At 35.3% G+C, this 270,616-nt stretch overlaps 1 protein-coding gene across 1 annotated transcript; it reads left to right on the top strand.

The window, feature by feature from the left end:
• The first annotated feature begins 57,841 nt into the window (after nucleotides 1-57,841).
• TBC1D32 (TBC1 domain family member 32) lies at nucleotides 57,842-259,004 on the top strand. The gene is given in 36 exon segments (XM_030316251.1): nucleotides 57,842-57,959; nucleotides 58,141-58,298; nucleotides 68,248-68,409; nucleotides 77,418-77,595; nucleotides 89,842-89,910; nucleotides 92,128-92,253; nucleotides 95,070-95,148; nucleotides 95,274-95,377; nucleotides 95,470-95,531; nucleotides 96,126-96,270; nucleotides 98,921-98,980; nucleotides 106,095-106,185; nucleotides 109,895-110,035; nucleotides 112,683-112,775; nucleotides 114,566-114,708; nucleotides 118,547-118,674; nucleotides 123,091-123,292; nucleotides 123,860-123,941; nucleotides 125,457-125,466; nucleotides 131,726-131,864; nucleotides 134,984-135,071; nucleotides 136,987-136,998; nucleotides 137,001-137,104; nucleotides 147,476-147,592; nucleotides 160,637-160,725; nucleotides 183,850-183,972; nucleotides 185,269-185,377; nucleotides 186,074-186,167; nucleotides 207,624-207,749; nucleotides 213,549-213,632; nucleotides 228,534-228,603; nucleotides 230,552-230,667; nucleotides 231,418-231,572; nucleotides 235,001-235,141; nucleotides 245,211-245,399; nucleotides 256,657-259,004. Coding segments are annotated over 35 exon segments (3,906 nt in total). The 5' UTR covers nucleotides 57,842-57,959; nucleotides 58,141-58,143; the 3' UTR covers nucleotides 256,777-259,004.
• Nucleotides 259,005-270,616: the final 11,612 nt, after the last annotated feature.

Raw genomic sequence — 270,616 nt, 5'->3', positions numbered from 1 at the left:
TTGTAGGATCTCTTTATTGTATGAGTCCTTTGTCAATGAGTGTATTGTGAAAAACTTTTCTTCCTCTGTGTTGCCTGTTTTCTCTAATTTTTTTTGATAAAGAAAAATTTCTAGATTTAATATACTCTAAACCGTCAATTTTTTTCTTTACAATTTGGACCATTTGCATTCTTTTAAAGAAATATTTGCCTACTCCAACTAAAATCAAGAAAATATTCTCCCATGTTTCCTTCTAAATTTTGTTTAACTTTTCACCTTTAGATCTACAATACCTGTAAATTGACTTTGTGTATGGTATAAGGTAGGGCATCAAATTGCATTTTTGTTGATATACATATTAATTTATGTAGCATCATTTATTAAAAAGACCATCCTTTGGGGCACCTGGGTGGCTCAGATGGTTAAGTATCTGATTCTTGATTTCGGCTCATGTCATGATCTCATGGTTCATGACTTCAAGCCACACATTGAGCTCTGTGCTGACAGCATGGAGCCTGCTTGGGTTTCTTTCTCTCTGCCCCTTCCCTGGGCATGCACTCTCTGTCCCTCTCTTAAAATAAATACATAAACATGAAAAAAAAAAAAGGCCATCTTTTTCCTATTGTAGCAGTGTTCTGTCAGTTGTAAATCAGCTGACTGTATATGTCTGGATCTATATCTGAAACTCTTCATTCTGTGCCATTGGTCAGTTTGTCTTTGTACCAATAACATGTTCTCTTAGTTACTATATTTTCATGAAAGGTCCTGATATATTGATAGAATAAGTACTGCAGCTTTGTTTTACTTTTTCAGATGGTGTTGGCTGTACTTGGCCCTGCATTTTCATGTTTTTTTTTTTTTTTTTAATTTTTTTTTTCAACGTTTATTTATTTTTGGGACAGAGAGAGACAGAGCATGAACGGGGGAGGGGCAGAGAGAGAGGGAGACACAGAATCGGAAACAGGCTCCAGGCTCCGAGCCATCAGCCCAGAGCCTGACGCGGGGCTCGAACTCACGGACCACGAGATCGTGACCTGGCTGAAGTCGGACGCTTAACCGACTGCGCCACCCAGGCGCCCTGCATTTTCATGTTTTTAAAAAATTCATCTCAGTTTTCACATACATGCAAAAATAAAAGATAAATAAGAAAAAAAACTTGGGATTTTTATTGGGTGGCATAGGGATGATTCTGTAGATTTTTATTTTTTATTTTGCCTTCATTTTCAAGGATATTTTTACTGGATAGAGAGTTTGGGGTTGACAGTTTTTTTTCTTTAAGCACTATCATGCATTATGTTCCACTCTTTTCTAGCTACCTAGTATCTGAGAAGTGAGCTGTTACCTGGATTATTATTCATGTATATGTAAAGTGTCTTTTTTTTTTTTTTTTTTGGCTGCTCACAGATTTGCTCTTTATCCTTGGTTTTCAATTGTGCAACTATTATAACTGAAAATTTCTGTCTTTCATCAAATTTGGGAGTTTGGAGCCATTACATCTTCAATTTATTTTATTATTTAAGAAAATGTTTATTTATTAGTTTTGAGAGAGAGAGAGCACAAGGAGGGGAGGGGCAGAGAGAGAGGGAGAGAGAAAATCCCAAGCAGGCTTTGTGCTGTCAGCACAGAGCCTGACGTGGAGCTGAAACTCATGAACCATGAGATCGTGACCTGAACTGAAATCAAGGATCAGATGCTTAACTGATAGAGCTACCCAGGCATACCTTCAATTTAAAAAGGTGTTTTTTCTGCTACATTCTCATTCTCATGTCTGTTTTGGACCATGATGTATATAGAACTGCATACTATCATCTAACAGGTCCTGAGGCTTTGTTCATGTTTTTTTCTTCCTATTTTCATACTGGATAATTTCTTTTGATCTATCTTCAAGTTCATTTGCTTTTTCTTTTGTCATCTCCATTCTGCTGAGTCCATCCATTGATTATATATTATATATTATATATATATATTTATATATATTTTTGGTTTTAAAATTTTCATTTGTTTTTTCTTTTATCATTTTTCTTTCTCTGCTGAGATTTTGTATCTTCTTATTCAATTGCAAATATATTTTGTTTTACTTCATTGAGGTTAGTTAAAATAGCCACTTTAAAACTTTTAATTTCTAGTACCAACACTTGGGACATCTCAGGGCTTCTCTTAGTTGATTTTTTTTCTATTGGCAGTGCATTCCATTTGTCTGGTTTTTCATGTCAGGTGATTTTAAATTATACCCTAGAAATGATAAATGTTAAGTTGTCGAGGTTCTGGATTATGTTATTTTTCCCTGATGTCTGCTATTTCTTTTGTTTTAGCCAGCAATTATATTATTGGATATTTTTATAGGATAAAATTATTTTAGAGCTGAACTAGGACAGCTTTATGTTTATCTTCAGGACATCTGGAAGTCTGTCACCTAATCTTGGCCAAGAAAAGGTCAGTCGGCTAGCTAATGATTTATAATATGCTGTTTTAAGTTCAAAACTCCCCTGGAGGCACCCAAGATTGGCTTGTTTATTGATGAATTATACCTAGCATGACCAGTTAAACTTTTGGGCTTGGCTTTTATACCTAGAAGAACATAAAAGGGCCCACTGAAAATTTTTGGGCAAGTCTCCTAAAACCAAGACTTATCAGAGAAATCTTGGCCAATTCAATCCCAAGGTGAAACACATATTCATATGACAGAGTGTAAGGTGTTGTGCTTGGAGGTTTCACACACCCTTAGTGCTTTCTTTTTTTTTTATGCTTTTTCTCCCCTCTTTTTCTTGTTGTACCATATCCTTTGCCTTCAATAACTGTTTTACATGAGTATGCTCTGTTGACTCTTGCAAATCCTTTCAATTATCTAACCTACTGTAATCCATGCAAAATTGAACTGCTAACTCTCTTTCTTGGGTGGCAGTATTTAATTACTATTGGCCAGGATGTTTCCACACAGGTGTGATTAACGTGTCAGTCAAAGATATGGGAAGGAAGAATTTGAGCAACCCCTTTCTGATTCTTTTCCTTCCAAAACTTACCTACTCTCTTCAATGGTCACAGTTTTCTGAGCTTCAGTTTTATGGTTTGCACACTATTTTCCTTCACAGCCCCAGTGCTTCCAGCACCATTTGCCCTTGGCTTCCTGCTGAAAGTCTGCAAAAAATGGAAACTCACTTCATGGGATTCCATTTTTCTTTCTTTTTTCTTTTCAATTTTTTTAATGTTTATTTATTTTTGACAGAGAGAGAGACAGAGCATGAGCGGGGGAGGAGCAGAGAGAGAGGGAGACACAGAATCTGAAGCAGGCTCCAGGCTCTGAGCTGTCAGCACAGAGCCCAACACAGGGTTCGAACTCACAGACCGTGAGATCATGACCTGAGCCGAAGTCGGACACTCAACCGACTGAGCCACCCAGGTGCCCCCATTTTTCTAAACAAGTACACAGTTGATCTTACTCTGTTTACTCTCCAGTGCTTTAAGTGGCCGCTATTTGTATTAGGTCTAGATTTTATGATTGTTTTCTATGGAGGATTCAGGCTGACTTGATCTTACTCTGTCATTGTTGGAAGCTGAACAACTCTCATGAGATTTTTTTAAACTATTGCTTTTTTTCCAAAAAATAAAAAAAGTTGTTTTAAAATGAAAAAAAAAGCACTATATTTTAGTTTGTTTGGTATACAAAATCTATTGCCAACCCTGTGAGCTAATAGAATGTTTAGAAACAGATTATTTATTCATCTTGAGAGAGAGAGAATCCCAAGCAGGATCCATGCTGGCAGTGCAGAGCCCAACACAGGGCGCAATCTCATGAGCCATGAGATCATGACCTGAGGTGAAATCAAGAGTCAGATGCCTAACCGACTGAGCCACCCAGGCACCCTAGAATCGGATGATTTAAAGGAGAGATTGTCTTATCCTGAGAATAATTATGAATCCATTTGGTCAGAAAAAATATTTTTACCAAAAAATAAAAGCTTCATCAGTTGTCTGCTAATTGTTTTATGATTCACTATAGTCCTAGCATTATTGGTTAGTGACAAATACATGTCAATGACATCTAGGAAAAAAAGGTTACTATACCTAATACATGGATATTATCCATCTTCCTTTTCACTATGTTAATATACTATCTCATTTAATCCAATGGGGTAGGTATTCCCTGTTTTTTGTTTTTTTTTTTTTAATAATTTTTTTTTCAACGTTTATTTATTTTTGGGACAGAGAGAGACAGAGCATGAATGGGGGAGGGGCAGAGAGAGAGGGAGACACAGAATCGGAAACAGCCTCCAGGCTCTGAGCCATCAGCCCAGAGCCTGATGCGGGGCTCGAACTCACGGACCGCAAGATGGTGACCTGGCTGAAGTCGGACGCTTAACCGACTGCGCCACCCAGGCGCCCCGGTATTCCCTGTTTAACAGATGATCACACAGACGTTCTGGGAAGTTAAGTAACCTGCCCAAAATCACTGTACTAAATGACAAGGCCTGGCCTATTCTAAGTCTGAGCTTTTAGTTACATATAATACATGATTAATTACTGTGAGTTAATTGGTATTTATAAGGATGTGTGTATGTATGTGTGTGTGTAAGTATGCTTTAAGTATATTTTTGGTAAGTGGTATTTCTGGCAGAGGGAAAAGAGCATTGCTGAAGGAAAGTACACTGGCAAATGCTAACTCTGTGAGTTTTTTGTGTATAATGGTATTAAGTTTATCAGGAAATTAGTAGGTATTTTATGAGAAATATAAACAAGTTTATATTAAACCATAATTATTCAATTTTCTTTTAGTATATTTAAAATAATTATGTCCTATCATTAGTACTTCTGTAAGCATAAATATATTTCATTGTATTGTAGGAAGACCTATAAAGCAGATTGGCAAACTATAAGCTACAGGCCAGATCCTGCCTACCATCTATTTTTGTAAGTAAAATTCTATCTTATGTTATTTAATTGGAATACAGCCATGATTATCTGTGTATTTATTGTCTATGGCTGCTTTTGAGCTATAACAGCAGAGGTGAGTAGTTGTAGCCAATACTGTATGACCCCAACCCTAAAATATTCATTCTCTGAGTCTAAATACAGACAATTTGCCAATCCCTACTCTTAAAGTATTCTTGAGATTTTATTTTTCTTTCTCTCCACCCTCCACCTTTCCATTTTATTAATAAGGTACTTGCAGTCCATAGAGGCCTAGTAAATAAATTAATTGCATATCTAGGACTAGAACCCAAATCTCCTATTTCTCAATTTGGCACTTTGAATTAAGCCTTTCTTTCTCTCTTCTTTCTTTTTCTTTCTTTCTTTCTTTCTTCCTTCCTTCCTTCCTTCCTTCCTTCCTTCCTTCCTTCCTTCCTTCCTTCCTTTTCATGTTTATCTTTTCATGTTCATCTTTTCTTTTTCTTCTCATGTTTATAGAAAGACATGGTTCTCTGATCTCAAGTGGATTTTATTCTGGTCTTTCTCTAAATCATTTCCTTCATGATGAATTAGGTTTATAAGCTAGGAAAGTATTTCCTTCAAGTTCACAAACACAGAATCAAATCACAGAACAACCTATTTTAAAAGGCTACATTTTTACACAAACGGTACATGATTTGGCAGGCTGATATTTAATCAATGTCAGTGGATAGAAACAGTTTGTTCACTTGCTACCTGCTTTTCTTAAGTTACCTAACCTTCATGTTTGTTGAAATTTTCAGATGTCTAATTGACCCGTCTAAAGGTGGTTGCAGCTTATCGTGCTTTCTGAAGCTCTAAGATTGATAGTAAAACATTTCATAAAGTTAACAGGCATGTACTTAAGAAGAAAGATACTGCTATAACAGGTGTCATTCTAATGTAGTATGTGCATGAATTTGTCCCTTAAATTTCTGAAGTGTGAGGTTTTATTATTATTTTTTTAAATGTTTTTATTATATTTTTTAAAATTTAAACCCAAGTTAGTTCTTTGTCCATTAGTCAGTTGATGAATATTTAGGCTCTTTCCAAGTGCTGCTATAAACATTGGGGTTCATGTGCCCTTTTAAATCAACACTCCTGTATCCTTTGGTACACACCTAGGATAAATAGTAGTGCAATTGCTGGGTCGTAAGGTGTTCTAGTTTTAATTTTTGAGGAACCTCCGTACTGTTTTCCAGAGTGGCTGCACCAGTTTGCATTCCCACCAACAGTGCAAAAGGGTTCCTCTTTCTCCACACCCTCGCCAACATGTTGCCTGAATTGTTAATTCTAGCCATTCAGACAGGTGTGAGGTACTATCTCCTTGTGGTTTTGATTTGTATTTCCTTGATGATGAGTGATGTTGAGCATCTTTTCATGTGGCTGTTGGCCGTCTTGATGTCTTCTTTGGAAAAGTGTCTATTCATGTCTTTTGCCCATTTCTTCACTGGGTTATTTGATTTTTGGGTGTTGAGTTTGATAAGTTCTATAGATTTTGGATACTAACCCTTTATCTGATATGTCATTTGCAAATATCTTTTCCCATTCTGTTTTAGTTTTGCTGATTGTTTCCTTCGCTGTGCAGAAACTTTTTATCTTAATGAGGTCCCAATGGTTCATTTTTGTTTTGTTTCTCTTGCCGCTGGAGACATGTCAAATAAGAAGTTGCTGTGGCCGAGGTTGAAGAGGTTGTTGCCTGTTTTCTCCTCTAGGATTTTGATGGCTTCCTGTCTTACAATTAGGTCTTCCATCCACTTTGAGTTTATTTTTGTGTATGATGTGAGAAAGTGGTCCAGGTTCATTCTTATGCATGTCGGCATCCAGTTTTCCCAACACCATTTGCTAAAGAGACTCTCTTTTTTCCATTGGATATTCTTTCCTGCTTTGTCAAAGATTAGTTGGCCATATATTTGTGAGTCCATTGCTATGTTCTCTATTCTGTTGTTATGCTAATACCATACTGTCTTGATGATTACAGCTTTGTAATACAGCTTGAAGTCTGGAATTGTGTTGCTTCCAGTTTTGTTCTTCTTTTTCAGCATTGCTTTGGCTATTTGGGGGTTTTTTTTGGTTCCATACAAATTTTAGGATTGTTAGTTCTTTTTTTTTTTTTTTTTTTAGTTTTTTTTTTTTTTTAACGTTTATTTATTTTTGAGACAGAGACAGACAGAGCATGAATGGGGGAAGGTCAGAGAGAGAGGGAGACACAGAATCCAAAACAGGCTCCAGGCTCTGAGCTGTCAGCACAGAGCCCGACACGGGGCTCGAACTCACGGACCGCAAGATCATGACCTGAGCCGCAGTCGGACGCTCAACCGACTGAGCCACCCAGGCACCCCTAGGATTGTTAGTTCTAACTCTGTGAATAATGCTGGTATTATTTTGATAGAGATTGCATAAGGTTTTATTCTTAACATTGATTCCTTCTGAAAACCAAGTGAAGATTTGGAGAGGAGACTTTAAGCCTACAGTTTTATTTGTGAATATATGCTACTTCCCTCTAGGCACAGATCATGATAATGGAACAGCAGATGCTGCTGCACAATGAAAAGCATTTTACCCTTAAAATCTTTTCTAAGTATTATTCACAATGGCTTTTACCTATATCATTGGGACCCCTTTAACTTTAAACTCTAGAATAGCGGTGCCACATTTGCAGAATATGGTTTTAATTGGTGAACTTATTTTAAATGCAGATGATTGGGATCCACCAGAGGTATAATGAATCTGAATCTCTGGGTGCTGGTAGTTGAACATATATATATGGTTTAAAATGTTTTTAATATATATATGTTTTTTTAACTTTTTATTTATGTATTTTGAGAGAGAGCAAGCAAGTTGGGGAGAGGTAGAGAGAGAGAGGGAGAGAGAGAGAAAGGGATGTATATTTTTAAAAAGATCTGCAAGTTACTCTGAAGCACAGCAAAGACCCTCTGGTAATGAGAAAATTGTTTTCATCTGATGGTCTGGAAAACTGGGTTGTAATCCTGGCTATCTTGTTAAACTATAATGTGGCCTTGGGCAAGTAACAAATAAACAAACAAAAAACAGGAAGGGAGGGCTCCTTTTGGAAGTTCTTGCCTTTCTCCATTGTTGTTTCTTTAGTTTTCTCATCTGTGAAATAAGGATGATTATAGTATGCACTTTGGAATTGTCATAAGAATTAAGATCATGCAGATAAAATGGTTTAAATTTTTTTTTTTAAATCTTTAGTTTTGAGAGAGAGAGAGAGAGAGACAGAGTGCAAGCAGGGGAGGAACAGAGAGAGAAAGAAACACAGAATCCAGAGCAGGCTCCAGGCTCTAGGCTCTGAGCTGTCAGCACAGAGCCCGATGTGGGGTTTGAACTCATGAGCTGTGAGATCATGAGCTGAACCAAAGTCAGATGCTTAACCAACTGAGCCACCCAGGTGCCCTGCAGATAAAATGTTTAATATAGTGTCTGGTACATAAAACTCAGTAAAAGTTAATTCATTAGACATATTATTATTATAATCATTATTACTACCGATACCAAAATGACTTAAAACTATAATTGAGTATAATAGACATACTATTTGCCCCTATGAAACCAAGAAAGAGCTGACCTTGTTCATTTACTCATTTATTCATCCATTCATTATAATAAATAATCACTGCCGCCTGCCAGGATCCAGACACTGCACTGCCTTGCCCTGATAATACAATGTTGAATACTATGGGGTCTCTGACCTCAAGAGACATATATACCAGTGGAAGGTAAAGACCAAAAAATCAACTCAATATTCCTATAGTTTTTCCTTTGAAGTACAATCACTTCAATAAGAAAACAAACTGACAATACTATGGGGTGTCTCTAGGATCCTTTTCTTCCCTAGTGAAACATACAGTATATTGCTCATGCTCAAATACTCAACAAGGGAAAGAAATAATGGCTCTTTTCAACAATTTGCAGTGTCAAAATTTATATCCACCTTGTCAAAAGACTTAGTACTCAAGCAATAAGCTGCTGCTTTTATTTAAAAAAAAAAAAAAAAAGGCCTAAGTACTTGGTAAAAAGCCATTTCATTCACTTCTACAAGGATGATAATTTCCATTAGATAGTTCTATCTCTCTTCTTGAGTAATATGGTATGTACATGTTAAACAAGTTTGCATTTTTGTAGAACTTGTTGCTCTAAGAGTAGTTTAAATAAAAATGAACTAAGAGCATTCAGTTAAGCTCCCCTCTCTGATGGACTCACTGTCTTTGACATCTAGAGGAGGTTTTATAATCCTTGTTTTAAAGACTTAATAAAATTGGTGTTAATAGTCTTTTCATCATTTAAACTGTCTTCCCTTGAGAATTCCATTATTGCTCCTGATAAATTCCTTATAAGAGTATGGGGAATTAGAAAGGAGGATAGGAAATGTTTAGATGATCATGAATATACACAATATCAAAGTTTACTTTATTAGAGATAACACTAAGAATATTAAGAAAGAGGCATCTCTTGACATGCTAATTGTTCTATAAATTAAAACTTATGTTTTCTACTAGGTAAATTGAGAATACTGAGTGAACATGCTTGCTTTTCCTATCAGATCTCTCTTCTTCAAGTTCGAATTGGAGAAATTTCCTGGAAAATACATAGATCCTACATGCCTAAAAGTGAAGCAATAGATTAAAAAATACTTGTAACATACATAGAAAATAAAAGTTAGAAAAACATAGCAAAAGACTAATTCAGATTACATAAAACAATATCAATAGCACTGATACATAAATAGGCAAAGTATATTAACAAACGAATCAAAATGGTGAATACATTAAAAAAAAAAAACTACCACCACTAGTAATAAGAAATATAGATTAAAATAAAATAGCATTTTCTCTATAAAATTGGCAGAGATTATAAAATAGCAATAGGAAACACTGATAACAGGGTGTGATGACACCACTATTCAATGCTACAATGTGTATAAATTACAATTTTTTGAAAGTAACTTAGCAATAAAGCATCAGTATTAAACATGTTATACTTTTTATTAGTCTGGTCTCTCAGGGTTGTAAGCTACCAAAACCCCCACGCTACACCTGCTTAGGTCAAAAGGGAAATTATATCCTAGTTTCAGGATGGAGTCTGCTACTGAAGTGATGTTACTAGGAATCTCTAATCTCTTAAAATGAACCTCTGGCTTCTATCTTTCTTCCTTGTTAGCTTCATACCAAGGCAAGCTCCTTCCAATGGTCACTTATATCACCCTGTTAGCAATCCCTAACTTCCACAGTAGTTCTTGGAAGAACACAAGACTGAGTCTCATCCGAGTTGGGTCTCACATTTGGTCCTGAGCCAGTGACTGCAGCCAGGAGAGTAAATGCCTTAATTCCCAGGCGTGGGTCCTGCACACACCTTACAGCTAGGGGTGGAGTTGGCTTTAACCCAAACTCCTGGGATATAGGGTGATTCTCCAAAGTAAGGTACTGTCACCAAAATGAGGGGAAATGAAGGCTGGTCAGAAAAGTAGTTATTATAGTACAGTTTCACCCTTTAATAACACTCCTGTGAATTAATGTTAAAAAATAATAGATGCAGATTTACATTTATTACAGCTTTAGTCATAAAGTTTCAACAAAAAAAACAAGACAAAAAAAAAAAAGCAATCCTATTGCCCAACAATAGGGGAATTGTAAATTAAGAAATACAAAATGTTTTAGGGAGTCATTAAAATTATATTTTCAAATGGTTTATTGTGCTTATGGGGAAAGGACATTTTATAATATAAAGCCATAAGGGCAGAATATAAGATAATGCATACAGTATGACCTCACTTTATAAAAAGCCCACAGGAAAAAAAAACTTAGGAAAATCTATTAAAATACTAATTAGCTCTAAAAACTGTTGGAATTCACATATTCATAAAACAAATATTTTTGAAATGCTTATTTTATGTCAGGAATTTTATTCTGAATATTATTGTCTCTATAATTTTCATATTTTTACATATGTTACAATAAGCAACTGAGAGGTGCACTGCATTTAAATTGAAATTCTAATGACCTTACTTAAATCCTTATGATGTTCCAAATATTGTTCTATGGTGCTTCCAGGTACCCTGTCTCATTCAGTGTGTCTCTGATGAAATTGGTTGTCAGTTTTATTTGCTCCATGTGAGTATTGTTCTTCTGCCTAAGCCATAAATAAAATTTGTTGATTGACAAGAGTGATTCATTTGTTCATTCATCCAACCACCTGTGAATTGGTGGGATTAAAAAATAACCTCTAAAGGAATTTCCTAAAATTGAGAAGGTAAGAAAGCTTTTAAATTAGCATGGGTCAGTGAACAGGTTTTTTCATTGATTAGAATATGTTAATTATACTTTGCTTTATGTAAATGAAGAGCTAAATGAATGCCAGCAATTCTGGCCAAGCCATTGTGTGTGAAGAGGTTATGCTCATACACAGCAGAGTTCAACTTCCATCACAAAAATCACTTACATAAATGGTCTTTCTGTACAATTTTGGAATTACTGAATCTTATTATTAATGTTTAAATATATTATTGGTGTTAAATACACTATAGATATGTTAACTATGTTCAGAGTTCATTTATTTTCTAGTCATTCATTTATGAATAACTTTTATTCATTCTGTTGGCTCAGGTGGGACCCTTCCGGAGAAAGGGTCTTCTGGCAAGAATTTGTGGCTGCCACCACCTGAAACTTCAGCTCACAGAAAAACATTATTGGGGGACGTAATGCCTCTAAGCCTCAGAGGAGACTGCTGTGGCCAACTTTCATGAGAAAAAAAAAATGAAAAATGTAGGCAGAGGTTTCCAGAGCAAATTCTGCTAGGAAAGAATGCACAATGGCCTTTAAGGCCAGTGGAGGCAGTAATCTTGACTATATAAGGCTGACTAGGTCAGTTGTGAGGGTGCTGGCTAATAGTAAAGAGATCCAACAGAGACACATGAGAAATTTTTCTCGTTTTTATTGTAACTCCCTCCTTTTTTATTAGTATTTACTATTTTATTTATTATTAACTTGGAATGTTTATTTTATATCTGCTGGAATACTTATTTTGGAATTAGATATATATTTTTATCATATATCACTCCTGGGCATGTACACAAAGGAAATATAAATAAAATATGATAATTAAAATATTCCTAAAACTTTTTCACATTGTGTCCAACTCTTTTGAGAGATTCAGAGTTACTGATAGAAAAGAATATTTAACATATCTGTACAGTTCAACAAATAATTAGATAATGACTCCCTATGTTAAGAGAATGTTATGAGCACCGAAGAAGCCCTGTGTACTCTCTCTTCCTTATTATAGTCACTACAGTCTGTTTTAATGATAATCATTTCCTTGCTTTTCTTTATAGTTTTACCAACTGTATTTGCATCTGCAGCCCCCACCCCACCCCCCACCCTTCTGGTATCACCAAGGTCTCTGAATTAGACCTCAAGTACCTGGGACCCCATCCCTGTGAGTGATAAAGGGAGGGGGGCAATAACTGGTAGATGGTGTTGAATTAGGTCCCAGTGAGGTCAAACCCATCCAGAGTTGCTGGGGGATTTATAGTACCTCCTAGGTCATTTGTTTATGCAATGGGCTCTTCCTAGACTTGAGATCAAGAGCTAGTCAGTCCATTCAATCTCCTGGTTAGGAGTCAGAACTGAATAGTGGAGTAGGCCACTGACCTGGCCTCTGATTGGGTTGCCATTGAAACCCCTGGAAGACTGTCTATAAAGGGTCACAAAACAAGCAGCTTTGTGCTGCAAAGGCCTGGAGTAGTGTTTGAGCAGGCTGGAGGAGAGGCACTGCACACTTCTTACTTTGGCCACCTAATGCAAAACAAGAAGGTGACAGATGGCTGCCTGTCTGTACCCAGAGCTTAGTGTGCCCAGATAACTTAATAATCATTATATGTGCCATTTATTGAATGTGAAACACCATTCTTAGTGATTTACACACAATAGTTCACTCCTCACTAAACCCTATAGGATAGGTACTATTAAACAGATGAAGGAACTTTTTTTTTAAAAACAAATGAAGGAACTAAGGCTTTGAAAATTTACTTGTGCAAGATCGCACAGCAAATGAGCTCAAATTCATTCTTAGGATCTCAAGGGTGGTTTCTAAAATGCTGAAGGAACACAGATGAATTACACTTGACAGTGGTAGGTTTTCATTTCTATCTTCATGAAAAGTGTGTAATTTTTACTCTGTATCTGAATAAATAAAATATCTTTCAAGATGACCTCATGTATTTTCTGAAAGGCCCATGATGTTTCCAAAATATGTTTGTTTTTGGAGATTGAGGGGACGGGATAGATAGTCTGTTGAATACTGTACTTGGATTTCCACTACCACCCTCCTATTGGGGAATGGAGAATTCTATCCTTGCAGCTGCAGCATTTGCAATATTTACCACTAGAGGGAGGGATCAGACCATGGAGAGCAGCCACCAGTCTGCTAAGGACCTCCTTGGCCATTTCAGGCTCTTCACTGGCAGCTGGAAGTAGAATGAGCATGAAATTGGAGAGCCATTTGTTGATAAAAACAGATATCTCCTTGTTATCTGGAAGAGATGATTTCACAAGCCCAGTAGAGAGAAGAGTCAACTTGTGGAGCCCTGAAGTGAAAAGGGCTAACATGCTTAGTATCTTAGATTTGAGGATCCCCAGTATCACTCTAGACACCAGTAGCACTCTTCCCCCAAACTGTGACAATCAAAAGTGTTTCCAGAAATTGCCAAATGCCCCCAGGGACAAAATTGCCCCTGAATGAGAGAACCACTATCTTAGAGACTCAAAATGTCCTGAAGACTTGAGTTCTCAAAGATAGTAAAAGATCTGCCCTTCCTGGTGAGTGGAGAATCTGGGGCTCTTCTTGGTCTGGGGTTTCACAATTCAAGGCTATGAACAGAAAGGATAAGGCTAGTCCCAGTTCATAAAAGAAGTATGGACAAAGGAGAACATATCACAACACTAGGCAAAGTGGCTAAGGAAGCAAGAAATAGCTTGAAACTTTACAATTATAGGGACAAAAGAGTAAGAACTGAATCTAAAGGAATGAACTAAAGGTGATGTTAGCCCAGAAGGAATTATCACACTCAAGAAACAAAGCCTTCCCAATCAAAAAGAATGAAATCTTGCCATTTGCAACTACGTGGATGGAACTGGAGGGTATTATGCTAAGTGAAATTAGTCAGAGAAAGACAAAAATCATATGACTTCACTCATATGAGGACTTTAAGAGACAAAACAGATGAACATAAGGGAAGGAAAACAAAAATAATATAAAAACAGGGAGGGGAACAAAATAGAAGAGACTCATATATATGGAGAACAAACTGAGGGTTATGGGGGGGGGTGGGGCTAAATGGGTAAGGGGCACTAAGGAATCTACTCCTGAAATCATTGTTGCACTATATACTAACTAATTTGGATATAAATTAAAAAAAAAATAAAAAATAAAACAAGTTAATAAAAAAAAAACAAAAAACGAAGCCTTCTACAAGAGGAGACCTTGCGTGAGATACCTGCCTGGGTAGGAAAGAGCTGTTAAGTTCTTGGACCCAGTTCATATGCTTGTCTCTCGAACCTCCTCTTGAAATATTTTCTGTCTCACTTGCTTGCTGGTATTCTTACCCCTTATTCAATCATGCCAGATACCTTGGAGTCATTTTTTGATTTAAATATGAATTTTCCTATCTATTAGAGACATCCGTGACCATAAGACCTAGGTCACATTGAGGGCTGTAGTAAACACTCTGCATATTCTAGCAGGCTGGCAGCAACTTCCTTACTTGCAAGAATGCTGACCACAAACAACCCCACAGAAATTGAATCAAGAGGAAAGAACCAAACTCATAATACACAACTTAGAGAGCACGTGAACTCAAGGCCCCATGTATTCTGGAACGCCAGATAGAGGCCCTGATACTGCCAAGAACTCTTTTTTGGCAAAAGTAATATCCATGGCTCCTGGGTCTTGACACCAAAAGGTCACTGGTTGGTGGTTCTGGTAGGCTCAGGTCTATACTCTGGTGCACATAGTTCACCACCTAAGCTATCCGTTCACATCTTCAGAGGTCTTTTGCAGAAAAGATGGTATATGGATCTATCCCACCAAGTAATGAACTCTTTTGTTAAAAGGTATAGTTTCTTATACTAAACCAATAAAACCATTAAGGGGTGTCTGGGTGGCTCAGTTGGTTAAGTGTCCCACTTCAGCTCTGGTCATGATCTCATTGTGAATTCCAGCCCCTGAAGCCTGCTTCAGATTCTGTATCTTCCTCTCTCTCTGCCCCTCTATTGCTTTTGTTCTCTCTCTTTCAAAAATAAATAAGCATTTAAAAATAAAAAAATAAAAACCACTAGACTGTTATATTCAAGAGCACCTGACTCAAACACAGTTGCATTGTTTGCTGGAGTGGGCCATAGTAAGCAGGACTCACTAAATGTTTAATAATTGCACATATGAAGAAGTGAATGAATAAATGCATGGCTACACTCACAACTTAGAATATTCTAGTATTTAAATATTTCCGCAACAGTGAAAATAACATTTTTAGTACTTCTGCTCTGGGAAGCAAAGGGATTTTAATCAGAAAATGCTGTTGGTACCTGCCTAGATTCCTTTTCTCAGCTGAAACACCCCTCTTACAGGCACTCTGAGTATTAACTACTAACAACTCAAAGCCTTCCCTTTCTCTTTCCAGAGAATTGCCCCTAGGTGAAGTGGTAGCCAGGAACAACAACCCTATCTTGGAGGCCAAGCCCTCCGAACCTTGGCCAATGACAAAGGAGTCCAAAGGTCAGCCCCTTTGCCTCAAGATGAGTCAAATATGTGGTGTAATTCATCTTCCAGAGCTTCTTTATGGGATCAGACTGAAACTGTTATTCCACATCCCTGCTGAGCTTCATTTTTCCCTGCCTTATTCCTCTGCCTTCACTTTACTTCTCCTGAGGACACTTCCCCAATAAGTCATATGAACAGGAATCTTCATCTCTGGCTCTTCTTCTATGGAACCTGAGCTAAGGCATTCATTGGTGGCATACCAAGACTGCATGCCAACATTGGTGCTTTCCCAAACTTTTCAGAAAAAAAAGGGATGGCACAGCATCCTAATCACATATAACTCTTCATTTGTTTCAGAGTCACTACCCTCATCTTACTTTAAACTTTCCTTTAAACTCAGTGTTATCAGTGTCAGTCCTTGGGTGGAAGTCGTATAATGGTAAGATGTCAGGATTGGTATTTGTAGAACGGTAGATTATTACAGCTGAAAATAAATTTGCTAGCTTGACTAGCTTGAGTTCTTTTACAAATGAGTTGATTGTGGCCCCAAGACATGATTTTCTTAAGGTGATACAGTTAGTGAGTAGCAAAGCGGGGACACAATCAGATTTCCAATCTCCCATTTTAGAACTTTCTCTAAACCCCTCTTTTAAATTTTTTAAAACTTGTTTTTAATGTTTGTTTATTTTTGAAAGAGAGACAGAGTGCAAGCATGGGAAGGGCAGAGAGAAAGAGGGAGACACAGAATCCAAAGTAGGTTCCAGGCTCTGAGCTGTCAGCACAGAGCCTGACATGGAGCTGGAACTCATGAACCGCGAGATCATGACCTTAGTTGAAGTCGGATACTTAACCAACTGAGCCACCTACGTGCCCCCAAACCCCTCTACTTCTTGTTAGTCACTGTGCTCGCATGAGGGAATCTTATAAATTGGGTGCTATGCAGGCAGGTTGGAAGAAATGCCTTATGCTCTCAACATCCATGAAATATTATTTTAAATGGATGTTAACAACGTGACTGTAGGGTGACTACTATATAGTTCTTTATAGTTTCAATCTTCTATAAAAAATTTACTGAGTTTTCTTGTTAGGGCTAAATAGTAAGGCAAGATTTCATCTTCAAGAAGTTTTGTGGGGGAGACTGTGGTAGTGCTACAAGCAAGCTGTGGAGCCAGAGGGAGGGACAGTGATTAATCTCATCTGGCAGAAGAAGGGAAAGTCTCCCATAGCAGATAACATCTGAGATGGCTTGTGAATTTTGATAGGTAAAGAGAAAAGGACACTACAGATAAAAACAATAGAATGTGCAGTAGCACAGGTAGGAAAGTTTGGACATGGAAAGCCTGCCGTTGTGGCTGAAGTAAGTTCTTCTTGGGAGGAGAGGCTAAGAGCTTAACCGTTTGGGATTACTGTGATGGCTCTGGGACGCCATATGTTTTCTCTCCTAATTATAATGCCTCTCCACTCCTTCCCTCAGTTTTCACCTCCATAAATTATTTTATTTGTCTTCAGTTCTCATGGGGTATGGCACCATGATGAATGCTTCGTGGAATGTGCTTACATTAAATTAGAGAAGGGAGAGAGGAGTAGAAGCCTGCAGCTTTCATCTTTACCTCATTTCTTGGGCATTAATGAAGAGAAATAAGATACAAAATTGGGAGATAAAACAGTAGCTGCAATAAAAAGATTAAACTGTCAATCCCTTAACTAATCAAGAAAAGAAACGAACATTGAGCATCTATGATGACTGCTAAATTTGTTAAGCATTTTAGAATTGCCTAATTTAATTCCGACAAATTACTGCATCAGATCTATAGCTGTAATTATGTCAAGTATAAAGATAAGAAACCTCAGGCATAGGAATTCAGTTACATGGCCAAGGTCACAAACTACCTTTACATGGAATGCTCTGTCAGGATAGTTTCATCTGTGCTACAGCCTTCCCAGGAAGCAGCCAGAAGTACAGCACCTGAGAGCCAGGCACTGAAATCCTAGGGATTCCTTTTGTAAAAGAAATAATTGAGAAAATAAAAGAGAAAGAGAGGAAGGCAAGACAGAAAGAGTAATAGAGATAGGAAAGGGAGAAACAAAAAGGGACAGTAAAGATAAATGCTTTAAAAACAGAGTTGATTATAGATTATTATTCTCTCCATCAAGATACTTAAATATACAAACATCACATCTCTTGATATATAATGGGGAAAAAAATCCCAGGAATGATCACAACATTTAGTAATAATGAAAATCTCTTTTAAGGATTCACCATCTAAAATGCTTTAAAACTATTCCCAATAAAATATCATTTACATTTCAAATCCATTAAAAAAACCTTTATTTTTCTTAAAAGAATATATTGAATTATTTTGAAATGCTCTCATCCATATGTATAATAATGATAAATAATTTATTTCTTAAAACATTAGTGTTTTCCCTGTGGATTAGCATTGCTAAATTAGACTTGGCTCTGGAATGCAATAGGAAATATTAGATTTCAGGAACTCAGAGGAAATTTTCTGCCCATGCATGGTGGATAAACACACATTATACTATTTACATATATTGTATTTCTTCTCTCTCCCACTTGAGAAAACAAAGCCTATAAATTGTATTTATACTGTTAGCAATGGAGTCTTTGTTTAGTGAACCTTATAGAGCATCAGGTGTTTTTCTCCTCGGGTCCTTAAACTGCAACTTAATTGTCCTGTGTCACATCTGTTCACATCAATCACATTACATTATTTTCTTTACAATGTGTTCTTCGAGGTGATATGATTGATGTGACTAAATGTGACGAATCAAAAAGGTCTGTTAGGCACCACAGAAAATTTCAAAATCTCAAGCCTGAAGGCCAAGGAATCTCAGTCTATGCATAGTTTGGTATAGAGTTAAATTTGGAAGGGCAATACAGTTCATCGGATTAAGAGTTTTTGACAGTGATTCTTGACAAACTACTTTTTGATGATAAGGAAAAGTATGAATAATTTGCTAGGGCAGAGTCAAGGGTAAGGAGTCATTGCCTTGTTGTAAATCACATAAATCCAGGAATGAATCCATGTGGAAAAGGATTTGAGTTCGAAGACTCTGTTTTGAATCCCAGCTCCTCACGTTCCAGTTACGTGACCTTGGAGAAATCACTTTAATTCTCTGAACCACAGTTTCTCATCTGTATCATCTATCATAGAGAGTATCATGAGAATAACAGGAAAGAATGTATCTAACAGAAGGCTATAAATTACCAAGTATTATCTCAAGACTGCACAGTTTTGTTGAAGGTCTGCACTGAGTAGGAATCAAATTACTTCAAAACACAGAAAGAGTAACAGTTAAAAGTGGTTAGGTCTTTGATGCCCAGGAGCAACTTCTCATTGTAAAATGAAGGGAAGTGGTAGAGAGGGAGGGGGATGCCTTATGTTCAGAATCCTCATATACCATAATAACTACTTTTCTGTTTTGGCCATCCATACATTGAAGCAGTTGTCAACAGTCTGAGAAATCATTCTTGTTGAAAATATTCTCTTGTCAACCGATATATTCTTCACTTATATTTTCACCAGAGTTGTATTGTCATTATTAAACTTAAGCTGGGAAGGTAGTGTCACTATTAATACAACTCTCCAAGTGGGACTGTGGTTTGGATTTTTCTCCTTCCTACATTCCATTCTTGCCAAAAAACATCTGATCAGAATCTGTCAGAGACTTTGGGGTCCTCTTTGACTTGTTTTCATAGGTGGCCTGCTATAAAAACATAAAAATTTTTAAAGTTATCTGTAACTGAAATTTTTTAAAGGAAACTGTATCTGTAATTAACATCAAACACATGGTCCTGAGCAGGACCATGAGAAGAATAAAGAGCTGCATATTAACTAGAAGTTGGGGATGGGGAATGAAAGGTAGTGACAGTCAATGTAGGAATAAGAGCCCTTGCTGAGAAATCAAGATACTTGTATTTGTCAAAGAGGGCCAGTTTGGGTTTTTTTTTGTTGTTGTTGTTGTTGTTTTTTTACTAAGGTCAAGTATAGTTAAAATTGCCCTTCTTTGGAGGCACCTAAGTGGCTCAGTTGGTTAAGCGTCTGACTTTGGCTCTGGTCATGATCTTGTGGTGAGTTCGGTTTATGAGTTCGAGCTCTGTGTTGGGCTGTGCTGACAGCTCAGAGCCTGGAGGCTGCTTTGAATTCTGTGTGTGTGTGTGTGTGTGTGTGTGTGTCTCTCTCTCTCTCTGCTCTATCCTGCTCATGCTCTGTCTCTCCTTCTCTCAAAAATAAACAAAAAAATTGTCCTTCTTTTTTTCAACTTCAGCTTTGGCAAGGACATTTAAACTGTGTGTGCTTCATTCAGTCTTCTCGTGAATGACATCTTCACGTCTACAGCTAAACTTCTGTATTGTGAGGTGGCAAATTGACTCCACTACAACTCAGATGTGCAAAGCAAAAGAGCTTTACGTCTCCTAGGTAGTGAGAAAAAAAAAAAACTATATAAACTAATTTTAACCCACATCAACTTGAAGCAGAAGGGTCCTATAATTTAATTTTCCTCTTCAAGTAATAGCCCAGTTCATCTTGCATTATTCAGGTTTTTTCAGGATTCTGCTTCTTGTTTAGGTTCCTTCCAAATAGCAGCTTTCTGGAGGGAAAAGGTGTTGTTGGACTTAGGACATTCAAAGAATTGAGGGAAACAGGCTCTCTTTGGCTTCAGCCTGGTCCTTAGGAGTGCGCTGGCTGGTGTGTTTCACTTCTGGGCTGTGCCCACTGCTTAAATCCAGTTCTGACAATTATGGCAATGAGCTCATTTTCTCTTGATCCTTAACTTAGTGAGGACCTGGTGTACTCTCCACATTGACTTTGTCCCAGCTTGGCACTCGTTAGTGCTGTCTAAACTTCTAAACTCCAGTCAGAGTGTTCTGTTCTTCAATCTCCAGCTCCTTACACAGCAGCCACTCCTGACAAGCTCCCAGCTAGAATTCAGAGTTGCGGCCAAGTTTACTTGGCATGGTCTGCTTCTGGTTCTGAGAGGTGGGTCTCCTTTCAGAGTTCCAAAGATAGAGAAGAAACAGGTCTCCTACATTTGAAATTTACCCAAGTTACTTGGCTTCTCTGGAAAAGAGATTAGAGAAGGTAGATAGATCAGGATCCACGTGTTTTGCTTCCCACATTTCCTCTCTCCCTCTTTTTTCTTTTTGACACACCCCCACCCCCATACTGAAAGGGAAGGCCTTCCCTTTTACTTCTTCCATATCATATTCTCCTTCTACAACAAGACTGCAAGACATCCTAGCCATTATAGGTAGGAGAAAAAAATTTTTCTCTATGTGGGAGAAATCCTATGATCTGATCTATCAGATTGGAGGGTTTGGGTTATTAAATGTGCACCTATATTTTTTTGATCAACATTCATTATTTGCATTATTTAGACCTTTAAATAAAGATGAGCTGAGTCATATAGTAAAATAAGAGCACCTTCCCTTTCCACAGAACTTGTTTTCTCTGCTAGCAATTATTTTGCTTTATTGTTTTTCTTAGAGTTCTAGGTACTTCTTTGTAATTCAGTCATTTATCAGTCTAAGTTTCATCAGTAAAAAAAGAAACCACATTCAGTACAATTAAGGGAGTGTAATGCGTGGGATTGGAATGCAGGCAGAAGCTGAGAAGCTAAAAGAGGGCAGTGAAGTAACTAAAAAAATTAGCAACAGCAGTAAGTTACTAGCACCTCTAGGCTAGAGAGAAAAAAAAAGGTGGTATTGCTGTACCACAGGGTCCAAAGCCATGGCTTCCATGTCCAAGGAGATCTAGAACCAAAAAGGAAACACCAATATTGCTAAAGAAGCTGCCCAAAATAGAGAAGGAAGAAAATAAGTCATCTGATTTTTCTTTCTTTCCTTTCCTTTACACTGTCACCAGTGGCTTCAGTCATAAGCTTGTTGCTATGGTCTGAATGTTCTTGTCCCTATACCATTCATATGTTAAAATCCTAGTTCTCTATGTGATGATATTAGCAGAGGGGGGTGCTTGGGAAAGTGGGTATGCCATGGGGCTGGAGACCTCATGAATGAAATTAATACCCTTATAAAAGAAGTCCAAGAGAGTTTCATTGTCTCTTCCGCCATGTGAAGATAGAGAAGTCTATGGCCCCCCCAAAGGGCCCTCATTGAACGATGCTATCACCCTGCTCTTGAAGTTCTAGCCTGCAGAACTGTGAGAAATAAATGTCTTCTGTTTATAAACCACCCAGTCTGTGTTATCTTGCTATTGCAGCCTGAATAGACTAAGACACATGGTAACATAGAGGCCTGGGAAAGGGAATCTTCAGGGGTCATCCCTCTTGAAATATGGAGTAAAGCAGGGGAATGGCAAAGAATTCCTCAGAGAGCAAGCAGGACCAGGAGGGGCACAAACCAGTTTTCTAAAATTCCTCTCAGGATTTTCCGATGCACTGGAGGCTCTAGCCCCTTTGGGAAGCAATCTGTCTTGGAGGTTTCTGAAGTCTCTGACCAGCTCTAATTGGATTGGATATTGACTAGGCTTGCATCCCAGGTGATCCTGGGATCACCCTTCACCTGAGGATTCCCTTTGTCTCTCTCCTGAGCTGGATTTTCTATTTTACATAACCTCATCTTTGTCTTTCTAGGTTCATCTGTTCAATTGTTGAAATATATTTTCTAGTAGGTTCCTGAGAAATGGTACCCAGGAAGTAAATTTTGAGATCTTTTATGCTAGAAAATACCTAAATATCTTTATTTTATTCTCATTCTTGATAGTTTGACTATGTATGGTATTCTAGGTAATAATTCCATATGTAACACAATACGTACGTTCTAAGTGAAAATTAGAATTGGAATTAGAATTTTAGAATTAGAATTTTGAAGGTATTATTCCATTGCCTTTTATCCTCCACTGGCTATTGAGAAGGCTGAAGCCATTATTTTTCTTGTGTGTGTGTGTGTGTGTGTGTGGTGTATGCTATTTTGATTCTTGAAACAGGTAATATGTGCATTCCAAAATTCAGAAGCAACAAAATGCTAACCAAGAAAATGAAAGAAGTCTTCAGCTACCCCCATGTTCACCTTAGTCTATGCTTTCTAACTGATTAAGTTCTTCTTTCCAGATTATTTCTTAACTCAGGCAGAAAACCCAGCAGACAAAGCAATCCCTAATGAAACCAAAACTACTCCCTCAAGCAATAGGGACTGCCCTGAGACAGGAAGATCCCACATGATTGACCCCAAGACAATGATGGACTTGACCTTTACTGCCCAGTTGAATAAAACAGTAGACCTTTGTCCCACATTTTCCTCACACAAGTCTAGAAGTACTTTTGGCACTTTGGAGACAGACTTTGAGATGTTAGTCCTCTATCTTCCTGGTGTTGGCCCCACTGAAATAAATTCCTCTTTTGTTTCACTACCACTCATATTCTCTGCCTTTGGATTTTTGTCAGTGTTAAGTGGCCCAACCTAGTCTGTTTGGGACCCCTGGAGCTCCTGCACTCCTGTGACCTGGTTACAAAAAGTCTTTCTCACATTCCTTTCTCCCAGTCAACTGATTTTCCACCCTCAGAGTTGCAAGCACTATTACCAGCTTCTTATGATTTCCAACTTTTGAAGATATTCTATGTACATCTATATTTGGGCATCAATTCATCAACAGTGATTCATCATCATTCATCTTCATTTGCACAGATTGTGTGTGTATGTGTTTTAGACATTGCACTCTGCAGGAATCAGACATCTTTTGCTCTAATATAATGATTCATGTTAACCTAGGTCATTTATTCACTGACATATCATTCAGTCTCTGTCATACATTATCAGCATTCTAGATCTTATCAACAAAAGCAATGGTTCCATTATTTTCAAAATGTTATCTGTTCACTGTGGAGAGAAGAGTTGATGCACAGACCTTCACATATTCTTGGTTTCATTCTTTTGAACATACCGTATGCCTTCTCTTTCTGGTACATCTTTACTCCCTTTCAGTATTACCTAGGAATTCTCTTCACTTTTCTTATTTGTTCTGTCTCATGTATTCTTATTGGTTTAATTCCTCTCATGATTTGAAATATATACAGTAAAACCTTGTTTTGCGAGCATAATTCATTCCAGAAACATGCTTGTAATCCAAAGCACTTGTCTATCAAAGAGAATTTCCTCATAAGAACTAATAGAAACTCAAGATAGTTTGTTCCACAACCCAAAAATAGTCATATAAAAATGATCACAATACTGTAATATAATACAAAATAATAAAGAAAATGCAAAATATAAAGAAAAATGAACAAATTAACTTGCACTTACCTTTGGAAACCTTCAGGGCTGGTGTGAGGGAGACAAGAGAGAGAAGGGTTATTGTGTAGGATGACTTTGACTATCATTAACGGAATCACTGCTATCTATTGGCTTAATGGAGTCTTTTTTTTTTTAATAAATATTTTTATTTATTTTTGAAGGAGAGAGAAACAGAGCATGAGTGGGGGAAGACCAGAGAGAGAGGGAGACACAGAATTCGAAGCAGGCTCTAGGCTCTGAGCTGTCAGCACAGAGCCCTATGTGGGGCTCTAACTCATGAACTGTGAGATCATGACCTAAGCCAAAGTCGGGGGTAGCTTAACTTCCTGAGCCACCCAGGTGCCCCAGGTCTTTTTCTTTTCATGCGACTTTAACAAGGTACCTATCCAATGACCTAGAATGAAGCAAAACATTCCTAAGCTTACTCTTGTATGGAAAAGCAAAGGACTGTCCATAGGTGCTTTGAAGTGACAAAAACTACACTAGTGCCAGTTGTGGGCACCTTCCGGTGTTCTGAAAAATAACTGATTTCTGCCAAATACCTTTGCCTGAGATGGAGCATCTGAACATGGGAGACAATCACCCACAATCCCACAGAGAGAGAGAGAGAGAGGAGAACCATTGGCTCAATTGTGATCATGTGATGTTCAGTGTCATGTACTACTCATATTGCAAAACACTGCATATTTATCAAGTTAAAACTTATTGGAGGGGCACCTGGGTGGCTCAGTCGGTTAACCTACCTCCGACTTCGGCTCAGGTCATGATCTCACAGTTCATGGTTCGAGCCCCGCATCGGGCTCTGTGCTGACAGCTCAGAGCCTGGAGCCTACTTCAGATTCTGTGTGTCTCTCTCTCTCTGCCCCTCACCTGCTCATGCTCTGTCTCTCTCTGTCTCAAAAATAAATAAAAACAGGGGTGCCTGGGTGGCTCAGTTGGTTGAGCGGCCGACTTCGGCTCAGGTCATGATCTCGCGGTCCATGAGTTCGAGCCCCGCGTCGGGCTCTGTGCTGACTGCTCAGAGCCTGGAGCCTGTTTCAGATTCTGTTGTCTCCCTCTCTCTCTGACCCTCCCCCGTTCATGCTCTGTCTCTCTCTATCTCAAAAATAAATAACATTAAAAAAAAAATTTAAAAAAAAAATAAAAACATTTTAAAAAAATTAAAAAAAAAACTTATTGGAAATGTTTGCTCATCTTGCAGAACACTTGCAGAGCTAGTTACTTGCAATCACAGGTTTCACTGTATTCATATTCCTGTTTCTAGTACAGAGCTTCTAAAACCCTTGGAATTTCCTGGGAAGAGAGCCATCAAGGTGTCCTTTGTTATGTTAATGAGATAATGTTTGGAAAGCTCTAAGGTGGCCCTGGTCGCCACTGGAGCCAACCATGTGATAAGAGAGCTGGAACTTTCAGCACCCCCTCCCCTGAACCTCCACCCCCACAAGGGGAGAGGATCTGAAGGTTGAATCAATCATCAATGGCCAATGATTTTATCAATCATGCCTAGATAGTGAAGCCACTTGAAACTCCAAAGGACAGGGTTCAGAGAGCTTCTGGGTTGGTGAAGACATGTCAATGCAGGGAGAGTGGCATGCCCAGGAAAGATCATGGAAGGTCCTTGCCCTTTCCCCATACCTCCTCCTATGCATCTCCACCTGGCTGTTCCAGAATTATGTCCTTTAAAAAAAAAAAAAACAAAAAACTGGTAATCTAGTAAGAAAAAATATTTCTCTGAGTTCTCTGAGCTGCTCTAGCAAATTAATCATACTCAAAGAGGGAGTCTTTGGAACCTCCATTCTATAGCCAGTTGGTCAGAAGCACAGGTGTAATTAGGACTTGTGATTGGCAATGAAGTGAGGGTGAAAGGGCCTGCAGGAGGGTGACCTCACCTGAAGTGGGGCTTGTGCTCACCCAGTGTGGAACTTGAATTCGTGAACTCACATGAACTGTGAGATCGTGACCTGAGCTGAAGTCAGATGCTTAACAGACTGAGCCACCCATGCATCCCAATCTTTATCAATTTATTCTTTGTTTTACCTTCTAAGGATGGCTTCAATATTATTTTTTCAGTTCTTCTGATGAGTTTTTTAAAATAAATTTTACTGTCATATTTCTAATTCCCTGTCTGAATAGTTGTTTATAATATAGTCCTATTCTGCGTCTGCAATATTATCTCTTTTCTCTCAAAGGAGATTTATTAAAAATTTTTTTTTTCAACGTTTATTTATTTTTGGGACAGAGAGAGACAGAGCATGAACGGGGGAGGGGCAGAGAGAGAGGGAGACACAGAATCGGAAACAGGCTCCAGGCTCTGAGCCATCAGCCCAGAGCCCGACGCGGGGCTCGAACTCCCGGACCGCGAGATCGTGACCTGGCTGAAGTCGGACGCTTAACCGACTGCGCCACCCAGGCGCCCCTCAAAGGAGATTTATAATAGTATTTTGGGAAAGAAGGGTTTTTTTTTTTTTTTTTTCCGTTTGCTATATTTTTTTTTTTCCTGTTTGTTTTAAGTCTTTCCTATTAGAAGCCTTCCTATTAGAGGTTTTTCCCAGATCCTTGGTCAGGTAAATAAGAGCAGAGGATTGCAAAGCTGACTGGAAACTGAGCACATGTCTGGGGCTTATGAACTCTTAAGTCTCTAAATGTTGAGAGATTTGTTGTAGGGACTGGACCTAAATAATTGTGGGAGGAGCTATAGTAGTGGACTATAAGGGGTCCTGGAAATGAAGGACTGGTGATCAGGGAAGTCACTAGCATGTTCTTCTTCAGGCACCGAGAAACACAGAGAAGTTGGGATTTGTAGGGGAATCGAGGAAACCACGCACATCCAGCCATCAGAGCGAGACTACGACCAGGAACTCAAAAAAAGGCCTGTGGGAAACTATTACCTCTGGACTGTTTCTGTAGGTTTGCTGCCAGGTGTCTGGTAGTAAGCCTAGGAATGCTATTTGTTACCAGGGCCGACAGTTGAGAAGTGCTAGACATGGAGTTAAGGAAAGGAGAGACAAGCTGGAATTTATAGAGGATGGTTTTAGGCAACATGCTTGAGCAATAGAAACTTGAACAAGGCAAAAGGGCCCACAGAGACCAATGAGCTGCAAACAGGCTCATCAGCAACCCACCTTAAAACAGCCTTAGGCCCTACTGGCCAATTACAACCAGGCACAGTTCCTAAGATTACCAAAAAATGGAAAATTCCATATGTCTCCATACTCCTTCATTCTGTCCTCTGTGGTCCCTCACCACTGCCTCCTCATAGACAATCTCTCCTTTGCTGTCCTGCCAGCTGTTCCCTTGTGGTATATTCAGTAAACTCTATCTCTTTTCTTCTGCCTTGGATGAATTCTTACACAGCTCATGCTGCTGGCTCCCACCAATTAGGATGCCCCACATTTGGTGGCCCCCTAGTGACCCGAGCACCTCACAGAACTGATCAGGAACTTTGTACTTTCTGGCATGATATTTAGCTGTGATTATTCAGAGAGTAATGACCACTGCTTAACTTTCATCCTCAAATTTCATCCAAGTTTTTCTCCTGGCCAGTTCTAACTCAGAACCACACAGGGAAGGGGAAATGTAGTTCCCAACTTAGCTAACCTGGCATAGAACAACATAGCATAAGGACTGTGAGTTTAATTGTAGGATTGTCTGAGAAGTTTGTTCTCTCTTTTGGGGCTGGTCCAGTTCCGAGAGAAGACTATTCATTTCTGGCAAAAAGGGTGACTTTCTAGGTGTCTGTGTCTGTTGCTAAGGGCGTAGGAAGCTAAAGGAATGGCCTTAGCCTTGAGTGTGAAAGTATTTATGTAATATCTTTGAGTATGCTTTTTCCTTCCTCAACACTGGTTTCCAAGTCTAGGGTCCTCTGTTTATTTCTTCAGAGAATATATCCCTAAGTTGTAGCTGGGATCATTTCTAGTGGTATCTGTGATTGCTGATCTGTGAGCTTTGAGGCAATTCTGTGACTTAAACCAGGTTCTTCTCTTGGCTCTTAGTTTCCCACACTGCTAGTTTAAGATTAATTTTTCTGAGGTCTGCTGAGTCATTTCCTACTTATCTATTTGCTTGCTCTAACTTATAAAGTAATATGCTATTAGCTTTGCATCTATTCTCCCTTTGTGAGTTTATGCTTTTAAAATTCTTTATTATCAGTTTAGTGTGGCTTAAAAAGGGAACAGAACTAGAATCATGTGTTCAGTGTGTCACTGACTAGGAGTTCACACATTTATTTTTTCTATTCGGAGTTAAAAGTGATTGGTTAAAAAACTCATATTGTTCGTGGGGGAGTATTCAGATGGAGAGAGAAAGTAGCTTGAGCACACTATTCTGGATTTTGTTTCTCATTACTACTCTACCTATGGAATAATAAACAATCAGATCTGTGAGTTTACCAAGTCAAGAAGATGCATTGGAGGTCACTGTGTGTGTGTGTATGTGTGTGTGTGTGTGTGTGTGTGTGGGGTGTGTGTGTTTTTAAGTTATAGCAAAGCAGATTTTATTTTATCTTTTATTTTTTTTTAATGTTATTTATTTATTTTTGAGAGAGAGAGAGAGCGAGCAGCGGGGGAGGGGCAGAGAGAGAGGGTGAGAGAAATTTCAAGCAGGACTCCACGCTTTCACCACAGAGCTTGATGTGGTGCTCAAACTCACAAACTGTGAGATCATGATCTGAACTGAAACCGAGAGTCAGACGCTTAACCAGCTGAGCCACCCCGGCACCCCTGAAGCCACTGTTTGTATGAGAATCTCATTATTTCTTTATTCAACATGTATGTTTTGAGGCAACTATACTATTTTAGGCATTGTTTTAGGTGATGAGAATACAGCAATAACTAATAGGAAAAACTTTGCTCTTACCGAGTTTATATTCTAGTAGACAGAGACAGATAATAAGAAAATAAGGTGACTGCTACAAAGAAAAATAAAATAGGTTTCAGAGGACAGAGGAATGAGTTTTTGCTATTTTACATAGAGTGAACAGGGAAGGCCCCTCTGGGAAGTCACATTTGATCAGAAGCTGAAGAAAGTAAGATAAGTGGGGGAAGAGACTTCCCAGGCAGGTAGATCAGGGCTGTAGGACACCCGGATGTCAGATATTGGTCCAGATTTTCTCAGATAAATTACATGGCAAGGTTTGTGATTGTTGGTGGGTTTTGAGGGGAGAGGTTTCTTTTTTTTTTTTTTTTAATTTTTTTTTTTCTAACGTTTATTTATTTTTGGACAGAGAGAGAGACAGAGCATGAATCGGGAGGGTCAGAGAGAGAGGGAGACACAGAATGTGAAACAGCTCCAGGCTCTGAGCTGTCAGCAACAGAGCCCGACGCGGGGCATCAAACCATGGACTGTGAGATCATGACATGAGCCAAGTCGGATGCTTAACCTACTGAGCCACCAGGCGCCCCAAGGGGAGAGGTTCTTAGTGGCATCACTTGTCAGTTCCTTCTTCAGTCACACCTATGCTTCAGAGGTGCAGGGACTGTCCAGAGAGTTTAGGTGAGGAATTCATTCTTCTTAGGTTAGGCAAGAGCTGAGGAGGCAGCTCTTCAATGGCAGAAGAGATGGCCCATATCTCTTCAAGGCTTGGTGTAAAGTCCAGTATTTCAAGCAAAGTTGTGAATTCTCTTGAGGAAGGCTATGTTCCAATGGCCTATGGGCCTGGAAGGAATAAGCTGAACCCAGTAATCTTGGAAACAACCACTGGGCTGATTTGTTCACCGTCCCTGCGTTTGAAAGAGACAAGACAGCAAAGGTGCCCTTTCTTCTGCCTCAGAAGAGAGCTAGCATTAAAACAAACAAAAAACCTGGCTTGTCAGAAAAGATGAAGAAACCAACAAACTGCTGTACCTTTTATTAATTGGTAGGTGTTTTCTGTTTGAAGGAGCCTAACAGATGGCTGAACAGCTGAGGAGGATCAAATAAAGGGGAAGCAAAGGGGAAGTGCTAATTGTTAAGTAGATTCAGTGATCACAAAGGTGAAGACCAAGATAAAACCTGATGGCTCTCATTGGACTAAAAGTAATGGAAGAGGCAGAATGACCCTTTAAAAAGAAAGCAAATAAGGACAAAATGATAGGACACACACACAAAACTTTCTAGAGTTGTGAATCATATTTAAAAAAAAGTCTCACTAGATTAACTGAAAACAAAGAATGGTTCCTGCTGATAAATAAATTAGTAGTGGGTGGGTGCCTGGGTGGGGTGGCTCAGTCAGTTAAGCGTCAGACTTCAGCTTAGGTCATGATCTCATGGCTCCCGGGTTTGAGCCCCTGAGTCGGGCTCTGTGCTGACCGCTCAGACCTGGAGGTGCTCGGGCATGCTCTCTCTCTCTCTCTCCAAATATAAATAAACATTAAAAAATTAGTAGTTTGAGAGATTAAGTAAAAAAAAAAAAAATACATAAAAAAAAACCCAAAAAACAACAACACATAGAGAGATGGAAATCATGAGGATAAGAGAAAGGCTTAGAGGACAGTTTTCAAGAGTCAGAACAAAATAAAATTGGAGTTCCAGAGAGAGAGAAAGGAATAAGTGGAGAAGTAATAAACAGAAAATTAAACAAAAATTTTGTTTTTACTGATGAAAGACTACACTAGGCTGTGTTAAAAAGAGCATGGCATGATATTCTGCATACAAGAACAAAGGAAGATCTTTCTAGAAAGAAAAAGAGATGACAACTAATATCAGGCTCTGATGTGTAATATTAGGAAACTAGACCACAGCACAGTAATGACAACAGTCTATTGAAAGGAAAAAAGTGCCCTTGAAGAAGTCATTTCCATTGGACCTGTGGCAACAAATGAATGGCATTTGAGCTGGTAAGGATTCAGAAAAGCATACAGTTATATACCCTGTCTAACAAAAATACTTTAGGAAGTATTCTAACAAATGATAAATCACAAGAGAGCTTTCCAAATAGGAAAAGACAAAGAAAAAATAAGGGGGGTTAGTGCTGAATCTTATATAGAGTATCAAATCTTAAGAAATTAGTAATATTGCTTAGGAATTTGTAATAAAATATGAAACATAAGAGACAAATGGTGAAAGAAACTCCAGTTATAGCCTGCAACCCAGGAGGCAAATTAGAGAAAAATAAAATTGTGACTGGGGTAGGCTGGGTGGAAGAGTAAGATATGCTAAAGGTTTTATTCAGGGCAATGGCTAAACTGAGTGAATATAAATTAATTTAAAAAGTTTTCATCTTGTTATGGAGGAAGTAGCCATGTAAGGTGAAAGAGGATAACTGATTATTTTATTTTAATGTAATAATAGAGAAACATAGTTTAATTATGCCTGTTAGGACTGGGAAAGGTCAAAAACAGAACTGATAAGTATAGTAGACCTTATTAGTGAAGAAAGAAGAAAAAAAGAGAATGAAAAGATAACTGCTCATGTCAGTGAAAGGAAAAGAAATTAGGGGGAAAATAAAGAGTAAACATGCCACAAAATAAGGCAAAGCAATAAAAAATGACCTGTGAAACTACCGACTTTCACGATTAAAAACCAGGGAATTGTCAGCTTGGGTGAAAAAAAAAATCTAGCAAAACTTATTTCAAACAAAGAGAAGGGAAATTGTTTAAAACAAGGCCCCAGGCAAAATTATACCAGGCAAATAAAACCAAAAGAAAGCAAATGTGGCAAAATTAAAACAAGAAAACAAGATCAAGTGAAAATTCTAGCAAATGCATTAAGCTATATAATGATAAAGCAAACAAAACATATGCACTAAATAATATTATCAATGAAATATACAAAACAGAAACTAGAAATGACAAAATATATTTTTTTGAATTGAATTATTTGACAGAACTGGGTGCATATAACTCATATAAATAAGAAGCTTTAGATTTATAGGTAGAAACTTATGCTCAACAGACTACACATTCTCATATCTACAATTGTAGATATTGATCATATACTTCATCAAAACAGAAAATGATGTATTTTTAGGGGTTGCCTGGGTGGTTTATTGGTTAGGTGTCTGACTTCAGCTCAGGGTCAACAATCTCGGGGTTCGTTAGTTTGAGCCCCGCGTCAGGCTCTGTTCTGACAGCTCAGAGCATGAAGCCTGCTTTGGATTCTGGGTCTCTTTCTCTACCCCTCTCCTGCTCACGCTCTGTCTCTCTCTCTCAAAAATAAATAAACACTAAAAAAAAAACAAACAAACCCAAAAACCCCCCAAAAACACGTTAAATCAGAGAAGGCTGCCAGTGCTTGCAAAAGGACCATAAATTAAACTAGACACACACAGTGAGATGTGTACTTTTTTTTCCTAATAAACTTCATTTTTTTAGGAGAGTTTAGATTTACAGGAAAATTGCAAAGTTTAGTACAGACAATTGCATATACTTTTCACCCAGTTTTCCCTAATATCAACATCTAAATTAGTATGGCACATTTATTATAATTATGAACCAATATTGATACATTACCATTCACCAAAGTCTATACAAATATATAAAGTCTTCATTCAGATTTTCTTAGTTTTTAACCAAATGTCCTTTAACTGTTTCAGGGTCTCATTCAGAATACCACATTGCATTAGTTGTGAAGAGTATTGGTTAGGTATTTTGTAAGATGTCTCTCATTTTTTTTTTTTTCCTGATATTTTCTTACTAGTTAGACTAGCATTATGGGCTTTGAGAGGAAGACTACAGGGGTAAAGTGCGGTTTTCATTGCCTCATATCAAGGGTATGTACTGTCAACATGACTTAAACTATTGATGTTAACATTGATTGCCTGGCTGAGGTATTGTTTTTTAGGTTTCTTCACTGCAAAGTTAGTCTTTTTCTTCTTCCTTCCCATATTGTAATTTGTGGAAAGAAGTCACTGTCTATACATAACCCACGCTTAAGGAGTAGGAGTTATGCTGTATTTCCTCAAAAGTAGAGTATCTACATAAATTATTTATAATTCTTCCGTATGAGAGGTTTGTCTCTTCTCCATTTATTTATTCAATCATTAGTTTCTATTAGTATGGTCTCATAGGCATTTATTTTATATGGACTTTTAATCCAATGCTGCTGTATATTGTTGCTTGTATTGTACCAGTTTTGTTCATTGGGAGTTCCTTCAGTTTGCTTCCATGTCTCTTTGACGTATCCCCATCATTGTGAGTTGTTGCTTTATTTTGAACACTTCCTTACTTTCTAACACTACAAGATGATCTAGTTCATGTTGTGTATTTCCTGCACCAATCCCAGGAACGCTCTTTATCCAAGGATCCCTCTTTTTTTCTTTTCTTTTTTTGACTGGAGAATGATCCCAGAAACCAGATCTACCTGCTAGATGTGCTCTCTGCTTTTGAAGCATCATTGCTTCTGGACCCCCTTAGCTGATAGAGCAAGGAAATACATATGTATATACTAACCTGTGTATATACATACATATATCTATAAATATTTCTATATGTAACCATCTGAATCCATATTTAATTAAACCTGAATTCATACTGATGTCTCCAGCTTTAATCCTTTACCACATGGATCCTTCTAATCGCCTCTACTTGTTTATCTGTAAACCTCACTCCAATGGTGAGATACCTGGCTCCCACTATCTGCCATCTTAGTTTTTCAATTCTAACACACACGGATAGCAGTATTAGAATTGCTAACCTACACTGCCGTGGAGAAAAAAAAATTATCAACTAAGTATTGTCCTTATGTACAGATTCTTTTGCCTTTAGTCTGATAGACTCCAGATAGTTCTAGAATTATTAGGTCAGCACATTTTTGCCTGATCCTCTACACTTGCTTTTCAGTTTGTTAATTTTTGTTTATTTGTTTGTTTATCATATCTCAGATCTATACTATTTTAAGTTATTTATTTATTTTGAGAGAGAGAGAGAGAGAGAGAGAGAGAGAGAGAGAGAGAATGGAAGGGGCAGAGAGAGAGGGAGAAAGAGAATCCCAAGCAGGCTCCATGCTCAGCACAGAGCCCAACAGGGCTCAAACTCATGAACCATGAGATCATGACCTGAGCTGACATCGAGTCATATGCTTAACCGACTGAGCCCCCAGGCGCCCCAGATGCTATATTTGCATGGGGTCAATGTTTGGAGAATTTTAGTCACCTGGTTTTCTGTACAGTTCTAGGGCTTGTCAAAAATAGAGACACATCCATTTGGGGTTGGTCTGCTTGTTCAAACAGTTATATCACAAAGAGAAAAATAATAATAAAGTCCTCAAAATACAGGCATCAGCCAAAAACTTTCATTGTTCCTTATTCTATCTCAAACACAGTGATAAGCATATCGAGATATTGGTTTGCACTGTTCCTGCCCTCTGCTTAAAGGTGGGATTCTTTTTTGTTGTCATTGTTTATTTATTTTGAGAGCGAACAGAGAGCATGCACATACATGGGGGAGGGGCAGAGAGAGGGAGGAGAGATGATTCCAAGCAGGCTCCCTGCTGTCAGTATAGAGCCCAACGTGGGGTCGAAATCATGAACTGTGAGGTCATGAATTGAGTCCGAAATTAAGAGTCAGACACTCAACTAACTGAGCCACCCAGGTGCCCCAGAGGTGGGATTCTTTAATTTTTCATGGTTTGGAGTTTTCAGAGATGGGAGTGAATAACAAATGGCTTGCTCAACACCTAGAGCAGAGCCTCTACCAGCAGGACTGGTTTAATGTCAGAAGGGGTAAAGGTGTTCTAATCCCTTTTATTACCTTCTCCAGGGAAGAAAACATATGCCTATGGTGAGACCTACTCATAATCCTCAGGCCTCATATGGGGCACTGAAGCCAAGCTCCTCCTTATCCTTCATAGAAACAGAAAAAAACTGGACTGATGCCTCAATAAAGGTGCTTTGAGCTTAGGATTTACACATTGCCAGAAACTCTCTTCCCCAGCAGAGTTAGTGCCTTATTTACTAGGAAGGGGCCATGAAACTTGAGAGTTCTTTGAGTAAGAACAACAGACAAAAATCATAGTCCATTAATCTCACCTACTTGTCATGTGGAAGGAAAAAAAATCATTACATGGTGGTGGCAGATATTTTGAGTTCCCCAAATGAGATTTTTTTGAAGGTGTCCCATAAGGCATTCATCTCTCCACTCTAAAAAGATCACTTACCAAAAAATCCCACAAAATATTGTCAGAATCACAAACAGTTTTGTGGATGAACTCATCCAAATGTTGAAAGTTCCTGGGTTTTAAATTCAACATTCCTCTGAAAGTGCTCAGTAGGATAGTTGGGAAATCAGCCTAGTCTATCTAGGTGATTCTGGGAAGATTCTTTTAAAATGGTTACTAATGCTCTCACTAGTCTCAAAATAGTCCTGTAAATACCATATTTTGAAGTGAGTTAGATTGTTCCATGAGAAAGTCATTTTCTAGGCAATTCCCTATAGAAGTAGTAATTTTATTTCAACACCTACAGAGATAATCCTGGTAATGCCTCTGTACAAGACATCCCCAGGAGAATTATCATTTCAGATAATGAAGGAAAGATTACTCCATGTGTGACCTGTCAGGGTTGTTACCATGGTGATCATTGGATATATTTGTCCATATACTGACCCTATTAGTGCCCTCCTGGGACCATTTCCACGTTTCCGTGACACGCATTTCTCTTTAAGATGACAGTGAATTTTAACTGATTATCTGCACCTCTAAGGTTTACGTCTATCAACCCTATTATGTCCCTAGAGCAACAATGAAGAAGTATAATATAACTTTTCTCAGGAAGCAACCCAGATTCAACAATAGGATTTGTGTTTATCAGTTTTGCCAAATATATATGGTGTGTGTTAAATAAATTACAATATATAATACATAGTTTATCTATCACCTTTCTTTGCAGACAGCTTCTATCCTTCTGTATCATACATGAGCAGACTCTAGTGTTCCTAGAAGCCCTCAGTCATATTTTCCCTTATAATATGAAACAACCTGACACACTACTTTTTCTCTCACTTAAGAAAAACATGCAAAAAAAAAGTGACTTTGCTTTTCTTTTTCTTAAGTAAGTCACACCAAGATTTATGTGTGCATTAGTCAGTAGTGGTAACAATGGCAGTTCTATCCAGAAAGCCAGGTAGATGCGTGGATTAGGGTAGAACATAAGCAAAATACAGTACAAAGCACATAATTTATATTATTGAGAATAAGATTGTTTTGAAATTCATAGTGTGAAACTTATTTCCTTATGTATCCTTTGTTATTGATTATGAAAAGCCTTTATATTCCATTTTTTCCAATCTGAGTGATTACCAGTAATATGTTTTACACTTTATAGATGAAATATAAACCTTGATTAAAGAGATAGTATAATACAGAGGTTAAAGGCAGGCTCTGGGAGTGCTTGGGTGGTTCAGTCGGTTGAGCGTCCGACTTCTGTTCAGGTCATGATCTCACAGTTCATGAGTTCAAGCCCCGCATTGGGCTCTGTGCTGACAGCTCAGGGCCTGGGGCCTGCTTCGGTTCTGTCTCTCTCTCTCTCTCTGCTCCTCCCCTGCTCACACTCTGTCTCTCTCTCAAAAATAAATAAAGATTTTTAAAAAAAAAAAAAAGAAGGCAGGCTCTGGAACTAGAATGTGTTGTTGTTGTTTTAATTTTAGAGAAAGAGAAGCACAAGCAGGGGAGAGGGGCAAAGGGGGAGAGAGAGAGAGACAGAGAGAGAGAGAGAGAGAGAGAAAGAGAAGAGAATCTTAATCAGGCTCCACGCTCAGTGCTCAGTGCAGAGCTTGATGCAGGGCTCAATCCCATGATCCAGGGATCATGACTTGAGTTGACATCAAGAGTCGGACACTCAACCAACAGACCACTCAAATACCCAAAGATTGGTTTTGAATCCAGCCTTACTAACTACCAAATGGTGTTGTGTGACTCTGAGCATGTTATTTATCTTTTCCTCTTTGGAAAAATAGGAATAGGAATAGGAATAGGAATAGAATAGGAATAGGATAGGAATAGGAATAGGAATAGGAATAGGAAAACCTACTTCTACATCATAGAGTTGTAGTGAACATTTCAAATTAATTAATGTCAGCTGCTTGGAACAAAGCCTGGAACAGAGTAATCATTTAATAAATGTCAGTAATGCATTATTACAGATATATCATGCCATAATCAGTTTTAACTTGTGTGGTTTTAAATATTACTCATGAACTATTTGGTACTTATAACTGAATAGGAGCTACAGAATATATAGGCTTCCTAATCATCTGGTTTAATATGTTACAGCTCATAGCAAAACTTGGAAGAAATTGAAAAATAAGACTAATTTTCTTTGAAATTACAGATTGAGTATCTACCACTAGTGGAGCAGTAATGCATAATCTAAATCATAATCCATGTAAAGCTGGATCTGATAGCTCTCACTCTGAAATCATCCTGAACATGGTATATATATAAAACAAACATAGAAATAAAAATCATATTACAACATCTCTAAATATTTGGAAAGCAACTTAATTTACCAATGTCTTCTCCAAAGACATAAAAAAAAACCTTTCAGTAATAATACACAACAGAATTTCTTTAAATCCTTTTTTTCCACTTATCTTTCTAGAGTCCTGCACCACATGTTAGAGCAGATTGCCCTAAATTGTAATCTTCAGAACTCCTCCAAATATCCCCTTAGAGTGATCCTTAACTTTCTTGCCCTCCTTTTCTTTATTTCTCCCTTTTCCATATTTTTCTTCTGTAATCAACTCTGTCATTTCCAACTAAAGCAATTTAACTAGCCCAAACTCCTTTCAATTCTTCCCTCACCTGGTACCCTGATCTGCACAAAAAAAACCCAAGAATTTAAGAGGCAAAAGAGAATTATTCATAGTGGGCAAGGAAAGAAAGAGGATATGAAAGTATTTTAATATTTTTTCTGCAAAAAATGGAGTTGTAAAACAGGAAAAAATTAGAAGTTATGATATTAATATGGACATATATTTATGTAAATTTTTAGAATTTATTTTCAACCATTGCTTGTGTTTACATTCACCTGGCAAGATAACCATGGAAAAGTAGCTATCAGCGCAAATCATTCTTCTTTAGACATATGGGAAGCTTTGTAAGACTGAAGTCTATTTTTAGAAAAATAAAGATCAATTAATTTTAATTAAAAAGTAGTAATTCATTACACCTTAAAGTAGTTACATATTAGTGGTGGTATAATTAAGCATGTGTTTTGGATAGTATCCTTTCTTTCCAAAAGTTAAAAATAATCATAAAATTCTGTTGCATCAGAATATTTAGCAGAGTTATCCTTTTTGAATCTTTGAATCACTTTTTGAATCTCTGGTCATTTATTTATTTTTTCATTATTTATTAAAAAAAGTTTACTTATTTTGACAGAGAGTGCACAAGCAGGGGAGAGGAGCAGAGGAGAGAGAGAGAATCTTAAGCAGGCTCCACATAGTGCAGAGCCTGAGGCTGGGCTCAATCCCATGACCCTGGGATCATGACCTGAGCCAAAATTAAGAGTCAGATGGTCAACTAGCTGAGCGACCCGGGAACCCCAACCTCTGATCATTTTATATCTTATTTTGTTGAAACAAAAATGAGAGAATGGGGAACTTAAAGCATTGTCAAATGATTCTTTAAATTCAGTAAGGAAGAATTTCTGCTAATTTGAAACATTCTATCAAACAAGAAAGAAAAAAGGACGGTCAGAACAGCAACACTGAATAGTACTCAGTTCAATAAATCTTATTTATTTTCCAGTGTCTCTGATATAGCTTACTGCTGATATGTTCTTTCATCACGAGAAAGTAGAATCAGGAGTGGATAATTCGATAGAAGATGAAGTTATTACCAAGTGATAAAATGTTTGATTGCTTTATACTACTTACTGCCTAAATACGCCCCCAAATCAGCTTTTAGGTTAGGAATAATTTTTCAAATATGTTACAGATGGTATAATAATTTGAAAAATGGTTTGAGGTTCAAATGAAGATAAACCAACAGTTGAAAATATGTTTCATGTAACAAGTCTAGGTATTTCATCCTAGGGATGAACTGATACTTAGTTTGGTTCATATTTACAAACAGCTTATTGAAGAATCAAGTACAGTCTCTCAGAGCATTGATTGGTTTGGATATTTAGAAGAAAGTTCTGATCTATGTTGTTATTCACAGGGAGGCATTTTCCTGAAATACATTGATCTTCTGAAATAAAACAGTACACAATTGCCAACAGACATATGAAAAGATGATTATCATCACTTATCAGGGAAATACAAATCAAAACTACAATGAGATATCACCTTAAACCTGTCAGAATGGCTAAAATCAACTGTACAAGAAACCATAGGTGTTGGCAAGGATGTGGAGAAAAAGTAAACCTCATGCACTGGTGGTGAGTATGCAAACTGGTACAGCCACTGTGGAAAACAGTATGGAGGCTCCTCAAAAAGTTAAAAAAAGAATTACTTTATGATCTACCAGTCATACTACTAGGTATTTAGTGAAAGAATACAAGAGCACTAATTCAGAGGGATACATGCACCTCTATGATTATAACAGCATTATTTACAATAGCCAAGATATGGAAGGAGCCAAGTGTCCATTTGACTGATGAATGGATAAAGATAGCTATATATGATGAAATATTACTCAACCATAAAAAAGAATGAAATCTTGCCATTTGCAATTATATGGATGGAGTTAGTATAATGCTAAGAGAAGTAAGTCAGAGAAACACAAATACCATATGATTTCACTCAAATGTGGGATTTGAGAAAAAGAGGCAAAGGGAAAAAAATTAGAGAGAGACAACTCAAGAAACAGACTCAATTATAGAGAACAAACTGATGGTTACCAGAGGGGCGGGGTGTGGGTTAAATAGGTAATGAAGATGAAGGAATGCACTTGTCGTGATGAGCACTGGGTTAATTATGAAATTTTTGAATCACCATCTTGTACAGCTAATACAATATTAGCTGTACCCGAAGCTAATCTAGCACTGTATGTTTAACTGGAATTAAAATAAAAACTTAAAAATAATAAATTACACAATTAATAGTGACACTCTTTTGAACATTAACCTCATATCTGACTTTTGCTGCACATTATCACACTTTATTCAAAGCCTTAACAGCTAGGTATCAAAAAATATACATTTATCTTGCCTTTTTTTTTGCTGTAGAAAATAGTTTAAAGTAGATCTAAGTGTTAGACCGTTGGGGAAAAATTAATCATTTAATTTTTCACTGCATAAACTTCTGTTTCCATCACAACTACATTTTAACAATTTTGCATAGTGAGTATAAGTAGTGCTTTAACTGTGAGAGGTTGGCCCAGAAAAAAAATAACGTTGTTGAGTGGGAAGACAAATTCTCATTTAAGCACTATTATAAAATCCAAGTGACTTAGAGAAAATTCTGATCCCCTTAGCCTGGTTTTAAGATAATGTTAAGACTCATTCTGCAGGGTTATCCTTAATTCCTGTTACTGACATTTAGCAACTTCTGAAGACATGTGCAGAATATACTTTGTGCCACATTATGGCCCTTACCATAAAAGTGTACACAGGATACAAGTAAAAATTTTCTATTGGCTTTTTTTTGTACCCATGTGAAATTATTCTTCAGTAATATTTAAAGCCAAGAGAAACAAAGAATTCAACATAAGGTAGAGAGAAGCAATTGCAAGTTCTCAATTGCCAAGATAAATTATGTGTTTTGTTTTTGCAGAAAATTAAATGGCAAGATATGGAGTAATGGGGGCAGGATGCTGGTCACCATTTACTGTTTACTCACAGGTTCTTGAGAGTGTCTGCCCTGTTTTGAACTATGCCATGAAGTAGTTGATGGCAGAGTACTTTCTTCACTGGGATTCTAATCCTCCTTTAGGTCTATCTAATGTGGTTGAAAAAGAAATAACAAATGTTAAAATTTTTACCATGAATAAGCACTACCTTGATATCAAAAAGTAGGACCAGACTTTTGGTAGACATAGGTTAACTAACAAGCAACAGAAGAACACATAAAATATGTTTTTCTTTTCCATTGGTTTACTAACTTGGAAGGTGAAATATTTCCATATGACTGGTTATTGGACAAGGTAGAGAATTTGAAAGACTCTATCAAAGATATTATGAATTATTAACATTCTTCCCCAACCTGTCTAGTTGAGAAAAACTAATGAAGTATTGGTTGAATAATTATGCAACATTAGGTAGAATCATTTGAGGGAACAAATTTTATTTCACTTTATGCTTGCTTTCTTTCTTTAAAAAAAACATTTAAAACTAGTGAGTTCAGGTATTTTTTTTTAGTATTTTTTGCGGGGGTCTTGATTTTTCCGTAAGTGAATAACATTGTATTTTGTCTCTTAAAAGCCCCCTTTTTCCATCCACATGCCATGTGTTTTAGATTTCTTGAATGCAAGAACTTATAATACCATGCAATCATTCTTTCTTTTATGTCTACTGCAGTCAATTGCAGTTATGGTGGGAATCAATGAACATCATTGTTGTGTCTATGTTTTGACATTTGAAATAAAGTGTAAACACACTTCAGAGAAAACTACACAGGAAGCCAGTATGACTTATTAAAGGTACTAAGATTTTGGATTCTATAACTATCTTTGTGGTATGTAAAATTTAAAAATGCTAGGTTTGTCACAGTTTTACTCAAACCACTTCCATGCACTTCCTACCACTTCTTCTCGGAGTTAAAAAAAAAAAAAAGTTGAGGAAAAAAGACTCAGTGACGACATTTCATATTTTACTGCTAATTAAAATCTTTAGGGTTTATATATGTTTCTTTGCACAAGTAAAATATTACTTTAGGCTTTTTATTAAATATATTTTGTTTGGATAAGCAAATCCATAAATATTATTGACTCAAGGAAGGTTAGTTAAAGTTGGCTGACTACCAAGAAACCTTGTAAGACAGCCCAGCCTTGGACAATTTACTGCAGTCTGACTTTCGGGTCTGACACAGTGTTTCAGGCTTTAAAATTTTTAATTTTTTTTTTTTGTCAATGAGCCCCAGTTGAAAAACTAGAAATTCATTCAAAGTGGATCAAGTAAAATGTCATATATCTACAGGCTACAGGAGAATCTCCTGGAAAGAAATTCATAACGAAGCACCAAACCTGAAGAATGGCAAGTCAAGTATTTTTCTTTTCTTTTTTTTTTAATGCTTTTTTTTTTTTATTTATTTTTGAGACAGAGAGAACAGAGCATGAACGGGGGAGGGTCAGAGAGAGGGAGACACAGAATCTGAAATGGGCTCCAGGCTCTGAGCTGTCAGCACAGAGCCCGACGCGGGGCTTGAACTCACAGACCGTGAGATCATGACCTGAGCCGAAGTCGGACACTCAACTGACTGAGCCACCCAGGTGCCCCAAGTCAAGTATTTTTCTGGTTCTTTTTCTTTATCCGTACTTCCAGTGTATATTTAAAATTTTTTCCTCTTTGTAGACATACCCTATCTATCTTTTCTCCTTCTCTCCTTGCTTATATTGTTGAAGTCAACTTATTAATTCTCAAAGAGAAATATAAGTCCCAAAGTCCAGTGCCTTAGTTTCTCCAGTAGGTAAACTTCAAGGTATAAAATAATTGGCAGATAGTTTGGTAAGCATGGAATCAGATTGGGTGACTAGGTATGTCTATATAACTTTCCAATAGTGGCCCCTTCTTTGAAATTGTATCCATCTCAGGGCTCTTGTTGAAGTGATGGACTTGGGTGGTCATATTTATATCATGTGATCCCATCATGGGTAGACAATCTGAATTTAGACCTAATCATTCAGTCTCAATGTTCAGAATTTGAACCAAGGGACACAGACCAAACATTGTTTTCGAAAATGTGCCTACTGGATTCTTCTTGTGAAGTCAGTGCCAGAACTGGCTCTTTGGAGAATCTGAGCAAACAGCAAGCAGAAGTCATGAGGGAAGAAGAGGAGAAATTAAGAACAATCTGCAAGGAGGAAAATGGAGCAAATACATAAATCTAAGTAGAGAGAAGGATCTTTGGGTCCTACAGAGTAAAAAACTTATGTAGTAATGACCAGACTTTGAAAGCTGGCTTTGGGTCCTAAATTTGTTTGCTTGAAATTTCCCTGTTGCCTTTGTGTGTTTTCACTTGATCTACTTTTGGTGAATTTCTGTACTTGTAGCAAATATGTCATCCACATACACAAACATATTTTTTATGTTTCAAAGTGAAACATATACATAATTTAAAAGCCCAATAAACACAGGGCTTCTAATGAAAAGTAGCAAGTAGACCACTGCTTCATTTCCTCCTCACTCCCAAACAACTTCTCTCCTGAATAAACCACTTTCAACTGTCAGCTTCTTTTAGAATTTACTTCTATATTCCTAAAACTTTTGTTCAAATTCCTATTTCATTCTATAAATTTTAGCATTATAAATTGATTTCCTACGGTGAAAGCAGGGGATTTAACTGCCTTTTACCAACTGCCATCCATTCATCTACCATATTTACATCATAATTTCTGGTGAACTCAACTTTCAGTTTTCACATTATTATGACTCTAGTTATGTATTATTACTGTGCACATATGGCTCACTTCTGAGACATTAATTGTGCAATAGTTACACTTCCTTTTGGAGTTAATAACTGCCTCGTTTTGGGGAGGTTTGGACTTTTATATAACTGTCATTAATTTTTCCCCAAACTCTACAACAAAAATCCAAAAAAAGCTAAAAGAAACTTTTGACATAGTTTAAAAAATTAGGAAATCTGTCAGTTTCCTTCAGATCTCAGAAAAATCACTCTAAGTTTTCCCAACACCATTTTTTGGAGAGACTATTTTTTTCTCCATTGAGTATTCTTGGCTCCTTTGCCAAATATTAGTTGACTGTATCGTAAGGGTTTATTTCCAGGCTCTTGATTCTGTTCCTCGGGTCTATGTTGTCTATTTTTATGCTAGTACCACGTTGTTTTGATTACTGTATGTTTGTAATATAATTTGAAATCAGGAAGTGTTATGCCTTCAGCTTTACTCATTCTTTTATGACTGCTTTGGCTATTCTTTTGATACACGAACATGGAGTATCTTTCCATTTGCTTGTGTCTTCAATTTTTTTTTCATCCAAGTCTTACAGTTTTCAGTGTACATATTTTTTACTTGTTTGCTTAAACTTATCCCTAATTAATTGTTTTTGATGGTATTGTGAATGGGATTTTTTTCTTTATTGCTTTTTCAGATGTTTTATTGTAGTGTATAAGAACACAACTAACTTCTATATATGATTTTATAGCTTGCAACTTTACCGAATTTCTTCATTAGTTCTAACAGTCTACCAAAAGTGGAATCTTTAGAATTTTCTAGATATAAAAGATCATATCATCAGCAAACAAAGACAATTTTACTGCCTTTCCAATTTGAATGCCTTCCATTTCTTTTTCTGTTTGATTGCTCCAGTTAGAACTTCCAGTAGTATGTTGAAGTAGAGTGGTGAGAGTAGGCATTGAAGTACAGTAGTGCAGGCTGGTGACAGAAGACAGGGCCTGATCTGGGCCCACAATCAGTTGTGGGGACCCTGGCTATTGGAGTGCTCTCCCATGTCCATATAGTCTCCCTTGGGCACGTGCACTGCAGTGCTGTGTGCACTGTGTGCTAATGACAGGTATCAGGTTGGCAATGAACAAGTGCACAGCTGGATGGACTAACCCCCAAAGCGCATAAGGTGGTAGAAGTCAGCTGCAGGGGTCTAGGCCATCATCTTGTGGTAGGGCAGCTACAGAGGCCTGGGTTAGATGTCAGTGTGGTTTCCAGGCTCCAGCGGGGGGCTGGCATTAGTGAGTACAAATGCCTGTGGGACAAAAGCTAATGAAAACTGCAAAGGGTCCTCCATGGCAGCAGTGCTATTAGTTTCTTCAGTAGTGAAATCTGCCGTCTTAGTCTACAGAGCAGGTCACTGTGAACCAGTGTCTTCCACTGTGTGGCTACTACTGGTAGCCCCTGCTTTTCTTTCTTGTGCCAGGCTGTGTCTATAGTTTCTATATGTCTCAGCTTTTTGTGGGCCTGGGAAAGGGGAAGCCTAAACAGGACCTTCATGTGGTGCTCCCAGAGGCTAGGGAGGCTAGATGCTCACCCTCCTTTTCCTTTCCTGGTAAGGGGAACTCCTACTAGCTGGGAAATTTCCTCTTAGCCCTAAGCAATGCTAGCTTGGAGGATGGGATGACGCTGGCAAAATGAGGCTGTCTTCTTTTTCTTCTAGAGTAGTTATTCCCAGTTTTTCTTTGTTTCACTATGTTGTTAAAGTGGACACCAGAACTTCCCCACAGCTGTTTTTGTTTATGGATATCTGTCTAATTGATCTCTTGGAAGATGGAGACTGGGGTCTCACTCCAGACTATCAATCAGTTCTGCTATTCTGATATTTCTCTTTACCATTATCCAAATTATTTCCTCACTTCTCTTCTATGTTTATCAGTTCATTCATTCATTCATTGAACAAATATTCCAGAAAGCTATGTGCCAGGCCGTATTATGGGTACTGGAGACTTACATCAAGTCTCTTCTTCTGTCGAGCTAAAGTTCTAGTGAGAGAAGCATAACATAAGAAAAATGGAGTTGGATGTTAAACCGGACGTTTCTATACAGGCACCAATGTAAAAGAGCTATGACATTCCAAGGAGGAGTACAAAAATCAATATTAAAGTTTTTAGAGGAGAGAATTGAAAAGTTTTTGCATGATCATTCACTGCTCAGGAAATAATCAGATTTTGTAAAAAGTGGAGAGAAATTTGTGAAAATGACTGTCAAAGAGTATTAAATTTATTATTTTAATATAAGGTAGCCAGTAAAAGATCTTTCTTTACTGATATCTATCTGTTTTATTGATATTTGGGCAGAGAGCTAAAAGGAAGTGAAAGAATCAGCTACATGAGTATTTGAAAGGAAGTGTATTCTAGCCAGGGGGAACCAAAACATAATGGCCTTAGATAAGAGACTGCTTAATGTATTTTAAGAATAGCACGAAAGAGGGGCGCCTGGGTGGCTCAGTCGGTTAAGCATCCGACTTCAGCTCAGGTCATGATCTCTCGGTCCGTGAGTTCGAGCCCCGTGTCGGGCTCTGTGCTGATGGCTTGGAGCCTGGAGCCTGGAGCCTGCTTCGGATTCTGTGTCTCCCTCTCTCTCTGACCCTCCCCCGTTCATTCTCTGTCTCTCTCTGTCTCAAAAATAAACGTTAAAAAAATTAAAAAAAAAAAAAAAGAATAGCACGAAAGCCTGTAGGTATCAGAGTGACTAGGGGAGGATGGAAGCGAACAAGATGGAGATGAAATCAGAGAGGGAATTGATGATGTCGTGGCTTGGGATGGTGTCACTGGGCGTGGTAAGAAGTGGACAGATTGTGGACTTGCTTGATAGTGGAGTTGGCAGCATTTCCTGATATCCTAACTATGGTACGTAACCAAATAAAGGAGTCAAGGATGATTTCAAAATTTTAGGCTGAGCAACTGAAAATGAGGGTGGGTCATTTACTCAGATGGGGGAGAGACTCAGGAAGTAAGAGAGGCAGAGCATCTTCAAATGTTGGATTTGGAAACGTTAAATTGTGAGAGTACACTTATCTACCTGAATGGAAATGTTCAATGGGAAGTTGTATATAAGAATCCATAGTTCAAGTGAAATGTCAGGGCTGGAGATAAAAGCTAGAGAGTCATCATAGTATACTTGGTATTTTAAAGTCATGGATCATTAAGTCTCTGTAGGTACAGATGCCTGAGTGTGGTGAGCTCTATCTTCTGACTCATTTCACTCTTCTTATTCTTCTTTTTTTTTTTTTATTTTGCAATTTCTTTTTTTTTTTTTTTAGAGAAAGAGAGAGAGAGAGAGAGAGAGAGAGCGAGCATGAGTGGGGAAGGTGCAGAGGGAGGGAGACAAAGAATACGAAGCAGGCTCCAGGCTCTGACTGTCAGCACACAGCCCAAAGCAGGGCTCGAACCCACAAACTGTGAGATCATGACCTGAGCCAAAGTTGGATGCTTAACCGGCTGAGCCACCCAGGTATCCCTAAAAGCTTTTATTTTTAAGTAATCTCTAGATCCAACATGGGGCTTGAACTCACAACCCCAAGATCAAGAGTCACATGCTCTACCGATTGAGCCAGGCAGGTGCCCCCTTCAATTAAACTTTTAATTAAGTTGATATTTTATCCCTAGCTATTTGACCCCTATGTGTACCTCTCAGTTCTGGTCTTGGGTGGGAAAGGGGATTGCTATATATTGGGGTCCAAGTACCACTGACTTTTAAAAGGGCATTCTGTTTATAAAATGAAAGTATAAATGTACATTAATAAAAATCAAATAGTATAGTGGGACTTATAACCAAAAGCAAGCCCTTCCGCCTCATTGCTGCACCAAGTCCATTCCAGTTTCAACTTCTCAGAGGCAACCATATTCAAATGTTTTTAATTGTCCTGATAATTTTCTCATTGATTCAGTATAACACCCATGCCATTATTTTACCAACTTATCAATGTTAGAGATAATCCATTGGCTTCTTTCTTCTATTGTGCATCAGGATTTAGTGTACTTCTACTATTCCTGTACTAAAGTTTTGTTAGGTCTAGCATTATATACACTAATATCACAATAATGGTAGAGGAAATTTTCACTCATAATTGTCAAATAGGTGTGTATGTATTGCCTAGGACATAATCATGCGTTGCACATTTTAGACAAATATTGAGTGAATATATATATTTTAGGTTCAAACTTTCCACTTAAAATGTCAGCATTTCCCCTGTTATTAAACATTCACAGGACACTTATTTTAAATTTTTTTAATGTTTTATTTATTTTGAGAGGAGAGAGACACAGTGTGAGTGGGGAAGGGGCAGAGAGAGAGGGAGACACAGATCTGAAGCAGGCTCCAGGCTCTGAGCTGTCAGCACAGAGCCCGATGCGGGGCTCGAACTCATGAACCACAAGATCATTACCTGAGCCAAAGTCCAACACTCAACTGACTGAGCCACCAAGGAGCCCCAGGACACATTTTTTTAAAATGGTTGACATTAGTAACATATGGCTGCACCATAATTTATTTAACCTTCAGCATATTATGAAATATTTAGGGGTTTTTCCAATTTCTTTTTTTTTTTTTTTTCAACGTTTATTTATTTTTGGGACAGAGAGAGACAGAGCATGAACGGGGTAGAGAGAGGGAGACACAGAATCGGAAACAGGCTCCAGGCTCTGAGCTGTCAGCACAGAGCCCGATGCGGGGCTTGAACTCATGAACCACAAGATCATTACCTGAGCCCAAAGTCCAACACTCAACTGACTGAGCCACCAAGGAGCCCCAGGACACATTTTTAAAATGGTTGACATTAGTAACATATGGCTGCACCATAATTTATTTAACCTTCAGCATATTATGAAATATTTAGGGGTTTTTCCAATTTCTTAAGAACACAAATAACTTGTCTGTAAACATCCTTATAATAAAACCATCAACTACATCTCTGATTCTTGGAGTAGATTCCTAGAAATGGAATTACTGACTCAAAAGTTCTTGCTACTGGGTGCCTGGATAGCTCAGTCAGTTAAGCATCTGACTCTTGATTTGGCTCAGGTCATTATGTTACAGTCTTGAGATTGAGCCCTGTGTCCAGCTCCACACTGAGCATGGAGCCTGCTTGGGATTCTCTCTCTCCCTCTCACTCTGCCCCTCCCCTGCACGCATGCACATGCACACACATACACTCTCGTTATCTCTCTTTCTCAAAATAAATAAGTAAACGTTTAAAAAAGGTTCTTGGTACCTATTGCCAGTTTCGTTTCCAAGAAGATTTTGCCTTTTTATACTAATAAAAGAGATTACTGTAAAAGATTACCATAAAGAGTAATCATCTCATGCATATTACTAAATGCTAAATATGTGTAAGCTCTAAAACTATAATAATTTTATAGATTTAAGATGGTTACCTTGTTTTAGCTCACAATTAAAAAAAATTTTTTTTTAGGTTTATATATTTTTGAGAGAGGGAAAGAGAGAGAGAGAGTGCTAGCAGAGGAAGGGCAGAGCGAGAGGGAGACACAGAATCTAAAGCAGTCTCCAGGCTCTGAGATGTCAGCACAGAGTCCCATGTGGGGCTCGAACTCACAAACTGTGAGATCATGACCTGAACCAAAGTCAGACACTTAGCCTACTGAGCCACCCAGCTTCCCCAAGCTCGCAATTATTTTGATTGCCAGTGTTGCTGTAGATTTTTTTCTTATGTCCTATTACTCATTCTTACATAACATTTTAATTTCTTCAGTTTAATATTTTATTATATCACTAATTTGAATTTTTTAATATTCAGAGAAGTACTTTATAATTACTTCTTGGTTGTAACATTATTGGCTATTCTTTACACTTTAAAAAATCTCAAAGGAAAAGCAATATTAAGGATTAGCATCTTATTAAAAGTTTACAGTGATGTAAAATTTAGCTGCATGGCTAGTTAATATTTATTTTGCATTTCATTATATACTGTGGGTCTTGGAATTTCAATAAAATTTTTTGTTATTAAAATTTGTGTAATAGTCATTGCATATTACTGCCATCTTGAGGTGAGATGGTTTTTATAAGTTAGAAACTGACAATGGTTATTGTACTAATGTATTTGATGCTTTATGATCAATGTTTTAGTCTTGATCTTTCTTTCCCATGGTTTCCCACTTACTTTTCGTCATTTGAAATATCATTTGTGATATGTGCATTTTGCGTAATTAAAAAAAAATCCCTGTAGCAACCTATGATTAGGAGAGGTAGGCAGAGAAGATAGCAAACTTTTCCATTGTATCTTTTCAATATTTTTTTATTTATTTCGAGAGAGACAGAGTGAGCAGGAGAGGGGCAGAGAGTGAGCAGGAAAGGTGCAGAGAGAGAGGGGGAGAGAGAATCCCATGCAAGCCCTGTGCTGACAGTGCAGAGCCTGACACAGGGCTCCCTCTGAGGAACGGTGAGATCATGACCTGAGCCCAAATCAAGAGTCAGGCGCTTAACTGCTTAACTGACTGAGCCACCCAGGTGCTCCTCCATGTATTACCAACAAAATACACATTTTAGCACTGATTGGTTCAGGCTGTGTCACCTGCCTATGTCTGTTTGGGGTTGAGAAAGGGAGCATCTTCCTCATGTGGCTTCAGTAATGAGAGACACATAAAGTGAATACAGTGTTATACGTCAATAATATATCAACTTTAAAAAAGGATTAAAAAAATTTTTTTTAATGTTTATTTATTTTTGAGAGAGAAAGCACAAGTGGGGTAGGGGCAGAGAGAGAGGGAGACACAGAATCTGAAGCAGGCTCCAGGCTCTGAGCTGCCAGCACAGAGCCTGACGCGGGGCTTGAACTCACAAACTGTGAGATCATGACCTGAGCCAAAGTCGGATGCTTAACCGACTGAGCCACCCAGGTGCCCCTGGATTTTTTTTTTTTAATGAGAGGCACAATCGGCTACTTCCTCCAAATTTGTGACAAGGTATAGGATTTTAGACAATAAAAAAACAAAATGTATCAATTATATTATCTTTGCTAAAAAAATTTCAATGGAGCCATTATCTGTAGGATAAGTTTTATTCTTGTGATATTCCATACAATCTTGGTCTCTAATAATCTAAATGACTGTATATTTTTGAGAATTAATTATACAAAGATTCCTCAAAGTTGTTTCCCAAATGAGCACTGGTATACCTAGACTAATCAGAGAATGCATGAACCTTGAAATTAATTACTAGTTCAAGTTGGGTATCAAGTAATATCATTTTATAACTATTTGGGTTTGAGCTTTCAGTTATACTATATAAACACACCAATTAAGGATTGTTTGAATTGTTTAAAATAGTGTTTGGTATAACAAAAAGAACCTTAGAAATATGTAATAGCTCTCATTCTTATATAAAACTATAATAGTACTATGTAGTAATAAGTTACATTTCATTTGGTTTTTAGTATTCTTTCTTTTAGGATTATACATTTATTTGAAAGAAATGCTTTTACTGACAGAACAGTATCAGTCAGAACTGACTGACCTTATTTTCATTATATTAGCTTAATATTTCTTGGTTTTATACATGTCTATGAACATGAAATTATATGCTGAGCTCTAAAAACCAATAAAAGCAAAGAATTATGAATACTCTATGAATGATATAATTCATTATTTGTTTAGCATACTCTAAAATAATATGTATGTATGTATGTATGTATGTATTTATTTATTTATTTATTGAGACAGAGGGAGAAAGAACATAAGCAGGGGAGGGGCAGAGAGAGGGAGACACAGAATCCGAAGCAGGCTTCAGGCTCTGAGCTGTCAGCACAGAGCCTGACGCGGACTCGAACTCACAAACCGCAAGATCATGTCCTGAGCCCAAGTCGGACACTTAACCGACTGAGCCGCCCAGGTGCCCCTAAAATAATTTTAAAAGTAGGTAGTTATAGGTATGTAAGAAGATGAGACATCAGTGTCAAAGGTGAAAGTTTATGACTTATAGGCAGAATCTGACTAGTGTGAATAAGTACAAAAAAATATTCAAGCAGTCAGTCAGTGTGGAAGTTTAAACTGGGTTCTTGACCAGCAGTGTCCATGGCTGATCAACTTCTTTTCCAGAATATATGGGGTTATTGCCACAATAGTGGGTACTGTAGATTGGCTTGATCATCTTCAAACCCACATTCCTACTGTGCCTTTCTATTCTATAAAAGCTGTTGCACTATCGATGACATTTTTAGACTCCTTTGCACCTTGTGTTCTGGATGTGCATTAGGTTCGGCAATTAAGTGCACTTGCACAAATTGTAAGGTAAATGTTTTATGTCTTGTCTCGGTTATATACGGTGGTAAACATGGTCTTAGAATGTGACATTTTCTGTAGTAGTATTTCATGATCTTATCTCCGCTTCCTATGTGTTTTGAAACAACTTCAGTGGAGATGGTGGGCATATTTCAGTGCCCAGTAAATGGCTCTGGGATTAGATGGATATTTCTGCTGATTGCAGAGGCTTCCAGACTTACATCTCCTATCCCTGAATTGGCTGTCACTTTGTGTTCACAAATTCAATAGTTCCATGGTAGCTCAGAAGTAATATTTCTATTGCAGGCTCAGTTTTGTAGTGCTCTAAGAATTTCTGGAGTCTCAGATTAAAGTCTTCTCTTGCTTTCTAGTATTTTTGTAAACTCCTAAATACCTGCGTTTCTTAAAATACCTAGAATGGTTTTCTGTTTCCTGACCTGAATCATGACTGATTTATCCCTTTACTAAAAGTGTATACAACTTGGAAAGTCAGGACAGTATTACCATAGCAATATGTGGCAGAGACTGCTAGCTATCCACCAACACCCATTCTCCTTCTTTCTTCTCTTTGTACTGAAGATCCTAGTTTTTCTTATCCAGGCCAAGACTTCATTTCTTAGCTTTGCCGCAGCTACCAGTGTTCATGTAACTGAATCTTGGCTAATGAGATGTAAATAGAAGTGATTTATGACACTTTCTGGTGATGCCCTTGCCCGTTTCTCTTCTCTACTGGCTGAGAAACAGGTGTGGTCATGAAGGTAGAGAAGCCACCTTGGGTCCAAAGATGAAAATTCTTGTTGATGATGTCAAAGCTGCTCTACTAGCCTGGGAACTACTATATTTAGATAGCAACGTAAGAGGTAAATAAGCCTTTCTTTCTTCCTGCCTTCCTTCCTCCTTCCTTCCTTCCTCCTTCCTTCCTTCCTCCCTCCCTCCCTCCCTCCCTTCTTTTCTTCCTTCTTTCTTTCTTCTTTCTTTTCTTTCTTCTTTTCTTTCTTTCTTTCTTTCTTTCTTCTTTCTTTCTTTCTTCTTCTTTCTTTCGCTACTATATTTGTGCTCCACCCCCATTTCTTTACAGTGGCTTATATTGTAACCTAAATACAAGACATACATGGACTTTGAAGTTTGAGGCCAAGTCTGAAATGACTGCATGGTTACTCTATTAACAGGTATGATTCCTATGAACATATGCCATATATTTATAGGAATGACTAGGAGTAATTCATCTACTATTTTTTTTAAATTTTTATGTTTATTTTTGAGAGAAAGGGAGAGACAGAGTGTGAGCACGGGGAGGGGAAGAGAGAGAGGGAGACACAGAATCCGAAGCAGGCTCCAGGCTCTGAGCTGTCAGCACAGAACTCGACGCAGGGCTCAAACTCACGAACCGTGAGATCATGACCTGAGCCAAAGTTGGACACTTTACCGACTGAGCCACCCAAGTGCCCCACTCATCTACCATTCTTATATAAAAAGACTGCTGGCTGTGGGCTGGTAATATGCTCTTAAAACACAGAGTTGAGTAAAGTACTTAAAAGCTGTATTAAATCAAATCTTCAAAAGCAAAATTCAGTTATACTTGAGAGTGAATGTATTGTAACCCTTGCTTTCAGAAGAGTGAGCTTATTGTCTTGCTCACATACTGGTAAAAGAAGAATTGATAGACAGGATATGGCCATAGCTCAGAAGCCAAATCAGAATATTCTTTAAGCCAAGTTATGGGTGGGATCAGTACATGAACTTTGTATAAAGGGAAAAATAGATACCTATACTAATTCAAATTCTTTATCCAGACATTCTAAAACACTTACATTTTGGGTAAATGGCCAAATGCCATGTGAGACTTTTGGAAGAATTTTTCATCAGTAAGACTTTGGTTTTCATATCAAATGACAATATCCCTCTGGGGAAAAGCAAAGTCCACTCTGAAATGGGAAATCCCAGATATAGAGAAGGCTTTAATAATGATGTTAGAAGTTTATATTCTCATTTCACTCTGATTTATTGTTCCGGAGGAAAAAAGAACCATTTCAAGACTTAGAAAATTTGAAATGCTTTACTTTCTTATTAGACTATATAAGTTGAATCTGACCAAGTTCTATGAAAATATTCAATTCAGAGCGGTGGAAATGGGCAACAATGATATTAATACTCTGTAGTTACCGAACACTGTCCTCAAATTGCAGGCCTCAGTTAGTCTTTTATCTTTTTGCAAGTCCATGAGTTCTAAGCACTTTCTATGCCCACAGTCTAGTTAAAGCACCTTCTATGCCCATAGTCTAGTTAAAGCAAACATATAAAACCGTGTTTTAGGTAATTAACATTGCTACTGTGGCCATGTATGTTTGGAACAACATCAGTGCCTTGGCAAAATTCCACAGGTACAAGGAAGACCAGCAGTTTATGCCATCATCAGAAACTCATTCTATTAGGAACAATATGTATTGGATAATGGGATAATATCTAATTGATCAAGTTAGGTTCTGTAGTAGATAGCATTCCTTTGGAAACAGACTCCAAGAATCTGAGATTTTTATGTAGTAGATTTATTAGTGTGTATTCTTGGAGACAATATCTGGTAGAAGTTTAGGAGGCAAAATTAGAAATAAGTTCAACTGTAATGCCCTCAGAACAGAGGCTTCAGAATCATCTGCGGAGTTTTGAGACTGGGATGCTTCAGAGTTGTTCCAATTGAGACAAAAAGGATGGCCCATTAGATACCACAGTGACCAGTCATACATGAGCCTTCCTCAGGTAGAGCATAACTTTGAGCATGACCACTTCTTCCAGGGCAATGCCTGAAGAGGGACTCAGATGTAAATATTAGCAGTCAATGCTCCAAGGATATGAAGGAATAAATGCTTTGTCTTAAAGGGCTGTGCATCAAGGCATCCTGTAGAGTCTTAGGGAATTTTAATGCAGGTGGCTTTAAGAAAGATGGTCAGAAGCAGTAGAAGCAGAGATGATAAAGAAAGAGACAAACTGAGTCATAAAAATGATAGGGTTATTATAGTATGGACAACAAGGTAATTAGTTCGCTACACCGTTTTTTGATATCTTGAGAGGTTTTTGCATCTTTAACAATAACAAATGATATTTCAGTTCTTCATACATGCAAACTTTGCTGAAGCAATTGTGTTTTCTTTGTTCCTTAACAATATGCAAAACCAAACCTAAAAAATACATCTTAGGTATTCAATTTCGAAGTGCTTCCTATTCAAGGATATTTTATAAGGACACGTGCAGAAACCTTCTCTGGAAAATATTAAAGACTCTTGGAGAGATTAAGAATTTTGCTTAACGTTCAAAATTTTATCTTCCATTGAACTAAATAATGTTTGTGAAGTGGCATGCTATGTCCCTAACATCTTTTCTTAAGTTGTATTTTTGCTGACACAAATATAGCTTCAACAGCTTTCTTTTAGATAATATTCATCTGGTTTATATTTCCCCACCTTTTTGGTTCTAACTTTTCTGTTTTAGGGTTTTGATAAATAGCATATAGTTGGTTATTTTAAAATCCAGTCTGACATTTCCTATAAGAGAAGGGCTAAGTTTATTTAAATGTATCAGTATTTTGGACTTTTTCTATCATTTTTCTTTGTACATTTTAATTTTTCCTATTTTTCTTATGCTTCTGTTTACTTTCTTGACTTTTTTAAGTGATTGGGCTTCTGCTTTTCTCTACTTATTTCATTTTTTCCTTCCATTTTTGAATTTAAATTCTCTATTTCTAATTTTTTAATGGTTACATTTGAAATTTTACCATGCCCAAATGACCAAGTTCAATATCTTAAACTCCATTTAGAAGAATTAAGGGCACCTGGGTGGCTCAGTTGGTTAAGTTTCCTTGGCTCAGGTCATGATCTCTTGGTTCATGAGTTTGAGCCGCACATCGGAGTCTCTGCTCTCAGCACGGAGCTGGCTTCAGATCCTCTGTCCCCTTTCTCTCTGCCCCTCCCTTGCTTCTCTCTCTCTCTCTCTCTCTCTCAAAAATAAGTAAAAGAAAAAATATAAGAATTTATTTTTTTTTTAATTTATTTTTTTTTTCAACGTTTATTTATTTTTGGGACAGTGAGAGACAGATGAACGGGGGAGGAGCAGAGAGAGAGGGAGACACAAAATCGGAAACAGGCTCCAGGCTCTGAGCCATCAGCCCAGAGCCTGACGCGGGGCTCGAACCCACAGACCGCGAGATCGTGACCTGGCTGAAGTCGGACGCTTAACCGACTGCGCCACCCAGGCGCCCCAAGAATTTATTTTTTTAAAAAAAGAAAAATATAAGAATTTCTTTTAAAAAAAAAGAAAAATATAAGAATTTCAGAATACTTCAACCTATCATTACACTTCCTACTTATACATGGTTGTTTACAGTATTTTAGGGCTATGAATTTATACATTCACAAATTAGAAATTATAGATTATTATTTTACACAGACAATATTTATTGATATTTGCTTAAATACATTACTATGCTCACTTGCTGTTGGCTATCTTCTTGCATCTCAGGTATTCTATTAAGGTTGTTTTCTTTCTCCTAAGTTATATCCTTTGGAACAGTGGTTCTCATCTGTGGTTCAAATCATCCCTGTTTCCCAAGAAGGCATTTTATAAAATGGGGGACATTTTGTTATCACATGATTAGATGGTACTTACTGGCATTTGTAGTGTGAGCCATGGATGTTGAACATCTGGAATTACACACAGGACAATCTCCCACACAAAAGAATTGTTCTGGTTCCTTATGACTTTCAATGATCCTGCTGGACATGCAAAGTAGAGAAAAAACTCTATGTATTTGAGTGTAGGAACTAATTCCATTTATATAAAAATATTTGGCACAGTTTTAACACACTGAATTTTCTAGGAATGCAACAACTAAATAAAATAAAGCTATTATTTTTTGCTCTGAATTTTAACAGTAATAGCTTACATTTCAGAAAAATCCCACCACTAATAGCTATGTTAATCTTGATGTTGAGGTGCCAGTACAACTCATCTGTGTTAATCTGAACATGGAAACTGGTTGCATTGCTGGTGATTCTACAAATGTGCACACACATACACATGCACATATAATACTAGATAGCTTCACTGACAAATACAGTTTGTTTACTCTGCTAGTATGTTTCTTTCCTAATGTAGTAGTGAGACAATCAAGATTAAGCATTCATTTTACTAAGAAACATGCTGTCAGAGTTGGCAAGGATATATCATACTTCTACTCTTGGAAGTAACAGCATAGACATCAAAGGAATCACTGATCCTGGCTAACATGTGAAGAATATTGGATGTTACCAGGAGAGTAAACTTAAGCCAGATAAGGTAGAATTTATCTACATTAAACCATCCATCAATGGCTTGGACTGACTATTCCATAGACACCAGGATCTGATTCTAAACTTTGTTGTGTTGGCTCCTTAGCTTGGACATGACCATGGTCTGAGGATTTATCTGGATTGGAAACTGGATGAAGGTCTATTATTATACACTGCATCTTCCTGCACAGTGATCCTCATATACATATCTTATGGTGTCACTATGGAATCCAACTGTGTCCTGCTACTTCCAAGATTGATCTCTCTCCTGTAAACGTGCCAAACATGACCCTTTCAATTGTGGCCGATTTGCTTCTGTAGCCTCTGCACCTCCTCTTTCCAGCCTACCAACTCGAGCACCTGAATGTTAATGCCTCTTTCTTCGCTTCTTTCCTTGCCTCTTCTATTGGGTTAAAAGGGGATTGGTTTCCACAACACCTACCTGGAGCATTTCTCTAACGTAACACTTAATCACACTTAACGGTGTAAACGTTGATTTTTTGGGGTGTGTCTGTCTGATTATGAGGGCATCTTCTCATAGTTCCTAGCAAGGTGCTTGGTTAAGGAGTAGGAGTCAACACATGTTGACTGTTAGAGAAAAACAACAGTGTAACATTTCAATACCATTCACGTAGTTAAAAACTTTTCAAGCTACTTTCAGTTTCACTTTTACTGAATTCTGACTCTTCGTTCTCCATTCCCTCCCTTCCACAAACACATGGCGAGGGACAGCGAGCACACCTGAAACTTCCCATAGGTGCCGGGCAGGTCTCCAAGGGGCACTCCCTCCCACTCAGGAAGTCACGTCAACGTGATGACGTCACACGTACCGCAGACGTCCCGCCGTCAGACCCATCAAAACCTTCCGTGCTGTCTTTTTTGCGGTTAGCGGTGACAGCTTGAACTCTGTTCGTACGGAAGGCCGGCAACGACAAGTACATAAGGCGGGTCCTTGAGGACCCGTGCTTCCCCAAAGTAAGGTGACTTGTTTCCCGGAGAGACGCGCAGGCAGCCGAGGACCCACCCCCAAGCGCTTGCCGCGGTCTCCCGGGGAACGGCGTAGCGCACTGGCCTGGGTGGGGTGGGAGCGCGCGTGCGCTGTGCGCGGCATTGGCGCCGACCTGGAGTAATGGGCGTGGGTGTTTGATTCTTGCAGAGGATGGCCTATTTCTCTGGCGAGGACGAGGTGGTGATGCAGACGATGCTGAGGCAGTTGTTCCAGAGCGTAAAAGAGAAGATCACGGGTGCCCCCTCTCTGGAGTGCGCCGAGGAAATCCTCTTACATCTGGAGGAAACTGATGAAAATTTTCACAAGTAAAATAGCTTTTGATGTCTTAAGCAAACAAACCAGCTGATCCAGAAAGGGTCAAAGTGTAGTTAAAGAATGTTCATTTGATTATTGTTGTTAACATAGCGCCCAAGTTTGAGGTTCATTTTTTTTTCGTTTATTTACAAATATCGAATTTATGTATTCTTTATTCTTTACTTACTTTCCAAAGCTTCTGTCTCCTTTGTGTTTCTGCTGCCACAACCAACATATCCTAATTCTTCGTTTTTCCTCATGGGCAACACAGTAACAATAATTGAAAATTGTTCATGTTTTTCTAAGAGGAATTCTGTTATTTCAAAGGATTCTTGTCACTGTGCCTGTCACATTGGCTTAAAGCAATGAGTTCCCAAGATCTCTGTTCCTTGGCTGATCTGGTATTTCAGTGGCTGCCCCAATTCCCCATTCTGAGCACTGTAGGGATACTGACGTTAGATTGTTAACTTCCTATCGAATAGTTTAAGTTCCTATGAAGGGATAAGGCACATACTCAAATGTCTGTGATACATGTCAAAAATATAAGTGCTGTAGAAGAGCTACAGAGTACTCTGGGTTTGCGAGCAGTAGAAATAGTTTAATGAGAGAGGTACCACTTGAGATCAATCTTGAAGGTTACGTTTCTTTAGAGACCTTTTTTTTTTTGTTTTGGTTCATTTAATTTAAATTAATCCTCTCCATTGAAACGTTTTCTTGCAGGAACCCAATTAATTATTATTGGTAGCAATATTTTAAATTCAGTGGTTGTATTTCATTTTGATCTCACAGAGATGTTTTAAAAATTTTTTTTTTATGTTACCTTTACTGACTCTGAAATTCTATTTATCTGGAACTCGTACTCATTTCCTTTATGTGCATAATTGGGTTTTTGAGCCCTTTAATGTAAAAGTTTGTTTTTTCTTGCACTTTTATAGGGGGAGTATTTATAGTTTTCACCAGATTCTCAAGGGAGTTTTCAAAAGTAAGGAATTCTTGTTAATATAGTTACTGATTTCATTGGTATTTATGGTTATTCATAAAGTTTCTTCGTATTTCCATGATTTTCCTGTTTATTTCTTAATTGAATCCACTACAAATAGCTGTTATTTGTGATCATATTATTTTGGGAGACATTACAGAACAGCTTTATTGGTTAACTATTGATTATATTACTTAAACAACAGACTATGGAATAATTGCAATTTTCTCAAATTAAGGTTTAATTAATAATGTTTTATAAACTCATGTAATACAAGTTCACCTCACACAAATCCACATGAAGCATGAAGTTTGGGGTTTCATTTCTGGTTTTTATTTCACATACAAGCAGTTGTTTAAATACTTTGTAAATTATTATGTCAATTTTTGCTAGGATCATATTCTCGGCATTTGTGCATTTTGTCTAGATTTTCAAATGTATTGGTAAAAAGTTTTTCATTAAAATCCTGTAGTTTTTAAATATTTTTAATATCTATAGCTATATATCCCCCTTTTTATTCTTCTCTTTGATTTGTGCCTTCCCTCTTCAGTTCTTCTAGGGGTTTTTTTAGTCTTTAAAAACCAGCTATTGGCTTTGTTCCTCCTTTGTATTATGTATATGTTTTATGGTTTTAAAGTTTCTGCTGTTTATTTCTTTTCTTGGAAAAATTTTTAAAACTTTTGTGATGAATGGTTAGCTCATTAATATGCAGCTTTTTTCTTTTTTTCTTTTTTCTTCAATGTAAATGTTTACCTGTATTGCTTTAGCTGCTTCAATTTTAGAATGCTTTTCAAGTTTAAGTTAGGTCATTGTTGTTCCTCTTAGTAGTTTAATGACTGTTGTAATAAAGTAATTTGCTTTTCAGCAGTGCATTAGATTAAATGCCTGCTGATTACCATTCATACTTAATGTTCACTGTTTACTAAAGAGATTTACTTTTGGCCTACCTAAAAAAATCCAGACACTCTCAAATTATAACTAGTTTGTAGTTTTAAAAGTAAGATTTATAATCCTCAAAGTATTTTTTTTTTTTTTGCATATATTTATTTATTTATTTGAAAATACATCCAAGTTAGCGTATAGTGCAACAATGATTCAGGAGTAGATTCCTTAAAGCCCCTTACCCTTTTAGCCCCTCCCCCCTCCCACACCCCCTCCAGTAACCCTCTGTTTGTTCTCCATATAATCCTAAAAGTATTTAAGTAGTTGGGGCGCCTGGGTGGCGCAGTCGGTTAAGCGTCCGACTTCAGCCAGGTCACGATCTCGCGGTCCGGGAGTTTGAGCCCCGCGTTGGGCTGTGGGCTGATGGCTCAGAGCCTGGAGCCTGTTTCGGATTCTGTGTCTCTCTCTCTGCCCCTCCCCCGTTCATGCTCTGTCTCTCTCTGTCCCAAAAATAAATAAACGTTGAAAAAAAAAAGAAGTATTTTAAGTAGCTTGTAGTCTTAAAAGCATAGATGCTAAAAGTCATGTGTTAGCTGCATTAACCTGAGATCTGTGCCTTAGGAGGAAGGAACTCTTTATGTAGGAGAGAAAAAGAGGACTTGCTTGTCTTTGGTATTTTCATAGACTCTTACAATTCAGTCGGATATTGAAGGTCAGTTAGTACAGTTATACTTGGTTTTGTTTTCACTGACCTAACTCTCCTTGACATTGTACGTTAAGTCACTTAGGTATGTATTGCTTCCAAAAGTGTTTCCTACTTCAGAATTATCTACCTTCCCTTCTCCACTATCAGAACATTGGTTTCTTAAATCCACCCAATGTTGTCCAGGTATTGACAAGGACAATTTTATTAAAGAGACTTATGGGGGAACTGGTGTCTTTAGGCTATTGTATTTTTGTATGAAGATATTTAAGACAGTTGAGTCCATACATGATGGAATTTTAGGTACTCTAAAAAATTAAAGTGGGAGAAATTGCAGTCACTTGGGGAAAACCATCATGTAGACAGTATAGCCCTATCTGGGGGTTTGCCCCAATGGGCAGCTTCCCTAAACTACTATCTCTGTTGTATAGCATCTTCTATTTTTCTACCTTAAACTGTACAAATTCTTTAAAATATCCAAACTTTCCCTCTCTGTCTTTGAAAGTGGCAGCAAGGATTTGAGGGCTGTGGGAGGGGAGGAGAGGTAGGGATGAGGATATTGCTTTCATTATGTGTGCATGTGTTGTGTAGATTCCCAGAAACCAAACTGGCCCTGGTTTTCACTCTTGGCTACACTAGAATCAGGTGGGCCCCATGTAAAAAAATACTGATGCTTGGGCCTCATCATGAATGAATCAAAATTTCCTGAGCAGCTTGGCAGAGGGGGAGTGGTAGAGTCTGGGCCGTAGTGATTTTCAAAAAGCTCTCTAGGGTTGAGAACGTGGAGAATTGTAACGTGCGGCCAGGGTTGAGAACCACAGAGTTAGAGCATATTTACTTGCATTTACACAAGAATTGTGGTGTGTGTGTGTTTGTGTATGTGTGTATGTGTATTTATTTTAGTAATTATCAACTGTGATGATTATAAGAGTCTCTAATGTAAATGCTCAGTTTTGTAACCCTCACATCCAGTATATTTTTGGTTTGATACAGAGGGAACACAGTAATAATTTGTTGATTTAGGTTTATTTTTTGTTTTATAGAAGAATGTACCACTGATTTTTTAAATCTGTGAAATCCATTTAAATGGTACCTTCAAGAAAACCTCCATTGTGTAAAGTGATATCCATGTATAGAGAAATGACTAAGAATTACATGCGTGCTTCCATAATTAATGAATGCATTTCTAGTAATTGTTTATCATGACTCAGAAGCCTATTCTTTGACTTAAAAGTTTGTACGTGATGTAAAGCTTGTTCGTTCTATTGCATAACCTTTAAAAAATTTTTTTTTAACATTTATTTATTTTTTGAGAGACAGAGCACAAGCAGGGGAGGGGGCAGAGAGAGAGGGAGACACAGAATCCGAAGCAGGCTCCAGGCTCCGAGCTGTTAGCACAGAGCCCGACATGGGGCTCGAACTCAAACTGTGAGATCATGACCTGAGCCAAAGTCAGACACTTAACCGACTGAGCCACCCAGGCGCCCCTCTATTACATAATCTTTATATACTAATATGATATATAAAGTTAGGTTGGTTATATAATAAATCTTTTGATTCTGAAATAAGAATTCCAAATATCAGCGTTATAATTCATAACTTACTCTAATAAAGTCTTTTTTTTTTTTTAATTTTTTTTCAACGTTTATTTATTTTGGGACAGAGAGAGACAGAGCATGAACGGGGGAGGGGCAGAGAGAGAGGGAGACACAGAATCGGAAACAGGCTCCAGGCTCTGAGCCATCAGCCCAGAGCCCGACGCGGGGCTCGAACTCACGGACCGCGAGATCGTGACCTGGCTGAAGTCGGACGCTTAACCGACTGCGCCACCCAGGCGCCCCATAAAGTCTCTTTTTAAAACATACCAATACTGATAATTTTTTCTATATATGGTTGAAAAATTTCTTGCTTATTAAAATAAGAGAATGATGTCTTGAAACAAACTTGTACTAGTTTTTTTATGTTCTTATGTTGTAATAGTAATCTGTGTATCAGTGCATATTTTGGTATAGACATTTTGAACATGTCAGAAATTCATCATGAAAGAAATAATTAAGTTTTCTTGGAAAAATCTAGGTAATAAAGCTGGAGAACAAAATGGAAAAAAGTGAATGTTCTTTTACTCAACTTTGTAAATTTTCTGACATAAATGTAAAAAATTTCATATTTGCCAGTAGTAAAGCAAAGTGATGAGGTTCATTGCTATTTTAATTGAGCTGCTTCTGAAATGTAGTTAGGTGAACATATTTTTCCTTAGTAGCAAATGCCTGACTCAGGTTTTTAATGTCCTTCTTTGAGGAATATTTGGAAAAAGATACTTTGCATTCACTTGGTGATAGCGTCTTTGAAACCAAATGTTTATTTTTTCTCATTAAATTACTTTTATGGCAACAAATAAGGTTAGTCAAACATGTATAGTACATTTGGTTTGAAAAGTGTCAAAGTATAGCTATGTGTAATAGACAACAGATTTTGCATTGGGATTATCATTATTGTTATGTAGTGGGAACTGACATTTAGCAAGGTCATGTGTTTTGTCTAAGGTTACAAGATTGACCAGTGTAAGATTTAGAACTTAAGCCTGAAACAAAGGGATTTGTAGAGTTCTAAAGATAAAATTATTTACTAATTGTATAGATCATGTCCTTTAAAAAAGAAGAAACTTTGTTATTAGAAAATTTAAATTATTTTTTTAACGTTTATTTATTTTTGAGAGAGAGCACACACAGGCTGGAGAGGGGGAGATAAAGGGGGACAGGGGACTTGAAGCAGGCTCTCTGCTGTCAGCACAGAGCCTGATGTGGGACTTGAACTCCTGAACTGAGATCATTACCTGAGCTAAAGTTGGACGCTTAATTGAGCCATCCAGGCACTCCCTAGAATATTTTAAAATGACCAAGAAAGAAATATTAATAGACTTCAGTTAAAATACAAATGAATGGAAGTTGTATTTATTGTAGTCCATGGCAGAGAGGTATTATTCCCATAATATTGTAGTCTTGGTCTTTCCTGTGCAATTAGAGTATATTAATCTGAAAATGTTAAAGGAGTTTGCTAAAACTAATTCTGAGAGGAAAGGACTTATATTGTAGCAGAATTGCTTTAATTAAGCCTAGTAAGGATCTTCTAACATAAGTTATTAAGTATGTACATTTTTTTTGAAGGAAGTTTTACATTTCTTAAATAGAAATTTTAAACATAGAGATGATTCACCAGTATCTTTAGTGGTAAGGATTTTATGTTGTTTATAATACTTGTATGAATGGATGGTGAAAGGTCAAACTGGCATTCTGCAGGCCATATTGGGTCTATGGATGTGTTTCTTTGGCTTGGTTTTAAAAAATAGTAACATTTAAAAATTGGGAGATAGCACATAAGGTAGTTTTCTGGCTTCTATTAAAACATTGAAAAATCCACATCAGGCTGTGATAGTCCTAAGTGGCTAAAGCCATGTGGAAGCTCTTCCTTTTAGCTGAGACACATCCTTTTATTTCACCACCACCTCTTCCTTTTCTCTCTTACATGTGGCTGGCTTTAGTTTACCTGTCTACCCCCAGTGACACTGAGTTTGTAATCCCTGTTATAAGTATGGGACCTTTCGAAAGTCTCTTGTGCATCCAGGGCTTTTGCTTTTATACAAAATATGAATATAGCTACACCAGAATAATTTATAAAAATGATGCAATGGGTTGATTTAAAAAGCTGTGGTTATCATCAATCTTTTAGATTAGATGAAGACTTCATAAGAGCAACTGGATGGCACCAATACTATGAGGATTACAGTGAAAGCAACATAGTACTTAATTTTATGTTTAAGTACATAATAATTAAATATATTAAGTGTTATAGTATCTCCCAGCCCATAGCAATAATAATTCTCTATCCTGGGCACTACTACAGAAGAATAGTATTCCTTGTAGGATTTTATGGGGTATTGCCATGAATTCAGATAGTAAAAGAACCAACAAAATGAATTGTCACGTGAGAATTTGAAGACTTGGATTTTTCTTACCCAGAGTAGAAAGGTCTACTTGCAGAAATGACTCTATTTACTAATTTAAGATTGGAAGCTTGAGAGTTTTCCAATAATCTTTGAGTTAGTAGAGCATCCAAAGGGCTATAGGCAGCCTGGTAGTGCTCCCATGATAGAAGGCCTTATCTTCCCTGGAGATTTTTTTTTTTTTTTTCTTAAAAGAGCAATAACCCATTAGGGAATATTTAATTTGGGGGTTCTTGGGTTCATTTAATTTGGAAGATGAACCAAAACCTTGAAATATTTTGAATGGAGTCTTCTGGGAGATACTACTGTGGCCACAGATAAAAGTGATGTCATTTAAAAAAAGTATGTGGTTATTCAAGTTCCCAAAGAGGAGGTTTAAACTTTTTCTCAGCATATTTGCTATATCATATAGATGGTGATAAATAGTGGGGAGGTTTTGTTTTGTTTTGTTTTTGTTTTTGTTTTTGATGTGTCTTTTTAGAGTGGTATTCTGTTAACTTTCTTGAATACATTGTATTAATGGGCTTTCCTTGTATTCCCTCACTGCCTTAGTTATAAAAATATCACAACCTACTTGCTTACAGTTTGGGCTTTAAACAAAGCAAGCACAAAATTTATATTAGTTAAATACTCATTTCTCCTAATTGCTTGATTTGTGGCAGAGAAACAGGACTGATAAAACTAAGGAATAATTCACTTTTCTGTAGTAAATGTTGATGGTGAGATGTAGAATTCATCTTCAGAGAGGCCCTTCCTTTAGTTTCAGAGAATTAACTCCAGCTTGCCCCATGTTTTGTTTCCCACTGAGTGTCTTAGAGATGTGAAGGAAAACTGGTGTGTCTGATTAGCCTAGGGCAGGATTATGAGGAGGATCAAGATTGTTTTTAGGGACTGTTTATCTTTTTGCACTTTGTTCCACATTCAATTTTCTCTGGCTGGCTGTGAGCTCAGACTGATTGGGCTCAAGAGATTATTTATTCCTGGATCCTTTTTCATTTACAAGGACATTTTATTTTTTATTTTATTTTATTTTTTTAAGATTTGATTTTTAAGTAATCTCTATACTCAATGTGGGGCTCAAACTAAAAATCAAGAGATCAAGAGATCAAGAGTTGCATGGTCCACTGACTGAGACAGCCAGGCACCCCTACAAGGACATTTTCAAGACAGCAATGATACATTTATGGTATTGGAATTTCAGATATTCTGATTTCTTTAGAGGGTTTGTGGTGGTGGAATGGTTGTGGTGGAGAACACATGTATTTTTGCTCTTCAGATCACATCATGCACATCTGTCAATTTTAGTCTCAGAGCTAGTTGTGGAGGCAGTTTAGGGACTGTCAAATGTTAAAAAAATTAAGAATATCTTTAAAAGATTCTCTTGAAACCTTAATCTTTGAACTCTTGCTTATATAAGTCTTTACCATTTTGTATAGAATATCCAAGTATTTGGCTTATAATTACAAATATACAAGCCAAAAAATAAGTTAGCATTTAAAATGGATGGGAAGTTATGCTTGTATAAGGGAAGGTCTTCAAGTGATGTAAGGCAATGATGACTCCCAGAAGAGGCAAAAACTTCAAAATTGCGTGAATAATTATTAGGGCTATTTTCTAGGACACGTGATTCAGTAAGTTTTGGGTTTTGTTTTTCTTGGAATATTTCTGAAACTTTGTGTTTGCCATTTTGGTCTAACACTGCAGGTCATTATGTTTACAAAATCACTTTATCTCTTCTGTTCTTAATAGCTATTTTCCTAAAGCTTAGAAGTTACTAGCTAAGGGCACTTGGGTGGCTCACTCGGTTAAGCATCTGATCTTGATTTTGGCTCAGGTCGAGATTTCACTGTTTGTGAGTTCAAGCCCCACATCTGGCTCTGCACTGGCAGTGCAGAGCCTGTGTGGGATTGTCTCTCTCTCTCTCTCTCTCTCTCTCTTTCTGCCCCTCCCACACTCTGCACTCTCTCTCTCTCTCTCTCTCTCCCTCCTCTCTCAAAATAAGTAAATAAACTTAAGAAAAAGAAAAGTTACTAGCTAAACGTTGAATATAAATATTAAACGTTTAAAAGTAATTTCAATGAATAACTTAAACTTTTAAGTAAATTTTATTTTTAAGTTTAATATGCCAATTATTATTTTGAGAAAATAAAATGGAGTAGATTTACCTCTCTAAAGGGAAGAAATGTAAATAATACAAAAATTAGTAAAAATATGAGTATTACATTTATTAATTTTCCTTTCCAGTTTCAGTTGAACACTATAGAACCTCTTATTTTATTTCTTAAATAGTTTTGGAATTTTTGCATCTTTGGGAGAGTGTGGGGTTGTGGGAATGATACTGGTTTTGGAGTAAGGTTGACCTGAATTACTAGTTGGTGAATTTGATAAGGCTTTTTAACTTTTCAGTCTGTGTCCTCATCTATTTACCTATCTCATGTGGTAAATAAAGCAATATTAATAAAGTGCTTAGCTCAGTGTCTAACACATGGTAGTCACTTAAAAGTCCCTCCTTGCTTATATGCAAATCAACATGTTTGATGTTTGTGGAGAAAACTGAGTGTGGCCTCATGTAAGTGGAGATGCAGTAATTAAGGGGCTTGATTAATTAGGTATTTAAATTTTTTTTTTTTTCAACATTTATTTATTTTTGGGACAGAGAGAGACAGAGCATGAACGGGGGAGGGGCAGAGAGAGGGAGACACAGAATCGGAAACAGGCTCCAGGCTCTGAGCCATCAGCCCAGGGCCCGACGCGGGGCTCGAACTCACGGACCGCGAGATCGTGACCTGGCTGAAGTCGGACGCTTAACTGACTGCGCCACCCAGGCGCCCCGATTAATTAGGTATTTAAATGCCAAGCCAAGGAAGTTGTATTTGGAAAATAGCCAATAATTAGTTTTAAATACAAGAAATATTTATTGGGTATGAGTGAAATGCTCTAACTCAGAAATAATGAAATCCATGACTTTTGAGGACCAAGATGACTACAGTGTTCAGGATAAATATGAGAGGGAGGAGGGTGAAAGAAGACAAGCAAGAAGACTGCTGTAGTAATGTCTGCATGAGGTGATGTGCTTTTGCACTGATCAATAGAAATGGAAAGAAAAAAAAAGAGGAAGTGATGAAGCCAAGGGATGTGTAGGAAATGTTAACAAGTGTCTATGAGTAGGTGGATTGATAGAGTGAGTGGGCATGGGGTGTGGTAAATGCCAATGTCCCAGAAAAAAACAACATAATTCTAGATTGGCTTGATGATTTGGGATGAAAAATTTAATCTGGTTCAAGGTAAGAAATCTGAGTATTTCATAAATCTTTCTGTGCTAACATTTTCTTCTGGATATGGTTAATAAGTGAGTTCATGATATTGAGTGCATTTGTTTTTTAATTTTTTTTTTAGCTATGAATTTGTGAAATATCTTAGACAGCATATATATAACACTTTGGGGTCCATGATTGAAGAAGAAATGGAAAAATGGATGTCTAATCAGAATCAGGATGAAGAATCTGGCTATGACACAGTTGTACAGCATGTTACTAAAAGAACCCAGGAATCTAAAGAGTGAGTATGTTCACAATAATACTTGAAAGCAATTTTCTCTCAGCAGGGCATTTTGAAAGCACCCCTAACCCATGTCCTTCATAGCAGCTAGGATGATGCTTCAAAACAATCAGTCAGATCCTGCCACTTGAGTCCACTCAGCATTCTGTGAAGGCTTCTCATCTCATTCAAAGTAAAATTCAGAGTGTAGCCCAGAAGCCCCAAACATGAGCCTTCTGTTCCCTCTCCTTCCTCATTTCTTACCATATTCCCTCTCACACTGCTCCAGCCACCCTGGTCTTGTTCTTTCTCAATAGCTGAGCAAAGCCCTCCCTTAGGGGATGGTTTACATTAGGGCTTAGTCTTAGTGTTGTACATTCTGTGGAATTGTACAAATTTATAACGACATGTATCCAATTATAGGATTATGCACAGTAATTTCACCGCCCTAAAATGCTCTATGCTCTGCCTATTCATTCTTCCCCCTCCAAATCCCTGGCAACCACTGATCCTTTTATTGTCTGCACAGTTTTGCCTTTTCCAGAATATAATATAGTTGGAAACACATGTTATTTAGCCTTTCAGATTGGCTTCTTTTGCTTAATAATATGCATTTAAGTTTCCTCCATGTCTTTTCATGGCTTGATAGCTTATTCATATCTAGCACTAAGTAATACTCCCATTGTCTGGATGTATCAGACACCTTGGTTGCTTCCAGATTTTGGCAATTATGAATACAGCTACAATAAACATTGTGTGCAGGTTTTTGTGTGGGCATATGTTTTCAACTCCTTTGGTAAATACCAAGGAACATGATTGTTGGTCATGTGGTAAGTATGTATAGTTTTGTAAGAAACTATAAAATTGTCTTCCAAAGTGGTTGTACCGTTTTGTATTCCCCCAACGTTGTATGAGGTTTCTTGTTGCTTTACTTACTCACCAGCATTTGATATCCATGTTCCAGATTTTGGGTGTTATAATAGTAGTTATCTAATAGTAGTGTAGTAATATCTCGTTGTTTTAGTTTGTGTTTCCCTGATGACATAAGATGTGGAGTATCTTTTCATATACTTATTTTGTCATCTATATATCTTCTTTGGTGAAATGTCTGTTAAGATCTTTGGCCCATTTTTTAATCAGATTGTTATCTTATTGTTGAGTTTTAAGAGGTGTGTGTGTGTGTGTGTGTGTGTGTGTGTGTGTACTTTAGATAATAGTCCTTTATCAGTAAGTTGTTTGCAAGTATTTCCTCCAAGTCTGTAGCTTGTCTTTGCATTATCTTGACAGTGTCTTTTGCAGAGCAGATATTAATTTTCATTTTAATTAAGTATAGCTTATCAGTTACCTATTTCATGGATCATGCCTTTGGTGTCATGTCTAAAATGCCATCACCAAACCTAGGGTCATTGAGACTTCCTTCTATGTTATCTTCTAAGAACTTCATAGTTTTGTGTTTTACATTTAAGTCTGTGATCCATTATGAGTTAATTTTTATGAAGGGTGTAAGGCACATGTCTGGATTGATTTTTTGGTGTGGGTGTCCAATTGTTCCAGCACCATTTGTTAAAAAGACTATTTTTGTTTTATTTTATTGCTCTTGCTCCTTTGTCAAAGATCAGTTGATTATATTAAGGGTACTTCTGGGCTCTTACTCTGTTCCACAGATTTATCTTTTCTTTTGTGAATACTGCACTGTATGATTACTTAGGTTTATAGTTTCAAAGTCAAGTCTTGAAGTTGAGTAGTGTTAGTTCTCCGTCTTCATTCTTCTCCTTCAGTATTGTGCTAGCTATTCTGTTTTTTCTTTTTTTGCCTCTTTGTATAAGCTTTAGAATCAGTTTGTTTATATTCACTAAATAAGTTCCTGGGATTTTGATTGGGATTGCATTGGATTTATAGATGAAGTTGAGAAGAATTTACATCCTGACAGTATTGTATTGTCCTAATCTATGAACATGGACTATTTCTCAGTTTATTTAGTTCTTCTTTGATTTCTTTCAATTGAAACTTATAGTTTTATTTATACTGATCTTATATATATTTTGTTGGGTTTATACTGAAGTGTTTCATTTTTGGGGTACTAATGTAAATAGTATGTTTTAAATTCCCAATTCTACTTGTTCATTGATGGTATACAGAGAAGTGATTGATTTTTGCATATTAAATTTGTATCCTGCAACTTTGCTATAATTGTTTATTGATTCTAGGAATTTTATTGTCAGTTTTTTCAGGTTTCTGCATAGATGATCATGGCATCTACAAACACTGTTTTATTTCTTCCTTTCCAATCTTGCTTCCTTTTACTTTTCTTGTCTTATTTCATTAGCTAGGACTTCCCATAGGATGTTGAAAAGCAGTGGTGGGAGGGAATATCCTTGGCTTGTTTCTAATTCTCCTTTACTTATTAAGGTCTCAGTTCCATGTCTCCTTACCAGAGAGGCCTTCCCTGATCTCTCTATATAAAACAATGGCCTTTCCCTTTTACTTTTTCTCTTTCTTACCTTGCTTTTTTTTTCTTCTTAACTTTTCGTCACTGATTAATATGGGATAATATATGTATTTGCTTATTTTATGCTCATTTTCATTGTCTCCCTACTAGAATGTAAACTCTCAAAAAGTAGATAATTTTATTTTTTCTATTTCTGTGTCCATAATGCCTTGAAAATGCCCAGCAAATGTTAGGTATATAATAGGTATTTGTTGGATGAATTAATGATATTGTTTCTTGCCATTATAATCAATTTTATGTTATTGATGTTTGACATAATTCTGACTTTAGCAGTAAATTATTTTTTCTTTTCCCTTATTATATATCACATGCATTTAATAAGTAACTACTGTATGTTAGGTTTTAAATCTTGGGGCTATACTGTTAAATAAGATGCCTCCTACCCCCAAATAATCCATAGTGTTTTTAGGAGTCTAACATTAGACTGAAAAATAAATTTGAAATAGGTAATTTCAATACAGGATGGTAAGTGCCATGATATATGCAAAAGATCACATGGAACTATGGAGGAAGAGGATGTTAGTTAGAATATACCAAACAGTTATCACAAATAGACACCAAAATGCAGTGGCTCAAAGAAAGCAATTTTTTTTTCCTCTTATATAACAGTTCAGAAGTACATGAATGCAGCAAAGGTAGGTGGTTTTTCTGAATGACTTTATCCAGCGACCCCAGGTTCTTTCTATTCTATTGTTCCATCATATCTGGGATAGGAGCTAGTCAACTTTTTCTGTAAAAGGCTGTATAATAAATATTTTAGGCTTTGCAAGCTGTTGTAGTAATAATACAACTGTAGACACTATGTAAATAAGAGTGTGTGTATGTTCTAATAAAACTTTACAAAAACAAGTGGTAGGTTAGTTTAGGTCCAGAATATGTATTTTACCAATCTCTGTTCTTGAATATTGCCTTCATCTGCATAGTTGGAGCAGCCACACTAACTCCACAACAGGATTTCAGCCTGGACAACAGGATTTCAGCCGAGAAAGGAGGGTAGAAAGCAAGATTCTTTATTTACTCACTTTCTACTGGCTAAAACATGGTCATGTGCCCAACTTACCTATAACAGAGACTGGGAAGTTTAATACCTAACTGATGACCATGTGCCCACAGTGAAAACTTTAAATACTACGTGGAAGAGGGGGAGGACGGATACTAGAGACAAACCCTTGAATAAGGGGTCATGCAGCATGGCTGGACAGTAGTCATGGAAAAACTAAAAAAAAGTACGTTAGTCACTTATGAGCTCAGTTTTTGTTAAATCAATTTTAACTCCATAAAACTTTAAGATGTCAGTGCTAGAAAATACCTTGGGAATTATTTGTTCTAAGGTCCTTAATTTACAGGCCCAGAGAGGCAAATTCAGTGATTTGCTTAGAGAGGTACAGTTGTTTGATATTGGAGGCCAGTGTAGAGCCTGTCTTTCTCTCACTTCCCTCTTAGGACCACTTTTTGGTATATGTTGCTCTGTAAGAATTCATATATATTTTTTTCTAGTTTTTTTTTTTTTCTAGTTACTTGTGTTATTGACTCCCTGCTAATCTATTATAGATTCCTTAGGGTAGGATTTGTGTGGTATATACATGTCTGACCTTCAGCCCTAATGCTCTCCATGTGTATTGTTCCTTGCTTGCCTGCCTTTCTGGTCTGACAGAGAATGAGAACCATATAGTTTCTGTTCGATTTGGTGTTTAAAAAACCATGCCTTTTCGGGTGCCTGGGTGGCTCACTTGATTAAGAGCCCAACTCTTGATTTCAGCTCAGGTCATGATCTCGTGGTTTGTGAGTTCGAGTCCTGATTCAGCCACTGAGCTGATAGTAAAGAGCCTGCTTGGGATTCTGTCTCTCTCTCACTCTGCTCCACTCCCATTCCCGAACATGCTCTCTCTCTCTCTCTCTTTCTCTTTCTCTGTTTCAAAATAAATAAACTTTAAAAAACAAAACCAAAAACAACCCCCTCCCCCCAAAGAAATGGCTTTTTGACTAAAAAGGTCGTGAGGCTCAAAGTTGGCCAGGTGAATGGAAACCTTAAATGGAAGCCAAATGGATACCAAAGACATTAAGGAAGCACTCTGGGTTCTTGAGAAGGGGGCAGCATGACAAAATGTCTAACTCTCAAAGTACAATTTAATATAGAGTAGTAACTGGGATGATATAAAGGCATTAGGGAGGCACTCTGGGTTCTTGAGTAGTGGGTAGCATGACAAAATGCCTAACTCTTACTCAAAGTGCAATTTAATACAGAGCAGTCACTGAGATGAAAGATGGTTTAGGGTTTCCTTCTCATATGTAAGCTCAGCTACTTGGATATTCCACATTTTAGTGTTTCAGTCCTTGGCATATGATTGACAATTTGAAGGTCTGTTTTTTTTCTTTACCCCTAGCATGAAATGTGACACAACAGAAGACTTTAGGGCTATGAAGGGCAGCATGGACAAAGAGTTTTCTGGTTTTCCTTTTAAAAAAATTTTTTTTAAGTTTTATTTATTTAAGTAATCTCTACACCAATGTGGGGCCCATCCCCAAGATTAAGAGTTGGATGCTCTTCTGACTGGGCCAGCCAGGTACCCCTTCTAGTTTCTCCGTAATTCATACTTGTTGTAGCTCTGTTCTTTAGCTTTTAATTCTTAGGGTAACTGTATTAGGTAATGTTAAAAATTGCCTTCTGAAGCTAGATGGCAATGATTTTTTTTTATTGTAATAAAAATTTTATGGAATTTTTATACATAGTAAAATCTTTTAAATTTGGATCCCACAAATTTATTTTTGGTAACGCTTTGGACATATCACATTTGCTTTGTTAATTCTTGTCTCTGGGCTTGGTTGTATGTGATGTGTCTAGGAGCTGTTGGCAATCTGGTTTCTCTCCATGCTGGGCCTTACTTCCTATTGCAGTTTGAAGGCAGATATGGAAGCTTAGAATGTGGCTCATCTTTCCAGTATTACAAAAACTGTATTACGTACTTGAGCTTATGTTACCTATTGTATTTTAAAGCATTAAATACGATTTATTTTTAAATAGTTAAACTCTTTATGACATTGGACAGGACCTCTTTCTCTTTGTGACAACTGATTATATTATCTAAACAAATCTGTTATTGAACAAAGCAACAGTGTATGCCTATCAATAAATTAATAAAGTTCAAAGCACTAAGATATATTAAGTAAAAGCCATTCAGATCAAGATTTCCTAATTCTTGATTTGCAGAAAAAACAAACACTAGAGTCATCTTCATTTTTGGATAATATAATTTCTAATAATCTATTTCTGTTAGTACTATAAAACTTATTCTAAAAGGAGTATTAAAATATTTTATTAGAGAATGAAAGAATTTTCATATTAAAAGCAAAGTTTTATATGGGACTATTAGGAAATTATTTTTTTATCTCTGGGTAAGTCATTTAATTTTCTTGTGTTTTAGTTCATCCATGTGTAAAAATTAAAACAATAATTATTACCTCATAAAGATGTTAAATATCTTAATGAATGTTTGTCTTCTGCTTTGTGAACCATAGATGAAAGATTTTCAGTTGTGCAGAGTATATTTTCTTCTTTCTCTTTTTCTTCTTTTCTTTCTTTCTTCTCTTCTTCTTCATTCCTTCTTCTTCTCTCCTCTCCTTCCCTTCCTTCCTTCCTTCCTTCTTTCTTTTTTTCTTTCTTGTGTATGTGTGTGTGTGAGAGATTCTTCAGAAATTACCTAGGACTAATGATAGTCAACAGTACTTTTATTAACAGCATTTTTACTGTACTAATTACAGATTATTTTCTTAAACATTTTGATATTTATTATTTTTATTGAGAGAGAGCACAAACGGGAGAGAGAGAGAGAGAGAGAGAGAGAGAGAGAGAGAATATTAAGCATGGCTCCATGCTTAGTGCAGAGCCCTACGCAGGGCTCAGTCCTACGACCCTGGGATCATGATCTGAGCTGAAAAACCAAGAGTCAGACAGTCAACCAACTGAGCCACCCAGGTGCCCCCGATATTTATTTTTTAAATAGAGTTTTACAGAATAAAGAATTCATTTGTAGGGTCTATCATCGGTTCCTCATATATGTAAGAACTACTCACCATGTAAAATTTGCAGGGTTAATTGATGTGGTTTTTATTCATTACCTCTTAGAACTTTTCCTTATTTGACTTCTTGGAGTATTGAATGAGGCTTCTTAATAGTGTTCATAGTCCCATCCTGTGTTTGTTTTTCTTTGGCTTTTTCAAAACGGCAGTGGCTACTATTTAAGTATATAGTTCATTTGATATTTAGGGTCTGGCTCTCTAGCTTTTTTGTTTGTTTTTTGATGTTTAAATTTTAAGAATTATTATTCTTGGGGATGCCTGGCTGGCTCAGTTGGTAGAGCATGTGATTCTAGTTCTTGGTTGTGAGTTTGAGCCCCATGTGGTGGAGAGATTACTTAAAATTTTAAAAAGAATAAAAAGAATTATTCTTATTTTTTTCTCTGGACAGTTTGCTGATACTTCTTGCAGAAGAATTCATGTTGGTATTTTCAAACAGGTCTGGAGGAAACATGTCTAAAATGAAACTGAAAGATTTTCTGTGGGTTTTACTTACTTACCCTTAATCTTACCTTATACATCATTGAGATTTTACTTTTATATGTCTTCATTAAATTACCATATTGTAATTTTTAAGGGGACAGGACTTCTCTTGTTTACATGGCTATACCTAACTGCAAAGGAGTCTGGAGACTGTAGTTTAGACTTGTGTCCAGCTATAATCCACTTACTGTGGAAGAAGAGAGCAGGTTTTGATGGATAGGTCTTGATTGCTCCCAGGGCATTGTTATGTTTCCCTATTTCTTGCTGCTGAGAATGTGTAGAGGAGAAAGCTGGAGCCTCTTCTCTGTTATCCTATAGCTACTTTGCCAATTAGTCTAATGAGTGTCTTAGGATTCTTTCTTGCTCTTTGTATCCTCTTACCTCAAACTTGGATCTTCTCTGGACTCTTTCTTACCTCTGTAACAGTTCTCTTCTGTACATGTTTTCTTCCTATATTGTTTCTAATTATTACCATCTAATTTAATATTTTTGTGTTTTCTCAGTTTCTGGTGCTTTGAAAATCTATACATCTATAACTATGTATTATATTAAATTTGCTTCTAGTTATATATTACATAAATTATGTTGCTAAATTAAATGTATGAGAATATATTTTATGTATAGAATTATGTATGTTTAATAATATGTAATTTGTATCATATAATTTAAATAGATCGTAAAACTCCTTTAAATTTTAAAATCTTAGTCTTCTATCCAAATCCCCCAGCATGGTTTTATCCTTTAATATGAGAATAACTCACCTATTCTTTCTTTGATTTGTGGAGTTACAATGACCCATATACCAGAAATATAAAGAAAGAGGAAGTTTCTGTGCCTATTTTCCTCAAGTATTTTCATTATTAAATGATAAATGAGAAATATATGTATCATACTTTATATTTACAAAGAACTTTCAGATACATACTCTTATGTTTTGCTACAGCTAAGTGAAATAGGTCAGCTAGATTGTATTCTTTTTGTCACATTTTATAACTGAGGAAAATGAAACTTACCTGGGATGACAAATCTGGTATGTAAAGTCATCAGGATTGTAATCCAGGTTTTCTGATTCCAAATTTAGTATTGTATTCACTATGTTTACTTAAATATTTATGGCTTTTTTGTTTTAAATGTAGAAATTTCAATGGTCCAGGTCACATATGCCTCATTTGTAAAATAAAGGGTTAGATTAGATTTTTTTTTTTTTATAGTTTCATCTAGCTCTAAAATTCTATTTCTAGGGTTTTGGGCATCTCAATCTAATATTAATGTGGATGCTTGAGAGTTTGCACTTAATAAGTAGAAAAATTTATTTATAAGTTCTTTCTGAGATTTTCAGACCCATGGAGCTAAAAGGGATTTAGAAGCCATCCATTTCAAACTCTTACCTATTTCAGGAATCCCTTTTTTAACATTACTGACAGTGGGTTTTTTAGTCTCTGTTTTGAAGGACCCACTGGTAGCTTAACTCTTATTTAGGTCTCAATGGTGGCTATAGGTGCCTATAGATATAAAGTATAGGCAGGGAAAAGGGAAGGAAAGAAAATAGAGGAAGGGAGGAAAATAGAGAAAGAGGTAGAAATAAAACAAGGAATAAAAGTGACATGTAAAATAGACTGTTTTGATAGTATGATAATAACAGTTGACTGTTGCTAATTACTGGTATCCATACCATTGGAACATCTTGCCTTAGATTCTGTTTATTTTACTACCTTGGTCCATGTAATCAGATGAAGAAACCTGGGGACTAACACATGTTTTATATTTCCTATTAATTTTTATTTCTGTTGTATGAATTGTTGTGCCATTTGTTCCTTAAGAAAAACTGACTTGCATTTTTTTCTTTAAAATTGTGCTTTTAAAGGGACTTTACAGAAAAAATAATAAGATAGTTTAATTGAGCTGAGTGTTTTATATTTGTGCTAATAGTCTTTTTCTTACCAAGACTGCTTTGAATTTAAAGATACAAAGAAATGATGCATTCCCTGAAGAACATCATGATGGTAGTGGTGGAATCTATGATTAACAAGTTTGAAGAAGATGAGGTACGGAGTCAAGAAAGTCAGAAAAAAATCCAGAAGGAGAAGAGCAACAGTTACTGCACAGACAATTGCTCTGATAGTGATTCATCTTTCAATCAGGTGTGTTGTTTTGTTTTGCATTTATGTCTTGAAATGATTATTTATTTATTTATTTATTTAATGTTTATTTTTGAGAGAGACAGAGACAGAATGCGAGTGGGTTAGGGACAGAGAGAGGGAGACACAGAATTCGAAGTGGGCTCCAGGCTCCGAGCTATCAGCACAGAGCCCGATGCGGGGCTCGAACTCATGAGCTGTGAGATCATGACCTGAGCCGAAGTCGGACGCTCAACCGACTGAGCCACCCAGGTGCCCCTTGAAATGATATTTAATAATCAGTAGCTTCAGTACATTTTTTGTTAGCTAGATTTTTTTCTGCTTTCCAGTTTTAAGATTTATCTAATCTTAAATAATTAATCTTAAAAATCTTAAAAATCTTAAAAATATATTTATCTAACCTTAAAGATTCAGTACATGAAATAACATCTTCTAGAATTATATGTTCAGTGATTGATTACATTATATCTAAGACAAATCTTAATGAGGTATGGAAATAAACTAATTGATTTTGGATTAAAAAAATAACACTTGAAAGATCTGCTTAAGATTTAAACAAAACATCTTATTCCCAATTGATTTTTATTAATCAAAGTTTAACTACATTATAGATAAGATATAGAGATAAAACATTTCCCTTATCTTCTGAGATGAAAGTTGCTCTAAATTGTTAGTTTTAAAACATGAGCTTCTTTTTGGCATCAAGAGATTTGAGGTTTTACATTTTCTCTTTCCAGGTTATTGGAATCCTTGTCACTTGGCTAGAGCAAAGCTAGCAGAAAGGCCACTGGTTAGACTAGACCTAATAGAAGACAAAGGAAACTAGTTAGAATAAAGCTTTATGCATGTACCATGAACTTCCCCACAAAAACTTTCAGGGCAGATAGAGTCGGTCTGACCTTTCTGTGAATCCTACCTGATATTTCTAATGAAACATTTTCACCTAATTAGTGCTAATGTTGGGATATAGCTATAACAGATCCTAATAACTATATGCCAAAAAGGGATTTGGGGAGTTGGGGTGAAATGTGAGAAAGTATGTATATTGGTCACAGTTGAGACTGCACTTATGAAGGAAAAATGTTTGGAAGTAGTTAAGGCAGAACTTAAAAGTTGCTCTGCTAAGGAGAGATTGTGCTAAGTTTTGAATTTTACAAGTCAAGTTTGTTTTCTTTATTTTTAAAGATTTTCAATTAATTAATTAGTTTTTTAAGTTTATTTACTTATTTTTGAGACAGAGAGAGCACAAGTTGGGGAGAGGCAGAGAGAGAGGGGGACACAGAATTCGAAGCAGGCCCCAGGCTCTGACCTATCAGCGCACCACAGCCTGATGCACAAGGCTCAAACCCATGAACTGTGAGGTCATGACCTGAGCCAATGTCGGACGTTTAATGGACTGAGCCACCCAGGTGCCCCTCAAGTTTGTTTTCTTGATATGATGGAGGAAATGGCAAAGATTATGAATTTTCTTCACATTGTAGCCCTTAATATTTCCTTGTTGACAGACTCTTTGGAAGAAACTGGGTTATAGGGATTTTAGTTTTGTTTTATTTCAGTAGGTTTATGGAACTGCTTCTTCAGATCAAGGACTTTCTGGAATTAAAAAGTATAGGAAAACCCAACTTTAGGACTCTGGGGGCTCACAGGATCATACTTTCTTACTGATTTGATGAACCGTCTGTTTACATTGGAATTGAACAATGAAAGAAAAATAAAATGGAATATCTTTAATTTGTTCTAAGAAGTCCAGGTGTTCAGACTAAATTATTTCCAGTCCTAGAATCGTAGGTTTTTGAAGAAATTCAAAGCTTTGGTAGAAATGGGGTCATACTTTCTAAAGATATTCTTGTTTTTTATTTTGTTCAGGTTTTATTCTTGGGAACAAATCAGACTTTAAGTTTATATGGCTTCTTTTGGGATGTCCACAGGGTATAACTGCATTTTCAAGTGTTTGCCCCATGAGTATGACTTTATTTCAGAAAGCTCTAATTGAGTTGAAAGTGAACTGTGTCCACCAACAAGGCATGGGATCCCTGGACTTTTGGAAAAAAGATATGAATGCCACAACTACCTGGACAGCTCTTGTAGTTTGGCAGAACTCTAGGAGATGTGTGGGTATGCTTTTGCTTAGTGAAAGGAGACTCTTACGTGTAAATTACTAAAGAGAGGCTGAATTAATATGTTCAGGGTTGAAAAGGTGTCCGAATATATATCAGTCATTCATTCCAGTAAATACTGATGTTGGTAATAATGCTTTCCAAATTGATAAATTATTTGATCTGGACTTAGAAAAATCTGAATTGTTCTGTGAATAACATTGAGTAAACAATTCTGATGCTGCTGTTGGTTTTTTGTTTTTTCATTTGATAATTTCATTTTATTTTTTTTTTTAACTTACATCCAAATTAGTTAACATATAGTGCAACAATGATTTCAGGAGTAGATTCCTTAGTGCCCCTTACCCATTTAGCCCATCCCCCCTCCCACATCCCCTCCAGTAACCCTCAGTTTGTTCTCCATATTTATAAGTCTCTTCTGTTTTGTCCCCCTCCCTGTTTTTATATTATTTTTGTTTCCCTTGCCTTATGGTCATCTGTTTTGTCTCTTAAAGTTTTCATGTGAGTGAAGTCATATGATATTTGTCTTTCTCTGACTAATTTCACTTAGCATAATACCCTCCAGTTCCATCCACGTAGTTGCAAATGTCAAGATTTCATTCTTTTTGATTGCTGAGTAATACTCCATTGTGTGTGTGTGTGTGTGTGTGTGTGTGTGTGTGTGTGTGTGTATGGTATATATATATATATATATATACCACATCTTTTTATCCATTCACCCATCGATGGACATTTGGGCTCTTTGCATACTTTGGCTATTGTTGATTTGTTGATAGTGCTGCTATAAACATGGGGGTGCATGTGTCCCTTTGAAACAGCACACCTGTATCCCTCGGATAGATGCTTAGTAGTGCAATTGCTGGGTCGTAGGGTAGTTCTATTTTTAGTTTTTTGAGGAACCTCTGTACTGTTTTCCAGAGTGGCTGCACTAGCTTGCATTCCCATGCTGTTTTGATACTAGTAGAAAATTTCTAGTTTGCGAACAGAGTAGGCTTTATTTCATTGTTATTATTTTTAAAATTGCAGCCTGGTTATATATGGATTTCTGACCTATTGAAAATCTTTGGACATGGTTGGCCTTGGACACTATTAATGTATGTTTGAGAATATTAAAAAACAGAGAGATTGGTTTTTATTATAATTTTGAACAGAGCACTGAAAAGATTTGGTATTGTGATTAAACCTTGAAAAAAGTAAGGTAATGAAAACCTTGAAAGAAGCAAGGTAATGTTGGAAAGATAGAAATAATAATACTAGCTGTCTGTTATTGAGATTTCTGCCATATATTGGTCCCTGTACTTGACTTTGTCTTTACTATAGGTGTTACTAGTCAACTTTACAGGAAAAAAAGGCAAGGTTATAGGTAAGTAATTTGCCCAAACTCATATTGCTAGTTAGGAGTGAACTGTGAATTTAAGCCTGGTTTCTCACCCTCTAAAGTCTTTGTTCCATGCTTATACTACCTAGAGACTGCTTGAGTTCAAATCTTGGTTCCACCACTTACTAGCTGTGTGACCCTGGACAAATGTCTTAACTTCCCTGTGCCATAGTGTTTCTCATTTGTAAAATGGGAACGATAATACCACTTAACCTCATATGGTTGTTGAGACTTAACAGAGTTAATGTGTATCAAGTCCTTAGAACTGTTGCTGCTGCTCTATATATGTTAGCTTTCATGTCTTAAAGGATGTGCTGAAGTGGATGCCATTCAGAGACATACTAAAATAGACAGTGTCTCAGCTGTGGTCCTATATGGTTTCTAACTGAGCTTTTCTGGGTCATTTTCTACAGCTGGGAAGGAAGAGGATTACCTCTAATATACATTAAGCTTTTAAAAGTCATGTCCTTTTCTATTGCAGTTGTTTTGTTTTCTTCTTTCTTAACCATATTCAGTGTGGTACAGCACAGGCATTTTGCTGTTTTATAGTGTGCAAACTATTTAATTATGTTCCAAAGGAACCCCAAGGTGTACACTGTGTGGAGGAGGTGAGTTTAGGATAGGATTAACCTGTTGCCCTTGCATAATGTGAACCTATTTAAGGCATTTACTGTTTATTTGCTTTCAAGACAGGCTATGTTTGAAACCCATCCTTGGTATCTATGGTAGGCATTTTAAAGGATCCCTTGAAGATATCCATGTCTGAATCCCCCAAACCTGGGAATATATTAGCTTACATGGCCCAAGGGTCTTTGTTAATGTGATTAAATTAAGGATCTTCAGCTGGGAAGACTATCCTCATCAAGGAGAGTCAAATATAATCAATCACAGCCATCTGTATAGGAGAGCCTCAGGAGGGTCAGAGTCAGGGAAGGTACTGTGTGGGTTGAAATAGATGCTGGAGTGAGGCGGTTGTTGGCTTTGAGGATAGAAGGAAGCCTATGAGCTAAGGAAAACTGCAGGCAATCTTTAGAGGCTGGAAAAGGTAAGGAAATGAATTCTGCCCCAGAGCCTCCAGAAGCAACACAACCCTGCTGATGTGTTTTAGATTTGTGACCTCCAGAACTGTAAGGTAATAAATGCATTGTTCTTTTGAGTCCCTAAGATTATGGTAATTTTTAAAGCGGCAATAGGAAACTACTGTATTAGGGCCTCTATCCCTGCTAGTTCACCTGTCTTCACCTCTCACACAAAGGCCAGGGCTGGTCTTTCCTGTTTTTTAATTCATAGAAAAGGAGATACTATTCCTTCAACTTTGTGCTTGAACCACCTCCTGGGAACAGTCTGAACTCCATCTTGTGCTAGGCTTTGAATTTTTCCAGTAAGATTTTTTGTGTAGCTTTTACCCTTTATTGGGTGGATGGTCTCTCTTCTGTCTTTGAGAGTATTTGCTTTCAAGGACCCTAATGTATGTTTTATCCGGACTTCTCAAACCTTAGAGTGTTTTGAGTTCAACCAATTTTCTGGCCTCTCCTAAAGTCTTCAAAGCTTTTACAGTGCTCTTTTTGGTGAGGAATTCTGCTTTTGAGGATTTCATGCTACGGAGTCTTGTAAGACTCCTCTTTTTCAGCAACATCAGCCAGAGAACAGGAGGAAATACACAGCCCAAACTGTACTTTACAAGTTCTTCCATCTCTAGTTACCCTCAATTCATAAGATTTTGATTATTCTTGTTTTATAAGCAGAAAAAGATAGGAGCCTAAAGTCTTAAAAGCAGAAATGAAAGGGAAAGGTAGCTGAAACTAGAGAACAGGAAGATGGTAGCATTGATAATGCAGCTGCTTCATTTTAGGCTGGAGGCAGGTGGATTGCTGGGGAGGTTTGGGTAGGTGCAGGTGTGACCTTGCTTGCTTGGCTAATAGTCATCTCTTGAGACAGTCTGACACCAGAAAAACTAATTTCTTTGATTAGCAGTGCTAAGTATCTTCTTGATGAATATCTAAAGTTTCTTTATACTTTAAAATATTAATAGATTTTTGTTATTACCTCTCAATGGCAGCACTTTTAAAGTGAAAGCTGGTTTTGTTAAACCATAAGACAGGAAATTAAGGAACATTTTTCATTTGAAAATGTTTTTAAAGCATTGCTTTTGTTTTGAATTAGTAACTTTGTTCCGTATTTAAGGCATAATGAAAGGCAGGCTCATAATTTAAAAAGTTTTAGAAGCACTAAAATTTGAAAAAGCTATTCTACAGGAAACTAAGTCATTCTGAATCTTGGAGACAAACCAGTCTGAAATAAAGTTTTGCTCTGCCATCGATGAATTGTGGACCTTGGCTTCTTCTCTTGGTGCCTCGGTTTTCTTATCTGTTACAGTGGAGATAGTAATAGAACCTACCTTATAGGTTGCTTTATGGACTTAATGTATGTAAAGCATTTTCAACACAACCTGGCATAAGAACTAAATGTTTTCTGTTGTCCTATTTATCATCATTGGGTGATTTTTAAAATTTAAAATAGAGAAATTGTGCATTTAGACATATTAAAGCCTGAAATATCATTAGGTTTGATAGTTATATATTTCTTATTTCCAATAGTTATATTGTTCAGACCACAGTAATGTTGTCTGTCTTTGCTTGTATTTTAATGGTTTATACAGTTTACAAGCCAAACATTTGGAGACTTCTAGGGTACGTTAATTTTGAGGGTAGTTTGATTTTATTTAAGTGTAGTCATTGAATAATGTGAATATTCTTTAGTATATGTTGTAATTAATTATAACTGTTACCAAAAAAATTACAGAATGATTAATTTTTGCAATCTTTAGTAAATTTCAATTGAAAGAAATCTATCCCAATCTTACCTTTAATTAGGATCTATATGATTATACAGAGGACTAAGTCTTAGATTATCAATCTTATTTCTTGCTCTTTCTCCTTAGAATGTGCTAGAAATGATTTGTGTAGCTTATGCTTTAACATATGTAAATATGTTGGGGAAGAAACTTCCTATAGGAAGTACCTATATTGATATTGCCAACAGATATGTTGCTCTACAAATCAAGTGGGCCGATACTAGTCACCCCAGGAATTTTCAATCTAAAAAATATCTAGAACAGCTGAAAAATCTTAACAAATTGGTATTAAATGGGACACACTATCTACTTTGCTCTAGTTAACAAAGTTATTAGTTGGTTGCTATCACAATTGATGTTCATTCACTGATGCACAATAACACACAGCTACCTTAAAAACACAAAAGGATAACCTTCAAGGCAAATATTAGGCTCATTCTGATGTCCGGTGTAAAAAAAGTTTTCATTGCTTAAATAACATTTTTAAAGAGTAGTATATACTATGTTTTTTTTCTTTTTTTCCAAAAATTTTTAAATGTTTATTTTTGAGAGAGACAGAGACAGAGTGCAAGCAGGGAAGGACAGAGAGAGAGAGGGAGACACAGATCTGGAGCAGGTTCCAGGCTCTGAGCTGTCAGCACAGAGCCGGACTTGGGGCTTGAACCCACAAACTGCGAGATCATGACCTGAGCTGAAGTTGGACGCTTAACTGACTGAGCCACCTAGGTGCCCCAGTATGTACTATATTTAAGATAATTAACAGAATTCATAATTAAGTGATAAAGGGGTAGTAAATAGATTGATGAGGCAGCTCCAATCAAATAACTATTAAAGGCTATGCTTTTTTTTCTTTTTTAAAAAAGATTTTGTTTGTTTTATTTCTTTTAAATTTATTTATTTTGAGAAAGAAAGGGGAGGGGGGAGAGAATGAGTGGGAGAGGGTGGGAGAGGGGAGAGAAATGATCCTAAGCAGGCTTCGAGCTGTTAGTACTGAGCCCGACTTAGGGCTCAAACTCATGAATCATGAGATCATGACCTGTGCTGAATCAAAGAGCCAGATGCTTAACCAGTTAAGCCACCCAGGTGCCCCAAGATTTTATTATTTTTAAGCAATCTCTACACTCAGTGCGGGGCTTGAACCCACAACCCCAAGATCGAGAGTTGCACACTCCACCCTTTGAGTCAGCCAGGTGCCCCAAGTCTGTGCTTTTTAAATTTGTATTATCACCTGGGAGAAAAGGCAAGTATGGTAGAATTGAGGGACTTCAGCCCAACAAATATGTATTGAGCATATACTTTGTGTAATATTTTGTAATAGGCACTGTAAAAGTGAAAAGATTAATTATACACACATTATGTCTTCAAGGAGCTTACTTGAGATGAAGAGGATATGTACACAAATAACAGAGTTGTAAGGTAGAAATAATGTGTCTTAGGAAATCTAAAGAAGAATCCTTGTAACTAAGAAAATCAGAGCAATAGAGGAAAGTATGTTAGACAAGGGAATGGACAAAAGCTCTCAATCAACAAAGAATGGCATATTGGGGAACCTGTAGTTTATGTGAAGAGTTTGAACAAAGAGTTTGTGAGGGGTAAATGGAAAGGGTAGGTTAAGGCCAAATTATGGAGCAAGGATTAGATCTTAATTATTGCTCCTAGCTATAAAATTCAAGTGCCTGGTACATAATAGGTATCTGAAACATAGTAGATGCCAAATAAATATTTAAGGAATAAATGAATGCATTCAAAGGATAAACTGGATTGTTTTGCAAGTAAAAGGAAATCATTTTAAGTTTCTGAACAGAAAAATGTGTTCGGGAGATTTACTTGAGTTATGTGCAGAAGGGCATGAGTGGGTAAGAAAGCTGAAGAAGGCCTGAACTGAGGAGGCTTTGTAGGAATAAATAGTGACTGATGTGAGAATTACAGACATAGGATCATTAAACTTGGGCAGGAGGGTAGTGCAGAGTGGGTTTTGGGCAGGAGGGTAGTGCAGAGTGGGTATAGAGTCAAAAGTCTAGCTATGATTTCAAGCCAAAGTGGCTACAAGACCATGGGGTGTCACAAACCACGCCTGGGATTAGAAAGGAGGTTGAGGTGTGGAGAAGAATATGGAAGTTCACTTTTATTTATTTTTAAAGATTTTGAATTTCAAGTACCAGTAAGGTATCTCAATGGCGTAACAAGTGTTGAAAATGCAGGATTCAAGAAAAGTTGGGGATAACACAGTATGAGTCATCTCTGTTTAATTCCTATGGAAGCCACCTAAAATAGGCGAGACCCTAAGAAACACAGTTTCAGAGGGTCAGGAGAAACCAAAAGGTGGGTCATACAAGAAGGTGCCAAACCACAATGCACTGGGTAGGAACTTGCGGGGGTGGGGGTGGGGTGAATTTCAAGGTGGAAGTGATGGTAACTAGCTATAATGGAGGCTAGAGGGAATTTAAGGAGGGGGGTGAATTTCAAGGTGGAAGTGATGGTAATTAGCTGCAATGAAGGCTAGAGGGAAGTCTGTCATGAGGGCTAAGAAAAGATCTTTTAATTTGGCTAACTCACCACAGAATAATATTGGGGGAAAGAGGAGGTAATTTGAGGGATCATCATGTTGATTAGCCTTAATCATTTTGTTAAATAAAAGGCAACACCATTTTCAGAGAGTAAGGGTTGCTTGTTTGGAGTATTGCACAGAAGATTAGAAACAAAGGCTTTGTCATGGAGAGCATTTAAGTAAATGAATTTTGTTAAGGTCTATGTAATTACCCTTTTTGACTGCTACTTTGACATAATATTGGTTGCTTCCCCAAATATGAACTCACTGTAGTTGAGAATGTTCAAAAAATGTCTGGCTCCCCATTTATCAGGGTTGTTGTAGAGCATGCCTCTATATTGAAAAAGAGACTAGATTAGAATGGGAATCTATGGAAATCAATGAAATATATCTTTAGATTTTTTGATCTTGAATAGGTAGTTGGTAGGTAGAGTCAGTTATTTTATATTTTTTCATAGAAAATTTCCTGAGAGGGGCGCCTGGGGGACTCCGTGGTTAAGCATCTGACTTCGGTCACGATCTCACAGTTCGTGTGTTCGAGCCCTGCATCAGGTTCTGTGTGGACAGCTCAGGGCCTGGGGCCTGCTTTGGATTCTGTGTCTCCCACTCTCTCTGCCCCTTCCCTGCTTGTGCTCTGTCTCTCAAAAATAAATAAACATTAAAAATTTTTCCAAAAAAATTTCTTGAGAAACAGGAAATTTACTTTGCAGTTAAAAATTTTATAACAATAAAGCAAAAGACTTTACAATTTTCCCATTTAATTCTTACAGTGATGCTGGGAGGTAGATGTGAAAAATGAGGATGGGGTTAAAGACTCCAGAGTCATATAACTAGTTTGAGCTGGGATTTGAAACTTCATCTATCCAATTAAGATTCATGTCCTTGAAACTGTAGTTCTTTTTAGTAAGCTGGACAGCATTTTAGACATAGATAATGATCTGGTAAAAGTCATGATGGAAGTAGACAGAAGAAATAAAGTTTATAAGAGAGGCAAAAGGGCTAGGTAAAGGGGGGGGGAGTTTTTCTAGCAATAGAGTAGAATGAGTATGTATGTACACATATACTTTACATTTTAGACACTTATACGCGTGTGTATATATACTGCTGAAAGTACATATATGCATTATGTATCACAAATGCATATTAGCACTTACGCTTATATATATACTATTTTAGATATTCTATGTTATCTTTTTTTCATTTCAAGACTGCTACATTCATATACTTATGTTTGTCATTGGTAATTATTCATAAATTTTAGTATTTTAATTGTAATACAAAAATTCAAAGTTAAAGATTTAATATATAGTGCTTTTAAAAAGTAGCATGTATCAGAGTTCTTCACAGTTGAACTATATACTTTTAGAAAGGAAGAAAACTCAGCAAAACCTGAGACTCTTTAAGAAATGAAGTATTGGTCTGTTATGTTTTTTTTTGTTTTTTTTTATAAAGTGGTTATGTACCCTGTATTGTTAGGGACCATGTAGCATTGTGGGAAGACTCACTTTGGAGTCATTTATGTATTAAACTAATGTATATTGAGGGCCTATGAGGCACTGATTCAGGTATTGGGGATGCTATAGTGAAAAAAGACCAAATTCTAAGCCATAATAGGGCAGACATGAAGAATTCTGGAGGAAGAGTGTTGCCCAGCAGGAGGAATGGCAATGGCAAAGGTTCTTAGGCTAAAGTGAGCATGGATGGCATCTTCCAGAAATGGAGAAAAAAGGCCAGTGAGACTGAAGCCTGACTGGCAGAGGGAAGAATTGTATGACCGTGTATTAAAGAATCAGGGGCCCAGATCATGTAAGTAAATTCCCTATATTCTGAATAATGTGAGAGGTCTTTTTGTGAGGTTGAAGTAAGGGAAATTAATGGATTTGATTTATAACTTTGAAAAGCTCCATCTGACTGTTGCTGGAGAATGGATGGTGGTGTGGCGTAGGATGGGATGAGTCAAAGCAAGGAGACTGGTTAGGATGAACTGAAGTGGTCTAGGCTAGAGTCGATGGTGCTTTGGTTTAAGGTTTTAGCAGGGAAGTGGTGTGGGGTAGTTGGAGTTAAGGTTTGTGAAACTTGGGGATTATCTTTTGGAACTTAATAATATTGGATATAGGAAGTGAGAAAGTGAAGAGCCAAGATTGATTCCTATTTTTAACATACATTTTTTTTTTAATTGCATAGAAAGAGCCTGAACATGAGTTGGGGAGAGGGGCAGAGGGAGACAGAGGGAAAGAGAGAGAATCTTCAGCAGGCTCCACACTGAGTGTAGAGCCCTATGCGGGGCATGATCCCACGGCTCTGGGATCATGACCTGAGCCGAAATCAAGAGTCGGATGCTCAACCCACTGAACCACCCAGGTGCCCCGACTCCTAGTTTTGATCTAAGTACAAAATCTGGATGGGGGATAACCTCATTTAGGAGAATGGAGAAGTTTCAGGAAGGAGCAGGTTTGGAATAAAATATTCTGTCTTGGACATGTTAAGTTTGAGATGCCTATTAGACATTCAAGTGGAAATGTTGAAAGGATAATTATATATAACTTTGGAGATGAAGTAACTGATAAAAATTTGAGTCATCATGATGTACTTAACTGGAAGAGAAAGAGTATACATAGCAAAAATGTGGATGGGAATCTGAGTTCTGATAACTTTGTGACTTGGAAAAGTTATTCAACCTTGGTTTTCATATTTCTCCTGTTTCAGTCATTGTGAATTTATATCATATAGGGCTTGTTACATAAAAGATAATAAATGACAGCTATAATTTTAATGGCAGTTTTATTTTTAGATGATTATTTTAGGTATTAGTCATATTTAAACTGCCTTCATCAAGAAAAAGACCCTTTCCTTTTCCAACATAGCTTATGGTCTATTATAAACTTTTTTCTAGATGGAGACTTTTACCTCAGGAATTTTTCACCAAAAAGGAGGCCTGGAGAAAGGCTTAAGAAAAGTACAGGAAGGCAAAGGAACCAAAATATTCAAGCAGCATTGTAGCTATGCCTAGGGTACTAGCAGTGCCTTCTTGTTTTATCTTACTGTTTCATTCATTTCACATTTCTGGGCACAAAATATCTTGGCTTTACATCTTTTGAATCTTATGTTCTACACATTGAAGTTGCTCAGCAAATAATAATTTTCAGATATGTGTAGTACACTGTTCTCCTGAGACATTCAGTTCCCATTTAAATGCCTTGGGAAACAAATTCCAAGTTTTCTGCCAAGTCAGAATAGATCACCCCCTTTCCTTGCTCAGAATGCATTTTGTGCTTGGAGTTATATTAAAAAATAATTTATAGCAGTACTTCTAAAAGTCTACTAAATGAATGTTTTGTCAATTGTGTTACAGAGTTACAAATTTTGTCAAGGAAAATTACAATTGATTTTAGACCAGTTGGAGCCTGGGCAACCTAAAGAGGTAAGTTTAAAGGGTAGCTATCAAGTTTAGTCAGATATATAATATATATAATATATTCAGTCTCAGCTAGACTGTTTCTCTTGAAGATAGGCGTTTATTATCTTGATGCTCCTAGACTGATAACCCTGCTAGACTTTCCAGTCTTGAAATAAGAGGTCACAGAGTAAGGGAGGCTCTCAGAGAATTTTCATGGTTTGTAGGGGGAAATTTTTACATCTAGTTTCAGTTTTGAAGGGATAAAGTTATAAGTGGTTGTCCCCCAAATTGTTCTTTCACTGTTGCTTTGTGTGTAATATTTTAGTGATTTCTTTGAGGAAAAACTATCTTCATTTAACGTTCCTTCTACTTCTAGAAAATGTGAGCAACTTTCACACGTGTTCATTGATTAGAAAAAGGATTTTAATGTTTAGTTTTTGAGAGAGAGAGGGAGACTGAAAGTGGGGGAGGGGCAGGGAGAGGGAGAGACAGAATTGGAAGCAAGCTCTAGGCTCTGAGCTGTCAGCACAGAGCCCTACATGGGGCTCAAACCCACAGACCGTGAGATCATGACCTGAGCCTAAGTTAGACACTCAACCAACTGAGCCACCCAGGCGCCCCAGAAAAGGGATTTTAAAGAAGCAGTTCTATTGAATTGTGCCTGTTTATATTTTAAGACTATATAAATTACTATTTATCAAGTATTATTTTGTTAAGTCAGTATGAAATAGAAAATAGTCAACTTTTCATATTAAACTAAATGAATAGTTAGGATTTACTCCCACTGATGTTTTTTTTTAATCACATAATAATTTTTAGCATTTCACCTTCTGGTTTATTTTCTAGATTCCTAGTAAATGTTTCAAAAGATATTAGAAATGAGTCTCGACTTTTCTATAACATCTTATTGTCTTCAGTTTAAGTGGATTACTTGGAAATTTATACTTGTTCAGAAACATTTATGCTTCTGCTAGTAGTAAGTTCTTTAAAAAAATTTTTTTTAAATGTTTGTGTATTTTTGACAGAGAGAGAGACAGAACATGAGCAGGGGAGGGGCAGAGTGAGAGGGAGACACAGAATCCAAAGCAGGCTCCAGGCTCCAAGCTGTCAGCACGGAGCCTGACGCAGGGCTCGAACTCAGAGACCATGAGATCATGACCTGAGCCGAAGTCGGATGCTCAACCGACTGAGTCACCCAGGTGCCCCTAGTAGTAAATTCTTAATGGGATTTTGTCCTAAAAATTAACTGAAAAGGAGAAATTAAAGTTTCTGAAATCATTCCTAAGTCCCCCAATCCCTATTACAAATACAGTTGTATTTAGGAGTTCTTTCATATGAATATATAGACACTTTTAAGTGCGTGTATATTCTGTCTTTTTCACGTAAAACCTGATACCCTGACTTAAAGGGTCTGGTTTCCTAAGCTTGGCCCCTACTGCTCCCTCCTGCCCCTCCCTCTTCCCCTTTTTTAAACCACTAGATTTCACTTATTTCAGCAGGGGAAAGAACCAGATTTTGAGGAATGGGTTGGAATCAGTGAGTTATTATTCACTAATTGGAGAGTGGTGGGGCAGAAGCCATGTTCCATTTCTGATTGGAGAAGGGCTATTTTCCACTGTTGTCCTTTGGGTCATACTGTTTTGAAGGAATTCTGATTCATTTTTGAGAAGAATGATTAAGAAGTAAGCTTTTTGTGACAATACAGAAATTCAGTTTTGCATCACATTGCTTTCTATCTCAGTGGTTTGAAGGTCGGAAAATGTGGTATAGCATCAAAAACTAGTCCAAATTGTTTTGTGAGAATTGTTCCTATATTCTGGAATGGGGATGCTTCACTAGGGGCATATTAGGCTATTTTTAAATTAAGGCCCCCAAATTATAGGACCACCTATGGGTGTCTACTTTAGTAAGGGAAGTCTGTGGAACAAGGCCATTGGAAAACCTTGCCTGATGATTCAGATTCGGCCACCATTCTTCATTCACTTAGATATATGACCTAGAATCTCACACAGTTATGTTTTAATTTTTGCTTTACGTAAAATTAACAACCTATTTTTTTTCTGTTTAACACTTAGTTTAAAAAAATCAGTTCTCAAAATTGTTTTGTAAAAGAACCTTTGATTTTCAGTAGTTGGCTCTTTAAAACAATTATCTAGATAAGACTGCTTTTCGATGTTTAATATTTGGAGTATTGGTAGTGTTCCAGTGGCTGGGTATTAATAAAAGTCTTTTAAATTATAGGTGAGATATGAAGCCTTGCAAATGTTATGTTCAGCTCCTCCATCTGATGTACTGAATTGTGAAAATTGGACCACTCTCTGTGAAAAACTGACAATGTCTCTTTCAGATCCTGATCCTGTGTTTAGTGTAAGGAAATGCTTATAGAAACATATACATTTTTAAAGTTTATTTATATTGAGAGAGAAAGAGTGTGAGTGTGTGCAAGTGGGAGAGGTGCAGCGAGAGAGAGGGAGGGAGAGAATCCCAAGCAGCCTCTGCACTGGCAGTTCCATGTGGGCCTGAACTCACAAATCACAGAGATCATGACCTGAGCCAAAGTCAGGCGCTTAACTGACTAAGCCACCTATCTGGGTGCTCCCTGTAGAAATGATCTTTTAAAAATTTGTTTTCCCACCATTCTGTAAGCAAATGGAATTATTATTTTAATAGTAGCTCTAATACTTATAGAATTTCAATTCCAGCTTTTGAGTTGTGAAGATTTTCTTTAAAGCATTGACTTAACTCTTTTATGATTAGAATGATCACTGTCACATTTCACTGCCAAATAATAATACAGGTACCTTGTGCATTTTGTTTTATCTTATAAAGGATATCCAATTTGTGTCTTGTTTTTGAGTTAAGAAAAATATTTTAAAAGATTATTTAAAGCATTTTTGAAAGAATTGATGACATATGAAAATTTGCATTTAAAATGATCAGAATTTATTCTAACTGAATCATAAGCATTTTTCTTATGGATTTAAGTGTTTATTTAGAGATTGCTTAATTGCTTAAAAAGAAAAGAAAACTAAAGCCAAGTTTAGAAGACAATTGAGATGAATCATAAAGCAAATATAGAAAATTCCAAAAATTATAAAATTATGAAGTCAGAGAAATGATTAAATGTAAAAAATGATTCTCCTATAACTTCTCAGAAATGCTATTACATGAGTAAGATCGTATTAAAAAGTATAGTTCTATTGGTAATATTGATAATGTGACTTAAAAAATTCTGCTAGGGGCACCTGGCTGGCTAAGTCAGTACAGCATGCAACTCTTGATCTTGGGGTGGTAAGTTCGAGGCCCACACTGGGTGTAGAGATTACTTAAAAAAATAATAAAATCTTAAAAAATCCGGCTATATCCCATATCACATTTAAATGCAAAGTAGGTTTAGAGGGTCTTTTTCTTAATTGATGTATCAGTGAAGAAAAATTTTGCTTTAAAATTATTATGGTGTTTTGTACAAAATTAAAGATATTAGCATGAGGGTTAAAATGTACTAGCTGTTCAACAGATACGTATTGATTACCAACAATGTGCAGCATTCTAATCTAGATGCTGGAAACACACTGACCAAGACATTAGTCTCCGCCTTCATAGAACTTACATTCTACTAGAGGAGTGGGACAGTAAGCAGTTATTAAGAAAAAAAAAAAAAAAGCTAAATACATTTATCTGTTGAAAATCATACTCTTCCATCAATGAAGATATAATTATACTGGTAAACAGGAGTGGTTTGGAAACAGAAGTGGTTTGTTGATTTTTATAAGGGGGGAAAATGTGTTCCAATTACCTAATACCCAGATGTAGTTCACCTTTACTGACACTAGATGATGCAGACTTCTGTAAAAACTCAATGATGCAAGAACTTCGGAAGGGAAAAAGACTTTTCAGGGTCACTTTTAACATTTCAAGGCTTTCTAAAAGGAAATGAAATTGTTAATTTCTGTGTATTTTTTCTTAACAAAGAATAGTGGTCAGGCAAATTTCCCTTAATTATTTAAAAAATTACATAATAATTTTTATAAACCATGAATATCCTAATGGGTCAATATAAGTGGTTTTGTTTAGCTATTACAGATTATTCACAAGAGTGTTGTTGATACTTGATATTGGAAGAAGTTGTTATAGAGGGGAGATGGTAATAGAACCAGTCATTTTGGAGTAGAAAGTAAGGCATGGCATTCTTTTCATTTTGAATTTATGCTTGATCCAAACTCTTGATTGGATTCTTTGATTCTACTTCTTCATTTCCTACTCTAAAGGACTCTTCCATGTAATTTAGTGAAGCCTATAGTGTTTTAAAAGTGTGACAGATACTTATCAGTTGCTGCAATTATAAAAATAAACTTTCCAAAGTATTTAATATCCTGTGTTCAGTAGGAATTCCTTTGGGTTATTAGAGACTTTAGTCATTTGGGTAACCTTTTTTTAAAAAAAGTAAATTATCATAACATTTGATATAGGCAAGGTCATTCCCCTCCATCCCTCCCACCCCCAGACTAGAACACTTGAGGAAATTTTATGTTTTTATATAATGGGACATTGAATTTCACTATTAGGATTAATTTCATCACAGTATTAAAGTTGGCATAATTAAAATGATAGCTATTATTTTAAAGTACCTACTAGGGCCAAGTACTTTTCTAGCTACATCTATTATCATTTAATTCATTTACCTTGTGCTCGCTTCGGCAGCACATATACTAATTCATTTACCTTGTGATAATTTCTACTTTGAGTTCTAATAATGTATATTTTGAAAATGTGTTAAATAATACTTTTCTTGGAGATAGGCAAAATATCGGAGTCCTAAATGTCTAATTACTGAAAGTACCCATGTAAGCAATTAAAAAAAACCAAACAAACCAGCAAATGTTGGATTTGGAAAGGAGAATGGTTGTTGTTGTGATTGTTGTTGTTGTTGTTTTTAACCACTTAGTACTCCTGCTGTTGTCTGAACATTGTACCTTACTCTATCAAACCTCACTCTTTCTCCATCCATGTATTTTACTTTTTACTGACCAACATAAAATTGTGCTTTTACTTAAAGGTACATTCCTACTCAGATTTCTGAAAGGTTTCTATTTATTTTCTAAGTTTTTCACTGTGTGAAAAGTGTTTTTTTCATCTCCATTTTATTATAAGAATCTCTGATACAAATCTTTTCATTTTCATAGGACCGGATTTTAAAATTCTATGCACAGACATTTACTCTTTCACCATTACATATGACCAAGGAAATTTATACAAGCTTAGGTATGTTTATTAGATTTTTTAAAAGGCATTTTCCTTTATTTGTGCTTAGTAAAGTGGATAGGAAATAACTTTTCAGAAAACACTGCAAATGAATGATGTAATATATTTTTAATTTTTCTTTTCAGCTAAATATTTGAAGTTATACTTTCTTTCTAGAGAAAATCATATTCCTACTCTGTCAACTGGTATAGATATAAGTAATCCTAATGTGATCTGCTTACTTAAAAAGGTATTCACTTGCTATATGCTTTTATTTTTGTTTAAATAGTTCTATATTTAAGAATTCTAATTTTTTGAGAATTGTTACATACTGCTTTTCAGGTTCGTCTTCTAAATGAATATCAGAAAGAGGCTCCATCTTTCTGGATTCGTCACCCAGAAAAGTAAGTCCCCTAATTTATGTCAATATGAAATATAGTAGTGTTACTGTCCCTTGTGCATTACAAGGAGAAAGTATAGAGACAGTCTTAATTGACTTATGTAATTGGGGAGGGATTAATAAAGTTTAGCTTTTCATATTTTGTGTTTAGCTATATGAATGGCTCTTTGCAAATACCATTTTACACCATTTATTTATTACAAAAAATCTGAATGAGGATGTTGTAGCCTTGTTTCCAATTCTTTTATTAGTCTTTGCTACTTTGGACAAGTTCCTTAAGTGTTCTTTAAAGTTTTTCCTTTCAGTTCTAAAAGTTTTAATAAGGTTGTAAGAGCCAACTGTTGAGTCTAAAAAGGAAAGTTAAGTTTGGAGAGCCAGTGTTGAAGTAGAAACAAAAGTTTTTTTAAAAAACAGGAAAAAAATTGGGTGTGAATCCCATTTGCTAAAACATAAAAAAAAGTTTTTTTCTAAAAATTTTCACTTTATTATTCCATAAATAGAAAATATATCACTCTGTGTGTGTGTGTGTGTGTGTGTGTGTGTGTGTAATAGCATTTGTTTTTTTTTTTCTAAAACTGTTTTATTCCCAAACTTTAAGGTATATGGAAGAGATTGTGGAGAATACTTTGTCCTTATTATCCGTTAAACATGATCAGGGCCATCTTGTCTCACAAAAGATTTTGGATCCAATCTACTTTTTTGCATTGGTTGATACCAAAGCTGTGTGGTTCAAAAAGTGGATGGTAAGGAAAAATGGAATATTTGTCTACTTTTTAGTGCATTGCTGTATTGTGTCAAAGAATAACTAACATTCCAGTTTTTACTATTTATAAGAGTTCTAATCACTTTTACATGTTAACTCACTTAACTCTTATAACAATTTGTGAGATATATGGTATTACTACCCCATTTTACAGATGTGGCAACTGAAATATGGAGAAGTAATTTAAGATTGTTTACCTAGTAAGTGACAGAGCCAAAATAGGATTTTAAATGATAATTCATTTGACTCTCTTAACCTGAATGACCTGTCTAAAATCTGTTCTTTTTTTAGTCTAAAAACTTCAGATTTTTTAAGCAGATGTGGTAGAACATGAGTTCAGTGTTCATTTTTCTCTGACTTAGGATATTTTCAGACATACCTCCTTTCATTTGCTTCCTCCTGAACCTACAATTTGGAGAATGTTTAATGCCTGAATGCTGGTGATTTCCAGTGGAGCTCAGCACTATTCTGGAACTGAAATTAATTTTAAAGATCCTTATACTGTTACCTCCCTCATCTGCTGTGGAATGAGTTGTCTGTCTGGCAGTAGCTGCAGCAGTGTTGGCTTATTATTCTCACATCTTTGTCCCTCTAAGTTTGTCTGCCAGGCATTATGTATTTGTTGCTGTGGCGAAGGGAAAGGGATGGGGCTGTGACTTGCCATGACGAGGAGCAACGTGTTTATTTACTGCTTCATACAGTTTGCACATTACTTAGTTGATGGCTTATTTTTATTTTTGTTTTGCCTTTTGTTATGTAAACTGTATAATGCAATTAACCCAAACAGTTCTGTCCAGAGCTTAGCCCTTACCTGGCTTATAAAGTATGTGTTTGATAAGTGTTTGCTCAATTTAACTAACTTGAACCCTTTATGCCTTACATCTGACACTTTATTCTTAATTTTTAGTTATCAAATTATACCTTTATTATAGAAAGTATACAAAATATGTAAAAGCACATATTGAATTTCTACAACACAGGGATAACTATTAAGATTTTGGTTTATGTAGTTACATTATATACACTTTTAAATTTATTGGTTTAGATCTTTAACAAATCTTATTCTGTTAATACATTTTTTCACTTAACATATTTTATTGTCAGTACTTGATTCTCAAGAGTATGCAGCAGATCACAGAAACACTAACCAACAGAAAATTATATATATATATATAATATATATATATATTAGCTCCTGTGTTCTAGTATTAATGAAAATTCATTACATTATCCTACACTCATCTAAGTCAGAGGTTGGCAGACTTTCTAAAGGGACAGACAATAAATTTTTGGTTTTGTGGACTGTACTGTCCCTGCACCTATTCAATTCTGTGGTAACCCCAAAGCATCCTTAGACAATATATAAATGAATGGATGTAACTATTCCAATAAAACTTTATGTACCAAATCAGGTGGCAGCTGAACTTAGCCTGGGAATGTAGTGTAGTGACTCTGGTCTAAGGGATGCACTATGAGGATTTCTTTTCAGAACATAGTCAAAAGTAGGAGTGCTGATTCATAGGGGCACATGTACCCCAATGTTTATAGCAGTGCTTTCAACAATAGCCAAATTATGGAAAGAGCCCAAATGTCCATCAACAAATGAGTGGATAGAGAAGATTTGGTTTATATATATGATGGAATACTACTTGCCAATGAGAAAAAATGAAATCCTGTCATTTGCAACAACATGGATGGAACTGGATAGTATTAAGCTAAGTGAAATAATTCAGTCAGAGAAAGATATGTTTTCACTCATATGTGGAACTTGAGAAACTTAACAGAAGACAGTGGGGGAAGGGAAGGGGAAAAAATAATTTCAAACAGAGAGGGAGGCGAATCATAAGAGACTCTTGAATGTGGAGAACAAACTGAGGGTTGATTGCGGGGGTGGGGGAGGGAGGAAATGGGTGATGGGCATTGATGAGGACACTTGTTGGGATGAGCACTGGGTGTTGTACGTAAGGGATGAATCACAGGAATCTAACCCCAAAACCGAGAGCACACTGTATACACTGTATGTTAGCTAACTTGACAATAAATTTTAAAAAATATAATTTATATTATATTTAATATAATTTAATAACATTTATATTCTCCCCTTTGTGGAAAGCATAAAAAGTATGTTTTAATCCCACTATATTTAGTTCTAAGGAGATAATTATTTTTTGGCACTTTGAATTATTTAAAATAATGATTGGCAGAAAGTGATTAAGATACTATTGCTTCAGAGCATTTCAAGCTTGGCAAATTTCTGCATATGTAGATAGTACAGTATCCTTCATTGTGACGGTTGTGATCTTCCTCACCCCGGCTTTTGTGTCTTTCCTTTCCTTCTGATATGTGTGTTGATAATGGTTTTAAAGTAACAACATGGAAACTGGTTGCAGTTGAGGGATAGAATATTTTTCTACTTGTCTGTCAATAAATGATCTACGGTTCTTTTCATACCATTTGCATTCTGGTAATTGCTATGCTCATAATCCATTGTACATAGAAAAACCTATTTTGTACTGATTACAATAATTTCAAACTGTTATTGGTAATTCATGTTATTGGAAATGATTCGGGAAAAATAGACTTTGAGTGGTATAGCTTGAATATTAAATATCATTTTCTCCTAATTTTAGCATGCATATTATAGCAGAACTGCAGTACTAAGACTTCTTGAAAAGAAATATAAATCTTTGGTAAGTCTGTTTCTGTCCTTATGTTGAGAAATAATATCACAAAAAGATACATGATGTAATAAGTTGAATGTACAAAGTTGATTGATAATTTATCTTGGATGATGAAATAATCCCCCCCCCTTTTTATAAATGTTTGTTTATTACGAGAGAGAGCATGCATGTGTGTGTGAGCTGGGGAGGGCCAGAGACAGAGGGAGAGAGAATCCCAAGCAGGCTCCATGCTGTCCGTGCATAGCGTGACACGGGGCTCGAACCCATGAACCATGAGATCATGACCTGAGCTGAAATCAAGAGTTGGGTGCTTAGCCGAATGAGCCACCTGGCACCCTGAAACAATTCCTCTTTTATGTGATTTTTTTTTAAACTACCATTTTGTGACATATAAAAGGATAAAAGTATAGAATTGAGTAATAGGATAACGTTTAGGAAATACATAATTACGTCGTAAATTGGGATGCTAACAAGCAAGTTGAAACAAGCCCTATTTTTAAGTATTGTGACTTAATTCAGGTCAGGTATTTGTAGGGGAGTTAGTTCTATAAAATATACCCATGCTCTGGACTGAAAGTTGTATTAAAAACTCAGAATGATACGTGCTTTTGCATTTACAAAAATTAATTCAAGTGACATCAAATAAAAACTAAAACTATAAAATATATTAGCAAAATGTCCCACATTTATTGCTATCAGTGGAATAATGTGTAAAGACTTTGAAAATAAATCAAGTCTAATAACAAACATGAAATGTGAAATTTATTAAAATACTTTAAAAGTTCTAATAGGACTTTGAAATGATAAATATGATTTATGTAGTTAGAATCTTGAGTTTAAAAGTCAGGAGAAGGGAAATGGTCCTAGAGTTGTGAATTTCTGGGTGAATGCAGTAGAGCATAAAATGAAAAAAGAAAACTTGTTTTGTGTTTGAGAATCAAGAGAATTGAGTTTCAGAAGGGAGAGAGAGGGATGTTGAATAGAACGAGTTTATTTGTAGAGGTGATAAGTGTTTAAAATGTTTAATGACTTGAAATAAAATCCTTCCACGTCTCCTTTCCCTCCCATTCCCATTTTAAATGAAAATTTGTTGCCATATGAACACACACTGATCTTGTTAAAATAGAGAAAGGGGGAAAACCCAATGATTCCCCTCTCCCTATAACTCATTGTTGCTGTCATAGGGGCTTGGGTGGAAATATTGCAAATGTTTCTTATAGATTAACTTTTCAAATAAGGAACAGATTTTTAAGAGTTAATTATACCATAATCAATTTTTAGTCTGAAAATAGTTACTTTATTATAAACAACTTACGTGTTTTATCAACTGAATCAAGTATTTCTTGTACATAATTGGTCAAACTTGCATGAGATTCCAACTTAAACCTCATATTCTCTTAAAAACTTTCCTGAACCTACAAAATATGTAAAGACTGTGTGTGTGTGTGTGTGTGTGTGTGTGTGTAAGTTTTCAAGCAAACATGGCCCAACTTTTGAAAGGAAACCTTGGGGAAAATGGATACAAGATCTATCTCCACTTTTCAGAATTGAGGATCAGATTTTGGACGTCTACAGTGGAAACTTTAAGACCATTCCATGCATTTTCCTTTTGCTTTGTAAGAGTTCCTTGCGTGAGGACTTGAGTCACAGCAGCCTGCTTAGCACGATGTCCTGCTAAAGCATTTCCTTGAGCTTCTCCTCTGTGCACTCTGATAACATTTTCTACAACAGTGGAATATCTGCATTGTCCAGTAGAGTGGCCACTAGATATATGTGGCTACTGAAAACTTGGAATGAATTTCAGGAACCCGAGAAGCTGGGTATTTTTAACTTTAATTGTAATTTAGAACTAATACATGGTTAGAGGCCACTTGATGTAATTCTATTCTATTCTATATTTATGACGTTTATGAAATTTTTAGTAGGTAGTGTTAGACAACACAATTTATGTATGTGCTGTTGATTTTTAAGAGCTGAGAAAATTGAGAACTTTATTTCCATAGCATTGTAAAGTCATGAACTAGTTGAAAAACATTTGGTCTATCAGCACAAATATTTAATCTTTTATTTTAAATATCTTCATTCTGTGTCCAGTCTACCCTGAAGTGCATAGCTTTTGAAATGGCTTTATGTAGTATATTTCCTTTTTTTCTTGCTCTCTCAAAGTCATTTAAAAAATATTGACAGGTTATTTAAATTCTCCCTGGGTTTTTCATGTACCCTGTTTTTTAACCTCCCTCCATCTTATGGTTTAGCAATTAAGGCTGGTATGTGTTTGATAGTACAGGAGAATAAGTATCAAATAAAATCCTGAATTTTACAGCAAATTTTTGTTTTCCTGGAGTTTAGGAAAATCATTCTTTATACCCTCAATTTGACTCTTAAACTAGACTCTTAAACAAGACTATTGTCTAAATTTTCCTACTATAAATTTGTATAAATTTTGTATAAATTTTTCCTACTATAAATTTGCTTTCTGCTTCAGTTTAAAGGGGATATTGTATAATGTGGTTGTTTTCTCTCCTGAGCATGTGCCTTTTTTTGTTTTGTTACCTTTTTCTAAATAATAAAAGGTGCAATATTTAAGAAGCAAGGGGAAAGGGGAAGGAACAGAAGTGGGTGGTGAAGATAAAGCTGGGTAGGGATGGGCGCTGGGAGGATGGATTTCTGAAGGTTTGAATGGAAGCGAACTAAATAGCCTTTTTGAAAGACCATCTTGGAGATTATATTTTGAGTTATCAACTGAGGAAACTGACTAGGTTTTGCTCTTTTGTCTCCTATTTTAGAGCTGCTCTGAAGTATTTATTTTGTCATGTCAGAAATTACTCATACTGGTATTGTAAGTCATTTTTGGTTGTTCCTGTTTACCAGGGTCTGTGTAAGAGCTAGGATTGTAAGAATAAGTTCATCCAGGAAGTAGGAGTTCTATCAGAAGGAGGTTGAAGCTTAAATTTAGACAAACATGAAACACACTTTTGCCCAAAAGTTTATGAATGATGTCTCAGGTTCTGATAAAGCAGAAGCTAGTGAGAACTATATACGACCAGTTACATGAATTGACAAGTTGGAGTATCCTTTTGAAATTTTTGTAGGATTCCCAAGGCAATTTGACTAGTTGCTTTTGCATGAATTTGTTTCTGGTAGCCAGGAATCTCAGGGCTGGCTTGGATTTGATTCACTGGATTAGAGACTTCTTAGACTATCCCTCCTTCTGTTCTCTATGGAACAGTCTTTTGTATATTCAGTAGATGCAAGATAAACCAAAATAAAACAGGAGTTAAGACTGTGTAAATAACAAAAGTAAAGCAAACACAGAAGAATAAGCTGGTTAATAGCATAAATATTTACCAAATGGTGCCCCTGCAAAACAAAAGCTACTTTCTATAAAGACTTATGTCATAAATCTTAAGATAACAAATAATTTAGCAATGAATACTCAATGAAGCAAGTCTGAGCTCAGATTGTTGAGGCCAACTCACATGGTCATAGATCTGAAGGACTATCAGAGTTTGGGACTCAGGGGGGCCCAGTGAACATTCTTTATCTGGGGATCCCGTAGAATGCCACCAAGGGTGAGCCTTCAAGGTAATCTGCATGGAAGCACTAGAATTGTCAAGGATTAAGACTGCTGTTGAATATCTGAAATAACACATAAAGGCAAATTTATTGCTTAAGTTAGGCAAAGCAGATTTTTAATCTTCCAAGGTTTTGGGGAAAGCTTAGAACTCAGAAATTGGTAGACTTTCAGAGGTGAGAGTAGTTCATACCAGCAGTGGAAGGATGGCAGCTCAGGTGAGATTGTTGCTGACTGACTGGCTTCTACAAACATATTTCCTGGAGTGTGTCTCTTGTTAGCTCATTTTGCAGCAGCAAGGGGCTAACACTGATGGGTTGGATTTCAGAAATATATTTTTCAGATGTGTTGACATGTATTGATTTACAAGGTTTTAAACTTGTTATTCCAGATACCTGTTATCATGGGTTATATAGATTTGTCATCAATTTGCTAAATAAATTTAAATTTGGTTATGATGTTTATTATTTGTGGAACAATCAGCTTTTTACTAGGATTATGTGGAAATTTTTTGTTCTTAATGAGTAGGTGTTATCCTGGAAAAGAGAAGGGGTGTGGTTAAGGTTGTGGCAGGAAAATATGTCAGGGAGGCAGAATAGCATGTTTAAAGGCTTAGGCTTAGGAAAACACAAAGCACATTTAGAAACTCTACATATTTTGTGACTGGACACAGGAAATTTCCTGAAAGTTGGTTCTCTGGATGCTAATTTAAGTAATGATGTTGTTTGAAAATCGCTTGGATATTTTAAATTGGGACTGTGACAGTTGATGTACTCATGCCTGGGGCAGTGTGTAATTCCATAAAAATAGACCTATTTAAGGGAAATCTTTAGTCGTTTTCCTTTTAGAAGTACAAGTGTTGAGTTTGTTGTAAATGTCTGTTCACAGTGTTTCAGTTTTAACTGTGTTGATTTAGTGAGGTTTTGAGTGCATTTGCTTTTGATTAATTGGTCATTGGTCATATGTTGAATTGACTTTTGGTGACTGAGTTTTACAGAGGTAGATGTATTTCTGTGTTTGTGCATGTGTGTATGGCTGGGATGGAGGTATCCAAGAAGAATGAAACTAATGTCTGATCTTAGTTTTTCTATATAATATGTCAAATTTAGGAGATTGGCTTTTATATTAGAGCCACTGATAGGTTAAGTACTCAAGTGACATTATATTAGGGCTTTGGAAAATTTTGAAAATGGGTTGAAGGTGCTAGATGAAGATAGAGAAATGTTGAAGCAAAAAGACGAAGAGGATTCATCCAAGCAAAAGATGAACGAAATATGAGTTTAGGCTGTGGCAGCATGAATTGGGTTAAATATATGGACTCGGGAGTACTATTGTTTTTATTTTTACTTTTTATTTTTTTTTTACATTTATTTTTGAGAGAGAGGGAGAAGAAGGAGGAGGAGGAGGAGGGGAGGAAGAGGAGGAGGAAGAGGGGCAGAAAGAGGAGAAAGAGGGGCAGAAAGAGGGAGACAAAAGAATCCCAAGCAAGCTACATGCTGTGAGCCCAGAGCCCGATGCAGGGCTCAAACTCAGGAACTATGAGATCGTGACCCGAGCTGAAATCAAGAGTCAGATGCTTAACTGACTGAGCCACCAGGCACCCCAAGTACTGTTATTTTTAGAATATAGGGTTTAGAGGACTTGGTTTTTAAAATAGGGGATGGGTAAGGACTTCATTGAGTGATTAATATCATTCATTGAGAGAAGTAACACAGGAGGAGGAAAATAGGAAGAATTTGGGGAAAGGTAAAACTTTAGATTTTATACAAGTTTGAGATCGAGATTTTCAAGAGGCAGTTTCATTTTGATCTGGATCTCTAAAGTTTGATTTAGATAAGACAGATAGATATCGGAGGAGGTCCGCAAGACCACCCCTCAGATTTGATGATTTGCTGGAGGACTAGTAGGACTCAACGTATTGTTGTACTCTCAACTATGATTGTAACAGAAAAAGTATGCAAAGAAATTGACATAGGGAAAAGGAGCTTTGGGTGAAGTCTGGAGGATACCAACCTTAAGCTTCCAAGAGTTCTTGCTCTGTCCCCCACAGTGGAGTCCTGATGTGACTCCACTTAATTCCTCCAGCATCATTATAATAGCTCATGTGAAATGTCCTCCAGAGACACTCATTAAAGACTCTGCCCCCAACCCCTTTTTTTTTAAATTGGGGATTGATCATGTAGGTATCTTTTGCCTAGCATATACCAGGATTTCAGACTCCCAGAAGGAAAGCAGGTGTTGAGCATAAATCTCATTGTTTGTACACACTATTTAGGTACAGAGAGCCCTTCTTATCAGTTCTTGGAATTTCCTCTTGAGATAACCTCCCAGATGGAGTCAGGGTCCAACTTTGCAAACAGGCATTTCTTACAATGGAAGTCCTGCCATATTAACTCCTTTCTGCATAAAACTGAGGCCATACAAATGAGACTGGGAAATCCATCAATTCATTGACACCGCAACTATGAACTTGCCTCTGTCCACACAATCTTCATCTTTTTTCCCATTGAAAACTTAATCCTTCCTTCCCCTTAGGTTCTGTCTGCTTGTCTCTTAGATACTTTTTTTCTATCCACTCTCCTCTGTTTCTCCTGTATAGTCAAACTCTTCTTCTCTGCTGGCTTCTTCCAATAACATCTAAGCATGATCATACCCTTCTAACTTGAAAAAGAATTCAATGTTGACTCTAATTTGTACACCAAAGGTTGCTGTATTTTTTTTATTCCTTCTTTACAGCCAGACTTCCTGAAAATGAAAGTTATACTAACTGCCTCTACTTTGTTGGTTCTTTTTTTTTTTTTTTTTCCATTATAGGTTGGCTTATTCCCCAAACTCTCATGAAACTGATCTTTTCAGGGTCATCAACAATCTCTTTATTGCCAGTGTAACGATTATTATTCCTTATCTCATGGTGGCCTCCATTTTGAGAACTAGAATGAGAGGACATGTACTGGAAGTGGGTACATCCAGGGGAAAGGGGAGGGGATTTGAAAAAGTTTATGGGGGGAGAATGGGAGAAGGAGGTAGAATGGAGACTCCTAGGAGAATGACTGGGTACAGTACAGGCTGGAAATCATTTTCTGTTGTCATTGTTCTTTGAATTATAAGATTTTTCTTTATCAGTTTTCATCAGTGCTGGTATCCGAGATGGAAGTAAAGGCTTGATCTAGTTCATATTTTGCTGGTGTGATAGGAAGACAAGTCTCGAAGGCAATACCTGTAAGGGGTATTGGCAAGAGCGTTCTTAAAGTCATGGTCACAGAACTTTTGCATCTCTCACTATGAAGTATGTATCTATCTTTGTCCATTTACACTGACATTATAGCAATATTGTTGGTCTTCAAGTATTTTTGGTGTTTTCTGGAATGATGCCATACTTAAAATGTAAGTGGGGAAGTTGAGCTTCTGTGGACTGGAAAAGTATTATTTTAAATACTTTTGTTAAATATTTTTCTCAGCATATTTTTATAACCTTGATTAACTTTTTTTTTTACTACTTGAAATTGGGGGCTACAAATTTCTAGAATTAATAAGTTATTATTTTATTAGATAACTACAGCAGTTCAGCAGTGTGTTCAGTACTTTGAGTTGTGTGAGGCCATGAAAATCGATGAGATTTTGGGTCATTCAAAGCATTGTGGTAAGTATTGTTTTTTTCTGTTACATACTTTTAAAAATGACCTCTTAGCTTAGTAGCTTAGTAACTTATTTTTAATGGTTAGTAGCATAGTAAATTAGACCACTTCTGCTAATATAAAATATTTTCACAAATTTAAAAACTACATCACAATGATAATTTTAATTTCCAATGTGGAGCTGTTATCGATGTTCTTCTTACATCTGAAGTTCTTCAACTTATACTAGAGTATATATATGTCCTAGTCTGTTACACTGCAATAATATACTGCTTATTCTTTCCTCTGGTATAGTAGTAATTTATTTGTCCTTATGCATTTTAGGAGGAGGAACATTTCTGTAAAATATTGTTTTATTATTAGATAACCCACCCTGTGATTCCTCTCTGCTTATCCTCTGTCCGAGCTATAAAATACCCTAGATGTGTATTATGCTAAGCAAAATTAGAGAAAGACCAACATTATAAGACTTCACTCATATGAGGACTTTAAGACACAGAACAGATGAACGTAAAGGAAGGGAAGCAAAAATAATAGAAAAACTGCGAAGGGGACAAAACATAAGAGACTCTTAAATATGGAGAACAGAGGGTTACTGGAGGGGTTGTGGGAGGGGGGGATGGGCTAAATGGGTAAGAGGCATTAAGGAATCTACTCCTGAAATCATTGTTGCACTAAATGCTAACTAATTTGGATGTAAATTACAAAAATAAAAATAATTTAAAAAGTTAAAATACCCTAGATGTTTCATAATCTGGCCTTAATTGCTCTATTGAATCTCATCTCAGGAATAAAGTGAATATTCTTTTATAGTCAGATTTTTCTGCATACCAATGTCTATACACTTCTGTTAATCTTTTATCATTCTCTTATGTCGCTTCTCTAAGCAGATAGTACTCTGAGAATATGAAGATCTTATTTTTTTATCTTCAGGTAAATTCTATAACTCAAGCAAGAAAAAATGGTCAAAGACCTGTAATTAGTGGGTTTCAAAAACTAGCATTTTGTACTAGAGGAGGAAGTACAGGAGCTAGAATTTATTCTTCAAGAGAAGGAAAAAGATAAGTTTCTATAAACCTCTCTCCTTTTAAATTTATGTATTTAAAAAATTTCTTGGTATTAAAATACTCTAGGGCTTTTTTTTTTTTTTTTCTCTCCCTACTATCTACCAGGACATCATGAATTTACTCTCTTCCCTATCTAGTGAAGACCTGGGATGCTTCATGTCCCGCCCGCTCCCACCATTTCTTTCAAAATCCTTGCTCTTTCTCTGAGTTTCTTGTCTGCAGTTGCTTGTCTTTAGATCAGTTCTGTCTTTCATCTTCTTTGGTCTTCAGGAAATTGAGCAGACAGCATTAGTGATATAATTAGTGCACATACATACTTTTCTAACCATAGCTACTATGTTTATTGCATCCTCTTAGATTTTCTTTCTGCAGTGTCCATAATAGTTATTGCAAGCTTTCGCCAGTTTTAGCATGGGCCCTGCTCTGCTCTGGCCTACTTTTCTCTCAAGAGGAGACCTTGCATCCCACTTCACTAAGAAAAGCAGAACTTTACAGAGATGAATTCCCCAGATGTCCTTCTTCTAAGCATACAATGCATATTTATATGTCCTTATCAATATTCCCTTTCTTTGGGCTGCACTGAAGAAGTATTCTTTTCCAGATTGATCTTTGTTCTTGATTTTATTCCTCTCTGATGTTCTTTGGGGTTTTGTTCCTGTTTTAGAAAGGGGACATTGCTTCGCTTGTTACTGTGTCTCCCTTTTTGTTGGTACCTTCCCCTGCATGCTCTGAACCTGCTTATGTATCTTTCAAATAGAAACCTGAACCAGTTCACCTGTATCTTACTTCCCTGCTTCCCTGCAGAGAAAACTCTTCTAAGTATCCTAAATGTATCCAGGCCCCATTTCTTTACCTCCTATTTACTTTTCAACCATTCTTTCTTATATTTTCTCATCGTTGTGAGGAATCATAATTTCACTGGAAAGCCTCTTTTTTTTGGTATGTTTGTACCCACAAGGGTTTTGCCCTTTGCTTTTTTTTTTTTTTTTTTTAATGTTTATTCACTTTTGAGAGAGAGCGAGGGAGGAACAGAGAGAGAGGGAGACAGAATCCAAAGCAGGCTCCAGGCTCTGAGCTGTCAGCACAGAGCCCAACATGGGGCTTGAATCCACGAACCTTGAGTTCATGACTTGAGCCATAGTCGGACGCTTAACCAACTGAGCCACCCAGGCGCTCTGAGCACTCGCCCTTTGCTCTTGTTTTCCTCCTCTTAGTCTACCTGTTCTCTCTTGGGGGATCATGGTTTCAAGTACTACATATGTATATGATGACCCTGATATTTCAGTCCACCACTTTTCTGAATTTCAAATTCATATGCTTATATCATACTTAGAATATCTCTGGGTGCTCCATGGGCACTTTAATGTTAAAATGTCAAGGACTAAAATCACTTTCTTCTGTATCTTTACTGGTTTCTCCCTCTTTTCCCCTTTAGAATTACTTAAATAGAATAAAAATTCACTGTCTACACAGATGTTGAGTTAGTAACTTGAGGATTTTGTTGTTATTTCACAGTCCACATGTAGTTCTAAGGCCTGCCTATTGATTTAATTTTCTATACATTTATCTTTCTGCTCTTCTCCATTTTTGTTGTTGATGCTTTTGCTCATGATGTTTTTAGTTTTATTTCACGCCTTTACCTTCTTCCATCTATCTTTTATGCTATCATTAGGGTTAGTTTTTCACATACATGTTTGATTACTTTCATGCTTACAACCCTTTAATATCATTTCAGGGGGCGCCTGGGTGGCGCAGTCGGTTAAGCGTCCGACTTCAGCCAGGTCACGATCTCACGGTCCGTGAGTTCGAGCCCCGCGTCAGGCTCTGGGCTGATGGCTCGGAGCCTGGAGCCTGTTTCCGATTCTGTGTCTCCCTCTCTCTCTGCCCCTCCCCCGTTCATGCTCTGTCTCTCTCTGTCCCAAAAATGAATAAACGTTGAAAAAAAAATTTAAAAAAAAATATCATTTCAGTTGCCTCTATAATAAAATGCATATTCCTTCTGCAGCTTAGTCCTCTGTGATCTGCCCCTGCTACCAGCTAGCCTCTTGTCTCTGCCACTTGTCCTTCTCAAGCTCTGGTCATACTAGACTATTTGCCGTACTCTGAATTGGAAGCCCAGTTTCATGTTTCTTACTGTTCTTTGACATCAGATAGTTCGAGGTCTTATATAAAGCAGATACTGAGGAGATCTTGAATGTGTGGATGGATGAATGAATGAATGATATATTTAGGTGTATATATTTTACAGATTCTAATTTTATTTACTAACATGGTTATAAATAGTCTTCATAGTATTAACTTTTAATTGGTAGAATTTAAACAGTGATATTTTCTAATGACTTTCTCCCTTTCTTATTTTTGAAGTTCCTCTTGATAACAGGTGATAACTCTGACAATCCTATGCTATTTTGGAATGAACACTGTATGCATGTTACACTTTCATGAGCTTAAATTTGTGATGAATGCTTTTCCCCAGAGATTTAGGTGTTATAGGATCTTAGGAAAGATAATTAACTTTTTTTTTTTTTTATACCATCAGAGTCTTCATTATAGATTGCAACCCTGTTTAATGTTCAGAAGGGAATGAAGATAGGTACTATCTAAAAAATACATTAAAATAAATGTATTTGTTTGCTTCTCTTTTAAGGGAACAAACAGAAAACCTTCTACTACTCAGGACAAGAATTACAATATATTTATTTCATTCACTCACTGTGCCTTTTAGGAAGATTATTGATCTATACACAAGGCAGACGGCTATTTCCTATAAAGCTGAAGAATAGAAAAGGTATGTACAATTAGGAGAAACAAATATGTTTAGCTGGTAAGGTGGTTGAGCTATGAATTGCTGAACTTTGGAGATTTTGCATGGTGTCTTCTAGGGTGTGTAGCAACATGGCTTTTAGTCTACTGATGGCTTGTACACCTTTAAGTGTTACAATTCCTTTTTCAGTATGTGCTTTTCCTTACATTATAGTTTTTTCTATTCAGCCTTTATTGCTTCCCTTATTTCCCCCTGTCTTTCAAAATCCTAGATGTACTGAACAATCCAGATCTGGATTCAGAACTAGAAGACCTCATTTAAATTATAGTTCTCTTATAAACTGGCTGTGACCTTTGGGGAAAATCATATAACCATTGTTTTTTTACTCTATAAAAATGGAATAATATCAGTGATGCTGAGCTCATACAATTTTTGTGATGGTCAGAGATGAGTTTTCAGAATACTGTATTTGTGTTTTTGTTTTATTTTAGAGACAGCGAGTAAGCATGAGCACAAATTGGGGAGCAGAGAGGAGCAGGGAGGGAGGGAATATCCCAAGCAGGCTCCATGCTCAGCACAGAGCCCAATGCAGGGCTCGATCCCACCACCTGGGGAATCAAGACCTGAGCTGAAACCAAGTCAGGCACTCAACTGACTGAGCCACCCAGGCACCTCCACAATACTGTTCTATAAACTGCAAAGCCCTGTACCATTTGATATATTACTATGTTACCCTAAGCCCTATTTTTAAAGCTTTCTCCATCAACTTCAGCACATGCTATTATTTTGCCTCCTTTAAAACTTTATACTAGGAATATAGTCGAGAGATTAGCAGACTTTTTCTATAATGTGCCAGATAGCAAATAGTTTTGGTTTTGTGAGCCACATACTGTCTTTGTTGAATATCCTGTATATTTGTTTATACACTTGCTCATTTGTGCAAAATAATGATCACAGCATGCCTGAGACTCTATCCTTAGGAAGGCCTTCTTGCAAGGTTTCACTCTAGCTGGCATGTGGGAACTTGGATTTCTCACTGTTCCCAGAACTGTTAAGAGTGGTCCACTGTGCCTACGTAAACACTTTGTACACGTAGTATAGTTCATGCTGAATATTTGCTGTCATTCTGGGAGTCTGGAATCCTGGTATGTGCTACACAGAAGGTGCTTACGTCATCAGCCCCCGTGGAAAGCTTGGGCACTGAGTCTCTAGGGAGCTTCTTGGTAGCCAGCATTTCACATGTGTTGTCACAGTTTGTTGTTGGAAGAATTAAGTGTATTTTGTGTGACTCCACTTGGAGAAGACCCTTGTATGTTTGCACCTGGTTTGTTTTGGACTTCACCTCATGCATTTTTTGCTTTGTATCCTTTTGTTGTGTTAAATTGTAGCTGGCAGTACAACTATATATTGAGTCCTCCTAGCAAATCACTGAATCTGGGCATGGTTTGGGGATCCTTGACACACTTTACGTACCTTGAAAAGTGTAAAACAAAACAAAACATTTTTAGCTTGCAAGCCTTATAAAATTAGGCCATAAATGCTATTGTTTGCCAATTCTGTTACGGAGTATCTTCACTTTGAACACTTCTGTACTGTTCTCTAGTTGTTTTACTTAAGTTTTTCTCCTTGGTTATGCTGGCTGTGAGCTCCTTGACAGAAACTGTTTTATGTACTTGTATATTCTGTGGACGTGTAACTCGAGGCATAAATGAGCACTTAGAGAATGGACTTTCAAGATAAGAGCTGCCATTTTTATGGGTTATTATTGAACTTTACAGAAATAGATTAATAAACAATCTGTGATGTTATTGTAGGTATTTAACTGAAGTTTATATGTCTGTCATCTATAATTTAGCACTTTATGTTGACTTTTAACATCGACTTATTGGCCTATCAAATGTCACAGGCCATCTCAAAATTCAGTTTTGAGAGCTCTATTCTATTGTATTAGTGTATGTCAGCATTTAAGTTTTACGTGTGTGTTCACTAGAATCTTTAGGTAACGATTCTGCATCAGGGCTTGGTGAATTACAGCCCATGGGCCAAGTCTGGTACTGTTTTGTATGGCTCATGAGCTAAGAATGGTTTCTATATTCTTACAAGAATATTTTGTGACCTGTGAAATAAAATTAAAATTTTGATGCAAAGTCTTATTGGAAAATTACCATAATTGTTCATTTGCAGATTATCTGTGGCTACTTTAGTGCTACAACATCAGAATTTCATAGTTGTAACAGAACCAGAAACACTTTGGCCACTAAGCCTAAAATATTTACTAGAAAAAGCTTGACACCTGTTTCACAGTTCTATATAGATAAGTTGGCTGCACTAACACATTAAGCTGAATTTTCTCATTCCTAATAAATTCATAGTCCTGATCAGATTGAAGATCTTCCTATGGTAGGTTTATATTAAGTGACTGGTCCAACATCAATGGTAAAACTTCACATAGCACCTACTGTATTATTTTCCTTGCCATCTTTTAACTTGCCATTAGACAAAACAGATTAGGCAGTTTGTTTTTCTGGAGTCTTCTGTCTTGGGTTCTAGCCCGCTTCTCACTGATTTTACCACAATCTCTGAAAATTCAGGAGGATGGGAAACTCAGTTAAATTTTTTTAAGTTGTAAATATATACTAGAAAATAATCTTTTTCTTTCTCCTTTTTGAAGATTTAGTATCCCTTACAGATCTTGTGGTTTTGTTTACCCAACTTATCTATTACTCACCAAGTTGTCCAAAGATGACATCTGCTGCACATCTAGGTAATTCTGCTTCTATTTTAAATAGAGTAATAGAAATATCTAAAAATACTTAATATTCTGTTGTCTAGATGTTTTGAGTGACTGACCTAGTTTGGTAAAGAGGTTTCCTAAGATGCAGTATTATTCATAACAAATCGCATTGATCCTGGAGTAAACCATGAAATCTAATTTTGTTTATTGATGTTTTAAGATATTCCTAATTTATTTCCTTCTTATGTAGAATCAATTTTGTTGAGAATTTTAATGTCATTCTTAAGAAATGCTATTAAAGGAAGTTTGATTGATAGGTACTAATGTGTTCTTCTTTGCTGTTTTCTGTCCTTTATACTTTTCTGATGTTTTGATCAGCCTGCTTGTTTTAGGTCACATTTAAAACTTCAGATCTTCTCTTATTAAAGAATAGAGCAAAAACAAAAACTTCATTTTTCAATAAAACGACTCTTAGTCAATGTTCTAAGCCTGGAAGTTACCATAGAAATGCTGCAAAATTCTGAGTTCAAGTTAATCAAAGGGAAAACAAATTTTGGCCATATATGTTAGTGCTAAATGCAGGTACCAATTACTTAGTATGTTTCATTTATGCAGTTATACCAGCTTATTAGTCTTAACAGTGGCTCTCAAACTTCTTTCTGCCTTTATAGCATTTCCGTGTTATAAAGATGTAGCTTAGGTCCCCCTGCTTAGTGCTCCTACAACATACTGTGTTTCTTTTATGTTAAAAATGTTCCTTCTTATAATTACTTGTCAGTGGCTTGATTTACCATCTAGTGGACTTTTTTTTTCTATTTTTTGTCTTAATTATGCATGTCTACAGTGCCTAGCACAATGTCTGACACATAGTAGGCACTGGTAAGTAGATAAAAGGATGAATGAATGAGTAAATGGCTGTATGCTCATCAATAATATCTCTCATTGCAAACAGGGTCTGGAACTGATTGAAAAAGGTCACTTTTCATTTCTTTTTGTCAAGTGTTGACTTGAAGTCTTAGTGTGTTCAGGGAGGAAAGAATATTGTAACATAAATTAAGAATTTTGGTGTTACTTTTAATAGTCTGTCTTAAAACCTTATGCCGTTAACTTTTGGTTCCTTACTTTCTTCTAAAACAGTATTTTGTGAGTATATTAGGTCAAATAACCTGAAAATATATTGATTTATGAAACCAAAAAATATCATACTCATTTTAGTGACTATTCCATTTGTTAGATTTATATATATTTGTGTTTTTTTGTACATATTTTAAAGGAGAATCTTTACAGTGCTCATTCATTTCACTGGTTTTATGGTAATATATATAAGTAGTAGTATATTAGTATTTGAGGAATTTTCTCCCCTTTTTGCATTTTTGGTGATTATGTTTTACTCTAATTTTCTACCAGGATGAACACTTGAATGCATATCTTAAGAAAAAGAAAAAGTGAATACAAGTAAATGTTTGCTGGGAGGAGAAAAGTTGTAAATTTGTTTCATACCACGTCCTTACTGTTAAGCAGTGATTTAATGTCAAATAGCAGATGATCTTCTGTTGTTTCTCAGAATTCAGATTTGTCATTCACTTTTTTAAAATTAACTTGAGGATATATTAAGCTAATTGATCTTCCCTTAGGTTTCAGGTTATGATTTGGCAATACATCATCCTTTGGGCATTGAGTTGGGTAATTGTTTGTTTGTTTTTAACTATTTAACTTTGATGTTGGTCTTTTTGGAACAGCAATGGCTAACTCATAAATAAACTATATTAAGTTCTTAATGTTTAAAGTTCTAATTTCTAAAAGAACTATTATTTTATCAGATAATTACTCTCCTGCAAGTATGGTGACTGAAGTTCTTCAGATACTCTGTGATCAGAAAGAATGTGCAATTGAATGCTTGTATAACAACACTGTGGTTGAGGCACTTCTTCAGCCTATTCATAACTTAATGAAAGGAACTAAGGTTGGTATTTACTAAAAAGGGTCTCTTAAATGGGTATTAGGGAATATTCAGTGGGACTTTATTTCTAAATTTCATGTATTTGAAATATTTATTATATCATCTTTCCCTATATGCTTTTATGCTGACATAAATTTTTATTTACTATTAAATCATAGTTTACATAGTCAGTTGATTTATTCATTATTGACAGTGTAGGGGGAAAATACATATAACATCTTAATTTTTTTTCTAGTCAGGCCTAGATCTGATTATAAGGATTGAGAGAAGTTATTAAGCTATTTGTCTTGTAAAATTAGTAAATCTTGTGAATGTTTTGTTTTGATAGTAATTTTCTAGCCTTTAGATTATTTTTCTGAAGAGTCAGCTCTGTTTTATATGAAGAAATAATATTTTAGAAAAAAAACTTCTACATGTTCAGAACTGGGATGTTCATATCTCTTTACATTTTGTATGGACTGTTTCTTTACGTTATATAATTTAATCCTTACAACTGAGGCTGAAAGAAGTAAATTACTCAAGGTCAGAGTAATTTTAAATTTACACATTTAACAGGTGGCAGAATTGGTATCACTACCAATACTGCTAAATGTCCACTTCTGTGACTTAAGTTTTGGGGAAAATGACTTAAATCTTAGTAGGCTAAAGGTTTTGCCCTTCTAGGTCTGTGTTTTGTAGTGTTTTTACTGTTTACATCTCCTTTGCCCACCCCTCAGTGGCTGGGAACTGTTTACCCATCTATGTATTCATTCTTCATTGCTCATTCAGAAAACATTAAACACTTATGTGAATGTGATACAAAGTATGGGATTCTAGGAAATTAAGGGGATAGAATTTTGATTTTTATGGTCAGCCTTAGGAAGATAGAGAACAACCAGTAGAATTCCTAATACAGTTTAATGTATATAATATAATAATATAATAAATAATAGCAATAGTAATATGAAATATAAACCATATACCAGAGCTGAGAAATGTGCTTTTGGATTTTGTGTCAGAGTTTTTGTTTGTCTTTGCTTTCATATATCTTTAACTTTTTATTTTCCTTTGGCTTCTTTCCTTTCCCTATAAATATGCCTGAATCTGTCTTATAGTTGGGATGAGAAAAGCTCTTGATCATCAGTGCACGTCTTTAGCTACCACCTAATATCTGGTCTCTTTAACGATAGCTTTTAATTATGTTGGACTGCCATTGTTGTCCTGGCTCCCTCTATTCCATCATGTTTCCAAACATCGTATTATGATCTTACCTCCACTACATCATTGATGCTACTTTGATTGCAGTTGCTCATAACTTCTTAAACCTGTAACTAATTACTGACCACTTTTCAGACTGTTATTTACCTATTACTATTAACACAGTAGACCACTTCTAGAATTGTTGACCTGGCTTTCCTAAAGTCCTATATATTACTCTTATCCCTGTCTTTCTAATGATTCCTTCTCTGTCACCTCTGAGGGCTCCCCTGCTAGGTCTCTGCTGTCTTCAGTGAGTCAGAATCTGGTTCACTTTCTTTTCTCTCAGTACACTTTTCCTAGATGATTACCTCCAATTCTGATGATTAGTTAACTTTTTTTTTCTTTTAAAAAGGTTTATTTTTGAGAAAGAGCATATGCATGTGAGCAGGGGAGTGGCAGAGAGGGAAGGAGAGAGAGAATCCCAATCAGGCTCCATGCTGACAACGTGGAGCCCAACGTGGGGCTCAATTTCACAAACCTTGAGATCATGACCTGAGCTGAAATCAGGAGTCAGAAGCTTAACTGACTGAGCCACCCTGGAGCCCCTGTTAACTTCTAAATTTAGATCTCTTCAGCTCCAGATTTGTCTTTAGATACCTGTTGAACACCTTTTTTGAATTATTCCATGTGAAAATCAAACTCGCATTTTCAAAAAATTAGTTTTTGGCCTGTCACTTCTTTTCTTTCTCTCTCTCTCTCTCTCTCTTTTTTTTTTTTTTTTTTTTTTGTTGTTGTTGTTCTTGGCCAGCTTTTTTAAGCTTCCTTGCATTTCCCTGCGTGGTAGGTAGGACTGCTATATATCTAGACTCCTTCCTCATTTTTTTCATTCCGTTGGTAATTAAGCCCTAAAGACTTGTTTTCCTACATATCTCTAAAATTCATGTATGTCTTTTAATCCCTGCTGCTACTGATTTTGTTTAAGCTCTGATAATTCCTTGCTTGGAATACTGAAATAATTTTCTAATTTTTTTTCCAGTCTTTCACCTTTCTAGCCTGTCCTCTGTATTGCCACTAAGACTGTCACGGTGTTTTCCTGCTTGTTCCTTGCTAGATACATTTCAGACTGTCTAATTAGACATTAGTCAAGTTTTCTGTTGTGTCCTACCTATTTTTTCCCATGTATTTTAGTTATAAGAGATTATTTGCATTTTTTGAACAAGGTTTCAATATTTCCCTATGTTTGTATGCTTTCCCCTTGCCCTGGAAAGTAGTGGTCTAGGTGAAAAATTCCTTTCTTCAGACCATAGTTGTTTTTTTTTTTCTCCTAAAACTTCTAGTTCTCCCTGGAAAAGCTTTCTTTCTCTTATATCCTCATGTTATGTACTTCTGTACTTACGTTGGAATTATTCTTGAGAGTAAGAAACAGCCCTCTGGCACATGGTAGACATTCTGTATTTAACATTAAAACATTCAGCATCACTCATTGAGCCACTACTGTATCACTGGCTTGTGCTAAGTGTTTGAAATATAGAAGAGATTAAGACCTATACCTTTCTTTGAAGGAGCGTACTCTAATAGGAAAGACAAACTGTGAAAATACTGAATGAGGAGCAGAAAGGTTTAAGAAGGTATATGTAAGGGGGGTGCCTGACTGATTCAGTAAGTAGAGTTCCGGGTTGTAAATTTGAGCCCCATGTTGGGTAGACAGATTACTTAAAAAAATTTTTTTTTCTTTAAAAGAAGGTGTATGTATGAGAGAAGGAAAGTATTCCAGGCAGAGAAGTTGTTTTAAGAAAGATACTTAATATGAAAGTAAGAGATAGTATAATAATGCCTAATATAATTATGAAATATTCAGGTGATTATACCTGACTCCTTAGTTAAGCTAACTCACTGAATTTATTAGGATATGTTGGTTGCAATGTTTAGATACTCAGATTTCTTATAGAGAATATGTGTATTGGCAGCTGTGCAGGTACAGACAAGTAGGTCGGCCCCAGAGAGAACAGAATTTTAGTAGACTTAGACTTCCAGATGGGCTCCAGCATTAATATGACTCTAGTATTTGCCTTGTACTAATTTGCAAAGATATTTTTAGTATTTCTATTTACAGTTAAAAGTGAAGAAATATGATTGGTTCAGGCCATGTTTTCCTCATTAGATGACATCATTCACTATTGGCCATCCCATGAATTGCTTGTCCTTACTCAGACCTATAATTTATGACCCAGCCAATTGCAGGAAGGGGTGATGTTCCTTAGAAATGATGGCAGTTTGTTAGAAACCATATATAAAAAAATTAGTTTGGATATTCAGGAATCCAGTGAGTGGGAAGTAAAGAGCAAAGTGGAAATAGAGGAGCTACTGCATCTGTCAAATAGAATTATATATAAAACTGTAATGGGAACAGCAGGTCCCTCAACTGTGTTCATAAACAATAACTGGTTCGGGTAAAAACCTGTATATATTTGTCTTATCAACTGTGCTAAGTGAATATAATCTAATGACACATTTAATTCAGACATAATTCACAACCAAACAATCATTAACTGTCTTTTTGTTGTGGTAATATAACTTTGTTAGACTACACTACCCCCCTTGAGTTTTAGTTTGTGATGTATTAACATGTCATAAAATTATGATTTATCTTTTTAATGTACAGACTGCTCCAAATTGCTCTGAAACCGCTTTAATTCACATAGCTGATATACTGGCAAGAATAGCGTCTATAGAAGAAGGACTTACCTTACTTCTTTATGGAGAAAATATGAACTCTTCTGGAGAAAAAAGGTACATGTCTATGCTTTAAATTTGTGGAATTTTTAGCATATTGTCTCAATCTAATTCAAAGTTTCCAAAAGGTTATGCAATGTGTAATAATGAAAATCAGGGTAACTATTCTAGATAGATTCTGACGAGCCACTAACAACATAGTAGATGATCTCCAGATTCTAGTAGTAACCAGGATTGTGGACTATACAGGCAGAGTAGGCCTGATGTCAATAACTTCAAAGTAAGAATAGGAGGATTCATTCCATATGGGATGTTTTTGCTCCTTGTACTCTTTCAGACTTCTAAGACCACCTATGATTGATTCCAGTCAAACCACACAAAAGTGCACAATGGAAAAAGCTACCCTCGCTCAGTTCCATCTCTAGCTTAACCAATGGTATTTTTGTTATGCTTTTAGACCTTCTCTGCACTTATAATGATGTATAAAACGTACATTCATAACTAGAATTTTTGTTTCTCTTCATAAAAATGTCATATACATTATTCAGTTTTCCTATGTGTAACCATGAGCATCTTCCTAGATGATGAATGAAACACTATTTTTGATAGCTCCATGGTACTTTTTTAAAAAGTAAGTTTATTTATTTGAGAGAGAGTGAGGGAGGGGCAGAGAGAGGAGGAGAGAGAGAATCCCATGCCAGCTCTTTATGGCCAGCACAGAGACTGACACGGGCTCAATCTCATGAACTGTGAGATCATGACCTGAGCTGAAATAAAGAGCTGGACGCCCAACTGACTGAGCCATCCAGGTGCCCCTGGGTGAACTTCTTTTTAAGTTGACTTTCAGGCATTTCTTCTGTTTTCAGTCTCACTTCTGTCTCCAACTCCAGAGATGCTTGGTTCCAACAATTTGAGTTTTTTGAGAGGTTTGATGAAATAAATTGTGTTCTGTTTTCTGTATTTTGGCTGATCATTCAGTTTTTCCAGGTCCTGAATTACTTCCTGTTTTTTTCACATTCTAGAGTATAAAAAAATGTTACTATCACATCCTTTCTTTTCTTCTTGACAGCTATGAAAGCCTTCTGAAAATTCTGTTTATTTTGCATTTTAGTATTTTAAGAGGGTGCAGATGTGAGTGTAGGTGTTCAATCTGCCATACTCAACTGGAAGTATTTTTCTATATAGATAACAATTCTTTTGTAAAATGAGAAAGACTAACCTTTTGTCACAAGTTCTAAAGTTTCTTTTTATTGTCCATCACTTCCCTGTTTCAGTTTTTTTGTTTTGATTTTTGTCTTTTTTTGCTATATAGACATTTAATTATATAATTAGTTTTTCCCAGTCATTAGGATTTCTACATTTTTTTTAAAGTTTTCCTTAATTGAAGTTAAACAGGTAAGACATAAATTGTCCATTTCTTCTGACTCCCCATTGTTCAGTGGTTGTTTCTGATATTATTATTTATATTGGCCAAAGACTGGAATCGTCTCAAATGTCCAGTAACAAGAGACTGGTTGATTAAATTATGTTTGCACAAAGGAACACTTAGCTCTGCAGTGGGAACATGGAATTTTTTATGTATTGCTGTGGAGTTGTCTTCAGAATATGTTAAGTGAACAGACAAAACAAAAGAATGTTTATAGAATGCTACCTTTTATATGAATAGAATATGAATAAACAAAAACATATTCGTTGATATTTTTCAAAAGGAGCAATGAAAGGGTAAACTGAAAAGTAATAGTTTTCGAGGAAGGGAGAAAAGCATGTGGGTGGGGAGGTAGAAAGGTAAGACATGTACCTTGATTGGACCTAGATTTGACTTTGGAATCATGTATCAGATTTATATGCTAAATGTAAAAGTTAAAAAGAAGAGTTCAAATTTTGAAGAAATTAAAACAAATGGAAATAAGTGCATTTAACTACCAACCAAGTTAGTTACCTACCCATGCAAAAAATTACTTCAAAGTGACCTGATTTGAACATTTCTAGTGGGATATATAGGGTTAAAAAAAATCACAAGAATAATCTTAATCTGCCTTTAATATATTCTGAAACTATTATGCCCATATTCTAAATAAAGCAAATAAGTAATTAGCATTATAAGAAACTAGAATTTCAACAAAAACATGAAATTAAATTTATATTTATAAAATAACATGTATTAATTTAATATATATTGAATTAAAATTAAATTTATATATAAAATTAAATTTATGTAAATATAAAATATATTAATTGAAATTTAAATTCATAATGGAAATAAATATTTCTCTTAATTATTCTTTAAAAAATTTTTCTTTGATATTTACTTATTTTTGAGAGAAAGAGGGAGACAGTGTGTGAGCAGGGGAGGGGCAGAGAGAGAGGGAGACAGAGTCAGAAGCAGGCTCTAGCCTCTGAGCTGTCAGCCCAGAGCCCAACGTGGGGCTTGAACCCATGACCTGTGAGATCATGACCTGAGCTGAAGTTGGATGCTCAACTGACTGAGCCACCCAGTCACCCCATAAATTATACTTTTCTTAGCACTGACAGGCTAGAAGTAATGATAACCCCTTAGCAGACTGTGGTCTCTAAATATCTAAGGTTCCCCCCCCCCCCCCCCCCCCCCCCCCCCCCCCGCCGACAAAAGGAGGAAGGGATCCTTGAAGGTAGTTGTTTCTGGGTTGGGTTGGGAAATGTGCAAGGTGATCCTGGGATATCTTATCATTCTAGAAAGTAAGGAAATTATCTAAGACTAAAGATGTTGTGTCAAAAGTACCCCAAGCTGCCAGAAGGGGCCTCCTACTGATTGAAGATGGATAATTTAAGAATTAAAAAAATAGTTACTTCAATGGTTAACATACATAAAGCATACAAACATAGTTTTAAAAAACATACTAAAATTAAAGAAAACCTCGTCAATTACCCATTGAAGTTGTGAGGACACCAACTCATTTTGTAAATTGATTAAAAAAATTCAAACATGTTTTTTTATTCTTTCTTGTACCAATTGTATTTTAATATAACTATTAAGTTACTGAAGATAAAATTCTTCATAAAAAGCTTTTAGTTAATAAATGCAAGATAATTAGAAATCACCATTTGGTAATTCCTAATGAAATAGTTCATTTAGGAAATTATCCTGAATTGATGCTAAAACCATTAGGTGAATGGCTTGATGAGAGGAGGACTTCCTACTGGAGAGCTCAGGCTCCTACCATCTGACCAGTTGATTTTTAGCACCACCAAAATTAGGACAACAATATGTGTCTCATGATGCAGTCGGAGGTACACAGTAGCAGCCACCTATAAGTTATTTTTTCCGAGAAAAAAAGAAATTGAACCTTAAGCCTCTAGATATAATTATCAACTTACAGAAATTATGGGGAAGTAGAGGAACACATTAAATGACACCATGATGAAGCAGTTATCCAAATAATAGTATGGATAGGAAAAAAAACTTCATTTCTCCAAATCATTGGCATAGGTAAAAAAAAAAAAAAAAGAGAGAGAAAGAGGGAGCCTAATAATACAATAACCTCATGCACTGCATGAAACTTGTTTGAATTTTGATTTATACAAATCTGTTATAAGGACAACCTTACGACAATTAGGAAAATCTTGATATGGGTGGACTATCAGATAGATTAAAGAATCATAGTTTGGTGGGGTATTGGCACATAACATAGAAACCTTTATCAGTTAAAGATGTACACTAGGTAAAATGATGTCTGGGATGTAGCATTTAATATTTCAGTAGAGGTGGGCAGAGGGGGGAGGTCAGGATATATAAACAAGACTGGCAAAATGTTGGTAACTGTTGAAGATGTATGGAGGGGTACATGGAAGGCCCTATCCTGAAGCTAGAAAGACTAAACGTGTGCCGCTGTGGAGCCAGATATCCTGGGTTTGAGGCCTGGCTCCACCTCTGACAAGCCTTGTGGTATTGTTCAAGTTATTTAATTCCTGTAAGCCTTAACTTTATTTGCTTATCTGTTTAAAAAATGAGAGTATAGTTTATAGGGTTATTGTGAGGATTAAATGGATTAATACATTTGGAATATTTAGAACAGTACTTGGCATATTAAACATTTACTATGTTTCTTTATCTGTTATTACTATTAATGTGTCCGAGATTCTGAAATACAGGAGCTACATCCTATTAATGGCAGGGGAACTCAGGATTTTGTTTTCACTATAATCAAGTGAAGTTCCATATGGCCCGGGACCCATGGTGGCTATAACCTGTTAAGTGGTATTAGTTTGCTTTTCCCTATCTATATGTTCTTTCCTTCTAGTCTCCTGAAACTGCTAATTATTAGACACCTATCTGTACATAGGTGGGAACAGGAATATTGACATGTCCAAGAAAAGCTAGAGGACTAAATGGGAAGCCAAGAAAATGCAAAGTTTATGATACAATTCGACTTTTTTGGTAGTACTTGATGAGGTGATGATTTATAACCTTGGAATAACTTTAGTATCATGTTTTAGTTCTACAGGTGCTCATATAATTGCCCAGTTTTCGAAAAAACTTCTTGATGAAGACATTTCTATTTTTTCTGGTTCGGAAATGTTGCCTGTGGTTAAAGGAGCTTTTATTTCTGTGTGTCGTCAAATATATGGTACATGTGAAGGCTTACAGGTGTTAATTCCTTATAGTTTGCATGAGTCTATAGCAAAAGCATGGAAGAAGGTAAGAATTTTTAAGCTTTTCCTCCCCCCTGAAAATCTTTACTTCAAATATAGTCACTATAGTATTATCATAATGCAGTTAAAATCTTTTACTGGCACAAATATGCCTTCTTTAGTATCACAGTACTTTAGGGAACAGAATGCTTTTTAATTTGGTACAGGATACCTGTACCTCATCTCCCACTAAGACAAAGTTCTAGGACCTAACTACATTTCAAAGTCTTTTCTTGCAGGAGAGCCTTTAGATAAACTATCTTTGCATAAACTGACATCCTTTAGAAGCTGTTTCTGAGCAACTTTTATAGACAGCTGGGGTTTTGTTATGGACACTGGAGATAATGTTGCAAGAGTCAAATGTAGTATATGTATCAGTGGACTAATAAGCCTTTTTTCCTCACATTTATATGCTTCATTTATAAAATATTTTACATAACATTTAGTTAAAAGCCAAATAGCTTAAAATTTGAAGGTGATTTAATTTTAGTTACATTAAGGATCAACTATAAAAACGTATCATGAGATCTTACGAGTAATCAATAAATATGTAAATTAATCTGTTATATTTTAGACAAGTTTGCAATCAGAAAGAACTCCTACTCCAGTAAAGTGCTTGGAATCTGTTTCTTCAGTAAGCCAGGAATCCAAAACCTGTAAGCACAATTGAAATAACTTATCTGTTTTCTACATTTGCTGAAATAATTAAAAAATGAGAATAGAATTAAACATGGTAGCAAAAAATATACCTGAAACTATATTACACTATGTGTTAATTAACTGGAAGTAAATAAAAACTAGAAAAAAAAAAAGGACTTTATAGGAAGGTGACCATATACATATAGGATTGAGGAAAATTATACCTACGGGGAACTTTTGGAGATACTTGTACCTTACTTGTACCTTACATCTAGCAATATTTATTATACTTGGGTTCATCCTGTCTTTACATTTTGGGTTAAGAAACTGGATCTGTTATAATGTTTCCAGAAAATACAGAGAATTATCAAATACTAATTTGGAAAGCTAACTAGGGAGTTCCTAGGAATAAGGTGATTTCAAATGCAGGCAAAGTCTATTTATATTTAAGTTATGATTTTTCAGAATGTGTGGGAATGCATTTTAATTACATTTTGGCATAAGGAAATTATTTAATTCAGTATTTATACTAATTTTTAATTTAGATATCTCCATGTATCTTCCAAATACCATAGGACATGGAGTCAATTAGTGATGGGAAAAAAAAAATTTTAATTAGTATCTCATGACTAATATACCTGCATTCTCTTCTTAGTTGTTGGCATGCTGTAAACAGATAATAGAACTTTAAGGGATATTCTTAAGAAAAAATTAAAATCAACATTTTTTTTTTGGATAGGCATAGTTTTAACTAAAGTCTAACAAAAAGCCTTTTAATTCCTTAACAATGTAATTCAACAAATAGCTAATTTCCTAAAAATTAGCTAGAATTTTTTTCTGATTGTTGTCATAAACTTAATTGCCATTTTTTGTGTGTGGAGAGAAAAACATTTCTGCAGTTTTTGAGGTAGTTTTTAGATGTTTTCTTTGAGGTCTCCTCTGATTTCTTATCTTCCTTTGATTCATTCAGCCATGTGCTAGACCAAGGGCTTGGACTTCTGAGGATACCTATATCTTAAGAGCTTATTGTGTAGGGTAGAATACAAATAAATACGATGTGGCAATATGGTATACTAAATTTATATGATGGGGTCATGAAGGGTTTATTGGGAGGCAACTTGTGAGGGAAATCTTTTTGGAAGAAGTTGTTAAAGTAAGTTAAAGAGAATAGATACTAACCTGACTAAAAAGGGGAAAAATGTTATTTCAGATGGAAGAAATAGTATGGTCAAATAGGCTAAGAAGAGGGAACGTAATTAATAGTCAATACATTTTACTGTCAGTAATATTTTTAGATTCTGAAGTTAGAGTGTGAAAGAGCTAATAAATTGTATGCCATGCTTCTTTCCTGAGCTGTCAACCAAGTAATAGAGATAAAGAAGTCAAACAGATCAAAACATTGAATATATACAGGCTTCCTAAGAGCTCAAGAATTTGATTTACCCTTCTGTCACAATGGTTAGTGGACAGTCATAGGCTTCCCTCTGAGGCAGAGCTTAACAAAGAACAGACTTAACTACACAGTAGAACAGAGCAGAATGTGTGCTTCCTACAGGAAGCTACCTAGCTGTATCACACAGTAGACTGGGAGAGAGGCATTACTTAGCCAGGTGTGCTTAGGACATTCTCCAGATCTCCTGAGTCCCTTCTTCCATGGAGACTAAGTGATTAGGTGGTAAGAGGCAAGCAATGTTAAAATGGGGAATGTGTGCTCAATGTAGAAACTTGATTCTGGAGGAAAAGGAGGTTCCTACAGTATATGATTCTAATGTCTTAGAAATAAGATTTAATAGACTTTTTGATAATAGAGAGTCAGAACTGTTGATTTCATTTTTGTCAGCAAAATTAAATTACCTCATAGAATTGAATGTATTTTGTTCTTTTGTGTTAATTGAAAAGTTGGAGATAGACATTATTTGTTCCTTTGTAGTTTGCTAAAATTGGAGTGTAAAACCATGTGGACCAGTTAATTAGACTGTTCTAGTGTCAGTACATAGATTCCTGATAATGTTTCTTTTATTTTTTTTAATTCCAGTATAATTAATATACAGTGAGTGTTAAGTTAGTTTCACGTGTACAATATAGTGATCCAACAATTCCATATTATTACTCAGTGCTCATCATAAGCACACTCTTAAACTCGTCACCTATTTAGCCTGTCCTCACATGTTCCTACCCTCTGGTAACCATCTGTTTGTTCTCTGTAGTTAAGAGTCTTTTTTGGTTTGTCTCTTTTTTGTCTTTGTTCATTTGTTTTGTTTCTTAAATTCCACATATGGGTGAAATTGTGTGGTATTTGTTTTTTCCAGCTGACATATTTCACTTAACATCATACTTTGTAGATCCATCCATGTGGTTTCCAGTGGCAAGATTTCGTTGTCTTTTATGGCTGAGTACTATTCCATTGTGTGTGTGTGTGTGTGTGTGTGTGTGTGTGTATCACTTTATCTGTTCATCTGTTGATGGACATTTTGCTTCCTTGTTTGGCTATTGTAAATAATGCTGCAGTTAACATAGGGGTGCATATCTTTTCATATTAGTGTTTCTGTGTTCTTTGTTAAATACCCAGTAGTGGAATCTTTCATTTTAGCCATTCTCACAGGTGTGAGGTGATATTTCATTGTGGTTTTGATTTGCATTTCCCTGATGAGTGATGTTGAATGTCTTTTCATGTGTTGGTTGGCCATCTGTATGTCTTTGATGAAATGTCTGTTCATGTTTTCTGTTCATTTTTTAACTGGAATATTTGGTTTTTTGGTGCTGAATACATTCTTTATATATTTTGGATACTAAACCTTTATCAGAAATATAATTTGCAAATATCTCCTCCCATTCTTTATACCTTTCTTGAATCAGTGAATAAATAGCACTTCTACTCTTAGACACTAGTTTCTAAATAATGACACCAACAGTAAGATTGATATGATAAAGGTAAAATTAACAGTAAGTTGGTAAAATTCTTATTTTTGAACCTCTGACAGACTAATGTTAGGTATTTTGAGCTTATACTTTCTGACAAGCATATTTTGGAGATTCCCCCTCCATTTTTCTATTTATTGATGCTTACAATACTGCAGAGAAGATTAGAAACATTTATATAGTCATCATAGGGGATTGATGTCTTTTAAATTTAGGCTTTGGATTGTAATCCCAACTGAAATTTCTACCATGCTATTTTGGTTGATAGTAGGGAGTGCAGTGATTGCAAACTATGTGGGATCATTGTTAGTGTGACCATAGAGAAGAATATAATTAGAGGGAAAACAAGGTGCCCAATCTGCCCCAACCAATCATCAAGAGTTAGAAAACTTGAGGGTGAAGTAAGGGAGGTGTCTTTGATCTGTAAAACTCTGCCCATGATCCAAAGAAATAAACACCTGAAACTCAATATCCATGAAAGTGTCTAACCCTCTATAATATCTAACCATTCAAAGAAACAAGTTCTCATAAGCTAACAAAACTGTATTTTTTGCCATCGCCCTTATCTCAATACCAACAAACACACTCAGTGGCTTGATTTTCCATTTCAAACCATATCTTCTCTATAAGTGAAAGAAAATTAAATGTTAAGATCTTGGCAGAAAAGATAAAATTATGCCAGTTTTCTGTAATTTTTCAAAATTATGGGATGCACTCTCTAAGTTTTTCTCCTCTGTTAATTTTTTTGGAGGGGTGGGAGTCAAGGTAGACTTTAAAATGCAATTTCTTTTGGGGCACCTGGGTGGCTGAGTTGGTTAGGCATCTGACTTTGGCTCGGGTCATTATCTTCCAGTTCACTAGTTCGAGCCCCATGTTGGGCTCTATGCTGACAGCTCAGAGCCTGGATCCTGCTTCAGGTTCTGTGTCTCCCTCTCTCTATGCCCCTCCCTCACATACACTCTCTTTCAAAAATAAACAAACATTAAAAAAATTTACAATTTCTTTAATGGCTAATGGTTATCCAGGTTTTTTTGTGCTTGAGAGACTTTTGATATTTTCCTAAAAAACGACTTTTTCTTATCTAAACATATACATTGTTTAACTTGTTTGAAATGTTCTTGTATGATTAAAAAATTCTTTAGCTATAATTATTTATTTTTTGAGTCTTAGTATTTTTATGGCTGTTTTCCTCCCTTGACTACTTTATTGTATTAGTTTATGCAAAGACCAGGTTTGGGTTTTACTAATGCTGTTTGCATCTTCTCTCCTTTCCTCACTTCTGTAGTACAGGAAAGTAAATGAAAAGGGGAATGAGAATGGATGTTGAAAGAAGCAATGCACCTCAGCCATGCTAATTTTAATACATTTTGATATGTAGTACTTTCATATTAAGCTCTTTTAAATATTTTAAAAACTTTCTATTTTGATTTTACTATTTAACCCATGAAATGTTTTCAATACAGTTGTTTCCAAACAGTTATTTTTACTAATATATTTTTTTAACTGTTGACTTCTAATTAATTTATATTTTCAGAGGACCTGGATTGCATGATATGTATCCTTTTATGTTGGGTGAGATTTTGTGATACAGTACAGGGTCATTTAAAACCCAAATCTTCCTTTGCTTAAAAAACCTTACTTTGTTTTCTTATTTGAAGCACCTAATTTTTCTTTTCAGTCAGTTATTAAATTTATAGACATTTACTGTTTTTTGCTGTTTGTTGAAACTTGGAGCTCATTCTTTCTCATAGGCTCACATTTTCCCCCATAGTAAGTTTCCAAATAGTTTTCCTTTAATTGTTCTTTAAGGGTTTGAAAGAAGTAAACTAGTCTTCTCTTTATGTCTGAAATTGACCATTTCCCCTCCAACCCATGCAACCCACTCCTATCTAAACTGCCCCTCTTAAAGGGTAGTTTATAATTTATCTGGGTATAAAATTTTTGATACACAATTATTTCTCATCAGTATTTGAAGCTATTACTCCATTTTCTTTTGGAATAAGTAGTAACTGAAAAAATCTGTTAGTATAATCACATTTCTCTTATAGGTTATATCCTTTCTCCTATATTTAATTTGATTGTGGTTTTTGTTTGTTTTTTGCTTTTGTGTGTGTGTGTGTATTTTGGATGTTTGTCATTTGTGTGATTTGAGTTTATCCTGCTTGGTACTTTGAATGTTCTTTCAATATGGACTGGACTGGTGTCTTTCCTCAAATCTAGAAAATTCTTAGTATCTTTTCGTATATCCCTTTGTTTCTCTTTTACCGCTTTTATTAGATGTGTTTTGAGGCCTTTCAGTCTTTATTCTGTTTGTCATCAGTTTTCTTAAACATTTCCTACCTATCTACTATCCAATTCAATAATTCTTTGACTGTGACTGATAAGTGGCTGTGCTTCTTATTTCCAAAATTTCCAATGGTTCTTTTTTAAAAAATGTACTTGTTTTTATTTCCCTTTTGCTTTTTGCTTCAGTTTTAATCGAAACATTTTAAAAACTTCCCTTGAGTATCATAAATTTATTTTAGTCATTTCTGAAAGTTATTTCAGCTGGAATGGATTCATTTGATAAGTGTCAATTCTGCTAGCTCTTAGCTTTAGATATCTTTTTTTAAATTCTCAAGTTAGTTAACATACAGTGTACTCTAGGCTTCAGGAGAGTAGAGCCCAGTTATTCATCTACAATAAACATCCCGAAAAGTGCCCTCTTTAATGTCCATCACCCATTTAACCCATCCATCCCCAAATCCCCACCCCCATCAACCCTCAGTTTTTTTCTCTGTATTTAAGAATCTCTTATGTTTTACCTCTCTCTGTTTTTATCTTATTTTTACTTCCCTTCCCCTATGTTCCTGTGTTAAGTTTCTCAACTTGCACATATGAGTGAAATCATATATCTTTCTCTGATTGACTTATTTTGCTTAGCACAATACTCTCAACTGATGAATGGTTAAAGATGTGTGTGTGTGTGTGTGTGTGTATACACACATACAGCATGTTATGTATGTATGTATACATAAATACATACATACATACATACAGTGGAATACTACTTAGCAATGAAAAATAATGATCTCTTGCCATTTGCAACAATATGGATGGAACTGGAGGGTATTGTGAGAAGCTTTAGATCTCTCTTAAAGTTTGATTGGGAGTTCATTTTTCAGTCTTTTCCTTTGTTTCCTTCCCTATTTTCTTTCTCCTCCTTCCTTATTGTTTCTTCCCACTTATATTTCTATGTTCATTTCTCCCTGCCAAGCAGTTTTATGGTTTTTCTCTTTTACTGTCATATTTAAATACATTTTGTATTGGTATTTTGAGGCTCCTGTCACTGATGATGTGGATAGTATAGCTACAACTGAAGAACTAGAATATAAATTGATCATATGCTCATTTCTAGAAATGAGGCTTTATCTGTGTCTTCCTGTTGTCCTAGGCTTCTGGGACAAAAGCTTCTGTCAAAAGCCCCACTTTTAGACCTTGTTATACATACATAAGTATTTTGGTACATATAATATTTTTAAGTATGTAAATTATACTTTACTTGAGTTAAATATATATTATTTCTATTAGTCTCACCCAGTCGTAGGTCTGTCTTAAGCAGTGAGCCTAGCACTGGTCTTGTATCTGATGTGTGACTCCTCTAGTCCTTTGTATCTTACTGGTACTAAATTTAGTTTCCATTGCCTGCATTTACCTTAAAATTAGAGCCTCACTTCTGTGTGTTTCTGTCCATGATGGAATTTGTTATTTAAACATGGCTGAATCTTTGGCCACTACTCTGTGATTGGTGCAGAGGGATGTGTGTCAAAACATGGACTTATTCTCTTTTTGATTGGAAAAGTCCTGGATTTCAAGTTATTTTACAATCATTTTCAAAACAGACTTCTGAAACTTCCTTGGTGGGTAAATGGCACACTTCTACAGATTCACTGTTTTACTATACATGTCAATAATTAATTTTTGGTCTATTTTTATATACAAAGTTTCTTTCTAGACAACTAGGAATATCCAGTAGGGAGTACATTTTCTCTTTCTGGTACTTCAAATGAAGTGCTCATTTCCCCTCCTATGTTTCCGTATTTCTAGCTCTGGCTCCCCTGTTTAACTGTGTCTTCTGAATGTTTCAAACTTTTTCTGGGGAGAATGTTACTGGCCCTCCTTTTAAAAGTGTTTTGAGAAAAAAACAATGTTATTCTCCAAAAGTAAAATGAAAAACCTATTAAAATAAAGATACTATGCCTGATATGCCTGGAAAGTTAGAGGACAGATACTCTGTAATGAAAAGAAAATATAGGGGAGGCAGGGTGACTTAGTTGGTCAAGTGTCTGACTCTTGGTTTCGGCTCAGGTCATGATCTCGTGGTTTCATGGCTTCAAGCCCCGCCTTAGGTTCTGTGATGGCAGGACAGAGCCTGCTTGGAATTCTCTCCCTTTCTCTCTGCCCTTCCCCTATTTGACACTGTCTCTAAGTAAATAAGTAAATACATACATACATAGATACATACATATGTACATACTGGAAAAAAAAATAAAAAGTATGAAAATAATGGAGAGTTGGGGCCTGGGGACTCCCAGCCCAGCAGAATTACAAGAAGAGAAGAGAAAGAATTTAAAGCACAGATGAGAGAATCTAGGTGTAAAAAAATGCTGACACATGCAGTTAATATTTAATTAAAGTGAAAGAAAATTATTGGGCAGAAAATACAATAAAAATCATTATTATCAAGGAAAGCATACTTTTTTTAATCTGTTTTTTTTAAAAATATTGAATACTTAGTCCTCAATATGTACTCTTTAAGTTTATCAACAACATTAAGCTGAAATATTTTCTTTTAGTTTTGAGTATAATAAAGAAATGCATACCTTTCTTTTGCTTGTTTCAGTATGGCTTGGGAAGAGAATTTGTTAGATGATTTACTAAATTTTGCTGCCACTCCCAAAGGACTACTATTTCTTCAAAGAACAGGTGCCATCAACGAATGTCTGACATTTATGTTCAACCGATATGCAAAAAAATTACAGGTATGAATTACCATCTGCTAGAGGCAAAAAGAATTTTTCTTGCTGTAAAAGCTATTAAGAATATCATTCTGTCTTCTCTGAGTGAAGAGGTTATTAAACCTCAATTAAAAAACCATATAGCATTGTAATATTTAACTTGATATTATTTCAGGAAAGCATTAGAATTGATGTTGGTATCTATGGATATGTTTACAGGATGGGAAACAACCAGATGGAATTGAAAAATATAGTTAACCATCCAGATGTGTTATAAATATAACAAACATCTGGTTGTACTAAAGCTGGGTGGAATTTCAGGAGGAGGAAATTCACTATTGGGTCTAAATGTACACGTTAGTAAGAATTTGGTCCTCACATTAAAAAGAAAAATATTTGTAGATTAATTTTTAGATACTGTTAAATAAAATGTACAGTATAATTTAGCCCTTTCTCTTAAGTCCATTAAGGTGTATTCAGCTTTTTGCTGTGATGGTGTAAACATTCCTGAACTTTTGGGCTTTTTAGGATTATATGTATGCTTTTAAAAGTGTCTTCTTTGTCTCTCACAGCTGTTGTATATTGATGTTACTAGGTTACCAGGTTGTAAATACGATTTTATTTGTTCTTCAGTTCTAATTCCCTGCTTTTGTTTAAGTCTATAAAAACAAAAAACTTAAGAGTTTTTGCCTGTGAAGGTAAGTAGTTTTTGAGAGACGGTCCTGACCATTCCTCACAAATAAAACCTATGAGCATTAGTTCATCAGTTTGACATAAGGTTTATATGAGCAGATGTGTTTTTAATTATTATTTAAATGGGCCTCAAGTATAGAGAACTTATTTACATGCCTCACTTTATGGCATACTGCTGTCATTTGTCCATGCAAGATGTTGTCTTAATTAATTTTATTCCCTGTCATTTCTGGTTCCCAGTTCCATTTCACCCTGTGTGTATTCTTCTACCCCAGACTTCCATGCTAATGTTTTTAATATGTGTAATATCCTGGGATATGTATATATCTTGTAGAATGTTGTCTTAGTCCATTTGGGCTGTTAAAATACCATAGACTGGGTGGTTTATAAACAGAAATTTACTGCTCAGTTCTGGAGGCTGGAAGTCCATGATCAGGATGCCAATGTGGTCAGAGAAGGGCCCTCTCTGGTCACAGATGCCTCATTGTATCCTCACATGGATACGGGCTTGGGAGCTCTCTGGGATCTTTTTTATAACAGCACTAATCCCATTCATGAGTTCTCTCCACCTTATGACCAAATCAAGGTCCCATTTACTATCTCACCTTTGGAGGTTAGGATTTTAACATACGAAATTTGGAGGTGACACAAACATTCAGACTATAGTAAATCCTGAAGTTTCTCAGGATTTTTAAGTTTACATATATGGCCATTTTAATTTGAATTTCTCTGTTGGTGAGTTTGAATCACCTTGTGTACTAGTTAGCCATTTGTTTTGTTTTGTTTTTTTACATTTTTGAAAATATTGAAGCAATTCAAAGACACTTTTCTTATCAGATGCTTGAGACTGTGCATACACAACTATTGCTATTGTGATAATACAGCTAGGAATAGATGTCTCTGTTTTAACATTTATGAATATATAAAAAAAAAAAACCCTAGTCTTTGTACCACACTGGTTGTTATAATAGAAGACACTGTTCCCTGAACCTCAGTAACTTACAACCTTGTAATATAATACAATAGTTTAATGGTGCTTTATGCTATTCAAGAAATTTTTTGAAAATTTAAATTCTCCATTATCTTGTAAGAAAGCCAGTAGGCCATTTCCTTAATTTTGCTGAAGAGAAAGTAGAGACCCAGGCTTGTTAACTGATCTGCATATGCTCTCACATCTACTTACAGCAGTAAGACTCGAACTCAAATTTGTGTTTCATGAAAGCTGAGTCTTAGTAAAGCATCTCTAACTTCTATGAAGTTTTTCTTTGCCTCTTCCTTTTCAGTACTTAGTGTGAATCTAGGAAGCCCCTGTGGCTGCTGATATCTGAGTCAGCAGGGTCAATGGGGTTGATTGATCAGTAAGGTATTTATTTAGTTATTATGGAAGGAGAGTGGGAAAAAAAATAGCCATTCATATTTTTGTACCTCTCTGTCATCTAACTACAAAACTAATGTATGGCAGGTTCAAGGAAAGTGGAAAATATGAGTAATAAAAATGGAAAAGGAAGGCAAACAAATGGAGACATGAATAGAAAATCCAATCTAATTCTTTCCCATGGGCTTTTAGTTCCCTGTCTACTTTTTTTTTTTTTTTTTTTTGCCTTCAAGACTGAATGCACAGTTTATATCTTAAAAATTTGATTAAAACAGGTCCTTTTTTAAAAAATCAATTCTTTTAATGAAATGTTGAAAAAATACAAATTGTGAATGGTTAACTTTGTTTAGGTATCAACAATTTTATTAGCCAACCTGGTCTTAGCTAAGATCTAAGGAGGAACACTGTTTATTTTCTGTTATTTCCGTATTGTTTTCTGCCAGGAGTGATCCTTGTGTACTTTACCAGGAATACATGTATAGTACTCTTTGTGACATGCAAAGTGTCCACTGTTTTCTACAACACTATTTATAAACTTGTATGTTAATGATCAGTATTCTTTGTGTGTTTAATATATATATAATTACTTTAGGGAAAAAAAATCACATTTCCTCTAAAAATGATTGCCATTGAGAAGATATTATTTTTTTAAGTTTTTTTTTTTTTAAATTAAGAGTATAGTTTGGCTGACAGTCAATACAGATTTATATGCGAGGAAATTTATTATTGAGGGACTGACCTAAGGAATAAAATAACAGCATTTAAATTTGGAAAGAATGTTAATCTTCATCATGGTCAAAGTCCTTTGTTTTAACCTAGAGAGGGAAGTGACTTGTTCAAAGCAAAACGCTACTTAATTTTACAGCTGGGACCAGAACCTCTATCTGAAATGAGAACCCCCAAAATATTAACTCATTGACAGGGTGTCTGAGTTTGTTTTGCTGCCCATTATGTTTACTTAAAAGAATGTCTAGTATTCTAACAAGAAGAATCAGTAACCTACATGTAACATATAAATAAAATATTAGCATTTTATATTTTCCTGCTTTTCATTGTTCCTTATTCATTTTGTTAGATCAGCAGGCATAAAAAGTTTGGCTACGGAGTTTTGGTTACACAAGTGTCATCAACAGCAGCTGGTGCAGTGGCACTACAAAGTTCAGGTAGGTTTTTTCTTTTAATCAGAATGTTAATAATTTTAAATAAAATGAGCAAGCCAATAGAAAATTTAACTGGCATGATCAGCTCTCAGGATATTTACTCTATAAAGTTCTTTTTCGCAGGTTTGGCCTTAGGTAAGGGAAAGTTACAGGGTTTCCTTTATCTTTTCTCTTCCATGAAATTGCAATGGGATTTTTTTTCCCTTGAAGTATATATACACAGCCTTGTTCTCTTTTCCTCAGAACAATGGAACATAATGAATTAAACTGAGAAGTACTTGATGCTTAAGCAATTGTCTTCATCTTATAAATCCTCTTTCAGTACAGTTGAATCTTACAAGATTTTTTTTTCCCTCTTAAATCTTACATGATTTCTTAATGCTCAGTTTTAGTGGCCTGTATATGCATCAAAATATACACAACCACAATAATTATCATACATACAATTTCCTTATTCTTTCTTTCTCTTTTGCCCTTGAAAGCTTAGTTTTCACCACTTTTACCACTGTATTTGCAGTCAGCATGTATTATCTACAATGGATTGAATTTTTAAGAGTTTAAACATTGGGAATTTAATATACCTTAAGGCTATCTGAACCCTAGACCAGAGAGACAAGACATAACTTCTAATAGAGATGTTATGGTTATATTTTTCAAAGTTTAGTGTTGATGAACTAGAACATCACTGACCATAATTGGTCCTTTCCTTAAGTGAAAATATTTTACTATAATATATCTTAAAAACTTTTCAGCTAAGCTAATTTGGAGTACTTGTATTATGAAACGTGCTTCTTGGAAGAAGTTGTTCTAAACTGAACGACTTATTTTTTCTTCTACTTAGTGTAAAATTTAACATATTGCTATACTCAGGGGCATATTAATGGAAGCATTTGGAGGTACAATCTCAGATTTCCCTGTTGGTGAAGTCATTAAGCTTCTGAGCCCAATACTGTCAAGCTTCCCGTGAGAGGATTAATTGCAATAATTTTACAGGACAAAGGAAGGAAGATTAACATTGCTTGAATTCCTATGATCTCTTAGGGTACTATGTTAGGAACTTCATATGTATTGTCCCATTTATACTTCATGGCAACCCTCGAATATAGCACTGTTTCAGTTTTCCAACAGGGGACCTGATGCTCTAAGAAGTTGAACAAATCTAAGGACACGACTACTAAGCCTGCATATTTGTAATTTGATCCCTGATATTCTTGATTTCAGAGCTTTTTTTTTTTTTCCTGTTATACCAGAGGAACCTTTCTGTTCTAATGTTATTATGAATTTACTGATTTTATGATTAGGTGTTCTGTTTTACACTTTTTTAAAATGTAATTTGATTCTTCATAAAATAATAATCAGCCTTAATAATCACTTTCATTTAGATATATAGTACCTGATTCAGAATTTAGACTGTATTGAGCCAAAATTGTGTGAAATGAAGAATTGTTTTAAGCATAGGAATTACAAAAACAGTTATATTAGAGTAAGGAACACACTTAAACTCTTTTAAGTGCCTACCCTGCCTCCTGATACACAACATACACATATACATACAAACACATACCACCTTTCAGCTGCCTTTCTCACTTGAAGAGTAAAGGGTAAACCTTATTTTTCAGAAAAGCATGGTGAGACGTTATTGGCCAAGTGATAAATCCAGACACTCAAAATTCACTTCTTTAGGGAAATGGTCTCTCAGAATTTAGTCATTATATAGTTTTAGGATAATGAGGTATCATATAGGTATAATTAACAACAGGAGATATAATTTCTACTAAGTTTAAAGGTTATTTCTTACAGAAGATGTAAGTATGTGTCTTTTGTCAGAGAGAACCAATCTTGTCAGAGGGATAATTATATCTTTCTTCCATAATTCCAAGAAATTGTATACTGTAAATACGTATATAATTCTTCTCAGGGTTTATTAATGCACTATAACTGAATTATGGACCAATCTGGAATGTGGAAGAGATGATGTTAGAGTAACCCATCCCAGATCTACTCCAGTGGATCCTATTGACCGGAGCTGTCAAAAGGTAAGAAATGATTTGAGTATCTCTCTCAGAAATTACTTCATCTAGACTTTATCTATATTTGGTTACAATCACCAGCTTCTCCAGTTTCTCTTCTTCTTTTTTTCACTTCTAATTTTTGTTTTCAAAATAAGTGGCTAGAACTACCAGTGTTCCATGGGAGTTACATTTTTCAAGGATGTTTTCCTTTCACAATATTTTTACTGTCATTTTTCTCTTAATAAAGAGTGATATATACCAGACATACTATGAAAAAACAAACTCTCTCAAAAAACCCTGAAACAAACCAATCAACCAAAGCAAAAAAAGATAAGTAAGCTTTTGCCCTTTGGTTTAAATCTAATAGAAAATTTTCAAGATTATTTGAAGCAGGGGTGGGTGAAGAAAAGATGCTATCCTTTAGAGAAATGTGCCAAAAAAGAAATTCTGAAGCACCTATACAATGTTCTATTATAATTCAGTGGCTTTTATATAGTTGACATGTTTGCGAATTTCACTGAAGTTATTCGATGATTCCTGTCTTTGACTTTATGGGAGCCTGGGAAAATTTCAGTGGATGTCATAAAATAATATTAAAAAATTAAGTTCTACTTTCTATAATGGTAGGCTAGTTCTTTCCGGTAGAAACATAAACTCAGGAAAAATGGCTTAAAAAATCAACTAGTTAAAAGTACTGGAATGGCTAAATAGAGGGGAAAAGATGGAGGTGAGTCACTATGTAGATGAAAAGATTGATACTGTTTGAAATTCTGGATTTAACAGACTTTTGCTTGAGGGCAGGTACCAGTTGGTGCTCCACAGATAGAAATCCATACTCTAACAAGTTTGAAAAAGCAGAAGAGAAGGTTTAGCAGAAGAGAAGCAGAAGAGAAGCTGGAAAATGGAAGGAGGTCTCTGGAAAGTAGAGAAGTACTTAGGGGGCACCTAAACTCTGTGTTCATACGGTCCAGATGTTAAGACTGTCTCCTGAACTTGGACTTCACTGATATCACATAATCTTACCACAGAGGTTAGAGTTAGAGTTGAATTTTCCATGTTAACTGCTAAATTAAAATCAGCGTTGGGGAATATACCCTTCATAGTATATTGGATATCATCCATAATTACTAGACATATGAAGAATAAAAGAATGTGATTCTTACCCAGAAAAAGGCATCTAGTAGAAGATTAGGAATGATGATTAAACTGAAATTATTTATCAACGACTTTGAAGAAGTTGTTATAAGTAGCATGTGAAGGAAAATATGCTTGTAATAAATGAACAATTGGAAATTATAATAGAGAAATAGAAGCTATATAAAAGAACCAGATAGAAATTCTAGATCTGGGGTGCCTGGGTGGCTCAGTCAGTTAAGCGTCTGATTCTTGGTTTCACCTTAGGTCATGATCTCATGGTTTTGTGAGTTCTAGCCCCGCTTTAGGCCCTGTACTGGCAGCTCAGAGCTGCTTGAGATTCTCCCTCCTTCCTCTCCCTCTCCTCTCCCTCCCTCTCCCTCTCCCTCTCCCCTTCTCCCTCTCCCCTCCCCCTCCCCTCTCCTCCCCTCCCCCCCTCCCCCTCCCCCTCCCCAACCCATGCTGTCTTTGTCTCTCTCAAAATAAATAAAACTTAAATTCTAGAAGTAAATACCTTTCATTTGAAGTAATTTTTGTGAGACCTCATCTAAAAATTTAATATGTTTGGTTGGTGTATCAAATGGAGGAGAAGGAAAGTGGGATAGAAAAATATTTGAACAAAAGCTGAATTTCTAAACATCTTAAAAAATGTAAACTTAAAGATCAAGAAACTTAGTGAATCTCAAGAAGAATATGCAAAGAATGAAAATACAATGGAAACCACAGCAAGGCCCACTTATAGACATACAAACTGCTGAAAACTAAAGAGAAAGAGAAAATCTTGAAAGAAGCCATAGAAAATCATACATACAGGGAACAACAAAAAAGTTTGCGGGTGTCTCATTGCAAACTGTGGAAGCCAGAAGATAATAGAATATCTTTGATGAAAGGGGAAAGCCCCAGTCAACTAGAATTCTATATCCAGCAAAATATTCAAGGTTAAAAGTGAAATAAACTTTTAAAGGCTAAGAAAGTATTTTACAGCAGACCTGTGTTTTATTTAACACTAAGGAATTTCTTCAGGTTGAAGGACAAGGATACCAGTTGGGTATTTGAATTTTCACATTAAAAAGAAATTGCAAGTGGGTGAGTGAGTATAAAAGCCTGTTGTTTTTTCTTTTAATTTCTTGTTAGTACATAGGACTCTTTAAAAGAAAACAATGCCATATATAGTGGGATTTATTTTATACTTAGAGGTAACATATATGACAGCTCTACCACATGGGGTAAGCAATGGTATAATGGTATGTGAATCTATGTGACTTTAAGGTTCTTAAATTTTACATGAAGTGGAACACATTAATTTTTAATACCTAGAAAATATTTATATTTCAAATTTAAGGTTGGGATTTGATTCAACTTATTGTACTTTGAAATAGAAATGTCAGTATAAACTAATGGTTAATTTCTGTGAAAAAAAATTGTATACTCTTATAAACTATGAACTGAAAGATCTAGAAATAGCTCCTAGCAAACAAACATCCTTAGTGCTTAGCTTGTAGTTACAAATATTATTCCCTAAGGATTCTGCTTTCTTTTGGGGTTTAATTTTACTGTCTTTTTAAATTATAGAAAACATTAATATGCCCTCAGTTTATAATGAGGTACACTAAACTTATTTTCAGTCGAGTCACTTCTTACCTTTCTATAGCTGTGTTTTGGAGTATGATAGACAATAACACCATGTGGCTATGTAAACCTACTTAAAACTAAAATGAAAATTCAGTCCCCTCAAATACATTAATCTAATCTTAGATGTTCAGTAGCCACATGTAGCTAGTGACTGTTGCCCATTTCAAATTATATAACATTTTCATCACCACAGAAAGAAAGATCTACTGGACAGCACTGACTAGAAAAACCATTAAATAATATGCAAAAGATATAGCCAAAATAAAATTCTAAAACAAACAGAAAACAAACCCCAAAGGGCAGAGATGGAAGAATAGGGGAACAGAAAGGGATGAGGAAAAAAGAAAACAAATAGGAAAATAGTAGCCCTAATCAATAAGTGCATTACATGTGAGTGACTAAATAATTAAAATGCAAAGATTTTCAGAATAGGTAGAGACAGCAAACATTTGGGTCTTAAGAAATTTCCTACAAAGAAAAGATACCGAAAAGTTGACAATCAATGAATAGAAAAAGAGAGGAAAAACTATACATTAGAAGACTGAAATAGCCATATTTAATGTCAGAGATAAAATGAAGTAATACCAGATTAAGAAACATTTGATTATAATGTAGATATAACATTCATAAGTTAGTTATGATCCTAAAAATAAGATACAAAACACATGAAGTATTAAAATAACTTAAGGAATGTTTGTTCTTCCTTCCATGAGCGTGGGATGTTTTTCCATTTTTTTGTGTGTGTCCTCTTCAATATCTTTCATATGTGTTCGACAGTTTTTGGAATACAGAGTTTTTACCTCTTTAGATTTATTGCTTCGTTATGGTGCACAGAAATGCAACAGATATCTGCACGTTGATTTTATATCCTGCGACTTTGCTGAATTCATGCATTAGTTCTAGCAAGGTTTTGGTGGAGTCTTTCAGGTTTTCTACATAGAGTATCATGTCATCTGCAATAGTGACAGTTTGTCTTCCTTGCTGATTTGTATACCCTTTATTTCTTTTGTTTTCTGATTACCGAGGCTAAGATTTCTAGTACTATATTAAATAGTAATGTTGAGAGTGGGTATCCTTGTCTTGTTCCTATTGTAGGGGAAAGGCTCTCAGTTTTTCCCCATTGAGGATGATATTAGCTGTGGTTCTTTTGTATATGGCCTTTATGATGTTGAGGTATGTTACATTATCCCTACTTTATTGAGGTATGTTCTATCTATCCCTACTTTGCTGAGGGTTTTTTTTTTAATCAAGAATGGATGCTGTATTTTGTCAAATATATTTATTATGTCAAAATTTTTCTGCATCTATTGAGAGGATCATATGGTTCTTTTATCCTTTTATTAATGTGGTGTATCATGTTGATTGATTTGTGACTATTGAACCAACCCTGCAGCTCAGTAATAAATCCCACTTGGTCATGGGGAATAGTTCTTTTAATGTACTGTTGAATTTGATTTGCTAGTATCTTGTTGAGAATTTTTGCATCCATGTTCATCAGGGATATAGTGGCCTGTAGTTCTTTTTTGTGGGGCCTTTGGTTTTGGAATCAAGGTAATGCCTGGAAGGAGTTTGGATGGAGCTAGAATGTATTACGCTAAGCGAAATAAGTCAGAGAAGGACAAGTATCATATGATTTCACTCATTTGTGGAATTTAAGAAACAAAATAGATGAATGTATGGGAATGGGCGGGGAAAGAGAAGAAAGGGAAACAAACCACAAGAGACTCTTAATGATAGAGAACAAACTGAAGGTTGATGGGGGGGGGGGGGGTATTAAGGAGGGCACTTGTCATGAGCACTGGGTGTTGTATGTTAAGTGATGAATCACTGAATTCTACTTCTGAAACCAAAATTGCATTGCATATTAACTAATATAAAAAATAAAATTAAAAAAATAACAAGGAAGAAATAGATCCACAGTAACAGTTGAAGATTTTTAACATTCCTCTTTTAGTGATTGATGTAACAGATCTTTCAGTTTGTTGATAGGTACATGGTATGAATATCACTAATTATCAACTGATCTAATTGTTCTTTATAGAATATTATATTCAGTGACTGCAGGGCACCTATTCTTTTCAAGGGCACTTCGCATTCTTACCAAGAGACTTGCTGGGCTACAGTGCAAGTCTACATAAGTTTAAAATGATTGGAATAATACTGAGTATGATCTGTGGCCACAGTAAACTTAAGAATCTTGAGCTAGAAGCTATAAAAACCCAAATCCAAATATTTGGAAGTGCACCTCTAAATAATACACAGCTCAAAAAAGTCAGAAGGAAAATTTGGAAATATTTTAAACTAGAAAATAATAAAATATAAAATTTGTGAATGTAGCTGAAGTGGTGCTAAGAAGGATATTGAACTGTAATAATATTTACAGTAGAAAGAAATACCTAAAATGAATAAATCAAAGTTTTACTCTAAGAAACTAGAAAAGGAGTAAAGTATACCCAAAGCGCATTGGAAAAAAGAAATAATAACATTTGAGCAGAAATCAATGAAACAGAAAAAAGACAAACAAGAAAAGTAACAAAGCCAAAAGTTGGTTCTTGGAAATGATTATTTAAAAATAAACCCCTGGCTAGACTGATCAAAAAAATGAGAGACCGAAATTGATCAAGAATGAAAGAAGAGTTTCACTAAAGACCCCACAGTTATTAAGGAATAGATAAAAGAACATTGTGATCAGCTTTATGCTATGAATTAAACAATTAAGATAAAATTGGCAAACTTCTTAAATATGCTTACCAAAAGTGACCTAGTATAAAATAAAAAAATCTGAATAGCTATGTGTCTGTTAAAGAAATTGAATTCATTATCAAAAACTTTCCATAGAGAGAACCACATGGTTTTACTGGTGAATTCTATGGAACTCTTATAGGAGAAAGAACACCAATCTTACACAAACTTTTTCAGAAAACAGAGGTGGAAGAATCAGTTTCTAACTTATGTGATGAGGCCAGCATAACATTGATATGAATGAGACAAACTGTTAATATATATGTATATGTATATATAATTTTATGTATAAATAAATATAATGTATAAAAATCACAAATATTTAATACTACTAATTAATAATTAATATATTACAGTAAATTAATAAATATTATCGAATTGTGTACTAATATATAAAAGTATCATTTTATGATCTAGTGGAGTTTATCCCAAGCAACAGAAAGGTTGGTTTCTCATTCTAAATTGGACTTTAATTCACTATATTAACAGAATAAGGAATTTTCCTACAATGATTTCACTAGACGTGGATACATCATTGACCAAATTTAATGCCCATTTATGAAAAAAACTCAGCAGATTTAATTACATCTTATAAATTCTGTCTTTCAAAAACATGAATCTTACATGTAATGGTGAAATATTGGACCTAAAATCAGTTCACTCTTATTTAACATTGTAGGTCTTAGGACATAAGGCCAGAAAAAAAAAAAAAAAAAATAGAAGGCATACAGACTAGAAGGAAAGATGTAAAACTATTTGAAAATGATTGATTCTCTCATCTCAAAAACTTGCTGTTATTGATTTCATTGTTAGACACCTAAAAAATACATTTTTGGTTTAATGAGTATAATTGATATCTGTCATTCTTAGAACCCCAAATCTTAATTGCTTTTCCTCCAGTATTGTGTCCTCAGAACATTTTCCTTCATAGCTTTCTATCTGTAAGGTAAAATGCAATTCCCATTACTTTTCTGGAAAAAACTTTGTTCTTTTTCCTAGAGGATGAAGGTAGAGCTCATGAACATAGCACATCTCCTGCCTGCCTGCCTGCTACTTTGCAGTCCTAGCTCTCATCTCCCTTCTCTGTGCTGTATAGTGTCCTCTTCCCAATGTCCTTCCATCCCTCTCAGTAGTATAGCACCATCAGATCATTTAGAGAGCCATTTTAAATGATCTAATAGTATATTTGTCCTGTATTACACTGTGAGCCCTTGAGGGCAGGGACCATTTCTTTATCATTCATATTTTTTATTGGTAGTATGTGGCATAATTGCTCATAAGCAGCTAGTGTTAAAATATTTTGAATTAATAAGTAAATAGATGATCATTATCAACCTGAAAGAGTTTTATATTCATAAAAAAAGTATTTGATCTTGGGTAATTTTTTTTTTTAGTGTATTTATTTGAGAGAGACAGAGCACAAGCAGGGGAGGGGCAGAGAGTATCCCAAGCATGTTCTGCTGTGCCAGCTGTGGAGCCTGATGTTGGGCTCGAACCTACAGACCATGAGATCATTACCTGAGCCAAACCAAGAGTCGGATGTTTAACTGACTGAGCCACCCAGGCACCCATGATCTTGGATTTTAAAATGCTTTAGTCTCAGAATGCCCTGGGTGGCTCATTTGGATGGATGTACAACTCTTTGATTTTAGCTCAGGTCAAGATCTAATGGTCTCTGTGTTGGGCTCTGTGTGGACAATACAGTCTGCTTGGGACTCTCTCTCCTCCCTGTCTCTCTTCCCCTCTGTTGCTCACTCTCTCAAAATAAACAAACATTAAAATGCTATAGTGTCAAAATATATCAAATATTTGACCTTCCAATTGTTTCCGTACTGTTTTTTACAAAAACTCATTTCCTTCAAGACTTTGAAATAAAATGTTTTGTGCTAACAAATTTAGGATAATTAATGTCTGATATTAGCAATATCTTAAGATGTTTCTGTGGGTACTCATTATGTTATAAATATTTTCTTGAGTTCTACAAGTACTTATTAAACCATCACAATTTAAAGATGCTTATGTCTTTTAAAAATGCTCATTGTATGAAAAATGCATTTTTCTCCAGAGACAAGCTGCTGAAATCTTCTCAAGTTTCTTTTAAATTGTTTAGCTTGTTTTGTTCAAATATAATTACTGAATTGTTTTTACCTGAAGTTCTATATAAAACCTTATCAGAAGTTTTCATGATTCTGTGTGGTCCACATTATTTTATTTCTTAGATGTAGGTAGGGAAGTTTCATGTTTACCCATGGAATTCTTCATGTGCAAAGAATACAAAAACTCTCAATATAGTATTGATATGTAATCTGTAAAGACCATGTGCCTTTTTGGACAATGTCAAATGTCCATAATAATGTCGAAATTGGGACTTAAGAGTTTCTTGAAAAAAAAAAAGTTTCTTATATCTGTCATTGTTATAATAGATGGGAAGGACTCATTTAGGGCACCTAGGTGGCTCAGTCAGTTAAGCGTCCAACTTGGCTCAGGTCGTGATCTCCTGATTCGTTAGTTTAAGCCCCACATTGGGCTCTTTGCTCTCAGCACAGAGCCCACTTCAGATCCTGTATCTCCCTCTCTCTCTCTCTCTCTCTCCTCTCTCTCTCTCTCTCTGCCCCTCCCTGCTCACACACACACACACACTCACTCTCTCTCTCTCTCTCTCTTTCAAGAATAAATAAACATTAAAAAAAATAATAAGACTCATTTAAAACTACATATTGGATTAATATTCAGGACACATAAATATTTACATGCTAAATTATAAGCATTTTCTGTTTATTTTTAGCTTATGTTTTTTATAAATTAAATGAATAATAAAATATATGAAGTCTGTCTATCTTAATCACCTTTGTAGTCAACACCTTGGTGATTAGTAAATTTTTCCTAGGTGGTTTCATAGGTGGCCATGAACTCTCTAGTTTTCCTGCCATTTATTTTACTTATAATTGATAGATATATTCCTTAAACATCCTTTCCTCGATGCTAGTTTTTTCCCTCTATAGTGATCACTTCTTGCGTAGTGTTCCTTAGGTAAGCATTCAGTAAATGGCAACCAGTTTATTAATTTAGTTATTCTACTTTATGATCACTTTATTGCTATCCAAATGATACCAGCTTTAAATAATGAATGTGTGGATTATGTTCTTCTTAGAAATGGTTAGAAATTCCATCTCATTTTATGGAATATTCATGGTAAAAATGGAAGCTTTTAAAGAGCTCATTTTTCATTCTACAACACTATTTGTTAAAACTCACTGTGTTAAATATAGTCACTATAACCCTGTTATTTGTAAGGAATATTGCATTTAGTATAAGGGTGGAGGAGGGATAAAGGAGACTCTACCTTCCAAGTCCTCAAACAAGAACTATGTAGCATTGGTGACATTGTTAAATAGTGTCTGAATATTATACTAGGTTTTTAATGAGTAACCTAACCATGAAAGTAAGAAAATGGTGATTAGTTCTGCTACCAACTCTATGGTTGCATGTCTTTGGCCAAGTCACTTAACTTCTCTGGTCCTTAAGTTTTTCATCTATTAAATGAGAGATTAACTGTTCTTTAAAAATTTCTCATGTTCTGATTATAGTGAAAATTCTTAATTTGATTTCTCAAATTTTCTGAATCTAGAAAAACTTTTTAAAATGACAAGGAGAAAACTTAATAGTTACAAAAAGCAAATTAATACAATACAAATGAAACAAGAATTGGCAGAATACAAGGCTTCTAGATGTGAATAGAGTTCATTAGAAAGTCTTCTAGAAAAATTGTGGCATTTTTCTAGATGTGAAGTGGGATACAGAGTAAGTGGGAGGGCAGGAGGACCATGTTGGTAGGATAAAAAGTTTCCATATGTGGCAGTCACTTGAAGGAGACCACAGGCAGTTTCAACTGACTGAAATGGTGACTTCCTGCTGAGGGATAATGGGAAAGGAGGCTTTTGACTGTGTGAAGAGAAGAAAGGTATCAATTAGTAAGGTGCCTTGAAAGTCATGCTAAGGAGCTTATTAGACTTGATGGTTAGTGATGGGAAACCACTGCATGCTTTGTGCAGGGATCCAAAATACTCAGGTTGCTTTTAGTAAGACGAAATGAGAATGAGAGGTTAAAAACTTCGTGGAGAGATTAATTATTAAGATTGCACCAGAAAATGAGCTGGTTTTGATAGGAAAGCCATGACTTTTAAAAATTAACTATAATATTTAGATTAGTTGGATTTCCAATGAATGTAAAGGGTAAAGATGGCCTTGTGATCTGAGTGCAAGTATATATAGAACTTATCATTTTGCTTCAGAGCCCCAAAGTGTTACTCTCTTGTATTTTCTTACACATTGATTATTACAATTGCAAAGAGTGAGAAAGATGGATCATTTCATTTTTTTCCTAAAAACCAAACTTATTGGGGTGCTTGGGTGGCTCAGTTGGTTGAGCGTCTGGCTTTGGCTCGGGTCATGATGTCACGGTCCTTGAGTTCGAGCCCCTCATTGGGCTCTGTGCTGACAGCTCAGAGCCTGGAGCCTGCTTCAGATTCTGTGTCTCCTTCTCTCTCTCTGCCCCTCCCCCACTCGTGCTCATTCTCTCTCTCTCTCTCTCTCTCTAAATAAACATTAAAAAAAACTTTTCAAGAGATACAAGACATTTTATAACCTTTCCAACTCTTGTATATTCTGTACTATTGCTATGTGTATCAGCACATAGATTATTGCTGATATTAACTATTTGGTACTTAACATGCATATAATTCACATTTATGTGGATTAATTAGGCTTATTAAAAAAATTAACCCTCACAGTTATAGTCCTATAAAACTATGTTTTATGACTCTTTTATGGATGTGGTTGAAAAAATGAAGCGTTTAAATGACTGTGTTTTCTCTCTTCTCTGCCTAGTGTTTTCTAGGACTGGTGAACTTGTTACCTTATCCTGCTGTTTATGAGCTGGTAGGCAATCGAGAGCTTCCTAATAAAGCAGAATATTCTCTTCGTGAAGTCCCAACATGTGTTATTGTAAGTCATTTTCTTTTAGTCTTTACCTTTTATAAATGAGATTTGTAGTACAATGCAGTTTGATAGAAAAAAAGGAATGTTACTGGGGCACCTGGGTGGCTCAGTCCGTTAAGTGTCCGACTTCAGCTCAGGTCATGATCTCACTGTTCGTGGGTTCGAGCCCTGTTGGGCTGTGTGTTGACAGCTCAGAGCCTGGAGGCTGCTTCAGATTCTGTGTCTCCCTGTCTCTCTGCCCCTCCCCTACTCATGCTCTGTCTCTCTCTCTCTCTCAAAGATAAATAAACATAAAAAAGTTAAAAAAAGAAGGAACATTATTTAATGGGATTTAAAGGCTGATTTGATTACCCATGGAATGTTAGCTCTGAATTATCTGTGCATGGAATTTTGATCCAGGTCGCCCAAAAGGTTACAGTACCTACTGGAATACAAAGTTAATGCTCCCCAACCAGGAAAGAAACTTGGCATAAATAGAAATATGTATGGTTTATATTATTAGTCACACTAGTATTGCTTCCTCATTGGTTAGGGTAATTAGGATTAAATTATATCCAAGGGGTCCAATACATTTTTGCTTATATTTTAATGAACTACATAATACTACCCCATGAGGGCAGTGTATAATATTTATTTGAGACTTTTTTCATATTCATACTCCCAAATGGGTAACTTTTCTTAATCATTTAGAGATATTTAATTCCTCATCTTGGGTAAGTTTATAAATTAAATACACAAATAATGTATATTCGTGTATTTATAAAGAATTAACACTCAAATTCTATTAATCTTATTTTGTGGACACTTGTCATGTGTGTTATTGTTTTTTTCTATAGTTTTGCCCATTTGAATACTTTTAACCCTAAACATTTTCTTTTTTCTTTAATTTTTTTAATGTTTATTTTTGAGAGAGAGAGTGAGACAGAGCATGAGTGGGGAGGAGCAGAGAGAGAGGGAGACAAAGAATCTGAAGCAGGCTCCAGGCTCTGAGCTGTCTTCACAGAGCCCAACGTGGTGCTCGAACTCATGAACCGCGAGATCATGACCTGAGCTGAAGTTGTATACTCACCTGACTGAGCTACCAGGCACCCCTAAACATTTCATTTTTTAAAACTTTTCTGTACTCTTGGAGTTTTTGATAATTTTATGAACAAAATATAAAGATAGGTACTTCTGTTGTTGAGTTTTAATTTATATTTTCCTTGAAGTGTTTCAATTTTATCTTGTGCTTACTTATATCTCAGCATTTCTTAAGTAGTTTTACAATGAGCAATATAGGTGTTTTGTCTTCCTTACTACACCGTGAGTGCCTGGGAGCAAGTAGGATATCGTAGTCCTTCTTATCATCTATCTAGCACATAGATGTCCAGTGAATAGTTTTTTTAAATATTCATAAATTATTGCCTTTGTTGAAATCAATTAGGGGAAACAAATGCATATTAGTTGCATTATTTAATCTAGAACAAATGGCTTGTATGTTTGTTCTCAAGTTTTCATTGATATCTATAGTGTGTATTCAAAGATTATCTTTACACTTAGGGAAGGTTTTGTCTTTTAGTCTTAAAACACTTAACTGCAAATAGTTTTGTTATTCTACTTCTCCAAATGGATATTACATTTTAACCATGTAGAAGAATAGCTACTTCTCATCATTTAAACGTGTTTAAACTCTCCTATTAAAAACAAAGAACATCTCCCTTGACCTGTGTCTTCTTATAGCTACTATCCTATGGTTTTCTTCTCCTTCCTTCCTTCCCCCCAACCAAAAAAAAAAAAAAAAAACGAACCTCCTAAAAAAATTACCTATACTTGTTGAAGTCTCTACTTCTTTCTCTTCTGTCAACTCTGGAAAGCACTATAATCTGGCATCTTGTCAACTATTTAACTGAATTGTTCTGCCAAAAGTCAGAATAATACAGAAGTCTTAATCCACTGAAACCTCTTCCGTCCTTTAACCTAATTTACCACCTGGCAGCTTTCAGCACAGTTGATCCACTGTTCTGTGTCGCTCTCTCCTATGACTGTGGCACTTCTTCTGTTTCTCTTCCAGCTTCTATGGTCTTATCTATAGAGTCTCCTTTGTGGAGACTTCCTTTGTATTCTCTTTCTCTGCCTTCTGTCCTCCAGATTGATCTTCTCCAATACTGTGGCTTTTAGTTGTTTACTGACAGCTCTCTGACCTATATCGCTCACCTCGCTGTCAGATCTATACTCAGATTTCTGCCAGATAATGAACATCTGAAAACTCATGGGCATCTTAGTCTTACCACTTCTATAACTGAATATAATTTTTTTTCTATCCTAAATCAATTTCATTTCCAATTTTCCTATCTCAGCATATGGCACCATCTTCACAGTGATTGAACTAGAAACTTGGAAGTCATTGTTGACTTCATTCTATATATGTAATTAATCACCATTTATAGATTGTTTCCTTCCTAATGACTAGATCTTGTTTACTTTTTTCTATTCGTGTTAAGACCATCTTAGCTCAGACCCTCATTTCCTTCTTCTTTTTTTTTTTTTTTTTAATTCTCAAGTTAGCTAACATACAGTGTAGTCTTGGCTTCAGGAGTAGATTCCTGTGATTCATCACTTACATACAATGTCCAGTGCTCATTCCAACAAGTGTCCTCCTCAATGCCTATTACCCATTTTTCCTACCCTACCCCTAGCTCTCCACCCCCATCAAACCTCAGTTTGTTCTCTGGATTTAAGAGTCTTTTAGGGTTTGCCTCCCTCTGTTATCTTATTTTTCCTTCCCTTCCCCTATGGTCATCTGTTAAGTTTCTCAAATTCCACATATGAGTGAAATCATATGATATTTGTCTATCTCTGACTGCCTTATTTCACTTAGCATAATACCCTCCAGTTCATTCACATCATTGCAAGTGGCAAGCTTTCATTCTTTTTCGTTGCCGAGCAGTTTTCCATTGTATATACAAACCACATCTTCTTTATCCATTCATCAGTTGATGGACGTTTGGGCTCTTACCATAATTTGGCTATTGTTGATAGTGTTGCTATAAACATTGGGTACATGTGCCCCTTCAAATCAGCACTCTGTATCCTTTGGATAAATTCCTACTAGTGCAATTGCTTGGTTGTAGGGTAGTTCTAGTTTAATTTTTTAAGGAACCTCCATAGTATTTTCCAGAATGCCTGTACCAGTTTGCTTTCCCACCAGCAGTGCAAAAGTTTTCCCCTTTCTTCACATCCTCACCAACATTGTTGTTTCCTGAGTTGTTAATTTTAGCCATTCTGACAGGTGTGAGGTGGTACCTGGTATCTGGCAGTGGTTTTGATTTGTATTTCCCTGATGATGAGTGATGTTGAGCATTTTTTTCATGTGTCTGTTAGCCATTTGAATGCCTTCTTTGGAGAAATGTCTGTTCATGTCTTCTGCCCATTTCTTCACTGGATTATTTGTTATTCAGCTGTAAAGTTTGGTTAAGTTCTTTATAGATTTTTGATACTAACCCTTTATCTGATATGTCATTGGCAAATATCTTTTCCCATTCCGTTGGTTGCCTTTAGTTTTGTTGATTATTTTCTTTGCAGTGCAGAAGCTTTTCATCTTGATGAGGTCTCAAGAGTTCATTTTGCTTTTATTTCCCTTGCTGCGGCCAAGGTCAAAGAGGTTGCTGCCTATTTTCTCCTGTAGGATTTTGATAGTTTTCTGTCTCACATTTAGGTTTTTCATCCATTGTGTATATATTTTTGTGTATGGTGTAAGAAAGTTCAAACCCTCATTTCTTGTCTAGATTACTTCAGTGTGATCCTGTTTTTTTTTCCCTCTTGTCTCAACCTGTAAATTATCCTCATGCTAATTTATTTTCAAAGTGATCCTTTAGAAATGAAAACTGGATGCAGTAATTCTATTTAAAATCTTTGCTGATTTCCCTTTACCTCCATGTGTAGTTATATTCCTTTGCATGACATACAGTTTCTCCTTGTTTCTCAAAGCCTTCTTTTTTCTCTTGTCACCTTCTACTCTCTGACCTCTAGGATCTTTAGACAGTTTCTTCCTTTCTCTGGAATCTGGAAGCTATATAACCTTGCCTTTTGACTAGATAGTATCTCCTCATTTTTCCTGCTTTACTCTTTCTGTGAAGTCTTCTCATATGTCACATTATTTTATAATTATTTTTGCATTTGTTTCCCCTTATAGTTCCATGAGAAGAGGAACTATATTTGTCTTTGCCCTGAAAGTCTAGCAAGTTGGTTGTTTTGTTTTTCTTTTGCTCCTGTGAGCATGGTAGGTTCTCAGTAACTTCACTGTTTAATTAATGATTTATTGACTCTTAATGAGTTTGGCTCTTCTTAGGCTTTATTAAAATAATTTAAATTCAGTATCTGTCTCATTGGGAGTTCCATGGCATGAACCTTAGGAAGTTAAACTGAGGAGGTGTGTGTGTGTGTGTGTGTGTGGTGTGTGTGTGTGTGTGTATTTGCACATGGGCTTTCTTTTGTGGACACTTTCAAAGTTAAAAAAAAGGTATAATGAACTCCCATATACTCAACACTAAACTGCGGCTTTTGTCACCGTTCTGTCAGTGTCTCTATTTGTCTCCAGTTTCCTTTACTCCTGCATTTTGCTTGTTTGTTTGGTTTTTTTTTCCTGGACAATTATAAAGCATATTTTGGGCATAATGTCATTTTATCTGTAAATAAATAAGTATGCATCTCTAATAAGGACCTCTGAGTTTTTGTTTTGTTTTTGCTTTTTTTTGAATTACTGCCTTGTAAACCCTTGTGGCTTTAGTCATATCCAAGATGTTAGCTATAATCCCTTAATATTATCTAATAAGTTTTCTATATAAGTTTCCTTTTTATCGAAGATGTCTTTTTTTTTTCTTTTTATGGTTGGCCAAGTCATGATCCAAACAAAATATATAAATTGTATTTAGTTATTATGTCTTTTAAGTCTTTATTCTAAAACTGTTCTGTGTCCATGCCCTTGATTTATTGGAAAAACTGGTTATTTGTCCTGGGTTGCATTGATTCACTATTTCACCAGGAGATATGAAATGGTGATTCTAGTTCTGCCATTCTTTGTGTATTTAACTGGAATTGTTTAATAAAGGAAAACCTAAAAAGTTTCTATAAGAATATCAGATTAAATGCTTGACTATTTAGATATTCTCAGAGTAGTGAATTGGTGCTCTAGTAATCTCCAAAAGGGATGTTTTATTATTATTTCCATATAATAATTACCATAACATATACCATATGTTATATGTATATATATATGTGTATATATATATATGTATATATATGTATATATATATATATATGTATGTTTTCAATCCAGTGAAGTCATTATTACTTTTTTTTTTTTCTGTTTATTTATTTACTTGGAGAAAGAGAGAGAGAGTGAGAGAGAAAGTAAGCAGGAGAGGGGTAGAGAGAGCAGGAGAGAGAGAATCGCAAGTAGGAGATTCCCGAAACAGGGCTGGAATCCACAAACTATGAAATCATGATCTGAGCTGAAATCAAGAGTCAGACGCTAACTGACTGAGCTACTCAGGTGCCCCAGTCATCTTGCTTTTGATACTCAAGATGTTCCTTTGACTGCTGAGGTCCTTTTGACTGGTACTTAGTCTTGTTGATACATTTCTTTCTCATATAAGAGTGCTCCAGGCTCATTGTATACATTTTCTAGCTCAGACCTGGAATCCACCATCTTCAAAGAGTTGTTGTTTTTTTTTTTATTAGGAATTGCTAGTTAGAAGCTATAACTTGGAAACTAGAAATATTCATTGTTTAGGGTTGTCATTATTTCTAGTCCTTTTGGGGGATAGCTGAGGAGAATAAGTATTTTGTTTTTTAAGTATATTTATTTTGAGAGAAAGCACACAAACAGGGGAAGGGTAGAGAGAGGAGAGAGAGAATCTCAAGCAGGCTCCATGCTGTCAGCACAGAGCCTGATACTGGGCTCGATCTCACGAACCATGATATCATGACTTGAGCTGAAATCAAGAGTTGGACGCTGAACTGACTGAGCTACCCATGTGCCCCAGTATTTATTATTTTTTTTAGAAGAGAAATTCATCATGAACCTATATTAATATTTTTTCATATATTTTTCTTTTACCAAAAAGCTTGGTTACTAATAACATGAACAAAACTACTTACTTGCTTTTATTGTACAATGTACGTATAATAGTTATAAGATTGGTGCATACATATTGACATTTCATTTCAGTTAATTTTGTCCTTAGAATATATGTCACCAAGGATTTACAATCAAAATAAATCAAAATAAATGCCTGGTTATGCCACTAACTTGATAGATTTGTTTTAGAATGTTTTAAATTGAGAGGTGGTTTTATCTTTTGCCTTAATTTTGTCTTTTCAATTATTACATGATTAATGATCTTTTAAAGTTTGTGATTCCAATATATAACAAGGTATATTTATAGAAAGTGCTTATGTATGAATCCCCTTTGTTCTTTTTCCCCATGTGTTTGATCTTCACTATATAGCCACTAGTTCTGTGTAGCTATTTAAATTTATATTAATTACAACTCAATAAAGCTAGAAACTTTTTTCCTTTCGTTTCTATCAACACTTCAGGTTTTCAAGTGCCCACTAGCCGTAGATGGCCAATGCCTACCACATTGGGTAGCACAGAGAGAGAACATTTCCATCATTGCAGAAAGTAGTATTTTATAGCACTGCCTTATAGCTAACACGTTTTGTTAGTTTTTGGTTTATCCTTCAACTGTTACATTAAAAAAGAATATATTTTATTCCCGTTCAGACTTAAGCAAAAGATAGTATGCTATAAACAATGTTTCTTTTAATTCTTTGTCTTTTAGATTACTATATAGAAGTATATAGAGCTCTTCCCTTACCCTTTTTAACAAATGCGTAGTACAGTGGTGTATGGATGTGCTGGGATTTATACATCCAGTCATCTACTGGTGGTCACTTGGGTTCTTTAAGTTTTTGTCGTTATAAGTTATGCCTCAATTAATAGCTTGGCTTATATTTATTATATTTACCAGTATGCCTATGTATATATATATTTTTTCGTTGCTGCATAACAAATCGCTACAAACTTGGCACATTAAAACTACCCATTTATGAGCTCACGGTTTTGCATGTCAGAAGTCTAGCACTGTGTGCCTGGGTTTTCTGCTGAGAGTATTATAAACCTGAAATCAAGGTGTTAGCCAGATTAAGTGCTCATCTGGAGGCCCTGGGAGAAAAATTCAATTCCAAATTAATTCTGGGGAGAGGGAAGTTTCTTAGGTTTTAGGACTGAAGTGCTTGGTTTCCTGCTGGCACTTGGAGCACCAGGTATTGTTCCTGGAGCTTTGTACTGTGGCCCCCTTCCTATTTCAACTGTGAACAACCTCCCTGGTGGGAAATTCCTCTCATGCTTTGAGTCTCTTTGACTTTGTTTTCTGTGACCAGCCTGAGAAAATTCTTTGCTTGTAAATGGCTCCTGTGATAATATCAGAACCGCTCTGTTAATCTTTTTTTTTTTTTTTTTTGAAAGAGAATGCATGAGCGGTAGAGGGAGAGAGAGAAAATCTTAAGCAGGCTTCACAGAGCCCAACTGAAGCCTTGATCTCACAACCCTGACCTGAGCTGAAATTGAGTTGGATGCTTAACTGACTGAGCCACCTAGGTGCCCTGATAATCTCCTATTTTGAAATCAATTAAGGACTTCTGCAAAAATCTCTTCACAGCAATACGTGCATTAGGTTTAAGAATCTTGGGGCCGTCTTAAATTCTGCCTATTTTAGTATCATTGGGCTAGATTTCTAGAAGTGGGATCATTGGGTTGAAAGGTAAGTTCATTTGTAATTTTGGTATGTATCACTAGATTTCCATCCATAGAGAATAATCCTCTGCTTTCCCATCAATGAGATACTGTAGTGACTGTTTTCTAGCAGCTTCATTAAGAAGTTTATATGATCAGACATTCAGATATTTGTCTGAAAAGAGAAAAGTATTAGTGTATGTTTTTCTCATGAACAGAACATTTTTTCATATGCTTAATGGCCATTGACTTCTTCTCATTGGTCTTTCAATTTGTTTTTACTATTTTTCTATTTGTGTTCTCTTTCTTAGTTTTAAGGAATTCATTATATTTTGGGGATGTTAGGCCTTAACTTCTCACGATTTCATATCAATTATCTACCAAAATTCTAGGTCCTACAAACAACTTTCAAGTTGTACTTTAGTAAATTAAAGGTCAATGACACAAAATACTCTTTCCCTCTAACACATACAATCTTTGATTGCTTTTCAGTTCCTATCACTTAATTTGCAGTTAAATAAATGATGTATTAGGTGGGACCCCTTTGGTTATTGAGAAACTCAGTTTGAATTAGTTTTAGCAGAAGAGGAAATTTATTGACTCACAATTTTCCAGATCTAAACAATATCTGCAGCTTGTGTGGTTGTAAGGTGAGAGATAGCTGGGAAACAAAGATGCCAGTACAAGTGACAAGAGTAATCCATATTAGCTAATTATAGTTCCCTTAACATAACTGAGGAGTGTAAACAATGTATTAACCGAAGGAAGAACTTGCTAATTGTCGGAGCTGACTAAAGTGGGGTGGACTGCCTTGGGATTCTGTGAGTTCCTCATCCTGAGTTGTTCTTGGTGGAAGTAATGTAAATCGGATCCAAGGACCTTTGGATGGTTGTAGTACATGATCTTTCAGTTCTTTTTTCAATGATAAGAATATGTTTGCAGTACTTGGCATAATGCTTGGCACAGAGTAGATGTGCAGTATATGCTAAATAAAATACTTGTGGACTTCATTATGCCACAGTACAAAAACCAAAACAAAAAACAGGGACAAGTAGAAATAGAACTTTGAATGTAGTCAGGTCCACCTCTGTCTGTCTCTCTATGTCCACTTGCCCTGTTACCGCCCACTATCTTGGTTTTATTGAAAGCTGTACATAGTGTAGTGGTTAAAAGATTGCATTCTGAAGCCAGACTGCCTGGATTAGATTACCAGTTCTGCCTTTTATAAGCTATGTCACTTCAGACAAGATAAATTTTAGTTTTCTGTTAAAAGAGGGCAGTAAACATTCCTATCCCAAGGTTGTTGTGAGAATTAAATGAAATATAAAAGTTTAAATCACTGCTTGGCATATAAAAAACGCTATATAATTGTCTGCTGTAATTATCATTAGTGCTTTCTTCTCCAGATGGTGTTCTCTGTTGGAGAGTACATGGGACTACCTGTCACTCTGTGCTGACATCTTCACCATCTCCCCTTGTCCTTGTTTCCTAAGGCTGCCAGAACAAATTCCACACACTGTGTAGCTGAAAACAACAGAAATTTATTCTGTTACAGTTAGAGTCCAGGTGTTATAGGGCCACATTCCCTCCAAAGACTCCAGGGGGAGAATCCTTCTCTGCCTCTTCCAGCTTCTGGTTCCAGGCATTTCATGTCTTATTACCACATAACTCCAGTTTCTGCCTCCATCTTCACAGGGCTTTCTCCTTTCTCTGCCTTAAATTTCCCTTCGTCTTTTTCTTATAGGGATGTTTTTAACAGTCTTAAGGCCTATTTGGGTTAATCTAGGATGATTTTAGAATTGTTAATTACTTGTGAAAACACTTTTTCCAAATAGGGAACAGTCATAAGTTATTCCTTGTTTTTCTACTCTTGGATTAGGATATGGATGTATCGTTTGTTGGAGTCACAGTTTAGCTCAGTATGACACCAAACAGGAGAGTGGCCTTTTCCTCTACCTCCCCGCTATAGATTGAATGTATACCCCCAAAATTCGTGTGTTGAAACTTAATCCCCAATGTGATATTTGGAAGTGGGCCTTTCGGAGGTCATTAGTGCCTTTAAAAAAAAAAAAAGACTCCAGGGAAATTGCTCATCCCTTCTGCCATGTGAGGGCAAAGTGAAAAGAGGACTGTGAACTAGAAAGTGGATCCTTGCCAGGAAAAAAAAAATCTTCTGGTGCCTTGATTTTTGGACTTCTCAGCCTCCAGAACTATAAGAAATAAAATTTCTGTTGTTTATAAACCACCCAGCCTATGGTACTCTGTTATAGTAGTCAGAATGTACTGAGACCCGTCTGAGTTGAAAAATCCCAAGGAAGAACCTTACAGGTTGAGTTTTGTTGATGGATGTGCCTGGGCTAACCAGTCACAAGCCACTTCTAATGGTGCAGGTGCAGAAATACTGACATTTTGATCGACCTACCCCACGCCTTTTTTTTTTTTTTTTAATTTATATAGAGAAAGCAGGGGAAGAGCAGAGGAGAGCAGAGAGAATCTTAAGCAGTCTCCATGCTCAGTGCAGAGCCGGATGCAGGGCTTGATCCCATAACCCTGGGATCATGACTGACTGAGCCACCCAGGTGCCCCCTCCTCCTCTTTCACTTATCTCTTTCTGAAGTAAAAAGGGTCAGATAACACAAACATGGCCATTGGGACACATGTAAACAGCGGGCAAACATGTATGTCTTTATGTGAATGGATATTCCTTTGTTTTTCTACTCTTGGTCTCAGTTTGTCCTATTGAACTTATTCTCCAGCTGGACAGTATCCTTTAAAGAGTTTTAGACTTGTTTTCCTTTTTCTTTTTTTCTTTTTCTTCTTTTTTTCTTCTTTGTGTGTGTGTGTGTGTGTGTGTGTGTGTGTGTGTGAGTGTGTGTGAGTGTGAGTATGAGAGAGAGAGAGAGTCCAAAGTGTTACTTGCATTGGCTCTTTGTTGGGAAGCTGCTTCTTGATTTAGAAAACTGATTGCCTTATTGACACACGTTGCAGAGCTTAGAAACTGAAGTTCTCCATAAGGCAGGCTTCTCAGGAGTTTAATTTTCTTCCCTAAGTGGTGATCCATCAATGTAATCCTCTTTAAAGAACAAATTATTTACCGTAACATTTGTTCTCTGAAAATGGATTATCGTTGATAGATCACTGCAATCTACTCTTCCATTAGCTTGCTGATAATACATTCTCTATCTCTTTTATTCTTAAAATATCTAGTACTTAAGATTTGAAACTACAACTTTATATAGAGTCCCGGAGTATCACTGGCTGTCAAAGTCTTAGTGAGCTTAGTGTTCAGATGATTGGACAAATTTCAGTCACCTATGCTAGTATCCTACTAATGAAGAGAAATCAATAGTAATACTTCCAGAAGCTTCTATCCATAGAACAGACTGGCAGATTCTCTTCTCTTAGGTAAGAGAAAGCCAGTGATACATAATTCTAGATTAATCTGTGAAGACTATAATAAAAACAGTGATAATCATTTCTTAAATTATTTTAAACAGTAAAAATATAGGAACACATAGCAAACAAGTTTCTCCATAGGTACACTACAGAGACTACTTAATAGTATCCAGGTGGCTGAGAAGTCAAGGAGAACTCCATGGCTCCATCACCGTAGCTAAACAAGACTGTCAGAGAAGAAATTAGGAAAAAGGAGAGAGTGGGCAAATTATTGAAAACCTGAATATGAAGCTGGGAATATGAATGAGTTACTTAGCTCATGTTCTGTCATGTTTGAAACAAGGAACGCCCAACTAAGAAGCAGACAAAATCACAGATTTTAAGATGGTAATCTTTTTATTCTTGTTAGGCAGCTGATTTAATATTTGCTGATTGTAAACTCTTGTGCTATTTACACATTTTTACTAGATATCTGTAGAATGGTAATAAATGCATTCCTGAGTGTTATGTATAAACCTTTACTGTACAAGTTGACACTAAATCCAGTTTTTACTCTGTTTCAATTAGTATTTTTCAAATGTTATTTTCAGAGATTCATTACTTCCTCATCCTTGCAAAGTCATTTCCATGCCTCTTATTTGATGTTATGACATTTGCACTGTCATCCACATAGACCTCAGTCAATATTACATCACTTTACTCCCTAGCAAAACCTTCCTTTTATCTTACTGGTCGTGGAAATGTCTTCAGTTTGAACATACTGGAGGGTGGCAAGTTTCTTGGTCAGGAAAATGAACAATGAGAGAGACAAGTACTTATTTATGAATAAATTTTTTTAATGTTTTTTTTTTTTAAATTTATTTTTGCGAGAGAGACACAAAGCATGAGCATGGGAAGGGCAGAAAGAGAAGGAGACACAGAATCCGAAGCAGGCTCCAGGCTCTGAGCTGTCAGTACAAAGCCCGACACGGGGCTGAAACCCACGAACTGGGAGATCATGACCTGAGCCAAAGTCAGACATTTAACTGACTGAATCACCCAGGTGCCCCTATGAATACATTTCTTAGGCCTAAACCCAAAGATCTACACAAAGCAGAGCATTATAAAAAGAAAGACTTTTAGGGAGTGCTCGAAACTGTGCACATTGTAGGCTTACATTGTCAGTGCTTGAGATGGTGGGTGGCACCTGGCTCATCTGATTCTCTCAGCACTTGCATCATGATTTTAAGCCTGTCTACACATTGTAACAACTTGGGAATCTTTTAAAAGGATATGAATGCCAGAATCTTAACTCCCAAGGATAGTGACTTGCTGGGGTAGAGCCTGGGCATTATTTATATATGTATATTTATATATAATTTTTTTTTTTACAGTTCTCTAAGTGCTTCCAATGTTCAACGAGGGTTGGAAACCACTGATTTACACGTGGAGAGACTATCAACAAAATCTCAGATAGCTACTAGATAAAACTAGCAGCCCACTGTTCATGCTTCACATGAAATCTTGTAGATTTCATATTTGGTTTTCAGACTAGTTTACATTTTCAGCAGTGTAATCAGTATTTAGCTGGCTGCATAAGTTGCTCACAGATTAGCAGAATGGGGTATAAACTAGTGATTCTCCGCTTTGGGTAAACATTAGATGACTCATTTCGAGAGCTTTGACAAATCTTAATGTCTAGACACACCCAGACCAATTAATTCAGAATCTCTAGAGGTGAGACTTGGGCATTTAATAACTTTTTTTTTTTCTACCTAGGTGATCAAATGTAAAGCCAAGTTTGAGAACCAAAGATCTAAATAAATATTTGTTGATTTGTTTGTTTTTTTTTAAATGACTTGTCCAGCATATTCTCACTCCAAGTCTTTCTTTTTCAGGATATTATAGATAGACTTATACTTTTGAATTCAGAAGCGAAGATTCGTTCTTTATTCAACTATGAACAGTCACATATCTTTGGTCTAAGGTAAGGTGCTAAATTTTACCTGAGATACATTTTCTTTTCTTCTTTTTTTAAATTTTTTTTTTTTTATTTGGTGAAATAGAGAGTGCAAGCATGAGAGAGGGAGGGAGGGGCAAAGAGAGAAAGAGAGAAAGAATCCCAAGCAGGCTCTACACTGTCAGCACAGAGCCTGATGCGGGGCTTGATCACAAACAGATCTGAGCCAAAACTAAGGGTGGGACACTTAACTGACTGAGCCACCCTGACGCCCCTTGAGATATATTTTCTATCTTGCAGAACAGTCAAGCATATTTCTATATACTTCCAAAAAATATTTAAAATAAGCTAATTTTAAGGATGTCTAAAAGTAATTTGTAACGTCATAGATAAAATAAATACAGCTATTAGGTTTTTATATTATGGCTTTTGGCTATGTTTAGGTTCTGTGTTATTACCATGTCTTTAGTTCAATTTACGTTACAAACACCTCTTTAAAAAGAGGCATTTTGCAGACTTTTCAGTTTACTCAGGAGTCAACTGGGGCTTCCCTGGGATTGTATTTGATGGCATTCCTTCCATAATAGAGACTTGAAAAGAAGCTTGAAAATACATGATTTATCTTGAGGCTCAAATTTTGCTCCTTGGTGTTAACCATTACTCCTTAACTTCAGTTTCCCGAGGTTTAAATCTTTCTGGTAAACGTTTTGGTCATATATAGACCTTTAATTTGTTTTCCTATCTATAAATTACCACTTTTAAAAACAGCTTTATTTAAGGCATTTTCTATTTTCAGAGGTTTGTGATTTTTTTTTTCCCCTTTCTACTAGCAAAGTCACTTTTTTAGACAACAGGGAGGGAAACAGTGAGAATGATCTACCTAAGAAATAAAGCAATTAGAATTTTCTAAAATTAGAATTTCTGATGGTAGTGTGTGTGTATATATATACATGTATATAATATAATACATACTCAAATTGGTTTTTTTTTACCATTAATAGCTGTGCTTCATTTTTGGACTTTTTGGTTTAAAGAAGGTAGAAAAAACTGTAACTATTATAGTTCTTTGAATGGTGTGTCCTTCATCTCAAGATGTATTTTCACATTAAATTTTAACTTTTCATGTATAGTATCAGATATAACATATAGCAAGCAGTGATGAAGATACTAAGAAAAATCTATTCAGTAGAACCTCCTTTTGCATTGCAGGTGTATTTCTGAGTTTTGTAATTATAGAATATAGATTCTGGCCTCTTGTTACTGATACAGTGAGTGAATGTTTTATTTTCTGTTTTTTTTGTTTTTTTGTTTTTTGTTTTTTGTTTTTTTACGTATAAAGAATAGTATTTTTCTCTAGAGTTCTTGTTTAAAAACAAAATGATTTTTAAGTCCTGTAAAAAGCAATCCAAGAAGTAACATGCTCCTGGAATAAAATGTTAATTTGCATAGTGTGTGTTTTCTTCATATGGAGTACAATAACCAAATGGAGTCATTTTGTTCTACATGAGAAACTTTGTCATCGCATTGTTGATCATGTACTAGAGTTTTGTAGCGTGGTGGTTAGTTAGCAACATGGCCTCTAGAGTCAGACTGTCTGCTTTTTGCTAGTTGTGTGAGGTGGGATCTCAGTTACCCATCAGTAAAATGAAGGAAAATTATATTCTTTTCCTCACAGAGTTATTACGATAATTACATAAGAAAAATTAAAAGGACTTACCACAGTGCTTGGCATGTAGCAAGCACTACAAAAATGTTAGTAGTGAATGTAGTAGCAGTAGTACTTCAAGTGTGTCCTTACTTGTGCTTGTTTTCTAGGAGTTTTGTGTTTTATTGGGAGGTTAATTTTGTCTTCATGTTTTCAGTAGCCCAGTAGTCTTCTACATGCTGCCAAGTAATTTGCTGTTTACAACATCAGCATTAAGACAAAGAAAATGACCAAATCACTTTTCTGAGGAAAATGTTGTATTTTATTTTTTGTGCTTGTTAACGGTTCTTCGACAATATATTTGTTTCATTGTATTTCAGAGTTCATCCTCCTTATATTTGGTTGTATTTTTTTTGACATTTTTTTAATGTTTATTCTTGAGAGAGAGAGAGAGAGAGAGAACATGAGTGGGGGAGGGACAGAGTGAGAGAGGGGCACAGAATCCGAAGCAGACTCCAGGCTCTGAGCATTCAGCACAGAGCCCTATGTAAGACTCAACTCACAAGCCATGATCATGACCTGAACCGACTGAGCTACCTAGGCGCCCCTATTTGGTTATATTTTTAAGTCCTACTTTTGAAGTTACATAATTTCTTCTACTAATTTCAGTTTAGCGTTGGTCAGTGTGGTTCAATAGTGATAATTTAGATAATAGCTTTGTACTATATAAATCTCATGTTTCTGTGTGTTTTTTGGATTCTTACCTGTATCATTTTCTTTACTTTCTACAGTGATTTTGTTTCCAGTTGTACAACTTTATTGTACTATTCCCTTTAATAGATCATCTCATTAACATATTTGCCTTCTACCTTTAGCGTTGCTTGTTCCATTCATCTTTCCCCTCTGAATAAGGGTAAGTTTCATACACTTTCTGTAGGTGTGCCACAGCACTTAGATGAGGCTAATATATGGCTTAGTGGCACATGGATTTTCACTTTTCAGTAGCATCACATTCCATGTAAATTTCTGAATTTTTATTTGCCAAGATCCTACAAATCTTATGTTTTAAATGACTAATATATGAGAAGGCTGCTCCTTTGATTAGCCCTCCTCCTCTCTTTGTTTCCACTTCTAGCCTATCCTTTTCTAATTTTGGTATCTGGGTGCAGACATGCCTTCACATGCTTCATCTTATAATGGAACACACTCAAAAAGAAATTTCCCTTGACCTCACATCTGTGAAGTCACTGTCCTGTTTCTCTCTCTCTCACCATATAGCAAGACATCTGTGTAAACTGTCCCCACTTGAGTACCTCTCTTTACTCCTCAGCCCACTTAGATTTGACATTGACTCTGTAACTCTGTCAGAATTGCACATCTTTCTCAAGTTGCTTGTAGCTTCTATGCTGATGAATGTAATGGATTTTTCTCTTTTGAATTATCTTATAACTATCAGCGTTTGATATAGTGGACCGTTTCTTTCTGTGTGTAAGTTCTCTTTGCTTCTGTGACACTCCTATGGCTGCTCTTTTTTCTCTTCTGCATTCTGTAAGCATCACTGAAATTTGCAATACTCAGGACTTTGTTGTGGGTGCACTTTCTTCTTCTTTGTTCTGCCCCGAGTTCATCTACTTATATACAGTATCCACCTACCTATGTCGGTAGGTGCCCCACAATTTGTAGGCCTAGTCTAAACCATTATTTGGAGCTATCAGACTCAAATATACAACTCTTTTAACATCTCAATTCATACATTCTCAGATGTTAGTAACTTAACATTTCTAAGACTGAACTCTTGGATCTCCTCCCACAAAAACAAAACAAAATAAATCTCCTGTTTCCATCTCATTAAGTGGCCCACTCATCTATTCAGTTACTCACTCTTGAAAGTCATCTTCACTGTTTTCCTTTGCTTTTTCAAACAATGATTTATCTTTATTATAGAGAAATTAACTGATTCAGGAGACTAAATTATAATAAAGTGAAATTCTTCCTAACTCTGAAAGCAACATTATTTTTAAAAATTTTAATTCCAGTGGAGGTAACATATAGTATTATATTAGTTTCAGGTGTACAATATAGCGATTCAGCAATTCCATACATTACTCTGTTCATTCATACATTACTTTTAATCCTACTGCAGCTATCTGAAAGTAGCATTGAGGAAAATTATTCTAGACATCTTTCTGTGCATGTACAGACAGAAGAATAGATATATGGAGATATCTTTTATAAAAATAGAATCATAATATAGTTTCCATTTTAAATTCTAACTGAATTTTATAGAAAAGAAAAACTAACGAGACAGAAGAAATTGCTGAATTTCAAATAACTGATTTTTCATTCCAGGGGTTGTTATTTCCCCAGAGATTCCTCTGAGGTTAAGGAGAAGAGATGATGTAAAACTTTTCAAGTGGTTTGAACATTATACTTCACTTTTAGACAGTATTGATTGACTCTCGCCTATGAACTAGGAGGACAGTAATGCTCTCATTGGCCTCCCACCTCCCCTGTCTCCACCTGTTAGGAGGATGTTCTTCTCCTGCCATTTTCTAACCTGCCTTTCTGAGTCAGCGACCTTATTTTCTTCTCTACCCAGTAGGGAGAGGAAACTAACCTAGGTTTCTTGGTGTAGTGACATGAGATATGCAGTACTTCTTTAATATGACTGCAGATTAATATTTATAATTAGTTAGTTTACTCTTCTCCACTTCATTTACTCAGTCAATATTTATTGAGTGCCTATTATGCTCTATGCTAGATGTAGGGGATGTAATGAGTAAATAAGATGTGGTGCTCATTCACTTTAACTTTACCACCTAATGAGGAATCAGATATTGAGATAATTAAGCAAAATGTGAGGTAATTAATGCAGAAAAGAAACACATCCTTATAAAGCTCCCCACCTTCCCATTTTAAATATCTGGCAGTTCCACACTCCTTTATGTGGCTTTCAGGGAGCTCCATAATGTATCTATACCTTTCCTATGTACATTATTTTCCAACTTTCGTCATAATGCTGAGTAGGTTAGACTTCTTGTCTCCCTCAAGCCCAGTGTATTGGCTGTATACCTATTTTTCTGCGTCTTGAATATTGCTTTCACTTTTGTTGTCTTACAAAATTTTGACTCCTCCTTCAAGGCAGAGCTTGCTTTATGAATCATTTCCTCTATGGCTTCCTATAGCACACTTTCATCTTGTCTTTTTTCTGCAAGTTATTTGCCTTTATGGTAATTCCCACAAATTTATTTCTCCCCCTGACTAAAACTTAAACTTCCTGAGGGAATATTTTCTTTGACTTTCATGTCCACCACATAGATAGGTACTTTTTGGTTATTTCATGACATTTATTTGCTAAATCTGTTGGGGGGGTTATTTAAGAAAGCTGTACATTTATTGAAAATTTGGGTGCAAATTATTTTCTTGAACATTGTTTTTTATGTACAATTAAGGCACCTTGGAGTTCTTATCGTCTATAATTTATTTTCCAGAGTTGATGCTTAGTTGAGGTTATAATTGACGTATATTAGTTTCAGGTTATAACATGCTTCATTATTTGTATGTGTTGTGAAATGGTCACCACATAAGTCTAGTTAAAACTTATCGCCATACATAGTTATGGAATTATTTTTCTTGTGATTAGAACTTTCAAGATTTACTCTTAGCAACTTTTAAGTATGCAGTTCTGTATTAACTGTAATCACCATGCTATACATTACATCTCCATGGCTTATTTTATAACTGAAAGTTTGTTTTTGACTCTCTTTATATATTTCCCCCCACTCCCCACTCCCCACCTCTGGCAATTACCAGTTGGTTCTCTGTATTTGAGTTTGGTTGTTTTGGGATTCCACATGTAAGTGAGAACATACAGTATTTCTTTTCTCTGTCTGACTTATTTCACTTAGTATAATTCCCTCAAATTTCATCCATGTTGTTGCAGATGGTAAGATTTCATTTTCTTATGACTGAGTAATATTCTATTGCGTATATACTACATTTTCTTCAGCCATTTGTCCATTGGTAGACCTTTAGGTTGTTTGCATATCTTGGCTATTGTACATAATCCTGCAGTGAATATGGGGGTGCATAAATATAAAATTAGTGTTTTTGTTTTCAGATAAATACCCAGAAATGGAATTGTTAGATTATAAGGTAGTTCTATTTTAAAATTCTCTAGGAACCTCCATACTGTTTTCCCAAGTAGCTGGACCAGTTTACATTCCCCCCAACAATTCAGCCATTCTGACAGGTGTCAGCCATTCTTAACCGTCTTGACTTAGAGGAATGTTATGCTCATGCCTAAAATATTTTTTTATTATAAAAACTGTATCTCATGGAGAAAGATTATATCATTCAGTGTCAAGTTTTCTTTATATGAAACCCCAAATTAAGTTTTAATTAGACGATAGAATTGCACATTTTTAACAACTAAATCTTATATAGTAATTCTTCATTAAGTATACACATTAAAATTTAATATGGTTAAAGAGATGTTAATATAGTTCTCCTAAAACTTATTCCTCCTTTATTTGAAACTCTAATGTGGCCTATTGTTAGTTTTCTTTAAAAAAAGCAAAAGAAAAAATAACCAAACTGAGAAATCTGTATTTATAGAACAGACTTTAAAATTTATCACTTGCTGTTTGTTATTTTACATTTACCCCGACAGTAAATTGTATACACAGTACAACAGTTTTATGCATGATCATCTTCTATGACAAAAAAATCTGACCTATAAGATGACATGAAGACAAAAAAAAATAGTTTTAAGTTTAGAACCAGTGTGGTTATTTTAACAGACATAGACAAGTGTTAATAGTCTGTCACAACAAATCACAAAATTATTTATTCCCCGTGACCCAGATGCTAACTAGCTTTAATTCTGATTGACATTACTAATAAGTAATTTTAGAATTATCTCTTGCAATCTTTACTTAATCATAAATTAGAATTTAATATGACTACAAAACGATCCACATTTTGGATTTTGTATACACATGTACTTGCACACATACAGTATTTAGTTTTAGGTTTATTTGAAGAAACTGATAATCTATTATAATTAAAGACCTCTGTAATGGATTCAAATTCTTATTTAATCAAAGAATTCCCATTTATATAGAATAACTAGAAAATAATGAAAACAAAGCATACTTGTTAGTCTTCCTCTTAGAGATAATTACCACTAAACTCTCATGCCAATATTTTCATTTTTTAGCGGGATATGTTTTTTGTAAATAGCTTTATTGTTTTAATACAATAAAGCCTTTTTTACTTAATTTTAAATTATTTCATACCTTTAAATGTTCATATATGCACAATTTTAAAAGATTGAATAATCTAATACATCAACGAGTTCCAGTTTTCTCTGTTTAGACATGTAGGTTATTAAAAAATAAATTTATTTTAAAAAATTTTAAATATTTTAAAAATATTTTAAAAAATTTTTATATTTTAAATATTTTAAATTATATTTATTATAATTTAATTTATTTTTATTAATTTTTATTAAATATTTATTAAATTTTATTAATTTATTAATAATTTAATTTATTTAATTATCTCTTTTATCTTTTCCCTTCTTTGTTCTTAAAAATATTTTAAAAAATATTATACGTTTTTATAAGTATCTCTATGCCCATAATTATCTTTACAACATCCTTAAAAACAGACTTGCTATGTTAAAGAGTAGGCACATATTCGAATCCTCTGTATTTCTATCTTCCCTCTTTTCATGACTCCTTTTACTTTATCTCTCTGTGCCATTTTATATTCCACCCACTAGCGACACTTTTTCCTATCATTTACTTGTTCATTCAGAAAATATTTATGAATTCCTACTGAGTGCTGCACTGCTATGAATGGTCTTTCTTGGGAATTCTGTAACTTTGTTCTCTTTTTATTTCTGGATTCCTTTTTGTCCTTTGTATTTGATGATTCTTTTTCCTCTTCCTCTAGTTACCTTTTCAGTTGGATTCCTTCTAGTATGTCTTCATACTTTTACCTCTTTTTCTGTTCAGTGGCTTCAACAATCCGTTCTGTACTGACTATAGCCCTTATCTATGTATCAATCTCGAAGCTTTCCCTTCATGATATATCCAATTTTATTGAACCTCTGGCTCTGCATATCTGCAAGGTCAGCAAACTCAGTAAATCCAAAAACTATATTCTGAACTTTACAGAAGTCCAAACCAACCTCTAGCTTCAGGGGATCCCAGAGCATTTTCTGAAACAGGTATGAATTTGGTACTCAGAGCGAGTGGAGTAGGATCTCTACAGCCTCAGCTTACTAGTTTTATTGGCAGACTGACTCTAACTCCCCCTTTCTCCTCTCCAGATATGGTTGTATACACATCAGAAACTTAATCTCCAGATTTGGAGTATGTTGTGTGTATAATCCATGTCCCTTTTCTTGGTTTTGATCAACAGGCAGGGAATTAGGCATTGCATTTCTGCTAGCTAGTTTTTATGTGCTGATCAGAAGGAGATCTTTTGTGTTGGATTTTTGTACTGTTTGTGCTTATCTTGACCAATGCATTTGATTACAGAGTTAATGACTAACTTATGGAATTTATCATGATGCATACATGCAAGTATTCAGAATGTTGGTAGAAATGAAATGTGTTGATTGAGTGTATTCAAGGAAGAAATAATAGGGAAAAAGTGGCAGGGTAGAGAGAAAAGGCTTATGACTTCAGGCATGAGGTAAACAAAGAACATGTTTCAAATTTCTTCAAGCAGAGATGGTAGCTAAGGCTAAACTTCACAGAACTATCTAGGTATGCTGGACAAGTGCCACCTGCTCACATTTATGATATATTTGAAAGTAAATTACAAAGTATGTGGTAATTAAGAACAGAGAATTATTCGTGTGGTCAGGTTTGATTTCGGTTATTAGCAGACACTTGGGGGATCTGCCGTATTCAAGATAAATTCCAAAACAAGTGAAGGGATTAGTCCCAAATTTAAGATATTGCTTTATTCCTTCAAATGTTCAAATAACATTCACATTAAGAAACACCAATTTTTCACTTCCAGAAATGGACTGAAATCAGAGATGGCTGGATTTTTAAAATAAATTTTTGTATCCCGTGCATTAGAGACACATTCTTCTAACTTATAAATATTATTAATGTTACTTTGGTATCACCTTGCTTCAAGTGCCACAATCTCTTTAAATTCTAAAAATCAGAAAAAAAATCTTAAATTTTAAAACTAAAATTTTTTGTAACTTATTTTCCGTCTGCACCTAATCTTATCTGAAATTATGTGAGACTCTTTAGTCTTTATTTAGCCTGCCTAATTTGAGTATCAGTCTTTTGCTGAAAAAGTATTATATGCTTGATTATGAAGTGTTATTCCAGATTCTGTGTATAATGTATTTTGTTGCTAAATCCATAAAAATTCTAGATTCTTGGCCCTAAGATTTATAGATAAGGAATTATAGACCTTTACATCATGAACTTGCAGTTTTCAAATCACATATGGGTAGGGGAAGGAGGTAGGGGTGAAGGAGAAAGAGAAATATATATTGTGTGTGATATTTCAAAATACAGTTTTGCAGGGATATAAAATGCCCATTTCTACACTAGATTGGGAGGCTTCTTTGCATCTGAGATGAAACAATGTATCTTCCTTGTGATAGTTGGGCCTAAGATTCAGCTTCAGAGCTCTTAGCATCCTGGCTCACATAGGGTATAGTGGGCTATCCTCAGGTCAGGATTGACAAGGAACCTCACAGAAGGCTTACAGCAGGTTAGTGTGAGCTGATGCACATCATTCCTGACCACACTGATAACAGAACAATCTGGCCAGAGACGAGTCTTTTTATTATAACTAGGTTATGCTAGTTATATTATTAGTGAAGATTCACAGATATATTGATGTCTCTTGGACAGCATCTATACTTGATGCATCTGTAGTGATAAATTGGATGTCTATAAATTATTTGGCTTAATAGAATCAAACATGTTAACATTTTTTTTACCAATGCATAAAAAGCCCTTAGTATGCTTATATTTTATAATGTGTATAAAATATATACTATTATAAAACTTATAGGACCAATTAAAATTAATATTATCAATATGCATATAACCAATACATTGTTATCTATTGAATGCAGTGACCAATTTTTTTTTTTAGCTTTTTTAAGTTTATTTTGAGTGAGAAAATGAGAAATAGTACACACGTGCTAGCAGGGAAGAGGTAGAGAGGGAGGGAGGGAGGAAGAGAGGGAGAGAGAGAATATCCCGATATCTATACTGGCAGCACAGAGCCCAGTGTGGGGCTCAAACTCACAAACCATGAGATCATGACCTGAGCTGAAATCAAGAGTTGGGACACTTAACTGACCAAGCCACCCACGCGCTCCAATTTGATTCTTAATGTTTAGCACAAAGTCTTGCAATCTTAGGAGTCTGGTGACCTGGTTGATAATCCTTGCTCTGAAATTCTGAGTATAGTTTGTATACTTTGATTTTTTTTTCTCCCTCCCTTCAGAAGATTCTAGTTTTGAGGTCCATAATGCAAGCTTTCTATTGTTAAGCCTGAATCCTTGAAAGGACGAATTTTGTTTCAGGTTTTTATGTAAGCAAGCTAAACTCATTTGTGTTGTCAAATTGGCAATTTAAGTCTTTTTTTTCATAACTTCTTTACCCACAACATTTTTCTGTATGAAAAAAATTAAATCATAGGGACTTTCATTACATTAGAGATAAAATTTGATAAGGTAAAAAGATCTGAAAAGAAATAATTTAGAGCTTAGAACACAAATGTATTTGTATTTGTTTTTGTTTTATCTATTGAACAAAGGAAAGGCCTGAGTAAAGGTCCAGATTTTGTGTGGCTTAAAGTTTACTTTACCCTTCCAGCACAGAATCTGTATTTATCTTCTTTGGCAGAGCAGCTAAAGAAGATATTTGTTCATGGTCTATGTGACATCTACCAAATATTTTTAATTTATTTTTATTAAAGTAATAAAGATATATTGTTTAAAAAGCCAAATAGGATGGGAAATCATTTAAGAATGAAGAGTAATCCTCTGCCCATTCTTCTCTACACCCAAGTCCCTGTCTTCAGAGGCTGCCACCTTCAATTCCTTGAATTGGTATTTTTGGTATTCACCTCCAGATATTTTTTTAAAAAATGTTTGTTTACTTATTTTGAGAGAGAATCCCAAGCAGGCTTTGTGGTGTCAGCGCGAGCCCAATGTGGAACTCGATCCCATGAACAGTGAGTCAAGAGTTGGACACTTAGCCAACTGAGCCACCCAGGTGTCCATCACCTCCAGATTTTAAGTACATATTTATAGTATGTTTTGATTTTTAAATTTTAGATTTTATCTTGTCATTAGAGATTTTAGAAGCTTAGGATTTAGATGTCCTCTGCTTTCCCTCTCCCTGTTGTGTAGTTTTATCACAAACTTGATTAAGTCGCTATTAAAAGATGACATTTTTACATCTATATAAATATTTCTTTGTGAGCCAAGTAGTATACTATGACTATTTCACTTTTCCTAGTATTTATTTCTCCTGAAGTTATTAACTGCATGATTCATTTGCTTCATTTTTTACATATTTACTAATATATCCCTAGACTATCATTAAAAAGATACTGCTGCCACTGCATAGCATAGCAGTTAAGTAGGGCTCATTATGTCCTCGGTACTGATATTGCTTCACATTTAAACACTTAATTTCATAACAACCCTGTGAAGTAGGTACCCTTGTCTCCTACAAATGACTCCACTGAGCTATAGAAAAGTGAAGCCATTTGCTTAAGGTGACACAGCTAGTAATTAGTGAAGCTGGTATTTGAACCCAGATAGTCTTGTTCCAGAGAATGTAATACCTGACCCATACCGTTTGTACTGCTTTCAAACGTAATGCCAAGATGCCTTAATATCATTCTTTCCAATTATGTTTTTATAGTCTCAAGCTTTCATGTTCTCGAGGGCAGGGAGCCATTTCCTATTCATAGTTGTGAAAACATATAATAAGCTAAAGTATACATACTTTACAGGTATAGATACAGGTAATATATTAGCTTTTTTCCTTGTATCACATCTCTTTGTTTAATTTTGTCCTGGAGGATCTTTTGACCCTATGTGTCAGTCTTCTGGGATTTCCCTTCATCATTCTGGGAATTGCTTTTGTCTATTTTTCTGAGTTGGATCCTCTTTTACCTAGGATCAAATTTCTTATTTCTTGGTTTACTTCTTCTTTCTGATGGAGGTGCTTTCTTAGTAAGAAATGATGGTTTGGAAGTTTTTCAAGACTTCTAAGGGATGGAAACTTTCATAATATAATGGGGAGTTACAAAACATAATATAACTTGGGGAGTTACTTTTTCTTTAATATAGAAGGAGATATGGCTTTAGATACTGATTTATAAACTTATGGAACATACCTAATGGTTGTGCTGGATGGTCAGGGACTCAGAGAAAATTAAAAAAAAAAATTGAAGGATTGGTTTAAGAAGACTGGTAGAAGAGGTGTATAAATGGTCTTCTGAGATTATACCCAGACTGAGATAATAGTTTTGACTCATGTTAATGACCTTGAAGGGATCTCTCCTTCTGTAAAGGAGGAAAAATAATCCTTTTGTTGATAGGTCAGTCTCTTTCCTTGGCTACCCTAGTGCTTACTCAAATGGCCTATGACCCAGTGGCCATGATGGCAGAGACTAAGGATTATGTTCATCAAATGAGAATATTTATTAACAATAAACATGGATTGACTCCAAATTATAGGAGCCCTTGTGTAAATCTTATATTTCCCCTTGCCAGAAACTTGGTGTAGTATCTCATCAGCCATTAGACTTCGACCAACATTGAATCTGCTGGACTAAAGGCTCACGTGGTACATTTTCTTGATTTGGAGTATCCTGGATTTTAGATCTTATTCTAGCCTTTAGGTCACACAAAGTTGGTAGTTAAGGGTTACTTGATAAGTAGTTAAGAGCAGCACATCCAGAGGTATTGCTTCCAGAATTCAAAAAGGCTAAAATTGTGCATAGTGTTACTTTCTTGGTAGTAAATAGTATAAGATTTAGTAATACACATGGGATATCTTGACATTCTAGGCCACTGGTACTGAAACCTCCTTGAGATGGCAAACCTCTCAATTTATATGGATCTATCATTCTCTGCCACACTTATTTTCCACTAAAATATCTAGAGTACTAGCTACTTCTTCCCTCCGAGGCAGGTCTGTTTAACATTGTAGAGTAGTTTTTCATGATAACCTGAGGGATGGTAGGACAATCAAAAGGATCTGGGACTAAGTTTTGATGAAATTCTACAGTTGCATTACTACTGTCCATGTCAGTGAAAGCAGACTGCTTCTGGTGTTAACATTGGCCAAATCAGCATCAAATCATTTGTATAGGGTTTGTTAATTGGCTCTTGTAAAGAGACTTTATCTTGATGTCTTTTGTTACATATAAAGAACAAACACTAAGGCTTAGGGAAACACAAGAACATTGGGCAGATTGAGCAGTGCTTCCAATTTCTGATGTATATGGGAAGGTTGTTGCACAGGCTCACAGCCAGTGTTTAGTATTTCAGAGAGTTTTGATATCAACAATAAAAACATGGTTGGCTTTCCACTGTTATGAAAAGACTGGGAAAACTCTGAGACTCTCCATCAATATTTTTTTGTTTTTTTTCCCCCAAATACAGTGTATGAATTGTGGCCATTTTATTTGAGTAATGTATTTTAGAGATGTCTATTTCTTGACAGAAAATTTAATTCACTTGTTAGATCTTCTCTTGTGACAATATGATTTCTCTGGATTATTTGTCTAGAGATGATGCTTATGTGTGTAGCATTAAATGTCTAATAGAGATAGGGATTTAGCCTTCAGTAGCTGAGAAACCTGGATTATGGGATGTCAGGTTATTGGATGTCATCAAAACCTGGCTCAAATGAGGCAATAGAGTTGGCTCACTATCACCACAGGCATCCAAATGCTTTCAGAGTTAAAGGTGCCTGGATCCCTCCCCACTTTAGTCATTTGTCATGCCTCCAAAAGCTTTGCTGTGGACAAACTCTTTGTATCTTCACCACCTTCAATAGCAGCCCCATATCCCCTAGGGTGCTAGACTGTTTGGGCTCATGGGAGCCATAAGACTATAATAGCATGGGTAAAATTGTTTAGCATTGCATGAAATCAGGGTTAAAAGAATAGCTAAGATCTTTGGCTACTGTCTGTCTTATGATGTATGGAAAGTTATTTCAATAAAAATAACCTAAAAATGCCTAACCTAAGAAGGGTTGGGTCTGGGGTAGGTAGAGTTAATCTACTCCTCACTGTATGCTGAGAGAGACGGATGTGTATATAAATACACACACTGTTCTGAAATTTGCCTGTATAACTTACTGTTGATATTTTTACATAAACCTACTTTAAATTATTTAAATATTTTTTCTCTGTTCATTAAAAAAAAACTGAAAATATGCCACTAAATTTTTATCCAGTTTACCTATAAATTTGAATTTACCTTGGCTAATTGTTGACTTTCTTCGGAATACTTCTGGATATAACCAGCTTGTTTTATATATGAAATAAACAGATTATTTTTTTATAACTCAGGAAATTGGGGTTGGGGCCAACAAAAAATTAAGCTTGACAGTTTGTTGTTTATAAACCTACTCATATTTACATCTTGAGACATGTTTTTATGGTCATTTTTGTAGGTTAGTGGGTATAAAATAATTTGTACACTTCTATTCACTTTGTAAACCTACCCTTAATATGAAGATTAGGCTAAAAAAAAAAGTCTTAGGCTTTTCTTCCCACGTTTAGTCTGACTGCTAGTTCATATACATATGCTGGTATAATTAATAAGCCATTAAGATCTGTTTATTAGATGATTACATAATTGGGTAGTAAATGGTATTAGTTGCTATTGAGTCTTACAACAATCTTTGTGCATAATTATTAGAGTTTGCATTTCTTATTAGTGTTCTGGATTTGTTTATTTGTTCCATACATGTTTATACGTCTTATGGATGTAATGACTTCTCATTACCCACCTAGCATAACACTTAAAGTTTTACAAAATATTAAAATATAAATATTGCATTAAAATATAAACCTATAACTTAACAAATTATTGTAAAATAAATATCCACATAATTTCCATTGAGTAAACAAAGAGAAGTTATTAGCACTATTCATTTTGTTTGATCCTGAGTCCCTTCATTCCCCCTAATGGTAACCAATATTCTGACTTTTATGGCTAAATTTACTTTGTTGGTTTACTTTGTATTTTTTTCTACATAGGAAAGTATTCCTAAACAATATATTTTAATTTGCTGCTTTTGGAACTTTATATTAATGGTAGCATAAACTGTATATTCTATCATGTCTGACCTTTTCTGTGTAGCATTGTTTCTAAGATTAATGTTGCATGTATTTCAGTTAATTTTTTTTCATTGCTGCATAATCCATTGCATGAATATATTGTGTTTTGTTTATATATTATGCTATTGGTGGACATTTGGGTTATTTCCAGTTTTCCACTTTGGGCTATTATAAACAACTCTATTACACGTGAAATGTCAGCCACATATTTATTTGTATACATGCATGCATAATTTTTCATTGTTTTGCAAAACAGGCATCTGGATAGTAAAGGTCTGTTTCTGAATTTGTGATTCTGTTCAATTGGATTTTGTTCATCTTGTACAAGTATCACAATGTTTTAATTAGTATATTACTGCTTTGGTAATAAATTATAATAACTGATAGAACAATTCTGTCCACTATATTCTTTTTCAAAATATATCTTGGCTACTTTTAGTTTTATTTTCTTTCTTTTTATAGTCAGTCACACAAAGCAGCTCATTGTGATTTTAATTATCATTGGAGTGAATCTACAGATCAATAATTAGTTAATTGACATCTTTATAATATTGAGTTTTCCAGTCTGTCAACATGGTATATATCTCTATTTAGTTTAAGTGTTCTTTAATTACTCTCATTAAAATGTATTCTTTCCAAAGAGGTCTTCTATATCTTTTGTGAATTTAATATCGGTAGCCTAATGTTATGTTCCCCAGTATGTACTATAGTATGTGACAGTATCAGTCTGTGGTAAAGAACATGGACCCTGGAACACATTGCCAGAGTGATCTTAGGCAAGACTTTTGACCTCTCTGTGCTTTTGTTTCCTCATATGTGGAATGGAGTCAGTGATAAACTTCCTCACAGAGTTGTGAGACTAAATATGTTATACCTCTCCCAAGTTTAGAAGATGGTAAGCATCTGATAAGAGTCTATTAGATTTAGTGTATTTACAAATTATTCATTCATTTCATAATTCTGTTAAAAAATTTTAGGTTATTAGTGGAAGCGTTTTGTTGAACTCTTACAAAAAGCTTAAATTTTTATTAAATTTTTGCATAATTTACATTTAAACTAACTTCATAACTGAATTGAATACACATCTGTATAATATTTAATTTGTAATCTAGATAGTTACTGTGTCTAAAATTGTTCACGTTCTTTAGCTCTCTGCATATATGGGTCCTGTGCATTTCTTATTGGTATCTTTTATGTTCTACTTTTTTTTTTTTTTTTTTTTTGGCTATTGTTAACACAATTTTCTTTTCCATGGTAATGTTTTAATTGGTTATTACTGGTAAGTTATATGTAAATTATTTTTAGTTTCTTTGTTACTGGTCACCCTACATAATTCTCGTATTCATATATCTCATATATTCACACACATACACACGTAATTTTTTTCCTCTTGTTTTTATTTTTTTGTTGTTTTTTTTGGTTTTTGGGTTTTTTTGTTTTTTTGTTTTTTGAGAGGGAAAGAGTGGAGTGAGCAAGAGGCAGAGAGAGAGAATCTCAGGAGGGGCAGAAAGAGAGTCCTCTTGTTTCTAGTTGTTTTTGATATATCAACCAAATGGTACATCATACTTTTAGTTGGTTAGATATAAATCTTGGAGTTTTTTTCTATTTGTCTATAATGTATTACCACAAACTCTGTGGCTTGAAACAACACACATTCATTATCCCAGTTTCTGTCTAGGTACTAGGATACCTAGCTGGGTCCTCTGTCCACAGTCTCATAATCAAGGTGTCAGCTGGGTCTGTGTCTCATGTGAGCTCAATTAGGGAAGATTCTGTTTCAAAACTCACACAGATTGTCGGTGGAATTTAGTTTCTCTTGGTCTTAGGACCGAGGGCCTTGTTTTCTTGCTGCCTAGAGGCTTCTGCAGGTTGTCCTTCGAAGGCTGTCTTCAACTCCTGGAGGCTACATGGTGGTACCTGGTTTTCCCCAGCATGGCTGCTTGCTTCTTCAAAGCCAGCTGAGGAGAGAGACTCCAACAAGAAAGGGATAGAGTCTTATGTAATATAATCATATAATCACATCTGTTCTCTCACCTTTAACACTCTCTGATTAGAGGCCAGTCATTGGTCCTGCCTACATTCAAGGGGATCACTCCAGGACATGAGTACCAGGAAGGTGGGGATCTTGGGGACCACTCCAAGAGTCTGTTCATCCCAGAGCTATTCTTCTGATCAATAGATTCTTTACTGACAAAACCCTGTTTTAAGCCACTATCTTATCTAAATTATTGCTGTAGTTTTTTTTAAAACTGGTATATCTGTGTCACTGCCTAATTTCAGCCTATTTTGTATACAACCAGAGTGATCCCATTAAAACACAAATCAGATCATGTCAATTCTTTACTCACAGGGTTTCTTTCTCTTATCAGGATGAAACCTTACTACACTGTTCTCAAAAGAAAAATTTGGAGCTCTTAACAATGGTCTTGCAGAGTCCTATATGATCTGGATGCCTAGTATTTATTAATTTGACCTCATCTCCTTATACTTCTCTCTTGTTTATTCCACTTCAGCTATATTGACCACCTCATTCTTGAACCATGCCAGACATGCGCTCACCTTAGGTCGTTTGCTCAAGCTGTACGTTTTGCCTGGAACCCTCTTCCTCCAGATAGCTCCATGGCTTGCTTCCTCATTTCTTACAGGTCTTTACTGAAGTGTTTCACCTTCTTGGTGAGGTCTTTCCTAATCACCTTGTTTAAAATCACGTATAGTTATCCATCCCTATCATCCGCTTATTAAATCTCTTTGTTCACTTATCTGCTTTAGTTACATCCGTGCTGTGTTTTGTTTAACTTTTTATTTTGTTTATTGTCTTCCCCTCATGTAACATTTTGCTTTCCATAAGGACTGGGAGTTTTGTGCACTTGTATTCAGTGATGTATCCTGGGCACTTCAAATAACAAGTTGGCACTTAGGTATTCAACCAGTGTTTCTTAAAATTAAGTAAATTGAATTTTATGTCATGGAGGAGTGGTTTCCAAATAAACAGTTTTATTGTCTTCTTTCAGATGGTTTTATCATTTTTTTTTTTTACATTTGGCTTAAACTCCTAGAACAATGTTAAATAATATTAGACAATTTTGCCTTCCTCATGATCTTAATGGGAATGCATTTCCTGTTTATGCTTTTAGCTCTTGCACTGAGATAAATCTGTTTTTTAAATCAAATTAAAGAAGTAACCTTTCTTTAATTTACTTAGAATTTTTTGGAGGGCAGGGAATAGAGAGTGGATGTTGAATCTTAAGTAGCTTTTAAGCATCTGGTTATATGGTTCTTTTCTATTACATATTGATGTTATGAATTACATCAGGAGATGTTTTAATATTAAACTGTCCTTTTCTTCCTGGAATGAACTGTACTTGGTCATAGTATGCTATTGTTTTAATTTATTGCTGGGCCAAATTTGCTAAGCTTTACATTATTGCTAGTACTTGTAAGACCTTAAAAAGGATACATCACTTGTTAAAGTTTCTATTTACTCATTCTGTACTGAGGAGAATTCTGTCTGATGTGTATTTGCTTTCAGAGTTGCTCTAGTTCACCATGGATCATCTCATTGTACATCCAGATCCTATGGACCCCTTCTTTCAAACATAAACCAGAGGACATTGAGGGTCAGTTTCATTTCCTGTTCACTGATTAGTAGCTGAGAGAAAGCGTAAAGGTCTCTGTGTCGCCCTCCACCTTCATAACTTAAAGCCTTATAACTTAGTTGATCCTTCCAATTTTTTAACAAAATATATAGAGATATCCTTGATATCTGTCTTTCTTCTGCTCCACATATTCAGTCCATCAGGAAATTCTCTCTTCTCTTGATGTAATTATAAATTCCTTTACATAATTGAGTCTGTATCTGGATTTTCTTTTTTTTAATTCACATGTCATTACTGCACTTTTAAAATTTCTACAGCTTTGTAATGTGTTCTGATGTTAGACCTCTTCCTAGTGTTATTCCATTGTTCTGCTGGCATTGAATGTTGCTGTGGAAAGTCTGAGACCAGTTTGACTCTCTACACAACACCCGGCCTCACACCCACACGCCTTCTTACAGTGACTTGATCTTTTTTCCTGGATACCCCAATGGTTCTTTCTCTATAAATCTAATAGCTTTACTAGGCTCTGTCACCCTGTTGACTTCTCTGGTTCAGTTTACCCTGGGACATGTTTTATACTTATATTCTTAGATTCATGGCTTCTTTTGTCTCAGAAAGAATCTCTTGACTAATATCTTTAAAGATGTGTTCTGCGAGGTTCTCTTTTCTTATCAAGAAATTGATCATTTAAACTCTTTATTTCTATTATATTTTCCACACTCTTAAGTCTTCCTGTGTGTGTTTCTTCTGTTTCCAATTGTGCTTTAATTTTTATAACAGTTTTATTCTTTTTCTTTTCTCAGCTTTGCTGGTTTGTATTTTAAATTCCGTGAGGTTTTTTGTTTTGTTTTCTTCTTTTTGTTTTTTGTTTGTTTTGCTGTTTCTTTCCCTGTGCTTGTACAGCTCTACTTTGTGCACAGACTTTATTGGAGACCATTGCTTTTATTAAACTTTTTTTATATTAAGAGGTAATTGACCTATAACACTTTAAAGTTGAGATATAACTGACATTATATAAGTTGTACAATGTATTCTGATACATTTATACAACTTAATTCATGGAAAATCATTTGGTCATAGTTTTCAAGTCTTTAATGCCTAGAGGCTTAAATGCCTCTGTGTGTGTGTGTGTGTGTGTGTGTGTGTGTTTGTGTGTGTGTGTGTATTTGTATGTGTCATCTGTTCATCCTGTTATTTTCCTCTTCTTTCTTGGAGCATCTTTGTGTATATCTTATGGTATTTCTTTTTGGAGAGATGTGAATTATTTCATTATCAGCTGTTTGTAGGAGGCTCATGTTGATGAGAAAGCAGGGTCATGTTTCTAGTTAGCTAGGCCTAAGTTTTGGGTGTGTGTGTTTGTCCCTTTTTTGTGTTGTCCCCACCCATCTTAATATGCAGGTAGTTTTGTTATTAATAATTCTCTATAACCAATAATTAATCATTGATTTGTCTGACTCCTTGTTCTACCTTCCTCCTTCTAAGAAACATAATAGGACCAGGGATACTCCTGCTGCTTGTTGCTGTCTTGTGTATTCCTTTTCCACTGTTGCAAACAGAGGATAAGGTTTTTCCTCTATGTTATATGCCTCAATTATGAGAAATTTGTTTTTACTCAGGAATTCTTTTGTTTGTGTGTGGGAGGGGGATTACTTTGCTGTGTTTTTCATGTCATGTCATGGTCAGCCATGACTTTTTTTTCTCAGTTTCTTTCTCTCCCTTAGCAGTATTTGTTCAATTTTGGCTGCCCTTGACTGTCCTTCAAATTATTTTGTGGCTGAAATTTTGATGTTAAGTTCTTTTCTTCCCCCCCCCCCCTTAATCCTTGAAGTTATTTCTAGGATGAGACAGGGGAAATGCCAATTAACACTAAAATCTTCAAGTAGAACTCTGAAAAGGCTTTTGTTTTGGTTTCATTGCATTTTATCAAGCAAAAAATGTTTTTACTTTTATAAACTAAACATGGACCATTTCTCTAAATGGCATTCAAATGCTTTTCTGTTGTTATTCAAATGATACCAGTGTATACAATGCTTTGTGCCTCTCCTTTTTCACTTAACATACCTTGGGGACAGTTCTTTTGCTAAACATATATAGCAGCTCTGTTCTAATACCTGCATAGTATATCACCATAAAATCTATTCCAAACATTTAAACTTCATGTTTTTAATGAACACTTAAAATTTTTTATTTGCACTTATGACCACAACTCTGAAGTAAATGTTCTTAGGAGTATGGTTTTATGCTTATGTTTGAAAATATCTCCAAGATAAATCAAGAAATGTGTAATTAGAAGGTTTCTTCTTGGATGACCTCAAATGCCACCTTTCAGAGAAATTGTCCCTAACCACTCAATTACCATAGCCACCTGGTATTGCCTTCACATTATCCTTTTTATATACTTTTTTATCATAGAATTTTTAAAACTATAGAAAGCAGAATGAGCAATAGTATAATGAGAGTTCCGTGTACCCATTACTCATCTTTACCAATTATCAGTTATTTTCCAATCTGGTTTTATTTCTCTCCCATTCCCATACATATTTTTTTCTTCAGTATTGTATTTTTTTAAATGTCTGTTTATTTTTGAGACAGAACACAAGCATGGGAGGAGCAGAGAGAGAGAGGGAGACACAGAATCCGAAGCAGGCTCCAGGCTTTGAGCTGTCAGCACAGAGCCTGATGTGAGACTGGAACCCACGAACTGTGAGATCAGACCTGAGCGGAAGTTGGTCACTTAACCGACTGAGCCAACCAGGCGCCCCTTTCTTCAGTACTTAAAATTTTTTTTTTAATGTGTATATGTTTTTAAGAGACAGAGGGGTGTTGCATCCACGCGACTCCTGAAACATAATGCTACGGGCACCAGTGACAGTCGCAACAAAGTTTATTACAATGAGAGGCAAGGCCGACCGATCGGGACCAACACTCTTGATAAGAGTGTGGCCCCGAACAGCCAGGGTACAGAGTTTTTTAAAGCCGATCACATCGTTTTATCATTATCTGGGAACAGAACAGAGAAACAGTTCCCAGATGAGTTAGAAACAGTTATCAAATGAGGTGATTATTTTAGACTTTCTGCTGCTAAGTTGCAACCAGTGGATCTCCTTGACCTTGTCTCTGATGCTCTTTTTTTGAGCTTTTGTTTCCTTCATTGGTAAAGCTTGATTCACAAGAGTATGAACTATGATTTACAAGAGTAAAAGCAAGGCTGTTTTCTTTTGACCCTCAGTGTCAGAACAAAGTTGTTATCTTTCAAGCTAAGCGTTAGCCCTACACTACAATTTAACCCTTACAGGGGGACACAGAACAAACGGGAGAGGGGCAGAAAGAGAGGGAGACACAGAATCTGAAGTAGGCTCCAGACTCTGAACTGTCAACACAGAGCTCTACGCAGGGCTGGAACCCACAAACCATGAGATCATGACCTGAGCCAAAGGCAGATGCTTAACTGACTGGACTGAGCCACCCAGGTGCCCCTTTTCTTAAAGTACTTTAAAGCAAATTCCAGATATGCCATTTTACCTATGAACAATTCATTATGTATCTCTAACATATAAAGTCTGTTTATATATAAAAAAAAAAGCATTACTACTTTGTCACTGTTATATCTAACAAAATCAGCACCATTTCCCTGATCTCATCTAGTACCTAACCCATATTTTCCCATGAGACTACAAATGCACTTTATAGTTTTTGTCTGAATCACAATCAGAACAAAGTCTTCACATTTGCTTGATATTTTGCTTTTAATTTTTAAGTTACCTTATCCCTTTTTTATATCCTTTTTTTCTGAAGAAATAATATACAATAATGTGTGGGATTCTCTAAATTCTGGATTTGGTTGCTGTTTCCTTCTTGTTGTTATCTTTTAACATTTCTCTGATTTTTATATTTTCTGTAAACTGACAGTGTAATAATTGTTGGTTAGTTTCAGGTTCATTCAGTTTTCTCAGCAAGAATATTTCATAGATTGTGCAGTGTATGTCCTCTTGTGTCACAGTAGGAGCCACATGATTTCCACTTTAGCAGTGTTGAGAGACAAGTGGAAATCATTTGTATTTAGAGATAGATCAGTATGATATGGTGTTCTCAGCTTTATCTGAGAATTATAAAATTAGCCATTGACACTTCACCCTAATGAACATTTCCTGGTAGCAAAATGATTATGTCATTCCTTATGTAATTAGTTGCTGAATAAAAAGTGGTGACAATTTGTAGTTTTTATGGATTTACTAATGTTCCCTATCTACTTTTTTAATTAGTAGTTGAAAACTTACTATTCCTAGATTTAGATAATTTTAAAAAACTAGAATAGAAATTGTCTATGGTCTTTAAATAATATTCCAATGAGAAAAACCTTTGTAGTCGATTACTAATCAAAATGATTACAAATGTTTTTGAAGTAACTATGTGATCTTTCTTATAAAATTTGTATTCCCATGTGTAGATGTTACTTTGAGATACCTACCAAAAGTAGTTTCTAAACTTATAAGATCTATTTTATAAAATCTGCTTTTATTGTTCCTTTTTATATAGGTTATTAGGTGTGGTATGCTGTGATCTAGACACTCTTCTCCTATTGGAAGCTCAGTATCAAGTATCTGAAGTGTTACTGAATGCTCAAGAAGAAAATATCTTAGAGAACTCTGAAAGCCACAGGTAAAAACAAACAACACTCCCTGCTCAAGCCCTGTTAAGACATATTAACAATAGTTTTCTTTACAGATGCTCTGTTAAAATGTAATTTTGTGTATATAGTTTAATGTTTTTCCACTGTCTGAATTCAATAGATTTAAATAAGAGTAAAAAGCAATTAAAACAGAAACATCACCATCAGAAAGATAGTGATAGATGTTCGTGGGGAAGTCTTGAATAGTACTGCTTTCTAAGTTGTTTAGTTTAGGTTTTTTGTTTTTGTTTTTTTTTAAGACTAACTTTATTAATAGTTCGATGAAGTTGTATCACCTTTAAATTCAGTGTGCATGTGTAAGATGACCCAATAAACAAAATGCTTGATTTCATGTCCTTTGTAGAGTTACTCTTTACTCCATTCTCTGAATTATGTTAGTTCATAGTCATAAATTCTGGTTATTGCAAAATGAGGTTATGGTAATATTTTGATGATCTTTTTCTATTATATTTGTCATTACCTCAATTTGGCTGACATTTATTGAATACATATTCAATAGCTGGTATTTTCTGTTTATTTATTTATTTAAATTTATTTTGAGAGAGAGAGAGTGTGAGAGAAAATGCAGGAGGGATGGAGAGAGAAGGTGAGCGTGGGAATCCCAAGGAGGCTCCGCACTGTCAGCAGTGCCCAATGTGGGGCTCAAACTCACAAACTATGAGATCATGACCGGAACCAAGACCCAGAGACGACCACTTAGCTGACTGAGCCACCCAGGTGCCCCTCATGTCTGTGATTTAAAAAAAAAAAATGTGCTTCCATTCTAGCTGGGTTTTGGAAAATTATAGAAGACCAGGCACATTACTGGATTCTCTAGATTTGGTAGAAAAGGATGATATTAACAGCTGCAGGAAGTGTGGAATCTGCTCAAAAGCAACATTTAGATTTTGAATTTAAGGCACTGGGTTCTAGTAAGGGAACCCTAATTAAAATGTGATAGAATCATGGAAATAATGTAGACCTTAATTCCATTTCTTTAAATGCAGTAACATTTGACAAGAAAATATTTTATTAATAACATTTATTTCATTGTATCAGTTATATCTCCACCAATTCTTTGCTTTATGACAAAACTATAAGATAAAGTGAATTTAAGCTCTTTTTAAGCACTAATTGTTAATAATCCATTTTCCAGACTTTTCTATAGAAAATTTTCTTTTTACATTCCACTGATTTGATATTAGAATTAAATCATATTTGATTAAGAAAATGAAATTGGTAAAAAAAAAAAACAGAAAACAAAATTGGTATTTTTTTTTTTTCAGGGATTTTATAATTGATGGCTTATCTGTAGAGAGAAATCATGTTCTTGTTAGAATAAATTTGATTGGTGGGCCTATGGAACGAATTCTGCCACCAAGGGTACTACAGAAGGTGAGTGGGATAAAGAGGAATTTTGATTACTAGAAAAACTTTAGGATACAAATAAACACTTTGAAATGAAACCAATATTCATGACAAGGGGTGGTCGTTAGAGCTAGTTTGTGTTGTTTCATTAAAAGTTGTCATTTTCCTGTGTCTATGACATTATATTCAATGTCTTTTTCATGATACCTAATTTTTATTAGATGAATATGTTTGGTACTTAATTAGCAATATTGAGTACCTCTCCTTCCATCAGTATTCATAGACTTTGGCTTTCTCTTGAAGGTTTTGTTTGTTTGTTTAAGTACGTTTTTGTTTTGTCAATCTGGGAAAAAGAGAAATGATTGACAACACAAGATAGAGTTTTGTTTTTTGTGTTTGTTTCGGATTTCAGTATAGGAAATACAGGTTTCTTTTGGAGACTGTAATTTTCCTTTCATGGAAAAAAATATACTAAAGCCATCATTATCGGTCCTGGTTGCTAGAACAAGTTACCATATGTTTGTCTTTAGTGCTTGTGTAAATGTCATTTCTACTACATTTAATTTTAGTTAATATCCTTCAGAGAATAGAGTTGTAATTAGCAAACACCTTTTGATTAGTTAGGCCACAACTCTAGTATATATGAAACAAAAGCCAGTTTCAAAAAGCCTTAAGCTTCAGTATTTAATATTACTTCCTAAAGTTATCTGTCTTCTTGTTTAGGGTGATGATCCGTATCCTTGGCCAATGTTTTCATCATATCCTTTACCAAACTGCTACCTGTCAGAAGTTACAAAAAATGCTGATCTAAAACAAGGTACAATGTTTACAATCTAATATCACATTATTTTAGTGCTTTTGTGGTTATAATTTAAAAAAAGATAAAGTATTATTATAGGAGATTAATAACTGCTTTTCATTCAGCTTGTATATATGGATCCACTTATGCCTATTTCTTTGTAAATTTCTTACTAAATTATCAGTATGATACTGAATAATTCTTAACAGAATGTTTTTTTTTATTAAAAAAAGAGAATTAAGGTTTTTGATAAATTCTAGATACATAGAACTTTATTTAGCACAGCAATATTTTTTGGTATCTGTGTGCCATACGTAAGTTCTGTGTCGTCAAGACTTGAAATATAAATATAATATAAATTATATAAATTTAATAAAAGTTCAAGTATTTACCTTAGAGGAATTCATGAATTTTTAGAGAATACATTCAAGTAATTAGATAATTGTGTGGTATATAGTGTGATGGGAACTAAATAGACAAATGTGTAGCCTACTAGGATAACATAAATGCCAAATACCCTTCCAAAGAAAATTAGTGTTTAAAGCAAGATGTGAAATAGGTGTTTTGGGGGTAAAACAAGAAGTAGTTTAAAGGATGTGTAAGATTTGGCAAGAGAGGCCGGAGGACAACTGGTAAGCCAAATTCAACCATAAGGTCAGTGTAGCTCAAGAGCTTATGGGGAGAGCAATGAAAATTCAGTTTTAGACTAGAGAATTCTAAAATGAGATATGAATATATATGATTAAACAATTAATTTGAGATGTTAAAGTTTATATCAGTGCTATCACCTTTAATATCATTAGAGTTGCATTGGAAAAAAATAGCATTATATATGATTAACATAAGTTAAGATTTTATGGAGTGATTGTTGAAAAAATGTTTCTGTGTGAGACTTCATTTGCCTTTTATTTTTCTCTGCATTTACTTGCTTTAAAACAATTAATAGAAGCCATCAATTGATATGCATTGTTTTATCTCTATCCAATGTTTGAGATATACATTATATATCTCACAATTGGGTAGAGACAAAAATGTGTGTGTGTGTGTGTGTGTGTGTGTGTGTGTGTGTGTGTGTTTTCTATCTACTGGGAAGTTAGGGAAAGAGAAAGAACACGAGGGAGCTTTTTAAAGTTTTTAGTATTTGTCTTTATAATGCACTTTCAAAATTCCGCCTTTGTTTTCCTCTTTTTTGTGCTACATCATCTACTGCTTTCAGAGATGTGTGAATGATATAAGTTATTTTTCAAGAAGAAACTCTTGAGAGAGTACCATTTTTGAACACTTTTCCCACTTTTTGAGTCCCATCTTTCAGTGAACCCAAACCTTTCTCAGTCTGTTACTCTCATGCTTTCCTATTGTACTTTCAGTCTTTTCCATCACTTATTTACCCCCTCATTTCTGTAATCTACATGATCCATTCTTGGTGCCTCAACCCTTTTCCTGATTTTTTTCCTTGTTATGATAAAGCATTGTTATCTTTGCTAAGTTTCGTTTAGAAACAAATATTAATTTTTGGAGCAACAAATTCAGTCATTATCAGTTTATTATGTGACTGTCATGTTTGATAATTTGGTTCTTCAAAATAGTTTGATTTAAAAAATATGCCTATGGGGCACCTAGGTGGCTCAGTTGGTTGAGCATCCAACTCTTGGTTTCAGCTCAGGTCATGATCTCATGGTTCGTGGGTTCGAGCCTGGTGTTAGGCTCTGGGCTGACAGCACAGAGCTGCTTGGGATTCTGTCCCTCTCTCTCTCCTGCATGTGCGTGCTCTCCATCTCTCTCTCAAAATAAGTAAACTTAAAAAAAAATAAAACCTAAATAAAATGTGCCTTATCTTTTTAAACAGAATGAGGCAGACAGAAATTAAAAAAAAAAAAAAAAGATTAAATGGACACTTCCCTGAAAAGATATATCATCAATTCCTAGGAATTGGTGCTCAGAGGAATAAAATTTTACTCCCTGCTCTTCTTTTGTGAGTGATTTAGAAAAGGGAGTCATGACAGAATCTGTGTCTAGCCCAGAAGATAACTGCAGATGGTTATTAACCTTAAGTGGGCCCATCATACTTCCAGGCAGTCATACATTGTGTCCCCAGGTCTATACTCTCCTGGATGACCATTTTAAAATCTTCTCTCTCATCAAACCTTCCTCACCTCATCCTCATCCATCCTGTCAGATGATAATTTTGTTTTTAAGGTTACTGAGGAAATAGAAATAGAAAAAAGCTTCCATGTGCTCCTGATATACACCAACTCACTTAGCTGGATCTATATCAGTTTAGGTTTTCCATTACTATGAATAAACTGCCAGGTTGCTTATTACAAAGCATGTCTTCCCCATGTCTTGCACTACATTCCATCCTCTTCTCAAAGATACTGTTTCTAACAGGTCTCCCTTTTCCTTTATTGCTGTTGTTTTGGGTGTTGGGATGGCTCTCCAATGTAGATTTTTCATGAGCCAACAAGCATGCTGTTAATTCTGCCATAGTTAAAATATCTTTTTTTGAATGCACTTTTCCATTTCTTTTTACTGCAAATTTCTTTGAAGCAGTTGTCTAATCTTGTTACTCCATTAACTCTTTTCATTCTCTCTTGAACCCACTTGAATTCACAAAGCTAACCAGGCTTTAACCCCTACCATTCCACCATGATTAAATCTACTGCATAGATCAGTCTGCATCCTACTAGACCTAGCATTATTACTCAACATATTCGCTCCCTCCCTTTCTTTTGAAACTCTTTCTTTACTTGGCTTCTAGAAAATACCTGATTGGATTTTCCTCCCATGTTTCTGGCAAATTCTTTTGTCTCTCTCTCTCTCTCTTTTTTTTTTTTTTTTTTTTTTATCTTTCACGTCTCTCTAACCTCTATATTTAGGAGTGCCCCAGGGCTCAGTTCTTACTTGCCTATTTTTCTAGCTATACTTACTCTTGGTAAGATCTCATCTCATGAATAAAATACTGTCCAGTATGCTGATGGCTATCAGATTTATATCTTTAACCCCTATCTCTGCCCTGTGAACTCTGCATTCTTATGTAACTGCCTACTAGACACCTCTGCTGGGAAGGTTAATAATCACATCAAACCTAACAAGTCTGAGATAAACTTCTGATACTCCCTCAAAGTCTGTTCCTTTGGTTTTCTTACTCATTTCAGAAATGGCAACTTTGTGCTTCTAATTCCGTAGGCAGTAAACCTGAAGGCATTCTTTGACTTCTTTTTGTCTTCATACCCACATCTAATCTGTCAGCAAATGCTCTTGACTCTGGGTAGCTGAAATCACTTTCACTCATGCACTACAACCCTCATTTCTCACCCGTCTTATTGCGGTAACCTGCTAAGTATTCAATGTGTTCTCAATACAGTGGCCAGAATACTGCTATTGAAATGTGGATTGCATTACATTACTCCTCTAATTGAAACCCTGTCAGTGCTCTGTTTTAGTGTTGTACCATTTTAAATCTCCTTACTTAATTCTGTATTTCCCTACCATAATGGACGACAGCTTCTATGGTCTTTCTGTTTATCCCTAAGACACAAGTGTTTGACTAAGACATTATTCATTATTAATGGCAATAACTAATACCTCCTCCTAGTAATAGTGATCCTGGTTTTTGTTAAGCAGGAGCAAATGATGTAGGCACCAGTGGATAGCCTAAGATATACATCACAGGGATATCTCTGTGAACTCAATGAGAAAAATGGAGCCAAATGCATTTCTGACAGGTATAAAGCTAAATTGAAAGTAATGTTTCTGGTCAAATACAATTCAATAAATTAAACATTGTACAATTTTAAATATGTTTAAGCTTATAATACTTCAAGACAGCTATTTTGAAGGCAAGAGTTCTTACACTTCCCATTTTGCTTTTTTGATTTGAAAGTAATGACTTATTTATTCTGATAGGTGTTGTTTTAGTTGTCATTAACACTGCAAAATTTTGGGATAGCATTTCATTGTTGTGGGGGAAAAATCACTTCAGTTGTGTGCACATGGTGACATCCTCTCATTTGTCTCCCAGCTTCTAGATTTATCCTCCTTGCTACAGTTAGCATCTCCTCATCTGTTAAATTGCTTCTTGTTAGCTCATTGGCATTAGTGTTAGCTCTTAGATAATTTATCTTCATCTGTAAATAAGAATCTTTAGACATCATCTGGTTCAGTTATTTTTCATCGTGCATGTTTTTAGGGTCATAATACTAAAATGTAAAAGACCTTTAAAAGCTAGTGATTAATATTATCTATGTGTATATATATATGTACATTACATATATATAAGCATGCACATGATATATGTACACATATGTGCATGTGTGTGTATATCACATATATGTAAACATATATAAATAATCTTACACAAAAGAATTCTCTTCCATGTAGTAGAAATAACTTGGAATATCATCACTCTGTCACCTGAGAGTTTAGACAAATAGGACGAAGTTTGTTAGTGTAGTTACTTACTATTACCTGTGCAGAAGAAAAAAAGAGGAGAGGGTTGGAGTTAAGATGGCTGAGAAGTAGGGGGACTCTGGGCTTTCCTCATCCCTCTGCGGAGGACTGACCAGTGGGAGAGAGCAGCCAAAACACAACAGCAGAGTGTACACAGCATACACCAGAAATACTTCCTGAAGTGCCAGGCCCTGGGCAGTGTATGACCCCTTTTTAATATAGCAGCACTCTCGGGTACAGGAAACACACCAAGCTTTTAAAACATACAAACAACAGAAACTTAGCCAAAATGACAAGATAGAGGAACTCTCCCCAAAAGAAGGTTTAAGAAGGAATCAAAGCTAGGGACTTGGCTCAAAACAGATATAAGCAATATATCTGAACAAGAATTTAGAACAACATTCATAAGAGTAATAGCTGGGCTTGAAAAAAACATAGAAGACACGAGGGAAACCCTTGCTGCAGAGATCAAAGACCTAAAAACTAGTCAGGCTGAAATAAACAGTGCTATAACTGAGATGCAGTACTGACTGGATACAGTGACAATAAGGATTTAAAAAGCAGAGGAGAGAATAGGTGATGTAGAAGATAAAATTATGGAAAATAATGAAGCTGAAAAAAAGGGAGATATAATTATTAGATCAGGGGAAACTTGGAGAACTTAGTGATTCCATAAAACAAAACAATATTCATATCATAGGAGCCCCATAAGAAGAAGAGTAGGGAAAAGGGGCAGAAGGTTTATTTGAACAATTTATAGCTGAGAACTTCCCTAATCTGGGGAAGGAAACAAGCATTCAAGTCCAAGAGACACAGAGAACGCTCCTCAAACAACAAAAACAGCTCAACACCATGACATAGCAGAGTGAAACTTACAAAATACAAAGATAAAGAGAGAATCCTGAAAGAATCTAAGGACAAAAGGTCCTTAACCTAAGGATAGGTACATAATGTTAGCAGAAGACCAGTCCACTGAAATTTGGCAGGCCAGAAGGGAGCGGCAGGAAACATTTAATATGTTGAATGGGAAAAATGTGTAGCCAAGAATTCTTTATCCAGCAAAGCTGTCATTCAGAATAGGAGAGATAAAGAGTTTCCCAGACAAACAAAAACTAAAGGAATTTGTGACCACTAAACTGGCCCTTACAAGAAATTTTAAGGGGGACACTCTGAGTGCAGGAAAAAAAAATAGAGCAAAGCAACTAAGACTACAGAGGAACAGAGAACACCACCAGAGACACCAGCTCTACAGGTAACACAATGGCACTAAATTCATATCTCAATAATCACTCTGAATATAAATGGACTAACTGCTTTAATCCAAAGACATAGGCTATCAGAATAGATAAAACGAGATCCATCTATATGCTATGCACAAAAGACTCATTTAGACCCAAAGACACCTGCATTGAAAGTGAGGGGATGGAGAACCATCAGTCATGCTAAAAGATGTCAAAAGATAACTGGAGTAGCCATACTTATATCACTAATTCGATTTTAAAATAAAGACTGTAACAAGAGATGAATGAAGAAGAGCATTATATAATAATTAAGGGGTCCATCCATCAAGATTTAACAATTGTATATATTTGTGCCCCCAACTTGATGGTATCCAAATATGTAAATCAGTCACAAACATAAAGAAACTCATATAATAGTAGGCGGCTTCAGCACCCCACTTACAACAATGGACAGATCATCTAAGCAGAAAATCAACAAGGAAACAATAGGTTTGAATGACACACTGGATTGGTCGGACTTAACAGATATATTTAGAACACTTCATCCTGAAGTAGCAGAATACACATTCTTGAGTGTACATAGAACATTCTCCAGAATAGACCATATACTGGGTCACAAATCAGCCCTCAACAGGTACAAAAACATGGAGATCATACCTTTCATATTTTCAGATCATAACAGTATGAAACTTGAAATCAACCACATGAAAAAATTTGCAAAGTCCTCAAATACATGGAGATTAAAGAACATACTACTAAAGAATGAACAGGTCAACCAGGAAATTAAAGAAGAAGTTTAAAAAAATGGAAGCAAATGAAAACATGACAGTCCAAACCCTTTGGGATATAGCAAAGGCAGTCATAAGTGGAAAGTACATTGCAATTCAGGCCTATCTCAAGAAGGAAGAAAGGTCCCAAATACACAAGCTAACCTTACATCTAAAGGAGCTAGAAAAAGAGAAGCAAATGAAGCCCAAAGTCAGCAGAAGAAGGGAAATTCTAAAGATTAGAGCAGAAATAAACAATATACAAACAAAAAACAGAACATATCAATGAAGCTAAAAGCTGTTTTTTTGAAGGAATAAACAAAATTGGTAAACCCCTAGCCAGACTTATCAAAAAGAAAAGAGAGATGACCTAAATATATAAAATCATGAATGAAAGAGATTACAACCAATACCACAGAAATACAATTATTAGAGAATACTATGAAAAATTATATGCCAATAAAATGGACAAATTCCTAGACACTAACACTGTCAAAACTCAAACCGGAAGAAATACAAAATTTGAACAGGCCCATAACTAGCAAAGGAATTGATTCAGTTATCAAAAATCTCCCAACACAGAAGAGTCCTGGGCCAGATGGCTCTCCAGGGGAAATCTACCAGATATTTAATAGAAGATATATAATACCTATTCTTCTCAAGCTGTTCCAAAAAATAGAAATGGAAGGAAAGCTTCCAGGCTCATTCTGTGAAGCCAGCATTACCTTGATACCAAAGCCAGAGAAAAACTCCACCAGAAAGGAGAATTTATAGTCCAATATCCCTGATGAACTTGGATGAAAAAATTCTCAACAAGATACTAACAAATCAAATCCAACAGTACATTAAAACAATTATTCACCATGATCAAGTGGGATTTACTCCTGGCTGCAGGGCTGGTTCAATATTTGCAAATCAATCAACGTGATACACAACATTAATAAAAAAGGATAAAAGAACCATATGACCCTCTTAATAGATGCAGAAAAAGCATTTGACAAAATACAGCATCATTTCTTGATAAAAACCCTCATGAAGGTAGGGAGAGAAGGAACATACCTCAACATCATAAAGGCCATATACAAGAGACCCACAGCTGATATCCTCCTCAATGGGAGCTTTCCCCTAAGGTCAGGAATGCGACAGAGATGTCCACTCTCACTCTGTTGTTTAATATAGTACTGGAAGTCCTAGTCAATTGGCAAGAAAGAAGACTTTCAGTCTTTCCAGTTGACAGGATACTCTGCATGGCAAACCCAAAAGACTCTACCAAAAAACTGCTAGAACTGATACATGAATTGGCAAAGTTGCAGGATATAAAATCAACGTACAGAAATCAGTTGCATTTCTGTACACCAAAGATGAAGCAGCAGAAAGTGAAATCAAGGAATTGATCCCATTTATAATTGTACCCCAAACTCTAAGATATCTAGGAATAAACCTAATCAAAGAGGTAAAAGATTTGTATAGGAAACTATAGAAAGCGTATGAAAAAAACTGAAGAAAATATAAAGAAATGGAGAAACAGCCCATGCTCACGGATTGGAAGAACAAATATTGTTAAAATATCTATACATCCAAAGCAGTCTATACATTCAGTGCAATTCCTATCAAAATAACACCAGCATTCTTCCCAGAGCTAAGACAAACAATTCTAAAATTTGTATGGAACTACAAAAGACCCCAAATAGCCAAAGTAATGTTGAAAAAGAAAACCAAAGTTGGAGGCATCGCAATTCTTAACTGGAAGCTGTATTACAAAGCTGCAATCATTAAGAAAAAAAACAAAACAAAAAACAAAGCTGCAATCAAGACAGTGCACAGAAACAGACATGTAAGTCAATGGAACAGAAGAGCACTCAGAAATGGACCCACAAATGTATGGCCAACTAATCTTTGACAAAGTAGGAAAGAGTATCCAATGAAAAAAAGACAGTCTCTTCAGCAAATGGTGCTGGGAAAACTGGACAGTGACATAGAGAAGAATGAAACAGGACCACTTTCTTATACCATACACAAAAATAAATTCAAAGTGGATGAAAGACCTAAATTGAGTCAGGAAACTACCAGAATCCTGCAGAAGAATACAGGCAGCAACCTCTTTGACCTAGGTTGCAGCAACTTCTTACTAGACATGTCTCTGGAGGCAAGGGAAACAAAAGCAAAATGAACTATTGGGACCTCATCAAGATAAAAAGCTTCTGCACAACAGAGGAAACAACAAAACTAAAAAGCAATCCATGGAATGGGAAAAGATAAAATGATATATCGGATAAAGGATTAGTAATTCAAAACCTATAAAGACTTTATCAAACTCAACACCTGAAAAACAAATAATCCAATGAAGAAATTGGCAGAAGACATGAATAGACATGTTTCCTAAGAAAACATCCAGATGGCTAACAGACACATGAAAAGATGCTCAACATCACTTATCATCAGAGAAATACACATCAGAAACACAATGAGATACCACCTCACACCTGGCCGAATAAAATGAACAACCCAGGAAACAATAGATGTTATCAAGGATGTGAAGAAAGGGGAATACTTTTGCACTATTGGTGGGAATGCAAACTGGTGCAACCATTCTGGAGAACAGTGTGGAGGTTCCTCAAAAAAATTAATACTAGAACTATCCTATCACCCAACAATTGTAGGTATTTAGCGAAAGGATACAAAAATGTGATTCAAAAGGGCACATGCATCCCAATGTTTATCATAACACTATCAACAATAGCTGAAATATGGAAAGAACCCAAATGTCCATCGACTGATCAATGGATAAAGATGTGGTGTATATATGTGTGTGTGTGTATACACACACACACACACACACACACACACACAATGGAATATTACTTGGTGATCAAGAAGAATGAAATCTTGCCATTTCAACAACATGGATATATATATATATACACACACACACACACACACACACACACAATGGAATATTACTTGGTGATCAAGAAGAATGAAATCTTGCCATTCACAACAATGTGGATGGAACTAGAGTGTATTATGCTAAGCGAAATAAGTCAGAGAAAGACAAACATATGATTTCATTCATATGTGAAATTTGGGAAACAACAGATGAACATAGGGAAAGGGAAGGAAAAATAAGAAAACAGAGAGGGAGGCAAACCTTAAGAGACTCTTAAATACAGAGAAAAAATACTGAGTGTTTCTGGAGGGGAGGTAGGTGGGGATGGGCTAAATGTGTGATGGGTGTTAAGGAGAGCACTTGTTGTGGTGAGTACTGGGTGTTAAGTAAGTGATGAATCACTGGGTTGTACTCCTGAAACCAGTACTACACTCTATGTTAACTAACTTGAATTCAAATTAAAAAATAATAGATGAAAAAAAAAGTGGGGGGAGTGGGAGAAAGGAGAGTTGTATTATGGATAAAAGCCAGTACTGGTTAGTGTATCAAGAGACTGGAGATTAACTCATAATGTTCTTTCCATGTGGAACAGATCATAAGATAAAACAGATTGTTTTTTAAGCTAAACTTAGACCTCCTACAAGTTATTGTTATACCCCTAGGTGGCTAGTCTTCTCTACTACATTCCATTTTAGTGTGTTCAGGATGGGACTTCTTTCTCTAAAGAGAAGTGAAATTCAGTACGTTCATACTGAGAAATAGAAATGGCTTGAGGGATTGGATAAAATACTCTCGTTATCGGAAGCATTAGACATCTGAATGTGAGGACTTTGCTGTTCTTCCCTTTCTAGCATCCTATATTCATTTTTAAATTACTTTTATAGTGTTTATTCAGGCTGAATTGTAAAATAATCAGCAATCTAGGTTCTATCTGTATTCTGTATACCTACTGTGGAATGCCTGTCTTTATCAGGAAACCATTTGTATATATATTCACTCAGCTGGGGTTGGTGTCTTCAAAGTAGAGAGTAAGTTTTTTGTGTGTGTCATTGCTTATATGTTTCTAGTACTCCTGACAGGGCCAACACAGTGGTAGAAGCCAGCACTGATTTACAGGGCCACTGACATCAGGGCCATGTGGCATTGATTGCTTCTCTTTGACCTTAGAAATTTGGTTGGCTACTCATTGAAAACCTCAAATATTAGTAACTCCTAATTTAAGTGAACTTCTGAGTGGTCCTAGGAAGTCCTCCGTAGTCATTCTTACCCATATAATCCCTCCAAAGGCCCTTCCTTAAAACAAAACAACCCAAAATACGAAGTTAACTTCCTTTGAGCTAAGTACACAGAGTATAAACTAATGTGAGCCAGCTGTATAAACAAATGTGTCACTTTCCCATTGTTTTCCTTTCCATTGCTCTTTCAGTCATCTCATGGCCTTTCTCTCTATAGTAATTATCCTACATACTCTACATAAGCATGCGGGTCTTGTTTTGTTTTGTTTTGTTAAAAACAGCTTTCAGAATGTAATTAACATGCTATACAATTCATCCATTGAAAGTGTGTAGTTCAGTAGTTTTTAGTGTATTAGTAGATATGTACAACCATCACCACAAACAACTTTAGAACGTTTTTACCACCTGAAGAAGAAACCCAGTACCCGTCTTCCCCCACTTCCCTCTCTCAGCCGTAAGCAACCACTAATGTCCTTTATGTCTCTAAAGATTTCTTAATTTGTGCTTTTCATATGAATGGAATAGTGTGGTATGCAGTATTTTGTGACTGACTTCTTCCCTTAGCATAATGTCTCCAAGGTTCATCTAGAAGGTTCTTTCATGTTGTAGTATGGATAAGTACTCTGTTCCTTTTTATGATTAATACTCCATTATGTGGATATACCACAATTTGTTTATATATTTATCTGGTGATAGACACTTGGGTTGTTTCTACCTTTTAAAAATCTGTTTAAATTTTTTTAATTTTTACTTTTTTTTTTTAGAGAGCATGTGCAAGCAGTGGGGAGGGGCAAGAGGGAGAGTGAGAGAGAGAGAGAGAGAATGAATCCCAAGCAGGCTCCCCACTCAGCATGGAGTCCAACTCAGGGCTCAATTCCATGACCCTGGGTTCATAACCTGAACTGAAATCAAGTGATGCTCAACCTACTGAACCACCCAGGCTTCCTGTTTCCACCTTTTGGCTATTATAAATAATGCTGCTGTAAACATTCACATACAAGTTTCTGCATGAACATATATATTTTTTCTCTAGAATATATACCTAGAAATTGAATTGCTGAGTTTTATGGTAATTCTGTGTTTAATAGTTTGAGGAACCTTCACTGTTTTCTAAAGCAGCTTTGCCATTTTACCTTTTCATCAACAGTGTTATGAGAGTTCTCATTTCTCCACATCATCATCATCATATGTTGTGATCTGGCCATCCAGTAGGATGTGAAGTGCTATTTCATTGTGGTTTTGATTTGCATTCCCCTGAAGACTGATATTCCTGGGAGAAATGACTATTCACATCCTTTGCCTATTTTTTAATTATTTATCTTTTTATTACTGAGTTGTAAAGGTTCTTTATATATTCTAGATATAAATTCCTTATCAGATAAGTGGTTTGGGAACTTCTTTCACATCTTAGACTACGTCAAGTTTATGCCTCTAGCCTTTGCTGTTGATGTTCCCTTTTCCTGGAGTACTGACTCCTCCTCTCACACAGTTCCTTCTAAACCTTTTATGCTTAGTCTGGATGTTACTTCTTCAGAGAAGTTATCTCCACCTTATCTAAAATATACTTCTTCCCTTACATCTCTCTGCCTCCCAGTGGATTTCTCTTACCACACTATACCTTACTTTGAGCTATGTATTTTGTTCACTGCTCCCTACAGTGTAATTTCTATGAGACAAAAATGCTGTCTGCCTTAAGGTGGTAGACAATAATAAACGTATATTTAATGAATGGATGAATTAACCTTGAATTTTTTCTCCTTTTATTTTTTCCATCATCAGACTCTATCTTCCAAATCTTTGTCAGTGGACATTGGGAATTCCTTTCAGGCTAATCTGAAGTAAATTTAGAAATTTTTCTCATACCTAGAATAATCTCTGATGGGACTCATTTTTTAGAGCATCAACAGCTTTGCAGTTAGAAAGTACTTTGAGCTAGACTTCTGTATATATCATTCATGAGGTAGACACCTTTATTATAGTTGTTTTATCATTTACAAAGTGGTAGTTTATGGTTTTATAGCACATAAAAGCTATATATATTGTTGGCATTCATTTCATTTTTTTCCAAAATTGAAAAAAATAACCAAAAAAAATACACAGCCTTTATTCTGTGATTACTTCAAATTTAATCTCTTTGTAGCTTCAATAGCTTAACTTTACTGCTTCCTCTGCTGCATTTTTACTTATCTGATAGGAAATTGATTTTCTGCCTGGCACAACATTCTCTTTCAGATACTATATAAAAGAGTAAGTTCCATGGTGATAATCATTCCCTTTTATGGAATACATCACATAATGTTAAAATCTTTATGGTCTGATTGCTCAGATATTTTTAGATGGCATTATTCATATATAAGAAAACCGATCATTTTATATAATATGTGAGATGTAATCTCTTTCTAATATCCTCCCCCACTCCAGCATGAAGTGGTTTTTCCTTCTTCAATTAATGAGGAAAGGAGGGAGGATATCATACAAAATTGAAGTGAATTCCTGTTAGAACTTGCTTTTCAGTTTGTAAATTTTCAGCTCTGAATGAATTCAGTATAAAATATATGTTGATCATTAGGTTCTATGTATTCATCAAATGTCTGTGAGGACTATATTCTGTTCTTAAGTGAGAAACATGAATCTAAGCCACTGTATTAAATGTATATTATTTGCATAGGTTTGGTACTTTATAAAAGCATAAATGAAAATGCAAACCATTGGCAGTGTATTACTAATATGTTGGGGAATTGAAAGGCTTTTTGATGGGTATTATATATAAATTTATCTTGAACATTTTATAATTGCAGACTACTGCTTATAAAATAATTATTGTAGTGTATTTTCTTCAATATAAAGAAACAAATGTTAATAAAGCTTTTGAATTAGAGGTGTTAACTGAAGAACAAGGGTACCATATTCTCTGTCTCTGGAGCTAGACATTGTGCAGTAAATGAGTAATAAAGTTCGTGGGTTTTGTAGTTTCATTCTTATGATGCCAGCATATTTTATCCTAGCTCTCAAGACATGCTCGTATTTTAGATCATTCACATTAAAAGACATTGAAATTTACAAATTTACAAATACTGTAATTTGGTCGTTGGAACAATGTTCTTATTTTAACAAGATGGTTCTCATTAATCTTTATTGATTTTGTTTAATAAATTTTCATGTCCTTATTGAGTTTCTTTATCCACTGATGCTTCTTTTTGCTGACACTTTGATTATTTCTGTCTTTTCAGACGTTAAGTCCATGCCTGTGTCCCTGATTAATTATTTTCATGTCTTTTTAAATTTACAAATGGGATAACAATCCATTATACAATCCTAATAGTATAGATCAAAACTGGAATACTACCTACATCGTATGTAGAAAAACACTTTTTTTATGCAGTTTTTTTTTCATGTTTATTTTTGGGAGAGAGGGAGAGACAGAGTTTGAGTGGGGTAGAAGCGGAGAGAAGGGGAGACACAGAATCTGAGGCAGCTCCAGGGTCTGAGCGGTCAGCACAGAGCCTGACTGCAAGGCTTGGAAATCATGAACCACAAGATCATGGCCTGAACTGAGGTTGGATGCTCAACTGACTGAGCCACCCAGGCACCCCAGAAATAAGCTTTTTAAGAGAAAAAAAAAAGAAGAATGAGATGAAATATAATGGCAACTATATTTTAATAAAAGAATAAAAATTACCTAATTAACAAGTTGAGTAGACCAGATTGCCTTCATTGCTAGTCTGATAAATTCAGTAAGATTTAGGATTACCATTCCTCCTCCAGTCAACTAAAAACAACCCCATAGGAAAAACTGTGAAAGTACTTTGAAAATATTATGATGCTACATGCAATATAATGCAGCATAATGATGGATATTGTTATGATATTAAATGCTTTTTGTATTATGTCTTGCACATACAGTCTATATTTTTTGTGATGAATTATCAACTACTAATTTAGGCCTATGTCAGATCAGACATTTTCTTAGTCTTTTTTCTTACTCTTTCTAACCTGTAATTAAGATATATTTTCTGCAGATAAAGGTAGTTTATTTGACATTCTGCTGAGGAGACTGGGAGTATGAGATTATGGTTTCCTTTCAATGCAGCAAATCTTGAGCTGCAGCTGTTGAGATACTTAGTTTAAAAATCAGAATAAATACTTTCTTTTGAATAATAAAACTTCTTTTCATGTACCTGTTACTTCGTGGTTGAAACAAACATCTGTGGCAACCAGGGGAGACAGATCACCTGCTAGTTTAGGTACAGGTGATAAGGGAAAACTAAGTCCCCATTTTTTAAAAACATGACCCATTTCTTTTATGGTAAATAATTATCACATATTTAAAAAAAAGAAAAGTGGTATGATAATTCCACAATGAGGAATAATCTATATAAAATATAGATGTCATGTGTTAAAAGCCCATTTAGTTCAAATAGAATAAAAATGTGTATAATGAATTTAGATACTCCCAAATTTAGAGATATACAGAAAACTAATACAGAGAATTTAAGCATCTTTGTTCTCCAAGATGGCTCCAAAGTTTTCCCTTGTTTATTATAATAAGAGTAAACTGAAAGGACTATGTTAAACTACATGGAAGAAGATAAAGAGATGTGGAAAGCAAATATTACACAAATAAGGTTTAGGATAATACAAAGGTGACTATCTGAATTAAGCCTAGGAATCTATTGGTAGTTAGTTTATGAAATCCTCCATTTATTTTGTTTCTTTTGTACAATCTGTTAAAATAATCTGTATAAAGTGGGCATTCACAATTACATCTAGGAAAGAATTACTAAAAGTTTCTGTGTAAATAGCAGGTTTTCTCTGTATTTATACTGAAATTATATTTTTCCTCCCTTTGAAACTGAGGTTCTTTTTATGTTGTCCATAATAGTCTTATAATCAATATAATATTTCTATATAATAATCTTTTGAGGAAAATGATATAATATCTTCGAGAATGAAAAGATTATGCTCACCATAACAAAGAATTTCAGAGTTCAGATATGGAATATTGTCAGCTGTGATTGGTGAACATTAAACTTGATTTTTTTTCTCTTTTCCTCGATGGTAGTAAGGAATTAGTTTAAAATAGATTTTTTAACTTTCTCTTCCAATTTTTCATTGTCTGTAAATCATAGTCTGAAGGAGCAAAGAGAAGAAGAGCATAAACTCATTAGACACACCAAACCTTTCTTTGGAAATCAAAACAGTAGTTTATTATGGGAACTTCATAGCTAGATGTGTAATCAATGTACTGGAACTAAATTATGGTATTTTAATTTCTCTAAAAATAATATTGTCGGGTTAGAAATATATAAAAACATTTTATATAAAAATGTGCATTAAGGGAATTTTATATTTAGTGTATAGAATATAAACCTGGATTCCTCATGGGGAAGTAGGGTATTTTTTTTCTCATTTAACCCTAAGAAGTAAATATTCATTTCATTATAGGAGACTGGATTGTACCCAGAAAGGAGCCAGAATCTCATAAGAAGATGTAATGAGGATTTTAAAAATCTATATACTTGAAAACACTTTAATATTGTGATTAGGGTTCTTGCAAGTGAATCATTTTATACATGCCCATACATTTACTTTTTTTTTTAATGTTTATTTTTGAGAGACACAGACAGACAGACAGACACTGGGTGTGAGTGGGAGAGGGGCAGAGAGACACACACACACACAGACTCCAAAGCAGGCTCTGAGCTGTCAGCATAGAGCCCAATGCGGGGCTTGCACTCAGAAACTGCCCAATTATGGCCTGAGCTGAAGTCAGGCACTTAACTAACTGAGCCACCTAGGCACCTCTATACATTCTCATATACTTAATTAAGGTTTATTAAGTTTTTTTTTTTTTCTGGTCAAGGTATTTTATTTTTCATAAAAATATAATTGTACAGTGCTCTTCAGAGAAAGAAAAATTCCCTCACTGCCCCCAAAGATCATGTAATTTTGTAATAATCTTCCTCTTTTAAAAACTATGTAATTGATAATATGCACATGCTTTCTTATGAAATATTGAGTTCTAATACAGACTTTATATCAAATTAGGAACTATAATTACTCATATTTTAGTGAAACTAATATGCTTAGAAGATTTTACTCACTGACACTTTCAATTATATCAACATTTACATACATGTATGTAAATATACTCAATTTTTTTTATATACAACAAATGCATCTGTTTTTTTTCTTTTGAGAGAGAGCTTGTGCGTGTGCGTGCGTGTGTGTGTGTGTGTGTGTGTGTGTGTGTGTGCGCGCGTGCGCGCATACACGGGGGAGGGGCAGAGGGAGAGGAAAAGAGAGACTCTCAAGCAGGCCCCATGCTCAGCACAGCTCTGGGATGATGATCTGAGCTGAAATCTAGAGTTGGCTGCTCAACTGACTGAACCAACTAGGCACCCCAGAATGCATCCATTTTAAGAATAGTTTGAATTTTGACATACTTTTGCACATATAATCACCACCATAATCAAATATGTAACATTTTCATGACCCTGCAAAAGTTCCCTTTGTCCCTTGCAGTCATCTTCTCTCTACTTCCAGTCTCAGGCAACTACTGATTTTCCCCCCACTACTGTAGATTAGGATTTCTCATCCTTCAGCACTCTTAATATTTGGGGGTGGGTAACTGCTTGTTACCAGAGGGTGCGGTCCTATGCATTGTAGGATTTTTAGCCGCATCCCTGGTCTACCCACTAGATGCCAGTAGAACTGTCTCTGTATTCCCCACTGTACAATCAGTGACAATCAGAAATGTCTCTAAAGACTGCTGAAATACCTCCCTGAGAACAAAACATAGTCCATTTGAGAAGAGCTACCAAGGATTAGTTTTCCTATAACTAGTGGTTCATACAAATAGAATTATATAGAATTATATAGAATTATATAGAATTATATAGAATACTTTTGCTTTTTTTTCAACATAGTAGTTTTGAGATTCATCCAGTTTGTTACATGTACCATATGCTGTCTGTTTTTACTAAGTGGAATTCCAGTACTGATAAACTATAATTGGTTTAAATTGTAGCAAAGCTTTTGATTTTGTTCATATTTTCTTTAAATACTTAAAAATAGCTACTTTAAAATCTTTGCTAATCATATCACTTTAGTTCTTTCATCTATTAGTTGATTTAGCTACTGGTTTGAGCCACATTTTTCCCTTTTCTCATGTTAGTGATTTTTTTTTTTATTGGATATGAGACGTTATTGATATCACACTGTTGAATGCGGGATTTTGGTTTTCTTTAAACATTTTTTGGAGTGCTGTCAAGTTACAGATCAGTTTGATCTTTTCAAGGCTTTGATTTTTTGATTAGGGTGAGTGTAGAATTGCCTTTATTGCTAACTTAATACTATTACTAACTACCTGGTAGTTAAGGACTCTTCACCCTGGAACTTGGACATCTGGTAGCGACCATGTATGCTCTGGGAATTGTTCATTTTACAAGTTTCCAACTGTTTTTTGCCCAACTTTGTGGGGTTTCACTCTTCATTTGCAGAGCTGAGTATTTTGCAATCAGCTTGACAAAGATTTACACAGATCTCTCTAGTTTTTGGCTCTGCTCTTTTCAGTACTATAATCTATAAATTTTAGTCTCCTCAGTCTGTCTCTGCAATTTGACTTCTGTCTCTTCAACTTTGGAAGACCTCCATGGCATCCCCCTTGCTGCATAGTGATCTTGGAATTGCCTTCAAGAAGAAAGCCCAGGTGTAAAGCTGACCACATTTTGTTTGTTTGTTTGTTTAAATTTAAAAAAATGTATAAAGCTCATCACGTTAGTTTCCCTTTTCTCCAGCAAAACAGTCCTCTACAGCCTATTGGCCAATGTTTGAAAACAGCTGTTTATTATATTTTATTTTTCATGTTGTTTACAGCAGGACAGCAGGTCTATTCCCAGTACCTATATCATGACCAAAGACAAAACTCTGGGTTTAATTCTTTTGTGTTATTATAAACATAGAAATTTTTGGACAACACCAGATTCATATTTCCTCTACTCACATAATCACTAATTTAGAGTTATTGTATTCCTTATACTACCGTTCCTATGATTTATTTCCTCTTGCCTCATTCTCCATGTCCAAGAGCCTTTGCTTATGTAACACCTTTGGCCTCTCTCTGGACTTCCCACTTTACTCTGCACAAAAATAGGAAGAGTGGTAGGCGAACTTGGGAGAGGGTTGGAAAATCTTGAATTATCCTTGTGTAGGCTGTACGTTCAAGTTAGCCTGTCTTTAGGTTGTATTGACACCTTTTAATTAGGGGAGGCCTTTGGTTGTCAATCATTGTCTGTGACTGAATAGGTTAGTTCATTGTGAGGGAGACATTTGGAAGTCCTTGTGGCAGCACACCCAGGTATTGGTGCCTATGTTAGCAGTTTTGGCCCTAACAGATTTCTTTTTTTTTTTTTAATTTTTTTAATGTTTCTTTATTTTCAATATGAAATTTATTGTCAAATTGGTTTCCATACAACACCCAGTGCTCATCCCAACAGGTGCCCTCTTCAATAACCATTACCCACCCTCCCCTCTGACAGCCCAAATTCCAATTTCCAGGTAAACTGGACCCTTTAGCCCTTCTGCTGACTGGTAGATCCATATGCATACCACATCTGCTGCTTCAGCACTGTTTACAGTTATGGTGCCTTGTGCTTTTTTTCTTAGAATGAGATGATGAAAAGTGAAACAGAATAGCAAATGTGAAGGAATGGACAGAGGGAGGGAAGAGGGAAAGAATTATATAGGATTGTTAAATAGCAGGTAATTTATGAAAGAGCTATGTGGGCATCTTCTACTTGAAGGAGATAGTAGTTAGAAGACAGATTACACAAGGATGCAAAAGACCTAGAGGAGGAAAGAGAGATGAAAAACTGCATTTGTCTTTGCAGTCATGTGCCACTAGTGATTCCTATTAGACTCTAGGTAGTTTGTTCTTGGGAAATAAGTTATGTAGATATTCTAAATGGAAACTACAAAAACTTATTTTAATGCTGTGTTGCATTAAGTATTTTACCTAAGTCATGTTAAGATACATTTAACATTATAACGTTGTTATTAGTAACATAATTTTCAACAAAATTATCAGCTTTGGTATTTCTTGAGTTTAGGTTAAAGGTTTTGAGAGTTTTTATTTGAAAGAATCATTTTTACTTTGATTTAATCACTTTAATTTTTCTCTAGTTATTGTTTCTGATTGAGGCTATTTATGAAATGTTACAGCATTATTTTGGTCTTAATATTCAAAGAGAATATTTATACTAAGTATCTGAATTACACATTCTTTGAACAAACAATTCTTTCTAGCTCATGTGTATATTTGTGTGAGTATGCATATCTTTGGTATGTTTACTTGTATACTCATATGTTTGTATAAAAGAATATGTAGCTTTGATATGCAAAGGCTTTTTTTGTGACCTACATGTCAAATAAGGACATATTTACATAAATTATGATTTATATATTTAATTATATTATTTTAGATTTCATAACCATGGGAGCTGTGTGATATATATATCTGCTTTTTTAGGACTAAATAAAACCAATTTAGATCATAGGAATGATATGTCTTAATTGCAGTATTATACACACACACACACACACACACACACATATATATACAGGCATACAAACATATGGTTTATGTCATGTGGTATTCATGAAGGCAAGTGACTTTGTCTTGATTGTTGTAGCCAAGATACATATATATCTTGTATGTAGGAGCTCCATACATATTTATTGAATATATTTTTAAAAATATTGAATGAAAAAAATAGAACAGTTTGGTATGGTAGGATGATTAAGTTTTTAAAGCTATAAGAATAAGGACCTGTTTTATTATAATTTTATTTTATTTTATTTTTGAAAAGAAGAGTTGATTGAAACTATCTCTGGTATTAGATTGACCACTGTTATTTCCCGGTGGGATTTATCACCCCAAATAGAGCTTAGGCAGATGTACTTGTGCTGGTAGTGTTCCCAGACACATCTTTGGGCAGGAGCAGTCAGGCCTTTGACCCTTTATTTTCAAAAGGTGGTCTTTTCCTTTTTGATCCCAAAAATCTCTTTCAAAGAAAGTTAAAAGGTATGAGTTCATGTGACTACCTATTCCCCCATGATCTTCTAGAAAATAACATTTTTGCTTCTTTTTTCTTTCCCTTGAATCTTTGCCTACATATATGTGGGAAGATATTATATATGTTTGTTTGAATAAATATTTGTATATCCTTTTCTTAGGGACGCCAAAGTCATTATTTAATATATTATTAATAGATGTTTTCTAATGCTAAATCTCATAAGAATGAAATTAAAGTGGAAGATGGAAAAATCTCATGGGAATAAAACTGAATTTAACATGGAAAAGTAAAATTAGATGAAAGTTCCCATGTATTCATGAAATTGCTTAGAAAGAAGTTATATTTTGGCGTCATCCATTTTCAGTATAATTTTTTGCAAGAAGTGGAAATAAATGATTGACTAGAAATTTTTCTATGCTTATGTTTTCTTTTTGCTTTTAAAGGAATTAATAAAATTGTATATCAATGTGCATGAAATAAGAGTATAATGTTCATGTCCATATATGTAATGAAATCTTACATTTATTACATCTGTTATTTGATGTCTATTCAAATACTCAGTAATGAGTCACTTTCATATAAGAAAAAGAATATTCAAGCATTATGGTTATGTCAGTCCATTTTGTGAGCTTTTAAATTTTTTCTGGGCATTTAATAAGTATAAATAGCAATTGATCGTATAAGATGTAATTACAGAAAATGTTTTCTTTTGAAAGCCATATACTATACTTTTTCTGGAATTTGTAACTATTTACATATTTAACATTAATACTTATTTTTCAGTGTTTCTCATCATAATATAGCTATGTTTCTTATTAGACAATGATCTTGGCAAACTTTTATTATGCTTCAAAATGTCTGATAAACAAACTGAGTGGATAGAAAACTGCCGAAAACAGTTTTGCAAAATGATGAAGGCCAAACCTGATATAATCAGTGGAACTGGTGAGTACATTGTTTAATTTTTGTGGGGTTTCTTTTGTATGAAAATTATATTAATGGAAGTTGTGTTTCCTGTGGATTAGTACTGGCATGTCTAGAATACATAATACTCATTCCAGAAGTCCATTAACTTCTGAGAAACTTATGATCCTTGAAAACAAAAATTAAAATCTGAGATGCAAGGAAGCTGGAGGCCAGAAAGAACATGGAGGAAGATGCCCACTGACCCTTACTCCCTAATACCAGTAAAATTGTAGGCAGCACATAAACTATCAAAAAAATTAAAATCTGAGAGACAACAAAACTTTTTTTTAAACTAAGAGGTCTTGGTAAGCAAAATTGAATACTGATCTGACTTTACCTAGGTAATAATTTGCTTGGTTTCACCAGCTTTCCCCTGAATTTACCATACTGCTATATTTTTGGAAACTTGATTGACTTTTTTATTGATACATATTTTAAACATTTTTTTTTTCAACGTTTATTTATTTTCGGGACAGAGAGAGACAGAGCATGAATGGGGGAGGGGCAGAGAGAGAGGGAGACACAGAATCGGGAACAGGCTCCAGGCTCTGAGCCATCAGCCCAGAGCCCGACGCGGGGCTCGAACTCACGGACCGCAAGATGGTGACCTGGCTGAAGTCGGACGCTTAACCGACTGCGCTGATACATATTTTAAAACTCTGCCACATCCAGCCAAATAAATGTAGTTACTCTTAAGGAAATTGGAATTTTATTTTGAGGTGATGGCTATGTTTCCTAAACTAGCAAATAATTTGTTTTTTGTTTTTTTTTTTTAACATTTATTTATTTTTGAGACAGAGAGAGACAGAGCATGAACAGGGGAGGAGCAGAGAGAGAGGGGGACACAGAATCTGAAACAGGCTCCAGGCTCTGAGCTGTCAGCACAGAGCCCGACGTGGGGCTTGAACTCACGACTGTGAGATCATGACCAGAGCCGAAGTCGGACGCTTAACCGACCAAGCCACCCAGGCGCCCCGCAAATAATTTGTTTTATATTCACATAGTTACTTGTGCATTTGTTTTCTAAAAATCATCATTTTTAAATGAACATTATTTTGAATAAAAGTCTAAGGAAAAGGTTCTAATGTAAACATATGATAGATTTTTTTTTGTAAACTATAAAATTGTCCACTTTATTAGCCATGCTTTATGGTTTTCATATTTGTATCATTTGTTATAAAATTAAAGTGGGAAAAATATATTTTGTTGTTGGAGAAATTACATTTTCAGAGACAAGTGGTATATATTTGTGGGCACCTCAGAGGTGAATTCTCTGAATTTTCTTTTTGCCTAGTATATCCTAGAAAGAGTGATTAAGAAGGCCATCAAGTCATAGGATCAAAAGGCGGGGTCAATAAAAGCATACTCTCTTTAACCAAAAGGAGCAGGAGAGGGGTAGCCTATCAAGATACTTTTTATAGAAAATGACCACTTTAATCCAACCATAGAATCCACCATAGAGAATCCTGCTAGCAAGACTTGGGCATAGCCTGGACTTCCGTCCTTACCTGGCAGTAATGGGGCACCCTTGCTGCTCCTTGCTAGGATTGTATCAGAGGAGACTCAGGTAGAAAGTTCAGGATTTTTACCATCACTCAGTAGTAACAGGGCCACCACCCCTCCTTCCCTCCCTTCCACACATGTTTTTTTGTCTCACATATGCAAATTTAAAATTAGAAAGTATCAACAAAGAAATAAAGAAAATCCAAAAGGACATTTTAGAAATGAAAACACTGTAACCAAAATAAAAAGCTAAATGGATTGGTCAACAATAAATTGGAAAGGACAGAAGGAAGGATTGGTAAACTTGAAGGTATTAACAGAGAGGAAATAGACTGAAAAACAGAAAAAAATAACAGAGTCCCAGAGACTTATGGAACCATAACAAAAGATCTAACATGTCATTGGAGACCTAGAAAGAGGTTAGGACTACAAATGTATTTGAAGAAATATAGTTAAAAACTTTCCAAATTTTCAAGAAACCTAAACTTGTGGATTCAAGAACCACAACCAAGGTAAACCCAAAGAAACTTACACCAAGACACAATATAGTCAAACTTTTAAAAACTAAAGACAAGGGGCACCTGGGTGGCTCAGTCGGTAAAGCATCTGACTTCGGCTCAGGTCATGATCTCGTGGTCCGTGAGTTCAAGCCCCATGTCGGGCTCTGTGCTGACAGCCTGGAGCCTGTTTTGGATTTTGTGTCTCCCTCTCTATCTGCCCCTCCCCCTTTCATGCTCTGTCTCTGTCTCAAAAATAAACGTTAAAATAAATTTAAAAAATAAAAACTGAAGACAAAAAGAATCTTGAAAGCAGAAAAGGGAAGAAACATCTTTTTTTTAATTTTTTTCAACGTTTATTTTTGAAAGATAGAGACAGAGCATGAGCAGGGGAGGGGCAGAGAGAGAGATGGAGACACAGAATCCGAAGCAAGTTCCAGGCTCTGAGTTGTCAGCACAGAGCTGGACGCGGGGCTCGAACTCATGAATGATGAAATCATGACCTGAGATGAAATCGGACACTTAACCGACTGAGCCACCCAGGCGCCCCAGAAGAAACAACATCTTACCTACAGGGGAAAATCAATACTGTTGATTTCTCACCAGAAAAGATGGAGGACAGAGGGAGTAGTGTGACATTCAAGCACTGAAAATAGTCTTCAGGAATAGAAAATCAAGACATTTTCAGATGAAGAATTTGTCAAAGCAGACCTATTCTAAATGAAGGGATAAAGGAAGTTATCTCTGTACTGTCCTCACAACTTTCTGAATCTATAATTATATAAAGTAAATTTTCTTTAAAAATATAGAGGAAAGAATGAATATAAGCTACTTGAGAACATTGAAAAGGCAAGTACCACATGTAGATTAGTTTTTAGTATTATTCCATGACTATAGCCTATCTCTCAAAATATTTGGAACTGCCTAGTGCTGTTCATAAGGGTTGCTGGGCAAAATGAATATACTGTATTGGAACCAGTAGAAATCCAGAACCTTCTTCAGATAGTTTGGTAATGCCATTTTTGCATATGATGTCTAGAATTACTTTATCTAAAAGCTCTCAATGTATGGATCTAATAGCATAATTTTGCATTTTAAGATCAGTACTTCCCAGAAAATAGTGTGCTTTGTAAACACCTGCAATTAGTCTGGTGGCTATTAAGTTTCAAATCATATTGTGTTTACCTCCCTCACAGATGTGATAAAGAATTTTCCCAGTTCATGGAGTTTGTTTAGGTGTCTGTCTGATGGCTAACCCTGATTTGGGGCATAGGATTCAAAGAATTGTTTAGCAGTATGCTGTGACTTTTCTCATTAATTCAAACATTTTACTTGGGTGCATAACACATAGCAAACATATCATTGTACTAAAATGAGAATGATTATAATTTTAAATGAATATTTCCACTTTAAAACTAACTTTTTATATAACCTTTGCTACTCATGTGTATCTCACCTCTTATTTGTATCATTGAATTCAGAATGATTGTTTCTAAAATTCATCAAGATACTCTTAAAAAATTATAATCTCAAGAGACAATATTAAGTGACATAAACACATGGAGGTTGAAAGCTCTCACCTAAGGGTTATTATTTATGTATAGATTCATAGATAAAAAAACTTTGAAAGATTTTTCTGTGAGTGAGAGAATTTATCCTTCTGCCTGTGAAGATAGAACCCTTAAACAACTAGAAGTTCAAATAATTGTCAATACTGGTGCCCTTTCTGATCCTCAACAATTACATTCTCATACTTTTTAATACTTACTTTAATTTGAAATCATAATATGAGTAGAATTCAGTAAATTTTGTTTTTACCTTAAGGCATTAAAATATTGTGATACATGACTTATCAGAGCTACAGTTATTGGAAAGCACATGTTGTTATTCCTATTTGATTTACATTTTTCACATGTTGAACACTAATTTTCTTTGTGACTTATGTGCTTAAAATGTACTTGGATATGAAAAAGAGACCATTTGATTAATATAAATCAGAGTCAATATCCTGAATGTAATACATAGTTTAAAAGGTGACTTGGGGCACCTGGGTGGCTCAGTTGTTTGAGCAACTGACTTCGGCTCTGGTCATTATCTCACAGCTCGTGAGTTCGAGCCCCATGTCAGGGCTCTGTGCTGACAGCTTGTAGCCTGGAGCATGCCTCAGATTCTGTGTCTCTCTCTCTTTCTGCCCCTAACCCACTTGCATTCTGTCTCTGTCTCTCTCAAAAATATATAAACATTAAAAAAAATTTTTTTAAAGGTGACTTAAACTTGCTTGCTAAATATACATGTATAAGCATGTAAGTTGCTTTAAAGATACATTTCTTTCCAGCAAAATAATTCTGGATTCTATATTAAGTATAATTCAACTGGTTATATACATTTTGAGGATAATAAATTCAAACACAGTGGCATATCTATGTGGCATTGTCAGAGAAAAGCTAACTTTTTTTTTTTGCTCAGTTCTGTACTGTTCCACTAGTAGAAAGGCATTTCTTCCTATTTTTTTTTAATTTTTTTAACGTTTTATTTATTTTTGAGACAAAGAGAGACAGAGCATGAACGGGGAGGGTCAGAGAGAGGGAGACACAGAATCTGAAACAGGCTCCAGGCTCTGAGCTGTCAGCACAGAGCCCGACACGGGGCTCGAACTCACAGACCGTGAGATCATGACCTGAGCTGAAGTTGGACGCTTAACCGACTGAGCCACCCAGGTGCCCCTCTTCCTATTTTTTTAAATATGAACTTTATTTTTTAGAGCAACTTTAGATTCGCAGCAAAATTCAGCAGAAAGTACAGAATTCCCATATACATTCTATGCCTGCATATATGCACAACTTTCCCCACTATAAATATCTCACATCAGAGTGATACCCTTGTTACAATCAATGAACCTACATTGACACATCATTGTCTCCCAAAGTACATAGTTTATATTAGGGTTCATTCCTAGTGTTTGTACATCCTATGAATTTTTTTTAGTGTTTATTTTTTGAGAGAGAGAAAGCACACGCATGTGAGTGGGGGAGGGGTGGGGGAGGGGGACAGAAGATCTGAAGTGGGCTCTGTACTGAAAGCAATGAACCTAATGCGAGGCTCAAACTCATGAACCAGGAGATCATGACCTGAGTCGAAGTCAGATGCTTAAACAACTGAGCCACCCAGGTGCCGTGTACATTTTATCAATTTTAACAAATGTATAATGGGGGAGATTTATCATACAGAAGAGTATCATTGCCCTAAAATTCCTGTTTTCTGCCAGTGCATCTTACCCTTTGCCCAGTTGCTGGCAAGCTTACTTTTGATCCAGTTGTCTTGAACATATATAAAGTTGCAAAGTGTCTAAAACACCTAACATGTCCTGGTTTTGAAAGAGGAGAACTGTCCCTTGACTGTGGTCCTGGAGTTCAGATATTTTTTTTTTTTTTGTATGTGTGAATAATGATAAGATATTATAGCCTAATTAGTGATGATTTTCTTTCTGTATCGAAATCATTTAGCAAGTTCTGAAGTAATCCGTAGAGAATCTAAAGATAACATGATTCTTTTCCAGTTTTACATTGAATAGGTTCTCAGTGAAGCAATTAAAATTTAATTTACATTGGAAACATTGTTATGAATATTAAAGTGGTATGTGTTTTGAATTGGACCCCCTTAAGAGTGTAACTGTGAAGAAGTTCAGATGACTTTTATCTACTAGTCTGTGACTTTAGAGATGTATTATCATGTATATTCTTAACCTTTAATATCCTAATTATTCTCTTGTTTATTACAGCTTTACCAGAATTGCTTGAAAAATTTGTGCTTCATCTCTCTGAAAGCCCATCTGAATGTTACTTCCCCTCAGTGGAATATACAGGTACGTTTTAAACATCTTGAATTTTGAAAAGTACTTAATTATCTAAAAAATAGATAATATTTCATAGAGCTAATTAGATTAAAAATACGCACAAACTTGCATCTTAAAAATCTCTCACTTGGTGTTATGGATAATCTAGATATCTTTCAGTCTCTTCTGTGCAAATGTGTGAGTTTTCTTATAACTTTCTAACTCCTTTCTGAGCTCTTTTTTTTCCTATCTACCCATCAAAAGTTATTTTCCTTTAAGGCAGTGTCTTCTCTTCTGATTCTATTCACTGTCCTCTAGTGATCTCATTTGTTTGTACGATTTTACCTCCTTTATATATTGATAACTTCTGATTCACATCCTCCATTCAAAGATCAACTATAAGCTTCATTGTGGTATTCCCAGCTACTTGATAGGTAAATATCACCTAGAGGTGCTATGGAAGCCCTCAAACTTGAAATGTCCAACAGGGCCCTCACCTTATCAGACCTTATTGATATGTACTCTTTTTCTACATTGTCTATTTTGGTGGGCAGTACTACTGTCCACCTAAACCAGAAACTGAGTAAATCCACATTTTATGTGGATTTAAGTCCACATTTTCTTCCCAATTACCAAACCATGTTAATTCTGTGTTCTTAATAGATCTCAAGTGTATCTACTTAATTGATTTCTTTGTTCAGGCCACCATTACTTCTTGCCTTGAGTATTACAACAACCTCTTTTCCTGGTGTTGCTGATTAGAATCTGATTTCTCTTCAAAGGTATTCTTTGTGCTGCTCTCAGAGTGATCTTTGAAGTGTGAATCTGAACCATTCATTCCTGTATTCCCTGGAAGATCACCATTGACCATTGCATAAAGTCTAAGCTTCTTATAAAACCTAAGGCCTTATGTTATCCTTCCCTTTTCTTCCTCTCCAGCATCATGTCTTTCTCTCCTTGCCTTTTATTTATTTTTCAGGAACCCTAAACTATTAGTACGGTCAACTTCTCCTTCCCCCACCCAAATACACACTCGTTTATTAAATGGATATCGTTCTCTAGTATTTAGTAGAATTTTTCTAAGCATTTAAGCACAGCAGGAAACAAAAGAAGGAGAAAATCTTGCCTTCTGGTGGGAGCACAGACAATAAAGAAATAAATGTTTCAGTATATCAAATAATATGATAGCGAATGAGAAATACACAGCAGGGAAGAGGGCTACAGAGTGCTATTTGGGCACGAAGGTTACATTATTAAATCATGTTCAGACTAGCAGAAGTTGGGGGCAAGATAAGTAGATATTTTCAGGGGAGGAGAATTCCAGCTAGTGACCAGGAAGGAGACATGAGTGTCTGAACACAAGTATAGGAGAAGCATTGTAGGTATTGAAGGCATACAGGGAAGGATGATAGAGGGCTTTTGAAAGTCACTGTAGCATCTTGAACATAGGAACACATCCTCAGACTTACACAAAAATCACTATGGTGGCTGTGTTGAGAAAAGACTGAAGGGAGGACAAAGGACTAAAGCAGGAAGATGGATTAGGAGGCTATTGAGAAGATGCAGGTGAAAAATGGTAATAGTCTGGATGAGGCTGTCAGTGGGAGATAGAAATATTTGGATCCTTGGTATATTTTGATTAGAGAGCCAACAGAATTGAGTAACAGATTGACTATGGAATGTAAGAGAAAGGAAGGAATTAAAGACTCTAAGTTATTGATCCAAACCACTGGAAGGATGAGATTATCATACACTGATATGGGGGAGAAATAGGTTTGAGAGAGGGGGTGAAGAGCTTGATTTTATGTTATGTTTTGAATGCTTGTTATACATTTAAATAGATAATGTTTTTTACACTGGATTGGATATTTGAATCTAGCATTTAGGGGAAAAATGTGAGCTGGAAATATAAATTGCTAAATCATCAGCTTCATATACAAAGCCAATATGCATCTCTGTCATATCTTTCTCACATTCTGACTTAATGTCTAATTCTTCATGTGACAGTAAACTCCTATAGGGTAGTTTCCATATCTTATCTATCATATCTTCTGCAACTAGAATGGCAGTATTAAGAAATATTTGACAAATAAAAGAATGGCTAAAAGAATGAAGGAGGGGGGCTTCATAAATTATGTCAATCAGTTTGTCTTAATTTTAGTAGGCAATAGATGAAATCCTTTGAGATTTCTGAGCAGAAGCCTTACTTGATTCATCTGTACTTTAGGAAGATTATTTTAGTGACTGTGTAAAGGATGAAGTAGAGTGAAATCTGCCAAAGGTGAATATCCAGAATGGGAGGGTTGGTAAACAAAGAGATAGTGAACATAGCAGAGATGTAGCAAAGACTCATGATTAATAGATAATCAAGAGATATTGCTCCTCTTCCTCATTACGGTGGCATGACTCCTCTGTTTGCTGGAGAAATTATCATTTAAATATTTATTCAAGTTAGACACTGTACATCATATTTACCTAAAAATATTTACTTCCAGTCTGGGCCAGCCTATCCCTCTGACTCTATTACCACTATCAAAGACCTCCCGTGCATTCATGTCACTGAACCTTTGTTCTGCCTCTTCCTCCTGAATGAGCTTTCCTCTCCCCGTGACACCCATAGGATAATGTCCAACTCAACTGTAAAGTTGCAGCTACAATGTTCCCTTCCCTCTTACTAAGTAGATGTTCCTCCTCTGTGCTCATTATTATATTCACTTTAAACTACTATTTTGATATTTGTTGTATGTGGCTAGTTTCAATTATCCCATTAGGTCTCAAACTCCTTTGTATCTTTAATATAGTATTTGATATATTTTTATTAAAATAAATACATATACTGTAACATAATTATCTGTATTCACACAAATACATCTGTATAACAATTCTAAATATATTGGTAATTGCATATACACATATGAACATACACCTAATTATTTACACAGTAACCTTTAATGCAGGTTTGGCAAAGGGGTGAAATAGAACATAAGAAAATGAGAACAAAGAAATGAGAGGAAAATATAAGGTAGTATTAAACAGAAATTTAGGTAGATGAAGGGAATTGATACATATTGAGCACCTCTTATGAGCTAAGTAGTATGTTGAGGTACTTGATGTGTGTTCTTTATTCAACCCTATGAATAACTACACTTTGCAGTAGGCATAATCATCACATTTAAAATCAGGCAATTGAAGTACAGAGGAAAGAAAACAAATTGTGAAGAGAATTTTGCAGAAGACTATTTGTGAAGAAAATGATAACTTTATGAATAAGCCTGGAAATGTATGTGAAAACATACAGGGATTAATGGTCATGTCTGTGACTAAGAGAGGAAACAAGAAATGGTAATTATGGAGAGATTTGTGTGGCCATTCCCTAGTCTTCAGTATAATCTCCAATTTCTGCAGCTATCCTTGGCACATTGTTGGGTCACATTTTCTGTAGATATGTTTTATAAATCATCTAATACTTAACAAGACTAATTGCTCAATATGTACACATTCATTGCCCTGTATTAAATTTCTCAATTATGCTGAGGGAGATTTCAGATGGCTTTTTTGGATGTATGATCGAGGCAGATAAACTCCAAATGTGAATTTAAATTCTTTAAAGGCTCCTGCTGAACAGCTGTCCACTGGAGTTTTAGAGTACAGCCAAAAATAAGGTAGCTTCTTATTTATTGATTGTACAGTATATATTATGATAGGGTAAGCTTATTGCTAACATCATTTTCTTCCCATAGCTTTAGATATCCTTACCCTTCATCATTTATTGTTTTGGCTAGTGAATCAATGGTTTCCTATTATAAAATTTCACTCTATTTACTTTAAATAAATAAAAACCATGTTTTGATATAAAAGATGTTTCAAATCAAATGCTGGATAGATATATTCATTGGTTTTTTTCATGTTTCTTGAAATGAGAAATTGTCTTTTTAAAAATGACAGCTTGCTTAAACCCTAAGGTAGCTGAAATTAGAATAACACAATCATCCATCTGTTGTTAGTTCCCTCAGGATTTCAATCCATTATAAAATTTGCAAATCTGGAAAAATCAGATTAGTTTAGCCATTTATCCCCTTAAAGAAAAAGGAATGAACAAATTTCTGCACAATTGCAGTTTGTACATCTATATAGGTATCTTTCCAAATCTTAAGTGATGTCAATTTTTTCTTGGTTTAATTCCCTGGAATGAGTTGGGGATTTTTTTTCCTACTGTAATTGCTTCTTTAAATGAGAAATATACCTTTAAAGGTAGTAATTATTTTTAATGTTAGGACTTTACTCTTTATGCTTTTAATCAAAAAGTTGGAAAGAAATCAGAAAATATTGCATTGTTTCACCTTTTGACTATTAAAATACTTTTAACCTTAATATATATAAACACATTTTCTACCTTCTTTGGCATTCAGCAAATATGCTCTTTTCTATCTTACATTTAGGGAGCATGTTTGTGAGTACACTTGATAATTGCAAGGAAATATATAACATGGATTACATGTCCTCAAAAGAGGGGAAATAGTAATACAATCATGAATTAAGTAAATTGCAGCATTTAGTAAGAGAAAATAAAGAAAACTGGTATTTTCCAGCTCACTATTTTATTTCAGGCAATATGCCTTTAATTATGGTATTTAAATTGGGTTATTATCAAATGAGGGGTTTTGTTTCAAGTGCCACAGGTTTTCAGTGGAAAGAGTGATCAGAGTTGACTAGTGCCATCATGGAGGATAAGAGGAAGAAGTGATAATGGAGCAGAAAGAGTGGCATCAGTGTGGCCTGCTGGGCTATTACAGCTGAAAAAACTAGAAAGGGAGACTTGCAGGAAAGGGTCATTGCATAGAGACCTGGAAAGAAAATTCCTTTTTTTCCCCCAAATAATGCTGATTATACCAATTAGGAGACTGAGACTCACAATAGCTTGGCCACAAGAAGTTGAATTTTATGTCAGTAAGAATTGAATAAAATGGATAGTTACAACCACATGTTAAAAGAGAAGCAACAGAGTCTGCAGACTGTCTCTGGGGAAGGAAGGAGGTAGGAGAGAGTATACCGATTGGTTGACTCCTTTGGATGGTGAGAGTTCTTTGACTTTATAACAAATACAGCAGGGCTTTCAGAAGAATCCGTAAACAACAAAGCGGTAACTGCTTCTCTAACCATGGAAATGTACTCCAGTGGAGAAGTTCTTTACTCTTCTAAAAATTAATTTTTTCCACGTTAGCCAAGTGCCAGGCGGAATAGATTTCATATCTTCTACTACTGCTCTGTGTGCTAGCTTGCAAACCAAAAACAGAACATAATTCATTACCAGAGTGAGCAATTTCAGTCAATATTAAGCCAATTTTTCCAACTCTTTTTGTTCTGAGACCGTTGTGTTTACAATTAAATTGATTGGTTATTTCAAATAGTTAATACTGTGACTGAATTGACATTAAGTAGGGTAACTATGATGCTACAGGTGTCATTGGTTGATTTTTTATCAGCAACATGTTTTTCATAGTGACTCCAGGGAGTAGGAACTATATCGTCCATTTGTTACTTAATTTCAATATACAGAAAATATTTTTAAATCCATATCCATTTACATCTCTACCTTGTTCCATTTGATATGAAGTATAATTTCTTGTTCATTCATTTATTCATTTTTCTACTCATTCACTCAGTGTTTATTAAGCACCTATTATGTATCTCACACATAGATGCGCATGTTTCAATAAGTCATTGGGTACCAGTGATACATCAGAATCCCATGAAGACATATATTTTTATCATTGAATTTTATTTTACCCCATCAATTTTGCTTTATTTCTGAGGATTTTAATTATTGCTTCATAAATTGTATTTAGTCCAGGTTGCATATAACAAAAGATTATTTCAGTGAACTTTTGTAGTCCCAAGATCCATTTCTGTTTGTCAAGTTGTCATATATCAAACAAATTTAAAATTGAAGTGGCTCTGTAAATAAAATATTTAGTAAATAGTTAACTATTTTCTGACTTCTTTATTCCTGTTTTGAAACTTTATTTTTTTCAGTGGGGCTTTATTCACACTAATGTCACCTATGTGTATTTAATATTACTGTTTTCATTTATTGGGTTTTTTTTTTTTAATGTTTATGTATCTTCAGAGAGAGAGAGCCAGAGAGCGTGCACACACATGTGCGAGTAGGGGGTGAGGCAGAGAGAGAGAGAGGGGAGAGAGAATATCCCAAGCAGGCTCCATGGTTAGGATGGAGCTGATGTAGGTCCTGAGCTCACGAACCATGAGATCATGACCTGAGCCAAAATCAAGATTCAGACGCTTAACTGATTGAACCACCAAGGGCGCTCTATTATTAGTGTTTTCTTAGAATGGGTATTTGATGTTTGTTTTGGTATGTTTAATACCCTCCCCCATATTCTCATTTAAACGCCTCTTTGATTATTTAACTACTACATTCTTAAAAATGAAATTTGTGTGGTGGACTATTCCTGTCCAATTTTAACTGTAGCTAAACTTCACCTTTTTTCCTTTAAATGTTGATCTCCAGTTCAGTGCACAAGGAATAAGCTGTAGCGGTCTTTAAAAATACAAATGACTGGACATTCACTCTTAGCAAACTCCTTCAGTAGTCTGGAGTGGAGTCTGTTTATCTTTACTTTTAAAAGGCTGAGAGAAATTTGATGAACAGCCATAATTGGGAACAATTATCTGTTGAAATGTGCAGAATTCAGTTTTTACTCAATATACAGCATCATAAACTTTTAGAAAAGGCATAGATCGGGAAATTATTTACACAATCCCAGAAGAGGTAAAAGGACTCCTCAGGCAGACAGCTAGATCACTCTGGAAGTACTCTTTCCTTATATGGGGAAGAACTAAGAACCCGAACCTCATATAACATGGAGTATCATAGTCCTTTTGGGTAACTCACTCACCTTGATCCTTAACTATTCCATTCTTCACTGATACAGATGTCAGCATCTTCTGCTACAGAAGATGTACAGAATTCGATAGCATCAGGAATGCTCCTTATTAGTACCCTTAGCCCACTGTACACTCCTCCTATTAAGATATTTAGCTGTATGATACTTTCAAAAGAGAAACATTAGTATTATAAGCACATAGATCTGTATGTAGATGAAGATAAATATTTCTCATGTTTAGTCCAATTTTATATGTACTAGAATTCTAAGCATTATTGTCTAAGTAAAAATTGTTCTGGTAATAGTTTATAAAAATCAATCTTTTAGATAAGTGGAATTCATAGAGAGAAGTATGTTCAATGTTATGAAAAATTCCCAAACCATTTTCCAGAATAGTTGTACCATTTTACACTCTAACCAACAGTGTATGACAGTTCCAATTGCTCTTTATTCTTACCAACACTCGGTATTTTCAGTCTTAAATTTTAGCTATTTTAGTAGGTGTGCAGTAGTATCTCCATGTGGTTTTAATTTACATTTTCCTGATGATTAATGGTGTTGGATACATCTCTTCTTTTGAGATGTCTATCCAAGTATTTTGTTTCCTATCCACCTCAACATTTTTATATGGGTTTCATGACTTCTTATGTTTGAGTTATAGGTGGTGGTTATAGATTATGGATATGATCCTTTCTCTAATTTATGCTGCAGGTATTTTCTTCCATTGTGTAGTTATTTCCTTAATGGTGTCTTTTGATGAATGAAAGTCCACCTTTAAGAAGCAGAAAGAGAAATCAAGGAATTGATCCAATGTACAACTGCACCAAAACCCATAAGATACCTAGGAGTAAACCCAACCAAAGAAGTGAAAGATCTGTACTCTGAAAACTATAGAACACTTATGAAAGAAATTGAAGATGACACAGAAATGGAAAAACATTCCATGCTCATGGATTGGAAGAACAAACATTGCTAAAATGTCTATACTGCCCAGAGCAATCCACACATTTAATGGAATCCCTACCAATAAGACCAGCATTTTTCACAGAGCTAGAATAAACAATCCTAAAATTTGTATGGAACCACAAAGACCCTGAATAGCCAAAGCAATCTTGAAAAACAAATGCAAAGCTGGGGGCATCAGACTTCAAACTGTATTACAAAGCTGTAGTCATCAAGATAGTATGGTACTCACACAAAAACAGACACATAGATCAATGTAACAGAATAGAAAGCCCAGAAATGGACCCACAACTATATGGGCAGCTAATTTTTGACAAAGTGGGATATAATATCCAATGGGAAAAAGACAGTTACTTCAACAAATGGTTTTGGGACAACTGGAGAGCAACATGCAGAAGAATGAAACTGGACCACTTTCTTTCACAATATACAATAATAAATACAAAATTGATGAAAGACCTAAATGTGAGATAGGAAACCATCAAAATCATAGAGGAGAACACAGGCAGCAACTTTTTACTAGACATGTCTCCAGAGGCAAGGGAAACAAAAGCAAATGCAAACTATTAGAACTTCATCAAGATAAAAAGCTTCTGCACAGCGAAGGAACAATCACCAAACTAAAAGGCAACCTACAGAATGGGAGAAGATATTTGCAAATGAAATATGTGATAAAGGGTTAGTATTCAAAATCTATAAAGAATTTATCAAACTCAGCACCCCAAAAATAAATATTTCAGTTAAGAAATGGGCAGAAGACATGAACATTTTTCCAAAGAAAACATCCAGATGGCTAACAGACACATGAAAAGATGCTCAATATCACTGATCATCAGGGAAATCCGTATCAACCATGATGAGATACCACTTTGCATCTGTCAGAATGGTTAAAATTAATAACTTGGGGGAAACAACAGATGCAAACCATAAGAGACTTAACTATAGAGAACAAACAGGGTGGATGGAGGGGAGATAGGTGGAGAATAAGTTAAATGGTATTCGGTATTAAGGAGGGTACTTGTGTTGAGCACTGTGTGTTCTGTGTAAGTGATGAATCACTAAGTTTTACTCCTGAAGCCAATATTACACTATATGTTAACTAACAAGAATTTAAATAAAAATTTGAAAAATAAAGTCAAATTTTGATGAAGTCCAACTTACCAATTTTTCTTCTGTGGGCAGTACTTTCAGGGTTCTGTTCAGAAAATCTTTGTTTACATTAAAGCCATAAAGATAGTCTTCTGTACTTCATAGGTTAAAACTTTATAGTTTTAACTGCAGGTTTATAATCTGTTTTGAGTTATTCATTATGTGGTATGAGGTAAGAGTTTACACCTTTTCCCCCCTGATATCTAGTTCCCACACAATTAATTGAAAAGCTTTTTACCTCGTTGAATTATTTTGTACATTTTGTCAAGACTTAATTAAGTGTATAAGTAGGAGTATACAATTTGCTTGTTCCTATTCTTAGGGGAAAGGATGGATTTGATAGATTTTTGAATGTTAAACTAACTTTGCATTTTTCAGATGAACTCTTCTTAATCATGATACTTTATTCTTTTTTTTTTTAAGTTTTTTTTTTAAGGTGATTTATTTATTTTTTTTTTTTAATTTTTTTTTTCAACGTTTATTTATTTTTGGGACAGAGAGAGACAGAGCATGAACGGGGGAGGGGCAGAGAGAGAGGGAGACAGAAACGGAAACAGGCTCCAGGCTCTGAGCCATCAGCCCAGAGCCTGACGCAGGGCTCGAACTCACAGACCGCGAGATCGTGACCTGGCTGAAGTCGGACGCTTAACCGACTGCGCCACCCAGGTGCCCCGATACTTTATTCTTTTAATATATTGCTGAATTTGGCTAATATTTTTTAAATATTTTTTTCTATTTATATTCATGTGCAATATTAGTCATTAGTTTTCTTTAATGTCTTTGCATCTTTTGGGGTCATGGTTATGCTGTGCTTATAAGTATGCAAGATTGTTACTAATTTACTTATTTGATACAATTAACTAGTTAAGTGACACCATATGGGTCTGAGTTTGCTTCATGGTATGCTTTTTAAATATTGATTCAATTTCATTAATTAATGTAAGACTCTTCACAGATTTGCTGTCTTCTTGGGTGTGTAAGATCTATGGTGATATTTTCTCTTTTATTCTTGATAACGATAATTTGTGTTGTCTTTCTTTTTTTCTTTATAAGCCGTGTAGAGTTTTGTCAATATTATTGATCTTTTCAAAGAACTAAAATTTGGTTTTATTGATATACTCTGTACTTCTTTATTTTCTCTTTTATTGGTTTGTATTATATTTTATTCCTTCTTTCTACTGACTTTGGGTTTAATTTCTACCTCTTTTTCTAGCTTCTGTGATAGAAGTTTATATCACTGACTTTAAACCTTTATTCTTTTCTAATATAAGTAGATAGAGCTATAAAATTTCCCCTAAGCAGTGCTTTAGTTGCCTCCCAATGCATGTTTAGATAGGTCTTAATTATCATTACATTGAAAATATTTTCTAATTTAGCTTGCTAGTTCTTCTTTGACCTCAATTTCCAGTGTTTTGCTTAACTTTCAAGTGTTGGGAGATTTTCCAGATATCTTTTCATTATTGGTTTCTATTTTAGTTCTTTTGTATTTAGAGAATATTCTCTGTATAATTTAATTTATTTCTAATTTATTGAAACTTTTTATGGCCTAATAAATGTTCTGTCTTAGTAAATGTTCCATTAACAAATGAAAAGGATGTATGTTTTGGAGCTGATGGTTGTAGTGTTTTATAAATAACCGATAAGGACAATTTAGTTCTGTCATGCTGTTCAGATTTTCTAGATAATTTCTAAATTTTTGTCTGTTTTTGGTACCAAATACTGATACAGTAGTGTTGAGCTGTCTCTTTATTATTTTATGTTTATCTGTTTGTCCCTTTAATTATTTAGATTTTGCTTCATGTATTGTAAAGCTTTCCAATTTGGTAAATACATACTTAGTAATGCTTTTTCTTCTTGATAAATTGATCATGCTATTCTTTTAAAAAAAAGTATCTTATCTCTAATACTCTTTGTCCTAGAGTGTATTTTGTCTGGCAATAATGTCGACATTCAGCTTTCTTACGATTAGTATTGGTAGGATATGTTTTCCCATTCTTTATCATGTCTTTCAGTTTAAGGGCATCCTAAAACATATAGCATATAGTTGTATCTTGCTTTCTGTTTTTAATTCAGTCTGAGAATTTCTGCCATTGATTGTTTTTAGTCCATTTACATGATTATCGATATTTTAAACTTCTATATATAATTTTGATAATTTTTATCTATCCTGAATTAATATTATGTTATTCACATAAGAACCTTACAAAAAGCATATTTCCATTTGTCATTCCTGTGTGCTATTTTCTCCATGCATTTTACTTTTACACATTATTTTTCCCTTGAGTCAATTATTTTTAACTGAATTAAGAAACGAGCAAAATTATTTTATATTTACCCATATATTTACATTATCTTGTACTCTTGTACGTGTGTGTATCTATGTATTCATAGTATCATTTCAGCCTGAAGAACTTTACTATTTCATTTTGTTTTGTTTTTGAGTATAGTTTGCACACAATGTTACATTAATTCTAGGTGTACAACATAGTGATTTGATTGTTTATACGTTATGTTTTGTTCATTATAAGTGTAGCTACTGTCTGTCCCTGTCCCCATACATTGCAATTACAGTATCATCACCTGTATTTCTTACACTGTGGCTTTTATCCCCATGATTTATTCATTCCATAACTGGATGCTTATATCTCCCACTCCCCTTCACCCATTTTGCCTAACACTTCAACACCCTCTCTTCTGGCAAGCACCGTTTGTTTTCTGTATTTATAAGATTGATTCTGTTGTTCTTTTTTCTTTTTTTTTTTTTGATTCCACATATGAGTGAAATCATACGGTATTTGTTTTAGTCTGACTTATTTCACTTAGCATAATACCCTCTAGGTCCATCCATGTTGTCACCTGTGGCATGATCTCATCCTTTTTTATGGCTGTGTAATCTTCCTGTGTGTGTGTGTGTACGTGCATGTGTATGTACGTATGTACAGATATACACCACATCTTCCTTACTCATACATCTGTTGATGGACACTTAGGTTGCTTCCATATTTTGCCTACTGTAAATAATGCTGCAATAAACGGAGGTACAGGTATCTTTTTGAATTAATGTTTTAATTTTCTTTGGGTAAATACCCAATAGTGGAATTATTGGATCATATGATATGTCTATTTTTAATTTGGGGGGGGAGTCCTCTCTACTGTTTTCTGCCATAGCTACCAATTTATATTCCCACCAATAGTGTACAAAGGTTCCTTTTGTCCACATTTTTGCTGACACTTCTTTCTTGTCTTTTAGCTATTCTGATAGGCCTGAGGTGATAGCTCACCTTTCATATTTGTCCAAGAATGTTCAGAGCTCTTTATTCATGAAAATTAAAATCTGAAAAAAGAAACACGTGTGTCCCAAAATAAAAATAAATTTCAGGATATACATTGAATAAACAAATTTCAGCATTTTATATAATGGAATACTACTTGTAATTAAAAAAAAAACTTGATAACATGCAACAGTATGGAATGAATCTCAAAACACTGTGTTAAGTGAAATAAAAACAAACATAAAAGGGTATATACTTGTGAATCCATTTATATGATGTTCTAAGTAGAGCTACACCAACAGTGAAAGAGATCAGAATAGTAGCTAGTTTAGGGAAGAAGGATATGCAGGAATTGGCTGGAAGGGAGCATGAGGAACTTCTAGGTGAGGGAAATTTTCTACATCTTAGAGGGATGTCGGTTATACAGCTTGTATGCATTTGTCAAAACTAATTAAACTATATACTTAATTATATTTCTTTGAATATAAGGTATACCTAAAGAAAATTTGATAGCTTACTAATAAAAAAAAATCAATCTTATAATCTCCCATTATGATAGTTGATTGGAGGTAGGTCTATTTCATGGTTCTAAAAATATATAAAACCAAAATATTTATTTTACTGAAACTTCTTGAATTTTGTAAAGTCAGCCAGTGTCACCAACACTACAGCACTAAAGTTTTATGTTATTTAAACTGGGGAAACTGAAATACAATTGCTAATAAAATATAGGATCACCAGGAGTTAGATTCAGGTACTGACACAGAAAGAACATCCTGGTCACTGTCCAAATGAATTTAACCTGATTATATTGTAGGGGACATTAAAAATGATGCTTAAATTATGGCTGGTTTCTTTTTAAATGCCATTGATAATACTAAGAACTTAAAATTATGGTGAACATGATGAATGATGATTAATAGTTTTAAAAATTGACCATTTTGTGAGAGTGAGAATAATTTGTGACATATATGTTTTTGGCGTCAAGTAATGAAAACTCATTTTTTTTTTTTCTAAGAGAAGGAGGCAGAATTACTGGCTTATACAAATGGGGCAGAGCTGTCCTTAGCAATCTGTATATCTAGAATGCACATCTATTAGTAAAGTTAGAGTTATAAATAGGGAGGAATTCTAAGATACATAAAAAGTAGCTTAACTGCTATCATTATAGGCAAAATATAACAATACTGCTAAGATTGTGTTCTGATCTAAATAAGAAAAACTCAGGTGTAGCTTGTCAAGAAATTAACAGAGCACATTAGTATTTTATCTTTTTTTTTTTTTTTTTTTTTTTTTTTTTAAGAAAATTGCCACTCTACATAGGTGATAAACCACTCTGGTTTGGCTAGGACTATGAGGGCATGAGACTTTCAGTGCTAAAACCACTCTAGTCCTAGGCAAACTAGGAGATGCTTCTAGATGTACCTTACCTCTAAGAGTGTTAAAAGATGAATTATTGCTGGTCCAATGAGTAGATGTTTGATAACAGTGATGTTTAATTTGTTTCTCCTCCTTATGTCTGTAGATCTCAAGCCTAACCATATTTTAAGGTTCAGTTTAAATGCCGCTTCTTCCTAACCTCTCTGAATTCACATAACTCTCTATCTGTACCATTCTTGTTCCACTTAGTACTTTAAAACATTTTTATCAGAGTTATCTATATATGAATTTTATCTCTGACACTACGTGGGAAGTTCTTTTAGGGCATGATGTATGATTTATCTTGTAGCCCCCACAGCTTCTAGCATGGTAATGCAAGTTACTTTATCCAAAAGGGTGTATTAAAAGGAGTGAATGAGTCTACAAGTTAAGTAGATTATATTGATAGGATGAGATGCACCAGTGTGTAATGGGAGGAAAAAAAAATCACCGATATGAGTATGAGAAACCCAGATTTTAGTTCTCTTTGCCACTTGATAACTATGTGATTTTGGACAGTTCCCTTAATATTGTGTGTCTGTCTGTATGCATGCTACAGTTTCTTCAGCCAAAAACTGAAAGTTTCAACTAGACCCCTTAGCGCTACCTAGTGATGCTTTTGAGCATTCACTGTTAGCTTGGTAATCCAATGTTCTCCAGAACTAAATTTTCAGTCTCTCCCGTAGTCCAGACAGCCCCTTCACTTTTGGTAGATCACAACTCCTCCATCACAAAGAAAATGCACCTGCTAGAAGAACCTTGTTCACTCCACCCTCATATATTGTTATACATTATAAGTAGTAACTGATTATTCCTTCTTGACTTAAATCTTTAAGAGGTAAACAGCCATACTTATACATATTTGTAATTCAAAATCTTATATGTGCAGTGCTTGATTATAGTACAATATCTTAGATCATTTTTGGGCTAACACCTTTTGTGTTCTGAGATTCGAGTAAAAATAGGTTGCTTTAAAACTACAATTAGTTGTTTGTGTTTAATATGCTTTTAAATGATTTTTATAGGAGAAAAGTTATTTGTAAAGTTTCTTATTAATTTCTTTGAAAATATAACTGACAGCTCTTAAAAGAACAAATTCATCAGTGTTTTCAAAATTCACATTAAAATATGTAAAAATATTACTTTCATCAATTTGCAATTAAACTGTGATTATTATGCAGACTTTTATACATTTTTATAACCCAGTTTTCTTTTGTGTTTAGCTACTGATGCAAATGTGAAGAACGAAAGTCTTTCATCTGTGCAGCAGCTTGGCATTAAAATGACTGTCAGGTATATTACAGGGAAATATCTCCCTTGCCCATTTCTAGAATTTGTCTTATCTACCTGATATGTGCTTAATAGTATTTAACAACCAACTATTTTGTGTACTTTAAATGCAGAGTCTATCATTCAGAAAATAATAACTTTGTTTTGAGGATATTGGCATATGATTAAATTACCTCTGCCAGTACATCATTTATGGTTCATTATCACTTCAAAGGCTAATTACAGTATATTTAAGCCTCTATGACTCCTGGCTTTTACCAAAAAAAAAAAAAAGAGTATTGTAAAAATCAGCACTTTGGTAGCGCAATCATGCCATTTTCTAAAATATGGTAGTTTTTTTTTTTTAAGTTTATTTGAGAGCGAGAGAGAGAGAGAGAGAGAGAGAGAGAAACAGTGTGAGTGGGGGAGGGGCAGAGAAAGGAAGAGACAAAATCCCAAGCAGACTTTGTGCTGCCAGTGCAGAGCCCAACGTGGGGCTTGAACTCACGAAAACAGTGAGACCATGACCTGAGCCAAAACTAAGAGTCAGACACTTAACTGACTGAGCCACCCAGGTGCCCCTAAAATACGGTAGATTTTAATTGTTAAACTATGGTGATGAGTACAAAAGTACCTTAAGGATAGACACAGAAGTTAAAAATGAATAAGCCAATTATAGTAGTTTGAATTTTTAGTACTCAAATTGTAATTTTCAAAAGAAACTAAATGGCAGACTGGGAATTAAGGACTAAGTCTTCTCTCTTGCTTATTAAATGGAGATCTTGACAGTTCCCTCCTACTTCAGTGGGTAATCTTTAGAATCAAGTATAAAAAGGATGCATGTGGAAGCTTTTAAAAAGAATGTTTTCATAAATACGTAACATAATGAAATTATAATGAAATGTATTAAAGTAATTTTAGCTCATCCATCTGTATCACATAAAGCATATAATTCATTGTTTTGTGGCCCTCTATCTGCTTTTTATTTTGTAATGTCCAGTTTCTATTCTGAAATGGAATCTATAGATAATATAAGCAGGCTAGTCATATATTTTGTTTTTAAATTCAGTACAATGTCTTATTGGTAAGAAGTGAATGGAAAATACTTTGTAATGAAATGTTTGTACACACCTGCAGTATATGACATAGCTGTCAACCAAATAGTCATTGTAACTTTGGCAGCTGTAAATAGAGACTGACAGTATTTTGGTGCTTCAAATACCTCTAGTAGAGTTTTGCCACTGGCAAAGTAACTTTCCAGAATGGTGAACAAGTTTTAGGCTTGAAATGAAAGTACTTCCTTTCTCTGATGTGCACATGGTTGCATTCGGTTTATAATAAAAAATATAGAAAAAAAATCTTATGATTTTATATAATACAGAATTGGTTTCAGATAATTACAAATAGCTTCTTCATCCATGCAAGTAACAGCCAGGCCATTTGCAAGTTGTGCAGGACTGCCCCATGTCTAACCTCCTGGCCACCACTCACCAAGTACCAGTAGTGCCCCCATTCACTATGCAATCAGCAACACCCCCGTGAATTTCCAAAGTGGCCCCAGGACAGAAAGTACCCTCCCCTCAGAACCACTGGACTAGACGAAATCTAAAATTGCTTCCAGTGTTAACATTCTGTCAGTCTAAGCTGTCAACATTACATGTTCTAGATTAAGTTCAGGAAAAAAAATGCTTGCATTATTTTCATCTAAGTATCTACATTCTGTTCTCTCACTACTGTTTTATTTTCCTTTAAAATGTCAGCATTTACCAGATATAATAATCTAACTCAAATATCATTATCTAATCCAAAAATAATTATCAGGAACATACACTGAGTGTTAAGCTTTACTAAGTTCTGTATAGCATACTTATGCTATCAAGAAGAGGACTGCTCTTGATAGGTTTTAAAAAGTGAATTTACAATGCAGACCTGACATTTTTCAGTTTTTATGTTTTGTGGGTTTTTAATATAGGTATGGCAAGTTCCTCAACCTGTTGAAAGACAGTGCAGAAAATGATCTTACGTTGGTTTTAAAGCACTGTGAGAGATTCCTGAAACAGCAGCAAGTACCCATAAAATCTTCTCTTCGTATCCTTTTTTGAGTGGATTCACAGTAGTTGAACTTTCTTTATGTATTTTTCATAATTCTTTGATAGGGGACCTTAACACATTTATAGTAAAATAATACTTTAACCTATATTACTGATTTGTTATCATGTACCTTTATACTATTCTGTATTTTAAATATGTATTTTATTAGATTGGGTATTAACTACTAAATTCAGTCTTCATTGAATCTTAAACTGAGTAAAGTTATTAGGCTGTATTTTCAGATACATATAAGAAAGTTTTATAAACAGGTTTAGTGTATCTAGAAAAGCATATTCCAGACTTAGTAAATCTAGAATAGTAATGGAACATACATTCATTTTGCTTGAATTGGTTATTTTTTCAAAAATAGGTTTGACCTGAAGGGAGAAAAAAAGTGTACAAACCATTTGCATTACTGAATTCTAAATATTTGTGGGTTTTTTATACTTGATTATGCTAGTAATTTAGCAGATAACCTAAACCAGAGAAAGAGAGGGTACTATTTAATGATTTGAACAAATGTTGCCACAGGGCAGATAGTTTTTTCTCCATTTGCTAGTGCCATTGGCCTCCACTGAACATGTAAGTAAACAGTACATTAGCTTGTAAATTGGTTGAAGATAAAATGAGGGCTAAGTATGAATACCTCTTTCCTGACAGGGATCCTGGAAATGAATATTAATGGAGTTCTCAAATTTCATCTTTTAAGATAAAATATTGTAAAAGTTCCTTAATTGTGCTTTTCAGTCTGCCTGCAGGGGAGTTATGCTGGCCATGACTGGTTTGTATCTTCTTTGTTCATGATAATGTGTGGGGACAAAGAGAAAACATTCAGATTTCTTCAGCAGTTCTCCAGGCTTCTGACCTCTGCTTTCCTTTGGTTGCCAAGACTACATATTTCTGTAAGACTTTTTAGTCTATTTTGAAAGGAGTGTGTGAAATTTTAAGGCAAATCCCATTTAAATTCGTTGGGATCTTGTTTGTAGAGAGTTCTGTAATAATTTATGTTCGTTTTCTACCTGAATGCTTTTTGACTGATTCTCTTTGAAGCTACAGATTTGACATTTTCTCAAATACTTGATGTCTTACCTAATGGTAACTGCATGAAAGATTAGTGATACTAGATGGATGATTAAATTTTAAACTTATGATTTAGTAAATTATAAAAAATATATATGTAATAAGAACTATTGAATGGATTTTTTACTATTGCTTTGTTAGAATCAGTTAAATTATGGTGTAAGAAAATAAGTCAAAATTATCAGTGTATTCCATCAAGAGGAAAAAACTATAAATCTGTGATGAGTTTTGATTGAGGGGCAGAGAGAGAGGGAGACACAGAATCGGAAACAGCTTCCAGGCTCTGAGCCATCAGCCCAGAGCCTGACACGGGGCTCAAACTCACGGACCGCGAGATCGTGACCTGGCTGAAGTCGGACGCTTAACCGACTGCGCCACCCAGGCGCCCCGAGACTTCTAAGTCTAGAGAACAAACTGAGGGCTGATGGAGGGAGGTGGGTGGGGGAGGGGCTAAATGGGTGATGGGTATTAAGGAGGGCACTTGTGATGAGCACTGGGTGTTGTATGTAAGTGATGAATCACTAAATTCTATTCCTGAAACCAATATTACACTATATGTTAGCTAAATAGAATTTAAATAAAAACTTTAAAAAAATTCCACTCTTACATTTACAAATGAGGAATCTTTTGATAATGAGTATGGAATTTGAATCTAATCATACATTTTCATGTCAAATATTTGAAAATGATTCCTGCATTCCCCTAGTCTTAATTCTAGTTTAGTGTTTAGATCGTGACACTGTTAAGTATCACCAGTCAACTTTTTTTTAATCATAATTGTATAAAGTTGCATTTTTGTTTTGAATCTATAAAGTATTTTGTAACACATTATTTTTAACATAACAGTGATATTGTGCTCTAATAGCATTTATTTCCATAAAACTGAAATCAGGCAGGACTCTAAAACATACCAACTTCAGATACATTGTTTTCAATGCAACATAGAAAAGATACTATAGGGGCGCCTAGGTGCCTCAGTTGGTTAAGCGTCCGACTTCATCCGACTTCGGCTCCAGTCATGATCCCGTGGTTCATGAGTTCCAGCCCCACTTCAGGCTCTGTGCTGACAGCTCAGAGATGCTGGAGATTCTGTGACTCCCTCTCTCTCTGCCCCTCCCCCACTCTCTCAAAATAAACAAATTAAAATTTAAAAAGATACTGTATAAGAATGATTTTTATGCATACATTTCTTACACTACTATTATGCATATATTCAGAAAATGATTACCTATGCTTGCATTGAAAATTATATGTGTAAGTTGATATTTTGCTATTTATTAGATTCATTAATTCTACTATACAAATAGTCATTAATAAAACACATATTTCATAAAAGAAGGTAAGTTAAAGGATACTAATTCTCAGTTTATATTATTATTTTTTTTTAATTTTTTTTTTCAACGTTTATTTATTTTTGGGACAGAGAGAGACAGAGCATGAACGGGGGAGGGGCAGAGAGAGAGGGAGACACAGAATCGGAAGCAGGCTCCAGGCTCTGAGCCATCAGCCCAGAGCCCGACGCGGGGCTCGAACTCACGGACCGCGAGATCGTGACCTGGCTGAAGTCGGACGCTTAACCGACTGCGCCACCCAGGCGCCCCTCAGTTTATATTATTTTTAACTACTCAAAAGAGATAATTTCTTTACTAGACATTCATCTGAAGTTGACTCTGAGATGTCCACTTAATATGCTATAATATGTCTCCAGTAATCAATATATAAAATTAATGTCTTCTTGTGTACTGTGAGGTATCTCTAAGAACCTCTCATATTTCTACATATGTATTCCTATAAATATATATTTATGCAATGTGAAATGGTAAATTGTAATTTATGCTGGTGACACTGATAAACCACCTCACTGGTATCAGAAATTTTAGTATAACTCAAACCTAAATCCTTAAAAGCACTTTAGCAATAAAGTTTGAAAGAAACCCTTATCTTAACTTGTATGTAATTGTTATACGTTTTAATTTAAAAGGATTTTCTTTTATTACAGTTACCCAGTAAAGCTAAGAACATAAAAATGCCTTTCAGGAAGTTTCTTAATTATGTATTCTTCAGAACTAATTAGAATATAAATTTTTAGGGGCGCCTGGGTGGCGCAGTCGGTTAAGCGTCCGACTTCAGCCAGGTCACGATCTCGCGGTCCGTGAGTTCGAGCCCCGCGTCAGGCTCTGGGCTGATGGCTCAGAGCCTGGAGCCTGTTTCCGATTCTGTGTCTCCTTCTCTCTCTGCCCCTCCCCTGCTCGTGCTCTGTCTCTCTCTGTCCCAAAAATAAATAAACGTTGAAAAAAAAAATTAAAAAAAAAAAAGAATATAAATTTTTAGTATAAGTTTATAGCATATACTTGGTAGTCTGACAGTTTTTCTTGACACAAAATGATATCTCCAAGTTTATTCTTTGTTTAAAAAATGCTGTGGTTAGATACTGAATTTGTGATAACAATCATTGAAATATTATAGAGCATTCATGATGGCATAAATTTTACTTAAGAGACAAATTAAAAAAATAACTAACTTCATGAAGAAATAGCCAAAAATGCAAGTTTGTAAATGTGTGTGTGTATATCCACACATATATAAATGGACATATAAGTAAATGTAAAATATAAAATATATAAATTATGTAATATGTAATTATTATAGAAATTTTTATATACATACATATAAGGTAGTTGGCCCAAAAACTTTGATGGCAATGCATTATGCCTTGTTCTGTTTTAGAGATAAATTTCTTACGGAATTCCCAATTTCAGTTATTAGTAACTCAAGCTCAGATTTGGGTTATATAGCATTATCTTAGGAAAAGGAGGCTATGCAAATATTCCTAAGAGCTGACAAACTAAAATTTTTTAATGTTATAGAATTACTGGCCAAAGCCAAGGATAGCAAGCATATTGAAATACATTCACTCTTAAAATATAAAGCTTTATTACTCGTGTACTCATACATTTATTCTTTCATGCAACATTCATCCCCTTCATTCCACAAGGCATTGAATTACAGTATTAACTTCATTGCTTTGTCTTGGAAAGTATATCACATTGCCGTTATTGAGATTTATTCTTTCTACAGTGTTTAACATTCTGACTTTTTAACTTGCATAATTATCATCTTTGCAGTAACTACTTATGCCACCATATTAATTTTGAAGTAGCCACTCAAAGCAAGAGATTTAAGTAAGTTGGTTATATTATTTTAAATTCGTCGCATATTCATTAATTCTCAATGTCTCTTTTTTATGCAGAGGTACCTACCTGCTGACACTATAGAATCTGGCATCCATCCGATATACTTTTGCAGCACTCATTATATTGAAATGCTCCTGAAGGTGGAGGTGCCACTTGTGTTTTCAGCTTTTCACATGTCTGGTTTTGCACCATCCCAGGTAATCCATAGGAAAGAATGTTTCTTCAAATCCCAGATCTCAGGGTCTTAAAAGAAAATTAAATTCTCACCAAATATAGGAAATACATTTAAATTAATAAGATCACTTTTGTCAGTATTCATACCTTTATGCTTAAATATCTACACTGACTTTTTCCCCCTAGGTCTGTTATAATATATAGTTTTCTTTATAGTAGATCCCTAGCATTCAGATTTTGAATAGCTATTCAAGGACATAGACATTCTGGAAGTCTATGACATGTAGGCTTTTAAATGTAGGTAATATCTACTTCATAAGGCTAATCTAAGGATTAAGTAAGGTAACTAAGGGTAAGAATTCTTAACACTGGGTGTCTGCTATTAGAGATACTGTATCTTCTTTAATTTTTTTTTAAATTTTATTTGAATCCAAAAAAGTTAACATATAGTGTAGTAATGGTTTCAGGAATAGAATTTAGTGACTCCTCACTTACATATAACACATAGTGCTCATCCCAACAAGTGCCCATCTTAATGCCCATCACTCCACCCAGCACCCTGCCAGCAACCCTCATTTCTCTGTATTTAAGAGTCTCATATGTTTTGTCTCCCTCTCTATTTTTACCTTATTTTTGCTTCCCTTCCCCTGTGTTCATCTGTTTTGTTTCTTAAATTCCACATATGAGTGAAATCATATGATATTTATCTTTCTCTGACTTATTTCACTTAGTATAATACATTCTAGTTCCATCCATTTTGTTGCAAATGGCAAGATTTCATTCTTTTTAATTACTGGGTAATATTCCGTTGCATATATATACCACATCTTCTTTATTCATTCATCAATCAGTTGCTATTTGGGGCCTTTCCATAATTTGGCTATTGTTGATAGTGTTGCTATAAACAGTGGGATGCATGTGCCTTTTTGAATCAGCATTTTTATATCCTTTGGATAAATTCTTAGTAGTGCAATTGCTGGGTTATAGGGTAGTACAATTTTTTAATTTTTTGAGGAACCTCCATACTGTTTTCCAGAGTGGCTGCATCAGTTTGCGTTCACACCAGCAGTGCAAAAATGTTCCCCTTTCTCCACATCCTTGCCAACATCTTGTTTCATGAGTTGTTCATTTTAGTCATTCTGACAGGTGTGAGGTGATACCTCATTGTGGTTTTGATTTGTATTTCCCTGATGATGAGTGATGTTGAGCACCTATTCATGTGTCTGTTAGCCATCTGGATGTCTTCTTTAGGAAAAGTGTCTGTTCATGTCTTTTGCCCATTTCTTCACTCCTGCTCATTTGTTTCTTAGGTGCTGAGTTTGACAAGTTCTTTATAGATTTTGGATGACAACCCTTTATCTGATATGTCATTTGCAAGAGATACTGGATCTTAACAAAAAGCACAGCTTTCTGTTTCTGCTCTTGGGAGCTGGGAAGATTTAATGATTTTTCTAGGGCCTAGAATTGTGCTTGTGGTCGCACACAGCAGTCACAGATATCTCCCTCCTCTGCATAGGCAGTCCCTCCTTGGTGGAGGGGTGGATTGTTTCTTTACTGTTCTAATCAGGCTAAAACTTAACGTTTTAGAGCTTAAACCTTTTTCACTTTTAGAATCACATCTTTAGGTGAGAGTTCCAGAAGGTAGAAATACTTAACTATAAGGTGTGAACACATTTACGACTCTTGACACATGCTATCAATTTGCTTTGATTTTACTCTTCTAACACAAATGAAGAAAGTATCTGTTCTTCAGGTCTGGGTATTTGGCTTTTTCAAAACTAATAGAGAAATTAATAGGTGACATTCTCTTTTTAAAATTTTGTGGGTTTTTTGAACATTAGCAAGATTGACTATAATTCCATAGCTTTGCTAATAGTTGAATCTTCTTAATTGCCCACCTGTCTTAATATGTTTCTTATTTGTTTGTATATTCTTAAAAAGTAACTCCACTATCCACATCTCTTCAATTCATGTTATGTATTTTATTTACTATTGTAATTTATTACTTATTTACTATTAGTGTTTTTGTTTATTTACTATTATATTATTTATTACATTTTACTTACTCCTACCTTATATTGTGTCTTAATACTTGGTAAGAATAAACCTATAATACTCCCTAACTCCCCCCTAAAACTAATTTAACTATTTCTGTTTATTCCTTTATGTGCCCTCTAAAGTGACTTTTCCTAGTTTGAATTGAGCTTTTGGATCTGGATAAAATTTAGATAGCTATTATGTTCACTTTTCTCAAAGTAATTTATAGTTTATGTCCTTACTTACTCATACTATTATGAGTATGTACTCATACTACTTACTCATACTTACTTACTCATACTTCCTATCTAGAAACATAGTAAATTTTTCCATTTATTTTCTTTGTATTATATTTTACTGAAGCTGCATATATTTTTTCCATATAGGTATAGTATATTTCATATTACAGACATTTCTAATTAGAGTAGCTTGAAATCTTTTTTTAATTTTATTTTGTGATTACTGTTAATAATTAGTAAAGACATTAAATTTTCTGTAATTGTTAGGTTGTACATTTTTTTCTAGATTTGTGTTAATTTTTTATTTCTGCTTCATTTTAAATTCTATAATTTTCCCAGAAAATTCTATATAGTTGCTTCCTTGTTTCAGACTTTAACAATTATTAGGAAAACCTCCAGTATTTCACCATTAAGATAATTATTTCCTGTCATACTATGGAAGAATCCTTCTACTTTATGTAAAATATTGAATTTTATTTCTTTTATTCAAATAAAAATGTTCCTTTAGGGTTCCTATAGGGTTAAGATTATCTTGATCTTGGGGTTTATGTGACCTATTGGTAGATTTCTTAATAGTAGACCCTTCTTGAATTCCCTTGGATTTGTCTTGGCAATCTTTTCTTCCTAATTAGACAGTATAGTTCTCGGCAATATGCCTTTATACTTATTTTGAAGAGCCTTTATGTCATGTAATTACATTTACTTGTATGTGGTTACTATGCCTCTTGAGTTTTAAATTTTCTGAAGTTAATAGGTCTAAATATAATGAGGAATTACATGTAGTGGAAAGGAATATTCTTTCTTGGCCATGGTGCTCTTACCCAGCATGTACATAAAACACTTTTCAGAAATTTAAATCCTAAAATGTTTAATTCTAGTTGGAAGTAGATACTTAAATATTTACTATAAGCTCAGTAATCTATTCTTTCTACTCTTCTAAAAATCCAAGCTAGGGAACAAAATGTTCCTGAGAAGTCTTTTGCCATTCTAGTCTTGATTAATATACTGTATATTGTCTAATACCTCCATTCATTTATTAGTTCCTAACATATATCCTCTAATTTTAAAATGTATTGCCACAAACAGTGGGAAAAATGTGCAATACCTTAGGCCTCACCGTATCAATTTGACACCTTTTTATCATTTTGGTGTTTCTTTATCGATTTAAAATTGCATAAATATAGCAGATTTATCTAATAAAAATTTCTAAGCAGTAATGTTATGTTTCTTAAGTTATCTAATGTAAAATTCCTTTTTAATGACTCCCTATGTGAGCAAATCATTTTGTGCCTTAAGTATATATCATTGCTTTGTTGATATAATTTGCCATTTTATTGCTAATTATAAAATATGAAACAACTTTTAAGTAATGAATAGGTATAGGTGCTTAAGTAATCGTTTGGATATAGACTTTGTATTGCAAAGCTTATTCATTTTGATGTAATTAGGAGCAGTGCTTTTTGAAGTTGTGTATTTACAGACACTAAGGGATTGGTTGATTAATGAAGGATTTGTGAGCAGGTTGCTAAATAAAATACACATATCTCTAGAGTAAAAATACACATTCGACTTGAATACAAAAAAAAATAAAGTAGTTAGAAATATATGTTGATTAGAGTTTAAGAGTAACTGAGATTGGAAAATAGAAATTCAAATATATAGTCTTCCTTTTTAAATGAACAGAAAATAACGTTTTGATTAGCGTTTTGAACAATTTTATCCTTTGGTAAAACACTTTTCATTATTGGACCTTATTTAACTTTCCTAGCTTAAGAAGTACCACATATCTTTAGTGATTTATCTCTTATAATTTCGTGGGGTCCTTATTCTGCATATCATTATTATATTGTACTGTGTCAGCAAGTAGGCTAACATGGATAATCCTCTGAATATACTCTAGAAAAACATTTTGGTTGTTCTCATTTACTGTTTTTTTCTTCTCCTCTCATCATGAAGACTGGATTAAAGAAAACTATTCTAACATTTCATACTTTGTGACATAGTGTTTTCTGAAAATGAAAATTACACAAATGCAAATCAGAATGTTTCTTGTTAATAGTCATATTCATAAATATATATATCCCCAGACTCTCTCTCCTCATGTTGCCAAGGTTGCCACGTGAAATAGTACCTTCTTTCTCCCTGTGCCACATCTTAATATGTCAAGGACTTATCCTTTATGTCTGTCCAAATGGAAACTTTTTTTGCTGAACTATCAGTAGATATGAATTTGTGTACTATTTCTATGCTTCTAGTAGAAATCTATGTCTTGACTTGTGGAATAGTTCTTTATGTCCTTTACCTCTTTAATAGTTGAAGTTCCTTAAAGGCATGTGTACCTGACTTACCTTCCAGTTCTTTGAGTGTCTGACACAGTATCTCGCTTACAAGTACAACAAAAATAGTATGTGTATAACAACTCTTTGCAGTGTAAAAGGTATATTTCCAGATCTCATCTCATTTAAAATTTTGACTGCTTCATGTGATGGAGAAATTAAGGATCAATGAAGTCAGTGAATTGATTTAGTGAGGTTACCATGATAGCAAAGACTTCACTTGGAACCACATCTTTTGATTTTGAAATTAGTTTTGTTTCTTATTTTGCTAATATTCTTTCTATGGTGTGGGCAAATAAAATGAGTCCAGAAGAGTTGTTAAAAATATTGTCTTTGAATCATAAAACTTGGTCACTCAGTTCATACCTATTCTGGCTTAATCAGGTATCCACAAATAATTGCTCTAGCCAAACTTTTTTTTTTTTTTTTAATTCTTATGGAATGTTTTGAAGATTGTTTTTCAAATCTAGATACAAGTGAGAATAATATACCTCGGATAAAATAATTATGTTTATCTAATGTCCTTTAGCAGCTTAAGTATGGTTGAAGAGCAAAATTTCCTAGGAAGGCTGTGATACATTTTGATGTGTATCGTACTTTCCTCGAAGCCTAAAACACATTTAAATGTTTTAAAGTATAATTAGGTTTAAGGAACATTGGTTTATAATAAAAAACAAACCTAATTAGTTTGTTTCCTTTTCTTTGTACACCATTTCATGAACTACTAATACTTTTCGGTGAATTTAAGAACTCAGTTGCTTAGATTTGAAAATACAGTATATGTTTGTACTTATAAGACGGAATTTGGCAGTATCTAGCAAAATCACATATGTATGTATTTTCCCTTTAACCCAACAATCTCATTTATAGAAATCTATCCGAGATATTCTGACAAAAATTTGAAAATACATACAGCACTGATTATAGTATCAGAAGACTAGAAACAATGCAGATATAGAGGCTTGGTTGAAAAATTATGGCTTATCCATGGTGGAATACCATGCCATTGTAAAAATGAGAAATCCTTCTGTATATTTTGGTGGAATGATATACAGGATCCTTTGGTTAAGTGATAAGAAGGTGAAGAGAAAGTGTTTAGTATGTTACCATTTATGTAAGAAAGAGTGGGATACAAATGCATGTGCTTATATTAAAAACATGAAAGAATGTACCTTTTTTTAATGATTGCTTATAGGGATAGAGAAGGAATGAGATCAAGAAATGAATAAACCTTTTGTATTTTTGCTTTAGAATCACTTAAATATTTTATACGATATAAATGTATATAACCAACAAAATAAACATATTCTGTCCCTGAGAATATAAAGTCAAACTGAATAAAATGAACCCACCAGAACCCATTTGATGGTATAAACTCATGAGAATCATTTTAAATACAATAATTTGTATGTGTCAAGTGATATGTTGTCTAAAGGCAAAGAACAGTAGTAATACTGTTTGAAGTAATCATATTGCTCATGGTAGTGCTGGTATTCTATGATTTTTGTCTTGTGTGATAAAAACAAAAATGGGTGGCATTGGTAACTGAGATTTTCTGTGTGTTTTAAAGCAAACACAGATATAATATATAGCAACTTATGTGTTTTCTCTTAGAAAGTTTAAAGAAGGGGAACCTACATGTAGGAGGAGATGGACAAAAGAGACTTATCAATCACTAAAAATTTTGAAGCTGTGATGGTTCTGGTTCATGTATTGCTTTTTTTATTTTATGTATATTTGGAAAATTCCACACTAAAAATGTCTTAGGAATTTATCATTCTGCTTGGACACACTCTTTCCTTTATCCTTTTAGAATTCTAGTTCATCAGCTGATTTGCAAACCTTTTCGTCCTATAAAGATAGAGAAGTTATTAGCTTAAGGACTGAATACTGTGACTCATTGCTCACTCTTCTAGAGGAATACTATTTTAGCATTGTATTACAGTTTAATAATTCTGAATCATCTTGTACACAGAATAGCAAATATAATTTCTGCCAAATGAAGAGGGACATATATTGAAAAAGAGTACATCTCCCCTTTGAGTGTAAGCTCCATGAGAACAGGGAGTAAATGTCTCTTTTTCAGTTAAAAATTATAATGCTTATTTGTATATTAGGTACTTGATAAATATTAAATGAATAATAAACATCTGTACCTTTGTTGTAGAATCACATTTAAATAGCACTTTATATACTTTCAAAGTGTTTTCAGTTATAATCTTTTTCCCTCTTCTAAATTTCCCATGTGTAGAAAAAGATAGGCATTATCTCTGTTTAATGGAAGAAAAGTAGACAATGTACGGAAAACAATAGTTAAATGTATGTAAATACCAGAAAATTGAACTGCATTAATAACTATGTATGATAACTAATTGCAGATTCTGGGGTGACTTTCTTTTAACTAATAAGGAAGAGTATCTCCCTATATATATTTTCACTTCAGATATATTTGAACCATATAGAGTTGTGAGGTTTTAAGATCAAAATGAGTTGAGGATCAGCAGTTTCACACCGTCCATCCAGTAGAACACTAAGGCTACTGAGAAAGGACGGACAAATACCCCTGGCTGTAGGGTTCATTTGTACTAGTTTCGACTCTTTGTTTCTCCTTAACTCATCCGGAGATTCATTTTTATTAACACAGCATGGCCAAAAGTTTCTTGGCATTAATAGCTATAGCATAGAACAGAGACAGAACCCTGGCAGCAGGACACTAAGGGAATTAAAAGTATTACTTCTAGTCAAAGAACCACGGACTGCTTCAACCTGTCTAGTTAAGTAAGAGTAGGAGATATTTTCTCCCCAGTTCAGTAGAGCCATACTATGTGGGCAATGGAAGTTTGGTAATGAACTCTGCATGCCAAGCTACCCTCCAGGTCAAGATCTGAGGGGAAAATCCTATCAGTGATAAGACTAAAGTTGAGACAAAAGGAAATTAAATATATTCTGCCAGTTCATAAATACCGAATATTCATACACAAAATTCAATATTGAGTTATTCATAGGCTCTGTGAATAGATTTTGGAGCATAATAGAAGAAGCATATAATATTTATAAAGCAAAATCTTATACCTGAGAATGGAATTACAATTAAAAAACAGAAAAAATACTTGGGGATCTAGGGGCACCTGGGTGGCTCAGTTAGTTGGGTGTCCGACTTCAGCTCAGGTCATGTCTCATGGTTTGTGAGTTCAAGCCCCACGTCTGGCTCTATGCTGACAGCTCAGAGCCTGGAACCTGCTTCGGATTCTTTGTCTCCTTCTCTCTCTGCCCCTCCCCTGCTCGTGTGCTCGCTTGCTCTCTCTGTCTCTCTCTCCCTCTCTCTCTCTCCCTCTCTCAAAAATGAATAAACATTAAAAAAAAAAAAAGAAAAATGCTTGGGGATCTATAGTCAGTATTATCAATAATAGGAAATATGAGTGGAAAATGAAATGAAAAGATATGCCCATAATATCTGAAATTAAGATGTCAATGGTTGACCTAAGGAAATAGTCATATGGAAATAAGGCATATGGAAAACAAAAATTCAATAATACCATCTGGTATCGTATTACCCAACCCTGAAATTCATAAGTTGAAATCTTTACCACCACTACCCTCAGAATGACGTATTTGGAGATAGGATTTTTAAAGGGGTAATTACATGAAAATTAGGTACATTAGGGTAGGCCCCAATCCAATTTGTCCACTGTCCTTTGAAGAGGAAATTTGGACACAGATACCCAGAGGGAAGACCATATGAAAACATAGAAGACCGCCATCTCCAACCCAAGGAGAGAGATGTAGCCCTGCCAACCCTTTGATCCTAGACTTCAGAACTGTGAGAAGAGACATTTCTGTTATTTAAGTCACCTGGTCTGTGACACTTTATATTATGGCAGCCTGAGCAGACTAATACACCATGTTAAAGGCACTTCAGGTAGAATCAACCACTCCTCGAAATTGTATCAGATCTAAAAATAAGTTTTAGAAACTATTCAAGAATATATTTTTAAAAGGACAAAACAGTAGAACAAAGGAAAATTTGTGTATCTTTGTTTTTTACATCTATGATAAATTGAGAGAAGCCATTATATTTGTTGCCATTCCCTGCTCCCCACCTCCAAAAAGAAAAGTAGGTTCAAAAAAGGAAATTTTCCCTCAATGGTAATTTGTAGACCATAAATGAAAATTAAAATATTGGAAAGTATCTTAGTTTCCTAGGACTATAGTATTAAAATAGCATAAACTGGTGGCTTAAAACAACATAAATTTATTGACTCACAGTTTTGGAGGCCAGCAGTCCAGAATAAAAGTGTTAACAGGGTACCTGGGTGGCTCAGTCGGGGAATTAGTCTGACTCTCCTGATTTTGGCTCAGGTCATGATCTCAAGGTTCCCAAGATCAAGTCCCATGTCAGGCTCTATGCTGACAGCATGGGGTTTGTTTGGGATTCTCTCTGTTCCTCTTTCTTTCTCTCTCAAGGTAAACTTGAAAGAAAAAAATTGTTAGCAAGACTGTGTGCCCTCTGAAGTCCCTAGGGAAAGAACTGTTTGATGCCTCTCTCCTAACTTCTGGTAACCTCAGATGGTTTTTGGCGTGTAAATGCATCACTCCAATCCTCTTGTCTTCGTAGGACATTCCCCATGTGTGCCTTTTCATCTTCCCTCTATGTCTATTTCTGTGTTCAAATTTTCCCTTTCTAACTGATACCAGTCATACTAGAATAGGGCTCACCCTAGTGACCTCATTTTATCTCAGTTACCTCTGTAAAAGTCTGTTTCCAAATAATGTTTCCAAATCCAAGGATTTGGACATGCTTTTAGAGGAAAGACACAATTCCACCCATTGTTATTGTTTTTTTTTTTTAAACTTTTCTATTTTAAAGGGGTATTTTCTATTTTTTTCCACAATGGGCATGTATACATTTTGTAATCCAAATTATCTGAATGTTATTCAAGAAGTAAGATAAATGATTTTTGTAAAAGTCTCACTTCTAAGTTATTTTCCACATTAGCTCCCAGTTTTTATGTTATATAATCCTGTTTGATTTAAATTATTTTCTGATTCAGCAAGAGTCCATTCGCATTAATGTAACATTTAGCAATCTGTCATCTGCATAATTATACATCTGTGATTATTAGGTAGGGTAGAAAAAAACTCCTATCTCTGAATTAAAATGGTCTCTTAGCATTTGTTATCTGTAGAGAGCAGACTGATGTTGTGGTTAAGAGGACTATATTGAATAAAGAAGGCATTTAGCAATAGGTATGTGAGCAGTGTGAACACCATCAGTGACCTCTAAGTCCTGGGTCCCTAGGCCATGAACGTTTTCTCACACGTTAAGCAAATAGATGAAGCATCCCTATGTGCAGGATATCTTTCTATTTTGATCGGATGCCAAGCTCTTCATTGCTTTTGCATGAATTAGTGGTTATTGCTTTTTTTAAAAAAAGTATGGTTTTATAAGCTTTCTAATGAACTGACTTCTTTTTTTCTAGATATGCCTACAGTGGATAACTCAGTGTTTTTGGAATTATTTAGATTGGATAGAAATCTGCCATTATATCGCTACTTGTGTTTTCCTTGGTCCTGATTACCAAGTGTATATCTGTATAGCTATATTCAAACACTTACAACAAGACATTCTGCAGCACACTCAGACTCAAGATCTGCAGGTTTTCCTAAAAGTAAGTAACTTCAGGGGGAACATGGTGGTTGAGTTCACAGCTAACTTTAATTTGATTCTTAATATCAGATATTTTTCTAGACAGTCATCTAAAAACAATCTTAAGCAGGGCAGCTGGGTAGCTCAGTTGGTTAAGCATCTGACTCTTGGTTTCAGTTCAGGTCATGATCTTACAGTCTGTGAGTTCAAGCCCCACATGTGGAGCCCACTTGGGATTCTCTCTTTCCCTCTCTCTATGCCCCTCACCCACTCGCTCTCTCTGTCTCTCAAAATAATTGAATAAACTTAAAATAAAACAACCTTTAGAGTAGGTACTATTATTCTCATTTTAGAGTTGAGGAAACTGAGGGACCAACTTAAGTAAGCTGCCCAAGATTACACGGTAAGAAGCAGTGGGACGGGGATGTGAAGTAGCTAAGCTACTGGGATTCAAACTTGGCCTTTAGCCAGCGTGCTACTCCACACACTGTTTTTTGTTATATTCCTTCTACCTTATTTGGTCACTAAAAGTTCAAGCTACTATGTCAATACAGAGGTTTGAAACATTTTAAAAGCATTTCATGTAATTTCCTATACCTTCATATTCTATATTTTTTAAACTTTCACCTATTCTTATAAAATGTTTCCATGAAAGATTATTCCATCATAACATTCTTTTTAAACAGTCACTACCTTACATAAGTTAATGTTTTAAATACAATATAGTTGCTCAGTTTGTTTCTCACAGTAATATGACGTTTGAAGCTCTGGACTTTAGGAAACACATGTTCAATAAATACATCCCTGTGTGCAGTTCTTCATGGGAATCCAACTGTATTGATTTTAAGTTAAAATCTTTCCTTGAATTTGAAGTATGTTTCCCTCCCCATGCTACCTTCACCTTCCCACAAAGCACACATACACATGCACATACCCAGACCTGCATTAGTCCTTTGCTAGGTTTTCTCTGGATCAACAAATAATCTTTATGTTAATTAATTCTTTAATTATTCTTTGTCATTTTTCTTTACCACTAGATCTTGTCAGAGCTATTTTCCATTTAATAATGATTTTCTGTAAATAAATGTCATCAATTATTCAAAGTTGCCAAACTATCAGGCATTTCTATTTCATAGAGATACTGAATTCAGAAGGTCACAGACTTTCTATATGTATCACTAGAATTATGATCTTAGGAACGTTTTTAATGAAAAAATATACCAAGACAGTGGTTGTACATGTAAAATGAAAACTTAGGTAGAAAAAGAAAAAAAGTTATCTGCAACAGGTAATTTGGAGGCCAGGAATGGTTAAACAAATGGGAATTCTGCTGAGGACAAAAATGTGGGTTCCTATTTAGTAAGGGACACTTTCGTCACTGCCATGGTCAATTCATAGGAATCTCAGAGTCTGAAGTTTTCCCAAGGGCTTATATTTGAATATCCTCTAACCTGTAAATCTATAACCTCTTATCACACTTTGGTATCTCTTATAGCTGAAATTATTTTATATATATTTTTGTCAGTCTTTCTCAGTATAATGTACATATTCCACAAGGACAGTGATTTTGTCCATCTTGTCTACAAATGTATTTTCAATGCCTTGAACAGTACCTGGCACATAGTAGGTGCCCAGTAAATATCTGTTGACAGAAGAAACAAATAAAAAATATAAAGGGAAAGATGAACTTAGTTTTGTTCACATTTAATAACAAACATTACCGAATTCTTTGATTGCTGGTGGTGATTATTGCAGTTTCATCTCTGTTGAGTTCTCTACTGCTTGATAATGCTGTCAGTTTAAAGAATTTTTAAATGAGGGGAGAAAGGTTACTACTCAAGTCCTGTTTAAATTATTAAAATTTTAATTGAATTGGTTTAAATCCAAACTAATAACATGTTGGCAAAGAATTAATTTTAGCACTTGTCCCGGAACTAACCTTACTTCTTGCTCTGCTGTTAGCAGTCGTCTGAGGGATTAGGAGAAATATCTTTCTGATATTGTGGCTTCACTTTTTTTTTGTTTTCAGCAAGTAAATCTCAAGTTCACTGATCTCTTTTGGTGAGCAGTTATTTTTCTTGTGTGATAAATTCCAGTGTGGTTTATTTAAATATGCATTTACATACCCTGTTACTCTATTAAGCCCTGTTATGGTCTGTTGTTTCCAATGTATATAAATACCTACAGACTATTTTCTACTTATTCACGTATTAACCAATAATGAAACTTTGGTTAATAAAGTGATTTAATTTTCCCTTCCTTTGGAAGACAACCCAAGTCAAAAATAGTTCTATGATTCAAAAATTCTTATTCAAGTAGAAGTTAAAGGATTAAACCTGGGGAATTATGTTTTATTATACTTTCTAATCCAGAAATCTCAGACTTGTGCAAAGGGTGGAAAAAAAACTTAATAATTCTCCACATATACCACAGCCATAATAATATTCTTATATAGATTACATGCTATTTCTTGACTGTACGTATTTTTAAATGATTGCTTTGGAAGAGGTGAAGTAGAACAGAGGACTTACTTTTTAGGGTATTTGGTGGGTTTATTTTTATTTTTTTTTATTTTTGAAGAATGGGTCCATACTTCTTTTATAATAAAACTACGTTTTAAAAGGAGGATATTGAATCATTGTATAAAAATAGATAAAACAAGCATCCATTGTAAACAATGTTCAAATAATCAGACCCAATTGAATGTTTCAAAAATTTTGAAAAACCACAAACGTGTTTTCAACTATTATTAGTTATCCTGAAAACTTCAGGTACTAGACGGTTCCAGAAGATTGAAAATATGCAGTTTTTTCCTGGTTAATTACTGACAGAAAGTGATATGATAGAAGCATTGCTTTAGGAATAATAATGATCTGTCTGAAGCAGATAGTGTTGAGACAATATCAACCCATTTGTATTAATTTGGTTTAGGCTCCAGATCTTAAATTAGGTAATTGAGAGTCTAGACTCATTGCCTACTTTTCTGATACCCCACTGAGCAATTCTTCATGATCAGTGTATTAAAAAGATGACTTGGAATTTCTTAGACCAGGTGGTGAGCATAGTCAGGCCTGATTTACTTAAAAAACAAAACCAAAGAATAAAATAAAAAACCCAAACACTTTATTTTTCCTTTTTTGACTAAACCACTAAATGATTAATGAATGGCATGAATATAAGTTGTTATTAGCAAGGTATTTTCTGAGTTTTTCACAACATCTTTGTAGACACAACAAATATGTAGGTTGATAATAGAGCAGCATTATTATATATTATGTATAATAAGTGCATTATCCCCACACTGTGGCGATTGATAGATCATTACTGACCTAAAAAGCAACTTCTGAAGGTATGCTGAAGAGCTTAGTTCTTGGACTTAGGGTCTTAAATGTTTTTATCTGTGACAGATAAAGGTTCAGGAAATCTGTAGGCACCACACTTACTAGAAAGAAAAACATCACCCAGAAAGATAAGTATAGTGCTCTCAAATATCCCAGTGAGCTTGGAAGTGTAAAGTTTTGTTTGTTTGTTTGTTTGTTTAAGTGGAGTCATCTCTCTCACTCACGCAAGCAAGCCGGTTTAGAAAGAGTTTAATAGTAGTTTAGAAGACTCACTGTTTCAGCCAACTGGCTATATTGCATTTCTCTCTAGCTTGATAATAGGCTGGCAGTGATCTTGGTTTAGTTTGCGAATTCAGTTGAATTCGACTTGGGGAAAACTTCACTGAAATGCCAGGCTGGGAAAAGATTGCCTTCCAGTGAAAATCAGGCTGTGAAGGCTTAAAATACTTAATTAGAATGCTTCAACTAAATCCTGCATGTTATGGCAAAATCAATTTATAATTATGATAAAATCAGATTAATTTCAATCCAATCAGTAAATTGTCAAGAGGAATTTTGTTTTTGTTGTTCTTGCAGCTGTTACCAGATCATGTTGACAGGGTAAGGAATGGAGATCAGACTGAGAAACATCACATGAATTGCTAAGCTTTTAACAGACAAAAGTATACATGGTACTAAAAATAATTCACCATCTGAGGGAATAGATAAAACATGTTCAGTTTTATGTCAACAGTGGTTTGCAGATATGTGTTTTTCGTTGTTCTTCTATCACTCGAGTCTGCCCGCGTTCAAATTCTGGCTCTGTCATTCTGTAAGCTTGGGCACGTTGCTTAACCTCTTTGTGCCACGGTTTTCTCATCCGTATAATTAACTGTGAAATAATACCTATTACATGGAGTAATTAGATGATATCTGTAAAATACTTCTAGAACATTGCCACATAGCAAGTGCTTTTAAAAAAAAGTTAGCAGTTATTTGAATTTCTACATCCCTGTCTCATCCTTCTCCTATTCTTTTTTTTTTTTCTTTTTCTTTTCCTGAGAGAGAGAGTGCACAAGTGAGTGTGAGTGGGGGAGGCACAGAGAGAGAATCTTAAGCAGGCCCTACAGCCAGCATGATGTACAATGCCGGGGCTCTATCTCAGGGTCCTGAGATCATGACCTGAGCCAAGTTAAAGAGCCACCCCAAGACCTGAGCCAAGTTGCTTAGCCAACTGAGCCATCCAGGCACCCCTGTTGCTCTTATTAACTGAAGAAAAAGATGTATAGAGAACAAAGGAAATAGGCCTTTTTCCTGAGTCTACAGTTAGAATATATATTTTGCTCCCATTTTTTCTCTTCTCTAGGCACTTAGACATCTTAGTATATCATAGATTACCTTGGCATGTACTTCAGAGCTATGTCAGGAACATTCTCTTACATTGTATCTGGTCAAGGCCCAATCTCTCATTTACCCAGCCAAGATAGGATCATCTCTCTAGTCATCACATTTCCCCATGTACCCCTCAGCTGAAAAAAAAAATTAATGTTTATTTATTTATTTATTTATTTTAGAGAGAGAGAGAGAGAGCAAGTAGGGAAGGGGCAGTAGGAGAGGGAGACAGAGAATCCAGAGCAGGCTTGGTACTGTCAGCATAGAGCCTGACGCGGGGCTTGAAGTCACGAACTGTGAGATCATGACCTGAGCCAAAGTTGGAAGCTTAACCGATTGAGGCAACCAGGTGCCCCTGAGTTAAAAATTTTAAGAATCACACACTATAGTGAATATTTAAGAGCCTCATTCTGTCCAGAACCACACATGCTATATACACTCCCCTGATCCTGAGGATCGTTAGTATGTTTACTGAAACTGACACATCTAGACTCTTCCCCAGGCCTACCAAAACAATTTTCACAACAGGCCTGAGTTGTCACATTTTAGTATAAAACCTCAAATAGCTTGAAACTTCTAGGATATGTAAAAATGTCACCTTTGAAACTTGAATACAGGATGCCAAAACCAGAGATTCAGAAGTTTTGGGGCTTTGGGGCTTAGGAATTTCTAATTGTACCAAGCACCCCAGGAGAAGCATACTAGAAAAAAAAGCATTACTTGCAGATTGGTTATTTTTCTACCACTTTAACCGATAAAGAAGCTCCTTTTTCATGATAGGTCAAACACAACACACAAGAAGCCATCTCTAGCAAAGGTAAAAAGTGGAACTAAGTTCACAAAACCCCTTCTCACATGTGACTCTTAACAATATAATTTGATGCTTCTTACTTCTTACTTAGTAAGACGTAAGTAAGTACACTTGATCTTTTTGTACTTTGTATCTATTTACCACCCTGAAAGGCCTTATCTTTGATTCAGATTCCAAATTTACAGGGCTTGCAGTAGCTCTAAAAACATTTCTGCTGGAAATTATTTTTGGAAACCTTTGCTGGTACAAGCAATGTTTGAAAGGATAGGTATAGCTTGATTTCCATAATAGGCATATTCCTGAGAAGTTACAAGAAAAGACTGTAATATAATATCGTAAGTGGATTGTTCCCTTATGTTTTTTGTCAAGGGGTTGAAAACAGTGGAGTACTACTTGGCAGTGAGAAAGAATGAAATCTGGCCTTTTGTAGCAACGTAGACAGAACTGGATGGAGAGTGTTATGCTAAGTGAAATAAGTCATACAGAGAAAGACAGATACCATATGTTTTCACTCTTATGTGGATCCTGAAAACTTAACAGAAGACCATGGGGGAGGGGAATGAAAAAAAAAGTTAGGGAGAGAGCCAAACCATAAGAGACTCTTAAAAACTGAGAATAAACTGAGGGTTGATGGGGGGGTGGGAGGGAGAGGAGGGTGGGTGATGGGCGTTGAGGAGGGCACCTGTTGGGATGAGCACTGGGTGTTATATGGAAACCAATCTGACAATAAATTTCATATTAAAAAAGAAAAAGAAAAACAGACTGGAGTCAATAATCATTGATGCTTCACATTATAGATTTGCAGTGCAATCAAGAAAATCTATCTTAGCCATTTTAGAGACCGTCAGTTAACAAAGATGTTCTTATTATGACCACCATTAACACCTTGAGTGCTTATTGAATGCCAGGCACTAGGGCAAAGGAATTTATACGCATTGTTAATTCACTCATTGACTTATTCAACTATTGTACAAGAGCTGTGTCCCAGGCATTATAGTCACAAAACAGGTCATATCCCTACCCACATTGACCTTACAGTCTACTGGTAGATATTTAAATAAATATATAATATTTTAGGTATTGATAAATCTTAATTTAAGGAACTTAAACATGGTAAGGGAAGTCAGAGGTGCTATTGGATAAAGAGTCCAGAAAAGCCTACTCTGAGAGCAGAAACAGAGACTTGAATGAGGCAAGGAAAAGGAACTTCTGGACAAAATTCTTCTAAATGGGAAAAAAGGCAAGGGCAGAAGCTTAGAGGAAGAAATGAGTTTGGTCCACTTAGAAAGTGTTGAGATACTACCATGGCTAGAACAAGGTGAGGTAGTTAGAGAGGCATCAGGACCCAGATCATACAAAGTTTTATAGTTCATGGTAAAGAGTTCATGTGCTACATTTTACACATGAGAAATTGAAGGTTAAAGTGTCAGTAACTTCCCCAGGTGTATATATCTAGTAACTACTACAGGGGAGTTTGAACCATTTTTTTGCTCTGAATCGAAATCTTGTGCTCTTTCTAGTATATCAAGTTGTCTCTCATTGACTAATCTGGTTACCTTTTTAAAAAAACTTTAAATTCAGTGGACCTTCTAATTAAATGTTCTCATTAGTAAAAGAAAACGGTGTTCTATATGCAAATGAGAGGCAAGCTGTGGATATGCCATATCATGTAATATTGAATGCACATGAAACACTGTGGTTTAGAATAGTAATTTTTAATGCTTTTTGATGATTCAACATTTGAAACCCAGAAATAAGAGAGAGAATCATTGAAGGCATACTGGTTGAAAAGCCATTAGGTACAAAAAAGAAAATGCAATATGCTCAAAATGAACTTCTAACCAATATGTAAACCACTTCAGAAGTAACCTAATTAAAAAAAATGCTTTTCTTGAAGAAGTAGTGCATTGTTTATATAAAAAGGCATAGTGTTGCGAGATATAATTACATATGTCTACCCATTTAAAGAATTAGGGAATTCAGGGGTGCCTGGCCGGCTCAGTTAGTAGAACATGTGACTTTTGATCTTGGGGTCATGAATTTAAGCCCCATGTTGGAGATAGAGATTACAAAAAAAAAAAAAAAAGAATAAGGAAATTCATATTTTTATACAGAATCCCATGTACTTAAGTCCATAAATAAAATGATAAAGCAGTATTCTGAAGAAATGGTCTGTTATAGTTTGAATGATAAACTGGCAGTCTGGATGGTTGTAATTGCAAAGTAAAGTTATCCAGTAAAAAGGTCATTAGAGAACATTTAGAATAAAATGAAAAATATACCACTCTGAACACAGAAAGTAGATTTGGAGATTCTGAAGATTTTATTCAGAGTTATAAATTGTGAATTTTATTTATTTATTTTTTTTAAAATTTTTTTTCAACATTTATTTATTTTTGGGACAGAGAGAGACAGAGCATGAATGGGGGAGGGGCAGAGAGAGAGGGAGACACAGAATCGGAAACAGGCTCCAGGCTCTGAGCCATCAGCCCAGAGCCTGACATGGGGCTCGAACTCATGGACAGCGAGATCGTGACCTGGCTGAAGTCGGACGCTTAACCGACTGCGCCACCCAGGCGCCCCTAAATTGTGAATTTTAAATAATGAACTACATAATTTAAAAACATTCTTTTAAAATGAATATTTGATTTTTCTTTTATAAAATATGACCTTGATATAAGAATTATTTGCCATTTTTTGCTTCAAGTTTTTATTTAAATTCCAATTAGTTTATAGTATAATATTAGTTTCAAGAATAGAATTTAGTGATTCATCATGAGGCCCTTCCATAATACCCATGACCCATTTAGCCCACTCCCCCTACCTTCTTTCCAACAACCCTGTTTGTTCTCTGTAGTTTAGAGTCTGTTTAATGGTTTGCCTCCCTATTTCTCCCCCTCTATGCTCATCGGTTTTGTTTATTAAATTTCATATATGAGTGAAATCGTATGGTATTTGTCTTTCTCTGACTTATTTTACTTAGCATAATACTCCCTAGTTCCATCCATGTTGTTGCAAATGGTAAGACTTCATTCTTTTTGATAGCTGAGTAATATTCTAGTGTGTGTGTGTGTGTGTGTGTGTGTGTGTGTGTGTGTGTGTATGTATACCGTATCTTCTTTATCCATTCATCTGTCGGTGGACATTTGGGTTTTTTCCATTATTTGGCTATTGTTGATAATGCTGCTATAAACATTGGGGTGTATGCATCCCCTTGAATAAGTATTGTTGCATCCCTTGGTAAATACCTAGTAGTGCATTGCTGGATCATAGGGTAGTTCTATTTTCAACTTTTTTTTTTAAGTTTATTTTGAGAGAAAGTGCACTTGCACACACAAGCAGGAAGAGAGCAGAGAGGGAGAGAGAGCGAAAATTCCAAACAGGCTCTGCACTGTCAGCACAGTGCCTGACATGGGGCTCAAACTCAGGAACCATGAGATTGTGACCTGAGCCAAAATCAAGAGTCGGGCTCCTAACTTCTGAGGTACCCAGATGCCCCTCTATTTTTAAATTTTTGAAGAACCTTCATACTGTTTTCCAGAGTGGCTGCACCAGTTTGCATTAAAGGTGTCTCTTCAATGTAGTTATCAGGATATTTTCTCTTTATTTTAAAATTATTGTTCACAATTGAAACCACAATTTAGAAAACATTCTAAGGAAAAAATATATTTAAAAAAAGTGATAGCTATGGTTCTCCATAGGTAGTTTTTATTTATAAATTAAGTAAAACAATAATTAAAAGATGTTCAATATATTTTGCTTAGGTTTGCCCAGAAAAGAATTATTAGAGCTATTGTTCAAATGCTTTCATCATCTATTGTGATTTAGTTGATGAACAATAGACATTCTTTTAAAAATCATGAATATACACTAAAGCAATTTTTCTGGCATGAGGCCTTTATCTGGTAAGATTAACACATTACTATAATTTCTCACCAGCTGAGATACAGTTTTAGTGAGGAGTTGATCAGAACCAAATCACACATAATTTGAATGAAGAGAATGGATAAATCCATAAATAGTTCTGTGACTACAACAGTAACTATTTAAAGTGAATTCTAGAACAGTAAGAATGGCCTTACTTCAATCATATTTTCCCCCAAAGAACAAAGTGAAATATTTTTTTATAGAGAAATCACAAAAACCTAGTGTTTCTGCTATTCATAAGATGAACATCTTCCCTTTGAGTTGCTTATACATAAAACTGGAGACTATATACACCTCAGCTGTTAATGTTTTAGGACAGGGACCTGCAGACATCTTTGTGTCTTCAAGATATTACCAAGAACTTTACATACAATGAGAATGAATGAGTTAATGAAGAAATAAGAGAATAGATAACATTACAGTTATTTGTGTTAATTGAATAGAGTTCAGATTTTTATGTTGGAAGGTATCAATTCTAGCCTTAATGGTGTAAAGCTTTGCATACAACTTAACATCATTTAGTTCTTTTATATATAACATTAGACGTGTGGGGGCACCTGGGTGGCACATTGGATGATGGAGCAGCTGATTTTGGCTCAGGTCATGATCTCACGGTTCGTGAGTTTGAGCCCCGCGTCGGGCTTGCTGCTTTCAGCCTGTCAGCACAGAGCCCGATTTGGATCCTCTGTACCCCTCCCTCTCCCTGCCCCTCCCTAGCTCATTCACTCTTTCTCTCTCTCTCAAAAAATAAATAAAACATTTAAAAAAAAAGATATAACACCAGACTTGTAGATAAGTAATAAATTTTTTAATGTACCAGCTATTCCTCCAGATTGCCCATATTTTAGGTGATGCATGGTAAAATTAGTATAACTTCTCCCAAGTTATTTGTAAGCTGTGAACTATTACTTAGGAGTGAGCAGTGACATCTGAGGGAGGTCTTTACAAGCATTCTTATTGAAAATTGCATATGTGATGTTTTTCTAGGTGTTATACATTCATGTGTCTCATCTGTAAACTGTCTATAACACAATTTCTGGTATATGATAATATATTATCTCTTACTCGTTTTAAATTGCTTTTGGTTTTTGTTAGTAACTTTTACCTTTAAACTGTAATGTATAGGAAGGCATGAATTGTCCAGTTTTTAAAATAATCTCCAAAATTCTGAACATGATACTTATTACATTGAATCAGGTATGATTTTTCTTCAGAATTTTTGTTTTATTTTGAAGGGTAGGTACTGCACAGCTAGTATTTGGAAATGCTAAAAGAAATAGACACAATTCTCTAAAAGTCTCTAAGATTCTAAATTAATATTCATATTGTTTTAATTTATTCTTGAGTGCCTCATTTGGGACACTAACCATTAAATTCAGAATTAGCATAGACATGCATAGTACCAACATTATGAGTTACAGACTATTGAAGGTTTTATGAACCTTCATAGCTGTTGAACAAGATATTTCTTATGACATTATAGTATCCTTTGATAAGCTTTAGAGTCTTTACTAACTAAAAATGTGAACAATCATTCTGTAATTGAAACTATCCAAAATACTGGGAAGATTTCATTAACTAAGAGTTTATCTTATATTTTCTTAGCTGTAAAGCATATTTGGTTTTAAACACAGACAACCTTGTTTCATAGGGACATGATTTCTTGCTATCACATACATACACAGCCTACTACATAAAAAGCAATTACAATTTACTAGCAACATAAAACCCTGTCTGTAGCTTTAAAAAAAGTCAACTATTTAAATTCATTAACTTAGAATGTGTTTCTTTACACATGAGAATTAACTTCTCTCTGTATTTTTTGACAGGAAGAAGCACTGCATGGGTTTCGAGTGAGTGATTACTTTGAATACATGGAGATTTTGGAACAAAACTACCGACCAGTGGTGCTGAGGGACATGCGCAATGTTAGAGTGCAGAGCACATAGATGGTGGCACAGACAGTTGAATGCCACGTTTTATTTCTGTTTAAAGGAAACAATCGTTTTCTGTGTCTATAACAGCATATGCTTTGTGAATATGTATATTGTGAATCAGTGCTGAGACTTTTTGAATATAATAATATATTCAAGTAGATATAGCTCAATTTGTCACATGAAGTAAATTCTTTTTTGTAAGTTTTTTGTTTTGCAAGGTGATTTTAGAGTCAGATCTAATTTACTTCTAGTTCTTTGTATTTAAAAGCTAGTCCCAACCTACATCTCTTCCTTCACCAGAAGATTAAAATATTTTTTCCAATGAATTTTAAAAGAAGTGGCAATATTGTAAATAATTCTTTGACTAGCCAGAGAGAGAGTCCATAGAAACAAGGAAGACAGTTGTTTTCTTGATATCTTGTCTTCACATATAAAAGAAAAATAGACAAAGCCACAACTATTTATTTAACATGTGGGGGAAATAAATGATATTTATCATGGCAAATGCTAAGAAAACTATTGTCCTCAGACATAATTGTGTTTCTAGGAATTGCTTGTGATACCTATATCAAGTTATAATTTTTCATGTGAGATGTCTCTACATGGTTCATTTAAAAGATAGATTGGTTATTTCATACTGATAAGCATTTGTTACGCATTTTTTTAGTGATAAATTTTATTTGTACTGAACATAACATTAAGGAGAATAATTTCTAAATTATTTTCAATGACTAACACGATGTTTTATTTAAATGGAAGGCTTTGCTCCAATGAGATTATTAATACAATATGGAAAGGTCTATTTTCCTCTAATTGTCACATTTATTATATGAAAGAATACACAAAAGTATTTTTCAGTTAGCGATTTTAACAAGTTTTTTTTAAATTATAGGTAGTAGTCATTTTGTTTGCATTGCTTATATTTAAATATAAATCAACCGTTAAGACTATTCTTAAGCTTTTTTTTTAAACCGAAAATGGCTCATCCACAAACTCATTTTTCCTTTTGTATCATGAAACAACTGGCACTGTACAGTTTTCAGTTTTGTGATATTTAGGATATTGCATTATCAACCTTCCAGAACTAGGTTTTATGCTGTAAATGCTAACAATAGCTGCTCGGTAATGGTGTTCCTAAAGGGCATTGAAAAAGTTGAGAAAAGAAAATTGAACAAGTTAATTTGACATATTACTCCCTTTAGCTGTGGTTGATAGGAGTAAAGTAAGAGAGTTCTAGGTTACCCAAAATACCAAGCTTTGTCTGCTTTCAAAGTTAATTTTGAAAAACTGTTTCACAGAATGCTTATGGTGTCACAAAATTTTATGGTTTCATTTCTACCCACTCTGTTCCTGAGTTACTGTTACTGATACTAAGAAATTGCAGCTTTATTTCTTTTTTAAAAATTCTTACATGGTAATTAGAAATACAAATGGAGAAGGAACTATGACTTAGTTTTATAATATTCATTGGTGATTTTGATTGGAAACTGAAGATCTTGATAATTACAGTTACATTTTAGAAAGGTGAACTCAGTTCCAACTGGAAAGCTTTTGTTTTCATTTGTTAAAGAAATGTCTTATGAACAATGACCTACCAATTCAGTGAAATAAAATGTAAAATATGTTAGTATGTGTAGCTACCATAGTAAATTATTTTTGTACCTATTAGTTTAACAATATTCTTTAGAATAGAAATAAATACTGCCCTACCTTGTCCCTTTTTAATTATTTAAAGTATAAGTCCTTAGGACAAACTTTATTTCTCCTTTGTGAACAGGTACCTTGTACACTTACAGGATTCATTTTAAGAAAGTATATTCTATCATACAATGAAAACAAATTTGTGAAAAATGTAAGTGCTCATATATAAATCTTTGAATATCTGTTTCCAACATTTCATCTCTGTAGTTATGCCTCCTTGTGATACACAGGCATCTGAGGAATCTGTGATGGTAAAATAAATCTCAGAAATTAATCTAAACTTAACAAAATTCTACCCAAATTTGTGATTATTAAATTGTGGGTTCTAGTTTGATTTTCCAGTTCCAAGATATTAAAGAAATTCCTTCGGTTATTCATTGAATACACATGTTGAGGGTTGCAAGTGTAATAAATATTTTTAATTTTTTTTTTAACATTTGTTTTTGAGAGAGAGAGAGAGAGACCGTGAGCGGGGGAGCAGCAAAGAGACAAGGAGAAACAGAATCTGAAGCAGGCCCTAGGCTCCAAGCTGTCAGCACAGAGCCCAACGCAGGGCTCAAACTCAAGAACCATGAGATCAAGACCTGAGCCAAAGTCAGATGCTTAACTGATTGAGACACCCAGGTGCCCCAATGAAATATTTTTAATATTCAGGATAGGGTAAATGAACTAACAGCACCTCTACTCAGAGTCCACAGTCTTTACGGAGAGATGAATAATTTTAAGCTGAAAATGCACTTTTAAAGATGAGTAAGAAATGACCTCTGGATTTGGTGACTTTGATAAGCAGTTTTGATGGAGTAGTGAGGTTTGTTTGGAGTGGGTTTAAATGATGCTGAGAGGAAAGACTGGAGACTGGTCCTTCCAGGAGCACTGCTGAGCAGGGAAAGAGAATATGGAGGAGGCCGGGGGTCAAAAGACTTTTTTAAGATGGGAAATGGAAGCATTTTTATATGTGGGTGGAAATGATGCAGTAGAAAAAGAGAAACATGCTGAATTTCTCATAGGAATAAAAACTGCAACAGCCATTTGGAAGTTTGGGGGTTTTGTTTCCTTTTTCTTTTTTAAATGACGTTAAGCACACACTTAACTATGTGACTCAGCAATATTCCTTTTGGGTATTCCTCCAAAGAAAAGGTGTGTCCATACAAAGGCATGCATGAATAATATAGCTTTTATTCATCATAGTCCCAAACTGGAAACAACTCAGACCTCCACTGGTGAATAAATAAGTGTAGTTCATTCCATAAAATGGAACACAACTCAGCCTTGAAGAGTATCCACCTACTGATGCACACAAAAGGTTACATGTAGGATTCTGTGTGCATGAAATGGTAGAAAAGGCATCTCTATAGTGACAGGATGTTAGTGGTTTCCAGAGGCCCAAGGCTGGGGGTGGGTAGGAAGAAAGGGGATTTTCTGCATAGAGCAGAGGGGCCTCATGATTGTAGTGATAGCTACATGACTGTATTTTTAAAAGTACTTTGAAATTTATGAATTTTATTATAAATTTCATGTCAATAAATCTGCTTTTCAAAAGATAAATACTGCAGGGGTGCCTGGGTGGCTCCGTCGGTTAAGCGTCCGGCTTCGGCTCAGGTCATGATTTCGCAGTCTGTGAGTTAGAGCCCCGTGTCGGGCTCTGTGCTGACAGCTCAGAGCCTGGAGTATGCTTCAGATTCTGTGTCTCCCTCTCTCTGCCTGTCCGCTGCTGTCTCTCTCAAAAATAAATAAACATTAAAAAAAATACTGCAAAGAGAAATTGACAAATCCATTTTAATGGAAGAGTTTCAACATTAGCAACTATAGGTTACTTGTGGATGCCTTAAAGAAGCTGAGGAAGATCCTTTCTATTCCTATTTTACTGAGACTTACAGGAATAGAATTTCTGTTAGAAAATAATTTTATCAAATATTTTATATGAAAGTAATCTTTGAGTTTCCCCCTTTTTTGGTCTGTTGATATGGTAACTTGCCAATATTTTCTAATGTTAAACCAACCTTGCATTCCTAAGATCAACTCTACTTGGTCATAATATTTTATCATTTTTATGTATTGTCAGATTTGATTTGCTAAAATTTTATTAGGAATTTTTATGTCTGTGTTCTTAAGGGACATTGGTCTATAGTTTTTGTCTTCTGATTTTGCTATCATCGTAATACTAGCTTCATAAAATGAGAAGTGTTCATCTATTTTCTAGTAGCTTGTATATAGACGATATTATATTTTCTCCTTCAGTGTTTGGTAGAACTTCCCAGGGAAGCCTGAAATTTTCTTTGTGATAGGAGTTTTTACAAAATGTTTAATTTCTCTAATAGGTACATAGCTCTTCAAAATATCTATTCTTTTTAAATGTTTATTTATTTTGAGAGAGAGAGAACATGTGCATGAGCAGGTGAGGAGCAGAGAAAGAGGGAGAGAGAGAATCCCAAGCAGGCTCTGCACTGTCAGCACATATGCAGCACATCTGAGCATGTGACCCTAGGATCATGACATGAGCCAAAATCAAGAGTCGGAAACTCAACCGGCTGAGCCACCCAGACGCCCCTACATCACTTTGTCTTTAGTATAAGAACCTTACTACAATCAATAAACCACAAAACTTTACTGAGTCACTCTAATCCAAAGCATTCCTCTTAAATTATAAAAGATTTCTTAACCATCCTCTTGTAAATAATTACATAGTCTTACATGCTATTTCTTATTATTTTGAATTATTTTTGCTCTGATTATTTAATGCCAGCATATCATTCAACAAATGTATCAGTAGTAAACACTTTTGTTTGGCAATGTTATCTCCCCAAAATTAAGTTTGTTTCAAAAAGGGGCAAAGGTTAATTCTCTCTCAGAAATTCTGGCCTAGTGCTAGGCACAAGAGCAGAATATCAGATTATTTGCTGAATGAAATATCATAGTTGTTTTGAATTATCACAATGATAGAGAAGGAACATATTTTGAAACCTTAGACCACATTTCCCCCTCAGCTCTTTTAATAGGTAAAGCAGGGAGGAAATAACTTATATTCTTGGTACAAATATTTTTTCTACTTGCTGTTTGCTATGGAATGTATTTTTAATGAAAATAATAGTTTACTAAATTCTATTTAGCAATGATTATAACTAAAACATGTAAGTTTTCCTTCTGTGTGTGTGTGAATGCATGTGTGTGTATCATTGCATACTGGTATTATTTTGGCTATAACATGCATCTGATAGGCTTGTGTGATATAGTCTAGAAATCTAACCATTATTTGGAAATATCTTTTTTAAATATACCATGTATGCTTTTATTTATAAAAACTGACAGGTAAATTTGGTGTTTAGATCTGTATAGTCTATCTTTCTAAAAACCATCAGATAGTCATATGTCCTAAATGATGTAGTTATGATGGCAGAAGACTTGAACATCTTATATGTCAGGATGTCTCCTAGCACAATGATGCTGAATATTTCTAAATTATTCTTGTTAAAACTATCCTCACTATTTCTTTATTATATATGATGGTTTAAACATGGGCCAAAAAACTATACCCTCTTTCTGTTAAAGTTTTACTGGAACACTGCTCATTTTTTTTGTGTATTGTCTATTGCTTTTTTACAGTGGTAGAGTTGAATAGCTGTGACAGTATGTGTGGTTCACAAAACTTAAAATATTTATTATCTAGCCCTTTATAGGAAATTTTTGCCAACTCTGGCTTAGAGTACTAATTACATATATGAGTCCAAATCCACTTTGGAGTAAACTATCTAGATATACAGAAGATGCTAGAGGACATCTAATCCAAAACCTTTAATTCACCAATGAAGCTATGACTCAAAGTAGAGAGGGGATCCCTAGATTATATAGAGGAGAAATATAATGCAGTGGATAAAATTGAGAACTCAGCAGGCACACTGTCTGAATTTAGATCCTGGCTCTGTTATCAAGTTATTTAATTCCTCTGTACTTCACTTTACTTCTTGGTAAAATGAGCATAATAGTAGTAGCTATGTCATAGGATTATGATCTAATGCATGTTTTTAACAACTCCTCAGCAAGACTTCAATAAATTATAGCTATTATTATTTGTTCTTGTTAGGCTAACTGGTGATTGCATAGTGTGGAACCTAGCCATTGTGACTTCCAAGTTCAGACCTCTTTCAACTGCATTATTCATTCATTCATTCATTCATTCATTTATTCAGTCACTCAGTATATCTTTATTAAATTCCTACTGTGGATCAGACACTCAGGTGTGGTTATAATTTCTCTTTGATTCAGACTTTTCCAAGAGTAACAGATTATATTTTCCTATTTTATGGTTTCCTTACTGGTTATAAAATTACAGAAAAATCCTGTACAATCCAATATTAGACATATTTTTGTAGTTTATTCAGTTTCCTCATTTTTCCTTCCTGTTTTGACAGGTGAACTTTTTCATACTTTAGATTTTGTGATATAGACAGATCAATGTATAATAGGTTAGCAATATATTTTTGAATTGTTTTACATTCTCCAGTGATAAATAAAAGGTTCTATTTGACAAAATTTCACCAACATGTTCTTTGTAGCAAAATTGACTTACCTACTTGTTTTTTTCAGCAGAATATTAAGAGTTATTACTTAAGTAAATACATTGGCACCTACTTATCTAATGAGTTTAAACAGGGTCAGGGCAGTTAGCCTCACATAAACCTTGAATTTTCAGCACTAGCAATATTTTAGCCTTTAAAATCAGTTAACTTCCTTGGCATGTTTCCCACTCCATATTCTACTGTTGGCAATAGGCCACCATGAATTGCTAAGCACCATGGAAATAATTGGACTGTCATGTTTGCTAATAGAGTGCATTTGAGATACATTGGGGGAGACAGTTATTAAAATGTTGGCTGTTAAAATCTTATCTAATCCAGGGTTTAGATGGCTTTGATCTGCTATGAGAATAAGTATCATTTGTTCTTTGTTAAATAACACATTTATATTTAGCCTTTTCTTAAAATGCTAAAGTTCATCTTTTTAAAAGCATCTCTAAAATCCCTTCTCTCACAACATCAAATATAATTAACTACAGTTTCATTAGAAATCATCAGATAATGGAAATCAAAATGCTTTGCTTTTTTGGTTAAATGATCTCCATGTTATGTCAACATAACTGCCTACATTTTCTTTTAACTTTCGTAAGAGCATATTTTTCAAATTAATATTCTGCTTACTATCATGAAATTATTTTGGCCTGAAAAAAGTATTAGAATGGATTATGGGCACAGCAGAGACTGGTTAATGTTCAACAATGTTTCCTCTTCCTTGGCTAAGTATATTTCAGGGCATTTAATCAGCTTAACTAATGATAAGTGAGCAGGCCAAGGCATAAAGTAGTAGATGTGCCTTACCAATGAGCTTTCTGTTCTCTTTCCTGGTGTCCCTGGAGCCTGGATGCTTGAATTTGTGAAAAGCAAAACCTCCCTACCAACCCACATTGGACTATGAGCTGAGGAAGAAATCAGTATTGCATTACATGACTGAAATCATGTGGCTGCTTATTACCATATATAGCATTAAGTACCCTGTGAAGTTTCCCCATTTCTGTCCCCCTTTCTGAATAATTTTTGATGTGCCTCGATAGGCATGTTCCTAATTTCATAGTGTTTTATTAGATCTCATATTGAGAATCTAAGTATATTGTCTAGCACTAATACAATTAAGAGATTTCATCATGCACTTAATTGATATGTTTAGCAATTAGTAACACTGTTGGACACAATAGGTATCATTTGACTAGCAGATATGTGTACTATCAAGGAAAGCTTGTTTCTGTAGATGAAGACCAGGACATCTGAAGATACCCATTAGGGTACCAATCTCATCAGTGAGCTCAAATTTGATCACAGTTATATATTTTGTATATTATTCTATATGATAATTTTTAGCATATATAACCTAATTCTACCTTAAATTTTGACACTTAGAGTGATCTGTACATTGGAAAGTATTCCCAAGCTATTGTATACAATAAACATAAAACTACTGCTGACTAGAAAATTAATAGAAATGAGCAAAGGCACTTGAATGTTCAAGTTGAAAGGAAGACAACACTAATACACACACACATAGGTAAGATAAGATTAGATTAAATTTCTGGCTTATTTAGCCAAGGATGTAAAATATTAGCAGAAGCAAAGAGGCCATTTTGAACAGGAGCAGATGGCTGCATATTTAGCATAGGTGCAAGGTTCTCCTGGCCCCTAAGTCAATAACAAGGGAAGCTTATCTTCCAGGGAATCTGCAGTGTGGTGTATGATTCAAAAAAGGATCAATTTTTTTTGTTACCATTATTTTATTCTTGAAACTCATCATTCAGAAAGAGCATGCTCAAACTATTCATGTTTCCCTGGTTAAATAAATGTATACAGACTTTGGTTCTGCTGGTCCTTGACCAAATGTCCATCTTAAGGCTACATCCCCACCTTGAGGAAGAAAGGTGAACCAGGGCTCAGACACTTGAGCAGTATCTCAGCCTTGGGCTCATTAGAATTTCAGAAACCCCAATTCTCTTGAAAGAGCTAAGTGCAGAAAACAAAACAAACAAACAAAAAACAAACATAGAGGAAATAGAAGTCACTGAGTAGAGTTCTAGCTGCGTACACAGAATACACCTAATATTATCATTGAAAGAATAACTCCAAGGAAAATTATCAAAAATACTGTCTACTTTAATATAGTGATTATTGTTTATAAAGTACTTGTATGCACATTTCATCTTTGCAACAACTGTACCACTCAAATATAATCTCTTAACATCTATATATATATTGATATATATATATATAATTTATCAATTATATATATAATTCATAAATATCAATATTTAAACTCATAAACATGCACATAGAAATCATTTATTTGCCTAACATATATATATGATCACTTGATAGTGAAAAAAATTTTAAGCTGGTAACAAGTATTTAAGAGTCTATTCTGTTAAGACACCAAATACGAGAATTTCTACCCTCAAAGAGCTTATGATAGAGTGATAAAACTTATACAAGAAAAGATGAGCATACAAGTACATATTTTGTAAACCGTGAACAGTTTTGAGAGCAATTGTGATAGTAAAGTTCAGAGGAAGGACATATTACCTTGAGCTGAGTGACCATAGAGAAAGCAGGATTTTCATCCAGAACAATAGGAATAAAGCAAAACAGTAGCAGGAGCAGCAAAGGACATATTGAGAATAGCCTGAGCAGACGACGACTATAAGAAGCAATGAATGAGGGGCCCTGGGTGGCTTAGTCAGTTAAGTGTCTGACTCTTGATTCAGCTCAGGTCAGGATCTCACGGTTCATGAGTTCAAGCCCCGTGCTGTCAGCACAGAGCCTGCTTGGGATTCTGCTTCTCCCTCTTTCTCTGCCCCTCCCCTGCTCATGCATGCTCTCTCTCTCTAAATAAATAATAAATAAATATTAATAAGAAGCAATGAAGGAGCCTTAGTAAAACCTTGTGGCTAGCGTGGAGGTTTTGTTTAAGGGAAAATACTGGAAGATAAACTTGACTGGCCAAACAACTCACATTTTCTCCTGCAGGTTCTGAGTAATACTGAAGAATTTTCAACAGAAGAGGAACATGATCTACTAATTAATCTTGAAACTTAAAACAAATATCTTTGAATATTCTGGTAACTAATTTAAGTCTAACTTGTTTTATTTCAAATTCTCTTTAAAGACTTTAAAGAATTTCTAGCTTAGCAATCACCTTTTATTCAACAAATTTTATTAAATATATTAATACATTATGCCTGAAATGCTATGCTGAAAACAATTTCTTTAAAATCATATTTTTCTATTCTTTCTTCTATAATTTACCATATATCTTATAGTTATTTACCAATTGGTACTATCTCTAGAACTTTTTAAGCTGTGATTTATGCTAATAATGGGCATCCTTGAAAATGACTTAGAGCAGGATTTTTTTTATTTCTCCTTAAATGGTATTTGAAATGCAATTCTACAAGAGACGTGAAGGTGAAGAGGTTTGCATTCAGAATAAAAGGACAAATAAAACCTTCAGCAACTCTAAAACAAGAATCTATTCATGAGAGAATGAACACTGCTAAATTTTTCTAATGAAGTAATTATTTCAAGCTGTGTTTCTTAAGGAATATTAAGTAATTAAGTTTATGAGTCCTTAATGAGAGGAAAGCTAAAATAAAGCACTGTACAGAATCCTCTTGACTGTGATAACACAGCCGTAGAAAGCAGATGAAAGGATATAACCTTGAAAGTCTACCATCCATACTGTTGTATTTTTTTTTTTTACTTTATTTATGTTGTGTTTTTTTTTAATATAATTAATTGCCAAGTTAGCTAACATACATTGTATACAGTGTGCCCTTGGTTTCAGGGGTAGATTCCCATGATTCATCGCTTCTATACAACACCCAGTGCTCATCCCAACAAGTGCCCTCCTCAGTGCCCATCACCCATTCCCCCCCCCCCCACCACCACCACCATCCCCCATTAACCCTCAGTTCTCTGTATTTAAGAGTCTCTTATGGGTTTGCCTCCCTCTCTGTTTGAAACTATTTTTCCCCTTCCCTTCCCCCCGGTCTTCCTTTAAGTTTCTCAAGTTCCACAGATGAGTGAAAACATATGATACCTGTCTTTCTCTGACTTATTTCACTTAACGTAATACCCTCCAGTTCCACCCACATTGTTGCAAATGACAGGATTTCTTTATTTCTCATTGCTGAGTAGTATTCCTTGTATATATAAACCACATCTTCTTTATCCATTCATCAGTTGATGGACATTTGGGCTCTTTTCATGATTTGGTTATTGAAAGCACTGCTAGAAACGTTGGGGTACATGTGCCCCTATGAATCAGCATTCCTGAATCCTTTGGATGAATTCCTTGTAATGCTGTTGCTGGGTTGTAGGGTAGTTCTAGTTTTAATTTTTTGAGGAAAGTCCACAGTGTTTTCCAGAGTGGCTGTACCAGTTTGCATTCCCACCAACAGTGCAAGAGGTTTCACGTTTCTCCACTCCCTCACCAACATCTGTTGTTTCCTGAGTTGTTAATTCTAGCCACTCTGACCAGAGTGAGGTGGTATCTCAGTGTGGTTTTGATTTGTATTTCCCTGATGATGAGTGATGTTGAGCATCTTTTCATGTGTCTGTTAGCCATCTGGATGTCTTCTTTGGAAAAACATCTGTTCATATCTTCTGCCCATTTGTCACTGGATTATTTTTCAGGTGTTGAGTTTGGCAAGTCCTTTATAGGTTTTGGATGCTAACAATTTTTCATTTGCAAATATCTTCTCCCATTCCTTTGGTTGCCTGTGGTTTGGTTGATTGTTTCCTTTGCAGTGCGGAAGGTTTTTATCTTGATGAGGTCCCAAGAGTTCATTTTTGCTTTTATTTCCCTTGCCTTCGAAGATGTGTTGAGTAAGAAGTTGCTGTAGCTGAGGTCAAAGAGGTTGTTGCCTGTTTTCTCCTCTAGAGTATTGATGGTTTCCTGTCTCACATTTAGGTCTTTCCTCCAGTCTGAGTTTATTTTTGTGTATGGTATAAAAAAGTGGTCCAGTTCCATTTTCTGCATGTTGCTGTCCAGTTCTTCCAGCACCATTTGCTAAAGAGTCTGTCTTTTTTTCCTTTGGGTACTCTTTTCCTGCTTTTGTGAAAGATTAATTGGCCATACATTTGGGGTCCAATTCTGGGTTCTCCATTCTTTTCCATTGGTCTGTAGTCTGTTTTTGTGCCAATACCATACTGTCTTGATGATTACAGCTTTGTAGTAGAGGCTAAAGTCCGGGATAGTGATGCCTCCCACTTTGGTTTTCTTTTTCAACATTACTTTGGCTATTTGGGGTCTTTTGTGGTTCCATATAAATTTTAGGATTGTTTGTTCTAGCTTTTATTTAAATTCCATTGTTTTTACTTGTGAGGGGATCTTGACAATGGGTTTAATGCTGCTTTTAAAGGCTGTATGGACATTGGCCCTGGGAAAGCTGTTGCTTAGGAAGTGTGTTATAGTATCACTTCTCCATCATTTGCCCATTTCCTTAGGGAACCAACTGCTTTGATCCTTTCTGATACTCCTGTTCTATATTCTACAGTGTAGAGCTTTACGTAACTTTAATCTCTTTCAAATTTAATCATATTACATGGTGCAGTCAAGAACACTGGGACAGAATTGTTAATAGTGTATATTTCAGTCTCAGTACCATGAATGACTAACCATGTCATCGTAGCATCTGAATGTTTGTGGGTCTCATTTCTTCTGGTGTAAAATAAAAGTACTAACCAACTAAATTCTTGGGATCATCGTAGTCTAAGCTTTGGTTCTAATATTTTGTGCCATGTTACTGAAGCTTAATTCAGATGATCTCCTACCCATATCCACTGGCATGTTAAAAAACTTATTAAATGTGATTATAAATCAGCAAGGGCTATGGCCATACGAGGCACTAAATATGAATTGCCTTTGTGTTTCTCATTAAAAGGACTCTTGGTGAGAATTATAAGTAATGTGAAATATTGATGGAGATGATATGTTTATTGTGTTGTCAGTGGAAAATTTACTGTATAAACAGACATATACCTTTCAGTATAAATAAGAAAACATTCTTTTAAGATAATTTGTGAGGATACAATAGTTTTGACCTACTTTTTCCTACAGATATATCACTGAAACAAGTCTGAACTATTTTTGAATCTGGCCTATAATCATAATTATTCAGTATTTAGTATGTATTCAACACTTCAAAAATGATAACCAGGTATTAATTGAGAAAGACTGTCTTAAAACAGTTTGCCTTTGAATATGGACAACAGTGAAAAACTGCTGCCTATTCAAATTCCTTATACTGAGAATCCATTATGACTGAGATGTTATTATGTAGCTTCATTTTATCTTATTCCTATTCTCTTTAATTTCAGTTTAAACAAAATCCCTAATCAACAGTGAAACTATTTTTAGCACAGAGAGGGAGGAGAGCTAATTCTTTACTTGAACACTGCAAAAGCAAGAATTGAAACCATTACAGTAACCTTGTCAGTAAATTGAGTTTTAAGGGTATTAAGTATCCAGGAAAATAGTAGGAAAGGCCATCTGTTTAGGTTTCTTTGTTGTTTTTAATTTGATGGCAACATTGCTAGTGCAGATAAGGTTGGAAAATTGAGAAACTATAGTGCTTGGGTTCATAAAAATTGTATTGAACAGTGTTTAATGAAAACCAATATTAGTTATCAACAATAATTCATCCTTTTAAAGTATCGAACATTTGAAATTTATTAGGATAGAAATTTAAAATTTTATATTTTAAAAGAAGTCAGACCTTCTAGAGCAATACTTTTATGTGTAGTTGGCAGAGAAACAGTGTTTGAAAGCAATCTGGCAAGATCTATTAAAATTAAAAATCCATATACCTTAAGACCCAGCAATCCTTCTCTTACGAGGTAACTACCACAGAAATAAAGGCACCCATATGAAAGATATTGGTTTGAGGATATTTATGTAGCGTTGTTTTTAATGATGAAAAACTGGAAACAATACGGATGCCCATCAATAACAAAAGGGGTGACTAAATCATGGTACCTCCACATATGTGCCATTAAAGCCAATGACTTAGAGCTCTATCAGCTAACCTGAAGGATTTTCATGAAATACTTTTGAATGCAAAAAACAAGATACACAAAAATATGTGTATGAGACTATTTTTTTTTTTGTTAAACAAAATGTGTGTGTGTGTGTGTGTGTGTGTGCGCATGCACATGTGTGTGTATAAACTGTTACAGAAGCCCAAAGAAAAATATAGTGAGATAGAAATGAGATTGTTAGTATGAATGCTGTGGAGGGTGCAGGGATACTGATGTGTATGGGAAATAAAAAACATGAAAAAGAAAAAAAACAAGACTTTAGCAGTGGAGCTAAAAAATTTAAAAAAAACACAAAATTCACAGCATCAACTCATTTTTTTGACTCAATTTTCACTATTATAGAAATTCTTGCAACTTTTTAATTCATAAAAATTCCCATTTTGACTGGTATGAAACCACTAAGAATGATCAGATCAGTTTTGCTTGACAAGTCTTAACCTTTGGAACATGATGAAAAAATTAAGATACATGAGGCAAAGGAAGGCAATGAGGGGTTTGAGGTCAAAATAATACGGTAT

The sequence above is a fragment of the Lynx canadensis genome, chromosome B2 (assembly GCF_007474595.2).
Source record: "Lynx canadensis isolate LIC74 chromosome B2, mLynCan4.pri.v2, whole genome shotgun sequence".
In the NCBI taxonomy this organism is placed as follows: Eukaryota; Metazoa; Chordata; class Mammalia; order Carnivora; family Felidae; genus Lynx; species Lynx canadensis.
The sequence above is the reverse complement of the archived record's forward strand: the minus strand, read 5'-3'. Positions and strand labels throughout refer to the sequence as shown.